Below are 243,793 nucleotides of genomic sequence, written 5' to 3' on the forward strand. Positions count from 1 at the left end.
GTAAAGAGAGAGTAGTAGAGTAGTAGAGAGTGAGTAGTAGAGAGTAGTGGAGTAGTAGAGAGTGGGTAGTAGAGAGTAGTAGAGAGTGAGTAGTAGAGAGTGAGTAGTAGAGTGAGTACTAGAGAGTAGTAGAGAGCAAATAGTAGAGAGCAAGTAGTAGAGAGTGAGAAGTAGATAGAGTAAGAGTGAGTAGTAGAGTAGTAGAGAGTGAGTAGTAGAGAGTAGTAGAGAGTGAGTAGTAGAGAGTGAGTAGTAGAGAGTAGTAGAGAGTAAGTACTAGAGAGTAGTAGAATGAGTAGTAGAGAGAGTAGTAGAGAGTGAGTAGTAGAGTAGTAGACAGTGAGTGGTAGAGAGTAGGAGAGAGTAGTAGAGTGAGTAGTAGAGGATAGTAGAGAGTGAGTAGTAGAGAGAGTAGTAGAGAGTAGTAGATTAGTAGAGCGTCAGTAGTAGAGAGTGAGCAGTAGAGAGAGTAGTAGAGAGTAGTAGAGTGAGTAGTAGAGAGTAGTAGAGAGCAAGTAGTGGAGCATGAGTAGTAGAGAGCGAGTAGTAGAAAGTGAGTTGTAGAGAGTGAATAGTAGAGAGAGGGTAGTAGAGAGTGAGTAGTAGAGAGTAGTAGAGTGAGTAGTAGAGAGTGAGTAGTAGAGAAAGAGTAGTAGAGAGTAGTAGAGAGTGAGTAGTAGAGTAGTAGAGAGTGAGTGGTAGAGAGTAATAGAGTGAGTAGTAGAGGGTAGTAGAGAGTGAGTAGTAGAGAGTGAATAGTAGAGAGTAGTAGTAGAGAGTAGTAGAGATAGAGTAGTAGAGAGTGAGTAGTAGAGAGTAGTAGCAAGTTAGTAGTAGAGAGAGTAGTAGAGAGTGAGTAGTAGAGAGTGAGTAGTAGAGAATAGTAGAGAGTGAGTAGTTGAGTAGTAGAGAGTGAGTGGTAGAGAGTAGTAGAGTGAGTAGTAGAGAGTGAGTAGTAGAGAGTGAATAGTAGAGAGTAGCAGAGAGTGAGTAGTAGAGACAGTAGTAGTAGAGAGTGAGTAGTAGAGAATGAGTAGTAGAGATTGAGTAGTAGAGAGTAGTAGCGAGTGAGTAGTAGAGAGTGAGTAGTAGAGTAGTAGAGAGTGAGTGGTAGAGAGTAGCAGAGAGTAGTAGAGTGAGTAGTAGAGAGTAGTAGAGAGTGAGGAGTAGAGAGTGAATAGTAGAGTAGTAGCGAGTGAGTAGCAGAGAGTGAGTAGCAGAGAGTGAGTAGTAGAGAGTGAGTAGTAGAGAGTAGTAGCGAGTGAGTAGTAGAGAATGAGTAGCAGAGAGTAGTAGAGTAGTAGAGAGTGAGTAATAGAGAGTGAGTAGTAGAGAGAGAGTAGTAGAGAGTGAGTAGTAGAGTAGTAGAGAGTAGTCAGTCAGTCAGTGTCAGTCAGTCAGTGTCAGTCAATCAGTGTCAGTCAGTCAGTTTCAGTCAATCAGTGTCAGTCAGTGTCAGTGTCAGTCAGTTTAGTGGAGTACAGTGGTGTTTGGGTAGTGTTGGGGGTACTGCTGGGGGTAGTGTTTTAGGGTTTAGGGTAGTGCAATGATGGTTGGGTAGTGTAGGGGGTACTGCTGGGGTTAGTGTTTTAGGGTTGAGGGAAGTGCAGTGGTGTTTGTCTAGTGTAGGGGGTATTGCTGAGGGTAGTGTTTTAGGGTTTAGGGTAGTGGAGTGGTGTTTGGGTAGTGTAGGAGGTCATGCTGTGGGTAGTATTTTAGGGTTTAGGGTAGTGCAGTTGTCTTTGTGTAGTGTAGGGGGCAGGGGTTTAGGGTAGTGCAGTGGTGTTTGTGTAGTGTAGGGGGTTGTGCTGGGGTAGTGTTTTAGGGTTTATGGTAGTGCAGCGGTGTTTGGGTAGTGTAGGGGCTAGTGCTGGGGGTGGTGTTTTAGGGTTTAGGTTAGAGCAGTGGTCTTTGGGTAGTGTAGGGGGTAGTGCTGGGGATTAGTGTTTTAGGGTTTAGGATAGTGCAGTGGTGTTTGGGTAGTGTAGGGGGTCGTGCTGGGGGTGGTGTTTTAGGGTTTAGGGTAGTGCAGTGGTCTTTGGGTAGTGTAGGGGGTCGTGCTGGGGGTTAGTGTTTTAGGGTTTAGGGCAGTGCAGTGGTGTTCGGGCAGTGTAGGGGGTCCTGTGGGGGTGGTGTTTCAGGGTTTAGGGCAGTGCAGTGGTGTTCGGGCAGTGTAGGGGGTCGTTCTGGGGTAGAGTTTCAGGGTTTAGGGCAGTGCAGTGGTGTTCGGGCAGTGTAGAGGGTCGTGCTGGGGGTGGTGTTTCAGGGTTTAGGGCAGTGCAGTGGTGTTCGGGCAGTGTAGGGGTCATGCTGGGGGTGGTGTTTGAGGGTTTAGGGCAGTGCATTGGTGTTCGGGCAGTGTAGGGGGTCATGCTTGAGGTGATGTTTTAGGGTTTAGGGCAGAGCAGTGGTGTTCGGGCAGAGTAGGGGGTCGTGCTGGGGGTGGTGTTTAGGGTTTAGGGCAGTGCAGTAATGTTCGGGCAGTTTAGGGGGTCATGCTGGGGGTGGTGTTTCAGGGTTTAGGGCAGTGCAGTGGTGTTCGGGCAGTGTAGGGGGTCTTGCAGGGGGTGGTGTTTCAGAGTTTAGGGCAGTGGTGTTCGGGAAGTGTAGGGGGTCATGCTGGGAGTGGTGTTTCAGGGTTTAGGGCAGTGCAGTGGTGTTCGGGCAGTGTAGGGGGTCGTGCTGGGGCTGGTGTTTCAGGGTTTAGGGTAGTGCAGTGGTGTTTGTGCAGTGTAGGGGGTCGTGCTTCTGATAGTGTTTTAGGGTTTAGGATAGTGCAGTGATGTTTGTGTAGTGTAGGGGGTCGTGCTGGGGCAGTGTTTTAGGGTTTAGGGTAGTTCATTGGTGTTTGGGTAGTGTAGGGGGTCGTGCTGGGGTAGTGTTTTAAGGTTTAGGGTAGTGCAGTGGGGTTTGGGGAGTGTAAGGGGTCGTGCTTGGGGTAGATTTAGGGTTTAGGGTAGTGCAGTGGTTATTGTGTAGTGTAGGGAGTCATGCTGGGGTAGTATTATAGGGTTTAGGGCACTGCACTGGTGTTTGTGTAGTGTAGGGGGTTGTGCTGGGGATAGTGTTTTAGGGTTTAGGGTAGTGCAGTGGTGTTTGGGTAGTGTAGGGGGTCGTGTTGGGGGTAGTGTTTTAGGGTTTAGGGTAGTGCAGTGGTCTTTGTGTAGTGTAGGGGGTAGTGTTTAAGGGTTTAGGATAGTGCAGTGGTGTTTGTGTAGTGTAGGGGGCTGTGCTGGGGTAGTGTTTTAGGGTTTAGGGTAGGGCATTGCTGTTTGGGTAGTGTAGGTGGTCGTGCTGGGGGCAGTGTTTTAGGGTTTAGGGTAGTGCAGTGGTGTTTGTGTAGTGTAGGGGATCATGCAGGGGTTAGATTTAGGGTTTAGGGTAGTGCATTGGTGTTTGGGTAATGTAGGGGGTTGTGCTGGGGTAGTGTTTTAGGGTTTAGGGTAGTGCAGTGGGGTTTGGGTAGTGTAGGGGGTCGTGCTGAGGGTAGATTTAGGGTTTAGGGTAGTGCAGTGGTGTTTGCGTAGTGTAGGGGATTGTGCTGGGGGTAGATTTAGGGTTTAGGGTAGTGCAGTGGTGTTCGGGTAGTGTAGGGGGTTGTGCTGGGTTAGTGTTTTAGGGTTTAGGGTAGTGCAGTGGGGTTTGTGTAGTGTAGGGGGCCGTGCTGGGGGTAGTGATTTAGGGTTTAGGGTAGTGCAGCAGTATTTTGTGTAGTGTAGGGGGTTGCGTTTTATGATTTATGGTAGTGCAGCGGTGTTTGGGTAATGTAGGGGCTCGTGCTTGGGCTGGTGTTTTAGGGTTTAGGGTAGTGCAGTGGTCTTTGGGTGGTGTAGGGGGTTGTGCTGGGGGATAGTGTTATAGGGTTTAGGGTAGTGCAGTGGTGTTTGGGTAGTGTAGGGGGTTGTGCTGGGGGTGGTGTTTTAGGGTTTAGGGTAGTGCAGTCGTGTTTGTGTAGTGCAGGGGGCCATGCTGGGGGTGGTGTTTTAGGCTATAGGGCAGTGCAGTGGTGTTCGGGCAGTGTAGGGGGTCATGCTTGGGGTGGTGTTTCAGTGTTTAGGGCAGTGCATTGGTGTCCAGGCAGTGTAGGGGGTCGTGCTGGGGTGGTTTTTCAGGGTTTAGGGCAGTGCAGTGGTGTTCGGGCAGTGTAGGGGGTTGTGCGGGGGTGGTGTTACAGGGTTTAGGGCAGCAACACAAATTAATTGGACAATTTTACACCCAGAACTACAACTATATAAAGGACTACAATCACTACCATCATCCTTTGCAAACAGGAGACACAGCCAGCAGCAAACACCAGTACACAGCAACCGCAGACACACTCACAACTCACACATCACACAACTCACACACCATCAGCACCTCATACAAAAGCACACACACATACACACAGCAAAACCAACACCAAACCAACATCATTTGCACCCTCACACACACATCCCTCACCACCACCACCCATCACCATGCCTCCAAAGAAGAATCCAAAGTTCACAGATAGTGAGTTAGAATTACTGGTCGACGAGATCATCAGAGTAGAGCCACATTTGTTTGGTACATTGGTTCAAAGGACCCCCATCTCACAGAAAACCAAGATGTGGGCGAGGATTGTGGACAAGGTGAACGCACAAGCACCAACGTTGCGCACATAGGCCGATATCCAGAACAGGTGGTATGACGTGCGCAGGAGGGTCAAGAAACTCATCAAGAAGGATCACGCCTTGAGTCAGCGCACCGGCGGTGCCCTCCTGCCAAACCAGTCTACTTCAGGACCTGGGAGGAGAAGGTGCGGGACATCCTACCACCAGAGAGCGTCCAGACATCCCAGAGACTGGTGAGTACACAAACAACAAAACTAAGATTATGTGGCAAGGGGACAGTGAAACCATGCACCCCAAGCAAACCTACACTAACCAATAGATAATCAACCCAAGATGTGTATGCCAGTCACACAAACACAATACCTGCCATCTCATAGTGACTGGGGACTGTGTCATGACATGCACCAACCTACAAACAAATAGAGCAAGCCGCTGGCACTACGCCAAATACATCCAGCAAGACAGTTTGCCACCACAAACACACCACCTCACAGTGCAGCTGACTGTCAGAAAGGAATAGTGGGGATGCAAGTGAAGTGAGTGTAGCCAAGAGCATGATGGGGCCTGTAGTCACAGATAATGCTCCCCCTCCTGATTTGCCCATCAAGACCTCGCTGAAACATGCCCACATCACAGGGAGTGGAAAATGACTGACAAGATGGCTGACACTGGGTCCTGCTGTGGGGAGCACAAGGCCCTGCTAGGGCATGTGCGCAAATCAGAAGCAGGACACCACTGACTGACATCCTGAAAGACAACTTGCACGCCCTACAATGGAAGCATGTGTCATGATGGGAAGGAGGACTGACCGCCCTGACCATACTAATCAGCATGGGGAGACACCCCCCCAACACAAACTCCTCACAACTCACCGGGTACAATGCATTGACACACACCTCATTGAAATATCAGCAAAAGATCCCCCGTACTGGGTGCTGCTGTGTGAAGCACAGGGGCTCACTTGGGACTTGTAGCGAAACAAACACCAGGATTTCACAGTCAGCCATCTTGCCATTGCTGTCACACCCCCTCACAGGGAAGCAGAGTCAAGAGGGAGGAAGCATGGGCCTGCTGGGAAGGGGGGTGTAGCCAAGAGTATGATGGGACTCGCAGTCACAGACAGCCTAGACCCACCCACATGGCCCAGCAAGATCAACCTGAACCATACTCGCCTCACAGGGAGTGGGAAGGGACCGGCAAGATGTCTGACACTGGGCTCTGTTGTGGGAGCACAAGGCCATGCTGGGACTGCTAGCCAAACAAACACCAGGATTTCACAGTCAGCCATCTTGCCATTGCTGTCACACCCCCTCACAGGGAAGCAGAGTCAAGAGGGAGGAAGCATGGGTATGCTGGGAAGGGGGGTGTAGCCAAGAGTATGATGGGACTCGCAGTCACAGACAACCTACACCCACCCACATGGCCCAGCAAGATCAACCTGAACCATACTCGCCTCACAGGGAGTGGGAAGGGACCGACAAGATGTCTGACACCGGGCTCTGTTGTGGGGAGCACAAGGCCATGCTGGGACTGCTAGCCAAACAAACACCAGGAGTCCACAGTCAGCCATCTTGCCATTGCTGTCACACCCTCTCACAGGGAAGCAGAGTCAAGAGGGAGGAAGCATGGGCATGCTGGGAAGGGGAGTGTCGCCAAGAGTATGATGGGACTTGCAGTCACAGACAACCTACACCCACCCACATGGCCCAGCAAGATCAACATGAACCATACTCGCCTCACAGGGAGTGGGAAGGGACTGACAAGCTGTCTGACACTGGGCTCTGTTGTGGGGAGCACAAGGCCATGCTGGGACTGCTAGCCAAACAAACACCAGGCTTCCACAGTCAGCCATCTTGCCATTGCTGTCACACCCCCTCACAGGGAAGCAGAGTCAAGAGGGAGGAAGCATGGGCATGCTGGGAAGGGGGGTGTAGCCAAGAGTATGATGGGACTCGCAGTCACAGACAGCCTACACCCACCCACATGGCCCAGCAAGATCAACCTGAACCATACTCGCCTCACAGGGAATGGGAAGGGACCGACAAGATGTCTGACACTGGGCTCTGTTGTGGGGAGCACAAGGCCATGCTGGCAAATGGCCAACACAAGATCAAACTCTGTCTGTGACAAGCTGGGAAAAAGCAGTGTACAGGCAGGCATCTGTTATAAAAGTAGAAAATGTCATGTTTGTGAACCAACGATGCATGTAGAAACATAAATCACATTGTGTGTCTCTTCCAAACACAGGTCGTGCTGGGCACCCACTGACAAATGGCGAGGATACCCAGTCCCAGACTCTGTTGGACACTGAGCTCTCTGGTCTGGTTCTCTCACTGTCCTCTTCGGATGACGACAACCAACCTGGCCCCTCCGGTGTGAGCCATCATGCAGCAGCAGCAACATCTGCCCCCCCTGTACCCACGCCTCCACCATCTGGACGCCGACAGAGCACCCACGCAAACACGGACAGACCAAGGACAATCAACACCCACAGCACAGGGACACAGGACCCCCCGGAAGCTACAGCCAACACCACCAGCAACACCACCCAAGGGGTCCCAGGGTCACCTGTGCGTACCGCCGCTGGTCCTGCCCGTGCGGAGAGGGGTGCTGGGAGGGGTGGGAGGCACAGGGCTCGCCTTGCAGAGGGGTCTGGACTGCATGATGACCCCCAACTGGCACGCATCACAGATGCGTACCAGGATAGCACCGAAGGATTTGGCCAGGTAGTGGGGATCCTCAAGGACATAAAACAGGAGCAGGTCGCCCACCATGCCCGCATGGAGGCAAAGTGGGATGCCCTTACTGCGGTGCATGGGGACATACTACAATGCCTCCGCCAGATCAACACCAACCTGTCCCCACCCCCCTGTGTGCCCACAACATCTGTCGCAACACCATCTGCCAGCGCCACAGGGAGGGAGGAGGACTCTGGTGGAGAGTCCCCTGCACCGCAGAGGCCTGCGCATGAGGATCCCCCCCCCCCGGAAGAAGAGGGGTCGTCCGAAGAAGGACATGTGAGAGACAGATGTCCCAGCACATCCCCAGGGCCTCTAAACCTCTTCTGGACAATGTTCTTTGTGCGCAACCCGTTCACCTTGTCCAATCGCACACAACTCAACCACATGACATGGAGGGTTCATGTTTGGCCAATGTATCAGATGACTGTGGACTTTACTCTGGATATTTAATCTACCAGCACTTCCAACTAAAATGTGAACTTTGGATTCCCAAACAGTTGGACAGGCCACATGAAGGGCTTGCTCCCTCCCCGCATGACAGGGCCCAAGCCCCGGTCCTCCAGGTGTTACCCACAGAAACAACCCGCACCCCGTGTCATACGGGACTCCTGCCCCCGGACATCTCTGTATCATGGGGCCGAACCACTACCGGCTTCCTCGCCCGGCCCGGCCGCCATCTTTGACACTGCACCACGAGGCCGCGTGGCCTCAGCTCGACCCTAACCCTGGGCCTGGCCAGGCCCCGACATCCCGGCACCACCATCCACCCAGGAGGTGAACGGACCACTTGGCAGGTCGATGGGAGAAAGAAGTGTCGATGGCTCTCCCCCGCCAGGTGCCGATCGCCCCCCCAGCTCCCCCGGGCGCTGGCTCCACCCCCCTGCTGGGTGTCTGGACTCCCTCACCCCAGACCTCCCGGCCTCCAAGTGCGAGGGGCCGAACATCAAAGGGCGCCAGACCTATAACTGGGGCAGCTCCAGAGCAGGAAGGCAGTTGTATCCTGGAGTCGAGAGACACCGAGAAGAACTCATCCTTGACGGACTACCGGCGCTGCCGTAGCCCTGCCTTGTGAACTATCACTCTGCCTGCTGGCGCTGCCGCGGCCTTCTGCATCCTTCATCCTCGTCGGGACCTGCTGGCGCTGCCGCGGACCGTTGTACCTACCACCTTCATTGGGACCTGCTGGCGCTGCCGCGGACCGTTGTAACTACCACCTTCGTTGGGACCTGCTGGCGCTGCCGCGGACCGTGTAACGACCACCTTCACCGGGACCTGCTGGCGCTGCCGCGGCCCGTCCAACTAGAACACCGAGCTCGAGGATTGTGAGCTATCCATCATTTCATCGCATCTACCAGATTGGTAACAAGACTGTCCCGCTACCCCCTTTCCCAACCAAGAGACTAGAATCGAGGGGACCCCTGAGTCCTGACCTCCTTGTACCATTCTATCGTACCTAAAGATTGCTTATAAATAACGTTAAAACCTATCTTTGTGTGGTGTACATCTGTGGGGGGGAAGTTACTCGTCTGTACGATCGCTGGAGACGGCTCTCCCCGGAGACCTCTCCCCTTGTCCTCGGCCGACCCTCCCGGTCCGTCTAATATTGGTGGCCAGCGGCGCGATCCGAATCAACGCGTAATCGTACAGAGAGTAGCTCACCCCACGACAAAACCACGATGTCAACCAAAGAGAGCGGATCCACCGAGAAATTCCAGATGGAGAAATTGGAAGAGTACAGCCATCGTGAATTGAAACAATTCTGCATTGAACTAGGCATTGCTACCACCGGCCTGAGTACCAAAGACGATTTCAAGCACGCCATTGAGTCGTGGGCAGAAACCGGGGCCGCCAGATCCCCGGACCAAAACATTACAGCATCAGAGAGGAACACCACGGCTCCCGAAGAGCGAAGAACGGGCCTCTCGCAGGAAGAGATCCAAGAGAGAGAAAAAAACAGACTACATGAGTTAGAAATGGCACGGCTCAAAATGGACGGTGAACTAAAATTAGCCGAACAAAAACTGAACCTAGAGCATCTGCGGCTCCGAGAAGAACGGGAAGAAAAACAGAGGCAGAGAGAGCTCGAAGAAAAGAGATTAGCATACGAACACGAGCGCAAACTGGCAGAGATAGACCTACGGAAGCAGAACAAAGAACTGGAGGTGCCCGAGCGACCACGCACCCCGGGAGCGACAGAAAAGAAAGTCCACATCCCCAAGGATGTCGTTCGAGAGTATGTCCGAGAAGACGACATACAACAGTGGTTCAAGGCCTACGAGATCGCCATGACCTCCCACCGGATCGATCGAAGTGACTGGGGAGCCGGTCTATGGGGGAGGTTCGTCAATGAAGGCCGCGATGCCCTGTTACAGCTCCCAGACCACCTGATGTCATCCTATGACCACATGAAGGCTGCCCTCCTCACCCGATATGGGCTCACACCCGAAATGTACCGCCAGAGGTTCCGAGACTGCACCCGGATCCCGGGTACAACTTGGGTGGAATATGTCAACTATTTCAGCCGAGCCTTCGAGGGTTGGATCAAGGGAAGCCACGTAACGACCTACGAGCAACTTTTTAATCTCATGGTGTGGGAGCACCTCTCTAACAACTGCTTCGTCGAGCTCAGGCAGCACCTCCTCGACAGTAAATTGACTGACCCACGGCAACTCGCCGCCGAAGCTGACCGTTGGGAAAGCACCCGAGTGGGCCGGAGAGGGCCGCACGAACAGAACCGGAATAACCAAGGTCAGCACCGTCCCCGAGGAGGAGGAGGAGGCCAGGGACGAGGAAGAGACACCGTCCCGGCCGCTCCCGCTGCCAGCACTCCGCCCCCGGCCAGCCGGGGCAACCCCCCGATGCGCGCGGGGCTCCGAGCCAATGTCACGTGCCACCGATGCCAGCGAGTCGGCCACTACGCCAATGACCCGAACTGTCCACAGAACCAAACCCCGAGACCCCGCCAGGTAGCTGCCGCCGCCCTGGGGGGAGAACAAATCTCCGAAGAACAGGAAGAATACGAGCAGGGTCAACAAGAGTGGGAACCGGCCGCCATGGTTCTAGCGTGCCTAGGGGGAAGAGACATGGTCCCGCGGGCTCCCCTACCCGCCAACACCAGGAAATATAGTCAGTGGGTGAACATTAATGGACGCCGGGCCGAGGCACTACGTGACACGGGGGCCAGTGTGACGGCCGTCCAATGTCACCTGGTAAAACCAGAGCAGATCCTGCCGAACATTCTCTGCCCCGTCCGTTCAGCCGACAATTCGGAGAGTCTATGTCGGATGGCCTGCGTCCCCTTCGAATGGGGAGGAGTCTCCGGCATGTTGAAGGTGACGGTCCGAGATGATGCCCCCGTGGACTGTCTCCTGGGGAATGATCTTGAGAGTTCCCCGTGGGCCGCCGTAGAAAGAAGAGAGCACCTGGGGATGTTGGGCCTCCCGGACTGGGCGTGCGTAACCACCCGGTCCATGGCCACCCGTGCCATCCCCCGACCAGAAGAACCAGAATGGCCAGCACCTCCTCCCCCGATCGCTCCAGTAGAGGACACCGACCATACCGACCCCCCAGAGCCAACCCCCGAAGGGCTCACTCAGCCCCAGGACCTTCCCAACCTGGCTCAGTGGCGTCAAGAAGGGGGGCCCACCCAGGAACAGTTCCGTCAAGAACAGAAGACCTGTCCCTCCCTCGAGGGACTCCGCCAGCAAGCCCTCGCCCAGAGCGCAGGGGACACCACCGGAGCCCATTGGATCTATTGGGACAACGAACTATTGTACAGTGAACAGAGAATCGCGGAGTTAGGGGCCAGTCGAGTGCTGGTGGTGCCCCTCCGTTTTAGAGACTTCCTGTTAAATTTGGCCCACGATGTCCCTCTGGCTGGACACCTGGGCCAGGACAAAACCTACAGTCGCCTGGTGACCCACTTTTTCTGGCCAAAGATGAGAAACGACGTCCTCAACCACTGCCGGTCCTGCCCCACGTGCCAGGCCAGCGGGAAGAGCGGCCGCAAACTCAAAGCACCTCTGCAGCCCTTCCCAGTTGTCACCACCCTGTTCGAGAGGGTGGGGATAGACATTGTGGGGCCCCTGGACCCCCGTACAGCACAATGACATCGGTTCATCCTGGTACTGGTGGACCACGCCACCCGCTACCCCGAGGCTGTACCCCTGCGAACTGTAACAGCCCCGGTGGTCGGCCGGGCCTTAATGGGGATCTTCTCCCGGGTGGGCTTCCCCCGAGAAGTCGTCAGCGACAGAGGCACAAACTTTATTTCGAAGTACATGAAGTCCCTCTGGCAACAGTGCGGGGTCACCTACCGATTCACGACCCCCTATCACCCTCAAGGAAACGGACTAGTCGAGCGGTTCAACCGCACGCTCAAGGGAATGATTGGGGGGTTGGAAGAACCCCTCCGTCGCCAGTGGGATGTACTACTTCCGTGCCTCCTCTTCGCCTATCGAGAAGTTCCCCAGAAGTCCCTCGGCTTTAGCCCTTTCGAACTCTTGTACGGGCACCCTGTGCGAGGGCCCCTCAGCCTAGTCAAAGAAGGTTGGGAGATGGCCCCCCTAAAAACCCCTCCAGACGTCTTCAAGTACCTCCTGACCCTACGCAATCAGACCAGGCGATTCCGAGAGATGGCGAAAGCGAACCTTGAGGCCAGTCAGGAGGACATGAAAAAATGGTACGATCAAAATGCCTCCTCCATCGAATTAGAACCTGGCCAACAAGTGTGGGTGATGTCCCCCACCGAACCATGTGCCTTGCAGGACAAGTGGACGGGGCCCTTCAAAGTGGTCGAACGCAAGAGCCCCGTCACCTATCTCATCGATATGGAATCTCCACGGAACCCCCTCCGGGTCCTCCACACCAACAGACTCAAACCCCACTTTGTGCGCTCGGAGCTCAGCCTCCTGATGGCTACAGATAGTGGAGCGGAAGAAGACTCCGAGCCTCTCCCTGATCTCCTGAAGACTCGTGAAAAAGATGGTTCCGTGGACGGGGTCCGGCTCTCCGATGCCCTCACCCCGGTACAACGCCAAGGCTGCCGGGACCTCCTGCTGCAGTTTGCTACCTTGTTTTCCCTCACCCCAGGGGTCACCCCCTGGTGCTTGCACGACGTGGACACTGGGGACAGTCCCCCTATCAGACACCGGGCGTACCGCGTACCAGATCGGGTACGGGCCTGCATCCAAGAGGAGGTATCAAAGATGCTCACGCTCGGGGTCATCGAGCCCTCGGACAGCCCCTGGGCCAGCCCGGTCGTGCTGGTCCCCAAAGCTGCTGCCCCCGGCACCACTCCTGAGCTCCGATTCTGCGTCGACTATCGGGGCTTGAATGCTGTTACCAGAACCGACGCTCATCCCATCCCCCGAGCGGATGAACTGATCGACCGCATGGGGGCTGCCCGCTACCTCAGCATCTTCGACCTGACAGCGGGCTACTGGCAGATCGGTCTCACACCCCGGGCCCAAGAACGATCCGCATTTTCTACCCCCGATGGCCACTACCACTTCAAAGTTATGCCCTTCGGCATGAAGAATGCCCCAGCTACTTTTCAGCGACTAGTGAACCAGGTCTTGGCGGGGCTCGAGGAGTTCAGCGCCGCCTACCTGGACGATATCGCTGTGTACAGCCACCACTGGTCCGACCACCTCCACCACCTCCGAGAGGTCCTGCAGGCCCTCCAACGGGCCGGCCTCACAATCAAGGCAAGCAAGTGCCAAATTGGTCAGGGGTCCGTGACCTATCTCGGACACCAGGTGGGAAGCGGTCTGGTGGCCCCTCTGCAACTCAAAATCGCTGCCATCCAGTCCTGGCAGCCCCCCGTCACGCAGACCGAGGTCCGAGCCTTCTTGGGGCTCACCGGCTACTACCGGCGGTTCGTGAGGGACTATGGCAGCATTGTGGGGCCCCTCACGGGACTCACATCCAAAAACCACCCGAAGAAGATCAACTGGACCCCAGACTGTCAAGCGGCCTTCGAGAAGCTGAAAGCCGCCATGTGCACTGCCCCGGTGCTCCAGGCCCCCGACTACAGTCGGGAATTCATCGTACAGACAGATGCCTCCGACCATGGCATCGGGGCGGTCCTCTCCCAGCTGAACTCCGAGGGACTTGACCAACCGGTGGCCTTCATCAGCAGACGCCTCCTGGCCCGAGAACAGCGATGGAGCACCATCGAGAGGGAGGCCTTCGCAGTGGTGTGGGCCCTCAAAAAGCTCCGGCCCTATCTCTTCGGTACCCACTTCCGGGTGCAAACAGATCATCGACCCCTGCAGTGGCTAATGCAGATGCGGGGGGAAAACCCCAAACTATTGCGTTGGTCCATCTCCCTGCAGGGGATGGACTTCACTGTGGAACATCGCCCGGGCCAAGACCACGCCAACGCAGATGGCCTGTCACGCTTTTTCCGCCTCGACGAGGAGAGTCCCCAAGAGGATGGGTGACTCTCCCCGCCTTCAGCTGGGGGGGACGCATGTTGGACAGGCCACATGAAGGGCTTGCTCCCTCCCCGCATGACAGGGCCCGAGCCCCGGCCCTCCAGGTGTTACCCACAGAAACAACCCGCACCCCGTGTCATACGGGACTCCTGCCCCCGGACATCTCTGTATCATGGGGCCGAACCACTACCGGCTTCCTCGCCCGGCCCGGCCGCCATCTTTGACACTGCACCACGAGGCCGCGTGGCCTCAGCTGGACCCTAACCCTGGGCCTGGCCAGGCCCCGACATCCCGGCACCACCATCCACCCAGGAGGTGAACGGACCACTTGGCAGGTCGATGGGAGAAAGAAGTGTCGATGGCTCTCCCCCGCCAGGTGCCGATCGCCCCCCCAGCTCCCCCGGGCGCTGGCTCCACCCCCCTGCTGGGTGTCTGGACTCCCTCACCCCGGACCTCCCGGCCTCCAAGTGCGAGGGGCCGAACATCAAAGGGCGCCAGACCTATAACTGGGGCAGCTCCAGAGCAGGAAGGCAGTTGTATCCTGGAGTCGAGAGACACCGAGAAGAACTCATCCTTGACGGACTACCGGCGCTGCCGTAGCCCTGCCTTGTGAACTATCACTCTGCCTGCTGGCGCTGCCGCGGCCTTCTGCATCCTCCATCCTCGTCGGGACCTGCTGGCGCTGCCGCGGACCGTTGTACCTACCACCTTCATTGGGACCTGCTGGCGCTGCCGCGGACCGTTGTAACTACCACCTTCGTTGGGACCTACTGGCGCTGCCGCGGCCCGTTGTAACCACCACCTTCATCGGGACCTGCTGGCGCTGCCGCGGACCGTGTAACGACCACCTTCACCGGGACCTGCTGGCGCTGCCGCGGCCCGTCCAACTAGAACACCGAGCTCGAGGATTGTGAGCTATCCATCATTTCATCGCATCTACCAGATTGGTAACAAGACTGTCCCGCTACCCCCTTTCCCAACCAAGAGACTACAATCGAGGGGACCCCTGAGTCCTGACCTCCTTGTACCATTCTATCGTACCTAAAGATTGCTTATAAATAACGTTAAAACCTATCTTTGTGTGGTGTACATCTGTGGGGGGAAGTTACTCGTCTGTACGATCGCTGGAGACGGCTCTCCCCGGAGACCTCTCCCCTTGTCCTCGGCCGACCCTCCCGGTCCGTCTAACACAAACCACTGTACAGCACCCACCATCATGTGCACCTCACTCACACATGTTGGTAAATAAACTCACCAGTACACCATACTTGCCTCTGTTGTGATTCAAACTTGTCAAGTTCAGGGCGAAGTCGATCTGCTACACAACACAGTGCATGCCAAATACTGCAACAATGTGACCAATGTAAGGTCAGTCATGGGGATGTGACACATGTGAGGGAGACACACCACTGTGGCAACACAAAACATACTCACCATCCCCATGTGACTCATCACACACAATGATGTTGACCTGAAACACATTGGCATGCACAGACACAACACCAAGCACAGTCAGTGGTAACAAGTCCACAGGTGAGGTAAGCAGATATCACTCAGATGTGGGAAGACAGACAACGCACATAACAAAGCGTAGCACAGGTTCATTACACATCAGCAACACGTTTATTCCACAATAGTTGCATGGTAATTCTACGTAACAGTGGACACACGCTCACAATGTTTTGGAGAATGGAAGACCAGGGATGTGTGGTACATCAGTTGATGGGAATTGTCAACTTCCACACTGGTGTTGGCTTCTGGTTGTTGGGGGTCAGTGTTGATCACACAACAGGCAGAGGACCCTGGGAAGGACAGACAAGATACAGTCAAAAGCACAGACGAACAGGAGATAAATGCAAAACACATGCACTAAACATGTTGCAAAACACCTACACAAACACTAGTTAGCAGTACTACCCTATTGTGGAGTACACACCACCTGAATGGACACATCACAGTACGCATCCAGTCAAGTGGCACACAGACACACTCAGACAGCAACAGAGCTGGCTCAACACATTCCTGGCTACCTCCATACATTCACATAACAACCCTGGAAACTCACTTTCAGGTGAAGAAGTTGTTTATGAGCTGAGAGCGAACGTCACCATCATCTTCATCATCACTGGCATCTTGGCCCAGGCCGGGATCCTCCACAGGTGCCGGACGATGGTCATCGTCATCCTCATCCAGGATGAGAGGCACCTCCTTCCGCACCGCCATGTTGTGTAGCATGCAGCAGACCAGTATTATTTTGCACACCTTTGCAGGCTCATATGGGAGGGCCCCTCCGGTCTTGTCCAGGCAGCGAAAGCGGCTTTTCAGGAGGCCGAATGTCCGCTCAATCACCCTCCTGCTCCGACCATGTGCCTCCTTGTAGCGCAGCTCGGCTGGTGTCACAGGGTTCCTGAGGGGTGTCAGCAACCACGGTATGTTGGGGTATCCGGAGTCACCTACACACACAAAAATGAACAAGTAGATGAGTTTGGTAGGAGAGCGGAATACAACACTGACAAACACACACAATGAGAAACAGTCAGTACACACCGACAAGCCAGGCACGCTGAGCTGGCATCTGTGACATCAGCGTTGCAATGTGACTACTCCTCATTATGTAGGCATCGTGCTCAGAACCAGGGAACCGTGCACACACATGTGTGATCAACATGTCAGCAAGACAGACCACCAGAGCATTGATCGAATGGTAGTGCTTCCTGTTACGGTATGCCTGCTCATGTGCCTGTGGTAGTATCAGGGCAACATGTGTCCCGTCAATGGATCCAATGACGTTTGGCATCCTCCCCAGTGTATAAAAGGCATCCTTAATTTCAGGGAGTTCATCTTGGCTCGGGAACTTGATATACAGGTCTTGATATACCCTCCAAGACATCGCGTAGCACCCGACTAAACATCGTTTGCGACATACCACCAGCAGTAGCCGCAGTGTACTGGAAGGTACCAGTAGCAAAGAAGTGCAGGGCTGCCATCACCTTCACCTCTGGGGTCAGTGCTGTAGGGTATGTCCGGCCAGATAGCAGATGTGGCACCAACTGCTCTGCCAACTCCTCAATCAGTGGCCTGGTGAAGCGGTACTGTCTGATGCTGTGGCGTTCCTGCATGGTTGCAAGGTCTGGGAACGGACGATGCACAGCTGGTGCCCTGCAGTCCAGAGATGAACAAAGGAAGATTGTCAGTACATCCCCCCATGTGGCCATGACCACGATCACTCTCACATGCTAGTTCATGACACTACACAATGTACTGAGGTGTGTGCTGTTGGTCATGGACACATATGTCACCTACAAGACCACCACCTCACATCTCAATTCAACATGTCCACATGAGTCCCATGTAGTGCAATGGGCTAATCATCTGGCTGTGTCACCCAACCTATGTGCTGCTGCAACGTTCAAAAAACCCACCCCGGTGACTAATGAGGACTCATGTCTCCCAGGCATCACAGATCTTTGCCATGCAGAAACCCAGGCTCCCTGTATTGCCACATCAACACAGCAAAGGACATGGCGTAGCACGTACACACCACAAGGCAAATTTAAGTCCCACAGGTAGTGGCCACTGTTGTTCATGCCGGCCCTACATCTACGTCTCTTAGACACACACCCCATCAAGGTTGATGCATATACCACATGGATGTGGAGACTGTCACCCATTGGTAACATGTGATCAGACACATCTGAGACACAACATGCACACAGACTGTGGGTGCACATCAGTATTGGGGCTACAGGTCTCACTGTGACGTACATGCCATCACTCCCAGGTCTCAGGGTGTATGTGACATGCCCCAAACATATCCAACCTGACACTGTGGCCTTCACTCATGCCCATTACTGTACAATTGCACATCACAGTGCTAATGTGCACAACACACAAAGGACTCTTCCCCCATGTACAAGATAACAGCCTGGGAGTGGCTGCACAAAGTGCCAGACAAAAAAACTGCTGTGGCCCCCTCAAACACCCAGGGAATGCAGCCTCACATGCCATGGGACACTGTGTGGCCAATGCTATAGTGTGGCAGGTGTGTGCAGGTGTCCATGGCGAGTATATGTGTGTTGCATCCGTCTAATAGTCACACTAATGCGGTCCGACGAGGGTGACAATGCGTACGCATTGCACGTGTCATGTCCGAGCCCTGCGTACGCCTTGGCATTGAATGCAATGAGGTCCGACGCGGGTGACAATGCGTACGCATTGCACAGGTCATGTCCGAGCCGTGCGTACGTCTTGTCATTGAATCCAATGAGGTCCGACGCGGGTGACAATGCGTACGCATTGCACGGGTCATGTCTGAGCCGTGCGTACGCCTTGGCCATTGAATCGTATGGAGACGGGTGCATGTGTACATTCAAAATACGCGTACAGTCAGTTGAACGAGCCGGGCGCACCCATTGGCTCAGGACTGTCATGGAGACGGATGCGGATTCAAAACTTGTACGAGTTGTGCCCTGGAAATTCAGTTGGATGCCTACAACAATGTTGCAATTTCAAGTGTTCCATGAAGGTGAAGATTTGAACGATGCGGAAGGCGTGTACGAGTCGTACTTTTAAATGGATTGGCCAGATTCATAGAATGCAACCGTGTTGGACCTATCACTTTGGACACATGGCACAGAGTCTGCCTCTGCAGTACAGATATAAGGCTGGCTGGACCCCAGGGAGCTCACTTGCCTGTACTACCTGCTACTGGACCACATCCCTGCTACCACTGCTGCTGTCTATGCATCCTCTGGCTCCTGCTATGGCACGTACACTGGAGAGGGCCGAGCCTTCACTGAGGAGGAGAACCAGGCCCTGCTGGACGGGCTCCTTCCAGAGTACAGAAAGCTCTATGGGACACCAGGGGAGCAGGTGAGTGTGCTGTCCACTGCCTTCCTCATTAAGCATGTTGTCTGACTAGCAGTACTAGCAGTGTGTACAGCAGTGGCAAGCATTATCACTGACTACTTTCATCCCCCAAAGTGTGTAGGGACATGTACTGAATATTTTTCCTGCTGCTAAAGTGCATTTTTGTCAGCTTAAACTATCCATGCATTGTTAACATGTCAGACATGCATGTGAGTTTTCATTCCCCAGGGTTGCACTACCTGTCCTTTGTGATGATGACATGTATATCTAATTGTGTGCTGCACAAATCTGGGGCATGTGTGTTAATGTACTGTTAGAAGGCGACATCAGAGGGGCCCGGAAGGGGCCCTGACTGCCCTGAGACCCACCCTCGAGGTATCGTAGCCGGGCACTGGCGGGAGACTCCTCAGGGGAGGAACCTCGTATGTAGGATCGTACACTCGGCACCACACGACAGAGAGACACTACACGAGGAGTTCTTAAGAGCAAATCTTTATCAGATCGGAGTGGTAGGATCTTTAGGACCAGCAAGGCAAAATATATACAAGTAGAGCGCGGGCTCACAAAGTCTTGGAGGGGGGTTAGGAGGTAGCGGGACAGTCTTTGGGGATAGGAATCAAATGCAGGAGCGTACCCGGCGCACAGCTCACAATCCTCGAGCTGGGGGATACGCTGGTCGTCGTGGGGTCCGGCGGGACCAAGAGAGTCTGTGGGAGCTGCGAGTCACTCAGCAGGCTCAAGTATAAGTTTGGAGGTCTTACGATCTTCAGGGAGCCGCGAGTCACTCAGCAGGGCTCAAGCGCAAAGTCGGAGGTCTTACGATCTTCGGGGAGCCGCGAGTCACTCAGCAGGGCTCAAGCACAAGTTCGGAGGTCTTACAATCTTCAGGGAGCCGCGAGTCACTCAGCAGGGCTCAAGCACAAGTTCGGAGGTCTTACGATCTTCAGGGAGCCGCGAGTCACTCAGCAGGGCTCAGGTGTTTCCAAGGCGAATCTGCCGGACAGTCCCAGAGCACCCCTTGTTATAGGGCGACTCCTCTTTGATGTCCGGAGTCTGTGCAGGCAGGGGTCTTGTCACCTGGGGGTCGCTTGTTGGGGGTTTCCTGCCATTGTCCTTTGATCCTTTCAGGGCCGCCTCGCGCTCGATGGTACTCCATCTCTGTTCCCGGGGCAACAGCCTTCGGCTGAGGAAGGCCACGGGCTGGTCTAGACCCTGGTCATTTACCTGGGAGAGGACTGCCCCGATGCCATGCTCGGAGGCATCCGTTTGTACCACAAACTCTTTGGAGTAGTCGGGGGCCTGGAGGACGGGGGCCGTACACATGGCTGTTTTCATGGCATTGAACGCCTCTTGGCAGGCAGGGGACCACTGTACTTTCTTGGGCTGCTTCTTGGACGTGAGTCCCATGAGGGGACCAACCAGGCTGCCATAATTCCGGATGAATCTCCGGTAGTAGCCCGTGAGGCCCAGAAAGGCTCGGACCTCTGTTTGGGTAGTGGGGGGTTCCCAGGCTAGGATGGCTTCGATTTTGGGCTGTAGAGGGGCGACCTGCCCGCTTTCGACCTGGTGCCCCAGGTAGGTTACCGACCCTTGCCCAATCTGGCATTTGCTGGCTTTCACGGTGAGGCCCACCTGGCGTAGGGCGGTTAGCACCCTCCGGAGGTGCTGGAGGTGCTCACTCCATTCGGAACTAAAAACTGCAATATCGTCGAGATATGCAGCGCTGAATTTTTCCAGCCCGGCCAGGACTCTATTTACCAGTCGCTGGAAGGTGGCCGGGGCATTTTTCATCCCAAAGGGCATCACGCGAAAGCGATAGTGCCCATCCGGGGTGGAGAAGGCGGACCGCTCCTTGGCTCCCTCTGTGAGCGCAATTTGCCAGTAGCCGCAGGTGAGATCGAAGGTGCTGAGGAACCGAGCAGCCCCGAGCCGGTCAATGAGCTCGTCGGCCCGGGGAATGGGGTGGGCATCGGCTCGGGTGGCTTCATTGAGTCCCCGGTAGTCCACGCAGAAGCGGAGTTTCGGGGTGACCCCGGGGGCAGCTGCTTTTGGGACCAGGACCACGGGGCTGGCCCAGGGGCTGTCTGAGGGTTCGATCACGCCTAGGGTCAACATTTTCGAGACTTCGGCTTGGATACAGGACCGGACCCAATCAGGGACTCGGTAGGCTCGGTGTCTCACTGGCGGGCTGTCCCCGGTATCCACATCATGGACACACCAGTCGGTGACCTTGGGGACCAGGGAGAAAAGGTCCGGAAACTGCCCTAGGAGCTGGCGGCAATCCTCACGTTGCTGGGGAGTGAGAGACGGGAAGAGGTTCACTCCCCCTACGGAGCCGTCCTTCTCCTTGGTGCACAGGAGATCAGGGAGAGGATCTGACTCTTCTTCGGACCCGTCGTCAGTGGCCAGTAGGAGGCTCAGCTCTGTCCGCACAAAGTGGGGCTTGAGGCGGTTCACGTGGAGGACCCGGAGGGGGTCCCGGGGTGACTGGACGTCTACCAAGTACGTGACCGGGCTCTTCCGCTCAACTACTTTGAAGGGCCCGGTCCATTTATCCTGGAGAGCGCAGGGTTTCACGGGGGCCATGACCCACACCAGCTGGCCCGGCTGAAACTCGACCAGCGCGGCGTTCTGGTCGTACCAGCGCTTCATCTCCTCCTGACTCGCCTCCAGGTTGGCCTTTGCCATCTCCCGGAACCTCCTAGTCTGATTTCGGAGGGTCAGGACGTAACGGAACACATCTCGGGGGGGGGGGGGCCTCGGGGCGCCGCCTCCCACTCTTCCTTGACCAGGCTGAGGGGCCCCCTGACGGGGTGCCCGTAGAGTAACTCAAAGGGGCTGAAACCCAAGGATTTCTGGGGAACTTCTCGGTATGCGAATAGGAGGCAGGGGAGCAGGAGGTCCCACTTACGCCGGAGGGGCTCTTCCAGGCCCGCGATCATCCCCTTCAGAGTCCGGTTAAACCGCTCTACCAGGCCGTTTCCTTGGGGGTGGTACGGGGTGGTGAACTTGTAGGACACCCCGCACTGTTGCCATAAGGACCTCATGTATCGGGAGATAAAGTTGGTACCGTGATCGCTCACGACCTCGCGGGGAAAACCCATGCGGGAGAAGATCCCCATCAACGCCCGGCCCACCACGGGGGCCGTGACGGTGCGCAGGGGGATGGCCTCAGGGTAACGGGTGGCATGGTCCACCAGGACGAGGATGAACCGGTGCCCCTGGGAAGTTGGGGGGTCCAGAGGTCCTACAATGTCGATCCTGACCCGCTCAAAAGGGGTACTGACGACAGGGAAGGGTTGGAGGGGAGCCTTGCGCTTCCCTCCACTCTTCCCACTGGCCTGGCACGTGGGACAGGACTTGCAGTGGGCTTCCACATCCGCTTTCATTCGGGGCCAGTAGAAGTGAGTCACGAGGCGACTGTATGTTTTGTCCTGACCCAAGTGGCCTGCGAGGGGAACGTCGTGGGCCAAGCCCAGGAGGAGGTTTCGGAAGCGTAGGGGTACCACCAGCACCCGGCCGGACCCTAGCTCCACCGACTTCTGTTCGCTGTACAAAAGGTCATTCTCCCAATACACCCGGTGCGTCCCCGTTTGGTCGCCTGCGGCCTGGGCCTCTGCCTGTTGCCGGGGCCCGACCAGGGAGGGACAGTTAGCCTGCTCTCGGCAGAACTCCTCTCGGGAGGGGCCCCCCTCGTGGCGCCACTGGGCTAATTCGGGCAGATCGCCTAACTCGGTGTCTGGGGTGGAGTCGGAAGGCGGGGGTTCGTCACTGGCAATCGACTCTTCTGGTGGGGGGATGTGGGGACCCTCGGCCGGGACCATCCCTTCTTCAGGGGTCGGGGCGTCGTCGACGTCCCTCAGGGGGGTCAGTCGAGCCGCCATGGATCGAGTGGTGGCGCACACCCACTCAGGGAGGCCCATCATCCCTAGGTGGGTTTTGCGCTCAACTTGTCCCCAGGGGGAACTTTCCAGGTCGTTCCCCAGGAGACAGTCGACGGGCTGGGAGGTTCTCACTGCGACCTTCAGTTTACCGACCACCCCTCCCCACTCGAAGGGCACCAGGGCTACCTTACATAGGCTTTCTGTGTTGTCGGCTGAAATGACAGGGCAAAATACGTTGGGGAGGACCTGGTGTTCGTGGACTAAATGGCTGAGGACACCGGTGATGCTGGCCCCGGTGTCACGGAGGGCTTCTACTTGGTGGCCATTGATCGTTACGAGCTGCCCATATTTCTTTGTGTTAGAGGGCAGGAGGCTCCCAGGGACCATCTCTCTATCTCCTAAGGACACTAGGGCCATAGCGGCGGGTTCCCACTCCTCGGCCTCCTCAACCTCCTCCCCCAGAGCTACATTGGCTATCTGTCTAGCGGGGGGTGCTGCCTGGGTGGTGCGTGGGGCCATGGGGCATTCAGGGTCGTTGGCGTAATGCCCGGGCTTCTGGCAACGGAAACAAGTGATGGTTACCCGGTGCCCCCGTCTCAGGGGGGGGCCGGATACAGCTGGTGGGGGTGCCGGGAAAGGTGGAGGTTGGGACTTTGGGGGACTAGCCTGGGACTCTCTCTGCCCTCCCTGGTTCCCCCCCCTCTCCGGCGGGGTGGTCCCTGACTGGCTCGGGGGTACTCTCCTACAGGGCCCCGGGAGACCCGGGTGTTGGTCCAGCGATCCGCCTCGACAGCCAGCTTTCTCGGGTCCGTGAGCTTGCTGTCGAGCAGGTGCTGGCGTAGTTCCACAAAGCAGTTGGCAGCCAGGTGTTCCCACAGCATAAGGTCGGTTAGTTCTTCCAGGGTGGTTACCTTGCTGCCCTTGATCCACCCATCGAAGGCGCGGCTGAAGAAATTCACATACTCCACCCAGGTGGTACCCGGGATCTTCCTGCAGTCCCGGAACCGCTGGTGGTACATCTCCGTACCTTGTGAGGAGGGCCGCTTTCATGTGTTCATAGGAGGTCTGCATGGAGGTGGGTAGGTCGAGCAGGGTGTCTCTCCCTTCGCTCAGGAATCGTCCCCATAACCCAGCCCCCCAATCCTTCTGCGGGACCCGATGGGAGGTCATGGCGACCTCGTAGGCCCGGAACCACTGCTGAATGTCATCATTCTTGTAATATTCTTTGACCACATCCTTGGGGATGTGGACCTTCTGCTCCGTCGGGGCGGCCGCCTCCCGGTTCCCCGGGGGCCGCGCTTCTTCGCTTCTTGCTTTCAGTTCTATTTCCTTCAAGCTACGCTCATGTTCCAGTTGAAGTCTCCTTTCCTCGTGTTCTCATTGGAGTTTCTTTTCTTCTAGTTCTCCCTGTACTCGCAATTGTTCTACTGCTAGCTTTTTCTCGGCTAATTTCAACTCGCCCTCAATTTTGAGTTTGGCTAATTCGAGCTCGTGATGGCGACTTTTTTCTCTGTCTGCGAGTTCCTCCGGGGATAGGCCCCCGTCTGGTAGGAAGCCTCGCACCTGGTTGCTGCTGCGTTCTCCTTGGGAGGGTCCAGCTTCGTCGTGGGGCTCGCCCGCTCCTTCTGGGCGGGAGGCTCCAGAATCCACCCAAGCTTTCAGTACCTTTTGCATGTCTTCTTTGGTGTTGAGACCAGTGGTAGCGATTCTGAGTTCCTTACAGAATTGTTTTAGTTCTTTGTGAGTGTATTCTTCCAGCTGTTCCACCTGGAACACGGTACTGGCGTCGTCTTCTATGAGAACCACGGCGTTTCCTTCTGCCATCTTTGTCGGTAGTGCGTCAGCCGTTCACGGTACGATCTCTAGATTATGGGCCCGAATCCCGTCGCTTGCCACCAATGTTAGAAGGCGACCTCAGAGGGGCCCGGAAGGGGCCCTGACTGCCCTGAGACCCACCCTCGAGGTATCGTAGCCGGGCACTGGCGAGAGACTCCTCAGGGGAGGAACCTCGTATGTAGGATCGTACACTCGGCACCACACGACAGAGAGACACTACACGAGGAGTTCTTAAGAGAAAATCTTTATCAGATCGGAGTGGTAGGATCTTTATGACCAGCAAGGCAAAATATATACAAGTAGAGCGCGGGCTCACAAAGTCTTGGAGGGGGGTTAGGAGGTAGCGGGACAGTCTTTGGGGATAAGAATCAAATGCAGGAGCGTACCCGGCGCACAGCTCACAATCCTCGAGCTGGGGGATACGCTGGTCGTCGTGGGGTCCGGCGGGACCAAGAGAGTCTGTGGGAGCTGCGAGTCACTCAGCAGGCTCGAGTATAAGTTCGGAGGTCTTACGATCTTCAGGGAGCCGCGAGTCACTCAGCAGGGCTCAAGCGCAAAGTCGGAGGTCTTACGATCTTCGGGGAGCCGCGAGTCTCTCAGCAGGGCTCAAGCACAAGTTCGGAGGTCTTACGATCTTCAGGGAGCCGCGAGTCACTCAGCAGGGCTCAAGCACAAGTTCGGAGGTCTTACGATCTTCAGGGAGCCGCGAGTCACTCAGCAGGGCTCAGGTGTTTCCAAGGCGAATCTGCCGGACAGTCCCAGAGCACCCCTTGTTATAGGGCGACTCCTCTTTGATGTCCGGAGTCTGTGCAGGCAGGGGTCTTGTCACCTGGGGGTCGCTTGTTGGGGGTTTCCTGCCATTGTCCTTTGATCCTTTCAGGGCCGGGTCGGGAGGAGCCCCAGACACCCAGCAGGCGCGGAGCCAGCCCTCGGGGAGGCCGGCGGGTCGATCGAAACCCACCTTCCCAGGGAAGCGCAGAGGTGTGATGGAAACTGCTCCTCCCTTTCTCATCCCAAGGGGAGCACGATGTCCTCCAGCCGGAGTGGCGCCTCTAGGCTAGGGTCACGCTGGGGCCGGGCGGCCATCTTGGTGCATGCAGTGGGCACGCGGGCCCGGGGTGGCCGAAGGAGGAAGGCCACGGAACGGGGGAAGTCCGGGTCGGGTGTGTGTGTTCTGGTGGGAAGGATCGGCTAGGCCGTGGGCCCGGGGCTGGTGTGAGGTGCAGGGGTCAGGCCTGACTATGTTACGAGGGCCGGGTCTAACATGTGCTTTTCACTTTGTCCTCCTCACAGGTTGATGCCCACCAGAAGCAGGAGATCTGGCTGACCATCGCCCGGGCTGTTCATTCTGTGGGGGTCTACAAGCACGGCATCCGCAACTGCCAGAAGAGGTGGCAGGACCTTTGGGGCTGGACCCGGAGGATAGCTAGAGTCCAGCTGAAGCTGTCACCTCCACGCAGGAGGGGGCGGACACCGGACCCTGACTCCCCACATGCTCCGGATACTGGCGGTGGTCTTCCCGGACCTAGATAGGCAGCTGAAGGCCAGACAGCAGCAGGAAGGGGGTAAGTCCATGCCTGATCTGCGTACTATGTCTGACATACAAATAGCAGTCTTTTGTCCGGGTCACACTTCCACATTACGTAGGTCTTGTAGTCCCAAAATCAGGTCCCTCGTCTGTGTGATGCACCCTCCTCATCTGTTCCACAGGTGTGGCCTCTACAGTCTTTTGATTGTGTCACTAGGGAACTGTGTCCCTGCAGTCAGCTATGTATCAGGTACCAGTCAGCATCAGTTCCCGTGACTCTGTTGTGTGTGTCATAGGTGGGTCAATTGTTTACACAATGCCTGAGATCTGACATGTGAACTGTGTGTGCCCTTGAGATGTGTACCAATTGCTGGTCTGACTCGCAACATGTTTTTGGGGTATTCAATACAAAACCATGCAGCAGGGTACTCCAATGTTTGGGCATCAGGAGTAGGTATAGCAAGTATGCCACAATAGTTTAGCCACCTGATTACTGTCCGGGGCAAAACACTGTTTCACTTAGTCCTGCCCAGTCCTGCCCCCTCAAGGGCATTCAGAAACACTCTGTAATCCCACTCCTGTGTGTGAAATTGCAGGTTGTGCTTCGTGACATGTGCCCTCAGGTGTGTGCCTCTGTGTCATTAGGGTGTGGCTTGTTGCTACGTACAACTGGGGTGTCCATGATTCCGAGGGTCAGCATGACATCTGCAATGTGACTGTGGGAGACAAGACCTGTGTGACATATAGGTGTGGGAGCATCTGACAGCACACAATGGTGTATGCAACTGTGTCCCTCATGCAGCTGGGGTTATATGCATGGCAGACTGTGATGTGTTAATGTACATGGATTTGTGTTTGCTGAGACTCATATGTCTGATTTTCATGATGTGGGGTCTTCTGGGTCCTGGATATGTTGTTTGCATGGGATGGGCAAGTGCGCCGGTCATCTGCAGAGTCATATTTGCCCCTGAGCTAGTGCATATTGTTGTTGTCTGGATGCCCTGCCCCTGTGACAGGAGACACTGTTGACTGACTTACAGGGCATCCCAGTGCCATGGCATTGAACTTGCTATGAGTGAGCCTGCGTTGTGTTCAAGTGTGCACCATGCACCCCATTGTGGCCGTGCCCATCAGGACATGAGTACATCATAGTGTGTGTTGCTGGCATGCATCCCAACCATGTGAAATGAGTCTCTGCCCATCCCTTCATCCGGACACCTGTGCTGAGTCAGTCGCAAGAGATGTGCTGTGGGTCTAGTGACATACTCCTACATGTTCACTTGCATGTACAACTAATGTGTGGGTGGTGCATGTTGGCAGATTGGGGTGTAGCATCCAACATGCAACAGACATATGTGTGCAAGTCAAGGAGGGATATGTGTGCCATGGTTGATGTTGGAAATGACAATTGTCTTATTCTAAACAGTGTTGGCACTTTGGGCTGTGTTCAGCTGATGATGCCAGGGCTTGCCCTGTGATGTGAAGTACTCACTGTGGTGTGTGCAGTCCGTGCAGGTGACTGATGTTGTTCTGTTACTTCCTATTCCTATCCAGATACATCCACGGCCACAGGAGGGGACAGCCCCACGGAACAGGAGGAGCCACAGATCCTTACAGGGACAGAAGGAGAGGAGTCAGGTGGACCCAGTGGCATGGAGGGCGATTTGAGCCACACAGAGGAGTCGTCAGCACCATCCCCCCCAGCTGAAAGCCACAGCAGCTCTCAGGATGACTCCCCGGTGGAGGCGGGTGTTAGCAACCACCAAACCCCAGCTAGTGAGGCTGTCTCCACCACCACCACCACCACCACCACCACCCCCCTCCCATCGGCTCCCATCCCAGAGGTCCCTGTGGGCTCCCGTGTTTGTGAGCATGTCTCCTTTGTGCCAGGCACCGCACCCCCTGTCCCTGTGTCCCCTGCTGCCCTGAGTGAGGAGTCTGTGGACTTACTTAGACAGATGCATGTGGGGCAGACGTCGATGCTGAAGGTCCTCCATGCACACACAGGTCTGTTGACACAACTGGTGTCATTCATGGAGGGCATTTCCTCGGGTATGTCTGCCCTACAGAGGACCAACCAGTTTGTGGCCTCCTCCCTGACGGCAGCAGTGTCCCTCCTCCAACAGTCCCACACCCCTCCTACCCCTTCAGCACCCACAATTCCTAGCACACTACCTGTCCAAAGCACAGAAACCCCCAAACCAAGGGCTAGACGTGCACACAAGCAAGCGCAGGGGACTGATTCCACACTCACAGGGGCTGGTTTGCTGACACACACACAGTCATCCACAACCACTCCACAGTCCTCCGAGACCTTTCCCTCCCAGCCCTCTTCCCTTGCCTCACCTGCAACCCCATCCCCCCAGAAGCTCTTCCTCTGTGACCTTGGCCTCTTCTCCACCGACCCTGCAGATCCTGATTACAAGGGGAAGAGAAAGTCCCCACACACAGAATGGAGTGCCCCTCACACCCAGACACCTTCCCCCAGGTGCAGTCAGACCGAGACGCCCACCCGCAAGTCCCCCCGGCGCAAGAAGAGCAAGACCCCCCCGCCAGCACGCAGCTCCAAGTCAAAGTCTCCGTCCTCCATCCCCCAGGCCACCACTCCAGAGGCTCCCCCGCCCCTCCCTGCCCCGGGTTCCCCCACACACAGATACACCATCCCCAAAATGCTAAGGCCATCCTCCCAGCACTTGCTCCTCCACACCTGGTCAGACAGTTGCTGCCACTGATGTGGGGACAGTGTCACCACCCCCTGCCCTGCAGACCTCACTGCTTTGGAGTCCATGCTCACCAATGAGCCAATCCACTCCATCTGACCTGCCCACAGGAGTTGTGCCGGCACCCACCCCATCTGACTTGTGCCCCACAGTTGTGACAGCACCCACCACTTCAGTCATCTCCACTGCAGTTGCAAGTATCTCGCCTGCATCCCCCACCTCTTCACTACCTCCTTCTGCTGCGCCCTGATCCTGTCCCTGCGGTGCCTGGCCTGCCCTCATGTATGCCCCTCCGAGGGGATGACCCCGGTCCGTAGCAGTGCAGGCAAGCAAGGTGTGACAGTTGTCACTCTAGTTCACTCCTTGGCAATTTGACATGGACTGGCCATTGGCCTTTTGGTTGCACAGACGTTTCGAATTTCATATACTGAATTTGTGACTCTAGTTCACTCCTTGCCCTTTGGACATGGACTGGCTGTTGGCCTTTTGTTGGAACAGACGTTTCACTTTTCATATGCTGAATAAAGCTTTTCACTTTGTCCCTGTGAACTTAATTTATCTGTACATCATTTTGAGGTTGTTTTAGATGCCCTTGCACCTATAATACTTGGTTTACAATGTTGCATACTGATGTGTTGATGTGAGGTACTCCCTGTGGTCCATGAGATATGTATCCTACTCTGGTGGGTATCCATGTCATCCTTTGCAGCTATCTGTGTGTGTCTGGATCAACTATTTGTGTACATCTCTCTGTGAGCATTTAATTGCCATGGTCACATCTGTGGCTTGCACCCCTGCACATATGATGTGCCTCCCATTGTCCAAATTGTCACTTCCACATACTTCATGCTCATCACTACTGGCCCTACAGGTGTGGGCATCATTGTAATAGGAGAAACTGGGTCCTCTGTGCAACTTTTTAGACATATGTTTGGGGTATGTGCAGCTGACTTAGGGGTTACTCCCGTACCCAGGCTGCTGTGACCAGAGCCTTCATTGTGCGGTAACTGATAGCTGACTGACCAAGTGTTCTGCAGACATGAGTGGGACTTGTGGTGAATATGTTTGGCACAGCTGGGCTCCCACAGGAGTTGTGTCCCCTCAAGTTAGTGTGTTGTCCAGTGACATGGCCTGGGCCCATGGTGTGTGTTGTATGTGCATGTGTGTGTGTCCACATCCCTGTTCATACACAGACAGTGTTCCCTTGATATGTTCCTGTTGTTGATTCTTGCTGAGTGGTACTGGGTTAATCCCACTACTTTTCCAATGGGCTACCAGATGTGTGGGTGCATGACTCACTACTGTTAATTGGTGTATCATCATTGTGATTTGTCAGTTCTGAGTGTTGATGATGTTGTCAGACACAGATGGGACACAATGAGGGTTCCTCAAGGCACTTGTTTGTTCGCAATATCATGTAGTTGTCCCTAGGTGATAGTTTTCAGTGATTGAGACATTTGTATGTGTGTGTGACTGCTCCCACTTATCGGGTTCACGGCAGCAATGCTGGCAGGTGTCAGCATGGGTGCCTTGTGTTCCTCCTTGGCATCTGCATAGTCCTGGGACTGTGGCAGGGATTGTGAAGGTCACATGAGCTTTGAGGTCATGGCCATGTACCGCATACTGTGCAGTGTGTCTGTCATTCCCCAGGGTTGTAAACAGTCCTTGTGTGATGTGTGTGTGCACCTTAGTTCCTGCCAACAGTCCTGTGTTTGTCATGTGGGCATGTGCAATGTCACCTGTCCATGTGGGCTTCACAGATACACATTGTTGGAGTTCAGGCGTGGGGTGTTGATGGTGGACTGATGTGAATGTTTGCATGGATGGTCCCCTAGCTCCCGTTTGTCCATGGATGAGGGGCCATGCTGAGTGATTTGTGTTTGTGTATTTGTGATGTACGTTTGTGGCACAGGACACATGTCTGGGTTTCCCAGTTTGTACGACATCTGCCTTTGTCATCACAGTGGAGGTGTCATGCATGCTTGTGTCACACCAATGTCTTGGCCCTGGGGATTGTGCTGTTGTGTGTCAGTCTCTTGCTGTGTTTTTTGGTTTTCATTCCAGCTAGTGTCACATGTGTCTGTTGTGCTTCCTCTCATCTCCCAACGCCTGATTGCCCACTGAGGGTGTCCCAATGATGGTTTACTTTTGTATGGCACTGTGTCCACATCTGTGTCACTGTGGTTGAGCCCCTCTCATGTGTTGTGTAGTTGCCTGTGGATACTGTGACACACACACATGTTGTGTCTGATGTGCAGTGTGAGTTTGCCTGTTTGTGTTTGTGCATCTGCACCAGTGCATTGGTATTGCTGTTGTGGGCCTTTGTCTGGATGCTGTTTCTGTGATTTTGCATGCTGTCCCTGTGAGTCATTTCACATCATTGTGCACATTCATCCTGGTTGTTGGGTGCCATTGCTGGCATGGAATGTGAGTTAGTGAGCTGACACCTACAGTCTACACATGTTGTTTTGGTTGGTGTGTCTATTTTCGAGATGTGTGCATGCTTGGTGATGGTCACTTCTTCTGTTGTGTCATTGTAGGCTGTGTGCATTGTCAGCCCCCATGTGTGGTGCTTGTCTGCACATGGCCGAGAGTGTTATGTTTTCACAGCACTGTTTGCCTCAACACATCTCTGTGTGTATGGGACACAACCACTATTTTCCCCCAGAAGTGTTTGATGTGTTGGGAGCAGGGATCATACATGCTGTTTGTTATTTGCAGCTTTGACCATGATGACACTTACCTTTTGGTCACTGTGTTGAGGGGGGTTTGGTCCCCATCACCACAATGCTCCACATCTGCTGCATTTTGTGAACTCCCACTTGACTTCTGTTCTACACAGTGAGGGGGTGTTCTTTTTACATTGCCACAGTGCTATGGTGATGCTTGCCTTGTGTATGTCGCACTCATGTGTTGGTCACACATGTGCTGTTACTTACATTGTATGCTCGTAGCCATATTCACTGTTGTGGGCATTTGTCACAGACTACACACTGTTGTCATGATGTCGTGGGGGATGTAATTTGTGGACATACCTGATGTTTGCGTATGCTGGATGTGTTGCGCATCACCCATCCTATGGCTGGGGGTGGCAGAGGTAATGGCCAACAGGTCCCCTGTGAGTGGGGGTGACAGGGGTGATGGGAAACATAAGCCCTGTGAGTGGGGGTGGCAGGGGTGATGGGCAACAGGTCTCCTGTGAGTGGGGGTGGCAGGGGTGATGGGAAACATAAGCCCTGTGAGTGGGGGTGGCAGGGGTGATGGGAAACATACGCCCTGTGAGTGGGGGTGGCAGGGGTGATGGGCAACAGGTCCCCTGTGAGTGGGGGTGGCAGGGGTGATGGGAAACATAAGCCCTGTGAGTGGGGGTGGCAGGGATGATGGGAAACATAAGCCCTATGGGTCGGGTGGCAGGGGTGATGGGCAACATAAGCCCTGTGAGTGGGGGTGGCAGGGGTGATGGGCAACAGGTCCCCTGTGAATGGGGGTGGCAGGGGTGATGGAAAACATAAGCCCTATGAGTGGGGGTGGCAGGGGTGGTAGGAAACATAAGCCCTGTGAGTGGGGGTGGCAGGGGTGATGGGAAACATAAGCCCTATGAGTGGGGGTGGCAGGGGTGATGGGCAACATAAGCCCTGTGAGTGGGGGTGGCAGTGGTGATGGGAAACATAAGCCCTGTGAGTGGGGGTGGCAGGGGTGATGGGAAACATAAGCCCTGTGAGTGGGGGTGGCAGGGGTGATGGGAAACATAAGCCCTATGAGTGGGGGTGGCAGGGGTGATGGGCAACATAAGCCCTGTGAGTGGGGGTGGCAGGGGTGATGGGAAACATAAGCCCTGTGAGTGGGGGTGGCAGGGGTGATGGGCAACAGGTCCCCTGTGAGTGGGGGTGGCAGGGGTGATGGGAAACATAAGCCCTGTGAGTGGGGGTGGCAGGGGTGATGGGCAACATAAGCCCTATGAGTGGGGGTGGCAGGGGCGATGGACAACATAAGCCCTGTAAGTGGGGGTGGCAGGGGTGATGGGAAACATGAGCCCTGTGAGTGGGGGTGGCAGGGGTGATGGGCAACAGGTCCCCTGTGAGTGGGGGTGGCAGGGGTGATGGGAAACATAAGCCCTGTGAGTGGGGGTGGCAGGGGTGATTGGAAACATAAGCCCCTTTGAGTGGGGGTGGCAGGAGTGATGGGCAACAGGTCCCCTATGGGTGTGGGTGGCAGGGGTGATGGGCAGCATAAGCCCTGTGAGTGGGGGTGGCAGGGGTGATGGGAAACATAAGCCCTGTGAGTGGGGGTGGCAGGGGTGATGGGCAACAGGTCTCCTGTGAGTGGGGGTGGCAGGGGTGATGGGAAACATAAGCCCTGTGAGTGGGGGTGGCAGGGGTGATGGGAAACATACGCCCTGTGAGTGGGGGTGGCAGGGGTGATGGGCAACAGGTCCCCTGTGAGTGGGGGTGGCAGGGGTGATGGTAAACATAAGCCCTGTGAGTGGGGGTGGCAGGGGTGATGGGAAACATAAGCCCTATGAGTGGGGGTGGCAGGGGTGATGGGCAACATAAGCCCTGTGAGTGGGGGTGGCAGGGGTGATGGGAAACATAAGCCCTGTGAGTGGGGGTGGCAGGGGTGATGGGCAACAGGTCCCCTGTGTGTGGGGGTGGAAGGGGTGATGGGAAACATAAGCCCTGTGAGTGGGGGTGGCAGGGGTGATGGGCAACATAAGCCCTATGAGTGGGGGTGGCAGGGGCGATGGGCAACATAAGCCCTGTAAGTGGGGGTGGCAGGGGTGATGGGAAACATGAGCCCTGTGAGTGGGGGTGGCAGGGGTGATGGGCAACAGGTCCCCTGTGAGTGGGGGTGGCAGGGGTGATGGGAAACATAAGCCCTGTGAGTGGGGGTGGCAGGGGTGATTGGAAACATAAGCCCCTTTGAGTGGGGGTGGCAGGGGTGATGGGCAACAGGTCCCCTATGGGTGTGGGTGGCAGGGGCGATGGGCAGCATAAGCCCTGTGAGTGGGGGTGGCAGGGGTGATGGGAAACATAAGCCCTGTGAGTGGGGGTGGCAGGGGTGATGGGCAACAGGTCTCCTGTGAGTGGGGGTGGCAGGGGTGATGGGAAACATAAGCCCTGTGAGTGGGGGTGGCAGGGGTGATGGGAAACATACGCCCTGTGAGTGGGGGTGGCAGGGGTGATGGGCAACAGGTCCCCTGTGAGTGGGGGTGGCAGGGGTGATGGGAAACATAAGCCCTGTGAGTGGGGGTGGCAGGGATGATCGGAAACATAAGCCCTATGGGTCGGGTGGCAGGGGTGATGGGCAACATAAGCCCTGTGAGTGGGGGTGGCAGGGGTGATGGGCAAAAGGTCCCCTGTGAATGGGGGTGGCAGGGGTGATGGAAAAAATAAGCCCTATGAGTGGGGGTGGCAGGGGTGGTAGGAAACATAAGCCCTGTGAGTGGGGGTGGCAGGGGTGATGGGAAACATAAGCCCTATGAGTGGGGGTGGCAGGGGTGATGGGCAACATAAGCCCTGTGAGTGGGGGTGGCAGTGGTGATGGGAAACATAAGCCCTGTGAGTGGGGGTGGCAGGGGTGATGGGCAACAGGTCCCCTGTGAGTGGGGGTGGCAGGGGTGATGGGAAACATAAGCCCTGTGAGTGGGGGTGGCAGGGGTGATGGGAAACATAAGCCCTATGAGTGGGGGTGGCAGGGGTGATGGGCAACATAAGCCCTGTGAGTGGGGGTGGCAGGGGTGATGGGAAACATAAGCCCTGTGAGTGGGGGTGGCAGGGGTGATGGGCAACAGGTCCCCTGTGAGTGGGGGTGGCAGGGGTGATGGGAAACATAAGCCCTTTGAGTGGGGGTGGCAGGGGTGATGGGCAACATAAGCCCTATGAGTGGGGGTGGCAGGGGCGATGGGCAACATAAGCCCTGTAAGTGGGGGTGGCAGGGGTGATGGGAAACATGAGCCCTGTGAGTGGGGGTGGCAGGGGTGATGGGCAACAGGTCCCCTGTGAGTGGGGGTGGCAGGGGTGATGGGCAACATAAGCCCTGTGAGTGGTGGTGGCAGGGGTGATTGGAAACATAAGCCCCTTTGAGTGGGGGTGGCAGGGGTGATGGGCAACAGGTCCCCTATGGGTGTGGGTGGCAGGGGTGATGGGCAGCATAAGCCCTGTGAGTGGGGGTGGCAGGGGTGATGGGAAACATAAGCCCTGTGAGTGGGGGTGGCAGGGGTGATGGGCAACATGTCTCCTGTGAGTGGGGGTGGCAGGGGTGATGGGAAACATAAGCCCTGTGAGTGGGGGTGGCAGGGGTGATGGGAAACATACGCCCTGTGAGTGGGGGTGGCAGGGGTGATGGGCAACAGGTCCCCTGTGAGTGGGGGTGGCAGGGGTGATGGGAAACATAAGCCCTGTGAGTGGGGGTGGCAGGGATGATGGGAAACATAAGCCCTGTGGGTCGGGTGGCAGGGGTGATGGGCAACATAAGCCCTGTGAGTGGGGGTGGCAGGGGTGATGGGCAACAGGTCCCCTGTGAATGGGGGTGGCAGGGGTGATGGGCAACAGGTCCCCGGTGAGTGGGGGTGGCAGGGGTGATGGGCAACAGGCCCCCTATGGGTGTGGGTGGCAGGGGTGATGGGCAACATAAGCCCTGTGAGTGGGGGTGGCAGGGGTGATGGGCAACAGGTCCCCTATGGGTGGGGGTGGCAGGGGTGATGGGCAACATAAGCCCTGTGAGTGGGGGTGGCAGGGGTGATGGGCAACATAAGCTCTGTGAGTGGGGGTGGCAGGGGTGATGGGCAACAGGTCCCCTGTGAGTGGGGGTGGCAGGGGTGATGGGCAACATAAGCCCTGTGAGTGGGGGTGGCAGGGGTGATGGGCAACAGGTCCCCTATGGGTGGGGGTGGCAGGGGTGATGGGCAACATAAGCCCTATGAGTGGGGGTGGCAAGGGTGATGGGCAACAAGCCCCCTATGGGTGGGAGTGTTAGTGGTGCTGGCCATGCAACCCCTATGGTGGGCTGTTGTTAGTGGCCAGGATATGTATCCCCTGTGTGTGTGTGCCATTTTGCGGGTACGTGTCGTTTGTTTATGTGGTAGGTGTCTGACTTACCGTCAGCACCGTCGGCGTCGGTCCCTGATCCGGTCATAGATGTAGAGTACTGGTTTGACCTGCGCGATGGGATTCATGATGTGTTCGTGTCGTACACGCTGCTTGTTGCTCCATCTCGTACCCGCTGCAAGCTGTTCCGTCTCGTAGCCGTGTATTGATTTGTGGCGCGAATCGTCGCTAATATGCTTGTTTTCCGGATGCTGTGACGTGCCGTACGTGACGACCTGTCCGGCGCATAGGAAGTACGCATCGTACTTGTCATGCCGGAAACTGCTATGGATACTGCTTCCGGGTGACACGGTTCCTCTTTGGGAGTTACGGCTCAGACGGAGAATGGGTCTTGATTCACAGCCTACGTGTCGGTCGTGTTTTTGGCAGTTATGCGCATCGTACTTCCTTTACAGGACGGACCGGTTCCGGGTAAATGTCGGTCACAGGGTAAGGCTACGGACAGGTGTCCGACCGGCCCTCAGAATCGGCCCCTAAGTGTATCGTTATGGGCATGAGCCTAGCTCATCAGCGACAGAGCTCGGATGCAGAAGGTGCAGAAGGTTGTTTGATTGGTGGAGGGATTCTAAAAGGATTCTAAAGATGGGACCCACTGCAGCTTTGTTGAAAATGCTAATGAACTTTATTGAAGCCTACATTCCACAGTAAGAATGCAAAAGAGATCTAGTCCCTGACAGCAGTCCACTCTGAAGAGAAAAGTACACCATATGTAGTTTATGGATGAATTATGTGCGTAGGCCTAGAACCAACCAAAGAGAGCCGGTGCACCATATTAGGAGATACTATCCAGGAGCGGAGCATGAGAGAAGATATTTTTTGTGATTGAAGATCAAATATTGCTGATTTTTCAACTCAAAATGATATCAGCACCATGTACTAATCCATTCACTGCGCCATACACTTCCAGCAAACACCCTGTCACTCCCCTTGCACTGCTGTAGTGACCCATTCAGCACCAAGTACTAATCCATTCACTGCGCCAAAACCCAACCTCTTATAAATTCACCCAGGCACTCTCCTTGCAGTACTCTAATCATTCAGTCAGTACGTAAGTACTCATGCACTGAGCCAGGCCTTAACACATGGATTGCTTCAAACGCCTATCCACTATGCATGCAGTCCTCTAACCACCTACACACTTATCTTTCACACCGTCAATTCCCCAGTCAGTATCCATACACTTCCAGCAAACACCCTGTCACTCCCATTGCACTCCTCTAGTGACCCATTCAGCACCATGTACTAATCCATTGACTGCGCGAAAACCCAACCACTTATAAATTCATCCAGGCACTCTCCTTGCAGTACTCTAATCATTCAGTCAGTATCCAAGTACTTATGTAGTGAGCCAGGCCTTAGCACATGGACTGCTTCAAACCCCTATCCACTATGTATGCAGTCCTCTAACCACCTACACACTTGTCTTTCACACCTTCAATTCCCCAGTCAGTATCCATACACTTCCAGGAAACACCCTGTCACTCCGCTTGCACTCTTCTAGTGACCCATTCATCACCATGTACTAATCCATTGACTGCGCGAAAACCCAACCACTTATAAATTCATCCAGGCACTCTCCTTGCAGTACTCTAATCATTCAGTCAGTATCCAAGTACTTATGTAGTGAGCCAGGCCTTAGCACATGGACTGCTTCAAACCCCTATCCACTATGCATGCAGTCCTCTAACCACCTACACACTTGTCTTTCACACCTTCAATTCCCCAGTCAGTATGCATACACTTCAGCAAACACCCTGTCATTCTTCTTGCACTCCTCTAGTGACTGTTAGACGGACCGGGAGGGTCGGCCGAGGACAAGGGGAGAGGTCTCCGGGGAGAGCCGTCTCCAGCGATCGTACAGATGAGTAACTTCCCCCCCACAGATGTACACCACACAAGGATAGGATTTAACGTTCTTTATAAGCGATTTCTTAAGGTACGATGGAATGGTAAAAGGAGGTCTGGACTCAGGGGTGCCCTCGATTCTAGTCTCTTGGTTTGGGAAAGGGGGTAGCGGGACAGTCTGGTTACCAATCTGGTAGATGTGATGATGGAAGGCTCACAATCCTCGAGCTCGGTGTTCTAGCTTGGACGGGCCGCGGCAGCGCCAGCAGGTCCCGGTGAAGGTGGTCGTTACACGGTCCGCGGCAGCGCCAGCAGGTCCCGATGAAGGTGGTCGTTACACGGTCCGCGGCAGCGCCAGCAGGTCCCGATGAAGGTAGTAGTTACAACGGTCCGTGGCAGCGCCAGCAGGGCCCGACGAGGATGGAGGATGCAGAAGGCCGTGGCAGCGCCAGCAGGTAGGACGATAGTTCAGAAGGCAGGGCTACGGCAGCGCCGGTAGTCCGTCAAGGCTGAGTTCTTCCCGGTGTCTCTCGACTCCAGGATACAACTGCCTTCCTGCTCTGGAGCTGCCCTAGTTATAGGTCTGGCGCCCTTTGATGTCCGGACCCTCGCACTTGGAGGTCGGGAGGTCCGGGGATGAGGGAGTCCAGACACCCAGCAGGGGGGTGGAGCCAGCGCCCGGGGGAGCTGGAGGGCGATCGGCACCTGGCGGGGGAGAGCCATCGACACTTCTTTCTCCCATCGACCTGCCAAGTGGTCCGTTCACCTCCTGGGTGGATGGTGGTGCCGGGATGTCGGGGCCTGGCCAGGCCCAGGGTTAGGGTCGAGCTGAGGCCACGCGGCCTCGTGGTGCTGTGTCCAAGATGGCGGCTGGTCCGGCCTGGGGAGCCGGTAGTGGTTCGGCCCCATGATACATAGATGTCCGGGGGCAGGAGTTTCGTCTGGAGACGGGGTGCGGGTTGTTTCTGTGGGTAGCACCTGGAGGGCCGGGGCTTGGGCCCTGTCATGCGGGGAGGGAGCAAGCCCTTCATGTGGCCTGTCCAACAGTGACCCATTCAGCACCATGTACTAATCCATTCACTGCGCCAAAACCCAACCACTTATAAATTCATCCGGGCACTCTCCTTGCAGTACTCTAATCATTCAGTCAGTACCCAAGTACTCATGCAGTGAGCCAGGCCTTAGCACATGGTCTGCTTCAAACGGATATCCACTATGCATGCAGTCCTCTAACCACCTGCACACTTGTCTTTCACACCTTCAATTCCCTAGTCACTATCCATACACTTCAGCAAACACCCTGTCACTCCGCTTGCACTCTTCTAGTGACCCATTCATCACCATGTACTAATCCATTGACTGCGCGAAAACCCAACCACTTATAAATTCATCCAGGCACTCTCCTTGCAGTACTCTAATCATTCAGTCAGTATCCAAGTACTTATGTAGTGAGCCAGGCCTTAGCACATGGACTGCTTCAAACCCCTATCCACTATGTATGCAGTCCTCTAACCACCTACACACTTATCTTTCACACCTTCAATTCCCCAGTCGGTATCTATACACTCCAGCAAACACCTTGTCACTCCACTTGCACTCCTCTAGTGACCCATTCAGCATCATGTACTAATCCATTCACTGCACCAAACCCCAAACACTTATAAATTCACCCAGGCACTCTCCTTGCAGTACTCTAATCTTTCAGTCAGTACCAAAGTACTCATCCAGTGACCTAGGCCTTAGCACATGGACTGCTTCAAACCCTATCCACTATGTATGCAGTCCTCTAACCACCTGCACACTTGTCTTTCACACCTTCAATTCCCTAGTCAGTATACATACACTTCCAGCAAACACCCTTCACTCCCCTTGCACTCCTCTAGTGACCCATTCAGCACCTTGTACTAATCCATTCACTGCGCCAGAAGCCAAACACTTATAAATTCACTCAGGTACTCTCCTTGCAGTTCTCTAATCATTCAGTCAGTACCCAAGTACTCATGCACTGAGTCAGGTCTTAGCACATGGACTGCTTCAAACACCTATCCACTATGCATGCAGTCCTCTAACCACCTACACACTTGTCTTTCACACCTTCAATTCCCCAGTCAGTATACATACACTCCAGCAAACACCATGTCACTCCCCTTGCACTCCTCCAGTGACCCATTCAGCACCATGTACTAATCCATTCACTGCGCCAAAAGCCAACCACTTATAAATTCACCCAGACACTCTCTGTAAGATTAATAAAGTTTTATCTCATCGCATACAAGGTACAAATGCAAACAATGAAATTCATAAGAGGGAGAGAAAATATCAGCAAATGCAAACAGTGTCATACTCATCATCAAGTGAACGATATGCATATGAAGAAGTGGATAGATGGACATACGTTTCAGTAAAACAATGTGAAACAATATACATATGACGGAGGGGATAGATGAAGAGACATAAGTTTCAGAGACAAAAATACATTTGCAAATGTATTATGCAAAGTACGAGTCAGAAAGGTAATACTAACCCAAAGATCAGTGAAATACCACCCCCCTGGCCAAGTAGGTAGTGGGGGTCCCCTGAAATAGAGTCAGGGAACAAAGGTTTCAGGAACGGGAACAGGACAAGGACAGGAACAGCTAGGCCGCTCGGCGCCAACGGACAACAACAAATCACTCCTCTCTCCTCTCCATCCGACCTAAGACCAAAACCACACCCCCAAAGGCACCCCAGTTATACCCTAAAACCTATATGTCCGTCCCACATTAGTTAAAACAATTCATAAAATTCGAGCTCTTATTGGTTGATCTGGAAGGTGGTGTGTCACACCACCGTGTTCACATTCAAAATTCTGTGTGCTCATTGTTCTATATCCATTCACATGACATACTCTTTGACTCGTTTTTCATTTCAATACTTGAAACATTTCATTTTTTCCACATAAGTTTCTCAGCCACGCCCGTGAAAGATGACTTGGGTCCCACGGCCAGTCTCATCTTTTTGGCCGACAAACAATGTTCTCTGAGGTGAACTACCTTAGACTTTTGCTCTTCCTCTGCAGCACCCAGCGTTTCTGTCTGTTTGTCGAAATATTCATGCACTCTTCAGCCCCCGTCCTTCATGTTAATTTAGGAAAATGCAGGCCCATTTGACTCACTATGACGAACAGAACATAAGCATTCAATAATGACATAGAAATGCACTTTTCACTGTTTACCACCCACCTTTGCTCTGTCCCATGTTAGTGTTTTTCTTTTAGCAAAGCTTTAAGCAAAAGTGGCATCATTTATTATTATTTATAAAAACAAAATGCAAGATGCGAAATGCTGCCTAGTCATGCATTAGTTCTTGTTTCTTTCTAAGCGCAATGTAAATGCGGTTTAGTTCTTTCATGCATTAGTTCACATTAGTGTATGCATGCGCAAAGAAGCTTCCCACAGGTTCATGTGATTAATATGTTACTTTTCCACTGCACAATGTTAGTATGTATTACGGGTGTGTTAATCCCAGCAGGTTTTCTTTTTGCAGAACCCTGCTCCATCAGATGGAAACTGAACCTTACTCCACTCATGCCTGGATCTGAAACCCGCTTATGCCCACTAAGGACTGAGAGGGAAATGGTACTTGTTCTGGTTAGTGTCGACCACAAAGCTTGTCTTTGAAGTACATGTTTTAAATGCACCCATTCTAGAGCGTGATAAAACTCTCACAAGCGCCTGACCCCGGCTCATGAATATCTCAAGTAAAGCCCTGTGTTCTCAGACTTAGTTTAAAAAGTTGCATGTAGGTAGCATACTGGACACAGGAAAAAGAAGTAATGATGCCGTGTACAGGTAATACCTCCTCCACTGTGCTTGTACACTTGTTCAGAGTGTCTCAGATATGAGTATCCTACTTAGCTGATGCACTCTCAATAGGGTGCTGTCTTTTGTCCCCAGATCCTCACGACTCACAAGGATATACGCTACTTTACATCCACCATCACATAGAATCAGAGGCAAAACACAGGCCCTGCAGATTCTGCTGTGCAGGAAGCCCCCCCCCCTTCAGGAAGCAATAGATCAGCCCAAGGCCTAAGAATATCTTAGAGACATGGGTGTCTCAGGGGACCCTGCATTGTGCTGGGGGCTGGAGAATCATTATGCATTATGCCACTGCACGGCAACACTCATCTCCTGGAGGTTGTGCTGGAGGGGCACTGTCGTGCTGCTCCTCTCTTCCGGTCTCTGGGTCTTCTTTGGTTAGGGCTGTGGCTGGTAGGGTGTGGCATTTATACTGGTGATCCACAAAATGTCTGCCATGAGTTGGGAGTGTTGTGGAAGGTGCCACAGGAGGCGCTTGATAAACCTCAAGAGGAGCTGCCGCTCCTGCGATGTTGTGTAGGAACTGCTGTCAGGCCTTCTTGGGGTTCCCGCTATCTGACCTTCTCCTGGTGGGTGGGTGTTGGTTGGTCACCATCGCAGAGAGTGGAGTAGGCACATGCTGAGAAGCACAGGAGGTTAGGGTGCAAGGAGTAGCTCTAGGTGGTATCCTGCTAGTCAAGTTACCCAATGATGTGGGTTATGAGGGTTCCCTGGAGGGCGGGTGAGTCAGACAGACCAGGGTCGAGCATCTAACTACATTTTCTCCTGGTGGAGTCATTTATGTATCCATTCAACTTCCAATAAACCCTCTCCTAATCTACTGGCGTTGTCTGCATATTTGTACATGCCAACTTGCATCACAACACGCTAGATCCCGATAGCAACGCTGGCCTTGACAAGTCTCAGATTACCGACCGCACTCTCTCGCTGCTCAGAGTAGTGTTCTCACTGTCTCAGACTTACTATAAGCACAATAATGGAAGACCTGTCACAATACCAAGAGACTGGCAGTCACACACTACCGGCAGCACTCTCAAACCCCTCAGACTAGCACTCACACTTCTGGAAACCCTCTCACGCCTCTCACAGATTACCACGAGACACTCTGGACAGCACTCTCACACTCCTCACAAAGTAGCAGCACAGCATTAAAGCCCCCTTGAATGAATTGTGAGTTTGTGTATTTAGTATTGTTGATGGGCGAGTGAGTGGATGCAAGAATGAGTCAGGTGGATGAATAGATGCATACGTATGAGTGACTGAGTGTATGGAGCCTTAGTGATTAAGTACATAGATGGACGGATGAGTGTCTTGATGGGTGGAAGCTGCAGTGAAAGCCAAATCTAATGCCTTAGCCAATGCTTCTTTTTCATTGGTTTCCCAATTAGGAATGCAGTCACTTTCACTAGTCAAGTTGCAAACGCTGCCAGTTAACCTGTTGGCATGACCAGGTCTCACTGTACGTGCCGAACACTGGCATCCCATTTGAAGACTCTCCCAGCTCATGCTGCAGTCTGAAACCCAAGATTCAGACACTCAAGACTAAGGCAAGCGACTCATGCCGTGCACGACACTTTCAACAGGCCCAGACTTATGTTTTTTAGCTAACGGCACTATGCCTTCATGGGCTTGTAGTTTTGGTTTGACCATCCCAGTGCAGCACGCAAAGCGCGGTTCAGGAACGACCGAGAACGGGACAAAGGTGTCACAGAGAGCACGGATTAAGCAGGCATTCCCGGCCTGGACGCAGACTCAACGGGCCCTGCTGCCGCCACTCCCGCTTGTTGATGTAGGCACTAGCTGTACAGACCCTAACACTCCCAGTTGTAGGCACATACAGTACAGGCTCAAACATTCTTAGAGCACCCCAGTATAGCTGCCGATTATCCCAGGTAAACTCTGGATATTATCAGCTCTGCTGCTGACAGGCCTGCTTTACAGGCGGACAATTCAGTTCTGCTGCACATGCTACAGACACTGGGACAGATTTACAAGCCCCTTGTGTCACTTTTACGTCACTTTTCCCATGTTAAAAGCAGGGCTGGACTGGCTGTAGTGGGCACCGGGCGTTTTCCCGGTAGCCCGCCAGGTTGGGGGCTGTTATTTTTTTACTGGGCTGCTTTTGTTGGCCCGCAACATAATCGGCCAAGACCGACCCTGGAAAACAGCTCAACCGCACCCCCAACCCCCAGGGGGCCCGGCCGAGCACTTTGCCAGGACCGGTTTTGGTTCCCAGTCCGGCCCGGGTCAAAAGTGACGCAAAAGTGGCGCAAGGGGCTTGTAAATCTGCGCCACTGTGTGCTCTGCTGCGTCAGGCTTGAAACATTCAAAGTTCACTGTAAACAAACACTCCCTTATCAGCCAATGACACTCCCAATTCAGCGCTGGGCATGTGCAAGTAGCCAGTGAAAGTGGGAGTATCTGTAAGGAAAGAGGAACCGACCTTGCCACTTCACAAACTGTTCTATGAGAGACGAAACTTAACTGTGCACCGTCCGCAGGTGGAACATGGCTGCGTCCAACCAGCTCCGGAGCCTGAGGGAGGAGGCCACCTGCTCCATCTGCCTGGAATATTTCACAGACCCCGTGTTTGTGGAGTGTGGACACACCTTCTGTCTGTCCTGTATCAGTCAGTACTGGGAGGGGCTGCAGACAGACTTCCCCTGCCCTCAGTGCAGAGATCTCACTCAGAACAAAACCTTCCGGCCTAACAGGCACCTGGCCAACATGATAGAAACCCTGAAACAACTTCAGATACCGAGTGCGACCCCGCAGGAGGCTAAACTGTGCCAAGAACACGAAGAGAAACTGAAACTGTTCTGTGAAGATGACCAGGAGCCCATCTGTGTGGTGTGCAGCATGTCACGTGATCACATGGCTCACAAGATGCTTCCAATTGGAGAGGCTGCCCAGGAGTACAAGGTATGTGTGCAGGTCAGCTGAATCGGGGATGGCAGGGGAGCGAGAGGGCTCACACTGCTACCAAGTACAGAGTCTGTTAGGATTCGATTCAGACGTGCAAGGCTCATTTAAATATAGATATATATATATATTTTATATTTTGAATGTTGACAGAGTGCGTAAAAATGAAATGCGCTGACAAACTCTGCCTGATATAGATCCTTCCTAATGTTGCCCTATGCCAGTAATATTCCAACGGTGGGCTGTCTCTTTGCTTTTGGGTTATTCTTTTGCTATGCGCCCAGAGTTGGACTGGGACAGAAAAAAGGCCCGTCCGTCAAAATGAAAGTGGCTGCGAATAGCGAATCAGAAGGCTCAGAAATAGGCCCAGGTTTGCAAATTGGGGTGGTTTTGAACCTGAAACGCTGTATAGCTGTTTTAGGGTATTGGAGGCTACTTACATTTGTGCTTGTTGCAGGCAACGTTTGTGGTAATATCTGGGAAATCAAAAGTAAAAACCAGCCCACCAGACCCTAAAACAGGCCCACAAACACCCACAAATAGAGGGGCCACACACTGAATGGTCAGACCAGCCCACGTGACACTGCATGATTGCCCTATAGGCCAGGCCGTCCCTTGGTGCCCCATCCTCACGTGAAATGTTGGGTTTGACATGCTTTACACTGCAAGTGTAGTGTCATTCATTTAAAAGCCCTACTGTCAATGGCAGATTCTCCTAACTAGTTGGCTAAGGAGTGTCCTGATTTTGTTAAAAACAAGGATGCAAGTATTAAGCAGTCTTATTTCTCAGTGGTTATTTTACGCAGCATTTTAAAGCACTACATGTCCCATAATCCTGCGCCCCAGGTAGGAAATGACAGAGGAGACAATCAACCTTTGAGCACTATTGTGGGCAGTCCTGTTTTCTTGATGCACAAATAAAGGGTATAGCCAGATACAATAGCGCAGCCAACTTAGCGGACAGCGACTTAGATAATCATAGTCATGCCAGGATTCCATCCAGTGTCAAACTAGGTGAACATCCCAATAGTGGAGCCTAGGCTTGGGCGACTCATGCGCCTTATTTCGTTCAATAACCTGCACCCCAGCAGACACTCTTCTTCCTTGATTAAGTGGGTGTGCGGCATATAGCGTGGACTCAATGGCTTGATTTAATGACACTGGGTGGAGAGTCTGTAATGTCTTATTTTAGACCCAGATGAGAATGGGTCATTAACGTTCCGTTGACCAACGTGGTTTCAGCTGCATAGTGTTTGATACCAGGGGCATAGATTAGCATTTTCTGTGAATCTGTCTGACTTTAGCAGAGAGCTGCTTCTGCCCAACTTTTCATATCTGGGATCTCAAACATTCATGGGAGCGCCGCAAAAAGGTAGAGAAATTACTCAAAGTTGGGCCGGTTGAGGTCACCAGTGGGGTTTCCCAAGAAAAGGCAACTAATTAGATTACCAGTCTTTATTCTGCAGGACAAATCCAGGTGGACCGTCAAAGAACATAAGAATTTGTTTTAATTTATTTGCATCCCTCAGCAAAACATAAAGCCCCCACAGGAATATAATTCAGATGCCCCCGTAGCAGCCAGTGCTTGCCGCAGGATATTGTTCTCACTAAGCAGGGTGTCGATTCTGGCATTTTGTTGAATCGTCCCATCTCTAGTAGGTGCTATTCGCATTACAACTCTCTCAAGAGCTGGTTGTAGTGGGTCTCTCCAGGGCTGATTGGTCCTTGATTTGAAGCTTGGATAATCTCCTGCCGAAGCTGCTTCACTAGCTTGTGAATGTGCCCTCTAAAGAAAAATGCCAATGGAGTTAAAAATAGGTGGCGGAGGGGGGAGGAGCCTAGCGCGCATCCAAGATGGTCGCGTGAGCACAGGGCTCCCCGGACCCTCGCTGCTCCTCGGAACTTATCCTGACTTTATCCTGACTTGGTTGATGGAATCTGGAAGACGAATGTTGGCTGAACACTAAACTCCTTTCGGAAACCAAATCGGACCTGGGAATCCTGATCTATGGTGGTTTGAACTTTCGAGGCCCAACCGATGGCTGTGCCCGGTGCGAAGGTGAACTGTGGAGCCGGGGCGTAGTTGAACAACAACGGCGGCGGGGCTGTGCCAGTGGCCGTCCTATCACTTTCGGTTTCACTTTTGGATCTCTGAGGGGCTGGACAGTGGCATTGCTTGGTGCGGCTGGGCTTTCACTTGGCCTTCGCTTGCTGCCTTTGTCTCCGCCTGCTACCAGGGTGCCCATCGACTGTGGTCCCCTCGCTCCGCCACATTGCGGCCTCTGGTGCGGCCCGCGTCTGCTTGGCCTGTGCCCCTTCGACGCTTACTCGGTGGTCCCCTTCGGCGAGCGTGGTTCTCATGGGAGGCAAGGGAGACCCCGAGAGGCGTAAGACCAAGACATCCCTACGTGGGGGACCGGTCCAGACTAACAACATGGACCGCTACACTCAAGGTAAAGGGTCCCCCGGGACGGCCAGTGTCCCCCCGGATGATGCCAGTGGTGGCCCGTCCGTTTCTCCGGATCTGTCCCTGCAGGACATCATGGGCGCCATTACTGGCATCAGGGAGACCATCGCTACGCAGTACGAGGCCTTGGCCCGTAAAATCGACACGGTGGCCATTGATGTTACGCTAATTCGGGCGGATCTCTCTAAGACCAACGAGAGGGTTCAATCGCTGGATGTGCGGACGTCCTCCCTTGGTGCGGACGTGTCGGACCTGCAGACTACTCTCGGCGACCTCAAGTCGGCCAACGATCTGATGGCCCGGCGGCTGGAGGACTTCGAGGGACGGGCTCGACGCAATAACATCCGCGTCATAGGCGTTCCGGAGACCTCCGACAACCGCCCGGTTGATCTCATGGTTGAGGAGCTCATGCTCAAACAGCTTGCCCCCGCTGGCCTGAGTAAGTTCTTCGCCGTGGAGCGGGCCCATCGAGTTCCAGGTGGTCGGCCGCGACCGGGGGCCCCCCCGAGGCCTATTGTTGCGAAACTGTTTCATTACAGAGACCGAGATGCGATTCTGCAGGCCTCACGGGTCCATGGCCCGGTCCGATATGAGAACTCGTCCATTAACTTTTTCCCGGACTTCACCCAACTTGTCCAGAAACAGCGGATGGGCTTCCAGGGGGTGAAGCGTCGTCTCCGGGACCTGGGTTTCAAGTACTCTATGCTTTTTCCTGCTAGGCTCCGAGTGGAATATGAAGATCGGACTACCTTTTTTGACTCTCCTGCGACTGTGAGTGACTGGCTGGATTCGCTGCCGGACCGGGGTGACCGGCCTGGGCCCTCTGCCGGTGCCGAGGGTGGCGGGTCTCCTTCGGAGTGACTTTTGGTCCTTGACTTTGCCATTTTGTATTGTTCGGCTGGGTTCTACTTCTTTTGTGCATTTTGTTTCATTCTGATCTGTGTGGGGGGCGGGCGGGGACGGGTCCCTTTCCTCCTCCGGGGTCTTTTCGTAGAATGGGGTTTGTAGGGCGACAGGCACACTGCAAGTTGGGGTGGTTTTTTGGACCGCAGGGGTGCAGGGTGGGGGGAGTTGGATTCGGGGGGGGGTTGGCGGGTGGGTGGGGTTGTTTGGATTTGTGTTTTTTGTTCTCAAGGCGAGGTATTGGCTCTGGTTCAGTTTCGGGTGTTGCGCTATTTGCTAGGGGACCCTTGATCTACTGGAGGGGATGGGGGGGGACGGGTTGAGATTGATGTCTTGGAACGTCAACGGATTGGGGGACCGTATCAAACGGGGTGTTGTGCTGCAATATTTGCGTCGTCTGACTCCTGATGTGGTGTTCTTACAGGAGACGCATCTGGTTGGTAATGTTTGTCATGCCATGAACAGGGGGGGATACCGACTCGTGGCCCATTCTGGTTTCACCACTGGTTCTAGAGGGGTAGGCATTCTCCTACGATCTTCACTTCCGTTAGAGATCACCAGGGTAGCCCTAGACGATAGAGGGCGCTATGTGGCTCTGACTGGGAGGTGGGAGGGGCAGTCCCTTTCCTTGATCTCGGTCTATGTTCCCCCGGGCCTCCAGAACTCCACCTTCTCAGACTTGGGTCGTATGCTGCTTGAGCTTCCTGACAGTCTTTTGCTTATGGGTGGGGATTTTAATTCGGTTGTCTCGGGTGACCTGGATCGCCACCCGCCCAGGGCCCTCCCTGCTGCCCAGGCGTGGCTCGGCGGACTCTTGGAGACCTTCGGTCTGGTGGATTGTTGGAGGTTAATGCATCCGACACTGTGTCAGTACACGTTTCACTCTGGGGCCCATGGGAGTCTCTCCAGATTGGATTATTTTCTTATGCCCGCGGCCCAGACTGCCCGGATTCGAGAGGTTAAACACCTGGCCCGGGGTATCTCTGATCATTCCCCACTGTGGTTGCTTTTTGACACTGGGACGCGGTCTGCTGGGCGGATCGCTCCTATTAACCCTTGGTACCTGCGAGACCCCAAGATCCGTGATACCCTGGTTAAGTCGATTGATCAATATTTTCTTGAGAATGAGGGGTCGGTGTTGTCCTCAGTGTCCCTGTGGGAAGCTTTCAAAGCAGTGCTCCGCGGGCATGCCCTGTCCCAGATAGTGGATGCTAAGAGGGTTAAGAATGAGGCGGTGGTGACGCTGGAGACTGAAATATCGGGGCTGGAGGCGGCCTTGGAGGCGGGTGTCACTCCGGATGGGCTGCATGCCCTCAGCCTGAAGCAGTTTGAATATAAGTCTCTTGTTACTGACGCTGCCAAGACCATGTATAGGGAGCAGCAGGGTAGGTTGTATGATGCCGGGGACAAGGCGGGTAAACTGATTGCCTGGTTGGATAAGAAGGAGAGAGTGAATCGTGTGGTCCCGGAGCTTCGGGTTTCGGATGGAGTATGTGTGACTGAGCCTGGTGAGATTGTGGAGTGTTTTGCTGACCACCTCAGGGCAGTGTACTCCCCGGTGTCTGATAGAGATGAGGACGACTCTCGTCTTCTGCTGCGGGATATTGCCCTGCCCGGCTTATCCGTCGAGGACCGTGAGCTGATGGATGCCCCTTTGTCTGTCGAAGAGATTGCTACTGCGATTCGCTCCCTTCGCTCGGGCAAGGCTATGGGCCCCAACGGCCTGCCGATTGAACTATATAAATTACGCCCGGATAAAATCGCGCCTTTCCTCCGTCGTATGTTTCAGGAGTCGCTCGAGAGGGGTTCCCTTCCCGACGACCAGCGTCTGGCTACTATAGTGGTGATTCCCAAGGATGGTAAGCCGCGTGACCGCTGTGCCTCATATAGGCCTATTTCCCTACTAAATGCCGAACCCAAAATCCTTGCTAAGGTCCTCGCTAATCGCTTGCTGAGCGTTATATGTGACTTGATACATCCGGATCAATGCGGCTTCATCCCTCATCGTAATACCGCTCTCAACTTACGGCGTCTGCACGGCGTCCTCGCTAGGGCGGAGTACTTCTCTGAACCGGCCATATTGGTTTCCTTAGACGCCACGATGGCCTTTGATACCATTGAGTGGCCATTCCTTTGGGCCGTCTTGGCGAAGTTTGGCTTTGGGGAGGGATTTCTTAGCTGGGTGAAGCTTCTTTATGCTGGACCAATGGCTCAGGTTGTTGTCAATGGGCGGGTTTCTCGGCCTTTCGCTCTCGGGAGGGGTACTAGGCAGGGGTGCCCGTTGTCCCCTCTGCTCTTTGCTCTCGCCTTGGAACCGCTCGCTGCCTGGCTCCGTTGGGAGCCCTCGATCAGGGGGATCCGGTGGGCCCCGGGCTTCGAGGATCGGGTCTCGTTGTACGCGGATGATATTCTCTTGTACCTCACCTCGCCGCGGAAGTCGCTCAATGTTCTTTTTGATGTCCTTACTTCCTTCGGGAGAAATTCGGGTCTGATAATTAACTGGTCCAAATCTTGCGTGTATCCTATCTCTGGTGGCCTTCCTCTCTTGCCGCCTCGGCTTCTGCTCCAAATATCTCAATCCGGCTTTAAATACCTGGGGGTGTACGTTTCGTTGGATCCGGCGGTCCGCTATGAGCAGAATCTCCTGTCTCCACTCCGGCGTTTGAGGGTGGATACGGCTCGGTGGTGTAAGTTGCCCTTGTCTCCACTTGGTCGCGCGGCACTGTTTAAAATGATGTCCCTTCCCAGATTTCTTTATGCACTCCAGAACTCCTTCGATGTCATTCCGGCGGCCTACTTTAGGGAAGTGGAGAGTTTGCAGAGGAGACTGGTTTGGGACGGGCGAGCGCGTATCGCTTTGGCAAAGCTGACTCTTCCCTGGTATGACGGGGGCATCGCGCTTCCTGATATTAGACGGTACTATTGGGCCTCCCAGCTGTCTGCCATTAACCATGCTACGTACGCTCCTGGTTTGAACCCGGCATATGAGATGGATAAATTCCTGCTTCCCGGCGGTAACTATAACAGAGCGCTTTACTCTCGATCTGCTGGTAGGACCCTCACGGGCCCTACTAGGATTGCGGTACGTGTGTGGAAGGCGGCGAACGTAGCGATGGGCTGGAGTGAGCGTTTAACGTGTGCTACTCCTTTATTCGCCTCAGAACGCTTGGGAAGCCTCTGGACAACGAAAGGCTTCGAGCACTGGGACACGATCGGCATCAGCAGAGTGGGGGACCTATGGGTTAAAGGTGCGGTTAAATCCTTCGCGGCGCTCCAGAGCGAGCACGAGCTTAGTGAAAGAGAGTTCTTCCGTTATGCCCAGGTTCGGCATGCCCTGCTCTCGGTCTTTGGGGAGGGGACCACGGTCCCTGCTTCTTCGCCTCTCGAGGACCGCATACTCGACGGTCACGTCCCCGACAGTACTATCTCTCTGATTTACAAAAAACTGATAAATAATCGGGCTGACCTCTTGGTGCGTCTTCGGGAGGCATGGACGGAGATGGGGTGGAGTTGGACGACGAGGACTGGCAGACTGCACTGTCATCCCCTAAGGAGGTGGCCATCCCGGCCCGTCTCCGTCTGGTCCAGCTTAAGATTCTCCATCGTGTTTATGTGACGGGCCCACGCTTGGTCTCGATGGGGTTTTCTGACGACGGGCTCTGTAAGCGTGGCTGCGGGCTCAGTGCCACCTTTCTCCACATCCTATGGGAGTGCCGCGAGGTGGCGGAATATTGGCGCCAGGTGCATGATGTTATGAGACGAGTCACTGGGGTCGCTCTGCTGCCGGAGGTGCGTCGCTGCGTTCTGAATGTATGGGAGCCCAATGACTATAATGCGGCCCAGGCTCGGTGGGCGGCCTTGGGGAACATGATCGCAAAGAGAGATATAGCGCAGCTTTGGGGTTCCCAACGGCCTCCCACCGTGTCCGTATGGAAGGAGAACATGGACTGGTGCATGTTCATGGAGAAAACTGTGTATGTGGCTCGTGGTAAACCGGGGGCATGGGGTAGAATCTGGGGGCAGTGGAATGTGTATCGCGGGTCTATCTGTGCTCCCCCCCTGGTGGATACGTCTGAGGTTGCCTCGTCCCCCTGATCCTTGAGGGTTCCTTGCTTATCTCGTACATCTGAGTACAGATTTGGTACTCCCGTGGCCCCCCCCTCCCTCTCAGGCCTCCTTTTATTGACCGCCCTCGGGTGGTCGGGTGTGGAGTCCCCCGGCTGTGGTTCGACGCCCATTTCATGTCGTTTCGCCTTGCTTTTTGTTTTTCTTTATTTTTGTTGTTATTTATGTTAAAAGTGTGTATCCTGACTTCCCTTATGTGCAGTCTGATCTTCCGTAATATAGCGGAGCCCCTGTGGGCCAGTCATTGTTTTTGAACTGCTTGATCACTTTAACTACTAGCGGCCGGCCCTGGCGGTTGTAGGCCCGTGCTTGTAACCTTTTCTCTGCACAATAAAAATTTTTCAACAAAAAAAAAAAAAAAAAAATAGGTGGCGGAAAAGAACCTCCTGAGGGAACTGCCTCAAATAATCACACACTGGAAGACAGAGGAATCCACTCCAGTCTGAATGGACAAGGCAAAATAGTAGATGGAAGGAGAAAAACTGAGAAGGAAAAAACTGGTTGGCAAGAATGCAAAACTTCATAGCTTTAGAACAGAGAAGTTACAATTCTATTAAGGACTCTGAGGCGAGGATAATGCATTTCTTTCTTCACCTTATTACACATGCAAAAAGAAAAATTGATGGACAGAATGCAGAACAATGTCATACATTCACCCCAGTACAGAGATCTCGTCCAAAATCTAATGGTTTTTGGCTCCCCATGTCATTCTAGTTTGAACCCAGCCATATGCATATCAGTCTTGACCCGGCACCCAGTGGGAACAGTCCAGCCCAAACTGCCAGGCCAGGTCCTCCGTGGAATGGAAACAAGCATCCTAGGATCAGTTTTGGGGTTTCACCCCTCATCAGCCAGGATAGCTTGACTCCAGGGGCATGATGAGAATGGGACCCACGTCTGGGCATACACGTCCCACTCGGGGTGACAAATGCAAAAAGAACAATAGATGGACAGAATGCAAAACAATGTCATACATTCACACCAGTACAGAGATCTGGGCCTAAATCCAATGTTTTTTGCCTCCCTATGTCATTCCAGTTTGAACCCAGCTAAATGCAAATCAGTCTTGACCCTGCGCCCAATGGGAACAGTCCACCCAAACTGCCAGCCCAGGTCCTTACTGGACTGGAAACAAAAGTATCCTAGGACCGGTTTTGGGGCGCCACCCCTCATAAGCCAGGCTAGCTTGAATCCAGTGGCACAGTGAACCCGGGACCCAAGTCTGGGCATACCCAGAGCACTTAGGGCGAGAAGGCAAAAGACACACAGATGATGGACGGAATGCAGAGCAAATCAAACATTCTTCCCCAGTAAATAGATCTGGGTTAAATCTATTGTTCTTTTGCTCCCCATGCCACCCCAGTTTGGACACAGCCATATGCATCAGCCAGGCTAGCTTGAATCCAGTGGCACAGTGAGCCCGGGACCCACGTCTAGGCATACACCTCGCACTTAGGGCGAGAAATTTCAATGAATTTTTAAGTTTTTTAAAATTCTATTTCCTAACTATAGCGTCCCAGTAACTTTGTTTTTTTCAGTTAAATTCTAAGGTTTTTTAAATGCTAATTGTTAACTATAACGGTCCAGTATCCTTTGGGTTTTTCCAGATTCTAAGATTTTTTTAAATTCTATTCCTAAATTGTAATGCCCATTTTTTTGTAGGTGAACCTCTTAAAATGTTCGTACTTTCATTCTATAATTAGATATAATCATGTTTTGATTTCATATGTGTTTATCAGAAAATACATTAATAACTGGTTTTATTTTTAACAATTTTGTAAGTCGCCAAACAATATTGCATTTACAGTGGAGATTCTGTCATCAGTAAATGTATTTCACATACTGAAAAATACACTTAAAGACATTTTTTAAATAAAGTAACTCTAAATATTTAGTAGAATATTGCTTTAACTTTTCTATGATCAATTTAGAAGAAAGCCACCTAATAAAAGAAACCTTTGAAAAACTGATGTCGCTTTTCCCTCACTCTGTCTTGGTGTACTATAATATATGGCAAAGACAGAAATGGAATTGTTGTCCAATCAAATCTGTCCACAGATTGACAAAGCCATATAACAAGGTTATAAAGCTTGTTTCTGCATTCCTCAGAGACCATTGCATGGGCTGTATCTATAACAACAACCTGCGCTTTGACATGCATGGAATTTAGAGGAAAGGAAGGAGTGCACTTTACAGATGAAGGCAACTCTGTATCCGATCTGATGTGTAGCTGCCATATACACGTAACCAACACAACGGCTCTGGTCAGAGCTACCCTAATATCTGAAATATAGTGAAGTTTTTTTCTAAAGGTTTTTCTTTAGTTTTTGACAATCTTCACGACGACGTCTCGATCCCCGCGGATATGCCCCAGAAACGGAAAACAAAAGCAGACATTCAATGATCATCAAAACATCCAAAAATAATATGTAAAAAAAACCTTCTGAACATTACACTACACATATTACTACATACATACTTCTTTCAAAGAATGTTTAAACTCATATTTTTGTACTAAGTTTCTTTAAAAATCATCTTTCAGACCTATTTTCCGTTTTCATGGTTATTTGGGACGTCACGATGACGTCGCTAACCGCGACAATCGCGCCTTTTCCACAAAATAAAAACAGATATATGCACAAACATTACAGTATTTTACACACTAGAGGTTTATTATTGTACACTTCAAACTCATGTTTTTCTAGCGTATTTCTAGAACAGTAATACTCAAAGTACGGCCCGGGGGCCGCATGCAGCCCTCCTGACCTTTACATGCAGCCCTCTGGGTAGCAGCAGCACTAGGCTGCGGTCTACTCAATTTAGCACTAAGATTAGAAACAAATTAAATATACAGCAAGCCCTTGTTTACAGGTTATTTAGGGAAAGGAACTAACTATGCCTGTAACTTTAGGAACACCGTCATTTTTAAAGACAGCATACGTGTAAAAATACAAGTGTCTTTTCAAAATTCAAAGAATGTATTTCATTACCTGTAGAACCATTTAACCCTAGTAAATCAAATTATAGCAGCACATTCAGAAGTATTTTTTTTAAGTGATGGTTTTAGAAACATTTATGCTTCACAACTCCCCCCCCACACCTGACAACAATGTCATTAGTGATTATATCCAAGCACAGGAGATGATTTTGTACAGCACGTATCCTGAAGTCATGTATTTAGAAGCCCTCTTATATGTAATTATGAAGAAAAAGGATAAATAAAACAATTGCCCAGAGTCACACAATTTGGTCAAGTGGAGAAGCCGGGATTCATCCCAGATTTTCTGGTTTCACAATGTGCAATTGAGTCTAGCCACTAGATATACATGCTTCGCTTCCCCTACACCCACTTTACACCCCACCTTCCCTGCTGGCATCAGTGCAGCCCTTGGTCAAACCAAAGGCCAAGCTTTGCGGATCCCGGGAAAATGTTTTTGAGTACCCATGTTCTAGAACAACCATCTCTAAAACCTGTTTTCCATTTTCACGATGAGACCAGAGTTTGCGAGGTCGTTGGTCATCGTGATCCCCGTGGTTACGTCACAAAAGCGTAAAGCGAAATCAGGAATTCAATAGCCATCACCACATGAAAAAATTATAACTATATATTTAATTCTAACCATGACAGTATATAACTCACTATACAAATAACTCTATAAAAACATTTATCAGTATCTCTATAACAGTGAATGCTAATGATTCATTCATATGTTTTTATATATTTTCACCAATATCCGGACGACGTTGATAGTCGCGACGTCCCCGCGATGGTACACTGGGGGGCCGCGCTGGCGGTCGCAGCGTCATTCGAAATATCGTTCGCATTTTAAAAATCTATTTTGGACATATAACTTCTGTCACTAACACCTCCATTTCTCAACCATGGAATAAGAGTATCTCCACCCTGACCCCTGATGACCCTATCACACAGATTTTCAGCCCCGGGAACCATTCTATGCACTGCAGATGGTTTTGGTGCACCAGATTCCCTGTGCTACGGCGCAGAATGCTCAAAAGATATCCACAAAACTATCAGTAGTGGTTGCATTTTTACAGGGCCGGGGTGCCCACAGGACTAGAGGCTCAGAACCTTGCTATAGCAAAGGTAGATTTGGAGACAGGGAACCTGTGGTTCAAATGCACATCTCTCTACATCGCTTGATGGATATTGATTCAGTGAATTGTTCTGGATTCAGAGCTGTTCTGGAGTCAGAGCTGTTCCACCACCTACCTCCCCATCTCCCTGGCCAGGTGTAGAAGCCATGGTAATTCCTAAGGCCTTTGAGAGTGACTGGAAGGGACACACTCATGTATCCTTGCAGGAAGGAGGAGGTCAGGGATGTAGCAGGCTCACCAAATGAAGCTATAGTCAATAACTTCTATACAACAAGCATCTGCAATGCAATAGGGCTCGCATTTACACAAATTCGAGCTATTGGCAATGTAAGTGACAATGCCTTTTATTTATATTTTGGTTTTTAAAACATAAATAAAACATTTACAATGCCAATAGCATAAACTCTCACAAATGCGAGGCCTATTTCATTGCAAATGCTTGTTTAAAAGTGTGTGTGTGTGGGGGGAGGGTTGCAAACAGAAGGTAGCAGAAGGAACACAGAAAGGAAGGGTGTGGGGAAGCAAAACTGTGGGAAGCAAAAATGATGGAACGGTCGGGGAAGGGGCACCGAGGGCATAGGGAGGCAAACGATAGACAGCAATGTGAGGGGCAGGGGGAAAAAAGCAAATGTTCGAGAGCAGCATTAAGCTGGAGATGAAAGCATCCCCTTTACAGGTAATCTGAGCCAAGGAGCAAAGCGCAGCGAGCTGCCACTTTGGAACTGGAGAACTGCTCAGTAAAGCACTCCAATACCTTCTGGTCGGGTTCGCACTTGCGGTTGCTGGAGAGTGTGTCCAAAGAGAAATTTGCAGCCAAAGACTATCTTGCTTTTTTGGATCCATCTCACATAGGATAAAATTGAGAGAAGAGGGTAAGAGCCCTTTGTTGAAGTCATGGTTTTTAGAAAGTGAGCGGAGGAGCAAACATAAAGCATATTCATGTTTAACATAGATGTTCGTTCAGAAAATAAAGATGCCAGATCTAGCGGAAATTACATCACGCATCTTTGACATCCCTAAAGGCATCCCTGAGTTGCCCCCTTCTGTCTCCTATGGCCCCTGCAAAGCGCCCCGTTTGCTACGAGGTAAACATACCAGTGGTCACAACTGCGCATGAGAGACCCTCCTGCAGTAAGAGAAACTTATTAAAGAAAATAGTGGTTACAGACTAAGGAAGACGTACCATGTAACAACTGAAGTAAAAGGGCCAGTCCTCATGGGCGGTACAAATGAAGACAAGGTGGTACTAAAGAGGGGCTAACAAGCCTAATAACGAATCAGGAGCCAGCCTTTAAGAAGGACAATGACACAGCCGATGAAAAATACAGCATTGCTTGCAGAGCAGCGCATGCGCTGCCTAGGCTTGACCTAAACAGTGATGTATTGCTTGAATAATGCAGCCTGAGTAATTACCAGTGGCTGAGATTGATTCAAGCATTCCGCCCATCGCTTTTTTCTATACCTTAGCGTGTCGCCCTAAGTGGAACAGGTATGCCCAGACGTGGGTCCCGTGCACACTGAAACCAAGCAATACCTGGCTGATGAGCCATAACTAGGGGAAAGCCGGTCCTGGGCTGCTTGTGTTTCAGTTCAGGGAGGGCCTGGCCTGGCTGTTCAGGCTGGGCTGTTCCCATTGGATCAGGGTCAAGTCTGATTTGCATATGGCTGGGCTCTGAACTGAGGTGGCATGTTGTGCAAAATAACGATGGACTAGAAAGTGGCCCCAAAAATTTACTAGTGGCTGAAATTAATTCAAGCATTTCATGCATCATTTTGTATATACTTTAGGCTCGACTTTGTATGCCACATCTCGCCTCCACAGCAAACTCCATCCTTGGTTGGTCAAAAATCCTGGAACATAGTAATGCTCGAAATAGCTAGAACCTATATTGAGAACTAATCAACTCTCATGTAACTTTCGAAGTCTGTGATGCTCCTCCAACCACAAAACCACAAAATGCTCGGACACTGAATGATCAACTGATTCAGTGGCCATCGACAACTAGTGCCTCTCCTGTGTACAATGTTTATTGGGTTCCAGACCGTAGACTACATCTCATAGAGCTGCAGATGAAGGTAGAAAGTGGGAGAAGTGGGGTTACTGTGGCAGCTCTTGCAGCTGCAAAGGAATGATGGATGACCTGACACCCCACCAAAGAAACAACTGTTAGTGGAAGCGGCAGGGAAAGTAATGAAGAAAACCAGGTGCCCAGGTCAGCAGAGACTTCGACAGCCTCCCCGAAACCCTTCCACCATTGAGGATCACCACACACTGGTGTGGATAACGAAGAATCAAGCACTCTGTCCCTCAGATGAGCAAAGAGGCCTCTCACTCGCCCTGCAAGTGCACCGTCTTCACATGTCCAAACACATGGAAGCAAAAGACCCTGGTTAAGGAAGACTGCAGATGAGCAAAGAGGCCTCTCACTTGCCCTGCAGGTGCACCTTCTTCACATGTCCAAACATATGGAAGCAAAAGACCCTGGTTAAGGAAGACTGCAGATGAGCAAAGAGGCCTCTCACTCACCGTGCAGGTGCACCTTCTTCACATGTCCAAACACATGGAAGCAAAAGACCCTGGTTAAGGAAGACTGCAGATGAGCAAAGAGGCCTCTCACTTGCCCTGCAGGTGCACCTTCTTCACATGTCCAAACACATGGAAGCAAAAGACCCTGGTTAAGGAAGACTGCAGATGAGCAAATAGGCCTCTCACTCACCCTGCAGGTGCACGTTGTTCACATGTCCAAACACATGGAAGCAAAAGACCCTGGTTAAGGAAGACTGCAGATGAGCACAGAGGCCTCTCACTCGCACTGCAGGTGCACCTTCTTAACATGTCCAAACACATGGAAGCAAAAGACCCTGGTTAAGGAAGACTGCAGATGAGCACAGAGGCCTCTCACTCGCACTGCAGGTGCACCTTCTTAACATGTCCAAACATATGAAAGCAAAAGACCCTGGTTAAGGAAGACTGCAGATGAGCAAAGAGGCCTCTCACTCGCCCTGCAGGTGCACCGTCTTCACATGTCCCAAACACATGGAAGCAAAAGACCCTGGTTAAGGAAGACTGCAGATGAGCAAAGAGGCCTCTCACTCGCCCTGCAGGTGCACCGTCTTCACATGTCCCAAACATATGGAAGCAAAAGACCCTGGTTAAGGAAGACTGCAGATGAGCAAAGAGGCCTCTCACTCGCACTGCAGGTGCACCTTCTTCACATGTCCAAACACATGGAAGCAAACGACCCTGGTTAAGGAAGACTGCAGATGAGCAAAGAGGCCTCTCACTCGCCCTGCAGGTGCACCTTCTTCACATGTCCAAACGCATGGAAGCAAAAGACCCTGGTTAAGGAAGACTGCAGATGAGCAAAGAGGCCTCTCACTCGCCCTGCAGGTGCACCTTCTTCACATGTCCAAACACATGGAAGCAAAAGACCCTGGTTAAGGAAGACTGCAGATGAGCAAAGAGGCCTCTCACGCGCCATGCAGGTGCACCTTCTGAACATGTCCAAACACATGGAAGCAAAAGACCCTGGTTAAGGAAGACTGCAGATGAGCAAAGAGGCCTCTCACTCGCCCTGCAGGTGCACCTTCTTAACATGTCCAAACACATGGAAGCAAAAGACCCTGGTTAAGGAAGACTGCAGATTAGCAAAGAGGCCTCTCACTCGCCCTGCAGGTGCACCGTCTTCACATGTCCAAACACATGGAAGTAAAAGACCCTGGTTAAGGAAGACTGCAGATGAGCAAAGAGGCCTCTCACTCACCCTGCAGGTGCACCTTCTTAACATGTCCAAACACATGGAAGCAAAAGACCCTGGTTAAGGAAGACTGCAGATGAGCAAAGAGGCCTCTCACTCGCCCTGCAGGTGCACCTTCTTCACATGTCCAAACACATGGAAGTAAAAGACCCTGGTTAAGGAAGACTGCAGATGAGCAAAGAGGCCTCTCACTGGCCTTGCAGGTGCACCTTCTTCACATGTCCAAACACATGGAAGCAAAAGACCCTGGTTAAGGAAGACTGCAGATGAGCAAAGAGGCCTCTCACTCGCCCTGCAGGTGCACCGTCTTCACATGTCCCAAACATATGGAAGCAAAAGACCCTGGTTAAGGAAGACTGCAGATGAGCAAAGAGGCCTCTCACTCGCACTGCAGGTGCACCTTCTTCACATGTCCAAACACATGGAAGCAAACGACCCTGGTTAAGGAAGACTGCAGATGAGCAAAGAGGCCTCTCACTCGCCCTGCAGGTGCACCTTCTTCACATGTCCAAACACATGGAAGCAAAAGACCCTGGTTAAGGAAGACTGCAGATGAGCAAAGAGGCCTCTCACTCGCCCTGCAGGTGCACCTTCTTCACATGTCCAAACACATGGAAGCAAAAGACCCTGGTTAAGGAAGACTGCAGATGAGCAAAGAGGCCTCTCACGCGCCATGCAGGTGCACCTTCTGAACATGTCCAAACACATGGAAGCAAAAGACCCTGGTTAAGGAAGACTGCAGATGAGCAAAGAGGCCTCTCACTCGCCCTGCAGGTGCACCTTCTTAACATGTCCAAACACATGGAAGCAAAAGACCCTGGTTAAGGAAGACTGCAGATTAGCAAAGAGGCCTCTCACTCGCCCTGCAGGTGCACCGTCTTCACATGTCCAAACACATGGAAGTAAAAGACCCTGGTTAAGGAAGACTGCAGATGAGCAAAGAGGCCTCTCACTCACCCTGCAGGTGCACCTTCTTAACATGTCCAAACACATGGAAGCAAAAGACCCTGGTTAAGGAAGACTGCAGATGAGCAAAGAGGCCTCTCACTCGCCCTGCAGGTGCACCTTCTTCACATGTCCAAACACATGGAAGTAAAAGACCCTGGTTAAGGAAGACTGCAGATGAGCAAAGAGGCCTCTCACTGGCCTTGCAGGTGCACCTTCTTCACATGTCCAAACACATGGAAGCAAAAGACCCTGGTTAAGGAAGACTGCAGATGAGCAAAGAGGCCTCTCACGCGCCATGCAGGTGCACCTTCTGAACATGTCCAAACACATGGAAGCAAAAGACCCTGGTTAAGGAAGACTGCAGATGAGCAAAGAGGCCTCTCACTCGCCCTGCAGGTGCACCTTCTTAACATGTCCAAACACATGGAAGCAAAAGACCCTGGTTAAGGAAGACTGCAGATTAGCAAAGAGGCCTCTCACTCGCCTTGCAGGTGCACCGTCTTCACATGTCCAAACACATGGAAGCAAAAGACCCTGGCTAAGGAAGACTGCAGATGAGCAAAGAGGCCTCTCACTCGCCCTGCAGGTGCACCGTCTTAACATATCCAAACACATGGAAGCAAAAGACCCTGGCTAAGGAAGACTGCAGATGAGCAAAGAGGCCTCTCACTCGCCCTGCAGGTGCACCTTCTTAACATGTCCAAACACATGGAAGCAAAAGACCCTGGTTAAGGAAGACTACAGATGAGCAAAGAGGCCTCTCACTTTCCCTGCAGGTGCACCTTCTTCACATGACCAAACACATGGAAGCAAAAGACCCTGGTTAAGGAAGACTGCAGATTAGCAAAGAGGCCTCTCACTCGCCCTGCAGGTGCACCTTCTTAATATGTCCAATCACATGGAAGCAAAAGACCCTGGTTAAGGAAGACTGCAGATGAGCAAAGAGGCCTCTCACTCGCCCTGCAGGTGCACCTTCTTCACATGTCCAAACACATGGATGCAAAAGACCCTGGTTAAGGAAGACTGCAGATGAGCAAAGAGGCCTCTCACTCGCCCTGCAGGTGCACCTTCTTCACATGTCCAAACACATGGAAGCAAAAGACCCTGGTTAAGGAAGACTGCAGATGAGCAAAGAGGCCTCTCACTCGCCCTGCAGGTGCACCTTCTTCACATGTCCAAACACATGGAAGCAAAAGACCCTGGTTAAGGAAGACTGCAGATGAGCAAAGAGGCCTCTCACTCGCCCTGCAGGTGCACCTTCTTCACATGTCCAAACACATGGAAGCAAAAGACCCTGGTTAAGGAAGACTGCAGATGAGCAAAGAGGCCTCTCACTCGCCCTGCAGGTGCACCTTCTTCACATGTCCAAACACATGGACGCAAAAGACCCTGGTTAAGGAAGACCGCAGATGAGCAAAGAGGCCTCTCACTCGCCCTGCAGGTGCACCTTCTTCACATGTCCAAACACATGGAAGCAAAAGACCCTGGTTAAGGAAGACTGCAGATGAGCACAGAGGCCTCTCACTCACCCTGCAGGTGCACCTTTTTCACATGTCGCAAACATATGGAAGCAAAAGACCCTGGTTAAGGAAGACTACAGATGAGCAAAGAGGCCTCTCACTCGCCCTGCAGGTGCACCTTCTTAATATGTCCAATCACATGGAAGCAAAAGACCCTGGTTAAGGAAGACTGCAGATGAGCAAAGAGGCCTCTCACTCGCCCTGCAGGTGCACCTTCTTCACATGTCCAAACACATGGAAGCAAAAGACCCTGGTTAAGGAAGACTGCAGATGAGCAAAGAGGCCTCTCACTCGCCCTGCAGGTGCACCTTCTTCACATGTCCAAACACATGGAAGCAAAAGACCCTGGTTAAGGAAGACTGCAGATGAGCAAAGAGGCCTCTCACTCGCCCTGCAGGTGCACCGTCTTCACATGTCCCAAACATATGGAAGCAAAAGACCCTGGTTAAGGAAGACTGCAGATGAGCAAAGAGGCCTCTCACTCGCCCCGCAGGTGCACCTTTTTCACATGTCCCAAACACATGGAAGCAAAAGACCCTGGTTAAGGAAGACTGCAGATGAGCAAAGAGGCCTCTACTCACCCTGCAGGTGCACCTTTTTCACATGTCCCAAACATATGGAAGCAAAAGACCCTGGTTAAGGAAGACTGCAGATGAGCAAAGAGGTCTCTCACTCGCCCTGCAGGTGCACCTTCTTCACATGTCCAAACATATGGAAGCAAAAGACCCTGGTTAAGGAAGACTGCAGATGAGCAAAGAGGCCTCTCACTCGCCCTGCAGGTGCACCTTCTTAACATGTCCAAACACATGGAAGCAAAAGACCCTGGTTAAGGAAGACTGCAGATGAGCACAGAGGCCTCTCACTCGCACTGCAGGTGCACCTTCTTACCATGTCCAAACACATGGAAGCAAAAGACCCTGGTTAAGGAAGACTGCAGATGAGCACAGAGGCCTCTCACTCGCCCTGCAGGTGCACCTTCTTCACATGTCCAAACACATGGAAGCAAACGACCCTGGTTAAGGAAGACTGCAGATGAGCGAAGAGGACTCTCACTCGCCCTGCAGGTGCACCGTCTTCACATGTCCAAACACATGGAAGCAAAAGACCCTGGTTAAGGAAGACTGCAGATGAGCAAAGAGGCCTCTACTCACCCTGCAGGTGCACCTTTTTCACATGTCCCAAACATATGGAAGCAAAAGACCCTGGTTAAGGAAGACTGCAGATGAGCAAAGAGGTCTCTCACTCGCCCTGCAGGTGCACCTTCTTCACATGTCCAAACATATGGAAGCAAAAGACCCTGGTTAAGGAAGACTGCAGATGAGCAAAGAGGCCTCTCACTCGCCCTGCAGGTGCACCTTCTTCACATGTCCAAACACATGGAAGCAAAAGACCCTGGTTAAGGAAGACTGCAGATGAGCAAAGAGGTCTCTCACTCGCCCTGCAGGTGCACCTTCTTCACATGTCCAAACACATGGAAGCAAAAGACCCTGGTTAAGGAAGACTGCAGATGAGCAAAGAGGTCTCTCACTCGCCCTGCAGGTGCACCTTCTTCACATGTCCAAACATATGGAAGCAAAAGACCCTGGTTAAGGAAGACTGCAGATAAGCACAGAGGCCTCTCACTCGCACTGCAGGTGCACCTTCTTAACATGTCCAAACATATGAAAGCAAAAGACCCTAGTTAAGGAAGACTGCAGATGAGCACAGAGGCCTCTCACTCGCCCTGCAGGTGCACCGTCTTCACATGTCCAAACACATGGAAGCTAAAGACCCTGGGTAAGGAAGACTGCAGATGAGCAAAGAGGCCTCTCACTCGGCCTGCAGGTGCACCTTTTTCACATGTCCCAAACACATGGAAGCAAAAGACCCTGGTTAAGGAAGACTGCAGATGAGCAAAGAGGCCTCTCACTCGCCCCGCAGGTGCACCTTTTTCACATGTCCCAAACACATGGAAGTAAAAGACCCTGGTTAAGGAAGACTGCAGATGAGCAAAGAGGCCTCTCACTGGCCTTGCAGGTGCACCTTCTTCACATGTCCAAACACATGGAAGCAAAAGACCCTGGTTAAGGAAGACTGCAGATGAGCAAAGAGGCCTCTCACGCGCCATGCAGGTGCACCTTCTGAACATGTCCAAACACATGGAAGCAAAAGACCCTGGTTAAGGAAGACTGCAGATAAGCAAAGAGGCCTCTCACTCGCCCTGCAGGTGCACCTTCTTAACATGTCCAAACACATGGAAGCAAAAGACCCTGGTTAAGGAAGACTGCAGATTAGCAAAGAGGCCTCTCACTCGCCTTGCAGGTGCACCGTCTTCACATGTCCAAACACATGGAAGCAAAAGACCCTGGCTAAGGAAGACTGCAGATGAGCAAAGAGGCCTCTCACTCGCCCTGCAGGTGCACCGTCTTAACATATCCAAACACATGGAAGCAAAAGACCCTGGCTAAGGAAGACTGCAGATGAGCAAAGAGGCCTCTCACTCGCCCTGCAGGTGCACCTTCTTAACATGTCCAAACACATGGAAGCAAAAGACCCTGGTTAAGGAAGACTACAGATGAGCAAAGAGGCCTCTCACTTTCCCTGCAGGTGCACCTTCTTCACATGTCCAAACACATGGAAGCAAAAGACCCTGGTTAAGGAAGACTGCAGATTAGCAAAGAGGCCTCTCACTCGCCCTGCAGGTGCACCTTCTTAATATGTCCAATCACATGGAAGCAAAAGACCCTGGTTAAGGAAGACTGCAGATGAGCAAAGAGGCCTCTCACTCGCCCTGCAGGTGCACCTTCTTCACATGTCCAAACACATGGATGCAAAAGACCCTGGTTAAGGAAGACTGCAGATGAGCAAAGAGGCCTCTCACTCGCCCTGCAGGTGCACCTTCTTCACATGTCCAAACACATGGAAGCAAAAGACCCTGGTTAAGGAAGACTGCAGATGAGCACAGAGGCCTCTCACTCGCCCTGCAGGTGCACCTTCTTCACATGTCCAAACACATGGAAGCAAACGACCCTGGTTAAGGAAGACTGCAGATGAGCGATGAGGACTCTCACTCGCCCTGCAGGTGCACCGTCTTCACATGTCCAAACACATGGAAGCAAAAGACCCTGGTTAAGGAAGACTGCAGATGAGCAAAGAGGCCTCTACTCACCCTGCAGGTGCACCTTTTTCACATGTCCCAAACATATGGAAGCAAAAGACCCTGGTTAAGGAAGACTGCAGATGAGCAAAGAGGTCTCTCACTCGCCCTGCAGGTGCACCTTCTTCACATGTCCAAACATATGGAAGCAAAAGACCCTGGTTAAGGAAGACTGCAGATGAGCAAAGAGGCCTCTCACTCGCCCTGCAGGTGCACCTTCTTCACATGTCCAAACACATGGAAGCAAAAGACCCTGGTTAAGGAAGACTGCAGATGAGCAAAGAGGTCTCTCACTCGCCCTGCAGGTGCACCTTCTTCACATGTCCAAACATATGGAAGCAAAAGACCCTGGTTAAGGAAGACTGCAGATAAGCACAGAGGCCTCTCACTCGCACTGCAGGTGCACCTTCTTAACATGTCCAAACATATGAAAGCAAAAGACCCTAGTTAAGGAAGACTGCAGATGAGCACAGAGGCCTCTCACTCGCCCTGCAGGTGCACCGTCTTTACATGTCCAAACACATGGAAGCTAAAGACCCTGGGTAAGGAAGACTGCAGATGAGCAAAGAGGCCTCTCACTCGCCCTGCAGGTGCACCTTTTTCACATGTCCCAAACACATGGAAGCAAAAGACCCTGGTTAAGGAAGACTGCAGATGAGCAAAGAGGCCTCTCACTCGCCCCGCAGGTGCACCTTTTTCACATGTCCCAAACACATGGAAGTAAAAGACCCTGGTTAAGGAAGACTGCAGATGAGCAAAGAGGCCTCTCACTGGCCTTGCAGGTGCACCTTCTTCACATGTCCAAACACATGGAAGCAAAAGACCCTGGTTAAGGAAGACTGCAGATGAGCAAAGAGGCCTCTCACGCGCCATGCAGGTGCACCTTCTGAACATGTCCAAACACATGGAAGCAAAAGACCCTGGTTAAGGAAGACTGCAGATGAGCAAAGAGGCCTCTCACTCGCCCTGCAGGTGCACCTTCTTAACATGTCCAAACACATGGAAGCAAAAGACCCTGGTTAAGGAAGACTGCAGATTAGCAAAGAGGCCTCTCACTCGCCTTGCAGGTGCACCGTCTTCACATGTCCAAACACATGGAAGCAAAAGACCCTGGCTAAGGAAGACTGCAGATGAGCAAAGAGGCCTCTCACTCGCCCTGCAGGTGCACCGTCTTAACATATCCAAACACATGGAAGCAAAAGACCCTGGCTAAGGAAGACTGCAGATGAGCAAAGAGGCCTCTAACTCGCCCTGCAGGTGCACCTTCTTAACATGTCCAAACACATGGAAGCAAAAGACCCTGGTTAAGGAAGACTACAGATGAGCAAAGAGGCCTCTCACTTTCCCTGCAGGTGCACCTTCTTCACATGTCCAAACACATGGAAGCAAAAGACCCTGGTTAAGGAAGACTGCAGATTAGCAAAGAGGCCTCTCACTCGCCCTGCAGGTGCACCTTCTTAATATGTCCAATCACATGGAAGCAAAAGACCCTGGTTAAGGAAGACTGCAGATGAGCAAAGAGGCCTCTCACTCGCCCTGCAGGTGCACCTTCTTCACATGTCCAAACACATGGATGCAAAAGACCTTGGTTAAGGAAGACTGCAGATGAGCAAAGAAGCCTCTCACTCGCCCTGCAGGTGCACCTTCTTCACATGTCCAAACACATGGAAGCAAAAGACCCTGGTTAAGGAAGACTGCAGATGAGCAAAGAGGCCTCTCACTCGCCCTGCAGGTGCACCTTCTTCACATGTCCAAACACATGGAAGCAAAAGACCCTGGTTAAGGAAGACTGCAGATGAGCAAAGAGGCCTCTCACTCGCCCTGCAGGTGCACCTTCTTCACATGTCCAAACACATGGAAGCAAAAGACCCTGGTTAAGGAAGACTGCAGATGAGCAAAGAGGCCTCTCACTCGCCCTGCAGGTGCACCTTCTTCACATGTCCAAACACATGGAAGCAAAAGACCCTGGTTAAGGAAGACTGCAGATGAGCAAAGAGGACTCTCACTCGCCCTGCAGGTGCACCTTCTTCACATGTCCAAACACATGGACGCAAAAGACCCTGGTTAAGGAAGACCGCAGATGAGCAAAGAGGCCTCTCACTCGCCCTGCAGGTGCACCTTCTTCACATGTCCAAACACATGGAAGCAAAAGACCCTGGTTAAGGAAGACTGCAGATGAGCACAGAGGCCTCTCACTCACCCTGCAGGTGCACCTTTTTCACATGTCGCAAACATATGGAAGCAAAAGACCCTGGTTAAGGAAGACTACAGATGAGCAAAGAGGCCTCTCACTCGCCCTGCAGGTGCACCTTCTTAATATGTCCAATCACATGGAAGCAAAAGACCCTGGTTAAGGAAGACTGCAGATGAGCAAAGAGGCCTCTCACTCGCCCTGCAGGTGCACCTTCTTCACATGTCCAAACACATGGAAGCAAAAGACCCTGGTTAAGGAAGACTGCAGATGAGCAAAGAGGCCTCTCACTCGCCCTGCAGGTGCACCTTCTTCACATGTCCAAACACATGGAAGCAAAAGACCCTGGTTAAGGAAGACTGCAGATGAGCAAAGAGGCCTCTCACTCGCCCTGCAGGTGCACCTTTTTCACATGTCGCAAACATATGGAAGCAAAAGACCCTGGTTAAGGAAGACTACAGATGAGCAAAGAGGCCTCTCACTCGCCCTGCAGGTGCACCTTCTTAATATGTCCAATCACATGGAAGCAAAAGACCCTGGTTAAGGAAGACTGCAGATGAGCAAAGAGGCCTCTCACTCGCCCTGCAGGTGCACCTTCTTCACATGTCCAAACACATGGAAGCAAAAGACCCTGGTTAAGGAAGACTGCAGATGAGCAAAGAGGCCTCTCACTCGCCCTGCAGGTGCACCTTCTTCACATGTCCAAACACATGGAAGCAAAAGACCCTGGTTAAGGAAGACTGCAGATGAGCAAAGAGGCCTCTCACTCGCCCTGCAGGTGCACCGTCTTCACATGTCCCAAACATATGGAAGCAAAAGACCCTGGTTAAGGAAGACTGCAGATGAGCAAAGAGGCCTCTCACTCGCCCTGCAGGTGCACCTTCTTCACATGTCTAAACACATGGAAGCAAAAGACCCTGGTTAAGGAAGACTGCAGATGAGCAAAGAGGCCTCTCACTCGCCCTGCAGGTGCACCTTCTTACCATGTCCAAACACATGGAAGCAAAAGACCCTGGTTAAGGAAGACTGCAGATGAGCACAGAGGCCTCTCACTCGCCCTGCAGGTGCACCTTCTTCACATGTCCAAACACATGGAAGCAAACGACCCTGGTTAAGGAAGACTGCAGATGAGCGAAGAGGACTCTCACTCGCCCTGCAGGTGCACCGTCTTCACATGTCCAAACACATGGAAGCAAAAGACCCTGGTTAAGGAAGACTGCAGATGAGCAAAGAGGCCTCTACTCACCCTGCAGGTGCACCTTTTTCACATGTCCCAAACATATGGAAGCAAAAGACCCTGGTTAAGGAAGACTGCAGATGAGCAAAGAGGTCTCTCACTCGCCCTGCAGGTGCACCTTCTTCACATGTCCAAACATATGGAAGCAAAAGACCCTGGTTAAGGAAGACTGCAGATGAGCAAAGAGGCCTCTCACTTGCCCTGCAGGTGCACCTTCTTCACATGTCCAAACACATGGAAGCAAAAGACCCTGGTTAAGGAAGACTGCAGATGAGCAAAGAGGTCTCTCACTCGCCCTGCAGGTGCACCTTCTTCACATGTCCAAACACATGGAAGCAAAAGACCCTGGTTAAGGAAGACTGCAGATGAGCAAAGAGGTCTCTCACTCGCCCTGCAGGTGCACCTTCTTCACATGTCCAAACATATGGAAGCAAAAGACCCTGGTTAAGGAAGACTGCAGATAAGCACAGAGGCCTCTCACTCGCACTGCAGGTGCACCTTCTTAACATGTCCAAACATATGAAAGCAAAAGACCCTAGTTAAGGAAGACTGCAGATGAGCACAGAGGCCTCTCACTCGCCCTGCAGGTGCACCGTCTTCACATGTCCAAACACATGGAAGCTAAAGACCCTGGGTAAGGAAGACTGCAGATGAGCAAAGAGGCCTCTCACTCGCCCTGCAGGTGCACCTTTTTCACATGTCCCAAACACATGGAAGCAAAAGACCCTGGTTAAGGAAGACTGCAGATGAGCAAAGAGGCCTCTCACTCGCCCCGCAGGTGCACCTTTTTCACATGTCCCAAACACATGGAAGTAAAAGACCCTGGTTAAGGAAGACTGCAGATGAGCAAAGAGGCCTCTCACTGGCCTTGCAGGTGCACCTTCTTCACATGTCCAAACACATGGAAGCAAAAGACCCTGGTTAAGGAAGACTGCAGATGAGCAAAGAGGCCTCTCACGCGCCATGCAGGTGCACCTTCTGAACATGTCCAAACACATGGAAGCAAAAGACCCTGGTTAAGGAAGACTGCAGATGAGCAAAGAGGCCTCTCACTCGCCCTGCAGGTGCACCTTCTTAACATGTCCAAACACATGGAAGCAAAAGACCCTGGTTAAGGAAGACTGCAGATTAGCAAAGAGGCCTCTCACTCGCCTTGCAGGTGCACCGTCTTCACATGTCCAAACACATGGAAGCAAAAGACCCTGGCTAAGGAAGACTGCAGATGAGCAAAGAGGCCTCTCACTCGCCCTGCAGGTGCACCGTCTTAACATATCCAAACACATGGAAGCAAAAGACCCTGGCTAAGGAAGACTGCAGATGAGCAAAGAGGCCTCTCACTCGCCCTGCAGGTGCACCTTCTTAACATGTCCAAACACATGGAAGCAAAAGACCCTGGTTAAGGAAGACTACAGATGAGCAAAGAGGCCTCTCACTTTCCCTGCAGGTGCACCTTCTTCACATGTCCAAACACATGGAAGCAAAAGACCCTGGTTAAGGAAGACTGCAGATTAGCAAAGAGGCCTCTCACTCGCCCTGCAGGTGCACCTTCTTAATATGTCCAATCACATGGAAGCAAAAGACCCTGGTTAAGGAAGACTGCAGATGAGCAAAGAGGCCTCTCACTCGCCCTGCAGGTGCACCTTCTTCACATGTCCAAACACATGGATGCAAAAGACCCTGGTTAAGGAAGACTGCAGATGAGCAAAGAGGCCTCTCACTCGCCCTGCAGGTGCACCTTCTTCACATGTCCAAACACATGGAAGCAAAAGACCCTGGTTAAGGAAGACTGCAGATGAGCAAAGAGGCCTCTCACTCGCCCTGCAGGTGCACCTTCTTCACATGTCCAAACACATGGAAGCAAAAGACCCTGGTTAAGGAAGACTGCAGATGAGCAAAGAGGCCTCTCACTCGCCCTGCAGGTGCACCTTCTTCACATGTCCAAACACATGGAAGCAAAAGACCCTGGTTAAGGAAGACTGCAGATGAGCAAAGAGGCCTCTCACTCGCCCTGCAGGTGCACCTTCTTCAGATGTCCAAACACATGGAAGCAAAAGACCCTGGTTAAGGAAGACTGCAGATGAGCAAAGAGGACTCTCACTCGCCTTGCAGGTGCACCTTCTTCACATGTCCAAACACATGGACGCAAAAGACCCTGGTTAAGGAAGACCGCAGATGAGCAAAGAGGCCTCTCACTCGCCCTGCAGGTGCACCTTCTTCACATGTCCAAACACATGGAAGCAAAAGACCCTGGTTAAGGAAGACTGCAGATGAGCACAGAGGCCTCTCACTCACCCTGCAGGTGCACCTTTTTCACATGTCGCAAACATATGGAAGCAAAAGACCCTGGTTAAGGAAGACTACAGATGAGCAAAGAGGCCTCTCACTCGCCCTGCAGGTGCACCTTCTTAATATGTCCAATCACATGGAAGCAAAAGACCCTGGTTAAGGAAGACTGCAGATGAGCAAAGAGGCCTCTCACTCGCCCTGCAGGTGCACCTTCTTCACATGTCCAAACACATGGAAGCAAAAGACCCTGGTTAAGGAAGACTGCAGATGAGCAAAGAGGCCTCTCACTCGCCCTGCAGGTGCACCTTCTTCACATGTCCAAACACATGGAAGCAAAAGACCCTGGTTAAGGAAGACTGCAGATGAGCAAAGAGGCCTCTCACTCGCCCTGCAGGTGCACCGTCTTCACATGTCCCAAACATATGGAAGCAAAAGACCCTGGTTAAGGAAGACTGCAGATGAGCAAAGAGGCCTCTCACTCGCCCCGCAGGTGCACCTTTTTCACATGTCCCAAACACATGGAAGCAAAGGACCCTGGTTAAGGAAGACTGCAGATGAGCAAAGAGGCCTCTCACTCGCCCCGCAGGTGCACCTTTTTCACATGTCCCAAACACATGGAAGCAAAAGGCCCTGGTTAAGGAAGACTGCAGATGAGCAAAGAGGCCTCTCACTCGCCCTGCAGGTGCACCTTCTTAACATGTCCAAACACATGGAAGCAAAAGACCCTGGTTAAGGAAGACTGCAGATGAGCACAGAGGCCTCTCACTCGCCCTGCAGGTGCACCTTCTTCACATGTCTAAACACATGGAAGCAAAAGACCCTGGTTAAGGAAGACTGCAGATGAGCAAAGAGGCCTCTCACTCGCCCTGCAGGTGGACCTTCTTACCATGTCCAAACACATGGAAGCAAAAGACCCTGGTTAAGGAAGACTGCAGATGAGCACAGAGGCCTCTCACTCGCCCTGCAGGTGCACCTTCTTCACATGTCCAAACACATGGAAGCAAACGACCCTGGTTAAGGAAGACTGCAGATGAGCGAAGAGGACTCTCACTCGCCCTGCAGGTGCACCGTCTTCACATGTCCAAACACATGGAAGCAAAAGACCCTGGTTAAGGAAGACTGCAGATGAGCAAAGAGGCCTCTACTCACCCTGCAGGTGCACCTTTTTCACATGTCCCAAACATATGGAAGCAAAAGACCCTGGTTAAGGAAGACTGCAGATGAGCAAAGAGGTCTCTCACTCGCCCTGCAGGTGCACCTTCTTCACATGTCCAAACATATGGAAGCAAAAGACCCTGGTTAAGGAAGACTGCAGATGAGCAAAGAGGCCTCTCACTCGCCCTGCAGGTGCACCTTCTTCACATGTCCAAACACATGGAAGCAAAAGACCCTGGTTAAGGAAGACTGCAGATGAGCAAAGAGGTCTCTCACTCGCCCTGCAGGTGCACCTTCTTCACATGTCCAAACACATGGAAGCAAAAGACCCTGGTTAAGGAAGACTGCAGATGAGCAAAGAGGTCTCTCACTCGCCCTGCAGGTGCACCTTCTTCACATGTCCAAACATATGGAAGCAAAAGACCCTGGTTAAGGAAGACTGCAGATAAGCACAGAGGCCTCTCACTCGCACTGCAGGTGCACCTTCTTAACATGTCCAAACATATGAAAGCAAAAGACCCTGGTTAAGGAAGACTGCAGATGAGCACAGAGGCCTCTCACTCGCCCTGCAGGTGCACCGTCTTCACATGTCCAAACACATGGAAGCTAAAGACCCTGGGTAAGGAAGACTGCAGATGAGCAAAGAGGCCTCTCACTCGCCCTGCAGGTGCACCTTTTTCACATGTCCCAAACACATGGAAGCAAAAGACCCTGGTTAAGGAAGACTGCAGATGAGCAAAGAGGCCTCTCACTCGCCCCGCAGGTGCACCTTTTTCACATGTCCCAAACACATGGAAGCAAAAGACCCTGGTTAAGGAAGACTGCAGTTGAGCAAAGAGGCCTCTCACTCGCCCTGCAGGTGCACCGTCTTCACATGTCCAAACACATGGAAGCAAAAGACCCTGGGTAAGGAAGACTGCAGATGAGCAAAGAGGCCTCTCACTCGCCCTGCAGGTGCACCTTCTTCACATGTCCCAAACATATGGAAGCAAAAGACCCTGGTTAAGGAAGACTGCAGATGAGCACAGAGGCCTCTCACTCGCCCTGCAGGTGCACTGTTAGAAAAGGTAGACGGACCGGGAGGGTCGGCCGGGGTCAGGAGGAGAGGTCTCCGGGGAGAGCCGTCTCCAGCGGTCGTACAGACAAGTAACTTCCCCCCCACAGACAGATATCACACACGGATAAGGTTCAGCGTTCTTTATAAGCACTTATTTAAGGTACGGTTGAATGGTACAAGGAGGTCTGGACTCAGGGGTCCCCTCGATTAGAGTCTCGCAAGGTAGGGAAGGGGGTAGCGGGGCAGTCTATTTACCAATCAGGTAGTTCTGATGAGATGATGATGAGCTCACAATCCTCGAGCTTGGTGGTTAGGTGGTACGGGCCGCGGCAGCGCCAGCAGGTCCCGGTGTGGATGGTCGATACAACGGGCCGCGGCAGCGCCAGCAGGTCCCCGGAAGATATACGGTCCGCTGCAGCGCCAGCAGGTCCCGGTGAGGATGGTCGTTACAACGGGCCGCGGCAGCGCCAGCAGGTCCCCGGGAGATATACGGTCCGCGGCAGCGCCAGCAGGTCCCGGTGAGGATGGTCGTTACAACGGGCCGCGGCAGCGCCAGCAGGTCCCAGGAAGATGACTGTTGCAGAAGGCCGCGGCAGGGCCAGCAGGCAGGACGATGGTTCACAAGAGCGGGCTACGGCAGCGCCAGTAGACCGTCAAGGTTGAGTTCACTCGGTGTCTCTCGACTCCAGGATACAACTGCCTTCCTGCTCCGGAGCTGCCTCAGTTATAGGGCTGGTGCCCTTTGATGTCCGGACCCTCGCACTTGGAGGTCGGAGGGTCCGGGATGAAGGTGTCCAGACACCCAGCAGGGGGTGGAGCCAGTGCCTGGGGGAGCTGGGGGCGATCGGCACCTGGCGGGGGAGAGCCCTTGACAGTTCGTTCTCCCATTGACTTGCCAAGTGGTCCGCTCACCTCCTGGGTGGATGGTGGTGCCGGGATGTCGGGGCCGGCCAGGCCCGGGGTTAGGGTCGAGGGGAGGCCATGCGGCCGCGTGGTGCAGGGCCCCCGATGGCGGCTTGACCCGGCCGGGGAAGCCGGTGGGGCTGGACCCCGTGATGAGTAGGGGTCCGAGGGCAGAGGGTCCGTCGGGAGACGGAGTACAGGTGCTTGTCGTGGGGATATGCCAGGTGGGCCGGAGTTCGGGCCCTGTCGAGCGGGGAGGGAGCAAGCCGTCTGTGAGGCCTGTCCAACATGCGTCCCCCCCAGCTGAAGGCGGGGAGAGTCACCCATCTCCTTGGGGACTCTCTTCGTCGAGGCGGAAAAAGCGGGACAGGCCATCCGCGTTGGCGTGGTCTTGGCCTGGTCGGTGCTCCACGGTGAAGTCCATTCCCTGCAGGGAAATGGACCAGCGCAAGAGTTTTGGGTTTTCCCCCCGCATCTGCATCAGCCATTGCAGGGGTCGATGGTCGGTTTGTACCCGGAAGTGGGTACCGAAGAGATAGGGTCGGAGCTTTTTGAGGGCCCACACTACTGCAAATGCCTCCCTCTCGATGGTGCTCCAACGCTGTTCTCGGGCCAGGAGACGTCGACTGATGAAGGCCACCGGCTGGTCATGACCTTCGGGGTTCAACTGAGAGAGGACGGCTCCGATGCCGTGGTCGGAGGCGTCGGTCTGCACCACAAATTCCCGACTGTAATCGGGGGCCTGGAGCACCGGGGCGGTGCACAGGGCGGCCTTCAGCTCCTCGAAGGCCGCTTGACAATCAGGAGTCCAGTTGACCCGCTTCGGTTGGTTCTTGGATGTGAGACCCGTGAGGGGCCCCACGATGCTGCCGTAGTCCTTCACGAACCGCCGGTAGTAGCCGGTGAGCCCCAGGAAGGCTCGGACTTCGGTCTGGGTAACGGGGGGCTGCCAGGACTGGATGGCAGCAATCTTAAGTTGTAGTGGGGCCACCAGCCCGCTCCCCACTTGGTGCCCAAGGTAGGTCACAGACCCTTGGCCAATCTGGCACTTGCCGGCCTTAATGGTGAGGCCGGCCCGCTGGAGGGCGTGTAGGACCTCCTGGAGGTGACGGAGGTGGTCGGACCAGTGGCGGCTGTATACAGCGATATCGTCCAGGTAGGCAGCGCTGAATTCTTCAAGTCCCGCCAAGACCTGGTTCACAAGGCGTTGGAACGTGGCGGGGGCATTCTTCATGCCAAAGGGCATGACCTTAAATTGATAGTGGCCATCGGGGGTAGAGAAGGCTGACCGTTCCTGGGCCCTGGGTGTGAGGCCGATCTGCCAGTAGCCCGCCGTTAGGTCGAAGATACTAAGGTAGCGGGCGGCACCCAGCCGGTCGATCAGCTCGTCTGCTCGGGGGATGGGATGAGCGTCGGTCCGGGTGACAGCGTTCAAGCCCCGGTAGTCGACGCAGAATCTCAGTTCAGGGACGGAGCCGGGGGCAGCGGCCTTGGGAACTAATACGACCGGACTGGCCCAGGGACTGTCCGAGGGCTTGATGACCCCGATCGTGAGCATCTTGGCCACTTCCTCCTGTATGCAGGCCCGTACCCGATCTGGTACGCGGTAGGCCCGGTGCCGGACAGGGGGACTGTCCCCGGTGTCTACGTCGTGCAGACACCTGGGGGTGACCCCGGGGGTGAGGGAGAACAGGGCAGCGAACTGCAGCAGGAGGTCCCGGCAGTCCTGGCGTTGCTCCGAAGTGAGGGCGTCAGAGAGCCGGACCCCGTCCACGGAGCCGTCCTTCTCCTGAGTCTTCAGGAGATCCGGGAGGGGCTCGGAGTCTTCTTCCGTGCCACTGTCTGTAGCCATCAAGAGGCTTAGTTCGGATCGCACAAAGTGTGGTTTGAGCCGGTTGGTGTGGAGGACCCGAAGGGGGTTCCGGGAAGACCCCATGTCGATGAGGTAAGTGACGGGGCTTTTGCGCTCGACCACTTTGAAGGGCCCCGTCCACTTATCCTGCAAGGCACATGGTTCGGTGGGGGACATCACCCATACTTGCTGCCCAGGCTCGAATTCAACGGAGGAGGCATTGTGATCATACCACCTCTTCATGTCCTCCTGGCTGGCCTCGAGGTTCGCCTTGGCCATCTCCCTGAAGCGCCGGGTCTGGTTTCGTAAGGCCAGGATGTATTTGAAGACGTCTGGAGGGGTCGTGAGGGGGGCCATCTCCCAACCTTCCTTGACTAGGCTGAGGGGCCCTCGCACAGGGTGCCCGTAGAGGAGTTCAAAGGGGCTAAAACCGAGGGACTTCTGGGGAACTTCTCGGTAGGCGAAGAGGAGGCACGGGAGCAGTACATCCCACTGGCGACGGAGAGGCTCTTCCAATCCCCCAATCATCCCTTTGAGAGTGCGGTTAAAACGCTCCACTAGTCCGTTCCCTTGGGGGTGATAGGGGGTCGTGAATCTGTAGGTGACCCCGCATTGTTGCCAGAGGGACTTCATGTATTTGGATATGAAATTCGTACCTCGGTCGCTGACGACTTCTCGGGGGAAGCCTACCCGGGAGAAGATCCCCATCAGGGCCCGGCCAACCACCGGAGCGGTCACTGTCCGTAGGGGCACCGCCTCGGGGTAGCGGGTGGCATGGTCCACTAGTACCAAGATGAACCTGTGTCCTTGCGCCGTGCGGGGGTCCAGAGGTCCCACAATGTCTATCCCCACCCTTTCGAACGGGGTGGTGACCACAGGGAAGGGTTGCAGAGGGGCTTTCAGCTTCCGACCACTCTTCCCGCTGGCTTGGCACGTGGGGCAAGATCGGCAGTGGTTCAGGACGTCATTCCTCATTGTCGGCCAGAAAAAGTGGGTCACCAGGCGACTGTACGTTTTGTCCTGGCCCAGGTGTCCAGCCAGGGGGACGTCGTGGGCCAGGTTGAGCAGAAAGTCTCGGAAGCGGAGCGGTACCACCAGAACTCGACCGGCCCCCAGCTCGGCGATTCTTTGCTCGCTGTAGAGCAGGTCGTTATCCCAGTAGACCCAGTGGGTTCCGGTGGTGTCCCCGGCGTTTTGGGTGCTGGCTTGTTGGCGGAGTCCCTCGAGGGAGGGACAGGTCTTTTGTTCCTGGCGGAACTGTTCTTGGGTGGGCCCCCCTTCTTGCCGCCACTGAGCCAGATCCGGGAGGTCCTGGTGTTGCGCGTCTTCTTCGGTAGTCGGGTCCGGGAGGTCGGACTCGCCGTTGTCCTCTACGGGGGCAACCGGGGGCGGAGGTGCTGGCCATTCGGTTTCTTCTGATCGGGGGGCGGCACGGGCGGCCATGGATCGGGTGGTTACGCAGGCCCAGTCCGGGAGGCCCAGCATCCCCAAGTGCTCTCTTCTCTCGACGGTGGCCCACGGGGAACTCTCGAGGTCATTCCCCAGGAGGCAGTCCACGGGGGCATCGTCCCGGACCGTCACCTTCAGTAGGCCGGAGACCCCTCCCCATTCAAACGGGACGCAGGCCATCTTACACATGCTCTCAGAGTTATCCGCCGAGCAGACGGGGCAGAGAATGTTCGGCAGGATCTGCTCGGGCTTTACCAGGTGACAGCGGACGGCCGTCACGCTGGCGCCGGTGTCACGCAAGGCCTCGGCTCTCTGTCCATTAATGGTCACCCACTGACCGTATTTTCTGGTGTTGGCGGGTAGGGGAGCCCGCGGAACCATGTCTCTTCCCCCTAAGCATGCCAGGACCATGGCGGCCGGTTCCCACCCTTGCTGGGCCGGCTCATACTCTTCGGGTCCCTCCGATGATTGCTCTTCCCCGAGGGCAGCGGCAGCTACCTGGCGGGGCTTGGGTGTTTGGTTCTGCGGGCAGCTCGGGTCATTGGCGTAGTGGCCGACTCGCTGGCATCGGTGGCACGTGACGTTGGCCCGGAACCCAGGACGCAACGGGGGGTTGCTCCGGCCGGCCGGAGGCGGGGTGCTGGCCACGGGGGTTGCCGGCAAGGCGTCTCTCCCTCGCCCCTGGCCTCCTCCTCCACCCCGAGGACGGTGCTGGCTTTGGTTGCTTCGATTCTGCTCGTGTGGCCCTCTCCGGCCCACTCGGGTGCTTTCCCATCGGTCAGCTTCGGCGGCGAGCTGCCGGGGGTCAGTCAGCTTACTGTCGAGTAGGTGCTGCCTGAGCTCGACGAAACAGTTGTTTGACAGGTGCTCCCATACCATAAGGTTGAAGAGTTGTTCGTAGGTGGTGACCTGACTTCCCTTGATCCAACCCTCGAAGGCCCGGCTGAAATAGTTCACGTATTCTACCCAAGTTGTACCTGGGATCCGGGTGCAGTCTCGGAACCTCTGGCGGTACATCTCGGGCGTGAGGCCGTAGCGGGCGAGGAGGGCAGCCTTCATGTGGTCGTAGGACGACATTTGGTGATCGGGGAGCTGTAGTAGGGCATCGCGACCCTCGTTGATAAATCTCCCCCAAAGTCCGGCTCCCCAATCACTCCGGTCGATCCGGTGGGAGGTCATTGCGATCTCATAGGCTTTAAACCACTGTTGTATGTCGTCTTCTCGGACATACTCGCGGACCACATCCTTGGGGATGTGAACTTTTTTCTCAATTGGCCCCGGGGTGTGTGGTCGCTCAGGCACCCCCAGTTCCTTATTCTGTTTGCGCAGTTCTATTTCCGCCAGTCGGCGCTCGTGCTCGAGCGTTATTTTTTTCTCTTCCAGCTCTCTCTGTCTCTGCTTTTCTTCTCGTTCCTCTCGAAGCCGCATATGCTCGAGGTTGAGTTTCTGTTCAGCTAACTTGAGTTCCCCATCCATCTTGAGTCGTGCCATCTCTAATTTGTGTAATCTGACTCTGTCTCTTTCTCGTATCTCCTCCTGCGAGAGGCCCGTTCCCCGTTCCTCGGGAGCCGTGGCGTTCCCCTCTGGTGTGATGCTGTTTTGGTCTGGTGTGACGCTGCTTTGGTCGGAGGGTCCTGCGAACCCAGTTTCTGTCCATGACTCAAGAGCGCGCTTTAGATCATCCTTGGTACTCAGGCCGGTGGTAGCTATGCCAAGTTCTATGCAAAATTGTCTCAGTTCGCGGTGGTTGTATTCTTCTAATTTCTCCATTTGGAACTTCTCGGTGGAGCTGCTATCTTTGGTCGACATCGTGTTTTGTCGTGGGGTGAGCTACTCTCTGTACGATTACGCGTTGATTCGGATCGCGCCGCTGGCCACCAATGTTAGAAAAGGTAGACGGACCAGGAGGGTCGGCCGGGGTCAGGAGGAGAGGTCTCCGGGGAGAGCCGTCTCCAGCGGTCGTACAGACAAGTAACTTCCCCCCCACAGACAGATATCACACACGGATAAGGTTCAGCGTTCTTTATAAGCACTTATTTAAGGTACGGTTGAATGGTACAAGGAGGTCTGGACTCAGGGGTCCCCTCGATTAGAGTCTCGCAAGGTAGGGAAGGGGGTAGCGGGGCAGTCTATTTACCAATCAGGTAGTTCTGATGAGATGATGATGAGCTCACAATCCTCGAGCTTGGTGGTTAGGTGGTACGGGCCGCGGCAGCGCCAGCAGGTCCCGGTGTGGATGGTCGATACAACGGGCCGCGGCAGCGCCAGCAGGTCCCCGGAAGATATACGGTCCGCGGCAGCGCCAGCAGGTCCCGGTGAGGATGGTCGTTACAACGGGCCGCGGCAGCGCCAGCAGGTCCCCGGGAGATATACGGTCCGCGGCAGCGCCAGCAGGTCCCGGTGAGGATGGTCGTTACAACGGGCCGCGGCAGCGCCAGCAGGTCCCAGGAAGATGACTGTTGCAGAAGGCCGCGGCAGCGCCAGCAGGCAGGACGATGGTTCACAAGAGCGGGCTACGGCAGCGCCAGTAGACCGTCAAGGTTGAGTTCACTCGGTGTCTCTCGACTCCAGGATACAACTGCCTTCCTGCTCCGGAGCTGCCTCAGTTATAGGGCTGGTGCCCTTTGATGTCCGGACCCTCGCACTTGGAGGTCGGAGGGTCCGGGATGACGGTGTCCAGACACCCAGCAGGGGGTGGAGCCAGTGCCTGGGGGAGCTGGGGGCGATCGGCACCTGGCGGGGGAGAGCCCTTGACAGTTCGTTCTCCCATTGACTTGCCAAGTGGTCCGCTCACCTCCTGGGTGGATGGTGGTGCCGGGATGTCGGGGCCGGCCAGGCCCGGGGTTAGGGTCGAGGGGAGGCCATGCGGCCGCGTGGTGCAGGGCCCCCGATGGCGGCTTGACCCGGCCGGGGAAGCCGGTGGGGCTGGACCCCGTGATGAGTAGGGGTCCGAGGGCAGAGGGTCCGTCGGGAGACGGAGTACAGGTGCTTGTCGTGGGGATATGCCAGGTGGGCCGGAGTTCGGGCCCTGTCGAGCGGGGAGGGAGCAAGCCGTCTGTGAGGCCTGTCCAACATGCACCGTCTTCACATGTCCAAACACATGGAAGCAAAAGACCCTGGGTAAGGAAGACTGCAGATGAGCAGAGAGGCCTCTCACTCGCCCTGCAGGTGCACCTTCTTCACATGTCCAAACACATGGAAGCAAAAGACCCTGGTTAAGGAAGACTGCAGATGAGCATAGAGGCCTCTCACTCGCCCTGCAGGTGCACCGTCTTCACATGTCCAAACACATGGAAGCAAAAGACCCTGGGTAAGGAAGACTGCAGATGAGCAAAGAGGCCTCTCACGCGCCCTGCAGGTGCACCGTCTTAACATGTCCAAACACATGGAAGCAAAAGAAACTGGTTAAGGAAGACTGCAGATGAGCAAAGAGGCCTCTCACGCGCCCTGCAGGTGCACCTTCTTAACATATCCAAACACATGGAAGCAAAAGACCCTGGTTAAGGAAGACTGCATATGAGCAAAGAGGCCTCTCACTCGCCCTGCAGTTGCACCGTCTTCACATGTCCAAACACATGGAAGCAAAAGACCCTGGTTAAGGAAGACTGCAGATGAGCAAAGAGGCCTCTCACTCGCCCTGCAGGTGCACCGTCTTCACATGTCCAAACACATGGAAGCAAAAGACCCTGGGTAAGGAAGACTGCAGATGAGCAAAGAGGCCTCTCATGCAACCTGCAGGTGCACCGTCTTAACATGTCCAAACACATGGAAGCAAAAGACCCTGGGTAAGGAAGACTGCAGATGAGCAAAGAGGCCTCTCACGCGCCCTGCAGGTGCACCTTCTTAACATATCCAAACACATGGAAGCAAAAGACCCTGGTTAAGGAAGACTGCAGATGAGCAAAGAGGCCTCTCACTCGCCCTGCAGGTGCACCGTCTTCACATGTCCAAACACATGGAAGCAAAAGAAACTGGTTAAGGAAGACTGCAGTTGAGCAAAGAGGCCTCTCACTCTCCCTGCAGGTGCACCGTCTTCACATGTCTAAACACATGGAAGCAAAAGACCCTGGTTAAGGAAGACTGCAGATGAGCACAGAGGCCTCTCACTCGCCCTGCAGGTGCACCTTCTTCACATGTCCAAACACATGGAAGCAAAAGACCCTGGTTAAGGAAGACTGCAGAGATAGTCTGTAGATTGTGGGTTGTTAGTGGCCTGCTTTCCACTCTTGAAGGTACTCGGTCAACCTATGTTACTCCATCCTATCCTGTCTGTTGAGTCACTTGTCCTTATGTTGTCTCGTTCCTCTGTGTAATTAAAGGCTGCCACGTTCACTTTACCTCTGTGTAGGTGGAGTGGACAGGCTAAAATCAACTGGTCCTGTCTACGTCACTTAATCCCGGTGCAAACAAGCATCATCAGAAGCTCATCAGCAGAAATCATGTGCTGGAGAACAGGCCCATCCTAATTCTATTGAATGATACCCAGAATAGCTCAACATGCTTATCGTCATAAATGCCGTGCCAGCTATTGTGCTCATGAGCATGTATTGTGTGTGTGAGTAGCCTCCCATACTCACAATCCCCATGGTAGAAAACATGCACCATAAACTCTGTTGCTAACCAAAGCATCATAATACCTTAGGTTAATCACTCATCACCATAATCTGTTTGTTAACAACATGCTCGTCATCAAAATTTCTGTCCAAATGAATAATTAACATTTACATAGCAGAACAATGTTAATAAAATGCAGATATAGAGTAGGCATCTCAGCCTCGGCAGGATCTTTGCACATTGTGCTGTGTTATTGTACAACAATATCTCTACAAGGCTTTGAAAATATAGAATTTCTTGTTTTAGGGTAAGTTTTGGAGTTGTCTTAGCCCTCTGAAGAGGAAGCTGGACAGTATGCTTGAACTGCATCGCCAGGAAGAGGCGGAAGCGAAACAGACAGAGGTAAGCTAACAGTAATCATCAGTTTCCAGATGACCACAGCATTTGTGTCAGGGGTTGGACGTACCTGGCTCAGAGGTGTCCTGACTGTGAATCTATCATCTGGGGTTTGCTTGACCATAGAAGCATAATGTCACTCTAAGGATCCCGGGGTTACCGGAGCTGTTGTGTGGATGTTATTTAAATGTAATCCAGCTTTAACCATATCCATGATTCATGTTTAGCTACCTTCTTGGGGAAGATGACCACAAAGTCGAAGGGTGATAGTAAAATGTATTACTACATGTTCAGGAGTCCAAGACGTGTAGTCTCCAGTTCCACCTCATTTGCTAGTATTTGATATATTTTTCTGCGTGTGTAATTTGAAGGTGGTCACTGATACGGCCTGGATTGCTCAGACTTCCTCTCAATCTCCCTTCATTACTATTCTTAACCTAAAGCACATTTGAAGCTTGTCATTGATGGCCAGGCAGCTGGAACTTAAGGCGATGGCTCCTCCCTCCTGGGTTGTAAATCCATCCATGGGTGCTAGTGAAGAGAGGAGGCTAATCGTAAAACAGATGCAAATCTTGCTTTTATCATTGTGAGAAGGTGGCCTGATATATGCTGTCCACTAGTTCTAGTGGGCACCTTGTATCAGTCCAAACAACCCCTTAAGGTGATAGGTTAAAGACAACCTTTATTGAAAGCTATCCTAGTGGTAGTTATGGAGAGCAGCCTTCAGGCTAAGTCTTGAAGGAATGTAAACCAGCTTGTTTTACCAGTCTATAATCTATTGAATGATCAAATGAAAGGACAACCACCCCAGGTATATATTTAAAATATATGTATTTAGGTTAAAACACACCCCTCTAGTCTCTTTATGAGACTGGAGTTCGAAGTACTTAGTTTACAAGTCAGCAATTATCAGTAATAGCACAAATACACGTTTTGGCCCAAGGGGCGTTGTTAGACCTGACATCCTTGGCGTGGGTTTTTCCCCTATCTTTTGCCTCTGCTACCTGGATTTTTGATGCTGTGATGGATTGCGTTTTGCTGGTTTAGATGCTTTGGACACTCTGCCACTGCTAATCAGTGCCAGAGTGTAAGTGCTCCCTGTGTAAAATATCGTATTGATTGGATATACCCGATTGACATATCTGTATCACCATGAAGTCCCTAGTAAAGTGCACTGTGTGTGCCAGGGCTGGTGATGACAGATGCTACTAGTGGGTCTGCAGCGCTGATTGCGCCACCCACCTGTGTAGCCCTAAAACAGTGTCTCAGGCCTGCCGCCGCAGGCCTGCCTGCAGTCCCCGGACTGCCATGTCCTCCTGGCCAGTGTCCACACTGGCCGGGCCTAACCCTTCCCTTTTCGTACACGTCAGTCATCCCTATGGAAGGCCCAAGGTACCCCCCTGGGCAGGGTGCAGTGTATGTAGAAGGTAGAGCATGTACTAGTGCAGGTAACATGTTCTGGTAGTGAACACCGGCCATTTTGTGTGTTCACTGCTGCAAGGTTATCTTGCTCCATAGGCTATCAAGGGGGAGGCTGGTGCCAATGGCTATCCACCTATCTTCTCATAGGAACAAGATAAGACATGAGTGTTTGATATCCCTGAGCTCAGCATTTAATAACACATCTTTTAGGAGAGGTTGTTTTTAAATCCTGAGTTGGAGAATAGTACTTTTTAGAGAGTAGCTGTTCTCTTGTCTGACCCTTCTGTGTGCCTGGGCGTGCTTGTGGATTGACTGTCTGGCTTGAGAGTGACAGGGGCTGGGGATCCCCCGGGAGGTCGGCTGAGTCAGCCCTCTACTGAATGGCGACATTTGCAAGAAGAGTGGAGGGAGGAGATAGCACCTGGGATTGAATAGGGCTGTGCCTGCCTGCCACTCCGCTGGCTCCACCTCCTGCTGGGTGGCTGACGACTCTTCCCCTCACTCTGAAAAGAAAGCAGAAGCCAGGAAAACAAAGTGCTCCAGCAACACCCAGAACTGGATCAGACCGGGCTCAGGAGCCACTTGCACAAAGACTTCAAAGACTTTTAGGGGTATAAGTACAAGACCTCTGACAACAGATTTTTAGATTCGACCATCAAGAGGAACCTCTGCTGAAAGACGTACCACTGAAGAACGAAAGGAAGGTTGCCGTGCTGTGTGCTCTAAAGGCTGACCTGTTCTGCTGTACAACCGAAGCTGAGGAGGAGAAGGGGTCGTGCTGTGTGCTGACCCTACCCACTTGACCAAACAAGACGTTGCTGTGTGCTGCGTCTTCACCTGAATCTCCAAGGGCCTGAGAAGAGCTGGCCTCCTGTTTCGCAACCCAGGGATAGAAAGGTTGCCAAGAACCCAAGACTCTGCGGTGTCCCACCTGCGCTGCTGTGTGCCGCAGGGACCGTGGACTGTTCTACCAAGCTTCTCAACATCTGCCTGTGAGGTGGGCTGGCTGCTCTCTGTCTTGCTGGAGAGTACCGCACTGACCCGGGCCTGACACCGGTTGCCGCATCGAGAAGATCGACGTGCTCATCGGCACGTGCCTTGCCGTGACCCGGAGGCCTGAAGCAGATCGAGAGTCGTACTTCCCCGCTCTACGAAGCCGCGCTGTGAGTGGCTGACTCCGGTGACGTCGACATCGTCACTGGGGGCTCGTCGAGGGAATTGTGGAATCCTTGCACCGAACAGCCAGAGGAGCGCTTGTACAACGAGTGCAGCGACACCGCCGGAGCAACGTAAGCTGCCTAAACATCAAGAGCCTACAAACTGATTCATTCTCAGTGAGTATCGAATCACACAAGAGACTAGAGACTATCGTCTTACGATCCCGACCAACCAAGAAAGCGAATATTGTGTAAACCTGTGATGCTTGATTTCAACTGCGGAAACTAGATAAAGATATATTATTTTTTATATAACTCACCTGTGTGGTCTAAGTTTGTGGTGTACGGAAGGGGGATCATTGTGGTGTCTACGTGCAAATACCTTACACATTGCCTTGGGGATAAGCCTGTCAGCTCGAGCCAAGCTACCTAGAGGGTGAGCAGGGGTTATCTACCGTGTGTGTCCCTGTACCCTGACTAGAAGCAAGGGTCCCTATTTGGTCTAAGGTGCATACCTCTGCCAACTAGAGACCCCCAGATCTAACAGGCGTACCAAGCCATATACCAAAAAAGTGGTATAAGAACCACGACTGGGATAGACACTGAGGTGGCATGGTGAGCAAAAGAATGATGGATTTAACCCAGATCTCTTGACTGGGCGTGAATGTTTTGATTTGTTCTGCATTCCGTCCATCAATTGTTTTTTTTTTTGCTTTCTCGCCCTAAGTGCACCAGGTATGCTCAGACGTGAGTCCTGGGCTCACTGTGCCACTGGAATCAAGCTATCCTGGCTGAAGAGGGGTGAAACCCCGAAACCGGTCCTAGGATGCTTGTTTCCGGTCCAGGGAGGACCTGACTTGGCAGTTCGGGCTGGACTGTTTCCATGAGGCACAGGGTCAAGGCTGATTTGCATATAGCCAGGTCTAAACTGGGGTGGCATGGTGAGCAAAGGAATGATGGATTTAACCCATATCTCTTGACTGGGGGTGAATGTTTTGATTTGTTCTGCATTCCGTCCATCAATTGTGTGTCTTTTGCTTTCTCGCCCTAAGTGCACCAGGTATGCTCAGACGTGAGTCCTGGGCTCACTGTGCCACTGGAATCAAGCTATCCTGGCTGAAGAGGGGTGAAACCCCGAAACCGGTCCTAGGATGCTTGTTTCCGGTCCAGGGAGGACCTGACTTGGCAGTTCGGGCTGGACTGTTTCCATGAGGCACAGGGTCAAGGCTGATTTGCATATAGCCAGGTCTAAACTGGGGTGGCATGGTGAGCAAAGGAATGATGGATTTAACCCATATCTCTTGACTGGGGGTGAATGTTTTGATTTGTTCTGCATTCCGTCCATCAATTGTGTGTCTTTTGCTTTCTCGCCCTAAGTGCACCAGGTATGCTCAGACGTGAGTCCTTGGCTCACTGTGCCACTGGAATCAAGCTATCCTGGCTGAAGAGGGGTGAAACCCCGAAACCGGCCCTAGGATGCTTGTTTCCGGTCCAGGGAGGACCTGACTTGGCAGTTCGGGCTGGACTGTTCCCATGAGGCACAGGTTCAAGACTGATTTGCATATAGCCAGGTCTAAACTGGGGTGGCATGTTGAGCAAAAGAATGATGGATTTAACCCAGATCTCTTGACTGGGGGTGAATGTTTTGATTTGTTCTGCATTCCGTCCATCAATTGTGTGTCTTTTGGGATAGACACTAGGCCTATAGCCTCCTGAATCGCTGGGACCCCAAGGAACCACCCAAGGTAGTGAAACAGGAGACCCACGGGGACTGTATGCAGTGTGTAAACACAACAGCGTGCTCCCATTATCTTCTATGGGCAATGTTGCGGTTGGAAATTTAAAGATTAGGGACACTTCTAATCGAGTCAGGACCAAACCCTTTTGGACTTAAGAACTTCTATGGCTACCACCCACGAGAGCACCGGAGTACTCGAGTTACCTCCCCCAGGGAAGCCGGGTGCATAGGTGTCTTTTGGTGTTGGGTCGCGTCGTCGATTTCAATGGGAGCCTGCAAAGAACAGCTGCTGCCGTGAAGAGGAGAAGTGTCCGAAGAGATCGAAGCCTGGATCTAGGATGGAAGGCACCTGAAAGTAGAGGGGACAGAGTCTGGGTCACTAGCCAGTGACCAAGGGCAGGATGGACCAATGCCCACAGATGTCGGGTGCTTCAGGTGAGTTGATGGGTGTCTTGACTCTTCAGCCACGAGGTCCAGGAGGCATCGACGAAGTCCGCGAGCCGGATTTGAGCTGCTCCACAAAGTCTGTTGAGTGCTGCGGTGTCAGCGACCAGAATGGACCCAACAGGCCTTGGCAACGGCAAGTCACTGGAATTCAGAGAAAGGACTGCGATGCAGACCAGCAAGGTCTGAGGGACTCACCCAGCGAGGGTAAGTCAGGGCACATCTGGAGCAACCAGGAACGCCCAATCAAAAAAGGAGTTGCCTTCGTGGGGACTTGCTAGCCAACGGGCTAGTGATCGCGAAGGAGCCTCAAGCAGTCGCACTTGAAGCTGGACCACGGTTCACTCGTGGAAGGGAGGCCAACAATCTTCGGTGCAGGAGGTGCTCAAGGCTGGGGCTACTCGGAGCACAAAGCACAACTTCAAGGAGGACCAGGAAGATAGTGTTGCTGCAAAAGTTCACGGTGTCTAAGGGTCACGGTTCCACGTCACCCACGATAACCATGGGCCTCAGCCTTGCTGTGGACTCAGGGTAGCCTTGGGAAAGTCTGGAAATCCACCTCTGGTGATGCAAAGACTTTGGCGTCCAGCGGGAGCTTCAGCAATGCAGACCGGTCAGTTGCTTATTTGGTGCCTGCCAAGCAGGGGAGTCACTCCTTGACCCCAAGGGAGATCTCTTCAGTCTTCTAGTCAGGATAGAACGTCGAAGGTCCAGGATGTACGTTGCAGAGTTTCGTCCAGGGTAATCTAAAGTCCTAGGGACTGGATTCCTATACTTATAGTAAGTTTAGGGGATGGACTAACTCTAAAGCCCCACCTATGGGTGGGCCTGGAAAGAGGGGTGGTTACACCCATTTCCTTTGTCCAGTTTCGCGCCAGTGCAACCGGTTTGAACTGGGCTATGCACTTGGACAGCAAACGTGCCCCCAGTGCAGGACTTCAAAGCACCAGAGAGTGCTCCCGCCCAGCCCCAATACACATCATCCTATCTGGGGAGGTGGTCACACCCCCCTTCGACAGGAAACCTATTGTCCAGGCCTCCCCTGCCGGACTTTCGGTCAGCAGCAGGAGGCCGTGTCTGTGGCAGAGGCATCCATTTTGTGATGCCAGAGCTCAGGAAAGTCCTACCGGATTTAGCCAGTGTGAACATGTCTCTCCCTCTAGAAGGGTGGAATGCTACCCCCACCACCAGAACTGGCGGGGGGGGTGGGGTGGGTGGGGGTAGTATTCCAAAGTGTATGACACCAAACACGACATGTTTTGATGCAGCCATCCCAAAGTTAGCATTTACCGCGAGGTTATAATGCACTTAAGAGTATATGGTATGGCTGTATCACAGAACATAAACAGTTATAGGAGTGGGATGCACACCTTTTCATCCATTATTTATTCATTCTCTGACTTATCCAAAATTAATCCATTGTGCGTACAGCTTGGTAAAAGTGCCTTGCCCAATTGACCCCATGAATAACAACTCTGTGCAGTGGGGCGCCAGAGAATGAATAAATAATGGATGAAAAGGTGTGCATCCCACTCCTATAACTGGTTATGTAATAATGATTGCCCAGCCCTGGGATTGCACCCGCCTGGTGAAAATGGCTAAAACAGATGATTAAGTAATAAGTACTACCCCACTCTGTCGATGGAACATCTAGGTTCGTCTTTATAGTCAGTGTTAATTCGTTTCGGAAAGGAACTTTGGAGAATGTCACTGTTTGTATAATAAGAATTGTTTTTGGCGACGCATCATGAGATCGTGATTATCCAGTTTAGCTCTGTTCATTAAACTGCATCATGGGACATGTAGTGTTTACCATATAAAACACCCTTTGCAAGTAGCCTTATGACGGGAAAGGTAAATCAGCTGACCAATTGTGAGGGACTTAAAATCGAGCAGGATTGTGGGAGGAATAATGATTTCCTGTAATGGAGATGATGACGGGTGGTTTTAAAGCGTGGTGGCAGGCATGTGTATTGTAAGTGCAAAGGGAAAATGTTAACAAGATGAACTAATGGAAGCAAATATCAAACGTTAGTTAAAACCGTTGTATATTTGGCAGGTCATTGTTAAAGTGATAAGTGAAGGGAGAGAGAGGGATTGAAGGTGTTGGTAGTGTGGAGGAAGCAGCCTGTCTGCAGGGAGAGACAAATAAGTTGTTTAAGAGGAGAGGGAAGGAGAGATAACATTTGGGAAATCACTTCATTGAAACAATGGGAGGGGATTGGAAATGTGGAACACGCAGCCTGACCGCAGGGAGAGATAAATGAGTGGTTTATGAAGAGAGGGAGGGAGAGATAACATTTGGGAAATTACCGTACTGAAATGATGGGAGGTTGATGGTACAATGACAGGGGTGCTGATTGATGGTAAATCTGACCGCGCTAAAATGTATAATGTACTTTGATGTATTGAGCATTCAATGTGTAAAACATTAATCAAATATGATGTGAAAGTATGATTAAAGTCGATGAGTTTAAAGTATGATTGATATTAATTAGTGATTGTTTATTGTTATTTACAGTGACCCCTGATGAAGGGCACTTCTTTGCCCGAAATGCATTGGGTTTTATTCAATAAACACTGCATTTGATGAACTTCGCTTTGGTCATGTTCTTATAAGAGGTCCGGAGGGGTACAGTCAGAACATTAAGAAATTTGGAAAATGACGTTTGACTTTGTGTGGGTACTGAAAGTCAAGATTAAAAAATAAAGAAGAGGAGCAAAAGGATGAATGGAACAAGAAAAGAGCAGTTTATGAGGAACTAATTATTGCCAACGCGGCACATTTCGCAGTGCGTTTGGTTGGTACGCATGACGCCCCACTGCACAGAGTTGTATCAGCCATAAGGAAGTATTTCCGAAAGCTGCAGAGGGGCTCAGCTCATGCTTGGGCGCCCTCTCATGTGTGTTTTGCTGTTCGCCCTATGTGGGAAGGGTATGCCCAGACGTGGGTCCCGTGCTCACTACGCCACTGGAGTCAAGCTATCCTGGCTGAAGAGGGGTGAAACCCCGAAACCGGTTCTAGGATGCTTGATTCCGGTCCAGGGAAGACATGGCTTTGCAGTTTGGGCTGGACTGTTCCCATGAGGCACTGGGTCAAGCCTGATTTGCATATGGCCATGTCTGAACTGGGGTGGTGCGGTGAGCAAAATAATGATGGATTAAACCCAGATCTGTGACTTGGGGTGAATGTTTTGCCAATGTGCAACAGTCCGTCCATCATCTTGTGTGTTTTGCTGTTCGCCCTATGTGGGAAGGGTATGCCCAGACGTGGGTCCCATGCTCACTATGCCACTGGAGTCAAGCTATCTTGACTGAAGAGGGGTGAAACCTCGAAACCAGTCCTAGGATGCTTGATTCCGGTCCAGGGAAGACATGGCTTGGCAGTTCGGGCTGGACAGTTCCCATGAGGCACAGGGTCAAGCCTGATTTGCATATGGCCATGTCTAAACTGGGGTGGTGTGGTGAGCAAAATAACGATGGATTAAACCCAGATCTGTGACTTGGGGTGAATGTTTTGCCAATGTGCAACATTCCGTCCATCATCTTGTGTGTTTTGCTGTTCGCCCTATGTGGGAAGGGTATGCCCAGACGTGGGCCCCATGCTCACTACGCCACTGGAGTCAAGCTATCCTGGCTGAAGAGGGGTGAAACCCCGAAACCGGTCCTAGGATGCTTGATTCTGGTCCAGGGAAGACATGGCCTGGCAGTTCGGGCTGGACAGTTCCCATGATGCACAGGGTCAAGCCTGATTTGCATATGGCCATGTCTGAACTGGGGTGGCGTGGTGAGCAAAATAACAATAGATTAAACCCAGATCTGTGACTGGGGGTGAATGTTTTGCCAATGTGCAACATTCCATCCATCATCTTGTGTGTTTCACCCTCTCACATAAAACCAAGCACTCTGCCTTCAGGATTGTCAAGGCCTGCCATAGGAGTGGCTTATAGGTTTTATATGTGTCTGTATAGGGTAGTGATATAGGTAGCCTATAGCACAGTAAGGGGTGCAAGCACACCCTTACCCAGGCTGCAGTAGCAGACCTGTGGTGCCATTTTGGAGTGCTTCCCAGGGGTGGCATAATATATGCTGCAGCCCCTGGTAGGCCTCTGAGGTACCTATGCCCTAGGCATATAGTATACCATATACTAGGGGCTTTTAAGGCACTCCAGAATCCAATTAGATATTACCTAATGTACATGGAAACCATTTTAGAGAGTAAGCAGCTAGGCTGTGGTCCCGATTAGCAGGGCCACAGCCAGATTAAGGTCGAAAAACAGTGAAACACCAGCAAAAAGTGGGGGTACCCATGTGAAGCAGATCCTACTCTCCTACAATCATCCTATTAAAAAAGTGGGCAATTGGGGCATATTCTCACCTCACCTCATCTTTTAGTAAAGAAGATTTCAAACTGTCTTGTGTGCCATTATTATTAGATATTATTCCAGATTCATCAGACATCCGCTTATAATTGATATCTTGCATAGTGGAAGGCTATTTACAAGATGGATTTTTATCACTATTCTGTTTTAAAACAATTATTCATTCTTTGTCAGACAAATCAACAGGGTCTAATACTCTGGGTGAATATAGTTGAGGCACTCAGCCTTTATCATTCATATAGGTATTTGCAACCATATGGTTGGAACAAGTGTAGAATTGTATTGAACTGTACTAAACAGAAGTGAAATATGTACCAAACTCTGATCAGTTGCACATGGAATCCAACTTCTTCATTCCTTCAACTGAGTAGAGGACACAATCCTGCTCCGTCTGCCTTGTCGATAGCTTTTATACAGAGTAGGTGACAAATGGTTCGGCCTAACTGAATTTGTCCAGGAGAGGCCCTCTACAGGACTGGGTTGTGAATAATAACATAGGCTCAGTGTAAGCTGATTGGTTGTAAGACAGAGCGCGCATGGTTAAACCACGCATGCTTCTACAATGCAGCCCGAACCACAAATGCGTCTTAACCCTGCATTACTTTACCACGCATGCCTTTACCACGCAATTTCATTGTAAAGGCATGATTGGTAAGTGGATGTACGTTGTCAAGATCACCACTACCCCGACCCTCCCTCCTCGCTCTAAGCCCTAAAATTCTATCCACCCTACCATACCCTAACTACCCATTTCCCTTCCTACCTCATTGAGGCCTAAAACCCTGCCCACTAAATAAAAACTACCCCGTTCCTCTTGCCCTAAGCCCTAGAACTTACCCCGCGCTGCCCTTAAAACTCCCCCTACCCCGTTTTCCGCCCTGAGGCCTAAAACCCTTCCCCTTAAAAAAAATCTCTAAAATCCTAAAAAGCTCTAAATCCTAACCTCACCTCTAAAAACTTCCCAACCCACCCCCAGCCCTTAACATGACCCCAAAGCCCTCCCTCACCCTGAGCCCTAAAAGCCTGCCCCGACATCCCCCCACCCTGAATCCTAAATCCGACCCCAACCCTTAAGAACTAGCCCCCTCTAACCTGGCCTCAGCCCAACTTACCTCTCTGCTTCCGGAGCTTCTTGTTTCAACGTGTTGTCTCCTCTCCCCGCCCATCCGGACACTAGACCGCGCTGTCTGTGGTTAAAGTCTGTCTTTGCCTGTGTTCTTCCAGTTGTTTCCCAAGCTAATTATATTTGTGCTCCTGTGTTCCTGTAAAGGATTCCTGACAGGCTCTATGTAGTATTTACAGAGAAGTAATTTTAGCTTTAAATGGGCCTGCATAAAATCAGAAATGGAAAGAAATGTGTTTTATTTTAATCTTATTTGAAAATAACATCAAATGTTTCATTTGTTAGTTGTTCTTCCCTTGAGGGGGCAGATGTCCGGAATGTGAACTGAAAGTTGTGGCTTCAAATCTTGAAGTTTTGGTTGGAGATTGAGTTCTGTTTCCAGAAGTTAAAGCTGTTCTTGCTTTAGTTTGTGACAGTTTAGGAGTTCAGGTGTCTCTGTCTGATTGTTCAAGTGTGGCTACTACTGAAACAACAACACACTGCAACAGCTCCTGATTTTCTTCATGGCAAAGGGGTGTCAACATTCTGCTGTTAAAACTGGTCACTGGGCACTTCGCAGTGTTAGATTTAAAAAAATCAGTGTGGGCAAGAGAAGGGAATTAAGGCCCTTACAATAATATGAAGTGAGAGAAGGGCAACGTTACTTATCAAAGGGAGGCTTGGGTGCATGGTACTGGCAGCCAGAGAAAAGGGAGTAAAGGATACAGTAATGACGGATGTGTGATATGAAAAGATATCGCTGAATGGGACCGGAGCCGGTGGCGTTACACTGTGATTTGGTGTTGCCTGCAGAGATCCTTAACTCTTTGCTAAAATTTGAAGCTAGGCTGATTTGAAAATAGAGTGAATTTGTTGATCGAATGTGAATTTACTTTGAAAAAACAAAAGACTACAGAGGCTTTTGACAAAACAGGAACAGTTGCTTTAATTACACGCAGTGGCCAGGAGAGCAGGCAACAGTCGGGGTCTGAAGACTGTCTCAAAGCACATTGGTTTCGGCGGTCTTTTTATACATTACATGAAGCGTCATAAAGTAATTTGTACATTCTTTGGAGACTGAAATACGGGCCTACTCACGAGGCCATAAATCTAGTCCCTGGATGAGAAGTGCAGGTGGTTCTCGACCTTGCATGGACACAATTTGGTGCCAGTGGGTACGTGTCCAGATGTCCGGTATAGGGAGCAAGTGATCACTGCATGTAGTGTGCATGCTGTGTTCTGATTGGCTGATTGTTCCTAATTTAATGTGGCATCTGACTTTATGGTGTTTTGGGAATGTGCACCCCACGGGCCAAATGTGTTTTATTGGGGCCAATCTCCTAAGACCATTGTGGTGTCATTGCCTATCAGTGGAATCGATCTCGGTTTCCCTGTTCACGCATTTGTCTAAGGGTTACATGTCACCCCACCTGTGATCTGTCCATCAGTTGCTTCAGGCCTAGGTTGCAGGGCCTGCCTGACCACATACTTCTGACTCGGGTTGAGGGGGAGGTCATATTAGGTGAATTCAACGACAGTGACAAAAGTTCATTTTTATACATACATATATCGTGGCATGCATTGATATCGTATTTTCAAATATTAACAAATTCCTGTTGTGCTATTTTTCTCTTTATTGCTTTTCTTGGTTCCCAGTCCTGCATGTGTCTTTGCCTAGTGCCTGTTGTGCTAAGTTGACCTTCTTGTAGACTGTGCAAGTCTTGAATGTGACACAGGGAAACAAAGCAGTTCTTTGGAGATAGTATGTGCCATCATGTTTCAAAGCCCTTTGGGAAGCTCATTTGTGCAGGTAGGGTGTTGTTCAAGCATATCAGGTGGATCTCGGGGATGTAAACAGTGGGTTTTTGTATCCTCCGCAATGTGACAAGACTGGTACCTGTACGGTAGTTTCAAAGTCTGATCCCAGTATAAAGGGCTTTCATTGTGAAGCAGGGACGACTGGTGCTAGGCAGCCTTTGCCTCCGGCCCGATGTGAGCCTTGAAGCTGAGATTGTTATTGATGCGGAAGCCCAGGATCTTAGCTTCCATGGTGTTGAGGTGCTTAGTTGCCCAGTTTCCTTTCTGCAAACCATTCCCGAACCTGCTTACCCAAGAAGCTATCCAGACCCTTGTCAAAGGTTAGCTCAGTCAACTTTACAAAAGTTCCCACTACTAGCTCCCCTTCCTCCACAGGTATTATGTCTGTCAATGTGATAATTTTCAACAATTGGCTATCCTCTGCTCTAGGGTCTATAGCCCGTTTAAAAACCAGCAACTCGCCACACAGTTCTTCTTCGCCCACTAGTAATCTGAAACCTTGGGAAAGTTAAAAAAGAAATACAAAAAGCTAGAATGCTTCTGGAGAAGTGACTATAACCTTGAGGCTAAAAATGTACAGTAAGATGACATCTACTCCAACATCACCCTACAGCCTTCTCTTGACAAACTGTCTTTTCTCTCATCATCCAGTCCTAAGCCAGATCCATCTTTCTGTCACGTCTCCACCATTTGTGTTGTGGTAACATCTGTGTTGATTGCCTCCTGCTACTCAGGGTCCCCAGATGACCCTTTCCCACCACACGTTCTCAAACTAGCCAGCAATTTGATCTCTCCCTGCCTTTGACAACTCCTGAACTCTTCTCTGAGTCCTACCATGCTCCCTACACAATGGAAACAAGCTAAGAGATCAGCACTGTTAGAGAAACCCTCTGATGACCCCACTGCCCTCTCAAATTTCAAGCCTATTTCTTGACTTTCATTAGCACATAAGATCCTGAAAAAATGTGCCACTACAGAACTCTCCATATTCTGGAATCCAGCTTCCTGCTTAACAACTGCAAGCTGGGCCCAGGCTACTTTACAGCACAGACTCTGATCTATTGGCAGGATCTTAACATGTTTGATCCATTCTCAATTATCTTAGTTGATCTCTCTGCCACCTTTGATATTGTCTCCAATCCCATCCTCTTAGGACGCCTTTTGAAGTCGGCGGTCGTTGACTCTGCCCTCTTCTGGCTTGAGATCACTCCTTTGCAGTCTTCGCTGCTAAACCTTGGAATTGACTCCTCTCATACATACATCCTGGCCTAATTAAACGTACCTTTTCCACGTGACTGAAAATCTCCTACTGCCTATTCTATCCTGTGTCTGCACCACCAGGACTCCTTGGTTTCAGAGCAGCAGCTCATGCTCTACAAAACCTCATCCATTCATTCTGTTAGCGATGGCCATGAGCAGAAATTCCAACTTGAAGAGAGGTCAGCTGGACATTGATGGTAATGCATCAGTGTTTTGGTTCATGAAGACCTGTAGGTAAAGCTGGGTATCAGCAGTGCCCTTGTGGATGCTGACATTGACTACCTATATGATTTCCAGAGGGTCCAAGTGTAAATAAAAACGGATGTTGACACGGGCGAGCTTTGGGGGATGCAGCATCTTCAGTGGGAGGGGCTCACATTGAAAGGAGCTCCTTGCACTAATCCACTGCATGAAGACACTCTTGATCTAATGTACAGTGCATGTATGCCGAGCGGGGCACTTCAGTTGTCTATGTCAAAGACTGCACAGAGGCCAAGCAGGACAAGACAACATAGATTGCTGTTGTCAGTGAAAGAGAGCTCATTGTCTGCCCCTGTGATAAAATTGCTTTTCAAAATCTTTAACCATCCTTGTCTTCTTACATCTAGTCTTTTTGCCTGTCTGCCAGCCTCATGTTTGTGCAAATAAAGTATAATCTGTCTGTGTTTCTCTTTCTTTCTCCATCTTTGTAGTTCTCAGTCTCTCTGCCTCACTTCATTTATCTATCTAGCTATCTCTCTGTTTCTGTCATATATCTGTATCTCTGCATCTCAAACTTAATTAACCTCACCATTAAGACACTGTTTCCCCTTCCAATTCATTATATCAATAGACCACTACAAGGGTAGCAGTGGAGACAGAAACGCACACAATCCCTAATATATCAACCCTATTTCTCTGAGAACTAGGTTGAATTAAGAATAGTGCTGCAACAGAGCCAACCCCTGCTACCACAAGATGTAACTAAGGCGATCACCAAAGGTTACCTCAACAATGTAAGTCACAAATTGTCTGTAGCATGTAAGTAACACAAATAAGAAGTAATGTACATATAACTCAAAAAGGTGTATACATTTTTGTCATTGAAAAACCCAATAATACACATAATATCCCATCACAAGTAGATAGCATAATATTCAACGTACATGGAATGAGCACAGATCAAACATACAATTACTGTGACAATTGACTGGTGCAGTTATACACACAAAAAGAAACGCACAAATAATAGTATGTTTTACAACTTTACAAAACTACACTGCTAATGGATCACAGCAGAACTGGATAATCTGTGAAAACGGTGGGCATTATCAATATATCGCCCACACGTTTCTTCCATGTGACTTCTTCAGGGCTATCAAGACGAATTTCAACCATGAGTTTGGAATAAGAGCTGGTAAGTTATAAATTTGAGAACTTTCTGTCATGTAATAATGCGTCAGTATCCTACCAAGTTGACTAGCTACCAGTAAAAACATCATAGTCAAAGTTATAATCCAGAACCAATTAACCATCTTCCGGACATTTTGGCAACAAGGGGAGCGTAATAATGAAGTAGGAACCCTGGAACTCTGTTCCCAAACCAGAGCATTGTTTAAAAAAAATAACATCCATTCATTATGGAACAGAGTCCTGTGCCATCCGCTTCTACACCTGTGATATAATACTTTTTATGGCACAATATACATTTCAGTGATAGGCCTTGGCTGTATATCTGTAGAGCGAATTAGCATTTGAATTGTGAAGGCGAGATGCATTGGCTTTGCCGATGTTTGTTTAGCACCTGGTTACACATAACTATGTCTGTAGGCAATGCTAAGTGTTCGCTTTGCCAATACCTTTTGTAAAACATAGATTCAAAAGTACAAATGACGGCTACTGAAGTGGGTGGCACAATCAATGGTGCAGGCTCTCTATAGCATTTAATTTACAGGCCCTGGGCACATGTAGTTCACTGTACTAGAGACTTATTAGTAAATTAAAAATACCAATTCTGGATAAGCCAATGTTACCATGTTTACAGTACAGAGCACATGCACTTTAGCAAGGTTAGGAGTGATAAAGTGGTCAGAATCCTAAAGCCAGCAAAAATGAAGTCAGCAAAACCGGAGGTCACAAGTCAAAAAGACAGGGAAAACTGCACCAAAGATGCCAGGTCTAACAGAGTGTTTTTGCCCACTTGCAAGTATCAACTAGTCATCTCTCGTTGATCTCTATATAATTATAATTGACTTGTAAAGCTTTTCCGATGGAAAGGTTATTGTTTAATTATAGGAAGATCTAATCCCTTCAGAGAGCCTGATTACGAACTTGGCGGATAGGGTTACTCCATCACAAACATGATTGATATACCATCGGCCCTATTACGTCACGCTTGTGATAGAGTATCCCATCTGCAAAACGTGTAATCAGGCCCAGAGTGTTTCACCGGGGGATGATTTCTGAGGGCCTTCACCATTGCTGGGTGCACTTCTCTTCTGTTCCGTTCTCTGAGGTGGTATCTCGGCAGACAATTGTAAGGGACCTTTGTTCAGTGACACCTTGAAGCCTTGGTGCTTCAGGCTCTGGGAACCTTCTGCAATCTATCCTTTGGTACCAGGGCAGTGTTTTTCAAGGCACATACATACTTCTGTAAGTTCATTTCATCCTTTGGCTTCTCCACCAGTTTTTAAAACATAGTCTGTTGGTATGATACGCTGTGTATCTGAACTTGCTTGCTGCATCTTGTACCCTGATTCCCATTTCTAAAGGGGTATCTGCTACTTGGGTCCAACACAGAAAACCTGCAGGTTCCTGCTAGCTTGTCAATGGCATTGGTCATAAGAACTGGTCTGATCGCATTCTGTTGTTCAGAGTGGTGTAGTCCACGCACAATCTGATCTCGATGAGCTCAGAGCTTGGCAAGACTTCCAAATGATTGCTGCTGCTTTCATACCGTTTAGATAATCTTGCATGGCTTGTTGTTAGGGCACATGTTATGGTTGACCCATTTAGGCTTTTCCTCATTATAATCGGCCAGCTCAAAGTACTTCAATGACTCACGATCATGAGCATGAGGAGTGGAGGATTTCAGCTGTCCCAGACATGTTGTAGCAAATCCTGGCTTTGTGAAAGTGAGACAGGGTCATACCTTTGTATGCATGCAGACTTTATTTTCCAGCAGTGCATAAACAGGACTGTGGCAAGAAGTAGCTCCCCCGACGAACCCACATCACACCTCTCCTTCAGCTACTCCACTAGATCTCAGAATTGAAGGATATGCGAATTCAAGCTGCTGACCCAAGCACACAAAGCTCTACACAAGCAAGGACCTGCCTACATAAACCTCAACTTCCGCCAGCCATCGAGAAGATGATGCTTCACTTCCCTATCACTCGCCCACATGCCTCGCATCCACCAAAGCAGAAGTGGAGGATGCTCCATCTCAAACATTGCACCAAAGACCTGGAACAGCCTCCCCATGCACACCCGGCTCATCACTTTACTTCTTGAATTCTAAACAGCCCTCAAGACCTGGCTGTTCAAATGACCCGCAAGTGCCTGGATACCATACCAGGTGATTTGAAGTGCTATATAAAATCATGATTGATTGAGTGATAAAATTCAAAAAACCCTTTGTGACCTCCTGTGAAGTTGGACTGCAGCAGTGAGGTGTAGAGGGTATGAGTAGGCAAGGCACTGCCTGGGCTGTTCTCCAACAAGAGCAAGGAAGGTGCTTACGCTTGCAAGAGTAATCAAAGCTCCTCACAGTTAAAGGTTATATGTATGTATGTACATATATATACATATATGTGTATATATATATATATATATATATATATATAAATATATATATATATATATATATATATATATATTCATTCAAAAAACCATAGGTTTCACACATGTTATAGTTAGGTGGACATTTCACTCGTAAAAAACCAATGAAATTCCCCCGTTATAGTTAGGTCAGATAACTATAACTCGCACGCCCGCAATCCAGTGCTCATGACGTCACATATTACATCACTCATGACATGGTCCGTGGCATCACTCATGACATCACTGATGACATCATCCTTGTGATAGAGTGGCGGCCGCGCGACTTATAGTTATCTGACCTAACTTTAACAGGGGAATTTCATTGTTTTTTTACGAGTGAAATGTCCACCTAACTATAACATGTGTGAAACCTATGGTTTTTTAAGTGAATTTGTACGGTTTTTTAAATGCTAAGTTATATATGTTTTTTTTTTTTTTTAAGGTTTTTCACCGTGCGCGCACAGTGCGCGCACCCAGCGATTTGTGCGCGGAGGATTGTTGTGTGGTACTATGAATCTGGAGCATGACCCACTTGCAGCAACATGCCTACAAAAGGAACGCTATTCAGCAAAACTGTTGGCCTGCGAGGAAGGGATTCAGCGCTGAGGAATCTCCGTGCTGATCGGTCCGGAAGGCAGGCGATGTCAAGGACAGTTACAAGATCTTACTTTGAGCACTCTGTATGAAAGCCGACTCACCTGACTGTTTTCCATTGGGATTTTACAAACAACGACAGTGCTTTGTGCAAGAAAAACAAGTAAGCACTATGCTAATTACAATGTGAACTTTTCGCACGTACTTTACATACAAAAGCACAATGCACTTTGGGAAATGAAGTATTTGAACAGTCACGTGATTTATTTTGTGTTTTAAAGCGCGCACGTAAGCACTTTGCAAAGGACTTCCACCTGTGAGCAAGGCGTCTGAACGCCGAAACGCGTAAGGGAAAAGGAAACAAGTCGTGCTGCTGTGTCCTTAATAAAGCCATGTCCCCGGAACTGGGCCTCTGAGTTGTGTTTTGGAGGTAAAGTGATGGGCTTCTCCGTGCCCATTTTTACAGAGGCCGCCCTGCAGGGTTGGGGGCTCCTGTGCGCGGAGGATTGTTGTGTGGTACTATGAATCTGGAGCATGACCCACTTGCAGCAACATGCCTACAAAAGGAACGCTATTCAGCAAAACTGTTGGCCTGCGAGGAAGGGATTCAGCGCTGAGGAATCTCCGTGCTGATCGGTCCGGAAGGCAGGCGAATTCAAGGACAGTTACAAGATCTTACTTTGAGCACTCTGTATGAAAGCCGACTCACCTGACTGTTTTCCATTGGGATTTTACAAACAACGACAGTGCTTTGTGCAAGAAAAACAAGTAAGCACTATGCTAATTACAATGTGAACTTTTCGCACGTACTTTACATACAAGAGCACAATGCACTTTGGGAAATGAAGTATTTGAACAGTCACGTGATTTATTTTGTGTTTTAAAGCGCGCACGTAAGCACTTTGCAAAGGACTTCCACCTGTGAGCAAGGCGTCTGAACGCCGAAACGCGTAAGGGAAAAGGAAACAAGTCGTGCTGCTGTGTCCTTAATAAAGCCATGTCCCCGGAACTGGGCCTCTGAGTTGTGTCTTGGAGGTAAAGTGATGGGCTTCTCCGTGCCCATTTTTACAGAGGCCGCCCTGCAGGGTTGGGGGCTCCTGTGCGCGGAGGATTGTTGTGTGGTACTATGAATCTGGAGCATGACCCACTTGCAGCAACATGCCTACAAAAGGAACGCTATTCAGCAAAACTGTTGGCCTGCGAGGAAGGGATTCAGCGCTGAGGAATCTCCGTGCTGATCGGTCCGGAAGGCAGGCGATGTCAAGGACAGTTACAAGATCTTACTTTGAGCACTCTGTATGAAAGCCGACTGTTTCACTCTGAGTTGTGTTTTGGATATATATATATATATATTCACAGAAAAAAACATAGGTTTCAGGCACGTTATAGTTAGGAATTAGCATTTAAAAAACCTCAGAAATTCACTGAAAAAACCATAGGTTTCAGTGGTGTTATAGTTAGCTGGACTTTTCACTTGTACAAAACCATTGAAATTCCCCCGTTATAGTTAGTTCAGCTAACTATAACTCGCGCGCCCGCAATGCACTGCTGATGACGTCACATATTACATCACTCATGACATGGTCAGTGACATCACTCATGACATCACTGATGACATGACAGCAAACTATAACACCCCTGAAACCTATGGTTTTTTCAGTGAATTTCTGAGGTTTTTTAAATGCTAATTCCTAACTATAACGTGCCTGAAACCTATGGTTTTTTCTGTGAATTTCAAAGGTTTTTTAAATGCTAATTTCTAACTATGCCTACAGAGATAGGACATGAAAAGAAAGAAGAAAAAATGCACAGAAAGAAACAAAAGAAGTGCAGAAAGAAGCAACAGAAGTCCTCAAATACGAAGATAAGTGCAGGAAGAAGGATAACATGCAGAAAGAACAAAAAGAAGAGCAGAAAGAAGCCTTGTTGCAAAATCATCCTGTACCCTCAACTTTTTCAGATGGATACTGGTGGTAACTGAGTCTGACTAACCAGTCCTAGAGCCAGTGCTATGTTAAAAGACACTTAGAATACAGTGAAAACACCTACATACACTAGGGAACATTATGCGTTGGGGTTCCCTCTGTGATTAGCATGACCTCCTCTGTAAGCCCCTAGTATATAATAGGGCATTGGGATTAAAACTACCTCTTAAAACAGGCCAAAGGGCGTTTTTGCACACGTTAACTCAGGCCCCGTCCCCTCCCTTCACCACTGTGTAAACACGCCCTGTGTCCGTTTTTAGTTGGGAGATTAAGTTCATTTGAATCCTGAGGGTCCCTAGGGTCCAACTAGCCCACTAGGTACCTCCAGTAAGTGCCACAGAGCTGCGTTGCAGAGAGGTGTAAAAATTGGCACGGCCTGGACCACCTCTCTGCAATGCAGCTCAGTGGTGCTTACTGGAAGCACTTGGTGGGCTAGTTAGCCCCCAGGGGCCCTCAGTATTGAAGGGAAATTATATCCCCAATTTAAAACGTGCCATAGTGCGTGTTTGCACACCTCACCTCAGGCCCCGTCCCCTCCCTTCACCACTGTGTAAACGCGCCCTGTGGCTGTTCTAAGTTGAGAGATTAAGTCCCCTTGAAACCTAAGGGTCCCTAGGGTCAAACTAGACCACTAGGTACCTCCAGTAAGCGCCACAGAGCTGCGTTGCAGAGAGGTGTAAAAAGGGGCTTGGCCTCAGAACACCTGTCTGCAGCGCAGCTCCCTGGCGCATACTGGAGATGCCTGTTGGGGGCGCGTTTGCAGAGTGCTGCACGGAGGGGGCATGGCCTCCGGCACGATGCCAGTCTTTTATTTATTTTAATTTTTTAAGAAGGGGGGCTCTGTGGTTCCCCTTCTTATTCTAATTTATTGGCCCTGATGACCCCATCCCCCAGGGCCTGTCTCCTAATTATATTTTTTTGACCCCAATCCCCAGGGCCGGCCACTGTTTTTTATTATTTTTAAAAAATATATATTTATAGACACACCTAGGACATGCTGGACAAACCGTACGTACCTATCACCATGACGATTTGCGTGATATTCATTAAAAGGCGACTATGCATGCAATGAATCCACGTGGAATGTATTTACACCACTAGTGAAGCTCTGACATGTCTGATGCCCTACCGTGCCTAATCCCGGTAGACACCCTTGTCGTTTATTTATACAAACATGGGTAGCTATTGACGGGCACATTTAATACACATGCACACCAAGCCATTCAAAGGGGATTCGACAAAAATTCGACCAAAACTATGCAAGAAACCCCCCTCACGGTTAATAAAACACACATCCACTGCCGGATGTGTAATACTTTTTATTTTACTCTCTGGAAAGGGGACGAACATCACTTGAGAGTCACAGCGCGCTCCTGACAGAGCCCAATGCTGTGTTACACCCACCATTGCCTGCCGAGTGCCACACACCTCTGTGTTGTATTCCACTAGCTAGTGCATATGCTATGACACTCTCTAGCCCATGTGCACTGTAACACCACCCCGTGAATATGTCATGCCACACTTGTCTTCGCACGGGTTATATTGCCCCATCTAACGTGCCTTCCTCGATGCCTATGTTATAACGCACAGTGCTATGCCATACATATTACAATCTGGGATCCATATCTTTGTCACAGTGCATATGCAACGTTACACTCCCCAGCACATATTTTATATTACAACTTTAGAGACTAGTTAGGTTACACAACACTGCCCTGTGCATATTACACTCCAAGGCGCATATCGCATAGCACGCGCTAGTGCCTGTGCTATCTCGCGCTCTCCAATGAATCTGTCATTGCGCACAATGTATTGCATATTATATTTCACGCCCGGTTCATCTTATATCACACTTTTTGGTGCATTGTTTATACCATACACTATATCTAGTTTTCATTTTCAATCGTGCTCTCAGGACTATGTTCTATATAACACTGTGTTCACCTACCCTTTTCACGGGCACTACATTTTGCGATAGGGGGTGGAGGGTCAGGGGGTGTTTCTGCCAAGTGAGCCCGGAGTCACAGTCACAAACGTCCTCTTCTTCCTGAATAAAAGTGAGATTATGCTGCATACTTGTTCATATTTAAAGTAGTTCGCACAGACACAATGTTTTAAAAACAATAAAGTTCCTAATACCCGCCTTCTCTGAACAGTTAGCTTGCTGCCCCATCCCCCTCCTCCCTATCCTCTGTTGTGTGAATCCATGGACTAGCCTCCTCCCTCCTGCCATGCATGGTCTGATGTGCTGCCACTGCCCTCAATTTAGTATGATGTACCAGTCCACTCCTCCTGCCCTCCATTGCCCAATTCTATGCCCCATCATTGACATCCTGCTTAAACTCTGTGCTTAGCTTGCTGCCCCTATTCTCCTTCCCCCTGCCCTCCGATGTCTTTGTGCATGCCCCTGCTCCATCCTTTTTGGCCACCATGTCCCATGGACCTGCCACTCCTATCTACTCTGAGTGTTCTGTTGAGCTGCCACTCCCCTCCCACCTGCCTAGCATTGTCAGATGACTGTAACCTGTCCCTGCCACCTCCACCCTGCCTGTCCACATGCCATGTCCCTATCCTCTTCCTCCTGTCCTACATGGTCCATTGTACTGCCACACCCTTCTGCCCTCCCTGGTCTGTTGTGCTGCAACTGCTCCTCCTGCCTGCCCCGTGTGGTCTGTTGTGAGGCCCCTTCCCCTGAACTTTCTTGTCTGTGCACAGGTCCTGACCCTCCCTTCTATCCTCCATCGTCCTTTGTGTATGCCCCTGCACCCTCCTTCTTGCCCATCATAGCCATTGTGCTGCCACTAACCCTCCCACTTGCCATGCATGGTCTTCTGTGCTGCCATGGCCCCTCCCACCTTCCCTGTGTGGTCAGTTAGCTGCCCCTGACCCCCTCCCACCTTCCCTCCATGGTCTGTGTGTATGCCATCACAGTCTCACTGTTGCTCTTCATGGTGTGTCTTGCTTCTAGTGCCCATCCTGCCTGACCTCCATGGCTATCTTGCTGCTCCTGCCCTGCCCCCTTGCCCCCAGCCCTCTGTTTACATGTGCAGACCCCTACTCCCTCCCTCCTGGCTTGTCTGTTCCATTGTAATGCCCCTGATCCGTCCCTCCTGCCGTTTATGGTCTGTTATGCTGCAGCTTTCTCTCCTGTCTGTCCATTATGGTCAGCTAGCTACCATTGCCTCTTGCCCCTCTGTTCTCTGTTGTCCATGTGCATGGTCCTGTCCCCTCCCTCTTGCTTTCTATGGATTGTTGTGCTGCACTCCCGTCCTGCATGCCCTGTGTGGTGTATTGTGCTGCTGCAAACCCTGATGCCTGCCCTGCAAGGTCAGTTTGGTGCACCTCTCCATGTCCATCCTGTCCTCTGTTATCCAAGTCCATGTCCCTATCCCATTTCCTTCCATGATCCAATGTACCATACTTGCGAACATTTTGAACTTGGTAAGAGGGAGATTTTGAAAAAAAACTGGGGTATTGATTTTCCCCTTTGAGTTACATTGAAAAAGAGGAGATTGTAGACAGGAGACAGATCAAATAAAGCCCATTTGAGCTTAAAAACATTGGACGTTTCCTGGCTGAATTGGGTCTGTTGGCATGTATGGTTGTACTACCATTGCCTCTTCCTTCTGCCCACAATGGTCTATTACATTGCCACAGCCTCTCTTGCAAGTCCTGTATTGTTGGTTTGTTGCCCCTGCCCCCCTTTCCACTGCCCTCCATAGTCTGTTGTGCTTCCACGGCCCTTCCTGCCTGCTCAGTGTGGTTAAATTGTTGCCTTTGCACCCTCCTACCTGCCTTCAATTTTCAGAGTCCGTGCCCCTGGCCTCTTCCTCTCAACAGTATCCTAATGAACAACTTGACTGCTAACATTCTATATTTATTACAAAAGTGTGGAACGCCTGACATCATCTTGATGTAATCAAAGCTGTAATACCTAGAACATTTCCTTTAGAAATTACATATATGAGAGGGTCTTATTGTCATCAAAATTATGGTTAGTGCTCTAAAAGACTAAAATAAGGACATATTTTCTGAGTTTTCAAATAGCGACAAAGCACTTTTAAATTATTTGTTATCTTTATGTTTTTTTATCCAGTTGACCACTTGATTAAATGTTGCACTTAGGGGAGAGGATGTGGTGTTACTTCCAGAACTGCAGACTTTGCAACTGGGGAACCAGGTTGAAGTTTCTGCTTCAGCTCGACATTCTGTGATTCTGGTCAAATCACTTAGTCTCCCCATGTCTACAACCAAAATGAATTTGTTCTTGTGTGATGTAACCAATGCTCATGTAAAGCACTCCAATACCTGACAAGTCTGCACTATATAACACTGCAAAAACACAAAATAATAAGTGTTTTGCACACTTCTGTCATTGGGCTATATTTGGGCTACATCTGGGTGATTTTGGGCTACATTTGGGCTCTTTTGTCTCCGGTGGCCATCTTGGGAGATTTATTTGTTATGAAGTTTCCTAATTTCCTCATGAACTGCAGTCTCCTCAGTAGGAAATGCTTTCAGTTTTTTACTTTGATTCCATCATGAAGGTATTCAGATATGTCACACATTTGCCATAAATTCTGAATGTTAGCACTCTAGTTGCTCATTAGATCACTATAGTAAAACTACTGTTCACCATGGAAGTCTGCTCCTGGTATTAAAAGTGCATGTTTCAGTCTGCATGTCAGAATTTTTTAATGAAATAGAAGAGGATTTGAGAAGTCACTCAAAATGTGCCCTCATTTTCTTTCTTCAGCATTAATCGTAATTTCTATGGCAAAATGAACCCCCTCATTGTGTTCCTTTTTAAATTAAATGTTTTAAGTGTTACCAGTTTATTCCAATCAAGATGGCTTCAGGTGTGCCATACTTTTGTCATAATGAAGACAGTTAGCGCTCTAGTTGTTTTTAAGAACATTCTGGGACATTCTGTCATTGGGCTATACTTGGGCTACATCTGGGTGATATTTGGGCTACATTTGGGCTCTTTTGTCTCTGGTGGCCATCTTGGGAGACTTATTTGTTATGAAGTTTCCTAATTTCCTCATTTACTGCAGTCTCCTCAGTAGGAAATACTTTCAGTTTTTTACTTTGATTCCATCAAGAAGGCATTCAGATGTGTCACACATTTGCCATAAATTCAGAATGTTAGCACTCCTTTTGCTCATTAGATCACTGCAGTAAAGCTACTGCTCACCAGGGAAAACTGCTGCTGGTATTGAAAGTGCATGTTTCAGTCTGCATGTCAGAATTTTTTAATGAAATAGAAGAGGATTTGAGAAGTCACTCAAAATGTGCCCTAATTTTTCTTTCTGCAGCACTAATCATACTTTTTATGGAAAAATGAACCCCCTCATTTTGTTCCTTTTTAAATTAAATGTTTTAGGAGTTACCACATTAATCCAAGCAAGATGGCTTCAGGTGTGCCATACGTTTAAAATAAGTAGGACTGTTAGCGCTCTACTAGTTCTTTGGAACACTCTGGGAAGCTGCAGTAGAACACAAAGGAATCAACTGACAGTCTCTGCCCTTGTTGGATGTACATGTTTTACTGAGAATGTCAGACTTCATTCTCACATGACTGAGAAAGATAATGTGAATTTACAGAAAATAAGCTCTCAGTTTAGCTTATAGATCACCTTCCAAACCTCTGTGGTAAAAGCATGAGAAAATATTTTTCTCTCAATCATGATATCCCAGCAGAAGGCTTTTTCACATGGTGAAATCACCTTAGAACATACCACAATTCCTAAAATGAGTATGGTACCATCAACAAATGATTTATAATGTAACTAAAGTCTTAAAACCTTCTATTAACTGCAATGCTTTTTAATGAGGTGCTATCATGTATATTGGTCCCAAGATGGCTGCCAACACTTCTTGGATGAAGTGCTGACAGCCAATCAGATCTCAGGATGAGATGTGTGGTTAGGCTCCGCCCACATATATATATGCTTTTAAATGCTATTTTCTCAGGAAATACTGAACAGATTTACACCAGACCTGCAAAAGGCACTTCCTTGACCTTATGGCTACCTCTCTGCCAAATTTCAAGTAATTCTGTTCAGCCGTTCGGGCTGTAGCTGTGTCTAGAGGTCCTATGGAAAAATGCATGGGGAAAACGTGTTTTGGGACCCCCATTTTTTCTCGGCCCCTGCTTGACGAATCACCCCGAGACTTTCAGGGTAGGAGCTGAACGGAGCGCCCCATTAGTTTTGAAAATTTCGCAAGGATTCGTCAACCGGCGCCAAAGTTATTCAAAATAGAATTTTGAGATTTCCTATGGAAACTAGGTTGTAACTATAACTATCTACTGGCGACCGCCAGTAGATAATATATATATATATGTTCACTGAAAAAACCATAGGTTTCAGGGCTGTTATAGTTAGCTGGACGTTTCACTCGTACAAAACCATTGAAATTCCTCTGTTTTAGTTAGTTGTACTCACTATAACTCGCGCGCCCGCAATCCACTGCTGATGTTGTCACATATTACATCATTCATGACATGGTCAGTGACATCACTGATGACATCTCAAATGACATCACTGATGACATCATCCAGTGAATGTGGTTTGGTTCGTTAGTTAAATATGTATTATATATATATAGCAATCTGCATTGAAGAATGAGTGGATATATAAATATAATATCTGGATGGAGGATTTAGTAGCACTGTGATTGACTGTCTAAGTGACTAATTTAAAGTGCCTCTCTAAATATATTGGATAGTGAATAAACTGTGTGAATATCTGTATCACTTTGTCAGTTGTTGTGTAAACTGCTGCACCAGTTGGTTACTATCTATGTGAAAGTCTATATTAGTTATTGATTAGTTAACTGAGTATTTGTATGGGAGAGTGAATGTGTATGTGGTTCGGTGGGGGGGTGTGACTGCCGAAAGATATGTGAATAGTTGATTCAGTAGGTATATGAGGTTAAGACTACATGTTATAAAAGTTGTTTGGGTGAGTGAATATCTTTATGGGTGTGGTGATGAGCAAATATATCTCTCAATGGTACATGTCCTACAAACTCGAAAAATTAAAGGCAGTGTTTGTGACAGTTGTATATAAATAAGTATACATAAGACTCAGTGATTGTATGAGTGACTGTATGGATAACTGTATACTTGTAATAGTGATTTTATAACACAATAAGTATGAGTTACTATCTACATGAATAAATGAAGTGGGGTTTGTATATGTGTGTAGCTGAGTTAATGTAAGTATGATTCATTGTTTGCATAAATGAGTAGGATGACTGCATAAGTGAATAGGATGTGTGCTGGTGTGTAATGTCGATATAGGTGTATAAGTATATTTGATAGTGTTCTATTGATCATTGACAGCATGTATGAGTAAATCTATAGGTAAGTGATTAGATGTGTTTGTAGATCTAGGAATCACTGAGTGGGTTTTTAGAAACTTGTATTGGTGTGTCAATGGATTCAAATATGACACTCTGTATTTTACAGTGAGTGATGAAAGGTTATACTAGTGTATGATGAGGTGTATCTGATTGTCACGTGGATGATATCATCAGTGATGTCATTTGAGATGTCATCAGTGATGTCACTGACCATGTCATGTCGCGCGAGTTATAGTGAGTACAGCTAACTATAACGGAGGAATATCAATGGTTTTGTATGAGTGAAATGTCCAGCTAACTAAAACAGCCCTGAAACCTATGGTTTTTTCAGTGAACGTCTAAGGTTTTTTAAATGCTAATTCCTAACTATAACATGTCTGAAACCTATGGTTTTTTCAGTGAATTTCGAAGGTTTTTTAAATGATAATTTTTAAATGTAATAATATTTATATATATATATTTTTTATACTGATTTTCTACAGCTTTTTAACTGTTTATTTTTACATAATTTATTTTTTTAAATACATTATATATTTTTAATATAAATGGGAATAAAAATGTTTTTTAAAATATTAAAACTGAAATGTTTTTTTTGTTGTTGAATGTATAAGTGCAGAAATATAAGTGTGTTGGTTAGTTAGGGGACTGCATGCATAGTGGATAGGGGTTTGAGGCAGTCCATGTGCTAATGCCTGGCTCGCTGCATGAGTACTTGGATACTGACTGAATGATTAGAGTACTGCAAGGAGAGTGCCTGGGTGAATTTATAAGTGTTAGAATTACTTTTCAGGATCAGTACTGGATCAAAGATGCAGCACTGAGGTCTCTCCTGACAACAGGTGAGTAAATCGGAATTTGTAGTACGGCTGATTTTAGAGGAATATTTTAAAGTTCCAAAACTCCACACTTAGAAGAGTTTCCAAGTGAATCCAGTCAATGTTAGCCTATGGAAGGAACTTCAAGTTACTGGTAAGTAAGTTCTTTAACCGTCATCAGAAGAGATTGCAGTCTTTGAAATTCGGGGTTTGCTGAGTAGGCTTCCAACATCTTTCTCAGATTAGGTACCTCTCACAGGCATTCGGGTGCTTTATCCACAAGCTTGTTAGTTCAATGATTCATGGGAGTACTATTAAACAGGAACAGGGTTGGGAGCACACCGCTTCACCTCCCAGCAAGGTTCGCCCCTGGCATTGTGGTAAATGCCGTTTCGGTTACTTGCTTGCTTCAAGAGTGTTCGAGTGTTTCGCCACAGTTGGCGCAGATAGTGCTGATCTCTAGACACGTGTTTCTGGTTCTTTAACTGTCATCAGTAGAGATTACAGTCTTTAAAATGTGGGGTTTGCTGAGTAGGCTGCCAACATCTTTCTCAGGTCAGGTACCTCTCACAGGCTTGCGGGTGCTTCATCCGCCAGCTCGTCAGCTCAATGACTAACGGGAGTACTATTAAACTATTAAACAGGAACAGGGGTGGGAGGCAATGATATCCTATGGAAGGAAATTGAAGTTACGGGTAAGTGCGGTTAGAATTACTTTTCAGGATCAGTACTGGGCTCAAAGATGCAGCACTGAGGTCTATCCTGATAACATGTGAGTAAATTGGAATTCGTAGTTTGACTGATTTTAGAGGAATATTTGTAAGTTCCAAAACTCCACACTTAGAAGAATTTCCAAGTGAAACCAGTCAATTTTAGCCTATGGAAGGAAATTCAAGTTACTGTTAAGTACGGTTAGAATTACTTTTCAAGATCAGTCCTCGGCTTAAAGATGCAGCACTGAGGTCTCTCGTGATAACAGGTGAGTAAATCGGAATTCGTAGTTCAGCTGATTTTAGAGGAATATTTATAAGGTCCAAAACTCTACACTTAGAAGAATTTCCAAGTGAAACCAGTCAATGTTAGCCTATGGAAGGAAATTCAAGTTACTGTTAAGTACGATTAGAATTACTTTTCAGGATCAGTACTGGGTTCAAAGATGCAGCACTGAGGTCTCTCCTGATAACAGGTGAGTAAATCGGAATTCGTAGTTCGGCTGATTTTAGAGGAATATTTGTAAATTCCAAAACTCCTCAGAAGAATTTCCAAGTGAAACCAGTCAATGTTAGCCTATGGAAGGAAATTCAAGTTACTGGTAAGTACGGTTAGAATTACTTTTCAGGATCAGTACTTAGCTCAAAGATGCAGCACTGAGGTCTCTCCTGATAATAGGTGAGTAAATCGAAATTCGTAGTTCGGCTGATTTTACTTTGTTCCAGTATATATAGAGCCACTTTCCTACTCCATCCCCTCCATTCACCACTGTGCAAACACGCCCTGTGGTGCGTTTTAAGTTGGGTAAATAATTCCCCTTCAATCCTGAGGGTCCGTAGAGTCCAACTAGCCCATTAGGTACATCCAGTAAGTGCCACAGAGCTGCGTAGTAGACAGATGTAAAAAGGCGCATGGCCTGCACCACCTCTCTGCAACGCAACGCAGTGGCACTTCCTCGAAGCACCTGGTGGGCTACTTGGCCCCCAGGGTCCCTCAGGATTGAAGAGGAATTTTTTCTCCCAACTTAAAACATGCCTCAGGGTGTGTCTGCACACGTCACCTCAGGCCCCATCCCCTCCCTTCACCAGTGTGTAAACGCACCCCATGGCGTATTTTAAGTTGGGAGATTAAGTCCCCTTGAATCCTGAGGGTCCCTAGGGTCAAACTAGCCCACTAGGTACCTCCAGTAAGCGCCACAGATCTGCGTTGCAGACAGGTGTAAAAAGGGGCATGGCCTCTGAACACCTCTCTGCAACGCAGCTCCCTGGCGCATACTGGAGGTACCTGATGGGCTAATTGGCCCCCAGGGACCCTCAAGATTGAAGAGGAATTAATTCCTCAACTAAAAACGCACCACAGGGCGCATTTGCACAATGGTGAAGGAGGGGGGCGGGGCCTGAGGTGACATGTCTGCAAACACGCCCTGTGGCGCGTTTTAACTGAGGAAATATTAACGCGCTTCGGTTTTTTTTCGGCAGCCGGATGCGCGGATCCTAAGCGCATCCCGTGATTTTTTTTAAAAAAAGTAAACATTATTTTTGGCCTTGGGGGTCGTTGTGGGAGCCCCTGAGCAGGCCTAAGGGGTCATGGTGTGTCTACCCTGCCCCCTTTTTGCGTTTTTTGCGTTTTTTTCACTGCTTTCTTGTGCCTCGGTTACCGAGGCACAAGATGGCTGCCAACACTTCCTGGTTTGAAGTGTTGACAGCCAATTAGCATAAAGCTCGTGCATGGGAGGATCCACGGCCCTAGATATATATGTACTGAACGGATTTACACCGTTTAAGCAAAAGGCATGAGTCTGAACTAAGGACTACCCCTTTGCCAAATTTGGTGTAATTCCGTTCAGCAGTTCGGGCTGTAGCTGCGGCTAAAAGTCCTATGGGAAATTGCATGGGGAAAACATGTTTTGGGACCACCCTTTTTTCTCGGCCCCTGCTACACGAATCATCCGGAGACTTTCAGGATAGGAGCGGACCAGAGCTGGCCAAAAGTTTTGCAAATTTCACGAAGATTCGTCAATCGGCGCCAAAGTTATTCCAAATAGAATGTTACGGATTTCCTATGGAAAACAGGTCCTAACTACAACTATCTACTGGCAACCGCCAGTAGATAAATGTATATATATATATACCTCTTTTCGCACGCAAGGCTTATTACCATTGTCAATGCTTGTTTAACCTAGCAAGTGCTCCAATTTAGTTTATGATCTCACATTTTCGTTTATATGGAAACGTAGGGCCTTCATATCGTAGCCCATGTGATTAGAAACTTTTTCTGCAGTGTGATGCCAGTGATGTTTTCCAGGCGTGGGTTAGTGCCAATTGATTGGCTGTTCCTGAGCATACTTACAGTTGTCAGTTTTTTTGAAAACAAATTGAAGCAACTGAGTTTTTTATCTTTCAAGCATGTACTGTAAGGCCGTGGGAAGAGCAAGGAACACGTACTTCATTTATGATGATGATACCCTAAATGTACTTCACTGTAAAATGACTCCTTCCTGTACTAATAATTATGCTCTTTCTAGATGAACCAGTACTGTCTTGTCTTTAACATCTTGGTGAATGATGAGAAAACCTGCATCATAATGGGGCAGCCCTAGAGCCAATTGATAAAGTTACTCACATTTCTACGCCTCAGAAATATCTATTAAGTGATTTATTTTTATGTTGCAGGCCAAGTTCAAGATCAAAAGAGAGCAAATCACTAATGAGTTTGAGAAGCTCCAGAAGTTTTTGGAGAAGGAAAAATCTCGTCACCTCAGCAGCCTGGAGGAGGAAGAGAAGAAGAGCCTGCAGAGCATCAAAGAGAAAGTGACAACATTGGAAGAACAGCAATCTGTCCTCAAGAGACTGATCACAGAGATCGAATCAAAGTGTCAGCAGCAAGAGGTGGAGTTACTGAAGGTAAGACAAGTTTATAAATCTAGAGAACAAAAAGATCACCAAACAGTCATCAGTGTCAGAAAGTACCAACCTTATTAGTTTGATCCATTGAGAATGATGAATACTTCTAAACCTCTCTGACCGCACCTCAAACTATGCACAAAGTAATGTGTTGGGTAAACGTATAGCTTGAGAAAGGGGAGTCGTACAGCTTCAGGGATCTTATAGAGAATGCTCAGCACCTGATTTCTAACATAGTACAAGGTGTCCATTTAAACATTCTTTTGTATCTCCAACTCTCTAAGGGTGAAGGAAACTCTGCATTTCACTGCAGACAGCTATGATCTGTGTTATGTGAACATGCTCTATAATTTATGTTGCATTCTTAGCAGGCTCATAAACTGCAGCATAATAAATGTACATTAGTATTCTCAAGTTATCCTGACAACAAGTAGTCACTTTGTCATCCTTTACCTGTAACTTAATACCAAAGGAGCTTCAAAAGACTGTGAAGAGCTGAGAATCCTTTTTGCTCCCTATCTCGAAATATGTGAGTTCATAATCCTTAAAGGATGACCTCTGAAATAGTGTTAGAAAGTAGGAGTTTAAAGTTTAAAGACAAATGGTTTCTCCAAGTCTTCCATAGACTTCCATTGTTAATAACACTTTGCAGCAATTTCGCATCTGGACTATCTATCAAGGACACACTGGACCAGGAGGAACCTATACTTTGTGCCTTCAAAATGTCTGCCACTGCTTGCATATCACGGGAGAGCCCTGTAGCTTCACGTGACATGTAGATTCCTTGACTGTGTTTGTGTGTTTCATGTGTTGCGACCAGAGACTCCAAGAAGCCTCTCTCCAAGTCATCTCAACTCTCTGTGCGCTACCACCAGCCTTCCTGCTTCTCCATGCGTGTACCAGTAGACGGTTTGGCGTATTACGCCTTCACAAGTCGAGCATGAAAAGATCAGTGCAGCTAGTGGAGAAGGCCACTTAGCAGACTGATCACACAGACAGTGAAAATATCAGAGGCAGGATGTGGAGTTACATGACCAATGAAAAAGATGCAGTACACTCAAGCAGACCACCTGCCTCCAGTGCCATTGTGGCCACTACACTTCTTCGCAGGGTCTTAAGAGAGCTAAACTAGGCAGCACTGCCTACCCTGTCTCTCTGTGCCAAGTGTCGGTGGACATATCAGTGAGAAATATTGTATCATCTTTACCAGGTTGCTTAATTTCAGTATGACTGTGTTTCCATTCTCAAGCTTTCTTTTTCTTTTCACAATATTTTTAACACATCTTTATCATTGGTGCATTGCTCCAATAAAGTCAGTACAACCTAGCAAAGATAGCAGGTTTGGAAATTCACGAATTTGTTGTGCCTTGCAAACATAGAGTGGGCTTATAAATGTAGTTAGTGGATGTTGGATCTCACAAATGTAGAGTTAGATAATGTTTGATCTCACAAATGTAGGTTTACTAACTGTTTGATCACACAAATGTAGGTAGGGTTTGGGGCTGTTTGATCTCACAAATGTAGAGTTAGATAATGTTTGATCTCACAAATGTAGGGTTAGTGGATGTTTGATCTCACAAATGTGGGGTTAGTGGATGTTTGATGTCTATATGAGACCCTTTCTTAAGACTCGGCTGATCCCCAGCTTCTAGCTTGGCTGGATGAAGATGTACCTTCTTCCTTTGAAATTCCTAACTCCTGCCTGAATGAGATCCACTGGCATCTAATGATGGACATGTGCCAACGGTCTCGGGATGAATGGGGGGACACTGGGTCCCCTCTCAAGTAACCAGCAATAAACTCAGATGCAGAATTGAGTTTGTCTCTCGTCGCTTGGAATGGGGTGTTCTACCCCAGCATAGGTTAAATCTCTTGAGGGCCAAACTTCCCTCTTCCAACGCTGCACGGAGAAATGCTGTTGCAAGTATCCATGATCCGACTTGCTTGAATTGGAAGTTGGTCTCTGCGTTATTTGGATCCTAAGCTTTGACCCTCCGTAGCCTGCACAATCACCCAGTGAACTAGTCCATAACCTTTCAACATTTGTGAACCTCCACACAACCACTACTGGAAGTCGGGGATCCCTCAAGAAGATATTTCTACGGATTGAACCTCCAAAACAATGCACAAAATACAGAAACAAGTATACATCAAACTAATTACAAAAGAATGTATTTATTTGACAAAGAATCATGCAAAACTCAAAATGTTAGTTCTATGCGAAGTTTGAAGGTTTTCAGAATGTACTTTTATTTTTAAAAGATGAACTTATATGATAAGTTGTAGAATATCACTTAATCGTGTGTACTCAGAATGCTTGCTCTCCTTTTGTCAGAATGCAGCGGTTGCTTTCATTAAATTGTTCACTCTAGATTCTGTTTTGCATCACCTGCTGGGCTCCCACGAATAAGTAAAAGGACACAAACCTAATCTTTAGCCTACAATATCAATCTCCTTCACCTTTGCAGAGTATATATAGTTTATTATTCTGTCACTATTATTTAATTTTCTACACAGCCATGGACCCCCTGAAGATGCATTGTGACTCCCATGGTCCAAGGACCACAGGCTAAGAACCCCTGATTAAAGGGATCTCCCAAACTATTAGTGGAGAACCATGGTGGTGTGGCCTCCTTGAGCTATCCGCAGCAATGGTTCTTCGCAGATCTTAAGGATAGAGTTTGAGCCTTGCACTTGCTTTGGTACTTTCCTACGAGAAGCCAGTGTCTACTTCCTGAGGGCATCAGCCTGAGACAGAGAGCACCAAAAGCAGCAACTGCAGTGATTGATGCAATGCCCCAAAGCATTGAGAACTTAGTTGAAAACTACTGCAAGGAGTCAGTGCTTTTCAGGATTGAGAGTGCCTGATTCAAAAGAGGTTGGCCCACACAGAGCCATGCAAGAAAGAGGAAAGACAAGAATACATTTCTATGTCCTGGAGTAGAGGAACAGCTTATGCAACTCTTGTGAGTCCGGCTTAGTGGTGACTGAGAGCTATGAGGCCTTCAACATCAACACCTATAAGACCGAAGGGCACAAACAAGCAGCAGTTTTTTGTTGGTGCATGCTTCATGCAGAGGGGATGTGGGACATGCATGTACATCTTGAATATTACCAAGAACAGCCAGAGACCTTGAGCAGACAGAGTAGGCAGTCAGTACTGTCTGGCCCCTTGTGTCCAGTGGTCTTGATATTGAACCCTTTCCTGGCACAGATTCAGAAGTAAAGGAGTTCATTCATTCAAGCCATTGCATGTCTACATATTTTCTACATTAACTAAAGATGTATATTTCTTTTCAAGAGGTCAGGTTCTGTGATACATACAAAAGATTCCCTCCTCCCAGAGGTTGTGTTCTTCCCCTACCAGATGTCTGCGTTTAAGAATGCCAAACCATTGGTCTTACTCCTGAGAATCTAATTGCTTTATACATTTACATTTGTTGTCTGTTTTGTGGCCTGGGGATTATTGCTCCATGTGTCTGCTTGCCTTGTGTTCTTTGACCCCAGATTACTGCAGTGATATTGGTTTATATACATAAAGAGTACCACAACAGACCTGGGTTTCATATGGCTAATGTAAACATTTGTATACCCTACTGCTTCCACTGAATGTATTTTCACTCATAAGACCCTAATATATCTCAGCGAGGAGGGGAGTCACTGCTCCTGTGCCCAGAACAAGAGGTGCCAGCTCTGTACTGAGTCCTGGAGCCCTGTGGTGTTGCCCATCACACAACATGCAGAAGATATTCCACTTCTGTACAATGATTTCCTTTTCAGAACTAATCCTAGTTTGAAGAAAGACTTTCGATGTTGTTAGTGTACCTTGGTATCTGGTTCTAGACTCTTATTACATCGAACACATGCATAATTGAATCCAGTAAATCTGTGCCTCGCGCTTTATGAAGTTTGGTTATAAAAATGTGTGCACTAGTGAATATATATGTTTATATGTGTAAATTTGTGAGTGGTGTTTTTAAAATATAAACTTTGCTGTGAACATAAACTCTGCTGGTTCTATGTTGACCTGCTTGTGCTTCTCTCCCCAGGATGTGAAGAGCACCTTGAGAAGGTATGTGTATATTTTCCATTAACAGCTCACAAGATACAAAAAATCGAAGAACCATTACAATGACTTATTTCACTCTACAGTCTTAGTTGTGTGTTTGTGTCTTTTGGGTGAGGTTTTTGATCACCATCTTCAAATTAGGTGCTAACAGCATAGTTTTTCAAAACCTTTTTCCATGAGAGGTACTTGTTTTGTCACAGATATTTAAAAAAGATTAAACATATGAGAGAGAGGGGAATGTTGCCAGCCCCCTATGTGTTGCCACCTAATACCATACGTTAAGTGTTGTGGCCACTGGACTATTGAAGAATACCTTAGGTGGTCTATGTGATTTCCACAGCCAGCTGTCTGCCAGCATGATCCAAGTGTACCCAAAGTCTGTCTGATTCCCCCCTTCAACCATTCTGTCATCACTTGGATTTTTGTGGCCACATAGTGCATGTGTAAGTACGTGTCATACCTCTTTTGGGCCTGGCATGTTGCAATAATATGGTAGGAATCCTAGCCCTGGTTTTGTTCCAGATGAACATTGTAAGTTGTTTCTATATTTGTTCTAGGAACACAACTTCAACAGGGATAGGCAATGCCTCCAAAAGGTATAGGAATCTCAGCAAAAAAATTATTTTTATGACATTTATTTGTGCCAGCCAAGAGATATAGAGTTGTACCCACCTAGTCATGTCCTCCTTAATTGAAGCAGACAGATGTAGGTAGTTAGTTTTTAATAGGTCTCATAGTGGGGTAATTAGGACACCAAAATATTTAATTTGCCGTTCCGCCCATTTGCTCACAATTGTCTTTTTAAGTTATGTGTTGTTTCATACCCCAGGGGCAGATTCAATATTCCTGACTTCTCCAGGTTTATCTTCTATCCTTGTACTGTTTCATTGTTCGCTATGACCACTGGTAAGGATTTCTCTGTGGAGACCAGAGTAAGAAGAACATAGTCCGCATATACCATAATACTAATTTTATCTTTTCTAAATGTGAGCCCTTCTATAATGGGCAAATGTCTTGTCTTAGTTCATCGTGCAGAGTACAGAGTAATGGAGACGGGGGTAGCCCTCAGGAGACACTCCACAAATATATAGGTTGCGACAGACCACACTAAGGGTTGTGTGGAGTTTGCCACCATCTTTAAATTGTTAGGTCCAAGGACCATCCAAAACATCACTCCTTGCAGAAAGAGCCAGTCCACGCGGTTAAAGACCTTTTCCACATCCAAGGCAAGGGGAGAGGAGTTGGCCTTACGGCTAGGGCGCTCGACCCCGCACCTGGGAACTGGGTTCGAGTTTCGGTAATGACGCTGAACATCCTGTGAGTCTGGACAAATCACTTGATCTCCCCATGCCTAACAAAGAATGAATGTGTGTCCTAATGTAACGTAACTGGTGCTATGTAAAGCGCTCTGATACCTGATTGGATTCGGGTCAAGTTCGCGCTATATAAAACTCTGCAAAAAAAGAAGTAGTACTGGCAGCACTTTCTTCTTGTTTTTTGCCCACTGGACAACCCTACGTATGCTGTTGTGAGTCTGTCTACCATCCAGAAATCTGCATTGATCGAGGTGTATCAATTTATTGAGGGTTTACTCCAACTTCATTGCCAGTGCCTTTGTATACAACTGCCTGGCTGATGAGGGTTATGAACCCGAAACCGGTCCCAGGATGCTTGTTTCCGGTCCAGGGAAGACGTGGCTTGGCAGTTCGGGCTGGACTGTTCCCATGAGGCACAGGGTCAGACTGATTTGCATATGGCCATGTCTGAACTGGGGTGGTGGAGTGAGCTAAAGAATGATGATGGATTAAACCCAGATCAGTTGACAAGGTGTGAGTGTTTGATTTGCTCAAACGCTCCGTCCATCATCCCCTTTGGTATCGCGTTGTTCGCCCTAAATTGGCAGGGTATGCCCAGACGTGGGTCCCTTGCTCACTTTGCCACTGGATGCAAGATAGCCTGGTTGATGAGGGTTATCAACCCGAAACCGGTCCCAGGATGCTTGTTTACGGTCCAGGGAAAACATGGCTTGGCAGTTCGGGCTGGATTGTTCCCATGAGGCACAGGGTCAGACTGATTTGCATATGGCCATGTCTGAACTGGGGTGGTGGACTGAGCTAAAGAATGATGATGGATTAAACCCAGATCAGTTGACTAGGGGTGAGTGTTTGATTTGCTGAAATGCTCCGTCCATCATCCCCTTTGGTATCGCTTTGTTCGCCCTAAATTGGCAGGGTATGCCCAGACGTGGGTCCCTTGCTCACTTTGCCACTGGATGCAAGATAGCCTGGCTGATTAGGGTTATGAACCCGAAACCGGTCCCAGGATGCTTGTTTCCGGTCCAGGGAAGACATGGCTTGGCAGTTCGGCCTGGACTGTTCCCATGAGGCACAGGGTCAGACTGATTTGCATATGGCCATGTCTGAACTGGGGTGGTGAAGTGAGCTAAAGAATGATGATGGATTAAACCCAGATCAGTTGACTAGGGGTGAGTGTTTGATTTGCTCAAACGCTCCGTCCATCATCCCCTTTGGTATCGCTTTGTTCGCCCTAAATTGGCAGGGTATGCCCAGACGTGGGTCCCTTGCTCACTTTGCCACTTGATGCAAGATAGCCTGGTTGATGAGGGTTAGGGGTATGAACCCGAAACCGGTCCCACGATGCTTGTTTCCGGTCCAGGAAAGACATGGCTTGGCAGTTCGGGCTGGACTGTTCCCAGGAGGCACAGGGTCAGACTGATTTGCATATTGCCATGTCTGAACTGGGGTGGTGGAGTGTGCTAAAGAATGATGATGGATTAAACCCAGATCAATTGACTAGGGGTGAGTGTTTGATTTGCTCAAACGCTCCGTCCATCATCCCCTTTGGTATCGCTTTGTATACAGCTAAGCATCTATATTAAGAAGAGCAATAATCCTATACGACGAGCATAGTTTTTTTTTTATCACTGCACGGGTTAGGCAAGACCGTGATTGTTACCCTCCCCATTAAAGGGGCTATCCCCTTTCCTGCACAGCTGATAAACAGAGCAGCCAGTCTGGGGAGTAGTCTATTAGCATATATTTTATAGAAAGGAACCCCAAATTCATCCTGTCCTCTGACAATATTATTCTTGAGCATATTTATTACCCATCTTGCGTCATCATCCTCAATTGAGGCACCCAGCTTTTCCTCTTGATACCCTATAATTCAGGGCAAACAGCTTCTCTAAATATTATTATTATTAACCATTGGTTGAGCGCAGCTATCACCCAATGGGCATCTTGGCGCTGGTAACTTATTAGTAAAGAGGAGAAATGCTATTAAAACTTAGTATTGTGTCACTCTAATATAACCCTCAATTTCCAGGGAAAGAGCCAGGGGCCAGATGTACGACCCTAAATTTCATGCGCAAACTGGTTTGCCAATGTAAAATTCCTATTCAGCGAGTCGCAATTTTTTTGTGACTCGTTAAATAGGAATTGCAAGTCGCTATCAGGAAGGGGCATGCCAAGGGCGTCCCTTCCTAATACCGAGTCTCTACCCTATGTAGGAATGTTTTGCAACCACAATTACGGTCGCAAAACACTCTCAATTTACCGCCCTCTTCAAGAGGATTGTATTGCATTCACAAATGGGAAGGGGTCCCCAGGTGGCCCCTTCCCCTTTGCAAATGCAGGGGACAATATTTTTTAGGGGCAGGCAGTGGTCCCAGAGACCACTACCTGCCCTTAAAAAACTTGAACGAAAACTTTTCATTATTTTTATTTTAAATGCATTCAGTTTTCCATTTAGAAAAACAGGCTGCATTAAAAAAAAAAACTGCTATATTTAAAAGCAGTCCTAGACATGGAGATCTGCTGAGCCCAGCAGGCCACCATCCCTGGGACTGCCAGCCATTCCCAATGGGGTCGCAAATTGCGAGTGCCTCATGAATATTGATTAGGCTCGCAATTTGTGACCCCATTGGGAATCGCAAACAGTGTATCAGACACTGTTGTACATGACAGTTTGCGACTTGCAAATTGCGACTCGCAATCGAGGGCAATTTGCGAGTCGCAAATTGTCATGGTCGTACATCTGGCCAAATGTTTTTATATTATTCCTAAAACTCAACAGGTCGGTGTTGGTTCTTAGGAAGAGTGGGAGGTCATTCCATAGTTGAGCACCTTTGACCTAGAAGGTTCTGCCTCCAAGTTGTGTTTTTTTAAAAGAAGGAACAGATACTAGGCCAGCATGGGATGAACTTAAGGTTCATGCAGGCCTATAGAGTTTAACTTTCTGTTGTAGAGCTTTGTGTCCCGTGCAATTTACTCCCCTATGCAGTATGCATAAAGCCTTAAAGATGCACCTTTCTTTTACTGGCAACCAGTGAAGTTTCTGCAGTATCTCAGTTGAAGAGTCCTGTCTTCCTTTGTTTAGTGCAAGCTTGGCAACCAACACCTGAATTCTCATATAAAGCTAGGGGAGCAAGGGGACGATTTTCGACTACCAAAATTCATACTGAATGTGCTGGGTCCGGATCCGAATTTTCGGCCATGGCCAAAATGTCGCTGGGAGTTCATGTTGCAGTTTCACCGGGGAGCAACCCAGAAATTGTGTTTTATCTCCGTTGAATTTTAACATGTTATCATCCAGGGCCACTGTGAAGATTGTTTAGTTGTTTTGGGTCTGATTTGTCCAATGATATCGATCCAGCGTGGACCCAATAATTTGGGCAGGGACGAACACTCAATTATTTCATTTACTTTAGCCCATACACATACACCCAAGTCCCTGTGGCGCTGGTGTCAAGTTTACGAATTTCTTAACACTTCATATTCAATAGTTGAAATTTTGGACTGTTCATATTCTACACAATAAACCTTCTCGTTCAAATTTCCATCTTCTTGGTCGATGGACCAATTAGTGGAAAAATTGAAGGCAACAGTTACTCAAATAATAAACGGACAAAAAATAATCACAGACTCATTGTTTGCAATTCGTTAAATTTATCTTACTCAAAGTGCATTAGTCTTTAAAATTACCTCATGAGAGAAAATACACTCTAAACCGTCAACAAATAATCAATCTCAAGACAACATAAGTTGCATGAGGAGATAGATGAAGAGACATCTGACATGTGCATAAATCAAATCTCGATTTGGGAAAGATAGATGAAGAGACGAAAGAACATGGATTATAACTTCGAAATATCAAAGACACCAACCCAAAAAATAAGAGCGAGGAAAACCACCACCCAGGCCTAGGTAGCGGCAGGGGACCCCCAGACAAAGAGTCAGGGATCAAAGACTCTAAGATCAGGATAAGGATAGAACTGGAACAGCTAGGTCTCTCTGCAACCCGACAATCAGCAATCTCCTCACGCCTAATGCAGCAGCCGCATCTGCCGCCCTCGTTTCTAACCCCGCCCCTAAATCACCTATCCTTTATACCCTTACCATACAGATTCCACCCCGCTAAAGTTGCTAAAAATCACCCCTTTTAGCTACAGGATTGGTCAAAAAGTGAGGTGGATGATCACCCTATCATTAAGTCATACTTCTTTGACTGGCCCCATTGTCAGTCTTGTCGGTCCCACATATTCAGTATACATCCCTATTCTCTCATGAGGTGAAAGTATCGACTTAAGGACAAATTTTAATACATTCATCATTTTGTGGATTTTCACAAGGAGTTCATTGGAGTTGGCTGCTTGTCAAGCGTCTTGTCCTTCACTGTGTCATGTTCTTTCAGCTCGTTCAGCCTTTTCAGCCACACAGTCACGTTGTTAATGCGCGCTGCAAGTTTCACCCATCACAGAAAACCTTTATTAATAATGTGGCAATGAAATCTTCACTGTTACCCACCCACCTTAACTCTAGTCCAGGTTGACAGTTATCCTAGCATAGCATAAACAAGAAGCGGCATTAATAATTATGTCAAAAACAACACACGTCATGGCTTTTTACTACATATACATGCAATATGCCATGCAACATATTCATAACATGTTTTACACACAATATTATTACAGACCTGATTATTTACGTATTGTTAGGATTAATTCCATGCATATCTCTAAGCAAATTCACAATGTGGGGTGTGTAGCTGCATGTTAATTCTAATTTCTACTTAAAATTAGTACGTATTACAGGGGCACTCGATACAAGCGGGTTTCTTTTTTTTTTCTTTTTGAATCCTCGCTCCATCAATTCCCCCGTCTGATGGCTTTTGAAGCCATCATAAATACTCACCATACCGAGTGTCACCTATCATTTTATCTAGAGTTTAGTGTCTTTCTCTCATTTAGTCTTTTCATTATATCATAATACTCTTCATTTATCTCTTCTAGTTCTATTTCATCTCTTTTTCTCTTTATTTCTCTCTTTTTATTCTTTTTATCTGATAACATTTTTCTTCCTTTCATGCACTTACAACATTTATACGCTATCATTATTATTAAAATATTACTGCTATCGAAAGTACTGGCATTACTATCTTTCTCAAAAGACTTTTCCAAAACGTTGAAAAACAATTTCTCACAGCTGTAACACTCTTACTAACTTTCTCCCAAACACCGTCAACCTCCAGTTGGGTTAAATCTTTATGCAACTTAGTAATGTTCCTCATATAGCCTTCTATCCCTTTACTTTTATCAGGGATATAGGTACAACAGTGTTGTATTTTCAACGTTCCACAGACTCCACCCTCCTTTGCCAAAATAATGTCAAGGGCAAGTCTATTTTACAAAACCATTGATCTTATTGTCACCATTTCGGTATCAATCATTAAAAATCCACCAGCAGTATCTGTTGATAACCGATCAACTACTGTAGATAGTTTTAGAATTTTATGTGAATTTAGGACTACCCCAACTGATGGTATTAGTGCAGAAAATAAGTCACCTATTATTTCAGAAAAACTTGCTCTCCTTTTACGTGATAATCCTTGCTTTATTTCATTGACACTATGATCTCTTTGGTCTATATGCTAGACCTTTGGAAAAACAATCCCAAAGTAACAAGTCCCATACCAGTGAGCAGATAACCTGTAATAGGCTTTCCTACCACACACATAATATATCCCAGGGAAAACAGGATCAGTTCTACCTTTTAATCCCCAACCTCCAGTAATTTGAAAAGTATGCTCAGATTCACTAGTGCCAATAAAATAATTGTTATAGTTAGTCTTTGCTCTCAACAAACATAACTTTCCTTTCTTTGACCAGTCCAGGGACATTGCGGCATATTTTTCACTCTTTTCATATTTTCCCTCTCTAAATGCCCAAGGTGGTTCTTGTGTTTTTGCTTAGCAGCTTTCTTCTGAAAACTTTCTCTTCTGTGTTCTACCAAATCCCAAAACAGTTTTTCTTCATAATGCAATCCGCAAGTTCAATTATTATTGTAAGCATACTAATGGTTTAGTGATATGGAAAAATTCACCCATATAACGTGCATTTTCCCACTTTCTACTTTGTTCAGTTCTCGTATAATTGGGACTTTAGAAGATACTAAGTCTATATCTGTATATTGATACTCCAACTTAACTTCCATGTAAAATAGACTACTAAGTACACTACATGAAACAGCATATGTTAAAGACAGATGATGGTAGGTTTTACCCTCAGAGACAGATGATGGTAATTTCATGCAAACATAACAATCGCTCATATTCATGGTGTTAGTTTAGTAAACACATTTAAAGAAAAGTTATCAGTTGATTCATCATGATGGAAAATACTTCCATCTGATTGCTTTTCATTAGTTTTCGTTAGCAACATCTTTAATTTTTTCATCATAGACATTATTAGTGTTATTTCCATTGTTATTCACATTAAAAATTGGTTTGATAACAATTAATAAGTTCCACAAGGATGTTAGTAGAAAGACATTACATAAGCAAAATTTAATACATCTACATTTTAGTTTAGATGTCGGTTGTCCAGTCACTTCATTTCCTGCTATTTTAGTATTCTATAAAAATGTGAAAAATTCTAATAATTATTCTGTGTTAGGGCCTAAGAAAAATCTAATAACACTTTTATCTATTAAAAAGAATTATATATTATATATATATATATATATATATATATATATATATATATATATATATATATATATATATTACCTACTGGCGGTCGCCAGTAGGTAGTTATAGTTAGGACCACGTTTCCATAGGAAATCCGCAACATTCTATTTTGAATAACTTTGGCGCCGGTCGACGAATCCTCGCGAATTTTTCAAAATAGGTGGGGCGCTACCCTCCGCTCCTACCCTGAAAGTCTCGGGGGGATTCGTCAAGCGGGGGCTGAGATAAAAGGGGGGTCCCAAAACGCGTTTTTCCCATGCATTTTTCCATAGGACCTTTAGACACAGCTACAGCCCGAACGGCTGAACAGAATTACTTGAAATTTGGCAGAGAGGTAGCCATAAGGTCAAGGAAGTGCCTTTTGCAGGTCTGGTGTAAATCTGTTCAGTATTTCCGGAGAAAATAGCATTTAAAAGCATTTAAAAGCATATATATATCTATATGCGCGCAGGGTGCGCGCACCGTGCGAGCACCGTGCGAGCACCCTAACGTGCGCGAGCGTAATTCTGATTGGTGGTTACATGTTAGTCAACGTTCGAATCGGTCGAAATCAGGAAGTGTCGGCCGCCATTTTGTTTGTTTTCAGTGCGAGAGTGAAAAAGGAAGGTGGCGAACGTGAAAAGGGGGCAGGGTAGAGAGTTCCTGACCCCCTAGCCTTTGTCAGGGGGTCCCTGAAGGACCCCGAAGGCAAAAAAAATTATTTTTTTTTTTAAATCGCGGGGGTGCGCGCACAGTGCGCGCACCCTGAAAAACACACACAAAAAAAAAAATTTTTTACAAAAAAAAAATAATAATTTGCAGGGTGAAAACCAAAAAAAAAAAATAATAATTTTTAATACGTAGTTTATTGTAAAATAAATATATAAAAAAAATAATACATAAATAAATTAGCATTTAAAAAAACGTATAAATTCACAGAAAAAACCATAGGTTTCACACACGTTATAGTTAGGAATTAGCATTTAAAAAACCTTGCAAATTCACTTAAAAAACCATAGGTTTCACACATGTTATAGTTAGCTGGACATTTCACTCATAAAAAACCAATGAAATTCCCCCGTTATAGTTACTGCAGGCAACTATAACTCACGCGACCGCAATCCTCTGCTGATGACGTCAGATATTACATCACTGATGACATATGTGTCTTTCTGAAAAATAAATATTTGTAATATATGTATAGCTAAAGATTAATGGAAGAAGACATGGGTAAATAAGTGTCTAAATACAGTATTAGCATCAGCAGAGGATTACGGTCGCGTGAGTTATAGTTGCCTGCAGTAACTATAACGGGGGAATTTCATTGGTTTTTTATGAGTGAAATGTCCAGCTAACTATAACATGTGTGAAACCTATGGTTTTTTAAGTGGATATATATATATATATATATATATATATATATATATATATATATATATAAAGTGGTGTAATCCTACACCTAATGACGTTCGTCTTCATCTTCCTTGGCTATTTCTGAGTCCACAGATGACTTCAGCCGACAACATTTCCTCCACCTCAATTTGTAACAGTTCTTACATAGGTGGTCTTAATTTTTTCTCATCTTCCTTTTCAGTATCATTTTCCTCACTTAGGCCTAAACTTTCAAACTCTTTGAGGATCAGGTAGGTCCATTCAGGGGCTTTGTACTTCCTGCAAGGAATTCTTGTTCTTTTCGATCTTCTTCTTTTTATTCCCACTAAATCTGCCTTTTCTGCCTGACTTGAAATTGTGTTGCTTTGTTCTGGTCTTCTTCTTAATCTTCTTCTTACTATTCTGTATTTTAATCTTCTTGCCCCACTTGGCCAACAATCTCCCTTTCTGGGTTTCTATACCTGCACCATCTTTTTGCCTTCTGTGTTCTGTTCACCATTTCTCTTATTTTGTCTTATTTCTATCTGTTTTTCTTGTCTTTCTTGGTTTTCAGTCCCTGTAGGTTTAGTGCTTGATTATGTCTCACTAGCTTTTTCTCCTTCTTCTATTTCTTTTGAGAGCTCATTTTCTTGGAGAGTGACTCCTTGACCACCGGATCAAGGCCAGCCCTCTCCCCAGCCGCTCCGCATGTCTGCCGGTCGCCAGCCTCCAGCTCTGTGCCCTCCATTCAGGGTTCAAGCCAGCAGCCCGTCCCTGCGCCGCTGCTCCTCCCCTGCAGTTCACCCGTTTGTCTGCTAGAGGGCCCCCGTCCCTCATCGTTGCCATTGCCCCTGTGTGCCTGTATTCTGTGCCTGTACTTTGTTTATTTGTATTTTCCTGTTTAGTGTTAGTGTGATTCTTGTTTCTATTAGCCTCCCTGTGTGCTTGCATTGTTTTTCCCGCGGCTGCATGCCTCTGTGGCCTCGCCCTCCGATCCAGCCTGCTCCCGTCCCCCTACCTCTGCTCCCACCCCGATCCCTTCATATGGTGACCGCTGCTGGGGAGTGTGCGTGTGACTCCTTGACCACTGGTTCAAGGCCAGCACTCTCCCCAGAAGCTCCACCTGTATGCCGGTCTCCAGCCTCCCGCTCTGTGCCCACCAGTCAGGGTTTGAGCCAGCAGCCCATTCCTGCGCCACTGCTCCACCCCTGCAGTTCACCTGTTTTTCTGCTAGAGGCCCCCCCTGTCACTCTTCGTTGCCGTTGCCCTTGTGTGCCTGTATTCTGTGCCTGTACTTTGTTTATTTGTATTTTCCTGTTTCACTTTAGTCTTAGTGTGATTCTTGTTTCTTTTAGCCTCCCTGTGTGCTTGCGTCGTTTATCCTGCTGTTGCTGCCCCTGCGGCCCTGCCCCCTGATCTGGCCCGCTCCCACCCCCTACCTCTGCTCCTGCCCCCTCCCCTTTATATGGCGACCGCCGTGTGGTAGCGCAGCAGACGCGCGCATCGTGCTTACCGCTGGCGCGCCAAAGGCGAGCCTAAGGCAAGCCCGTCTGCGCCCGGACCGTACAAAGCGTCAGACCCCCTGGCCCCCGCGAGCGCCATAACACCAGACGCCACTACAACGCCAACACCCTCCACGCACTCAACGCCGACCGACCCGCCACCTGCTTCCAGGCCCCCCCAAAGCTCACCCACGGACCCTTCACCTGCCAAAACTGCAGCTACACAAGCCAGCGCACACCCACATGTCCTGCCCACCCCACCAAAGCAGGCCACAACAATCTTCCTCACGGAGACCTGGGTGAACGCCTCCTCGGTGCCCGACATAGCCATAGCCATCCCGGATGGCTACAAGATCCCCCGCAGGGACCGTAACAAAATACCAGGATGAGGAATCGCCATCGTCGACAGGAACACCATCAGAATTTTGACCAACACCGAAGACTCCCTCAGCATGGCCGAAACTTACACTTCCAGATCCACGTCGATCACAACACCATCCTCAGAGGAACCCTTGTCTAAAGACCCCCGGGACCCCGACCACAGTTCAGCGACTCCATCGCCAACCTCATCAGCACGCATGCCCTCGCCTCCACAGACTAAATCCTCCTCGAAGACCTGAACTTCCACCTCGAGAAAGCCAGTGACAACAACTCCACAACCCTGATCGACAACCTCGCCAACCTCGGGCTCAAACAGCTCATCACGACACCCACCCACTCTACCGGACACACGCTCGACCCTATCTTCTCCGCCAGCAACCACGTCACCTTCAGCCACACCCCCGAACTCCACTGGACCGACCACCACTGCATCCACTTCTCCTTCGAGAAATACACTGCGCACAATCAACCGCAATGAATCCCACACCGCAGCTGGAACAAAGTCACCGAAGACCAGCTCCTCACCGCCCTCGCCCGAGACCCCCCATCCGAGCCCTCTGACACCAATGCAGTGGCCCACAACTTCAGACAATGGATCAGCGACTGCACCAACATCCTCCCCCGATCAGGAAACCCTCTAACAGGTGCACCGACATGAGAGCCATCTGGTTCAAAGCCGACCTCCAGACTTCCAAGCAAACCAGCCGAAGACTTGACAAACAGTGGCGCCAAGACCAGACACCAGACAACCACGCAGCCCTCAAGAATGCCAGACACTAGCACCACCAACTCATCCGATCCGCCAAAAGGACCTCCTTCAAGGAACGCATCGACAACAACGCACACAACAGCAAAGAGCTCTTCAACATTGTGAAAGAACTTGCCACCCCCAGCTCCAGCTCCAATGACATCCTGCCATCGCAAGAACTCTCCAACTCCCTGGCCACCTTTTTCCACCGCAAGATCACAGACATCCATAACAGCTTCGTCACCCAGACACCGACGACAGACGCTGACTCCCCTGCCTCAATGCCCACCAAACACACTGACCTCCTGCTCTCCTGGAACAATGACGAAGACACCACCAAAATCATCAACACCATCCACTCCGGCTCACCTTCCGACCCCTGCCCCCACCACATCTTCAACAAAGCAAGCTCCATCATCGCACCTCAACTCCGAAAGATCATCAACAGCTCCTTCGAGACCGCTACCTTCCCGGAGAGCTGGAAACACGCCGAGATCAACGCCCTACTCAAGAAACCCAAGGTGGACCCAAAGGACCTCAAGGACTTTCGTCCCATCTCCCTGCTCCCGTTCCCGGCAAAAGTCATTGAGAAAACCGCCAACAGACAACTGACCCACTTCCTAGAGAAGAACAATATCTTGACTCCTCCCAATCCGGTTTCTGCAGCAATCACAGCACCGAACCCGCCCTCATCGCCGTCACCGACAACATCAGGACCCTGCTGGACAACGGCGAAACAGCAGCCCTCATCCTTCTGGACCTCTCGGCTGCCTTCGACACTGTCTGCCACCACACCCTGCGTACACACCTCCATGACACAGGGGTCCGTGACAAAACCCTGAACTGGATCACCTCCTTCCTCACCGGCAGAACCCAGAGAGTCCACCGCCCCCCTTTCCGGTCCAAAGCCACCACAATCACCTGCGGCGTACCCCAAGGATAATCCCTCATCCCGACCCTTTTCAACATCTACATGACACCACTCGCCAACATCGTCCGAGCGCACCACCTCAACATCACCTCGTACACCGACGACACCCAGCTGATCTTCTCCCTCACCAAGGACCCCGCCACCGCCAAATCCAACCTCCACGAAGGAATGAAGCCTGTCGCAGAGTGGATGAAGACCAGCCATCTGAAACTGAACTCTGACAAAACGGAGGTCCTCATCCTTGGCTCCACCCCCTCCATATGGGACGACTCCTGGTGGCTAGCCACGCTAGGAGCTGCCCCGACACCCACCAACCATGCACGCAACCTGGGGTTCATTCTGGACTCAACGCTCTCTATGACCCAGCAAGTCAACGCTGTCTCCTCCTCCTGCTTCAACACCCTCCGCATGCTACGCAAGATCTACAGATGGCTCCCCACCGAAACCAGAAGGACGGTCACCCAAACCCTCGTCAGCAGCAGGCTGGACTACGGCAACGCCCTCTACGCAGGAACCATGGCCAAACTCCAGAAAAGACTCCAACGCATACAAAACGCCTCCGCTTGCCTCATCCTCAGAATCCCTCGCCACAGCCATATCACTGCCCACCTGAGAGACCTGCAGTAGCTCCCGGTCAACAAGAGGATCACCTTCAAGTTCCTCACCCACGCTCACAAAGCACTCCACAACGCCGAACCAGCATACCTCAACGAACGACTAACTTTCTACACCCAGAACAGTCAGCTTCGCTCCGCTGATCTCTCCCTCGCCACCGTCCCACGCATCCGCCGAACAACCACCAGCGGCAGATCATTCTCACATCTCGCTGCCAAGACATGGAACACCCTCCCCATCCTCCTGCGACAGACCCAGGACCTGCCGACCTTCAGGAGACTCCACAAGACCTGGGTGTTCGATCAGTAGCTGCTTCATCCCCCACCCCTTCTAGCGCCTTAAGACCCTCACGGGTGCTGAGCGCGCTCTATAAATGCTTGATTGATTGATTGATTGATTGATTGATTGGAATGGTCTTTGGAACCTCAGCTGTTTCTTCTTCTGTCTCAACAGCTGTTTCACCTTCTCCTGGTTCAATAACAGTTTCACCTTCTTCTGACTCAACAGCAGTCTCTTCTGTCCCAGTATCTGGTGCCCATTCTACTCGACTTATCCTTGGCTGTTCATTGTCAAAATGTTCATCAGAATCTGTCACTCCAGACTCTTCAGCTTCACACACTTCAGCTACTGGTTGTAGATTTCTGTTTCTCAGTTGCTGCTCTTCAGGTCTATCGATTGGACTTGGGACTAGACGGGTATGGCTTGCATGCATCCTATTTGGCAAACTAAAACACTTCACTGCTGTGGTCGCCGCCAAAATTTGATCTGGTAAGGACCTCTCCAATGGGGTTCTAGACACGTCTTCGTCATGTGCTTCTTCACTAGGACCCACTCTCCAGGATTCAGGTCGTGTGCTTGATCCCGCTGAGTCGGTGTGGCATCTCCTCCAACCTGGCGAGACACAGAACGTACCAGGTCAGACATTCCTCTACAATAGTCCAGCACACGATCATCAGATAGGTTAATCAATTTATTTGCAGGTATGTATGCTTGTCTCGTTGCTCTCCCCATCAGCACCTTATGGGGGACTTAATCCAGTCTATGTCAGGTACACTTCTGAGACTCATCAATAGCAGGGGCAAAGCATCAAGCCATTTTAGTGTTGCGGATGCACATCACTTCCCTAATCTGGACTTTATTGTGCCATTAATTTGGTCTGTAGCCACAATGCAATTTCTGTTCAATTTGTAAAGCAGCACAGATCATTTAATTATTTCATTATTAAAATGCAATCCTCTATCTGATTCCAAAGTGACTGGAAAACCGAATCTCGGGATCAATTCTCTCAGCAACAATTTTGCTACCATAAGACTGTCATTCCTTCTCGTTGGGTAGGCTTCCACCTAGCATGAAAACAAACAAACAATGACCAAGACATACTTTAGTCCATTACATGGTGGCAGTTCAATAAAATCGATTCGTAGTCAGGTGAAAGGTCCTCCTGCTCTCCCAATTACACCCCAACTTACAAATGTCTTCCTTCCTTCCTGGATTTTGTTTCTGACAGATAACACACGTTTGGCACAGACTTTCAGCGCTCAGTCTACACTTGGGATTGTACCAGGACTGCTTGAACATTCTTTCCATGGCATCTCGTCCAATGTGCGCATGCCCATGGTACATCCTGGCCATGTGAGAAAGCAATGAATCTGGCAATATTAGTCTTTCATCATAATATACCCAGATCTCTTCATAATTTTTTCAATTTATTATTCAGAACTGGCAACTTGGCTGACTCTCTAATTTCTCTAATATAATCTGTCTCTTTTTTTCCTTTCTATTGAAATCTCCAGTGAAATCTCTGTCTTAACTCTCCCCCCCCCCCCTCCCCACCACTGCTACTTCCTGGTGGTGTATACACCTCACGTCATCCCGGAGGTTCAAGATCCTACCACTAAGATACATGAATACAACAACGAGCCCCTTCTGATAACACGGAGCCAGGGAACAACCCCCCCCTTTATTCAGATAAAATACCTAGATTAACATAACATCGAGTGGTTGTCTGTATACATGTATCCTGGGGCCAACCTTTGATTCAGGACGAGTACAACGACCATACATTAAGTACCAATAAGTAGGATGCCCTGATAGCGGCTCAATTACCAAGATGACTCAGTAATGCTTGTGACCACACCGGTAAACTGAATAATGAACTACACTCCTGACACACATTGTTAAGGGACTAGATCCCTCACTCAAGATGGCGACCGGATTTACCACCGGTCGCAATGGAGCAATACAATCTCTAGTGTCTCTTTCACTTCCGGGTCTGAATCTAACAAACGCTGCCTTCAAATACCGACACGAGACTCGGCATATCGCCACCCAGTCCTGGTAGAACGGGGTAGGTGTATACGAGACACGGACTCAGCGTGTCAGTAAGTAGACAAAATCTTACTTGTTGACTCTTTACTTTCCTAAATTAAGTTGTGCATTGGGTGAATATATTTTTGAAACTGGGATCCGGCGTGTCAGTAAATAGATAGAAACCTCACATTGCTGAGCCCATGGTATGGTTCAGTTGTTACCTGAGGCGATACTCGCTGATTTACCGCGGCCCCTTCAAAGTTCATATATTTACTATATGGGTGATCTTCACTTCTAGTTTTAACATGAAATGAGTATAGTTTTGACTGTCAGAGCCAGTCTGCAATGTGATACCATTTAACGCTAACCTATTCAATGTTGTGTCTTGATATATATTTGACAAACGTAATCACAGCACACAACTACTCTGACAAGAGCACTTGAGATGGCCACTCCTACATCTATTGAACGTGCTTATTTAGTAAGAGACTAGGGACAGCACCATCTCCAGATATAGGGGTACTGGTTATAGCCCTCACCGACTGTAGCTCTCTTCAGATCATGACCCATTAATGCCTTAACAAAACCAGAGAAGGGATTGTTTTAACCCAGGAACAACCTGTTTCTAACCACACTTGCCTGTTTTATGTTGTAACTTCGGCAGTAAGAGAAGGGGTTATTACAACCCTGGAGTATGTTATTATTTTTAACCACCCCCGTTCCTCTAGCTTTCTCCCTATATAATTACAGAACGCGAGGAACTCCTTGCGTTTATCTACCAGGAACTGCAGTGGACTATCCTTAGGAATTCTTAGGGTAAGTCCCTTAATTAATTTAAATCTCACCTACATCACTTATAGTAGAAGTCACTTCACAGGGTTCAGATTCACCTAGTTTTTCACCACCCTTCACGTCTAGAGCGCACTTTCACCACATTTGCACTCAATTGTTCACGTGATATTCAATGTCAATACACAGTGACTGTACCATGCATTCTTTAACCTCCTTGGCCTTTATCCCCTTAAAGGTAGACCGAGCTGCAGGTAACACTACAACTGTGACTTAGAATGCTCACTGTTTATTAAGATTTTATGTTGAATTTCAGATGTAGATAGAGAACATCTTTTGGTCCTAAGGAATCGCCAGAGTATTTCTCTAATGGAGCGAGGAACATGTCGACCTGACTGAGGCAGTGTATATAACCTAGTCTATAACCCTAAGTTAGCAACACTCAACCTCAGAGTTTTTTAATTAGGGGAGAAGGCTTCCTAATAAATTGGTTGAGTAAGCACTTCGACCCCTATTTTTAATAATCAATACACTTCATCTACATCACCCTAGAGCCCCACACACCCATGCAACTACCGGCTTCATTGGATAAAAAAGATCTCCATAAAAGTGCTCCTTAAGAAAGAGCCCGTCGGGTATTGCACCAGCCGACTCGACGCAGGAGCAGCCCGATGATGATGCGATACATCCGAGGGGGTACGTGAATCACGATACCCTTTAGTTTGTGTGAGGGCCTCAATATCCAATATTTCAATTGTCCGTGAACACAATTCCTTCCCTCTTCCTTTCCCTTCCACCTACAGGAACAGCTCTGTCATTTTTGTTGTACTTTCGGAGGGCACACATAGCTGGACCTTTTCTTTAAGCGCCTTTACGCCCCCCCTGTTCATTTTTTGGATATATTCTGCACGGATTTCTATCCGTGGGGCATCTCCCGGTGGGTTAACCTGTGCATATCCCCCATTTTTAATGTTTTAATGTTTCTTCCCCTTTCATCGCAAAAAGAACTTCTTTTTGTTAGCTCACCTGAACCCTTAGACTTGACCTCTACAATTGATAACATCAAGACAATAGAGAGAGAATCCTATCACCAAAGCCTATTACTAAGACCATCACCACAATGGAAGGCCAAGGGTTAAGTTTTGGTGACGATTTCGTCGATGAGATACTTAATGCCCCCTCAATCCTAGGAGCCGATGGTGGGGCAGCCACAGGGAGCCAGTCGGAAGACTGGCAGTCCCTATCCTCATTAAAGAGAGATTGGGTAAAGATTACACTCCACGGTGCCCTGATGACAGAATACCTGAGGGCAAACATCGCCCCTAATGGTTTAATAGTCAAAATCTTCCCACATATTTTTCTAGAGGACGGAACATTCAAGACCGATTGGTCACAGGTATCATGGAAATGTACCAGAGATCTCCTCATATAGATCATCAAGACAGCCAAGAGACTAGCAGATACTCTCTTGGCTAGGATCCAATTGGCAGAAAGCGCGTTGAAAAGTGCGACATCCACGACTCTTTTTAAATCGAAGTTGTCGGAAATTAATAACGAGATCGCGGAACATCGCGAATATCTAATGAGACAAAAGGTTAAAAAATTACAAAAAGACGTAAACAACTTCAACAAAGAGAAAATGTATCCTTATTTAAAAGAAGATTTTGTACCTCCAAGCTCCAACAACTCTGGAGACTCTGACTCAAATTCTAATTCTACTAGAAGAGGCTCCTCGAGCAACAGCAACTCGAGTTCCGACTCAGCCAATCATGGCACTTCACGTAAGGGGAATCGTCAACCTTACCCTACCTTCCAACCGGCTGCCTTTCAATTTCCAGCCTTTTGGCAATACCCTATGCATTTACATGGCCAACCACAATATCCAATGCCACCACAGGGCCCGCCACAACTCTACCCCCCGGTATACAACCAGCCTTTTTTAGGCAGAGGTTGGGGCAGAGGGCGCGGGCAAAGAAGAAGAAACAATCAACAAACCCCACAAGGAACCAGAGTCCAGTGGGAAGACACTCCGAGAACAATGGAAACCCGGAGCCATACCAACACCAGGAAGAAGACTTAGTAGTCAATCTTTCTCAAAGAAATCTCACTGAAGTTGAACACAAAGTACTTCAGAAAGGGTTGGGCTTTGTACCAACACCTCAGATTGATGAGTTTAAACAACAATGCGAAATCCAACAATTTTTTCGCAAAATCAGATTAAAATCCTTCTTCAATGGAACTGAAACCACAGAACGAACAGACAGTGGTTTACACATAAAGTCTTGTTTTACTCCAAATATGTCCATGATCCCACCGGAAGTCTTGACTTTCGAACAAGCTGTATTAAAAGACCTTGCCAACATAACCAAACCTAAACAATACAACAATATGTCTAAAGTTGAGATTGAGGCTATTAAAAACTTGTCTAACGACACATCAATCACCATAAAACAAGCTGATAAAGGTGGGGCTACGGTAATAATGGACACATCAGATTATGAACTGGAATGCAGACGACAACTGAGTGACAGAACTTATTACACCCCGGTCTCCACCAACCCCACCCAAAGCTTACTTACTACCATCACAGCCTTAGTTTTCTCGCCTGAGAGTGAAGGCTGGATCAGCAAGAAAGAAGCCTTATTTTTGGTCAAGAAGAATCCACGTACCCCATATTTTTATACCCTACCGAAAATCCACAAGGGTATTTCACCTGTCCCTGGTAGGCCCATCGTATCAGGTATAGACTCAGTCTTAGAACCGTTGTCCCAATTCTGCGACTACTTTCTGCAACCTCTTGTTAAAAAGACCGCGTCTTATATACAAGACACTTCAGATTTACTAAGAATCTTGAATGAACTACCACCCACGGATGAGATCACACTATTGGTGACCCTAGATGTACAAGCATTGTACACAAATATACCACAGAGGGCTACTCTAAATGTGGTAGAAGAGGTCCTGAACCATGAAGTTTGGGAGCATAACACCCCCATCAGTTTCATCATGGAATGTGCTACTCTAACATTGACGGAGAATTTCTTTGAATTCAAAGGCCAGATTTACAAACAGACACAAGGAACTTGCATGGGGAGTACAGTTGCGCCCAGTCTGGCTTGCCTGTACATGTCTGATTTTGAGACCCGGTACATTTACCATAACTCTAACCCATTCAATACGGACATATACCTTTGGAAGAGGTTCATTGACGATATACTCATCCTTTGGAAGGGGGATATGTCGACCTGCACTGAATTTTGTGACTGGATCAATACCCTTGACCCACACCTCAGGTTTTCGCAGACAATGTCTGACAATACCATCCCTTTCCTAGATCTAAACATCAATTTGCACAGGGGCACATTATCAACCTCCTTGTATAAAAAACCAACAGACCGCAATAGTCTGTTACTATACACAAGTCATCATCCCCGAAGCCTGAGGGATAATTTACCCATTGGACAGTTCATTAGGGTAAGACGAAATTGTAGTAACTTGTCAGACTACAGGGTAGAAGCGAAGAAATTGGCTAACAATCTACGAGCACGCAACTATCCTGCCAAACAGATAGCTCTAGCCAACAAGAGAGCCCGAAATAACCATCGAGAAGCCCTGTTGGAACCTAAAATCAAAGCTCCAACTGAGATCCTGACGTGTGTCACATCATTTACCCCATTGTCAAATCAGATCACCAAGACAATCAAAAAACATTGGAACATTTTAAACACAGGCACTATGTAACTTGAAACCCCTAGATTTTCATTTAAACGCACAAAAAACTTGAAGGACACCTTGATTCACACTCGTCCACGCCCACAGGGGCAACCAATCCAAAGTCAATTATGGGATTTGCCACCTGTAACCGGACACTACCCTTGTGGCTCATGTTCGGTATGCCCCATGACTACAACACACAAGTCTGTCCTCTTTGACAATAATTTCAAATGGGAGCTACGCCGCCACACTAATTGCAACACAGTCAATTGCATATATCTGATTACATGCCCCTGCAGATTACAATACGTTGGCATGACCACCCGCCCAATCAAAATACGCATGACTGAACATCGCAGCAACTTTCGCTGCAAAAAAATCAACACTAGAATGTGTACACACTTTCTAGAAAAGGGACATCCACCAGAGTCATTCACCTGGCTCATATTGGAATCATTTTCCAATATCACCAAGGAAGCTTTGCTTGCTAAAGAACAGAGGTGGGTGTTTAGATTGGGCACTCATGTGACAGGATTAAATGACGCCATTCCTTGGGCCTCCATCAAACCTCCTTGAACAACACCACCTTTGTACTAACACTAATTCTTGACAAACAGCACTCTCCGATACTGACGTATATGTTTGAGTGGACAATAGAGTGTTTTTCAATTGGAGACCCTGAAAGAAAGAAATAGAGCGAATCACACAGACCCGCAGAATAGACTCTGTTCCTTGGGGCGACTGCCTCCATGTGTACATGCAACACAATCGATTTAGTACAAGAACCGTTGCATTTCACGAGCGTCATGACGACACCAAGTAAAATCACGCAGACCCGCAGAATACATTCTGTTCCCTAGGGTGACTGCCTCCATGTGTACATGCAACAACAATCGACTAAGAATAAGAATCGTTGCATTTTACGAGTGTCTAGACGACATCAAATAAAATAAACCACCCCTCCCCCCCCCTCCCCACCACTGCTACTTCCTGGTGGTGTATACACCTCACGTCATCCCGGAGGTTCAAGATCCTACCACTAAGATACATGAATACAACAACGAGCCCCTTCTGATAACACGGAGCCAGGGAACAACCCCCCCCTTTATTCAGATAAAATACCTAGATTTACATAACATCGAGTGGTTGTCTGTATACATGTATCCTGGGGCCAACCTTTGATTCAGGACGAGTACAACGACCATACATTAAGTACCAATAAGTAGGATGCCCTGATAGCGGCTCAATTACCAAGATGACTCAGTAATGCTTGTGACCACACCGGTAAACTGAATAATGAACTACACTCCTGACACACATTGTTAAGGGACTAGATCCCTCACTCAAGATGGCGACCGGATTTACCACCGGTCGCAATGGAGCAATACAATCTCTAGTGTCTCTTTCACTTCCGGGTCTGAATCTAACAAACGCTGCCTTCAAATACCGACACGAGACTCGGCATATCGCCACCCAGTCCTGGTAGAACGGGGTAGGTGTATACGAGACACGGACTCAGCGTGTCAGTAAGTAGACAAAATCTTACTTGTTGACTCTTTACTTTCCTAAATTAAGTTGTGCATTGGGTGAATATATTTTTGAAACTGGGATCCGGCGTGTCAGTAAATAGATAGAAACCTCACATTGCTGAGCCCATGGTATGGTTCAGTTGTTACCTGAGGCGATACTCGCTGATTTACCGCGGCCCCTTCAAAGTTCATATATTTACTATATGGGTGATCTTCACTTCTAGTTTTAACATGAAATGAGTATAGTTTTGACTGTCAGAGCCAGTCTGCAATGTGATACCATTTAACGCTAACCTGTTCAATGTTGTGTCTTGTTATATATTTGACAAACGTAATCACAGCACACAACTACTCTGACAAGAGCACTTGAGATGGCCACTCCTACATCTATTGAACGTGTTTATTTAGTAAGAGACTAGGGACAGCACCATCTCCAGATATAGGGGTACTGGTTATAGCCCTCACCGACTGTAGCTCTCTTCAGATCATGACCCATTAATGCCTTAACAAAACCAGAGAAGGGATTGTTTTAACCCAGGAACAACCTGTTTCTAACCACACTTACCTGTTTTATGTTGTAACTTCGGCAGTAAGAGAAGGGGTTATTACAACCCTGGAGTATGTTATTATTTTTAACCACCCCCGTTCCTCTAGCTTTCTCCCTCTATAATTACAGAACGCGAGGAACTCCTTGCGTTTATCTACCAGGAACTGCAGTGGACTATCCTTAGGAATTCTTAGGGTAAGTCCCTTAATTAATTTAAATCTCACCTACATCACTTATAGTAGAAGTCACTTCACAGGGTTCAGATTCACCTAGTTTTTCACCACCCTTCACGTCTAGAGTGCACTTTCACCACATTTGCACTCAATTGTTCACGTGATATTCAATGTCAATACACAGTGACTGTACCATGCATTCTTTAACCTCCTTGGCCTTTATCCCCTTACAGGTAGACCGAGCTGCAGGTAACACTACAACTGTGACTTAGAATGCTCACTGTTTATTAAGATTTTATGTTGAATTTCAGATGTAGATAGAGAACATCTTTTGGTCCTGAGGAATCGCCAGAGTATTTCTCTAATGGAGCGAGAAACATGTCGACCTGACTGAGGCAGTGTATATAACCTAGTCTATAACCCTAAGTTAGCAACACTCAACCTCAGAGTTTTTTTTTTTTTTTTTTTTTTAATTAGGGGAGAAGGCTTCCTAATAAATTGGTTGAGTAAGCACTTCACGATACCCTTTAGTTTGTGTGAGGGCCTCAATATCCAATATTTCAATTGTCCGTGAACACAATTCCTTCCCTCTTCCTTTCCCTTCCACCTACAGGAACAGCTCTGTCATTTTTGTTGTACTTTCGGAGGGCACACATAGCTGGACCTTTTCTTTAAGCGCCTTTACGCCCCCCCTGTTCATTTTTTGGAAATATTAGTCTTTCATCATAATATACCCAGATCTCTTCATAATTTTTTCAATTTATTATTCAGAACTGGCAACTTGGCTGACTCTCTAATTTCTCTAATATAATCTGTCTCTTTTTTTCCTTTCTATTGAAATCTCCAGTGAAATCTCTGTCTTAACTCTCGTGACATAGACTTCTCCTCCTTCTTAGTGTATGCAACCCTTAATTGACCTAGAAATTCCAAAGCTTTCTGGCATAAATGTATTGACGGGTGTGCCCTATATTGAGTTTCTGCCCCCTGCTGTTCTTACTCTAGTTTTTGGGCTTCTAGTGTGAAGTTTTCATATGAGATGAAAAGGCAATGCATTTATGCTATATAACAGCTTTAAACAAGTCCCATTCATCCTTCCTCCTGTTGCCCCAGTCGTGCCTTAAAAGTGGATCTCTTGTATTTGATTTGTATGTCCACATGTATACCTATGTGAATTAGGAGCATGATCTGAAACTGATATCGTCCCTATATCAGCCGCAGTGGTTACCGGGGATAATTAGTACTTAATCAGTGTACATATGTGTAGTGCACATGTGAGTACTATGTATAGTCCTCTTCATCCACATTTAATCCAAATGCCCCTCATCCATAGTTCCCTTAGCTCCCTTTTACATGTTTTAGAGAAAGCACACACATGCAGCTGTCTCTCTGGGGGACCCAGACTTCATTCAAATCCCCAGCAACAATAATGTCTGCTTCTGCAAATTTGGATATATCTACAAATTCTCTCGAAAATATGTCCTGCATCAAGTGTGAATTGTAGCAACTGTATAGGTCCTGCCATTTAGCGTACTCTTCAGGATTAGGTATTTTGTCCTCTTTGTCCATCTTATATTATTTGGATGTCTTGTTCTGTGAATATAGCTTACACTATTGTGTGGGGACCTCACTCCGGAATAGTTTGTATTAGGGTGCGTGCTGTGTTTTATCCCGTGTTGATCCTTTTTTTCCTTAAGTGTGTTTTGACATCTAGTGTTTAGCTGAGGGACTTTTATACATAATTCCAAACCATACTGTTCTTTTCACTAGGTCATTGACATTAGGCGATACTATCCTCACTTGTATCTAGTCTGTGTTGTTTGTGCCCTTAACTGTGTCTCCTCTTAACCTATCTTTACTATGACAATTGACTGCCTACCCACACACAATTCTAGTTCTCACAGTGCTTCTCTTTGTCCCTTTTGCATGTATCCCTACCGCCTTTCAGTATAGCACGGGGTGTATCAAACCTCAGGTCCTGATGTTGATTCCTGGGGTGACTCGCAACCACACTTCCACCCCCCCCCTTCGCACCTCACCTACCTTTGCTCTCTTTTCTGTCATTTAATTTAGCCAAATCTGCTTTTATCTAAATCTCCCTGTATTCTTCAAATTTCTCCCATTGTCTTCTCCCCTTGCCCACCTATTTGGTCATTTCTTTGTTGTCAGAGTACCTATATCTTCTCCACTCTGGTATTATATATCAGTCTTAGATTTCCCTCTCCTAACCTGTTACCCTCTGTTCATTGTGCCTCATCATCTTCAACAAGTCTCACAGAACTCTTAACTGTTTTTCTTCTGTGTCTTCTCACCATGATCTGTTCCACTCTGTGGCTTCAGCGAGCGATATTCGCTTGACTTCTTTTCGTTTTTCCCAAGCGCTGATAGTCTGCACTGAATTGAGGGGGTGTTAGACCTGTCAGCCCTTTGGGTGGTCCCTCCTCATCATTATTTATTTTGTCCCACTTTTGCCTCAAACCCTGTTTGAATTTTTCCTTTTTGGGAACCACCAGACTTTTTCGTGTTGCTGCAGATTCAGGGAGCCATTTTAGCTACCCCTGAAACTTCTGTCTGAGGGCCTGGAGCACAAGATGGTGGCCACCTGTGACATCACCAGCATCCACTGGAACCTACCAGCACCTTCCAGAACATTCCAGGAGATTCCAGAACTCTGTGACGGTTGGAGGCCGTTTAGAATGTTGGGAGGATAAGAGAGGCAGTTGGCAGTTGGAGCTGGCAGTTGGCACCTGACTGGTGAAGAGAGAGGAGCACAACAGTGAAGGAGGAAGGAGTGAAGCAGCAGGGGTGGAAACTTGTGCCTGGAGTGGGGTCCATAAACCCACCCTTGATACTTGTCCCTACTGATGGATCCCAGCCTATAGCCCTGTGTGGGAAGAAGACAGAAAAAGTCATCCTAAGGACCTGAACAGCAGGAACAGGCCTTAGAGGCAGAAAGCAGCAAGATCCTGACCTGGAAACTGGTTTCCCTGGAGTCCGGCGTCGAGTAGCCTGAGACCTGGAGCCCGAGGTGGAGAAGCGGCGCTGACTGAAGTAGCAGACGTCGTACCCGGAGCCGCCTGAGGTCGTGAGAGGGCGCCGACGGAGGTCGTGAGGAATACCAGAGGTCGAGGAGGGAGTGAACCGAGGTCGAGCGAGCGGCGTCATCGGAGGAGTGAAGTCCGCCCTCCGGAGTCGTCGGAGACCGAGGTAGAGGAGCACCGGAGGTCGGGAGTGAGGATCGCACTCCGGAGTCGCCCGGAACCTGTGTGGAGGAGCACCGGAGGTCGGGGGTGAGGATCGCACCCCGGAGTCGCCGGAAGTCGACATCGAGGCCAGGCCGGCTGACGTCATCGGAGCCGAGAGCGCCATCGGACCGGAGCCGCCCGAAGTCGACATCGTGAAGAGACTGCCCGACGCCGTCGAATCGGAGGTCGAGATCGAACCAAGGCCACCGACATCGGACCGGAACCGCCTACCGGCGTCGTCAAAAAACTGACATTGTGCCGAGGCCGCCGAGACCGAACCGGAACCGCCTCACGGCGTCGACACGACTCCAGCGGCGTCGGAACATCAGAAAAAGGGCAGTAAGTGGAGTAGAGGGCGCCTAAGGCCCTGTGGAGACCTGAGAGACTGCTCTAAGGGGCTAGGGAGGTGCTGAAACCAACCTGACTGTGCAAGGGGTGAACTGGGACTAACCTAGAGAGGTTGTGTGGAGAGAGAAAGCCAGGGCACTGGTATTCCCCCCTTTGATCTACCTCAGCTTAGGCCTCAGCCTTGTCCCAGCCAGGGAGTAGCCCCCCTCAAGCCTTCCACAACCCTACAAGCTGTGCCTGGGCCAAATCAGCCCTTAAGAATTGAAGTGTCATCTGATTACATGAGTGTTGCTGTATACTTTTAATTATTTATTGGGGGTACTGTATTTATTGAATTTTTACCTATTTATTGCTTCACTATATTTATAGGTCCACAGGACTTGATGGTGTACAATATTTATTGGTACAGTATTTATTGCCTCAAAGTATTTAATTGTCTGTATATATTGCACTTGTATTTATGCCCTGTTATTTATGATCACCCCTATTTATTTCATCAACCAGCCAATACTTATTGGACCTGCACTAATTGAAACTTGTATATTGTGATTGACCTATTTATTTTTCCAATCAGCAACTAAGAGAATAAGATAAAGAAAGAATATTTTCATAATTTTTACGGTGTAGAGTCGTTTTTGGAACGGATGCACGCATGGTTATTGTATGGGTATATTGTATGCTTAGCACGGCGCCTGTTTCCTGACCACTCGAGCCAAGCTACCACAGTGTGTCCGGAAGACCACCACCACCCTTTCAGAGTGGGAGTGTGGTTTTCCAACATAAATTGGTGTTCAGTGGTGGGATAGAGCTGTGCCTACATATACTCAACAATAACTGTGGGTAGTCCATAGGCCTACACCGGGAGTTTTCTCAAAGCGGCCTTCCTAATTGTGGGTTTTTGTTTTTTCCAAATTTACTCTGGTGGTGGGAGGAGGTATTATTAAAGGTACCCCCCTGCATTGTTACTGCACAAAACCTGTCCTCTAACCTGAGTGGGCAAGATGGAGTTTGTACTAGAAAATCTAGAAACGTACACTGTGGCCCAACTCAGGGAGTTTTGCCAGCGGGAGGGGGTGTACTGTCCCCCAGGAGCAAAGAAGGGTGCACTCCAAACCAGCTTAAGGGCTTGGGGGGAGGCACGCAGGGAAAGCAAGGCTGAGGAGGAAGACAGGGATGGAGAGCCTGACCCCGAGGGGGCTGAGATGTACCAACCTGAGGTGGGGAACCTGTCAGCAGGGCCCAGGACACTTTCTAGGAAGGGCAGCACTGTCTCTAGCGGGGGCTTATCCAGCGTGGAGTTAGCAGATCGGAGAGAGAAAAGACAGCTCACATGGGATTTAGCAAAGCTGGAGAAGGAGAAGGAGGAACAGAGGTTGGCTCATGAGACGGAGAAAGAGAGGATGGCTCATGAGATAAGACTGAAAGAGATAGAGCTTCAGATCCTAAGAATTGGAGCACCAACTGTTCCTAATGGTGGCAGCAAAGACCAAGAAATCACCAGGGAATCCAAACCTTACCTGCCAAAGGACATAGTAGCTAGCTATGGGGCGGGTGACGACATCGCCAAGTGGCTAGCAGCCTATGAGGTCTCGTTGAGGGCCCATGGGGTTCCAGTGAAGTATTGGGGAGGAGGATTGTATAGGTACATGCCTCCAGCTGGTAGGGATGCTTTATTGGCCCTCGAAGAGGATGAGCAGACCCACTACCCCACCATGAAACTGGCGCTCATCAGAAAGTTTGGACTAACACCTGAAAAGTACAGACAGAAGTTCAGGGGTAGTCACAAACTGGGCACACAGAATTGGGTGGACTTCCTGGACTATGCAAAGAAGGCACTGGAAGGTTGGATTCAGGGCAGTGAAGTAAGGAACTACGAGGAGCTGTTTGACCTAGTACTGAAGGAACACCTACTCGAGAAATGTTTCCCTGAACTGCGGCAACACCTGGTGGATAGCAAGCTGACCAGCCCCCGGAAGCTTGCTGAGGAGGCGGACATTTGGGCTAGTACCCGGGTGTCCACAAGGGGGACTGGAGGGGATACTCAAAAGGCCGGACAGGGCGCCCCCCAGAAGAAAGAGGGGGGGGAAAAGAAAAAGGAGTTCTCCAAAGGCCCCCAAAATAACTTCCAAGGGAAGGGAACAGGATTCACCTCTAAGGCTAACCCACCCAGAAACCCTAATCCTGGCCAGAGTCAGCAGCCAAGGGTTGTCCATTGCTACGAGTGCGGTGGCGTTGGACACTATAAAGGAGATCCGAAGTGTCAGAAACGATCACCCCCTCCCACTGGAGGAAAGCCCCCCGGAGTAGCTAGTGTAGTGCTCGGGGAGGAGATGCCCTTAACTAAGGGAAGGGAGTGGGCGGGTGTCACTCTAGTGTCCCTGGGAGAACGGGAGATGGTTCCTAAGATCCAGGTGCCCGCAAATACCGCAAAGTATGGGCAGTGGATCACCATCAACGGCCAAAGGGGGGAGGCTCTGAGAGACACAGGAGCCAGTATGACTATGGTGCGTAGCCAGCTGGTGTCTCCAGAGCAGGTAATTCCCGATGTACTCCACCCAGCCGCGATGGCTGACGGCAGAACAGGTCACTATCCCGTGGCCGAGGTTCCCTTTGAATGGGGGGGGGTTGCAGGTTCACTTCGAGTTGCCGTAAGCCCTGCCGTGCCAGTCGATTGTCTGCTGGGCAATGACATGGAGCACAACGCTTGGAAGGAGGTGGAATACCGGACTCACACCGAGATGCTGGGTACACCTGACTGGGCCTGTGTTAGCACAAGGTCCGCGACTACCCGAAGAGGGAGTTCATTCCGGCTGGAGCCTGGAACAAAGGCCCAGCCAGCTGCCAGTCAAGGGAAGAACCGAGGACAGGAGGAGCCTGCCTCGGCGTCTCCACCCCGTAGGACGGATAGGCCACCGGAGGTGGTGGACCAGGAGTCTGCGGAGGGGGACGTTACCAACCTGGAGGACCTACCCATCCCGGCCGAGTGGCACGTGGAGGGAGGCCCGTCCAGGGAGGAATTCTGCCAGGGCCAGAGGGAGTGCCCTACCCTTGAGGGGCTGAGGCGACAGGCCGAAGCCCAGGCAGCAGGGAACGTTGAAGGGAACTACAGTGTTTACTGGGAGGATGGCCTCCTCTACAGTGAACCCAAGGCACCCCTACATGGATCGTCACGAGCCTTGGTAGTTCCTCAACGTTATCGAGCCTTCCTTTTAGAGTTGGCTCACGAGATACCATTGGCAGGACACCTGGGGCAAGACAAGACCTTCGCCCGTCTTGTCCCACACTTTTATTGGCCTCAGATGAAAGTGTCGTCCGATACCTACTGCCGGACATGTGTGTCTTGCCAAGCCAGTGGGAAAACAGGGGTGAAGCTGAAAGCTCCCCTGGAACCACTTCCTGTCGTTAGCACCCCCTTTGAAAGGGTGGGCATCGACATTGTGGGTCCGTTAGATCCGCCAACATCAGCTGGTCACAGGTTTATCCTGGTCCTGGTGGATCATGCCACACGGTACCCAGAGGCAATACCTCTGAGGACCATAACAGCACCTGTTGTGGCTAGGGCCCTGATGGGAATCTTTACCCGAGTGGGTTTTCCCAAGGAAGTTGTGTCCGACAGGGGGACCAACTTCATGTCAGCGTATATGCGGGCAATGTGGAAGGAGTGTGGAGTGACCTACCGGTTCACCACTCCCTACCACCCCCAGACCAATGGTCTGGTGGAAAGGTTTAACAAAACCTTAAAAGGCATGATCAGAAGTCTGCCTGAAAGCCTGCGGAGGAAATGGGACGTCCTCCTACCCTGTTTACTTTTTTCCTACAGGGAAGTGCCACAGAAGGGAGTGGGCTTCAGCCCCTTCGAGCTTCTGTATGGGCACCCTGTACGTGGACCTCTCAACCTGGTGAGAGACGGATGGGAAAGAACTCCCAGAAAGCTCCCCCAGGATGTGGTGAGCTACATGCTGGCCTTCCGGAGCCAAATGGCTAAGTTGTGGAAGCAAGCTTCTGACAACTTGGAAGCCAGCCAAGCAGTGATGAAGGCGTGGTATGACCACAACGCTCACCCGGTGGAGTTGGAGCCTGGCCAGAAGGTGTGGGTGATCGAACCAGGAGAGCTTAGTGCCCTCCAGGATCGCTGGTCAGGACCCTTTGAGGTGTTGGAGAAGAAGGGTAAGGCTACCTACTTGGTGGACCTGAAGACCCCTCGTCAGCCCCTGCGGGTGCTGCATGCCAACCGCCTCAAACCCCACCACGAGAGGCCCGAAGTCATCTTGATGATGGTGACTGACGGAGGAGAGGACGTGGAAAGCGAGCCTCTCCCTGATCTGTTGGCGTCTCAAGAAAAGGATGGGTCGGTGGAGGGAGTGATTCTCTCCCCATCTCTAACTCCTGAACAGCAGGAGGACTGTCGCCAAGTCCTGGGGCAGTACTCTTCGTTGTTCTCCCTTGTCCCGGGTAGGACTCACCTGTGCGTCCATGACGTGGACACAGGAGACAGCCCACCTGTGAAGTCCAAGATCTACCGGATGTCAGACAAGGTGAAGGCCAGCATTCATAGTGAAGTCACTAAGATGCTGGAGCTAGGAGTGATTGAACCTTCTAGCAGCCCCTGGTCCAGTCCGGTGGTGTTAGTACCGAAAGCCGCACCACCGGGTGCCCAACCAGAACTGAGGTTCTGTGTGGACTACCGGGGACTGAATTCAGTGACAAAGACTGATGCACATCCGATCCCTAGGGCGGATGAATTAATTGACCGGCTGGGAGCTGCCCAATATCTAAGTACCTTTGACCTTACTTCGGGGTACTGGCAGATCTCTTTGACTGATGGAGCAAGGGAAAGGTCAGCCTTCTCCACGCCCAATGGCCACTACCAGTTCTGTGTGATGCCCTTTGGGCTCAAGAACGCACCTGCCACGTTTCAGCGCCTGGTAAACCAGATCCTCACCGGGATGGAGAGTTTCTCTGCTGCTTATCTGGATGACATAGCCGTCTTCAGTAACAGCTGGGAGGATCACTTGCGTCACCTGCAAGCTGTTCTCCAGGCCCTGAGACAAGCTGGATTGACGATCAAGGCCAGCAAGTGCCAGATCGGGCAGGGGTCGGTAGTGTACCTTGGACACTTGGTGGGTAGGGGAACGGTGCAACCCCTCCAGGCGAAGATCGAGGCCATCATGGCCTGGGAACCCCCCAAGACACAGACTGAGGTCCGAGCATTTTTGGGCCTCACGGGATACTACCGCCGCTTCGTGAAGGGGTACGGTACCATCGTAGCCCCCCTCACGGAGCTCACGTCCAAGAAACAACCTCGACGGGTAGTCTGGACGGAGGCTTGTCAGCAAGCCTTTGAGAAATTGAAGAAAGCCATGTGCGAGGCCCCGGTCTTAAGGGCCCCAGACTTTTCCAAGAAGTTCATTGTCCAGACAGATGCATCAGAACATGGCATTGGGGCAGTGTTATCGCAACTCAACGAAGAGGGTCTGGATCAACCCGTGGTCTTCCTATCCAGGAGACTACTTCCCAGGGAACAGAAGTGGAGTGCAATAGAGCGTGAAGCCTTTGCAGTGGTATGGGCTCTGAAGAAGTTGCGGCCATACCTGTTTGGCTCGCACTTCCTAGTTCAGACCGACCACCGACCCCTTCGTTGGCTGATGCAAATGAAGGGGGAGAATCCCAAGTTGTTGAGGTGGTCTATTTCCCTACAGGGGATGGACTTTCAGGTGGAACATCGGCCTGGAGTGGACCACGCCAATGCAGACGGTCTCTCAAGGTATTTCCGCCTTAGTGATGAGAACTCCCAAGGGGTTGGGTAGCTCTCCCCACTTTCAGCTGGGGGGGACGCGTGTTAGACCTGTCAGCCCTTTGGGTGGTCCCTCCTCATCATTATTTATTTTGTCCCACTTTTGCCTCAAACCCTGTTTGAATTTTTCCTTTTTGGGAACCACCAGACTTTTTCGTGTTGCTGCAGATTCAGGGAGCCATTTTAGCTACCCCTGAAACTTCTGTCTGAGGGCCTGGAGCACAAGATGGTGGCCACCTGTGACATCACCAGCATCCACTGGAACCTACCAGCACCTTCCAGAACATTCCAGGAGATTCCAGAACTCTGTGACGGTTGGAGGCCGTTTAGAATGTTGGGAGGATAAGAGAGGCAGTTGGCAGTTGGAGCTGGCAGTTGGCACCTGACTGGTGAAGAGAGAGGAGCACAACAGTGAAGGAGGAAGGAGTGAAGCAGCAGGGGTGGAAACTTGTGCCTGGAGTGGGGTCCATAAACCCACCCTTGATACTTGTCCCTACTGATGGATCCCAGCCTATAGCCCTGTGTGGGAAGAAGACAGAAAAAGTCATCCTAAGGACCTGAACAGCAGGAACAGGCCTTAGAGGCAGAAAGCAGCAAGATCCTGACCTGGAAACTGGTTTCCCTGGAGTCCGGCGTCGAGTAGCCTGAGACCTGGAGCCCGAGGTGGAGAAGCGGCGCTGACTGAAGTAGCAGACGTCGTACCCGGAGCCGCCTGAGGTCGTGAGAGGGCGCCGACGGAGGTCGTGAGGAATACCAGAGGTCGAGGAGGGAGTGAACCGAGGTCGAGCGAGCGGCGTCATCGGAGGAGTGAAGTCCGCCCTCCGGAGTCGTCGGAGACCGAGGTAGAGGAGCACCGGAGGTCGGGAGTGAGGATCGCACTCCGGAGTCGCCCGGAACCTGTGTGGAGGAGCACCGGAGGTCGGGGGTGAGGATCGCACCCCGGAGTCGCCGGAAGTCGACATCGAGGCCAGGCCGGCTGACGTCATCGGAGCCGAGAGCGCCATTGGACCGGAGCCGCCCGAAGTCGACATCGTGAAGAGACTGCCCGACGCCGTCGAATCGGAGGTCGAGATCGAACCAAGGCCACCGACATCGGACCGGAACCGCCTACCGGCGTCGTCAAAGAACTGACATTGTGCCGAGGCCGCCGAGACCGAACCGGAACCGCTTCACGGCGTCGACACGACTCCAGCGGCGTCGGAACATCAGAAAAAGGGCAGTAAGTGGAGTAGAGGGCGCCTAAGGCCCTGTGGAGACCTGAGAGACTGCTCTAAGGGGCTAGGGAGGTGCTGAAACCAACCTGACTGTGCAAGGGGTGAACTGGGACTAACCTAGAGAGGTTGTGTGGAGAGAGAAAGCCAGGGCACTGGTATTCCCCCCTTTGATCTACCTCAGCTTAGGCCTCAGCCTTGTCCCAGCCAGGGAGTAGCCCCCCTCAAGCCTTCCACAACCCTACAAGCTGTGCCTGGGCCAAATCAGCCCTTAAGAATTGAAGTGTCATCTGATTACATGAGTGTTGCTGTATACTTTTAATTATTTATTGGGGGTACTGTATTTATTGAATTTTTACCTATTTATTGCTTCACTATATTTATAGGTCCACAGGACTTGATGGTGTACAATATTTATTGGTACAGTATTTATTGCCTCAAAGTATTTAATTGTCTGTATATATTGCACTTGTATTTATGCCCTGTTATTTATGATCACCCCTATTTATTTCATCAACCAGCCAATACTTATTGGACCTGCACTAATTGAAACTTGTATATTGTGATTGACCTATTTATTTTTCCAATCAGCAACTAAGAGAATAAGATAAAGAAAGAATATTTTCATAATTTTTACGGTGTAGAGTCGTTTTTGGAACGGATGCACGCATGGTTATTGTATGGGTATATTGTATGCTTAGCACGGCGCCTGTTTCCTGACCACTCGAGCCAAGCTACCACAGTGTGTCCGGAAGACCACCACCACCCTTTCAGAGTGGGAGTGTGGTTTTCCAACAGGGGGCATCTTCACTTACTTCCATTTTCAACCCCAAGATGTTTGCCGCTTCTGTTCTGTCCGAAACCTGCAGCACTTAGCAATTGAATTCAAAAGCCAAAACAAATTGATATGTCCATCTCTACCTGAGATCTATCAATTTATCAGTGATGGGCAAAGATCTTGCTGCTACTACAATGTGACCTGATACATATCTTGAAAAATCAGACATGACTCCACTGGACTGCAATTTCTTTTCTTTTCTTAGAATCCAAGAAGACCTCTTCTTTCACTGTAAATAATGGAACTTCACAACTATATCACTTGGCCTTTGGTCATGTTGCAATCGGCATTGCCCACCCATTGCACTCTTGTAGGTTTTCCTTTTTTGTGCGGTTCACCAATTTCTCAGCCGTCATCAGTGCCAGCTCAAGCTCAAGCTCAACCTCTATCTGTTGAAGTACCTCTTCCTTGCTGTTGTGGGTTATTTTAACTGCTTCAATTTTCGATTCCGCATCCAATTCCAGCCCCCACCGCATACTCATCCTGCATTAATTCTCTGAAATTTATTTCTCAGGTCTGAGTGCATTGTCTGCAGACTTTTCTCAATGTCGCTACTTAGTACCCGACCACTATTTAAACCATTCATGTATTTTGAGTTGCAAACTTGAATTGAGTGTTTGATGTTCCTCAATGTTTATGTTCTTTTTCCCATTCTTATTGTTCAGGTGCACATCCTTTATCTATTTAATTGCATAGATTTGCAGTCAAATAGTTCCTTTAGGAAATTCCTCTGTTTATTTCCCTAAATAAAGGTGCTCCCCTTGTCTGATCCCTTACACTCAGAGGTCTTATAGTCCTTATCTCATAAGAGCAGTTCTGTTCTGATCCTTTACTTTGGGAAGTCTCTTATTCACCAGGTATCTCAGTGTGTAGGCTTATTTTTTTGTTTTTACCTTGGTATTCCATTCCTCATTGCTTCAGAGTGGATGTTCCCTGCACCAGTATTTTACTTCCTCTCATTTATGTGATAAAGTCCAGGACTCCACAACTACCTGTACCTTCTGAGTATGTTATGTTATGTTATTGGGGTTGCTTATATAGCGCACGGCTACTCCAGGGAGTGTCCCGGCGCTTTCTGACCCCAAACTGAGAGAGAAGATGGAAGAAAACACAAACATAACAAGTTACTGCTTGTAAAGCCAAGTTTTCAGGGCCTTTCTAAAGGCAAGCAGATTAGAAGTACGGCGCAGATCCACAGGCAAGGAGTTCCATAGTTTTGGGGCAAGATGTGTAAAGGAACGACCACCTATCCTGACCCTTCTAATGGGAGGAACCGTTGCCAGGCCAAGACATTCAGATCGGAGAGATCTGGTGGGTTTATAGAAAAGAAGCCGTTTCTGAATGTACGAGGCCCCAACCAAATGGAGTGCCTTGTGGGCTAAAGTGAGAGCCTTGAAAGTAATCCGCTTCTTAGCTGGGAGCCAATGAAGGGAAGAAAGCAGCTCTGAAGCCCGAGCTTGTCGAGGTAGGCCAAAGATCGCCCTTGCTGCGGAGTTTTGAACTACCTGAAGTTGGTGCAGGAGGTAGTCCGGTAAACCCAGGTAGAGGACATTTGAGTAATCAATCCTGGAGCAAATCAAAGCCTGTACCGTCAGCTTCCTGTGGACTAAAGGGAGCAGAGGAAGAAATTTTCGCAGCATTTTTAACAGACCAAAACAGGTGCTGGAGAGACCTGTGATCTGTGTTTTCAGCGAAAGGGTGTTGTCGATTTTGATCCCCAAGTTTTTTGCAACCACAGAGGAAGAGGAAGGGGGTGACATACACACCGGCCACCATTCCTGCCACGGTGGATCTGCTTGACAGCCGAAGAAAAGCACCTCAGATTTATCAGGGTTGCATTTGTGGCTGCTTCGCTGAAACCAGTCGAAAACAGCCCCCAGGCAACCACGGATGCTCTCCCCGTCAAACTCCATGCCCTTCTTGCAGGTGAAGAGAAGCTGGGTGTCGTCAGCGTATGATATGATCTGGGCACCCATGGACTCCGCAAGTACCGCCAGTGGAGTCATGAAGATGTTAAAAAGGGTCGGGCTAAGCACCGACCCTTGTGGGACTCCAACATCCATAGGCGGCACCTCTGCGGAGTAAGCGGGGCCCAGACCACTTGTCGACGACCCGCTAGGTAAGATCTCAACCAGCTCAACACCGTTCCACGGAGACCAATCTCGTGAAGTCTTCTCAAGAGGGCCTCATGCGGGACGGTGTCGAAGGCCGCCGACAGATCCAACATCACCAGCATAGCTCTTCCCCCTGCGTCGAGAACTTCCTTAATGGCTTCGTTTACTTCCAAAAGAGCGGGCTCGGTGCTCAAATTGGAGCGGAAGCCAGATTGGGTAGAGTGGAGTAACCCCTGATCTTCCAAGAAGGAAGAAAGCACAGAGTGGACGTGCTTCTCGACGATCTTAGCCAGACTGGGCAGGAGAGATATGGGCCTATAGTTCGCGTGTATCTCTGGATCAAGGCCTGGTTTTTTTAGAAGGGGAACAACCATTGCCTTCTTCCATGCTGGCGGAACCATGCCACTGGACAGGGATGAATTCAAGACAGGGTAGATCAGGGAATTAAGAATTTTGGCATTCCTAGCTAGAAAACTCGCCGGACAGGGGTCAAGCGGAGAGCCTGATTTAATTCTGAGTAGGAGATCCAAAGAAGTAGATTCCGATAAAGGTGGGAACTCCGATAGAGTGGGGCACGTATCAGATGGAAAAGACAACAGATTTGAATCAATCATAGGTACATTGGGGACAGCTGGAGGAAAGGATTCTTGGATGAGTTTGATTTTCATATTAAAAAAGATGGCCAGCTCCTTTACCCAAGGTTCAGAGAACTTATGCTGGACTGAACTCGATTTAGGAGAAACAAACTCTTTGACAATGGAAAAAATGTCTTTACACGAGTTTGACGCAGCTTCAATTCTGTTGGCGAAATAATTCTTTTTGGCCTCTAGGATAGCCGCATGATAAGATTTGATAGATGCTTTGTAAGCGGACTTAGCTTCCTGATCGTACTGTTTCCGCCAGAGTCTTTCGGCTAACTTACAGAAAATTTGATAACATCCCCTCTTGTCACTTTTCTAGGTATGAAAATATTATGAGACAGCATATGGCTTATGATATCTTTAAAGAGAAAGAAGAGAAGACAGACGAGAAGGAGGAAGTGGACCTGCCAATAAAGATAATCGAATCATTGGGTGAGAAACTACACTTGTCATTAGTCATAAAAAATGTCCAGTAAACTATATATTCCTATATTGATCAGACCAGCAAAGTATTGAGTTTACATGTTTGTATGTATGAGTGTTGTTTCTAAGATGCTTACATCCCAAGTTATAAAAGAGTTTCAGTGGATCAAAGTCGATGATAGAATTAACTATTAATCAAAGTCCTCTTTGTACAACAGTCTTGCAACTTGTAAGTTCTCTAACTTATCTATATATTTATGTAACTAACGCTGTGGTCTTTGCATTATCAGCACTGTAAGAAACTGGGTTACTGGTTAAGGGGGGTGAACCCTACTCATGAAGAAACCACAATCCTTGTCGGGGTGAAGTCACAAGCAAACCCTAAACTAACCTGTGCTTGCCCCTCCGGTAGCTTGGCACGGAGCAGTCAGGCTTAACTCAGAGGCAATATGTAGGAAATTTATGCAACACCTCAAACCATAACACAGTGAAAAGACACCACAAAAAGATCCCACACATGTTTAGAAGACAAAAAAATAAAACAAGCCCAAAACAACAAAAAACAATCAGTAGAATTGGAGATGTGCAAGTTTTAAGATTTCAGTGAAAACAGTGCCAAAAAGCAGTTTGCTTCAACTGTGGATATCTGGTCGCACCAAACTGTGAGTTCCTGCATAGTCGTCAAGAATCTTGTGATGCGAAGTCTGGCGTTGAGGATGAGTTGAGCAGTCGAGGTGATGCTTCGGTCCTGAAGACCTGCGAGGCTGCGATACGAGAACGTGCATCGTCGTTAAGGCTGCTGTCAGTGAGAGATTTGCAATGCAAGGGTCTGCATCAGTGAAGCTTTGTACATCAGCGGTTCCGATGTGGCTGCGGGGTCAATGTGGTCTCCTTGCATTGGGACAATCCTCGCAGCAGAGGCAATGCTTGGGTTCTACTCAGGCTGCGGAGCAGAGGAGATGTGTTGGTTCTGCTGGTTCCACAGATGGGCTGGCAGAGCACCTTCATGCCCACTTCCAAGGGCCCAGGACTGAGGTGGAACCTTTTGGCATGGTAGGACTCACAGATGGCAGAGTTCAGGTGGTGGATTCAAGGTTGTTGGAGCCTTCTGTACCTGAGGCTATTTTCAGGCCAGCCGACTAGCCCTTGGAGTCACTTAGGGGTCCTGAGTTCAACAAATGCTGGTCCAGTCCTTCTCACTCAGGCAAGAGGGCATCAGGTCAGCCCAGCAAGGTAGCAGGACCGCAGTCAAGCAGAGTGGCAGACCTTTCAGCAGCAGCACAGCAGTTCTTATTCCTGGCAGAGTATCCACAGGTGAAGAAGTGTACTGAAGAGTTGGTGTCCGAGGTCCAATATTCTGACTTTGAAATGGGCAAAGCTTCTAGACGTTTCCCTTTGAGGTTCACAGGCATCTTGCCCTCCCTGCCCTGGCTACAGACTACAGGAGGTATGCATCCCTTTTTGTGACAGCAAGCCTTGTCAAATGTAAGTAGGGCTGTGCCCAGTTACCCCCTCCAATCTAGCCAGTGATAGCCCATCCATGCACTCCTTAGCTCTCTATTGTGTACGGCTGTCCTGGAGGTACACAGAGCCCAACTGCCAGCTTCACCCAGTCATGTGACACAGAAACATGCTACAGGCACTAAATGGCTAAAGGCAGGAAAATGTCAACTTTCTAAAAGTGGCATTTCCCAAATTGTAATTTAAAATATGACTTCACCTTGAGAGAGGTTTTTTCATTACAATTCCAAAGATACCAACCAAGAACTGGTTACCACCTTTGGAAATTACAGCTTATTAAATGTGATAAGGAGACAACAATGTTATCCTATGGGAGAGGAAGGCCTTGCTGTAGTGAAAAACGAATTTAAGAGTTTCAGTACCAGGACATGTAAAACTTAAAACTACATGTCCAACTTTTTGCACTTTACCACTGCTAACCAGAACTAAAATACACAGCGTCCTAAGGCCAGCAAAGAGTGGAGGGTAAAGGGAAAAGATTTGAGGGTGACCCTGCTAAAAGGGACAGATCCAACAAACACCATAAGTAAAAGAGGCTGAGTAGACTTGTGATTTGTCTGGTGACATGTTAAACACAGATAGCTCGGTGACTGACTTTATTCCCTCTACATCTTACTCCAAACCTATTTAGTCAACCTGAATCCATAATCAAAGTTAATGTTAGTCATACAATGTTGACCAGTAGTCTATGGTCACACCTGACAACACATGGTATACTCCATAAGAAGATACTGAAATGTGAAATTGCCCAAGTGTATGTCAAGGCCTCCTTTTCAATTTACAGAGTAATTGTTCTCTACTCCTCTCACAGTATGTGACACAAAAGCAGCACACTCTCCACATTGATCAACTTGTGTGAGTACAGCTCCTGTCACGTGGATGATAGGGGCATAAGCGACATTGTTAACTTAGCATGAGCCTGGACGCCATGATGCTGCTTTTGCACACAACACTACATGCTTCTATTTTTCACGACTCCGTTTCTGCCTTTCACATCAGAACACTTTGCTGTGCGTGTTCTCTGTCTCTTCCTGGAGTTTAGTCTGAACCCTGTGAGCAAGGTCAATAAACAATGCCACTTGTTATTCTGTTCTGGTCAGGCCCTAGCGCCTAGACATAACATACCGGTGCAGCTGTTATAAGCGGGAAGTCATACTTTGATATTATGGGAATGCACGCTTAGGTGAGACACACTTGGAGAGGGACCTTTCCATGGAGAAAAGCAACACGCACTTGTGATGTAGAAATAAGATCTATGTTCTGAGATATGGGGTCTGCTGACAAAGCCCAGAGATCTTCTATTATATAATAATAATTCTACTTACCAAGGGGAGGGAGGGAGTTTAGGTACGGTAGTTCTTTCTCTAACGTCTTTATAAAATGACGTCTCCCGTCATGATCTATGGCCTTACTGCAATGCTAACCATATTGGTAATATGTATCTTACTGCTTGTTGTGGCACATATGCTGCATTTAAGAGCACGTTAATTAAAGTAAATATTTTAAACTATCTTCGTGTTTCTGTTTTGATCTTATTGTGGATGAGTATGAGTAAGTGAGCCACAATGTGTATCTTGTTTCCACGATTCCTGAGAGATCCGGGAGTGTTGTGTTCTGGGGTGTCCAATCATTTGCTACTCCTGTTTTGTGTAGGGGAGCGAGTGAGACACTAGCTAGTCGGTCTGGGGCTTGTGGGTACTAAGGTGGTAGGAAGGCACAGCCCCTATGCACCAAGGTCCTATAATCCTGTGCATAGTTCTGCGGATGTGCAGAAACCTTGCAACACTCCTAAGCCTAGTAAACTACTATCCACTGTCAATATGTTTTTCTTATTGACATGAAATGATCAAATGTGGTAAGTTTTGCCATACGTCACTTAATCAAATCCAAAGCTTGTTGGCAGTCTAGAGTCCACTTAACCTTAATACCTTTCTTTAATAAAGTCATAAGGAACTGAACCAATATAGTAAAATTCATAAGAATCTAACTAATAAGCAGTTAGTCCTAAAATGAGAGTAGGTGATTTCATAATCGATTCCATGGAATCTAGCAATCCCCTCACCTGAGATTGTATTGCCCAGGTAGGCTACAGTACTCACTCTGAACCGACACTTTTCTCTATAGAACTTGCATCATGATTTCTTTGCTCCTGTCATTAACTAAGATGTTATCTTGTGAAAACATAATGCTCTCAACCCCTTCTAAAACTTTCCAGAGCCTCAGCGGACAATTAGAAGCCCATTCAAATGGTATTGGAATGAAATGAAATCCACCTATAGGAGTAGCAAAAGATATCAAGGGTCTAGATTTTTCATATAGCATTAACCGGTGATAAGTCGAAGACAAATCAATTACATGGAATACTTGTGCCTCACCTAAAATGGTCAGAGCTTATACAGAGTTTGGCAACCAACTTAGATGTTCCTATTAAGGTCTCAGAGGTCTACACACATTCTGATGCTTTTTTCTCTGTCTTTTGGTGCCAAAGCTTCTGAAACTAAGCATTCAAATGTCTTGATCTCTTCAATGACCCTCAAATTGTTCAACCATTCCAGTTCAACTCTTAATGGCCCATCATTTATTAGGTACGTTTCTTTCTTCTTGAACTACCAGTTTTGAATGCTTCTTAGGTTCAAAATTAGCAAGTAGGCTTGATCTTTTCTTGAAAATGATGGCAATCTTTAATTAAGTCATCTCTTTCTATATTCATTACCTTCACATGCTGAGGAGAGTTTGAGTTCAAAGTGATATCTAAATCGTGTTGATGTCTCCATCTTAGCAAATTATCTCCCCACCTTGCCATGTAACTCAAAGGCTATGTTCACACTATAGACATTTGAAAAGGAATCACCTCAGACTGGTTACAAGACCTGACAGTGGGTTCACATCTCTGTCTAAAAAATGAGTATATAAGTAGTACCAAACACCACATTCTTTTCATTTCCAAAGTTCTTGACCAAGGAAGGATGTGCTGTTGTGAGACCAGGGCTGGTGTCAGTAGCACAGTCCTTCTCCTAGAGCTGAGAGGATGTCAGCTGAAGCCTGCACAGATTGCTGAAGAAGGTAGGGTCTGCCTAGAAGACTGCCTGCAGGCTCAGAGAGGGAAGGAGTATGTCTGACTCTGCAGGAAGACAGGCTGTCCAGAAGGAGAATCCCAGCCATGTTCCTGGTGTGTAGCACACCCAGAAGAAAATGACTTGTTTTTGGAAGTGTGCCTGGTGCCAACCCATCCTTCATCCTGCTGCCCGAGGACTGTACCACGTGACTGGGAATGACTTCACAACTGCTGCAATACCAAACAGCCCTCCGCACGGACAGGTAACCTGAGCTCTTAGTGAAATACAATTTGATGTGCGCTACTTGTCCCCCCCCCGCATTGAACAACAGTCTGCATAATCTAATAGTGTACTTGTGGCTGAGCCGCTTCTTGCCTGGCTATTCCCGCAACAAAACATTTCCATAGGCTTCTGGAAGCCACAACCATAGTATTGGATTGTTGTACTACGGTGGAAACTATCTTCTCTGATCTAGGACCCCGAGTCGGTGCATAAAGTTTATGATTGGCTGCTACCCTTAGCATTGGAAGAACCCTCTTACCAAGCCTCATTCCTTTGTGTAAATTGTATCCTCTCTGAAAGATAAAGACAAGTGTTGGGTTGCTAGATCTTGGGTGCCTGTAATATTTGTTATCTTATCCTGGCTTCTTTGCATTCGGTCTGGTTTCCCAGATAGCATTTGCAAAATTACATAGACCCTCTCTGTGAGTTCACTCTTATTTCTGATAGGGCCAGTACCAACATTTATTGTCCCCGTTCAAAAATGTTCGTTTTTTTACTTTCACACAGAGAGTTTGGCTGCTAAAAATGCCCAAATGTCTGTGTAAATGTCCAGGTAAAACATGAGAAGTTGACTGGGGAATTGGAACAGGAATTACCTATTCCCACAGTAATTCCTCATTTCTTGGTGCATCCTCAGAGACCTACATGTAACAGGCCAGATTTTGCCCACACCCTGAGTTTCCGGGATCCCTGTATTGATCCGTCCCATTTCCCTGGCCACTCCTAATGAGGGCCATAGTGTCTGAAATACTCAGCGTACTTAAATCCAAATAAATTAAATGCCTATTACATGCAAATGAAATACATTTTCTATGCTACATGTGGGGTCATTTATACCCTGGCTCTCCCATTGTCCATGGATTTCTAGTTTACAAAGAGGTGGAGGCACATTCCTGCTCTTTAGTTGCCCATATCTTCAAAATCAGCAGCTGGTCATAGACTTCATGTTTCCATTGATGCCTGAAGTTAACTAGGAGTACACAACTTCAGAACACCCCACTCTCACTGCTACATGGGAGACTCTTGTAGAATATATCTTTGGAAATAATAAGTGTCACATGCATTTGATGTAAGCGCAGAGTAAGGACTGAGTTCCTGATTTGATCCATGGCAAATGTTCTTGTCCAGTTTTAAGTAGAAAATGTTTCAGGCTGGTGAACCAGCTCATAATCAATCAAGCAGTATTTATTGGCGCAGCTTATCACCCGGGGGTATCCAGGTGCTGCGGTCCCGTAGGTCTTTTATTAGAAGAGTTCGGTCTTGAGTCCCTGCCTGAAATCGGCGAGTGATGGTGAGATTCAAAGGTGGAGTGGGAGGTCGTTCCAGGACATGGCGGCAATGTATGAGAAGGAATGACCTCCACTGGAGCTTCAGCAGATGTGGGGGACATGTGCGAGGGTGAAGGATGTGGAGCAGAGTTGTCTGTCTGGTTGGTGGAAAGCCAGGAGGTGGTTAATGTAGGTTGGTCCGATGTTGGCTTTGTAGGTGCGGGTTATCAGCTTGAACTGCCATTTCTTGTGGGTGGAGAGCCAGTGGGGGCTTCTGAGGTGGGGGTGATGATGGTCTGTTGATGAGTTTGAGGTTGAGTCTAGCTGCGGTATGCTCTATGGTCTGGAGTCGCTAGAGGAGTAGGTGTTGGTTCTGGCATAGAGTGCATTTCCCTAGTCAAGTCGGCTGGTGATGACCACTTGGATGACTGTTTTCCTGGTGTTGAAAGGGATCCATCTGAACGTTTTCTGAAGCATTGAGAGGGTGTGGAAGCAGGAGGAGGATACTGCGTTGACCTGGCGCTCCATGGTGAGTTTGCTATCCAGGATGATGCCGAGGTCGCAGGTGTGGTCAGTGGGGGTTGGAGAGTGTCCGAGTTTGGTGGGCCACCATGTGTCATCCCACATTGAGGTGTTCCTTCCATCTTGTCCGTATTCAGCTTCAGGCAGTTGGACCTCATCCAGTCCACAACGTTGGACATGGCATTCGGAAGTTGGACCTAGTGGTGGCGGGGTCTTCCATGAGAGAGGGGATGAGAACTCTGATGTTGAGGCAGAGTTCCTTTGTGTGATTGGTGCTTACCTCGATGCGGTTCGTTAGGGCGTCCTTCTTGGCTTCTGTGAGACGTGGTGGTATTTGCTGAGGGCTGATTTGAAGGTGGGGAGGTCTGTGGGGTTCCTGCTGGAGCACCATCGTCATGCCAGTCACTTGCATTTTCGATAAATGGGCTGGAGGTCAGGGGTGACCCAACTGACGTGATTGCTGGATCTGCTGGTGCTGGCTCCTTTAGTTGGGGCAACTGTGTCTGTGCAGAAGAAGATCCAGTCTGAGAAATTCTGGACGGCCAGTTCAAGGTTGCTGGAGGTATTGAGCCTGGAGGTGTTGAGGGCATTTGCCCATTGGATCTCTGTGAGTTTGTTCAATTTGCACTGCGAGAAGCTGGGGGGCTTGGTGGTGGGTTCCACTGAGCCTGCGACAGTGAAGTAGACGATGCTGTGGTCAGTCCAGGTTAGCTCGGTGACATGACTGAACTTGATTATATCGCTGGCTGTGAAGATGGGGTCCAGTGCTTGTCCCGCGCTGTGTGTGGGACTGGTGACCAGCTGCATAAGGCTGATGCTGCTCATGCTTTAGAGAAGGTTGGTGGAGTTGCTGTTGATCACGTCGTCGAGGTGGAAGTTGATGTCACAGAGGAAGATGGAGTGCTTGGAATTGATTGCTAGGGGGGAGAGTAATTCTGAGATGGCTTTGCAAAAGGTGGGGTGGGGGAGCCGGGGGTCTGTAGGCGAGGGTTTTCTTTGCATCAGTTCGGATTTTAAAGTTGAGGTGTTCCATGATAGATGTGGTGTCGTCTTCGTTGGTGGTGCATTGGAGGGTATTATTGTGGCTGATGGCGATGCCTCCTCCATGCTTGTTGGTGTGGTCTCTGTCTATCATTTTGTCGCCGTGGGGCATTGTTGCAATATCAGGGTTTGAAAGATAAAGTGAGCAAGGTCTCGGTGATGAATATAACGTCAGGGGTGAAGGTATCACGTCAGGGGTGAAGGTGGTGCCTCAGAAATCTGTGACGCTTTTGCAGAGGGATCGGGCATTGAGCAGCATGCACCGAAGCTGTTCTGGGGGTCGGAGGTCAGCTGGGTGTGAGTGGGGAGGGTTTCTGTGCTGCAGGGCAAGCGGTGGCAGGTGCAAGGTCCTTCTGTGGATCATGGAGAGGAGCTGCAGCAGTTGTTGTTATGGCTTCTGGGGCGCTAGGGCAGGGAGCTCGGTGGAGGTGTAGCGATGGATGGCGCGAGGGTCAGGGTTCCTTGCGCTGGGCGTTGTCCAGTCCCAGATGTGCTTGACTTTGATGCGCCAGCAGATTGGCCGCACTGTGGCCTCCATTAAGTAGGTCCTGGGGAAGGGAGGTGCTCTGAGTGGCAGGAGGCAGGATTGGCAGTGAAAGCATCATAAAACGGCAGGAACGGGCGGCGAGGCTAAATAACTAATGCACACAAGAAACGGCTAATGCAAGAAAATAAACCTTAATTTTATATAAAAGTAAATGGGTTAACACCGGAAAAACAAGCTAATTATTACACAAGAGAACGGGCTAATACTGCCATAAATGTTAACAAGCATCTGCAATGCAATACGTCTCGCATTACTGAAAGTTTGAGCTAATGGCGTTGCATTATTATTTGCCACGCCAATAGCTCAAACTTTCAGTAAAGCGAGACCTATTGCATTGCAGATGCTTGTTTAAAAAGTATCTATTACATGTTCTAAGTGCAAGCGATCATTTTTAAATATAAAAGGACTTGAGAATAGTGAAGGCCCAAACAAGGTGTTTTACTCAGAAATATGGCATTCAGCATCCCCAGCCCACGGCACGATGGGGGAGGGGTAAACTATTCCAGCCCAAAGGGCGTTGCACGCCTGTTTTGGAGCTCCTGTTAGAGAAAATCCACGCTGGAGAACGTTCGCTGATGGCTGGGTGGGATAATGTGCGTCAGGGTCGCAGGGTCGCAGGGCAGCGTGATTGTACAGCATGGCTGACAAGGGCGTAGCGAGGTGGGGCTGGAGGTTCATGCTGCAAATTCGGACAAGCTCGTCAAAAGGGGCCCAAAAGACAGATTGGCAGGGGCGGTTGTCTATTAGAAGCAGGAGACAAGTGGGAGGAAGGGAGAGGGTCCAAGCGTGTCAAGTTGGATGGGGGGATGCAAGATTTGTTCTGTTTCGGTCAGTAAATCAGATTTGATGGTGAAAAGGATCTCCACTGTACTGGGTTTTCATAAGGTTAGATCAGAGAAAGTGGGAGGGGAGCTGTGACAGACTTCATTGATGGCCTTGTCGTGTCGTTGTATGTTGAGTCTATGAAAGAAAAACACGTAGAATCCATGCAAAGCAGAGACAATAGGAAGTCGTAGACAAAGAAACGGAATGCCAAGGTTTCATAAGAGAGGCCAAAGAGGAAGTTAGGTGATCCCAGACCGGAAAACAGTGCATATAATATCCACAAAGGATTTATGGGCCGGAAGTGTGGATTAGCGCCATGAAACTCTTCACACTCACCAAATCGCATACATAATAGTCTGCTGAGAAGAGCCGCCAGCTTCAGGGGACGCGCTTTATACATTTCAGAAAGTGAACATCGTGTACCTAAAAAAGTAATGTGCCCGGCTGCCATGAAGATCAAGTGTGGTGTGCCGCTGCATAACAAAGTATCATTTCAATAAAAAATGATGTGGCGAGCCGCATTATAAGAAAGGTGCGTGGCCGCCATTGATCCAGCTGAAATGCGGCATGCCAGTTCGTTTGAAAAAGTTTTACGAGCCATGCATAACAAATCTTTTTTTAAAGGCGTGGACGATATTCTTAAAAGTGAAGCTGGCGTGATGCGCTCCTTTACTCTGAGATGGGGCCTGTGTTGTTAATAAACAAGACAAGCCCGGCTTCTAAAGTGGTCCGGACGCGAGCGCCCGCCGCGCGAAAGTGAAAGCAAATTTGTCATATGTTTACAATTACGGCGAGACGCGGCGGAGCGTGGCGCACGCTCTTGGCGGGGGCGGGGGAGCGCATTCCAGGCGTGGGAGCGGACCCTTTGAAGTATGATGCCGAGGGCGCCAGTGGGCTGAAGCGCTTCCCCAAACGGATTGCATGGCGGCACGATGCACGTGATTGTGCGCGTACTCGCCATGCAATCCATTTTTGGGAGCACTTTGAAATGCCCCTCTTACTAGAGTCTCGCATTGCGATTGCGTAAACGCAATAGCTAGGCGAGACCTAAAAACGGGCTAATGCAGCTCCCTTACAGCGGCAGCAGAGCAATGGACAGGGAGTGGCCCCAGCCCACCAGGCGGCGGTGACAGGAGACCTCTCTGGGCAGCAGGGAGCTGATGATTGTTCTTCCGTCCTCGCTCTGATTCATGGCATGCATTTGCTCTGCTTGCACAAGCAGAGGAACATGCTGGCCTTTACCTGCCAAAGATGATTTAGGAAGAACTACAAACAGAAGCCTTTCTTGGCTTCCAGCTGCCACACGAGCCTCATCTCGATTTTCTTTTCTCGCAATTCCATCATGAGACCTAAGTTCAAAAAAGAAGTGGCAGCGAACACTCATTGTTGCTCAGACTGTACACAGTCCTCCTGCAGACCACCAAGCACTGGTGATTGGCCTTGTGGTGAAGGTGGCACAAAGAATAGTCTTTCGGGCTCTCTTGCTGTTGTGGTGGATGCCTTTGAAATGTGCACACCTGGAATCGAATTAGCTTAGTTTACCTTTCCTAAACACTAGAATTGTCTCTGTCTCTGCTTCTTCCTCTGAATCATTGCCCCCTTTAAAGGCAGAGCAACAAAGGGGTTTACTGCCTCTCTTCACTCACTTAATGCAACTGAAGACCTCCCCATGAGCACCTTGATTTCAGGACAGTACCTACCGATATTAGATCTTTGCCTCAAAATGTAGCTAAACCGCCCTCACCAACTCCTTGAACTCTCTGCCTGAAAATAATGGTGCTGAGCAATAGTTAAAATAATACAAATATGGCGCACTTTTTATGGTTTGGCTGGACTATGCAGCTGTCGCTAGACATTTATGAGTCAATCACATGTTGGGAGCCAGGAGTACATGTGTTGGTTGGCCAGAAGTTGTATGCTTCCGCCAAGAAAGTGCTTGCCATCCAAATAGCTCTGATCGCTTTGTTTATTTAGCCAGCTCCCTGAGCTTCAACTTTCAGGGGCACGCACATGCCATTGTGATGCTATTAAAGTACATTACATAACTAGATACTCTATTGTATCAGCAGCACAGGTGGGGGCGAGGGGGCAGTGATTAACCTAGGTTTTTAGGTCTTGCTTGACAGTGCATCTGTCACTTGGCCTTTTAACCTGCACCACAATCATTCTACAGTTGCTTCAACACAAATAAAGATCCCTTCTCATGCTATCCACTTGTAATGCATCACATTATCTCACAGCATTCCTTTAAAGCCAGACCTGTTGGCATTGCCAATGTTTGTTTAATATTGCTATTGTTATTGTGAGTAGTAGCAGTGGTACTAATAGTAATGATGGTATTACAGTGACAATCTTGTACAGCGCCATAAATAAGCCGCCATACATACCAGTGGACATCTTTGTTCCTCTGCTAGTTTATAGCCGGTTAAAATGTATTTGCCACAAAATTGAACATTATCAAAATAGATTGTGGCATGGGACGTTCAGCTGGCACACGGTGCTGCTCAATTATGCCCAGATGTTGCTTACAGTAAGATTCTCCGTATGCTCCAGAGTGCAAGGGAACATCTTCCGGCATGCCCATGCTGCTTCATATGGCAAGCCTGTCGGAGGTAAATTATATATCCATTTTTTGTAAAACCCCAATGGCGATTGACATGCACAGCTCTAATTGATACTTCTACCTTCAGATTCCTCCCTTATGAACGCCCGCAGGTGCCAGACTGAATTTGAAAAGTTTGCAGTAGCTTTCCTGTTTAACAGATGGTTACATGGCTCCAAGTCAGCTCTGGCAGCTCCCGGATGTGACATCATGGATCCTCTCACGGTGACTCTGGCACTGTGATATCAGTTCCTTTCAGAAGGAATCTAATGTGCCGTCTAGTTTGAAGATTTGCTTCTGGTTGCCCAAAGCCACTCGTCAGGATTGTCTTCATCCTGGCATCGTCACCCTTTGTGGGTTTGGGGCGAAAGAGTCCAGATGCCAGTCTCAGCACAGTACCTAAGGCAGTGGTGAATCCTTGTTATGGTCGCACTCTGTTGGCCCCTTCATGCCAATCATATTGAGAGGGGCGTCTTTCTCTATGGGTCAGGCCGGGTTTCTGACGTCACCATCGCCTTTGCGCTTGCCTCCTGTCTTGTTAGGCAGCAGCCTACCAATTGTGCCTGACCCTGGTCTAGTGCCGTGCCCAGTCCTGCCAGACTCATTCCTGGTTTTTCCGGCACTTGGCACTGACAAAGGTCATCCCTAGCTCCTTCAAGTCCACCTTCGGGCCCTAGGGGGTGATTCTTGATCCACCATTTGCTGCTCCGCTAACAGCTGTTTCTTCCAGTGAGTTTCAGACAGATGGTCTGCTCCACGCTGACCATGACCGTGACTCCGCCTCTGAAGGCTTGTCACACTCTTTGACATCAGCACCTGTGTTGGTGCTGTGGTTGGCACCAGCACAGGACCATCGCCCAGTTCTTCCAGCATGGAGGTGATCTGCCAATCAAGTTTCACCAAAGTTTTCGGGCTGCTCCTGGTGATCTGTCTTAAGGTGCTTTTTCTTCTGAACCCCAAGGTCCCTAGTGCTGGACTCACTCTTCGAGGACCTCTGCTTCCTCCACTATGGCTTCGGGGAACGTGTGTGAGGAGGTTGGGACTGTTCTGCACCTCCTTTTTCCCATTGTCTTAAGATGGTTTCTTTCATGCCTAAATACTGTCAGGACATTGGGCCTGAGACTTCTTTCGATTTTGAATGGGTCCCAGATTATACCCTTAGAACACGTTTTAAAAAAAATGATTGTGTAAAGCTATGGAGGTTTCGCATTTTCCAAAACCCTTGAGGGAGTTTAAATTCTCAAGTCTGGTCAAGTTGCATGCTGTCATCACCTGGCTCCTAATGACTATCCTTTTCTGTGACTTTAGGTCCAACACCTTCTTTGGCAACAATCGCCACAGCTTATTCTTCTTTATTCGCCACTGTGTTGGATGTCCCCCGGACGTTGCTTGATATGCTGTGGAAGAATCTTCTCTTGTCCTGAGGGATGGCCCTCCATTCTTGTAATGCTGTATGCTTGCTTTCTCTGCTAATCCTATTCCGATCTGGCGCAAATTATGGACTTGTTTCTTCCTGATTATGAGAGCTGTGAATTAGTACATAGTTGCATTTATTTCTCAGGGTAAAAACTGATTTTGAAAGTTCTAAGAAATTGGGTTATTGGTTGAGGGGGTGATAACCCTACTCAGGCAACAGCAACAATCCTTGTCAGAATAAATTACAAAGGTCACTAAATAAACCTGTGCTTAGTACTTCTAGTAGTTTGGCCCAAAAGCTGTCAGACTTAACTTAGAGGCATGTGTTAAGTATTTATGCAGCACACAAACAGTAATAAATTGAAAACACAACACAAGAAAAATCCAAAAACGAACTTAGAAATATAGAGTACGTTTTAATAGATCAAATGAGACCAAAATGACAAAATACCAATTGGTAGCATCAGAGACAAGCAATTTCAAAGATTTAGGTAAGGTAGCACCTAAAAGTACAAAGCACCAGTCGCGGACTTCTGGTAATGCTAGACAGGGGGAAGCCACAAGTTTAGGGAGATCATGATGGAGATGGAGATGGAGCACGTACCGGATTCAGGGACCAGTTTAGTCCCTCTGAAAAAGGTATCTTGTCAAAGTCCAGCGCGAAGAGTCCAGAACTTCAGAATTTCTCCTTTTCTTGTAGAGGAATGCAATCTGATGCCAGTGACTAGGACCCGTGGAGGCCCCTCTTGGTGATCAGGGACTTACTCTAGCACAGGCTAGCTGGCCTTAGGCAGGTCCAGTTCCAGCAGAGCAGTTGCAGGGAGGCCTCTGAAGCTTTTTGTGTCTCCGTAGCTCAGGAAGCCAGCCAACTGACCCATTGAGTCACTTACATAGTTGGCGATGAAGGGAGCAGGTCCAGTGTTCCTTTTCAGAGAGCAGGGCAGGCCTCAAGCAGCAGGGCAGTCCACTGGGGAACAAAGGCAAGCCTCAAGCAGCAGAGCAGTCCACTAGGGAACAAGACAGGCTTCAAGTTGCAGGGCAGTCTTTGAAATGTAAGAGGCACAGGGAACGGTTCCGCCCCCAGCCATTCTGGCTAGATGGCCCATCCTGCCAACACATAGTCCCCTAGTCAATGCCTGGGCACAGTACACATTCTTAATGAGGAAACCATTAACAGGCCCAGACAGCTGGAAACTCCTAGAAGGCGTCAGAAACGTTTGAGCAGGAAAAGGCCAATTTTCTAAAAGTGGCATTTTCAAAATTGTAATCTAAAATCCACCTTCCCCATAAAGAGAATTTTACATTACAATTCATTTGAGTCCAAACATGATATTTCTACCGGGGAGACGCTTCGCTGCATCCAGGGGTCAGCGCAGGTGATAGTGCTTGGACCTACTCGCCCCAGGAGCCTGAGGGACTGCACGACCATCGGAGCCCCCGCCCCCTGTTACCGGGGATCCTTTATCAGCGCCTCGCGCCTCCCGCTTTGCGGGAGACGCTTCGCTGCATCCAGGGGTCAGCGCAGGTGATAGCGCTTGGAACTACTCGCCCCAGGAGCCTGAGGGGCTGCACGACCATCGGAGCCCCCACCCCCTGTTACCGGGGATCCTTTATCAGCGCCTCGCGCATCCCGCTTCGCGGGAGACGCTTCGCTGCATCCAGGGGTCAGCGCAGGTGATAGAGCTTGGACCTACTCGCCCCAGGAGCCTGAGGGGCTGCATGACCATCGGAGCCCCGCCCCCTGTTACCGGGGATCCTTTATCAGCGCCTCGCACCTCCCGCAACGCCCGGGCAAAGGGCGGGCCGTTTGTGGCCGTTAGGAGCCGGTAGTGGCCGGGCAAGGCCACCCCCCTGAAAAGTGCTGCAAGCATCAAGGTACTGTGACCTGCTCTAAAAACACATGAATATATTGCTGGCAACTAGACTGTGCATATAGAGACGCTCCCTACCTTTGGATTGCAATTGGCTTTACCGCTTCAATTGGAACTTGTCTTCTGTTTTTGTGCAGTTGTTTGGGCCCTTCAGGATGGGCAAGAGGAAGAGCACAGATGGAGGGTTGGCGGCCAGCAGTAAACGAGGGAAAAAGGCCAAAAATACTACCCACTCTGCTATGAACTGTGTCCTGTCTAGAGTTGAGGAAATTGTCAATGATTGTGAGGAAACGCACGGGAGCTTGGTTGCCACTTCCCAAGGGAGTTGCAAAGTGGCAAAGTCCGTTCCTAAAAATGCTAAAAAGGTGATTCCCTCGATGTTCTCTAACTCACAGCATAGCTCTATCATGCATGGCCTACCCACCACTCTGCTAAAGACCCCTGTTGAGCCCCCAGCTCTCGTAGTACAGACCATGCTAACTGAGCAGGCTACTGTTCTAGATCTACATACTCCTGAGTCCCCCCATAATTCTGTTTTATGTTCTAATAGGTTTTCCGTACTTGATCCGAACCATGACGAACCCAGCTCACCACCTGATAGGGTGCCTCCCACCCATTCAACCCCCGTCAGGTCCTCAGCTGATTCCTTGGAAGCATTGCAGGCTAGGATTTTAAGGTTGGAAGAGTTGGTTACAGTTCTTAACAACAGGGTGATGAGCCTCATTTCAGATCGAGGCTCGCATTCGACCATCCCCGCCCAAGCACCACTCTTAGGGCCTATACTCATTCCAAAGACAAGTGACCCGGCCCCTCACTCTCACTCCTGTCCTTTGCCAATCAACCCTCTAGTAGTGCCACAAAACAGGGCCTTAGGAGAGGGTAACACCAAGCCACTTTCCACTATTAGGTCCTTTGCCGACGTTACACGAAACTTGGTGTCTAATAGGGTGTCAAATACTCACCCCCAGGCTAGGACAGGTAGCAACGTAACTTCTCCATTTACTAGGGGCGAGCACGGCCCCTCTCCATTCTTGGCTACAGCGGGTCTTAGGTATTAACAATCCCCTGCAAAGCCTTTGGTTTACATGACACATGTCCCGAAAATGACAAACCCAGGTGGATTCGAAAGAAGTGAGTCATTGCATAATAAAGTCATCCATTGGCTGAGGCACACTAGAGGCTGCAGATCAATTATCAGAGATGATATATTGAGGGTGCGGCGGCTATCTAGAGTGGATTCATCATTGGATTGCGTGGAAATCGAGCTTAGAGATTTAGCTCTAGCAGAAAATCTAATATTGCTGGAATATAGGACCTCACCACCCGCACACTCCTCTATTCAAATTCGTAGCTCCTTGGTCTGGTCCCAGTTTAGCGACCAGGTGGATTCAGGCCTTAGACAGGTGGACTGACTATCCAGGCCCCATGTAAATACCCCTTTATCTACCCCTGAAAGTCCCTTACTAGAGGGCACAGGTCCGTTTCCTGCCTTCCCTCTGGACCCTATTGGGGATAGCCCAGTTGTTTATGCAACCCCAGGCGCGGCTTTAGGGGGGGGGCCAAATTAGGGGGTGCACAACAAGTAGGGTTGGAGCGGAAGTCTCCTCATCCATCTCGCACTCCCCAAGAGTTATCCAGTTTTTATCCTGGAATATTGCCTGTTTAAAAAGGAATCTCACCGATCCTGTGTGGAATGATTTTATCAGTAAATTCGATATTATCCTTCTCCAGGAAACCTGGTGCTTGGAACCTATTCATAGATCTGGGTTCACAACTTATTTTGTTCCAGCAATTGGCTCCCCCAGAGGGCGCCCATTGGGGGGCCTCCTAATTTGGGTGAATATAGAGCTGAACTGGATAGTTAAGCACAATGTCAGCCTGTCCTATGATATTCTCCACCTATCAGCTGGTGGGTCTGAATTCCATCCTGCCCTAAAAATTTTCAAAATATATGCTAGAGGATCGTCAGGTGCGCAAGAAAGTCCTACGTTGTCATTTCTTGAGTCCTTACTTTCAGCTCTTTCCACCACCTCGGGTGTTGTAGTAGCTGGTGACTTCAACTGTACCTTTGAGCCCCTTGGTGATGATGACATTTTGGACACGGAGGGGGTTGATTACAAGCGAGGTATCCCTCCACTTGGTCTTCCGCCACTCAAAAAATGGTCAAAAAGGGCTGTTCAAATTACTGCCCTAACCTTGGAGTTTAATCTAAGGGCGACAAATGGCAGATCCCGCTCTGACATCAGGGGAGCACCCACATTCATTAGAACTAGGATCCCTTCGCGCATAGACTACATCTTGCTGGATGTTGAGCTGTGGCCGGATCTCATTGACATGGAAGTCATGTCTAGGCAGGAGAGCGACCACAACCCACTAACCATGCAATTCAAGCGCAAAATGCTTACTACGTCTATTGCGCCCATCGGAGTCCAGTCATACTGGTCCAGAGAGGTCGTTCCATCTAATTGCAATAGACGACTTAAATGGTCTAGAGTTGCCAAGCGAGAGGTAGATTTGGCCAGGATTAAAAACATCGTGGTGGAAAGTACTGGCTTGTTGGAGGCTGTCCTGGCCAGCCCTCCTAATGTCTCGCTATCTAGAGGCTTCGAAGAGATATATCTTGAGACCATTGAAAAGGTGGGGAAGTTTTTTGAATCAAACTCTAACGGGGATCGTAAGTCACCCCGATCAAACATGGAAAACTTGTGGTTTTCGGGTGATTGTAGGGCAAGGAAGCAGGAACTTGCTAGGGCTTTAAAATTAAGGGATCAGCCCTCTATTGCCTGTGCTCGAAAATCTTATTATAGTTCTATAAAAAAAGCTAAGAGACTCTGGGAAGAAGATCATTGGCAGGATTTGAAATCTGCAGTACGGCGCAAAGACCAGATCCTGTTTTGGGACCTTATAAACATTAGTGCAAGGGGTGGGGCTGATCCAATTTCGAACCATATAACTGGGCGCCAGTGGTTTGATCATTTTTCCTGCCTATATTCATCTGGGGAAGATTCTCCTTCGTTGGCCGAGGGTCCAGCCCGCGAGCTCGTTGTCTCCCCAGGGGGGTGGGGGGTCAGTTTAGTCTTAGTGAGATCTACTCGGCAATAAAAATGATAGCTCCGGGTAAGGCAGCTGGACCTGATGGCCTCCCTGGAGACCTTCTTCTCCATGACAGAGAACCTTGGGCTGAGTTTATCCTACAAACCCTGAATAACATCGTAATGGGTTACCCTGTACCAGATTCCTGGAAAGGGGCAGAGGTGGTGGCCATTTACAAAAAAGGAGATAGAGAGGACCCTGCCAACTACAGACCAATCAGTTTGATTGATGTGATTCAAAAAGTGGTGGGCAGCATTCTCTTAACCAGGATTAGGTCCTGGATTGATGAAGCTGGCATCCTGTCCCATTTTCAGGCAGGTTTTAGGCAAGGGGTTGGTACAATCGAACAGGTTTTCCGATTCTGCACCATATATTGGAAATCTGTGACCATTGAAAAGGGTAGCCTCTACCTGACTTTCATCGACCTCAAGACAGCTTTTGATTTGGTACCTCGCTCAAAGTTGTGGCAAGTTTTTGCTGATCTTGGTATCCCTTCCCTAATCCTGGACCTCCTTAAACGGCTTCATGAAGGTAATTTTGCAAGAGTCAGGTGGGGCTACCAGGGACAGATGACCGAGAGAATAGCAGTAGGGAGAGGGGTCCGACAGGGCTGTGTTTTGGCGCCGACCCTGTTCTCCCTCTTTATAAATGGGGTGGCAGACTATTTGAGGGTTGACGGGGTCGACGCGCCAACCCTGAGCGGGGAAAAAACACCCTCCCTGCTGTTTGCAGATGATACGCTGCTGATCTCCAAGAGCCCTATGGGCCTCCAAAAACTTTTGACCCATTTTACTGACTTTTGTAACACTAGGGGCCTCAAAATCAACACATCCAAGACTAAGCTAATGGCCATGTCCCCTTCCAAAAGCTTCAGGAACAATATCAGGGTGGATAACTCTAATCTGGAGCTGGTGACAGCCTTTGACTATCTTGGGGTGCGGGTTAACAACAAGCTGAATTGGGCCCCGCATTTGTCTAAAATGCTCCTGTGTCATAAATGAACAGCGGGAGCCATAGCGAGACATCAGAGGCTGTCATACAGCCGCCAAATCGCTGCAGCAATTGAGGTCTACCAGGGGAAGGCTCTATCAGCATCCCTCTACGGGGCGGAACTATGGGGATTTGACAATGTCACAGATCTGACTAAATCGGAAAACAAGTTTCACAGAGACATAGTCTCACTCCCCCAGTCTACTCCCCTAGTTTCCCTCCGCAGTGACCTCGGTAGACACCCCATAAGTGACGTGGCAAGACTGCGCTCTTTATTATATTGGGTCAGGCTCAGAAGGTCCCCGGATCTAGGCCAGTATGCATCTGCTCTGAAGGACATACTTCAACTTGGAGCTCGTTTTAAGATTTCTTGGGTATCCAATCTATATAAACTGGTGGTAGAGCTAGGTTTGGGTGAGTCCTGGGAGAACCAGAGCCCCACCCCTAAAGCCATCGTAAAAAAAATCTATTGGGACTGGATCAATGCTGCTACTTTGAGGTCCCAGAGAGGCATCCTCAGTGAGAAATTCCTAGGCATTAAACCTATGCCTAGATTGGAGGCCTTTTTGGACCTGATCGAGTCCCCAAGTGATAGGTTACTTTACCTCAAGTTGAGATACGGTACACTACCAATACATGAGTTCCAGACAGGATGGAGTGGTGAGCAGGGTGCTGTTAAGTGCTGCCCAGGTTGTGCCTCCCCTACGGAATCTATCGCCCATTTTCTTTTTGCTTGTCGGGCCTACAGCCAGGTTAGATCTAGATGACTGAAACCCGTATGTATAAATCTGGGCTGCAGGTCGTATAGGGTGGCCTTGCGCATCTTAACCTATGAGACGACAGTCCCTAGTGTCATCTGTGGGACTGCTAAGTTCTTGGGGGGGGGCCTGGAGGATTAGACAGAGGTTACTCAATAAGTGCTAGTTATTGAGCCGAGCTCCAGCGTTCCTTGCCCCTGCCCCAGTCCTCAGCCCTACTTAAAGTCGTCTACTGTTGCTGTATTTGTCCTCTTTTTATATTGCACTCATTGTAGAATATCCTTTTTTCTGGGGCTTACGAATTATGTTGTTTTAGACATTGTTAAAATTTCTCCTTGTATATATGGGAACCCTGCCGCTGCAGGGGATTCTTATTTTAAACATTGTTTTTATAATGTTTTATACTTTTATGATATTTTATATATCGAATAAAGTTACTGACTGACTGATATTTCTACCTGCTCTCAATCAAAAGTTAGCAACTATTAAATGTAACAAAAAGGAAGTTTAGGCCTGGCATGAGGTTTATTTTGCCAGGTTTAAAACTGCACTACAGGCTCCAGTGGCAGGCCAAGACTACATTAGTGGATGGCATATTGTGTGCTGCAGGGCAACTAGTAGCATTTAATTTACATGGTTTGGGTACCTGTAGTACCATATACTAGCGACATATGAGTAAATGAAGTGTACCGATCCAATGTAATTCAATTTTACCATGTTTTAGGAAGAGAACACAAGCACTTTAGCCATGGTTAGCAGTGGTAAAGTGCACAGTCTTAATGGCAAAAAAAACAAATTCAGAAAACAGTAGGGATGAAGGCAAAATATTTGGGGGTTATCCGGAAGAGAGGGCCATGTCTAACAAAAGTCATTGGTGCCCTAGACATGGCAGTTTAGGCTACGTTGACCATACGTTGTATAAGAGACAGGTTTTTCAAAGACTAACACCATAGACGTACGTTCCTTCTCTTGATTTGTTAGGATACACATCTCGAACATGGCAGAAGGAAACCCCTTGTGTGGCGGGGTGAGCAGATGGAATTAAAGTAAGAACGTTTATTTGCTCTGCAGCTCTTAAGACGTGGGGCATAGACATTATCCAGTGGGAGGTTATTTGGCCTCTAGAGTGTGTTTCCTCTGCTCTTGCACTAAATTCTAGCAACCTTTTGAAAGTTTTCTTGGACTGAGTGGAGAATGATGCAGGGCAGGGAGTGCTGTTATCTTGTAGGCAAGGGATGTGCTTGCTCCATCTTCCAGACACATTTTGAGAGCTCTATCTAATGCTATTCTATACAGTACCTGGTTTGCAGAGCATTTGTGAAAAGGCATGGCAAGAGGAAGTTCTGCCTCAAATTTAACATAGCTATTATATATTCAAATAACTGTGTATTTTAAAGAAAAAAAATTAAACAAATGTGTTTATATAATTAAAACTGTTTGCATACTAATAATACAACAAGCATTGTCAAAGATAGTAGGTCTCACGTTTGGTTCCAAATGGCTCTGTCAATACTGTAGGAAAGTAGGATCTGCTTCTTATGGTTACCCTCACTTTTTGCAGTCACAGTTTTGACTATTCTGGCTGGGATCCTGCTATTCAGGACCCACCCTTTCTGCTTTTTCACTTAAATTGCAATACATGTACTTGGTACATCTCCAGATTGGATACTGGGGTACCCTTATAAGTCCCTAGTATATGGTACACCATGTACCCAGGGCATAGTTACCCCAGAGGCCTTTCATGGGTTGAAGCATGTATTATGCCACCCGTGAGAGGCCATGCAAAATGGAACCTCAGGGCTGCTACTGCGGCCTGTGTAAGCTGGTGCTTGCACTACTTACTTTAGATATAGGTTCACTATATCTATATATATCACTACACTTAAAACCTTATAAGTCACCCCTATAGCAGGCCTTATTAATCCTGAAGGCAGGGTGATGGGTTTTACGTGAGAGGGTGCTCCTGCATGAGCAGTGCCCCTCTGCAGTCTTCGGAGACCATTCTCCCAGGTTGCCTGTGACTCAGCCAGACATATAGGTAGAGGTGCATTATAACCTCGCGGTAAATACTATCTCGAAAACAACTTCAACGAAGTATGTTGTGTTTGGTGTCAAACACCTTGGAATCATACCTCCACACCAGTAACTGGTGTGTGAGGTATGATTCCTCCCCTCAGAACCGAGGTTCTGGGGGTACCTAAGTCTACCGGTATCAACTTTCTCGAGCTTTACAGCACAAAAAGGATGCTGCCAGCCACAGACACGAGTCTGCCCTCCTGCTGCTAAGCCAAGCTCGAGCAGGGGAAGGCAGCACAATAGGCATCCTGTCACAGGGAGGTGTTACCACCTCCCAGACAGGATTTAGTGTATTGGGGCTTGGTGGGTGCACTGCCTCAGGGCCAGAAAGTCTGCACGTAGGCCACGTTTGGTGTCCTTGTGCATAGTCCAGATCAAACCAGTCCCGGGGGCCATTTGCCTCTGCTCTGGCGCGAAAATGGACAAAGAACATGGGAGTAGCCTCCCCTCTGTCCTGACACTCCCATAGGAGGGTCCCTAGAATCTGTCCAACCCTCGCCCGTGGGTATAAAATGGGATACCTCGCTACAGGACATTAGATTTCACGTGGACAAGATTCTAAAAGAAGAAACCAACATGCCTGGACTATGTCTGGACACCGCTGGACCTCGCTGGACCTCCCCTGGGCTCTTCGTCTCCCTGGCCGTCGTAAGCTGCTCCAGTGTCCGAGATCCATACAGGCTCCTGCCAGGACCCTGTGGACACCTCAAGACATCTAAAGCATCTCCCTTGGAGTGAAGGAGTCACTCCCCTGCAAAGCAGGCACCACAATGCATTTGACCGGTCAGCTGATCCCGAGCTCCTATGGACTCCAACAATCCCAGCAACACAGGAGGTGGGTGCCTGAAGGTCTCCGAGTTCGATCTACCCTCTCACGAAGTTTGAGGCTAGTATCCCTCGTGGGGACTTCATAACCCGTACCTCTGTGCACCGTGTATATTTGCAGCAGCACAGCCTGATTGTGTGTAACAATTCTGTGCATTGGGCTATCTGTAGCCCTGACCCCAGTGCACCTTTCCTGAGAAGGACTCCAACATCCTCGCACTCTGTGCCCTGCCAGCTGGTCTCCTGAGAAACCGCCTGAGGTCCCCTCACGACTCCTGTGCCTCCGGCCTGGTGAGTCTCTTGGTTCTTTCTGGACCGAACCAACACCGATCTTCACTTTCTTCATTGGTTGCCGCTGCCAAGGCTTGTTGGTGGTCCCGCTGGACACCAACCCCTCAATCAATCAATCAATCAATCAACCAGGGGTTTATATAGCACCGTACTCACCCGTGAGGTACTCAAGGCACTGGGGAGGGGGGAGCCGCTCCGGGTCAGTCGAAGAGCCAGGTCTTGAGGTCCTTCCTTGAATGTGTGCAGGGTCGGGGAACGTCTGATGTTCACAGGGAGCTTGTTCCAGGTCCTGGCTGCGATGTAGGAGAAAGCTCTCCAGCTGGTTCTGTTTCTGTGGATGCGGGGGACCTCTGCCAGGGGGAGGTCGGCGGAGCGGAGGTTCCTCTTGGGTACGTGGAAGGATACTCTCTCGTTGAGGTATTTGGGTCCGATGTTGAGGGATTTGTAGGTGTAGGTGTGGAGTTTGAAGTTGACCCTCTTCTCAACGGGGAGCCAGTGGAGGCCTCATAGGTGTTGGGTCATGTGTTCGTGCTGCGGTGTCCCGAGGATGAGTCTGGTGGCGGCGTTCTGGATGGGTTGGAGTTTGTGTAGGAGGGTTCTGTTGATTCCAGCGTAGAGGGCATTGCCGTAGTCCAGTCTGCTGGTTATGAGGGCGTGGATGACGGTCCTTCTGCACTCGGGGGGATCCATTTGAAGGTCTTACGGAGGATGCGAAGGCAGTTGAAACTAGTTGAGGTGACGGCATTGATCCGGCGGTTCATGGAGAGGGAGGAGTCAAGGGTGATGCCAAGGTTCCGAGCGTGGTCTGTAGGGGTGGGTGGGCTCCCGAGGGTGGAGGGTTACCAGGTGTTGTCCCAGGCGAAGGTGCAGGGTCCAAAGATGAGGATCTCTGAGTTGAGCTTCAAGCAGCTGTCTTTCATCCAGGCTGCCACGTTTTTCATTCCTTCCTGGAAACAGAGTCTGGTGTCTTTGGGATTCTTCGCGAGTGAGAGGATGAGCTGGGTGTCATCAGCGTAGGATACAATACTGAGCCCATGCTGTCTGACGATGACGGCGAGGGGGGCCATGTAGATGTTGAAGAGCATGGGGCTGAGAGAAGATCCCTGGGGTACTCTGCAGTTGATTTCCGTGGGTTCGGAGAGGAAGGGAGGTAGTTGAATCCTCTGGGTTCTGCTGGAGAGGAAGTATTGGATCCAGTCGAGGGCAACTCCTTGTACTCCGGCGTCGTGAAGTCTGGCAGCGAGCGTGCGATATAAAACGGTGTCGAAGACTGCGTAGAGGTCTAAAAGAATGAGGGCTGCCGTGTGTCCCTGGTCTAGTAGCATGCGGATGTCGTCAGTGGCGGCGAGGAGGATGGTCTCAGTGCTGTGGTTACTGCGGAATCCAGACTGGGAGGCATCTAGGATGGAATTCTCTTCAATGAAGGCGGTCAGCTGGGCGTTTACGAGTCTCTCAGTGACTTTGGCCACAAACGGGAGGAGAGAGATGGGCCGGTAGGTCCGTTGGGTCAGCTGTTGGTTTCTTGAGGAGGTGTTTCACCTCCGCCCGTTTCCAGTCATCTGGGCAGATGCCGGCTCTGAGGGAGGCATTGATGGTACATCCTAGTTCGGGTGCGATGGTGGCCCTGTTGAAAATGTGCGGTGGGCAGGGGTACATTGGTGCTCCTGAGTGTGTTTTCTTCATGGCTGCGGTGACGAGTTTAATGGTAGCAGGATCCCAGGACATGATGGTAGGCTTATCGGCGGCCGCGGGCGGGAGGTTGGTGTCTGGCGATGGTTCGCTGAAGTCGTCGTAGAGGACCCCTCAGCATTTGACATCCTTCATGGGACAGCTCGAATCCGGCTCCTGGTCTTCCAAGACGTCTCCAGGTCCGCGCAGCTGAAGAGTCATGACCACCGTCAACACATCTGAGGCACCCTGGTCACTCCAAAGTGACTCAGACTCTGTCCTCTCTGCTTTCAGGTTCTTCTCACCTAGAATCCACCTTTGGATCCCACCGGACACTTTTCATCCTTCCAGGAGCAGCATTTTTTTGTGACCGTCCATTGAGAACGACGAGGGTTTCCGACGTACTTCGTGCCTATGCACCCGGCACCTCTGGGATAGGTAAATCTGGTACTAAGGTATCCATGGGTGGGGTGGCTCTCCAACCTCTTAAGTTCCAAGTGCTGACCTTGTAATCTACTGGGAAGGCTCCTTAAACTCTAATTTTCCAACCTTGACTTCCCCATTGAATTGTTCGTAGCCTGTGGTCGTGTTCCCACACTGCACCCGTCGTCTGTGGGGTCCCTATCTACTCACCTTGGGTGGTTCCATGGGGTCCCAGCAATTCTACAGCTTCTAGACTAGGTCTAGTCTCCAGTCGTGGTTCTTATACCACTTATTTAGTATATGGTTTGATCTCCCCCTGGAGCTCACTGTGTATTGTGCTACTTACGATTGATTCACTGCAACTGTATTATTTGATTTGTGTTCTATCCTCATGTAGTAGATACTAGAGAGTGTTATATATTATAAATACATATTTTTATAACTACTGTGTGGTTTCCCTTTCATTTAACCAATACTATAAGGTTGCATTCTGGTAAAACAATCTGCTTAACATTTCCTTCAAGACTTAGTCTGGCGGCTGCTCTCCAAAGCTTCCACTAGGATAGCTTTCAATAAAGGTTATCTTTGACCTAATCACCATAAGGGTTGTTTGGACTGGTGCAAGGTGCCCACTTTAATTAGTGGACAGCATATACCAGGCCAACTTCTCACAAATACCGTTTGGCAATGCTCTACAGGGTCAATAGAAAAGGTAAAATTTTCAGAGTGGACCTGGAGTGATCGATGGGAATGTGAGAGGTTACGAGGGGCTCCGAGAAGAAGTAAGCAAAAAACAAGTCAGGCAGGGGGGAATGAGCGGCATGAAGTCCACGGGAAGGGGGGGAGCAAGCGGAAAGTAGGAGAACTTGTTCACATGCAAATGTAGTTAGGACAAAAAGCATTTCACACCAGATGTGCTTCGTGAGCTAATCACATCGCGGCCCCCACCTATTCAGTGATCTGTCGTGGACCTGCCTACATTGAAAAGCACATCTCCATGAATATATGAGCACACAAGGTCAAAAAGATTACAGAGCGCAGAGGGGGTAAATGAGATGTACATGAGAAACATAAAGTGCATGAGGGCATTTGCCAGAACATATGGGGAGAGAAGCAAAGAGCTAAAAAACACATGCACACACATGAAGTACTTAATAACAAGTAAAAACAATATGCCTAAAAGTGAGTAGTGGCTGGAGAGAAGTCTGCTAATCCGAGAGATTGTAAAGAGGCGAAGCTCCAGAGGAGCGATACACATAAGATGGAAAAGCTGGTACAAGGAAAGCTACTGAATAAGAAACAAAGAAATTAATGACAACAAAGGCAACCGATGACCACAGTATATTTTTGCCAGCAAATAGCGTGCGCTGCTCAGTAAGCTAGGCCTTAAAATGAAATAGCAGTGATTTTTCAGTGTATTGTGGATATGGTTAAGGGCTAGGTCAGCAGTTGGTTATATGGTATGAGATGGGGCTAGGTAAGAGTAACGGTTAGGGTTAAGGACTTGAGTTATGGGTGGGTAAATTATTGGAAAGTTGATGGTTATTATAAGGGATGACGTTAGGGTTGTGGGAAGGAATGGGTGTAGGGTGTAGGGTGAGGCATAGGAACAGAGTCAGGCTATGTTAGGGATTAATTAGGGTTAGGATTTGAATAAGGGGTAATGAGCAGTTAAAGTTGGGGTTGGAGTATGGGTTTGGGGTAATTGCCTTTTTCAGTGAATACAATTTCGTAACATCTGCCTGTACAGTATACCTTTTTAATTGTAAACCTTGATTGTTGATCTAAATGTGTCTATTTTCTGCTTGTGTTCACACTTAGCTGTATTTTTTTTGTAGAGTGGAGATGGGCCCGCAGATTTGCAGGTAACTAAAGACTGCTCTTCCTTTTGATCTCTTACTTCTTAATTCTCTTTGATTTCTTCATGTTTCGGAATGTTTGCAGTGAGCTGCATCTAAAAGTCTCTCTGTGTCTTGATATCATTCCTATATTATAAAGTGCTGCGCGTCAAAGGCTCTCTGCTGTTAGTCAGGTGGATTCTTTCTTCCTCTTCTGTTATTTTCCTTGCTTTGGCAATAGAGCACAGTAGAACATAGATCAGCTCTTCGGGAGAGAACGGACAATCAGTCCTGCTGCTGGGGTCTGCAACATGCTGTGATCTGTGCCTCTGCTGGGTTCTGTTGAACTTCTGGGATCTGTTGCAGCCCATGCACTGCTGCGGCCTGCACTTGCTGCTGGGATTGGCAGCCCTGCTGGAGCCTGCACTGATGATGGGGTCTGTAGTACTGATGGGGACTGCACTGATGCTGGGACCTGGATTGATGCTGGAGTCTGAAGCACCTCTTATGTCTGCAGCGATACTGGGATTTGCAGCACTGCTGGATCCTGTAGCACTGCTGATGTCTATCTGGCTGCTGCGGTTTGCACAACTGCTAGATTCTGCAGTGCTGGAGCCTGCACTGATGATGGGGTCTGTAGCACTGATGGGGACTGCACTGATGCTGGGACCTGGATTGATGCTGGAGTCTGAAGCACCTCTTATGTCTGCAGCGATACTGGGATTTGCAGCACTGCTGGATCCTGTAGCACTGCTGATGTCTATCTGGCTGCTGCAGCCTGCACTTGCTGCTGGGATTGGCAGCACTGCTGGAGCCTGCACTGATGATGGGGTCTGTAGTACTGATGGGGACTGCACTGATGCTGGGACCTGGATTGATGCTGGAGTCTGAAGCACCTCTTATGTCTGCAGCGATACTGGGATTTGCAGCACTGCTGGATCCTGTAGCACTGCTGATGTCTATCTGGCTGCTGCGGCCTGCACTTGCTGCTGGGATTGGCAGCACTGCTGGAGCCTGCACTGATGATGGGGTCTGTAGTACTGATGGGGACTGCACTGATGCTGGGACCTGGATTGATGCTGGAGTCTGAAGCACCTCTTATGTCTGCAGCGATACTGGGGTTTGCAGCACTGCTGGATCCTGTAGCACTGCTGATGTCTATCTGGCTGCTGGGGTTTGCACAACTGCTAGATTCTGCAGTACTGCTGGAGTCTGCTGTGCTCAGTGACGTAGCAATACCTACTGCCACCCGGGGCCTCCCCTAAATTTGCTGCCCGGTACAGATAAGAGCGGGTGGTGACAGCAGATGGACATCTTGTTCTCAGGGGCTGGTGGTCGACAGACTTGACTTGCTAAACTCCGCCACCCCAAAAAGAGTGCTGCCTGGGGCTCCCCTTCCAGATACGCCACTGGCTGTGCTACTCGGATTTGCAGCCTGGCTGGGCTGTTGACTGTTGCTGAAGTCTTCACTGCTGTGTTATATTCTCGAGTTACGTCCATGTAGCAAGGCAGCTTACTCCTTACATTGTCCTAGAAAATAACATTTCAGCAGTGAACTTTTGCACACATTTTTCATGCACGGCAATGTTGTATTAGTTTCTCTGAAACTACTCTGTTTACACTTCAAGCTTCACACAACATTATCACGATGCCTTGAACATCATGTACTAGGCCTCTCTATGCACTAGATACAAAAGTCGTCCTATCTTCATCTGTGGCGACAGCACTATCTACATATCCATAACATCACTAATCCAGCGCGCACATGGCGAAGGCTGCTTTTTATTATAAATAATAGGCATCCCGATAGATTGGTAGAGGAGACGCTTCTGCTGACACCGAAGCCCCTTGCATGCTGAGAAATCACCACGCACCAGTCTGACATTCCGTGAGAGGTGTCCAACTCAAGACCAAGACGGGGTCCTTCACACTCTCCCATCAGGTAATGGGGTTGGATCGTCCCTAAGGGGGTTCTTGGCTCTACACCTACATACACTCAAGCTACACATAGGGTAGGGTCCACATCATAGGAGTACGTTAGATTACTATTTTGCATATATGCCTGCATATATTCATTGCTTCAGCAACATGGTAGAAATATATCTACTGTTCACTCTTTTGGTGCTTGCAATCTCTTTTACTTGCTTCTGTCTTCTAATCATTGCAGCACATGTATTTTATCCAAGAATAATTTTGGTTCAATAAATATATTGAAAACGTCCCACTGTGTATTCGCTGTATATTTCTCGAGAACAATTAAGCATGAGTGACTGAGCAAAAGGTTCTGTACTGTTTCCACGATCCCTTAGTGTTCAGGGTTGTCATGTTCAGTGGTTGCCATTAACTGTTTGCTCCCTGGTAGGTATGGGGGGCCTAGACTAGCACTGTGAGCTTGCTTGTCTTGTTGTGTAGTTCCTATAGTACCCATGCAGGACCTGCACGTTTGGATAACATAAACTGTAGGTTTGGTGGCAGACTAATTCTGAGCACCCCCACCGAGAATGTTAGCCTGTTTGCAAATAGCTAGCTCACAGTGCCACTAGAATCTCCTCTTGGCGGGGAGAGAATAGTTTCTGGCAACCTTAGATCATGACAACCCTAATCCCTCAGAATTGTGGAAACAATATACTACTTTTCGCTCGGTCACTTGTGCTTACTGATTATGTCTCAGAGAGGTACACAAAAGAAACAGTCGGGCGTGTTACAATAAGAATTTATTGCACAGTTGTTCTTCTCGTGTAAAATATATGAGCTGTAACAATCATTAGACAGTAGCAGAGATATATTATTAGCAGTGCTATCATTTTGCAATAAGCATGAATAGCTACATGGATATAAAATGCATGATAAAAGTGCGCGTACTCCTACAATGCCTATCTAAATGTACCTAAGTGCACCTAGCATGTGAGTAGGTGTCTAGAGCCAAGAATCCCTCTAGTATTTAGTCGAACCCCATTACCTGCAGTGAGAAATGTAGGAGCCATTTCTGGTCTTGAGTTGAACACCCTGCAAGGGATGTTCAGACCACTGTCAGCTGGAGCGTCTGCATGCAGGAGCCTCAGTGTCTCTGGCCAGTGTGTTGGCCTGGAAGTCTCAGTTCCCTCTGCCTAACATTAGTAAGAGGTGCTATATTTATACTAAATGTATCTAAGGCTTCTTTGTCCCTTGTTGCTTGTATTAGCCTTGGTTGGATGTGAGGATGACTTATGGGATGAACCGTGTACGTAGATGTGGGGAGGAAGGTGGTGTAGCCCCAGCCTGGTTTTCAAGTAACTTTATGAATATTCATTCATACTGTGTAAACAGAAAGATAAGGTCATAGAACACCGTTGTTCAGGGAAAAACCCTCCTTCTGCTCCCAGGCCTAGAACTAGGTAAAAGGTTCAGTCCATAAAAGGTGTTCACTCCTTAAGAGGCTTGTTTCTGCTTAATATAGGGGAGGTGATGTAGGTGAAGGGGTATGATGGTACCTGGGCCTATATTAGGGTACCTATATGAAACATAACAGTCTATAGGCCAACATATCCTATGGGGGTGTCCGGAATCAGTCTACGCACCAAGCCCTTAATTTATGTTGTTCAAACAATGTGCAGATCCTTCGGATTAGCAGAAACTATACGACATGGCGCCGCCAACGTTAGTGGCACTTATTTAACGGTCGAATCTGAGTATTTCAGTCATGCTTTCTCAGAGACCCCTACTCACATTAAAGTAGAGACATCCGTAGTGGGAAAAGGGAAACCGCCTCAGCCGAGTAGGTACGTCCTATGTATTGGCTGAAGGCTTTATCATGCTTGAAGGATTAAAGAATATTCTCATATTGTACAAACCGAATCTCAAGAATTTCATTTTCATAAAAAATATATTTTTCTTTTTACAATGACCGAACATGGTGACGGTGTTGAAGTACAAGTAGCTACTCTAAATATTTCTGAAAATTGCAGTTGCTGTGAAATGAATACAACACAAGGTGGAGATGTTACCTTCGTGGTTGAGGCACACAAAGCATTCAGGACTGAGGTATTCTATTCTTGGGTCAGATTTCCAGCTGCAGACGCACGCAAACAATTGTTTCACACTTAAAGTGAAGATGAGATACCAGATGAATACTTTCCATACGTGGACATAGAAGTCCTGTTAACTTACCAAGAACACAAAAATTGGTTTAAAGGCACCCTCCCCCACACTGTAGAAAATGTGAGACTCGGTCCGCTCAGTAAAGGAGTGGCCTGGCCGGTCTTAGCTTCGTATACACCACACCCATACATTCACAAGTTAGAAGCAGCAGAAATGTGCACACGACACGAAGATTTGGTGACAATTTACAGAACTCTTACACAATACATAATGCTAACACTTATAGTTCAACCTGGGAGGGCTTCCCAGGCTGCACAACCTCAATTAAATACTACGGGTATTAGCCCTGGAAGGCTGAACGCCGTAATGGGAAGAATTCCCACCAATAGGGAAAAAGTACTGTTCTGGACAGCACAAGAAATAGCACAGGTTGAAGCGGTTTTTCCCCATACAGGCCCACAGGAGAAACACAGAATTCTCAAAATCTACTTGCCAATGGGGGTGCTCCCCCGATACAAGATTGTACCACTTGGGGAACAGTCTTTGGTGCTGTTTACACCAGAACACATGGTACCCCCTCAATAGCGGTAATACCAGATGTATTGAAACAAATACAGAATGAGTACGGGGCAGAACGTGCCCTGGACTAAGGGATGAAAGTAATAGGCAATTTTGCCCAAGTTTCTGCAATTATGTTAAGCAGCATAAAAGGGGAGGCAGCCGCAATGTCTATACGCCAACGCTTGAGGGTATTTAACTCCTATACAACAAGAGAGGGAGTTACTGAAGATTATTGCGGAAACATGCGCTTCCCTGGGAAGAGATAATCTGGGAGCCAGACCTGGGAAACCAGTGGTTTAGGGTAATTCTGAAAAGGATAACTCTAAGCAAGCACCCAATTCTTTTAAAAAGAAATGGGATATTAAAAAATTATTAAACAAGACAAACAACAATCACGGAGTGGGTCTCTTCAACAGGGGCACACTGAAAAGAGATACAATCTCAGATAACATTAAAAAGCCTGACAGATATCAGGATAATGATACACGTTCTGCTCGTTCCTTCCAGGAACAATCTGAAAAATGCTTAGAGAGAGAAGGACGATCAGTGCAAAGATAAAAAGAGTGAACCATCCAAAAAGGGAGACACATCGCACTTCAGACTTCATTATCAAACAAGAAGATAAACAAAAATCTACAAAACCTCAATTTAAAAATAAAAAGCAGCAGGGACTAAGATCAGAGATGCCCAAGCTGCTGAGTAATCTGCTTCTGAACAGGGAATGGGCAGTGACAATGCTGGACAGCACGGCAGGAGTCACAATAGCTCGCTAGAATATGATAGAGCTTCTGGAAGTAGTAGCGCTGAGTGAATATATCACAGTGGAAACACCTGATAAGAGAGTGAGTGTCCCACATCGTTTACATGGAATAATGCTTCAGATAGAAGGGGACATACAAAGAGAAGTGAAGGGTCTCTTTTGGGAGGATCTGACACATGGTTACGACATTCTTTTGGCTGAAAAGGTTTAGCCACCTGAGTTCGTAATAGATTGCCCAATGGGGGAGAAGTAATTTTACCTGCTTTCTCCAACCTCATAGTAGAATCAGTTAAACGCGCCGGAGTGGGCATCAGCTTTAGCACCTGCTCTATACCGATATCATGTTGGGTGGGATGATGAGTCTCCTCATCACGAGATCCCATTAAAAACTATCCCTCAACCGCAGAGACAGTACCCAATCAAACATGAAGCAAAGAAACAAGTCAGAGAAATCTTAAATCAAGTTGAGTAGCAGGGTGTAATAGAGATTTGCACCTCATCTATGAATAATCCTTTGTTCCCTTAATAAAACCAGACAATTCATATTGTTTAGTCTTAGATTACAGACATTTAAATGCAGCCATACACTCATTTGCAGTATAGAATGCACACAGTGCCGCACTGATGCATAACATTGTGCGGAAAAGTACAAAACAACACTAGACATCTCAAATGTTTTTTTCTGCCAAAATATAGCCCCTGGAAGCAGATATTTGACTGCATTTTTAACTTTAGGGTCTCAGTTTTCAATTTTGACGTTTACCACAAGGGTATAAGTAAAATCGGGATCACCTGAGGACCCTTGTCCACCGAAGTTGTTCAAAACAGTCATCCCAATGATAGAAGCGGAGGTGTTGTCCCTACTAAATCTGTTGTTGGCGACAGGAAGTGTACCACAGAAGTTCAAGGAATCCTTGGTGATCCCGTTGCTGAAAAAGGCAGGGGCGGACACCAAGATCCTTAAAAATGTCAGACCTATTTCCAGACTCCCCTTCCTGGCTAAAGTTCTTGAACAACATGTACTCAGAGTCCTTTCTTCTTTCATTGAATAACATCAGCCGCTACACACTCGGCAAGCCGGGTTCAGGGCGCACAACAGCACTGAATTGGTGATGCTTTCAGTGCTGGATGACCTGCGGCTTGCAACTGATAAGAAGACCCCCTCAGCCCTAATCCTATTGGACCTCTCAGCTGCATTTGACACAGTGAATCACATACAGTTGTTAGCCCGTGTCCGGCGGCTGGGAGTCACTGGGAAGGTCCTCCAGTGGATTACGTCCTTCCTGGAGAATCGGTCTCAAAGAGTCCAATTATGAGATTGCACTTCTATGCAGGGCAACCTACAATGGGGGGTCCCACAGGGCTCCGCGTTTTCCTCTCTGCTTTTTAATATTTACTTCAGCCTCTGATCGATGCACTGGCCAAAACAGACTGTCAGGTGTTTAATTACGCTGATGACACTCAATTAATTGTGCGAATCGACAACTTCCCTGACTCACAGCTCTCACTTCAGTGAAGACAGCTGAAATGCCAGTAACCGGTCCTAGGAAGCTTGTTTCTGGTCCAGGGAAGACATGGCTTGGCAGTTCGGGCTGGACTGTTCCCATGAGGCACAGGGTCAGACTGATTTGCATATGGCCATGTCTGAACTGGGGTGGCAGAGTGGGCTAAAGAGCGGTGATGGATTAAACCCAGATCAGTTGACTGGGGGTGAGTGTTTGCAATGTTCAACACTCCGTCCATCATTTCCTTTGGTTTTTGCTTTGTCCGCCATAAGTTGGCAGGGTATGCTCAGACGTGAGTCCCTTGCTCACTTTGCCACTGGATTCAAGCAAGCCTGGCTGAAGACGGCTGAAATGCCAGAAACCGGTCCTAGGAAGCTTGTTTCCGGTCCAGGGAAGACATGGCTTGGCAGTTCGGGCTGGACTGTTCCTTTTTTTTTTTTCAAAATTCTTTATTGTTTTTAAAACAAAGACATCCCCAACCCACCCCCCACCCCTTCTTAGACAAAATATTTCATTGTGGTATATATACATATGTAGATTCGGTACAAAATTCGATGTCATTTACAGTTTTGTCCATTGGGTTAAAGGATCCCATATCTCTAATCCTTTTAGTCTTTTATTTTTGCCCTTTCTTCTATATATAGCTAATTCCAGACTATGTGTCGCTAACATTCGATATCGCCATTGTTGAAACACTGGTGGTGTTGGATCTAGCCATGCCGAGGCAATACATAATCTTAGAATTGACATTGAGATAAATATTAACCCTTTTGTTTCATTTGGTCGATTGTTATCATCAATGCCCAGCAAGATTTCCCCCACAGAGATTTCAATTTTAGTATAAAAGATTTCAGATAAAAAGTCAGAAATATCTTTGATCAACCCCTGTAAGGTGTTACAAGTGGCAAATATATGTATAATATCTGCTTTGTAGAGATTGCATCTAGGGCATCTTGTTCCCATTCCGGTCCACCATTTTGATATTCTACTAGGTGTGTAATATAACAAAAAGAATGTTTTATAGTACTGTGCTTGTAGTGTGGTGGACATTAATAGTATTTGAGAAAGTTCAAATGATTTAATCACTGTGGTGGCCGGCATATCTAAGGTTTCTTGCCATTTTAGATAATATTTATCCATATCATCCGGACATAGGCCCAGGAGGTGATTGTATATTTCTCCTATTTTAGTCCACTTTCCTTGATTCACAAATTCTATACATTGGATCTTTTCAAATTTCGATCTGCCACCTCCTTTTCTTGAAATAAAGTCCCTGATTTGAAGATATTTGAAAAAGTCTCTATAGCTCATCATATATTCTTTTCTAATTTCTTCGAAGGATTTTATTCCTGTAGATGTAAAAAAACAACCCAGGTGCGTAATCCCTGCTTCTATCCACCTTTTCATATATATGTCTCTAAATAGCTCCGGTAGGTTATTGTTATCTAATAATAGTGTATAGTAGGAAAGCCTTCCGATCCCCAATATTTTACGAATATTACTCCATGCTTTATGTATTCCTAGGAGGGTTTTAAATCGTACTTTTTTATAGTAACTGTCGTATATGTGTAACCAGAGATACCCTCTGGTTTTTTCCCCTAATATTAGTTCTTGTGGTGTTGGGATTCCGTTGATTGGTCTATTTCCTTGGGTAATGGATAGTAGCTCTCTACAGTATGTCATTATAGTTGACCAATAGTAAAGTTGAATATTTGGCAGAGAGAGTCCCCCCCTGTCCTTTGATAGTGATAGAAATTTGGATGATCTACGGGATCTCTTGTATCCCCAGATAAATTGCGAAAATATATTGTCAATGCATTTAAAACATTGTGGTTGAAAATCAAGACAGATGGTTCTAAATAGATATAAGAATTTGGGCAAATAAATCATTTTAATCATGTTGCACCTACCTATAATAGATAGATGAAGATTATTTAATCTTCTTAAATCTTTGTCTGTTCGTTGTATTAGTGGATCAAGATTAATTTGAATAAGATTGTCTAGTTTCGCTGTAATATTAACCCCTAAGTATATGGCATTATCCACTACTCGAGTGTCATTTATTTTAAGAATATTGTTAAGCACAATCTGTGTTTTGTTTTGGTTCAGCTTATATCCCGAGATCTTGCCAAACATTTCAGCCTCCCTTTCTATAGCCTGAATAGAAGCTGTAGGGTTTGTCGTTACCACCGCTATGTCATCTGCAAAGACAAGTGTTTTAGTTTCTATATCTCGTATCTTGATTGGGTTAATTATAGTATTATTTTCGAGTCTATTGATAAATGGATCAATAAATAGTGCGAATAGTAGAGGAGAGCATGGGCACCCCTGTCTTGTTCCTCTAGTTATATTGAATTTTTCAGAGGCAGATCCATTTACCATGACTACCCCATAAGGTTTGATATACATCATTTGAATTGCCTTGATAAAGGTTGCCCCTAGTCCAGCTCTTGACATGACTGACCAGAGGTAGGTCCAGGAGACCCTATCAAATGCCTTTTCAGCGTCTAGTAGTATAAGCGCCATAGGGTCTCCCGATACCTCAGTCATGTCAAACAAGGTAATTACTCTTTGTATGTTATCCACGATGGATCTTCCGGGTATAAACCCATGCTGTTGGAGAGACACAATGTAAATTGATACTTGTATAGCGCACTACTCACCCGCAAGGGTCTCAAGGCGCTTGTACGAATGCCGCTGTGGAACCCATCCTGGCTTTTCCTGTGAGGCGTCCACTCCTGGACACCCCCAAGGTGGAGGCCAGGCATCCTTAGCGTTGTGGGGGCCGTTGTGGAGATTAAGCAAGCTATTGCCCAGAGTTGCAGAGTGGGACTCCATGATTGGAATGGCACCGAGGCGAGAATTTTCAGGTCCGTGGAATTTGAGCCCAAGACCCGCCAAGGCGGGGAATTGAACCCTGGTCCCGGGCTAGACCTCTGCATCAGGGTCTGCCGCTCTAATCATTGAGCCACACTTCTCCACAATCTTATTGATGATCGGAGCTAAGCGACTAGCTAGTAGTTTTGAGTATATTTTGGAGTCGCCATTGATCAAGGTGATAGGGCGATACGATCCGAGTTCTTGGGCCTCCTTATTTTTTTCAAAAAGACGACAATTTTTGCATTGGACCATGACTGGGGGGGCCGTTCTCCTTGAAAGACGTGAATAAATAGATCAGTTAGAATTCTCTTTAGGGGTCCACTGAAGGAGATATAAAATTCTGTAGGGATTCCATCGGTTCCAGCTGCCTTTCCATTTGTCAAGTTGTTCATAGATAATAGTATTTCATCCCAGAATGGTAGGTGGCTAAGGCTATCTAAATCCTCTTGTTCTATCTTAGTAATAGAGAGTTGATCTAGATATTCGTCGATCTTATCTTGTTGTTTACCCTCTTCCTTATATAGCTCTTGATAGTATATTTGAAATGCATGTTTTATCTTATTTATATTCGTTGTGGGTCCCTCTCTTGGATCATTTATTTCTTTTATTATATTGGCAGAGTTTTTTTGTCTGGCTTGTACCGCAAGTTGGTGCCCTACTTGTTCACTTAATTCATATACTGATTCTCTATTTAGTGTTGCTTTAATTATTACTTTCTCAGTATAGATATCTATAATAGCATTTTTAGCTATTGCCACCTGACTTATTTGATCTTTAATATCTTCTCCTATTTGTACGGCCATTGCTAGGTGTTCCTCAGCGTTTGTTAGAATATTATGGAGAGTCTCCATATGTTCTTTTGCCCTCCTATTGTTATTAAATGAAAACCGAATGGATTCCCCTCTAATTCCAGCCTTCAGGGCATCCCACACTACCTCAATCGTGGTGCTACCAAGGTTGTCCTCCAAAAATTCGGGTATCCATCTATTCATATGCTGAGAGAACTCTTTGTTCAATAGCAGTGCTCTTTCGAATGTCCATTTTTGTAACTCCCTACCCATTTCTTCTTTCTCTAAATTAAGAATTAGGGGGTTATGGTCTGACAGGACTCTTGGCAATTTGTCTATTGAGTAATTTTCTATCAAAGAACCAGATATCAGCATATAATCTAATCTAGAATGTTTTAGATGGGGATTAGAAAAAAAAGTAAAGCCAGGGTCATCAGGATGTTTAATTTGCCAACAGTCTATTAAGCCATGTGTTTCACACATCTCTTTAAAGGCCTTATATACTTTTGGTTTCCTACCCTTACAGGTGTATCTGGGGTCTGTTGACCAGTTGCATGGAAGATTCAGGTTAAAATCCCCACAAATGATTATTGGCAGTGGCCGTTGTACCAGTTCATTAGAGACATTTTCCAAAACACTTGGATCGTCACTAATATTGCCATAGATAGTACACAGAGTTATTTTATTACCATTCCCCTGTGTACATTCTGTAATTGCCCAGCATCCTTGATTGTCAGCTATCGATTTGGAAAATTGTATCTCGCCCCCTTTATATAAGATTGCCACTCCTCGTGTTTTTGATCCTTGCATTGAGGCTGTGATTAGTTTATATCCCAGTGTATTTAGGAGGTGCTGCTGTGAGCCTTCGATATGTGTCTCTTGAAGACATATAATATTGGCCCTTGTTGTTTGTAGTCCTATCGCCACCCTTTTCTTTTGTTTTGGTCATTAAGGCCACATACATTCATAGAAATAATTTTTAGCCTTGCCATATATACATGGTTTTCTTTTTTCCCTTTTTAGTAATTTTATCTAATGCAGTTTTCAGTTGTATATTCAGAAGCATATGTAAAAAAATGTATAGTTCATCTTTGAACCTTTGGATTACTTCCCTCTTTAAAGTTAACTTCCCATTTTTGTCTGAGATAGCTCTCCTCCACCCATGACCCCCCCCCCCGCAAATACCTCCCCCACCACCCAAGGTGGCAATCTGGTTCAGAAGGAACTAGTGTGATGACGTCTGTGTAGACGCGTGCCCGAGTCCCGTTCTCCCCCTCAGTCCCATTCCACCCAACTAGATCTGTAAATATACATATTATAGAACGTTTTTTCCCTCAGCCCTCTAGGTTTTTTGAGCTATATCTTCCAATTTCGATCAAAGTTTTACATATCACAATTTACGTGATTGATATAGTGTCGCTACATACAGTCTACAAGGTCCATTCTAGGATTTTAGTCCAGTACTTTTCAGTTTTTGGTTGGACCTTTATATTTACCCTTCTGGAAATCTTTTAGTTCGTTTAAATATGTTTGAGCCTGGATTTCCAAGATAAATGTCCGTGTGGTGCCATTGATAATAATCTTTAGTCGTGCTGGATTTTGTAGGTACACTGTCGCACCTATTTGTTGAAATGGTGAAAAGAGCTGGCGTATCCGCCATCTTCGTTCCACTGTTGCGTGGGCAAAGTCAGGTCGACTAAAGAAGGAATAGCCATTGTATTCCCTTTTTCTATTTGGTCTTGCAAGATCAAAAACTGATTGGCGTAATAAAAAATTACCAAAGTAAATTAGCATGGCTCGCGGATATTGTTCTGATGTTTGTTGGCGTTTTGGGAGGTTTAGAGGAAAGCGATGTGCCTGTTGGATCTCCCGATCCCATTCCCATGTTTGTAACTCTGGGAATGTTTCTTTAAGAAGTGTCACAATATATGCCCGTGGGTCATTTCCTTCTACTCCTTCAGGAATTCCCAGCAGGCGTAGATTGTTCCGCCGTGCCCTGTTTTCCTGATCTTCCACTTTGAGCATGATGTCCTTGATAATGCCATCATGTTCTTGACTTTGTAATTGAAGGGATGAAACATCTTTTTCCATGGACTCAGTGCGTGCTTCCACCAAAGCCATACGATCCGATATTTCTGTGCAAGTACTGCCCACTTTCTTTAGTTCATCCTGTACTTTACGAATTGCTTCCTGATTTTTCCTGCTATCAGCTTTGATATCTCCATGGAGGCTTCTTATAGAGTTCAAGATATCTGTCATAGAAGGTTCATTGTTTTTTGTGGTGTGAACTTCTTTCTCTTCTCTTAGATGTCTCTCTATGGTTGTGTTGTTTTGTGAGCACAAGGTCCGATCTGAGGGAGTGGTGGTAGTATTTTTTGATGGTGATGGTGATGAATGGTTCCAGATGGGGCTATGATCTCTGTTACTATCACTCTCACTCTCGCTTTCTTTACCAGCAGTCCCTTCTGTCCGACAATGCTTGTTTGTCTTCTGTTTCCTCCGTTTATTCTTTTTCTTTAATTTTCTACCTCTCTCCTCAGGTTTTAGATCCCGCCTTAAACCATCATTTTTAGCAATTGTATCCGTGATGTTACGGTGATAATTGAGGCTGTTGCTTGACGTGGAGATCCCTGTCTCATATCTCTCAGAGTCATCAGTTGATATGGCAATTGCTGGGGCGAAATCGAGGGCTAGTGGATCAGCTGATGGACTAGCAGAGAGGTGCGTGCCATCCTCCTCTTCATCCTCATCCTCATCCTCATCTTCATTGTCATCTTCATTGTCATCCTCGTCTTTTCTCTTCATCACTAGGTTGGATGATATCCTGCTAAGGGGTTCTCCGGCCCCTCCAGCCTTAGTAAATGTGTTTTTTCTTGTCCCAGTATGGCTCTCATGTATCTTAGGGGTGATGATAAGGGATTCCTCTCCATGTGATTGGCTTATTGCTTGCAGCTTCACTGGTAATATAGGTCGTGTAGATGTTGTTTTTAAAGTTGTCTTTGATGATAACTTTGATAACTTTGATATCTTTGGTGTCTTTGATATCTTTGATGTTGCAGGCGTGAATCTATCTTTATCGGTCAGCGGATATACTGATACGACTTTGTCGGTCCCCTTTGAGGCGTCTATGCCGCTTTTCATGGCTATGGCTATGGCTGGTTGATCCTCGCCAGTACCTCTCTCTTGAGCCGTTATCTTACTACAAGTTTCAGATCCAGTTTCATGGGCCAATGGTTCCCTCCCGTATAGTGGTGTAAACACGTTGGTTATCAGGGTTTGTCTGTCTTTTCTCTGTTCGTTAGTGGATCGGGGGGTTGCACTTTTCATGCTCTTTATAATCTCCACTCTCTTTGCTCTTTTGATCGTTAGATCTTCTTTGCCATCAACTTTCCTCCTGTCCAGGCCATCATTTTCCCTTCTGTTCTTTGTGGCGCGTGTTTCCGGTCGCCTTGATTCTGACTCTGACTCTAGCTCTGGTTCTGGTTCTGACTCTGGCTCTAGCTCTGGTTCTGGCTCTGGCAGTGACAGTGGCATTGGCAGTGGTAGTAGCAGTGGCAGTGGCAGTGGCTGTGGCTGAGGTTGTTGTGTTTGCTGTTGTAGCCGTGGCTCTTGTAGCTGTTGTGGCTGCGATTAGGGCTCAAGGTGTGTTGATTGCTCTTCTTGTAAATATTGGCTGGCCCCCACTTGTGGTTTGAGCTTGCCTGCCCTTCCAGGATCTCTTCCGGTCATGACCAGTCGTCGCTCTCCCTGTATCACACCCCTGTAACAGAGTAGCCAGGCTCTGATTATCCCTGAGAAGCACAGTCCAGTTAATCTTGCCACTTCATACCCTCCATTGTATCTGAAGTCACGGTTACATTCTCTGTCGTTTTTTTTTTCTCCCCTCTCTCTCCCGCCCTTTCCGCTTTTTTCGCCGGTTGCTATGGAGACTGTCAAGCCGTTTCGTGTATCGAGTGAACGAGCACGTAGGCACTGCTTCTGTCCCCGCGTCCGGTGAGTACACGGAGATTGTTTCCCTCGCTTCCCTCGGCTACTGGAGTAGAGCTGGGGGATCGCGAAAACCCAGAAAGTATGTAGAGGGTTCACTATCTGGAGGGACTGCTGCTCTGGTTCTGGCATCAGCGCATGTAGTATATCGTGCATACCCAACGGTGAGCAGACGTGCAGGGCATGCGGGGCGTGCGGGGCAGTCAAGAAAGCTAGATCTGCTATGTTGTTATGTTGTTATGTTGTTATGTTCCCCGCTTGATTTTAGCTGGTTTTGCCTTTTCTTCAATTCCACTTTTCGTGCCTCGATATTGCCTCGATATTACTCGATATTCACTGCCCACTTTTGTCGCCAGAATAGAATAGCAGAGTAGAGGCCTCCTTCTCTAGCAAGCCAGCATCTTAAGCATATCTTAAGCACAGTATAGTACAGACTTACGGATTTAATGCTCGCATTAGCTCTTGTTAGTTTTTCCTTTTGACTTACTGTCTACGGTCGGCATGCTCACCAGTCCGACATCGATCCCCCTGAGGCGGGCCGAACTAGCTGGGCCAGGCTGCTGGGTTGCTGGGCCGCTGGGCTGCGGGGCTGGACTGCTCCGTTTCTCTCCCGTGTTGGGACCGCATAGAAGACCCTACCACTCAGCTCGCAGTTTTCAGCTCGAATTTCTCGAATTTCTCGAATTTCTCCAGTTCAATCATCTGGCTGTGTTGACGGGCATCTCAGGTACATCTCGGGTACACCGGGTATTCCGGGTATTCCGGGCTTATCGGGTCCGTTAGGCTGTAGGGTTTTCCGGGAGGAGGGGGAGACACACTGACAGCCTCTACTCAGCCGCCATCTTGCCCCTCGGGCTGGACTGTTCCCATGAGGCACAGGGTCAGACTGATTTGGGAAGTTATGCCAAGAGTGGCTAAAGACCTCAACACTTTCCCAGGTGAAACAACACTTGTCCCTTCTTTCTACTGACCTGGATCTCAGGAACTTTTTGCTAGATCCCAGAAACCCATGTCGAAAGCGCTTCTTGTATGGAATATACAACAAGCTAAAGAAGATTTCTCAGCAGGAATCTGCAGAGAGATTGCGTGAGATCGACCTGGTAAATATAGAAAAGGCTTTGGCTGTGGTTGACAATGGTATGACCACTTTATCATCCAGAATTTATTAACTGGGCAACATTGTGTCTTCTGCAATTGACATAATGTAGCAGGACATGTCTCTTTTACAACATGGACAGTCACAATTACGTTCCATCGGAAAACTGAGCTGGACGTTGCAAATACTATGCTCTGGCCACGTGCCCTGGCATTACATCAACAATACCAGTCTGTTTTCTGAATACGATCTGAAAGACAGATTACTATGGCATGCCGAGATGCAACATACACGATGTTGCATATTGAAAAATTAGACCAATTACCTTTTATCGTGGCTGAGACACCATCCACATATTGGATTATCCATGGTTATACCACCCAACCGGTCACGGCTTCCCAATTATAATCTTGTCTCTAATGCCGTTAGGTAGGCAGCTACGAAGCGCTAGGGGAAGGCTATGTGCACGAGTATTGGGAGTTTCCATTCCGGTTTAGATGCAGGAAAGGGGACACACAAGTTTTTCTTAGTGGTCCCGACTGTGAAGATGCTCTAAGCGGATCCTTAGTTTTCCAGGACATTACTCTTCACAGCGTATACAATGCTTCCATTGTGAACTTGTCATGTTATCTGAAGGGTTCCCCAGCTGTCATGATACGTCCGGTTTTCAAACTACTCTCGAATGGGAGCTACTTGATGCTGAATGATCAAGGTTGCTGTGGTATGGAACCGGGCATCCCTTATCTGGTGACAGTAAATTCCTCAGTCACTTGTTGTACACAAGTACTGTTTCCACCTGCCCACAAAATTAGGGAGGAAGCACTGTGACCTTTGATAAATGTTTCCAACATATGCTTTGATTCCCTTAGCAGACTAAAAGTCATGCTTTTTCAACAGAATATGGCCTTAACTTCGGCCAGAGAGACGTTTGATCTCCAGGTTGCAAGGTCCTTGTCTGAGATACAGACATTACTCCACACTAACTCCCCGCAGCAATTTGGGGAGCTAGTTCATCGAATCTTTAACATTTTTGATACTAAAGGAATAGTGCATTTGTTTTTTAAACGTGTCGGCTCTGAACTAGTTAGCACCGTTCAGACAATTTAGAGTTATTCCGTCATTCATACACTCCGTGCTGGGAAGCATTTTTGGAGGGCTCCCGCTTGTCCTGCTACTTTTGGCAGGAATCCTGATTTAAATTTTTCTGATCCGCAATGGACGTCCCAGTTCGATTCAGAATGGAGACAGCACTGCTTGTGTTACGATGCCCTGAGCACATGGTTCACACGTTTGGCACACTTCAACTTCGAGAACTGGATGAGCACTGGTTCTTGTCCTTCAGGCCTGTCTGGCATAACTACATACAACCTGTATTCTACTGGCTGCTTTGCGGTCACGGATGCGTATTAGACATATGCCTTGTGTTAGAATCCGGGGTCTCTGATTGGCGCAGGTAGGCACTTGCGACAAGCAGGGACCCTTTCCTCTAAGTCAGGGCAAAGGATTACTCGTGAAAAATAACCCCTGCTCACCCTCTAGGTAACGTGGCGCGAGCAGTCAGGCTAAATCCCAGAGTACATAAGGTTAAGCATTTATGGTATCCCACACCAATCACCAACCCACCACACAGAGACACCAGACTGTATTTTGTAAAAATAGAAAGTTCTTTATATAAAACTCTTTAGGCAGGCTTCAAATACAGTCTTTCACTTCAGCAGAGGATTCCAGTTACTTGTAATTACTTTTCAGGATGCCACAGTTCTTTAAATGGTCAATTTTGGTGCAATCTGCACTCTTTGGGGGTCTGTGCGCTTCGTAGGGCCCTCTGTACGTGTCGTACCGGCGTTGGGACACTTCGTGCCGTTTCTCACGCTTCCCGCGTGAGCACGCGTACTGGGACTCAAGCCGTACGGTCCGTACCCTCGTAGGTACGCGTCGTACGAGTCCGGTACGCCTCTTGCCACTCCTCACGCTTCCCGCGTGAGCAGCGTCTATGTATTCACACGGTACGGGCCGTACAGGTGCAGGGACGCGCCGTACGGGCTTGGTGCGAACCGCACAACGTCTCCCACTTCCCGCTTGGGCAAACGGCTATAGCTTCACCCTGTACGGACCGAACAGGCGCAGCGATGCGCCGTACGAGCTGGAGATGAACCGCGCAAAGCCTCACGCTACCCGCGTGAGTAGCGTAGCGGTACAACAACGCAGTACGGACCGTACACCGGAAAGTACGCGTCGTACAGGGGCGCTTGGGGCTCACAGTACCTTATTCTTGGGGGCAAAGTTCGTGGCGGCCTCAGCAGTCCTTGGCAGGGGCGTCCCGCGTCGCGTTGCAGTCCCACTGGTCAGTGGACGGAGATGCTTCGTGGGGTGCCTCAGGACGTCACAGCACACCTCGATGTTTGAAGCAGGAGGGGCAGCTCGGGGGTGATTTTTCAGCGTGCAGCGCTGTCGGCATCGGCCAGGATCGGCGAACCAGGGTGTCGTCGGTCCTCGCAGTGGTCTCTATGGCCAGGGGTCGCAGAGGCTCGGCGCTTGGAGCCGGACAGTCTCTCTTCACGTTGCGAGCTCCGGCTCGAGGGGGCAGCTGTTTACTTTGTTTAGGCCAGGCAAGCCTTCACGGTGCTCACAGCAGCACGGTCGATCAGAGGTCACGTTGTTCGGCGAGATGTGGGCACACAGGTTCTCTGGGGTCAGCGTTTGCAATCCACCCACAGCAGCTTCCTTTCTTCCAGGGAGGGGTAGCGCCCACTGTTCCTGGGGTGCCGTTCAGGGGGCAAGTTCACCAGCAAGCCCTTGGAGATTGTTCAATCAGCACAAGTTGATTTAAAAGTCTCTCTCAGTCTTTTCCTCTCCTTCTTGCAGCAAGGCACCCACCACAGGCCAGTCTCTCAGGCTTAGAGACAGTACTCCTCCATGCAGCTTTCCCAGGTCCTTCTCTTCAGGCAGAGTTTCTTCTTGGCGTAAACAGGATCTGATTTCTTAGGAGCAGGGCTCCTTCTTTTATACACAGTTTCTTTTGTTCTTTGTCGCCAGGGGGCCTGTGCCTGGCTCAGTCCGGTTTTGGAGCACTTTGTCGTGGTGACTCTGCTCTTTCCTTTCAGTGCACAGAGACATCAGCCGCTCCACAGGGGGCCGAGCCAGCATTGTGGTGGCAGAGCACAGGTCTATTCAGAGTCAAGGTGTACTCCTCCCACCCATCCTGGTGTAATCTCTCTATTCACCACCTGGTAGCCAGCCTGTCTCCTGGAATTCCCCAGCCCTGCCCCTCACTGAAACTAGGCAGCACACACACACACAAAGCAGAGGCGGACTGAAATGGCTAAGCAAGTAAAAACTAACTTTCTAAAAGTAGTATTTACAAACACAGGATATACTAAAAGAAGTATTTTATTATTCTGAGTTCAGGCATACTAAACTTGACTTTCTACCATGCTCTCTGAGTCCGCTGGGATTATAGCGTGTAATAATTCCAGCAACCCATTCTGGCCTATGGAGAGCAGGTAGTCTTCAATAGTGAAAAACAAAAATGGCTGTAATTCACTATTAGGACATGCCACACACACCAGGGCATGTCCTACCTTATGCTTACAATGCACCCTGCCCTTGGGCCTACCAGAGGGGTGACTAATATGTAGATAAGGGAAGGTTTAGGGACTGGCAAGTAGGTGCACTTGCGCAGTCAGCATGACAGTCCCAGACTGTACGCAGGTTCTGCAATGGCAGACCCTAGACACATTTTACTAGGCCGCTTCTGTGGGTGGCACAACCAGTGCTGCAAGCCCACCAGCAGCATTTGCATTTACAAGCCCTGGCACTCCTGGTGCATTTTACTAGGGGTTGATAGTAAACCAAATAAGCCAAACATGGACACCAATCAATGTATACACTTTCTCAAAGGGAGCACTTGCACTGTGGCACTGATTAGCAGTGGCACAGTGCCCTGAGCAGCTAACACCAACAAAACACATGAGGCACATCAGCAAAAAGTGGAAGGGAAACTCACGATAAGGTGCCAGGTCTAACACGTGTCCCCTCCAGCTGAAATGTCGGGGGGAACTACCCTACCCCAGGGAGTTCCTCTTCACTAAGGCGGAAAAACCTGGACAGACCGTCAGCATTGGCGTGATCTGCGCCAGGGCGATGCTCCACCGTAAAGTCCATACCCTGTAGGGAGATGGACCACCTCAACAGTTTTGGGTTCTCACCCCTCATTTGCATCAACCATCTGAGGGGCCTGTGGTCGGTCTGAACCCGGAAGTGAGACCCAAACAAGTAGGGTCTTAGCTTCTTCAGCGCCCAGACCACAGCAAATGCTTCTCGCTCGATTGCACTCCACCTTTGTTCCCGTGGAAGTAACCTCCTACTAATGAAGGCTACAGGTTGGTCCCAGCCCTCCTCTGTCATCTGTGAGAGAACAGCCCCTACACCATGCTCTGATGCGTCTGTCTACACTAGGATTTCTTTGGAGAAGTCAGGAGCCAAGAGCACGGGCGCCGTGCACATGGCAGTCTTCAGGGTGTCAAAAGCCTTCTGACAGGTGTCAGTCCAGATCACTTTCCTGGGCTGCTTCAACAATGCTGCCATACCCCTTGACAAACCTCCTGTAGTACCCTGTGAGTCCTAAAAAGGCCCTCACCTCTGTCTGGGTCTTTGGGGGCTCCCAAGCCAGGATGGTTTCAATCTTGGGTTGGAGGGGTGCCACCTGGCCACTCCCCACTTGGTGTACCAAGTACACCACTGAACCCTGCCCGATCTGACACTTGCTTGCCTTGATCGTGAGGCCTGCCTTGCGCAGTGCCATCAACACTTCCCAGAGGTGGTGCAGGTGTTCTTTCCATGTGCCACTGAACACTGCGATGTCATCCAGGTAGGCGGCGCTGAACTCGGTCAGCCCAGCCAACACCTGGTTGACCAACCTCTGGAAGGTGGCAGGGGCATTCTTCATCCCAAATGGCATAACCCGGAACTGGAAATGCCCATCTGGAGTGGAGAATGCGGACCTCTCTTTGGCCCCATCAGTCAAGGCGATCTGCCAGTACCCAGACGTTAAATCAAACGTGCTGAGGTACCGTGCAGCCCCTAACCGATCGATGAGCTCATCAGCTCTGGGGATGGGGTGCGCGTCAGTCTTCGTGACTGAATTGAGTCCTCTGTAGTCCACACAGAACCGGAGTTCGGGTGTGGCACCCGGCGCCGCAGCCTTTGGGACCAAGACCACTGGGCTGGCCCAAGGACTGCTGGAGGACTCAACCACCCCTAGAGCAAGCATCTTTGAGTCCTCCTCTGTGATGCAGGCTCTGACCCTGTCAGTTACTCTGTAAGCCTTGTGCTTCACAGGCAAGCTGTCTCCTGTGTCCACATCATGGACGCACCAATCTGTGACACCAGGAACCAGGGAGAACAGGTCAGGAAACTGCCCCAGCAGCTGGCGGCAGTCATCCTGTTGCTCAGGGGTCAGGGTGGGTGAAAGGTTAACTCCATCCACTGACCCGTCTCGCTCTGAGGCTACCAGGAGGTCAGGAAGAGGCTCAGACTCCTCTTCCGCCCCATCATCTGTGGCCAAGAGCATGCCCACTTCGGACCTCTCCAAGTGGGTCTTTAGTCGGTTGACATGTAGGACCCTCAAGGGGTTCCTGGGAGACTGCAAGTCCACCAAGTAGGTGACAGAACTCTTACGCTCCACAATCTCAAAGGGTCCGGTCCACTTGTCTTGGAGTGCACAAGGCTCCACAGGGGCCAGGACCCATACCTTTTGCCCAGGTTGAAGCTCAACCAGAGTGGCGTTCTGGTCGTACCATCGCTTCATTTCCTCCTGGCTGGCTTCCAGGTTTGCCTCAGCAAGTTGCCTGAAACGCCTAGTCTGGTTCCGGAAGGCCAGTATGTAACTATATACATTCTGTGGAGGTTTCCTGTGAGATTGCTCCCAGCCTTCCTTGACCAGACTAAGAGGTCCTCGTACAGGGTGGCCATACAGAAGCTCAAAGGGACTGAACCCTAGAGACTTCTGTGGCACCTCACAGTACGCAAAGAGAAGGCATGGTAAGAGGACGTCCCACTTACGCCTCATGGGTTCCTCAAGACCCATAATCATGCCCTTTAGGGTGCGGTTGAATCTCTCAACCAACCCGTTTCCTTGGGGATGGTAAGGGGTGGTGAACTTGTAGGTTACACCACACTCTTGCCAAAGGGATTTCATATATTTTGATATGAAATTGGTGCCCCTGTCAGACACCACCTCTAAAGGGAATCCTACTCGTGAGAAAATTCCCATCAGTGCCCGTCCCACCACGGGGGCCGTCACTGTCCTCAGAGGGATGGCTTCAGGGTACCGGGTGGTATGGTCCACCAAGACCAGCATAAACCTGTTGCCCATTGCTGTCTTGGGGTCCAGTGGCCCCACAATATCAATCCCCACTCGCTGGAATGGGGTACTGACCACAGGGAAAGGTTGGAGTGTAGCCTTTTGCTTCCTTCCACTCTTACCACTTGTCTGGCAGGTCCTACAATAAGCATCTGAGCTCTTGTGCATTTGAGGCCAATAAAAGTGGGTGACAAGCCTCTCATAGGTCTTGTCCTGCCCCAAATGCCCTGCTAACGGAACATCGTGAGCCAGTCCCAGTAGGAAGGCTCTGAACTTCTGGGGTACCACCAGCGCACGGGCTGACCCAGGGACAGCAACCTTAGGCTCTGAGTACAGGAGGTCGTTCTCCCAATAGATGAAATGAGTACCGGACTGATCACCATTGGCCTGTGCTGCAGCCTGCTGCCGCATACCCACGAGAGAGGGGCATTCTTTCTGCTCCCTTCAGAATTCCTCCCTGGAGGGGCCTCCTTCTTGCTGCCAATGGGTCAGCTCAGGCAGGTCCCCCAGTTCGGCTATCTGTTCCCCGGTAGGCTCCAGGGCATCCCCCTCAAGGTCTGCTTCCTCCTGGGCCATGGGAACTGTAGGGGCCGGTTTCCCGCGCCTCCTGCGCCCTCTCCCTAAGGCCGGTTCCTGGGCCTCTCCCTCAGGCTCCAGGTTCTCTTGAACACCGCTACTGGCTGCCATTGACCGGGTTTTCACGCACGCCCAATCAGGTAAACCCACCATCCGCAGGTGAGCTGTCTTCTCCACCTTTTCCCAAGGGGAGCTCTCCAAATCATTTCCTAGGAGTCAGTCTACAGGCATGGCAGTTCTCACAGCGACTTGCAGAGTACCAGAGACCCCCCCCACTCAAAGGGAACTTGAGCCATTGGATAACGGCTCTCTGTGTTGTCAGCATTGACAACCCGACAATAGGCATAGGGTACAACCTGCTCTTGAGTCACCAGGTGCTGCCGCACTGCAGTCACACTGGCGCCTGTGTCTCGAAGAGCCTCTACCTTCTTCCCATTGACGGTCACCACTTGCCTATATTTCTTAGTGTTGGAGGGCAAGTAGGTTTCAGGGACCATTTCACTGTCTCCTAATGAGACTAGGGTCAGCTGGACGGGGTCCCACCCACCTGGGACTTCTACCTCCTCGCCAAAGGCTACTGTAGCCATCTGCTTCGGTAGAGCACCAGTGGGTGCTGGTTTTACATACTGGCGACACTTGGGATCACTGGCAAAGTGACCCAGCTCACCACATTTATAACACTGTGGGGGCCCCTTGGGAACAGGTTTAACTGTCGGGCCCCTGTCTGCTTCGGGGGTGGGGGAGGCTGAGAACCTTTCTGCTGGTTCCCTTGGGTATTACTTTGGGGGCCTTTTGGAAACCCTTTCTGTTTTCCCTTGTCCCCCCCACTCTTCTGCTGGGGACCCTGCCCACCTTTGGCGGAGTCTCCTACTTGACCCTTGTGGACCCTGGTGCTGACCTAGCGGTCCGCCTCTTCAGCAAGCTTCCTAGGGTTAGTCAGCTTGCTATCAATCAGGTGTTGGCGTAGCTCAGGAAAACAATTAAGGGACAAGTGCTCCCATGCAATTAAATCAAAGAGACCTTGGTAATCATTCACTTTGCTACCCTTCACCCAGCCATCCAGTGCTCTGCAGAAAAATGTTACATACTCCACATACGTACTCCCCGCAATCTTGGTACACCCCCTGAACCTCTGTCTATATAATTCAGGAGTTAGCCCATACCTGGTCATTAAAGCTTCCTTCATGTGGGGGTAAGAATGATACATGTCAGAGGGCAAATCTAAAAGTGTGTCCCGCCCCTCACTGAGGAACCGCCCCCACAACCCCGCTCCCCAATCTCTCTCAGGGACACGGTGGGAAGACATGGCTACCTCATAGGCCTTGAACCATTGCCCTATGTCATCATTCTTAAAGTACTCCTTAACTACATCTTTTGGCATGTACACCCTTGACTCTACCTGCACCGGCGTTGCGCTGCCACCAGAGGGAGTGTTTTCCAAACTTTTCGCTTTTATCTCCAACTCCCTCATTTTCATGTTGTGCTCCATCTGAATCTTTCTTTCTTCCAGAGCCATCTTCTTGCTCTCTAGCTCCAATTGGCCATTTAATTTCAGCTTTGCCAATGTTATCTCATGATCCCTGGTGGCCTGTCTGTCTGCCAGCTCCCGGTGCCAGGTCTAACACCTTGGATCACAAAAGGTTGCGCCATTGGACACTGATGTACTACTGGACCCGTTAACGGCCCATTAGTATTGTTGTTCCCAGCGTCTTCCGTTGCTGATGAATGCATTTCTTGAGCCACCCTGGGACGTCTTCAGCTCCTAGTGACTTGGACAATGGCTCCACAATATGCATACAGGATGCAGTCTCTCCCTCAATGGCTGCCGTGGGAATTGGATGGAATCACCTTTGCTCCATAACTCTGCTTCGATGTGCGGCTCTAGGATCGTTGTTTGCGGTTATGGACAACAACGATGTTGTGTCTGCCACCCTGAGCACATGAAATAATTGGCCTTTTTCCATGTGGTACAATTCTGCTTGTTTTATAAACTAAATTTGTCCAAAACAGTTGTGTTTTGTTTTTCTTTCTAAAGGCACCATGGCTTTCAAAGTGCTTAGGATTTGAAACAGTATAATGACTTTAAGGCTTTTATGAATATTTTAAAGAGAAGCTTGCTCTTAGACGATGTTAAGAGTAGTTTGTACCTTTTAATCCATTTTTTATTATAGGCTGATATGCTGGCTTTTTAGATAGCTTTTCTATATTGACCCTTAGGATGAGAATTGGGTGTTATATTCCCGAGTTAGGCCCATGTAGCGAGGCAGCTTATTCCTTACATTGTCCTAGAAAATAACATTTTAGCTGTGAACTGAAACTACACATCCAGCTTTGCACAGCATTATCATGATGCCTTGAACATCATGTACTAGGCCTCTTTAGGCACTATGTGCAAAATGTCGTCCTGTGTTCATCCATGGGGCGACAGCGCTATCCACAGGAATAGAGGAGACCACTACACATTATACCAAGTGGATCAAAACAGCCTGTAATTAATTAGCCCCAGAAAAAGTTCTGTCCCCATAAAGTTCTCAACCAACTTCCCCTTGGTATTCGGAGGATCTAAGGGAACAGAAACTTATCTGCAAATCCCTTGAATGGAATTGGAGGAGAGACTACAAGGAAGCTGAGAAAAAATGCTACAAACAAAGTCTAGCTATTTATAAGCAAATGACTTTTAATGCAAATAAAGATTTCTTCTTAAATCGTATCAGTCTTGCAGAAAACTCGGCCAAGGAACTTTTTAAAATAGTTTCAAGCTTGGCCTCCCCTGTCCAGCAAAAATTGAGACAACCCAGGAACTATGTGAGGATATTGCCAGGTTCTTTCTAAATAAAGTGGATGTTATTTTCTCAGCTTTTCACCACCCAAGTGTGATAGGGATGGGAGCTCAATTGGAGGGAAGAAGCACTGCTGCGATCCCCCATGCTGTCTTTGACAAGTTTGAATCACTATCCACTTCTGACACAGAGAAGCTCTTAGTGACAGCAAGGTCAGGCTTCCCCTATGATCGCTGTCCGGTATCGGTAATCAAACGTGCTCCGGGACCCGTTGCCCTTTCACTCACTTCCCTGTTTAATACAGTGTGTGAAGTAGGGGAGTTCCCAACATTTTGGAAGGTTGCCTCAATACTGCCTCCACTAAAAAAGCCCAAACTCGATCCTAAAGATCCCAATAACTTTTGTCCAATCTTCGCCTTCCGCTACCAGCTAAACTGGTCGAGAAATCAATGAATGCACAACTTACTGCTTTCTTAGGCGCAACCCAAGGCCTGGATCCAACTCAATATGGGCTCAGAGAGGGACATAGCACAGAGTACGCCCTCATTATAATCCACCAATTATTCCAATTTCTGGGTCCCAAATTGGTGGCCAGGTGCATTGGGCACTCTTCCCACACCTACTAGTAAGGCAAAGAACCTGGGAGTGATAGTTGACGATAAGCTCAACTTTGGTGACCAGATAAAAGCTGTAGCTTCAATCACCTTCTATACCCTCAAAATGATTAAGAAAATACTACACTGGGGGTGTGGTTGGCAACATGGCCGAGTAGCCGCATTGATCGCGAGCTCCACTGGCCCGATCGAAATTCTGGCGTAATTCTGTTCCTCTTCACCATCACATCGATTTACTGGCGACTACTGGGCACTGGAAAGCAGTGGCGTGCCTGGAAAGCTGTCGGAGCCGGATCCTGTTTACTACGTTGACGAAGGAAAATACGAAACTATCGACAGCACACAACAAGAAGGGAACCAGCCATCCCCACTTGGAACAACGCGACCACATGACGAAATAAGAAATAAGGACGTACTAAGAAAAATCAAACATTTTAAAAAAAAAGATAATTTAGATAGCACTGTGAAGATCATTTGAGGGCTGGCTAGCTATGTGCTCCGTGAGAAAGGCTTGAAATAATAATTTCACGACGATCTGTGATATTGACTCTCAGGATTGTAATCCGGATTGATCAAGCACTGGCCATATCAGGAACTAAGAAGAGTGATATATGAAATGTCATTTTAGAAGAAGATCTTTATTATCCTGATAACAGCACAGAACAGAATAACAATCCCCCCACCCTTGCCCGCGATAACAAATCCGTAAACGACAGGTCCTGAAGAAGGTGGCAAGAAAAGAAGACAAGAGCCACCGAAACGTGCGTCGACCAGACAGAGTGACACACCCTAGTATCTTGCATCACAATTAGAGGGTCGAGCATCTGGCCCAGTCCTGGCTAGTCCAGTAGAAAAATTTTGGTGCTTTTCTGGGGTGTAGTGTGAATGTGTTGTACGACAGTGATATGTATGAAGTATGAGTAGAGGAGTGATTGCTGTGGGGATTTCTCTCAAATCATTGGAGAGACGTTGCAGAATGACTAATAGTTTATACGTATATGTACTGTGTTGATACAGTCAAGTAAACACAGAGGAATAAAGATTAATTCTGCATAGTTTGTTTTCAGTAACAAGAAAAGAATCCGATGTATATCTGAGAAAAATGTATATAAATAAGTAAAAATCAAAAACAATTTATAAAAATAAATCCAACAGATGAAATGTTAATATACAATTGGTGGTCTTTTCTTTATGTGAACCCACAATAAGTTATTTGTTAAGCAAAAGCAATATAGGTCCAGAGGGATACTTAACAGTTTTGTTTGTTGTGTCTTGCTCCCCCTGATCCCTGACCTAAAACAAAATTTCTTAGGGGGTTACTGTAGTGTTGCCAGGTGGACCCTTCCACTGTCGTGGGGGTCCCTGGCCAAAGTGAAAGCATGTTCCCCCTGCGAGCGTGCCTCCTGTGGACGTGCCTGACGTCCAGGGAGAGGACACGTGGTATAAGCAAATAAAGAGCCCGGGACACCGGGCGTGGCAAGCAGTGTTCTAGCCACCAGTTGGAGACACGTGTGTCGTGGCCCCCATTATTTCTAGGCCTGTGGTCCAACACTACACTGGCGACGAGGGTGGGATCGCCACCCCATCGCGTGCACCGCCTCGCTGCGCTCTTGCCCAAGGAGCGACTTTGCTTTCCTCACCTTGTGAGGAGTGGTGCCCCCAGCGTGGCCCCCAGCTGCCCTCGCACCACCTACCTTGTCCCCAGCCATGCTGCGCCCATCCTCCGCCTAGCAGGGCCCTCCGCTGCCCCCTCGGCCTCCAGCGCCTGCCTCCGGGCTGCCCGAGAAGCTTCTGAGCCCGCGGAGCCTGCACGCGCGGAACATCGGACCCGCCTGCCGTTTCCCACGCATCTCGCGTGCACCGGGTGATCCAGCCTTGCCGTTTCTCACGAATCTCGCGTGAGACCCGTTTTTGGCAGTTCTGCTGCCTGGACTTGCCCCTCCTGCCTCCCAGGACGCCCCTGGATGCCGGGAAGGCCCCAGAGGGTCAGTACACGACGCCCGGAAGCCGAGTGAGCCGGCCCCGAAAGGGTGAAGGTGAGCCTACCCCCGCTGCTGCGCCCGCCCACGACAACCATGGCCACCGTGCCCCCCCTGGAGCCGTTTGCAGTCACTGGCACACCCCCGTCGCAGGTGGCACGGTGGAGGAAGTGGGTGGAACGACTCGAGAACTACTTCGTGGCGGCGGAAATCGCGGCAGAGCGACAGCGCGCCATGCTGTTACACTTAGGAGGTGAGGCGATCCACGGCATATCGAAGGACGTGACGGAGACTGGCCCGCCCAGGACGTATGCCACGCTGTGCGACGCTATCACTGGATACTTTGAGCCATTTGCGAGTGCCGACTATGAGCGATTCTTACTGCGCCAAGCCCGCCAACTCCCGGAGGAGTCGGTGGATGTTTTTCACGCCAGACTAAAGAAGCTAGCCAGCACATGCACACTCCCCGACGTAGACGACGAGATCCGCGCCCAATTCATACCAGGGTGCGCGTCATCAAAGTTGCGCGAGAGGGTGTTAGAAACGGACAACATGCCCATGCGGGACATCCTTGCGCTCGGGCGGTCAAAGGAGTTGTCTAAAGCACGTGCCGCCCACATGGAGCCAAAGCCGACAGTCGCGATCAAGACAGAGCCAGTGTGCGCCCTCAAGACTGACGCTGGCAAGAACAACTCAAAGCAGCCTCGGCGGAGGAACCCAAGACCGGCGCAAGCACGCCCCGGCCGCGCGTGCGCGTGGTGCGGAGGAGCGACGCCCCACAGAGGAGCGTGCCCAGCACACGGCAAAGTATGCAGTGCATGCGGAAAGGCCAACCACTTTGCGAGCGTGTGTCTGTCGGCACCCCGAAAGAAACAGAGTGGCCCGCCCAGGAGGGTTAGGCAGGTAGAGCCGCTGCCGAGCACATCCACCAGCAGCGACATGGATGACGATGAAGCGGACGTGGCCTCTGTCCATGTCGTGAGAGTTCTACACACCCTGGCGACCTCTCCATCCACAGAACCCATGTGCACAGTCAACGTACGGGACCAAGCTGTGGCGGCCCTGATCGACACAGGCGCGTCAATCAACCTGATGGCTGCCAGCGTATACCGGACGCTAGAGAATGCCCCGGCGCTCCATCCCACGAGGGTACAGGTGTACGCCTACGGCACCAGCCGCCCACTCCGCCTGTGCGGGATGTTCCGGACGGACCTGTCCCATGATGCCACTCGACTACAGACCAAGATCTATGTGTCGCAAGAGGGATCAGGATTCCTGCTTGGTTGTCGAACAGCCCAAGACCTCGGGTTGATCCACTTCGCACTCACCGTCCAAGCCAGCAGCCTCGACCACCTAGTTCGGAACCACACATCTCTATTCGAAGGGATAGGCTGCCTGAAAGGACCTGCTATTCACCTCCACATAGACAAGTCGGTCGCCCCGGTGGCCCTCCGGCACCGACGTATTGCATTCCACCTGCGACCCAAGGTGGAAGCAGAACTGAGAGTACTTGAGCGGGCTGGCATCATTGAGAGGGTAAGCGGGCCCACCCCGTGGGTGTCGCCAATCGTGGTGGCAAAGAAACCGAAGCAGCCGGACGCGGTGCGAATATGCGTGGACATGCGCATCCCCAACCTCGCCATCAAGCGCGAACGCCACCTGACGCCAACTATTGATGAGATAGTCGGAGAGCTGTCCGGCTCAAAGTGGTTCTCCAAGATGGATTTGAGGTCAGGGTACCACCAGATTCCCCTGCACCCGGATTCGCGTTCAATCACCACCTTCTCAACACATGCAGGCCTCTGGCGCTACACCCGGCTCAACTTTGGAATCTCGAGTGCCGCGGAGGTGTTCCAAAACATCATCCAGAACGTACTACAGGGACTCGAGGGAGTTCTGAATGTCAGTGACGACATTTTGGTCCACGCACCGACTTTGGACGAGCACATCCAACGCCTCCAGGCCGTGTTCACCCGACTCCAAGAGCAAGGGCTGACCCTCCACCGAGAAAAATGCGACTTCCTACGCAAGGACATCAGTTTCTTCGGCTACCGGTTCTCAGACCACGGAATTGGGCCGGATCCAGAAAAGGTCAAGGACATTTACGCTGCTCCAGCCCCCACGTCGGTGACCGCGGTCCGCAGTTTCCTGGGGATGGTCACCTACTGCGGGAGGTTCATCAAGGACCTGTCCGACCTCACCGGCCCCCTCCGGGACCTCACCAAGGCGGCTGCCACCTGGGAGTGGGGCCCGGCACAGCAAGAGGCGTTTCAGAAGACCAGGGCGGCGCTCTCGGCCGACACCACCCTGGCCTACTTTGACCCCCGTAATGAGTCGCAACTCGTGGTGGATGCCAGCCCGACAGGCCTAGGGGCCGTGCTGACCCAACGACAAGCATGCGGGGAGTGGGCCCCCATTGCATACGCGAGCAGGACCCTCACACCAACGGAGCAGCGGTACTCGCAAATTGAACGCGAGGCCATCGCCATCCTATGGGGATGCCGGCATTTCCACATCTACCTGTATGGGCACCCTTTTGTGGTCATCACGGACCACAAACCTCTAGTCCCACTGTTCCAGGGATCCTCCACTTGCCCCCCGCCACGCATCGAGAAATGGGTGCTCCAACTCCAGGAATTCCAGTTCACGGTGGAGTATCGGCCAGGCACCCGGAACCCTGCTGACTTTCTGTCGAGGCACGCACGTCCTGTCACGGACTCAGAGGCAGCTGAAGCCGCAGCCACGGAGGAGTTTGTCAGGATGATCGTCGAAAGGTCACGGCCACTACCGATCTCTCTAGAGGAAGTGGCGCGAGCCACCAAAGATGATGACTGTCTCCAGATTGCCATCCAAGCCGTCATGTCTGGCAACTGGAAGGACCTCCAAAGCCCAGCGTCGTTCCGCACGTCGGATGCCCAAGCAACCCTTAAAGCCCTACATCAAGTCCGGAACGAACTGTCCGTATCCCCGGAAGGATGCCTCCTGAGAGGGTCCCGTCTGGTACTACCTAGCTGCCTCACCCAACAGGCAGCCCTTCTAGCGCACAGTGCGCACCAAGGCATCGTGAAATCGAAGAACCGCCTCCGGAGCAAGCTCTGGTTCCCCGGCCTCGACAGGGTGGTGGAAACAATCGTCCAGCGGTGTCCCATGTGCCTAGCGACCAGCCTACCCAACCCTCCAGCACCTGTAATCACTGAGGAAGGCCCAGCGGCTCCATGGGAGCGAGCCAGCGCAGACTTCGGCAGCCTTCCCGGAGGGAAGTACATGCTGGTAGTAGTGGACGATTTCTCGCGAAACCCCGAGGTGGAGCTCCTGTCCTCAACAGCCGCTGCGGAAGTGGTCCCCAAGTTGGAAAAGATACTTGCCACCCACGGCCTCATCGGGGAGCTGCGCACGGACAATGGGCCCCCGTTCAATGGCACCGAGCTGGCAGAGTACCTGCAGTCACACAGCATCAAACACCGACGCATAACCCCAAGGTGGCCGCAAGCCAATGGAGAAGTCGAGAGACTAATGAGGACTTTAAACAAGACAATTCAAATCGCACTGGCAGATGGCCAGAGCATAGAACTAGCCCTCTATCAATTTCTACGGGAGTACCGAGTGACGCCCCACTGCACCACGGGGGTTTCTCCGAGCCGCCTCTGTTTTGGCCGAACAGTCACCGACACTATTCCGCACCATCCCCGGTGGGCGTCAGCACCAACCCCACCCAACCGGTCCATGGAACAAAGGACAAAAACTAATTGCGAAGCATCACGGAGAAGGAGAGCGGCTGACAGCCCCATCCAAGTGGGGGACCGGGTCCTAGTGAAAGACCGCCACCCCGGGGGAAAGTTCCGACTGCCTTTCGAGTTGGACCCTTGGACTGTCACGCGAGTCTGTGGAACCCTGGTCACGGCGGCCAGAAATGGTGAAGAAGTCACGAGAAACGTATCGTTCTTCAAGAAGGTCCCGGACGGTGGAGAGGAAGAGGGTCCTGAGCAGGAAGATGACGGGCCAATGGCACACACGAGCCCCAGGGAGGCCACGGAACAAGAACCAGCGGCAGCAGGAAGGACTCCCCGCAGCGCCGAAGAAGAGGCGAGCACCCCGACCGCCTCAGCCCAAGGAGGTCAGGAGTCGCAAGAGACACAGAACCGCCCCCAAAGAGCAGGCGCAGACTGTTCGGAGGATATGCGTCTCACCCCTCCTGATGGGCGCAGCCAAAGCAGGTACCACCTACGCCCATGCCCGCAGCCATCCCAGAGGTACCGAGACTTTGTGGCCCGCTGTCATCTCCCGAAGCCGAAGTGAGCTGCGCCTAGACCAAGTAAGACTGTTCTGTGTTAATGTTGTGTCTAGAAACCGGCAGAGACTGTGTTTAGAGACTCTAAAGAAATGTGTGGCCATGGTCGCTATGTTTATTGTTGTTTCTCAAGTTTTTCTATTCGTGGGTAAAGGAGGAATGTAGTGTTGCCAGGTGGACCCTTCCACTGTCGTGGGGGTCCCTGGCCAAAGTGAAAGCATGTTCCCCCTGCGAGCGTGCCTCCTGTGGACGTGCCTGACGTCCAGGGAGAGGACACGTGGTATAAGCAAATAAAGAGCCCGGGACACCGGGCGTGGCAAGCAGTGTTCTAGCCACCAGTTGGAGACACGTGTGTCGTGGCCCCCATTATTTCTAGGCCTGTGGTCCAACACTACAGTTACCTTCTTTCATTTGTGCCTGGAAAGCTGTGCCACGGCGTCCTTGACCCGAAATAGAGACCTTTCCAGCGCGGTGGTCGGCGTGCGGTCTGCCTCAAGATGGCACCTGCAATGCAGTGATCGAGGCCTGGGACCATAGCTGCGGGGCTCCTGCCTGACCTGATGGCAGGAGGTCAAGGACATTTACGCTGCTCCAGCCCCCACGTCGGTGACCGCGGTCCGCAGTTTCCTGGGGATGGTCACCTACTGCGGGAGGTTCATCAAGGACCTGTCCGACCTCACCGGCCCCCTCCGGGACCTCACCAAGGCGGCTGCCACCTGGGAGTGGGGCCCGGCACAGCAAGAGGCGTTTCAGAAGACCAGGGCGGCGCTCTCGGCCGACACCACCCTGGCCTACTTTGACCCCCGTAATGAGTCGCAACTCGTGGTGGATGCCAGCCCGACAGGCCTAGGGGCCGTGCTGACCCAACGACAAGCATGCGGGGAGTGGGCCCCCATTGCATACGCGAGCAGGACCCTCACACCAACGGAGCAGCGGTACTCGCAAATTGAACGCGAGGCCATCGCCATCCTATGGGGATGCCGGCATTTCCACATCTACCTGTATGGGCACCCTTTTGTGGTCATCACGGACCACAAACCTCTAGTCCCACTGTTCCAGGGATCCTCCACTTGCCCCCCGCCACGCATCGAGAAATGGGTGCTCCAACTCCAGGAATTCCAGTTCACGGTGGAGTATCGGCCAGGCACCCGGAACCCTGCTGACTTTCTGTCGAGGCACGCACGTCCTGTCACGGACTCAGAGGCAGCTGAAGCCGCAGCCACGGAGGAGTTTGTCAGGATGATCGTCGAAAGGTCACGGCCACTACCGATCTCTCTAGAGGAAGTGGCGCGAGCCACCAAAGATGATGACTGTCTCCAGATTGCCATCCAAGCCGTCATGTCTGGCAACTGGAAGGACCTCCAAAGCCCAGCGTCGTTCCGCACGTCGGATGCCCAAGCAACCCTTAAAGCCCTACATCAAGTCCGGAACGAACTGTCCGTATCCCCGGAAGGATGCCTCCTGAGAGGGTCCCGTCTGGTACTACCTAGCTGCCTCACCCAACAGGCAGCCCTTCTAGCGCACAGTGCGCACCAAGGCATCGTGAAATCGAAGAACCGCCTCCGGAGCAAGCTCTGGTTCCCCGGCCTCGACAGGGTGGTGGAAACAATCGTCCAGCGGTGTCCCATGTGCCTAGCGACCAGCCTACCCAACCCTCCAGCACCTGTAATCACTGAGGAAGGCCCAGCGGCTCCATGGGAGCGAGCCAGCGCAGACTTCGGCAGCCTTCCCGGAGGGAAGTACATGCTGGTAGTAGTGGACGATTTCTCGCGAAACCCCGAGGTGGAGCTCCTGTCCTCAACAGCCGCTGCGGAAGTGGTCCCCAAGTTGGAAAAGATACTTGCCACCCACGGCCTCATCGGGGAGCTGCGCACGGACAATGGGCCCCCGTTCAATGGCACCGAGCTGGCAGAGTACCTGCAGTCACACAGCATCAAACACCGACGCATAACCCCAAGGTGGCCGCAAGCCAATGGAGAAGTCGAGAGACTAATGAGGACTTTAAACAAGACAATTCAAATCGCACTGGCAGATGGCCAGAGCATAGAACTAGCCCTCTATCAATTTCTACGGGAGTACCGAGTGACGCCCCACTGCACCACGGGGGTTTCTCCGAGCCGCCTCTGTTTTGGCCGAACAGTCACCGACACTATTCCGCACCATCCCCGGTGGGCGTCAGCACCAACCCCACCCAACCGGTCCATGGAACAAAGGACAAAAACTAATTGCGAAGCATCACGGAGAAGGAGAGCGGCTGACAGCCCCATCCAAGTGGGGGACCGGGTCCTAGTGAAAGACCGCCACCCCGGGGGAAAGTTCCGACTGCCTTTCGAGTTGGACCCTTGGACTGTCACGCGAGTCTGTGGAACCCTGGTCACGGCGGCCAGAAATGGTGAAGAAGTCACGAGAAACGTATCGTTCTTCAAGAAGGTCCCGGACGGTGGAGAGGAAGAGGGTCCTGAGCAGGAAGATGACGGGCCAATGGCACACACGAGCCCCAGGGAGGCCACGGAACAAGAACCAGCGGCAGCAGGAAGGACTCCCCGCAGCGCCGAAGAAGAGGCGAGCACCCCGACCGCCTCAGCCCAAGGAGGTCAGGAGTCGCAAGAGACACAGAACCGCCCCCAAAGAGCAGGCGCAGACTGTTCGGAGGATATGCGTCTCACCCCTCCTGATGGGCGCAGCCAAAGCAGGTACCACCTACGCCCATGCCCGCAGCCATCCCAGAGGTACCGAGACTTTGTGGCCCGCTGTCATCTCCCGAAGCCGAAGTGAGCTGCGCCTAGACCAAGTAAGACTGTTCTGTGTTAATGTTGTGTCTAGAAACCGGCAGAGACTGTGTTTAGAGACTCTAAAGAAATGTGTGGCCATGGTCGCTATGTTTATTGTTGTTTCTCAAGTTTTTCTATTCGTGGGTAAAGGAGGAATGTAGTGTTGCCAGGTGGACCCTTCCACTGTCGTGGGGGTCCCTGGCCAAAGTGAAAGCATGTTCCCCCTGCGAGCGTGCCTCCTGTGGACGTGCCTGACGTCCAGGGAGAGGACACGTGGTATAAGCAAATAAAGAGCCCGGGACACCGGGCGTGGCAAGCAGTGTTCTAGCCACCAGTTGGAGACACGTGTGTCGTGGCCCCCATTATTTCTAGGCCTGTGGTCCAACACTACAGTTACCTTCTTTCATTTGTGCCTGGAAAGCTGTGCCACGGCGTCCTTGACCCGAAATAGAGACCTTTCCAGCGCGGTGGTCGGCGTGCGGTCTGCCTCAAGATGGCACCTGCAATGCAGTGATCGAGGCCTGGGACCATAGCTGCGGGGCTCCTGCCTGACCTGATGGCAGGAGGTACGGACAACTACCTCCTGACTGCAACGGCGAGCTGCTTTGAACCCCAGTGGCACCATCGACAGTATTTGACCAAGCTGAGAGACTGCGGCGGTGCTGTCGAATGACTGCGGCTGGTGGTGCGGGAGTCGGGGACAGGGGCTACTCTCGGCCCAATCTGCTGAAAGGAGAGCCTCTGTGGCAGAAGCAATCGACATCGGGTCGCCGTCTGTCTCTGTGCCCCGCGGAGGGTTCCGAGGTGGGGAGACCGGCTCACGGAGTTTCCGGTCTGTGAGATCGCGGCCCTGTATCTGGCGCTCGGCGGGCGAAACACCGGAGGCCTGCTACATCTGCCCTCCCCCGGATGTCGACTGTACCCTGTGGCTGGCCTGGCAGTGAGTCGCGGCGCAGTGATCCCTGAGGGTGCCCACGTCCCTGCCTCTCGGCCGCTCTATACCGGGACGGCTATCACTGCTCGTGAGAAGTTGCACGAGGGCGGCTGAGTTCCGATCACGGGGCCCACCGCGAGGAGCGGATCACAACCGGAGGTTTCTCCAGTCTAATTTGAAGTGCCTGATGCCCTGGTGAGAGTGCCGGTGCCCTGCCCTAGGACCCCCGCCGATGGGGTTTTGGTGGCCCTTTCTGCTCCTGTCCGCGGCAATGCCCAGTATTGAAGTTGAGGAAGGAGTGACACCGAAGGGTAAGGCTCAGTCGGGCAACTGACCTATTACCCCCCTCCATCCAACCCACACTTCCGTGGACGCTAGCATTATAGGAGCAGATCAGTGGGTAGTAACCCCTATGGAGGGTCGTACTTCCTTCTTGTGCTGCGTGCTCTGGGCCCCGACACTTGGCTGTGCGTTGCCTGCCTCCTGCCCTTGCCTACACCTGTATCCTGGGATCCACCAACCTACACAGTTGAGCATGCTTATGGGGGTGAGTTGGTGTTGAGTCGGCTGATACCTGGAATTTGCGCAGTTCTCATATCGCGCGCCCACTAAGCCGGGGGGCACCTGATCATATTCCCCCCACCCTACCCGGCGCGAACGTGCGGACGCTGCCAATTGTGAGCTTATCCAGCACTAAGGGTAGCGACTCTCTACGTAGACCGGCATTAATGTGAGGGCACCCCTAGAGCCCCACACTGGTTTCCATGACAGGCTCGGTGCTGCCGCGATTGGCCCGGAGATGCTGGGACGCCCGGGGGACGAGTAGTGATAGGCGATGCGCCGAGAGTTGGGGCCATGAGAGGATACATTGGGACATACTCTGGCACAGTGTTACCCACAATGGCGAAGGATAAAGAACCTAAAACATCCCGACAGGAGAAACTGGACCGCTATGCTAAGGTGCTCCCCATGACGGCAGGTGCGGAGGGCGGCCCTGCTCCTCTCCAGACAATGCGACCATATTGCAAGCCATACATGCGTCTAGAGAAAGCTTGGAGGGGAAGATGGCGGGGATCCGTTCAGAGGTGACGCTGCTTTGTCACAAGCTCCGCAAAGTCTCTGAACGAGTGACCGAGGCAGAACACCACATCTCAGAACTCGAGACGTCTCCCACACCACGTTGAAAGATGTAATGAAACTCTTGGCTTCTATGACAGAGGTGGCCTGGAGGGTCGACGACGCGGAAAATAGGACCCGAAGGAACAACCTGTGATTTATTGGTTTTCCGTAAAAAGCGGAGCGGTCAGATCCGAGACACCCTACTTCATGCACCATTCTTGACCTGTTTTGTCATAGAATGGGGGCATAGAATGCCTAATCTCCCTCCACCTCCAGGGGCTCCTCCTTGGCCCCTGATAGTTCGTTTTCTGAACTTTCAGGACAGAGGTTTGATACTGCGCGAGCTGCGAAAGAAAGGTGAGGTCCAATACGAGAACACCTGAGTGATGGTTTTCCCGGACTACTCACGTCATGTGAGTTTGAGTTTGAGTTTAAAAGTATTTGTAAAGCGCACTTTCACCAGCTGTTTCATGGCGCTGTTACAGACAGGTCTCCAGAGTAAAAAGCAGCAGAGGTAAGAAGGGAACAGAAAAATAGCAAGAGGTTTAAAAAGATTTAGGGAATAGATGGGCTTTGAGCTTTTTCCGGAATTGGGGATAGATAGTTAGGGATCTAAGCTCTAAAGGAAGAGAATTCCATAGAGCTGGGGCAAGGGTCGCAAATTTCGATCCTCCCCACTTCTTCCTCCGGAAACGGGAGACTGTCAGTAGGAATAGCGAGGATGAGCGTAATTCCCTAGTAGGAACATAGGGAACGATTTCAGATGAAATAAAGGCCGGAGCCGCGCCCAGTCGTGATTGAAAAATGATGGAAGCAAGTTTAAACTGGACGCGTTCGCGGACAGGAAGCCAGTGTAAGGATTTAAGTAGGGGCGTTACATGGTGGGATTTAGGAAGGTTGAACACCAACCGTGCCGCCTGGTTCTGGATCAGTTGCAGACGCCTTAAACTATATGCAGGAATACCTGCATACAGGGCGTTGCCATAATCCAGGCAGGAGATGACCATTGCCAAGATGATCAGTTTTAAGGCATCAAAGGAAAAGAAACGAGATACCTTACGAATGGTGCGTAGTGACAGAAAGGAAGAAGACACCACAGAGCTAACCTGGGAGTGAAGAGTGAGCTGAGAATTAAGTTTGATACCTAAGGTTTTGACTGAGGTAGAAGGAACCGGGGGAGAACCTAGGGAAGGGGGCCAAAACAGTGAAGGCCAAGGACTGGAGGAACCACCTGTCAACACCAGCTCGGTCTTATCCGGGTTGAGTTTCAAGTGATTGTGGTTCATCCAGTCCTGGATAAAAATCATAATAGACTGGAAATTTAAGGTAGAGGCAGAGGAAGAAGATAGGTTAAAGACATGTGCAGAAACAAAGACTGACTTTTGACCCGGTCAAGTTGAAGTTAAGGGCACTTGGACTTCAGTATATGCTATTGTTCCTGGCTAAACTGAAGGTCATTTTTCAAGGCTCCATGTTGTATTTCAAACTTCAGATGAGGAGAGGTCCTGGATTGAGGAGCGGCCACAGTTGCGACGTGGGACACCAAATGCCTTGAGCCAACTCTCGGCAAACCGAGGGGGCCCAAGTCAGGAACGACCCAAAGAAAAGCGTCGGAGACAAGTGTTAAGAATCCGGAATTCAGCTAGAGGTATGCCGGGAAGGACGTTGAGAGACACTGGGGAGCACCTGTCGGAGTCTGAAGAGGAGGTGGTACGAGCGTGCCCGTCACGAATCTTGATCAGATCAGACGACACCGGCCATTTCGAACTGTCAGAGAGAGAGGATTCAGCAGATGTGGACAGTGAGCACCAGCTACTTGAAAGCATTCAACGACTGGAGGCATCAGAGCTGAACTTGCCTGAAGCCGGTGCATAGCAGCAACAACTGCCCAGCAATGGCGAAGAGGACTGAGAAACTGGGCCAGGTGGCCGCCAAAAGACAGTGGGGCAGATTTATGTTTCCTGGCACATCCCTGCAAATCAGCAGGGATGCGCCAGGAAAGATGCGTCACGCAAGTTTACCCTTGCGCCACCACAGATGCGCCGCATTTACAATGCAGCGCATCGTGGCGCAAGGATAAACAGATGCGTGACGCATCTGATGGCGTAAGGGCGGCGCATTGCTGGAGTTGCGTCGCAAGCGCGACGCAGCTCCAACAAGGCTCGGGGGGGCCCTATTGTTACAATGCTGCGTCAATCCTTACGCCTGCTTCAAGCAGGCGCAGGGTTTTGACGCAGCATGGGCTCAAAAGTGACTGAGTGAAATCTTGTAGATTTCACTCAGCCACTTTTAGGAGGCGTTCCTGCGACGGAACGCCCCCCCTGCACAGGAACGCCTACTTCTGGCGCAGGGCTTTACAACGTGACGCATCTCCCAGATGCGTCACGTTGTAAATACCCCGCAGCATGGCGCAGGATTTGCGCCGCCGCTGCATCACAAAAGTGACGCAACGGCGGCGTAAATGAGGTGCAAGGGGCTTATAAATCTGCCCCAGTGAGACTACCCTACGGCTTAGTGGGCATTACAGGACTTAGGCCCATGCCTGGGGAAGTACATTGTGTGTTATTGTTTTACTATTGTGTAGTCAATTGATTGGGGGGAAGGGAGGGCTACAGACCTCTTAGTGGATTACCCGTGAAAAAGTTGTCATGTTGACGAATTGGGGGTTGTTGTGGGTACCTGAAGAGTGTGGGGTGGGGGGTAAATTGGATATTGCTTTGTGTAGGAAGTTGAAATTGTTCTATGGGTAAGGAGATTGTTTGGCTCAATCTGTTGGACTCGATACTGGGGTTGGAGAGGGTCGGGGCAGGAGGGGCGGACCACTGGTGGGACACTGGGCAGGTGACGAACTGGGAGACATTTCACAATGGCAGAAGACAAATATACAGTACTGACATGGAATGTCAACGGCTTAGGCAATAAAGTCAAGAGGGGGTTGGTGTCTCGGTATCTCAAGAGGCTTAAACCTGATATCATATTTCTGCAAGAAACACACCTTTTGGGTTCGAGCTGTACCTTCCTGGGAAGGGGGCAATATACCACTCTGGCACATGCGGGTTTTACCAAAGGTTCACGAAGGGTGGCAATTCTTGTTAAAAAGTCTCCTCCCTTCCATGTCACTCAGCAATGGGTGGATGCAGACGGGACATATGTTGCAGTACAGGGCATTTGGAAGCGCAAGACGTTTTTACTTATTAGTGTATATGCACCCCCACGACTAAAGCAGCGTACTTTGGATAGATTAACTGAGCTCCTCTTACAATCTGGCCCTGCCATACATATAATAGGGGGAGATTTTAACGATGTGCATGATCCCTCCTTGGACCGCACCCAAATGCGACCTGGATCCCACGGGCCCACAATGTTGGCCTCGATTCTTAGACACCCTGGGACTGACTGACCTGTGGCGGCGACACCACCCACATCTACGAGTATACTCCTACTTCTCGGGGGCCCACAGAGTATTCTCACAGTTGGACTACCCCCTCGCCCCGGCAGGAGAGGTCTGACAGGTGGACACCAAAGAATACCTAGCTAGGGGTATCTCTGATCACTCGCCTTTCCTAATGAAGGTGGGTGGAAGGGGAGGTCACCAAGTAGCGCAGTGGGGATTGAGCTCATGGGCATTACAGGACAGACAAGACAGTTGCTAAGGAGCTTCGGGTGGACTTCGAACTTTATTTTCGAGAGAATGAAGGCTGGGTACAATCGGCGGTCACTTTGTGGGAGGCATACAGGACGGTACTCAGCGATAAAGCGCAAAATATAATTGCCCACAAAAAAAAACGTGAAGCCCAGGAGATTAAAGATTTAGAACACACACTCTTAAGCCTAGAGGGAAGCGACCCTACCACGTTGACCGATTATACCCTTCCCCTAATTGAAATAACTAAAAGAGATTATCTAGCGCTTGCGACCAACGAGGTGAGGGCACAACAATAGGCAACACAACATCGGCTCTATGAAACAGGGGATAGAGCAGGGAAATTGCTTGTGTGGCTAGGAAGGAGGGAACTAGAGACTAGATGGGTTATGTCTATTAAAGAAAGAACTATCACACATACCACACCCGAGGCTATAGTGGGGGCCTTTGCAAGATACTATACTGCATTATACGCAGCCAAACCCCAGACGGAGGAGCCACAAATACATCAATACTTAAATGCAATTGATCTACCCTCACTCTCACAGGAGGAGAGAGACAGTTTAGAGTGGGATTTGACGCTAGAAGAAGTGACCGAAGCCATTGGCCGGCACAAAGCAGGCAAAACCCCGGGTCCTAACGGTCTTCCGAGTCAATTTTTTAAACTAAATAGCACACTTCTGGCACCACACTTGCTTAAGATGTTCGAGGCATCAAAGGAACAAGGGATTTTGCCACAGGACCTCCATGTGGCCACAGTGGTAGTCACTCCTAAGATGGGGAAACCCCAGATGACTGTGGGTCATATCACCCTATATCCCTGCTCAATATTGAGACAAAGATTCTGGCAACAATACTTGCTCTGCGTCTCCTGACAGTTATTACCCCCCCCAATACATAGTGATCAGTCAGGCTTTATGCCGAAGCGTGCCACGCGTTTTAATTTATGCTGTCTAGCTAACTGGATGGACATGGTATAGTGTCGAGATAGCCCCCATCTGCTCCTTTCGCTTGTTGCCGAGAAGGCGTATGACACGATTCATTGGCCCTTTATGAGGTGCACCCTGGAAAAGTTGGGCTTTGGTCCGGTGATCCGAGAGGGGTTGGCACTGTTATATAACGCACCTGAGGCTAGAGTCCGGATCAATGGGGTTGATTCTGTCAGTTGGCTGATAAAACGCGGCACTAGACAGGGATTCCCCTTCTCTCCCCTTTTTTTTGCCCTCATCCTGGAACCATTGGCCTGTGTGGTTAGAAGAACCCGCCAAGGACTTGGTGGCTTCATAGACGAGTCACGTCTTTTGGACGAGGAATGCATATCACTATATGCAGATGACATTTAGCTCTATGTCACGCACCCAGTTGCGACACTCCCCCAAATATTGCAGAGTATGGCAGCCATGCGGGTTAAAAGATTAACTGGAATAAGTCCACCTTATATCCGTTGTGCGGGGCAGTGGAGCCTCAAACCTACCCAAGCTGTTTGCGGCTTTTTGTTTAAGGATTTGCCTACTTGGGACTATATATCACCACTGACCCCATAACTAGAATGGAACATAATATTAGACGAGTTATTCTGAACTTTCAGGAAGATGTGAAGAGGTGGAGGAAACTCCATCTGACCATCATGGGGAGGGCCGCCATGTATAAGTTGGTAACACTCCCCCAGATCCTTTACATTTTACAAAATACATATTGCAAACTACCAGACACTATTTTCACTGCCATTAACAGTGAACTACGTCTCCTTCTGTGGGACGGAGCTCAGCCACGAATAGCGCTGCAAACGTTACAATGCAATCCATACAATGCGGGCTTGGCCTTGCCGGATATTAGAGCATACTATCGAGCAGCCCATCTTATAGTCATCAACAAATGAAACCATGCGCCAAGAGATCATCCTACGTATAGACTGGAAAGATTGCAGTTCCGAAACTGCACTCAATTACACTACATATATGGGGGAGCTGGTGGTGCGCGTCTCCTACCGGACACCCAAAGAGTGCTGGCGGCCTGGAAGAGTGCAGAAAAGCAGATGAAATGGTATGGGAAGCCTACACGGGAGACCCCTTTGTGGGAGGGTGCTAGACTGCCTGAGATCAGGAAACTGAGGGGCTTTAACAAGTGGGACCTCATAGGGATCTCCAAGATAGGAGACCTGTTGGAGATGGGCTCTCTAGCCTCATTCGCTTCGCTTCAGTCTAAATACCATCTTCACGATTCCCAAGCCTATGCCTACCTCAGACTTAAATATGCCTGGCACGCTGAGGGGTTGGACACTGAGACACTGCTGGAATATGCCCCATTAGAAAGTAGGCTCCTACAGGAGGAGATCCAGACCCTAGCCATATCCTTGACATATAAGATGCAAATTAATATATACCCGACAACCTTGGTGCACTCCGAGCCAAATGGGAACTTACCACAGGCCCACTAGATAATATTGATTGGGAAGCTGCCCTCATGCACCCACGTGAAGTAGCGATTAGATTGAGACTGCGGTTCATACAATACAAGATCCTACATAGAACCTATTTTGATAGGGCACGCTTACACTCTATGGGGAGGGTAGATAACCCAGATTGCCTTAGATGCCACACGGAGCACGGTACTTATATACCCACCCTCTGGGAGTGCAGACGCATTCAAACCTATTGGCACAGGATAGTGAATGAATTGAACGATATCCTTGGAGCTCAGCTTGGGCTAGATGCAAAAGTTTTCCTACTAGTCATCGCAACAGATATTGATCTGCTGCGACATAAGCTCATGTTTGCTAACCTAGGGTTAGTAGTAGCCAAGAGAGATATAGCTAAGTGTTGGGGGGCTCAACGACTTCCTACGCTCACAGAGTGGAGGTCCAATATGGATCTATACATGGTCACAGAGAAGGTGACCTAGAAGGCGAGAGGGTGCCCTCGGAAATTCCGAAAAATTTGGACGCCAAGGATAGAGCATTATGGCTTAGATCTAGGCATTGAAGAGGGAGGAATGGACCTCTCACAGGACAGGACAGAGACCAGACCTTGATGACTCTGATAAATAGCCTACTCTTAACAAAGGTAACTGTATTAGAAATGACCCATGTATCTGTAAGTATAAAATGTTGGTTTAACCGTGTGTTCCTTATCGGAGAATCTGCTGCAACATCTTCTGCTCACCATTAGATCTTGCTGCCCACTATTGAGCCCATATCGTGCATTAACGATTCTTTTTTTCAATTGTATGTTTCATTTGTCAAAAAACAATAATAATATTTTTTTTTAAAGAAAATACTACACTTCTTGCCGGCAGACAGTAGGCGGACAGTTGTCACGGCACTTATCATGTCTAGGCTAGATTACTGTAATAGTCTCTACCTAATCATTCAAGAACGCTTTATGAACAAGCTCCAACTGTTTCAAAATGCAGCAGCGAGATTGCTCACCGGTACACCAAAATTTATGACAATTGGTAAGGAAATCATAAAACTCCACTGGCTGCCTGTGAGGAAAAGGGTATGTTTTAAAGCTCTGTGTATCGTGTATAAGGCACTGCAGGGCACAGGCCCAGATTACCTCAAGCAGCAGCTGCAGTGGTACCAGCCCAAAAGAACATCTCGCTCCCTGGGGAAAAAGTTGGAATCAGTACCGCCCATAAAAAGAGTTCCATGGGGTGGGAGAAGCTTCATTGCTGGTGCCGCAAAGGCCTGGAACGATTTTCCCTTCCACTTGAGAAATACCACCAATCTCCTAATATTCAGGAAACAACTGAAAACATGGCTCTTTAACCTGTAAATGTGCCTCCACCTCAATGCCCAGAGGAAAGCAGCTAGCACCAGGACACCCTTGGGTAACCGTTTGCACTTTAGAAATGCCCTTAACATAACATACATATCCATCACATCACTAATCTAGCATGCACATTTCGAAGGCTGCGTTTTATTATAAATAATAATAGGCATACTGATAGATTGGTAGAGAAGGCACTTCTACTGACATCGAAGGTCACTGCATGCTCAGAAATAAACATACACCGGTCTGACATTCTGTGAGGTGTGTCCAACTCGAGACCAAGACAGGGTCCTTTACACTCTCCCATGAAGTAATAGGGTTGGATCGTCCCTAGGGGAGATTCTTGACTCTACACCTACACACACTCTAGGTACACTTAGAGTAGGGTCCGCATCATAGAAGTACGTTGAATTGAAATGAATTGGCATTTATATAGCGCATGGCTACCCGGGAGCATCCCAGCGCTGAAGCCGTAACTAGAGGGTTGATACCCTAGGGGAAAAAACAGGTCTTTAGTTGTTTCCGGAACGTCAGGTGATTTGGTTCCCTGCGGAGGTTCAACGGAAGGGTATTCCAGAGTCTGGAGGCATTGAATGAGAAACGCCGTCCGCCACTTCTGGCCTTCTTAATACTAGGGACCACAGCAAGGTGAAGTTCATCTGAGTGGAGTTTTCTATTCGCCCTATAGGGCAAATCATGGCTTTGTTGATGGGAGGTCCATGGCCATCCAGCGACTTATGGGCTATGCAAAGGGCCTTAAAGTTGATTCTCTCTTGCACCGGGAGCCAGTGGAGAGAGTGTAGCGCGGGCCTTGCTGAGCATCCATTGGGGGTCTCAGTAAGTAGCCTTGCTGCACAATTTTTTACGACCTACAATTTCGCGATCACTAAATTCGGGGCCCCTAAGTAGAGGGCATTTCCGTAATCTATCCTAATCAAAATTAAAGCCTGGATCAGTAGTTTTTTGCTTGGAAAGGTAGGAGGGGGAGGATTTTGCGGATCATTCTCATCAGGCCATAGCATAAAGCGGCAGTCTTCCTAGCCTGTACTATAAAAGTAAGGTCTTGGTCTAGCTATATTCCCAGACTTTTAATCTCTGTCTTGGGAACTGGCACCAGACCCATAGAGGAAGGCCACATGGTGCTTGATAAAGAACTTCAAGAATTGCCGAGCATCATGAGCTCGGTCTTTTCATCATTAAGTTTCAAGTGGGAATGACTCATCCATTTCGCAACTTCCTCGAGGCAGGAAAGGAGGTCATTAGTCTGCTGGTTGCAGTGGCTCAGAGCTATGAGCAGCTGTGTGTTGTCGACGTATGTCACCATATGAATCCCAAAGGGGGATACAACATCTGCCAGTGGGGCCATGTAAACATTAAAAAGAGTGGGGCTCAGCATAGATCTCTGCGGGACTCCATACTGTAGGGGGATGGGCTGTGAGTTGGCGCCGCCTTCAAAGAACTGGAAAAATCTTCCTTCTAGGAAGGATTCTAGCCATAACAAAGCTGTTCAGGCCACTCCTGCGCTCCTGAGGCGGTGAACCAAGACACAGTGGTTCACCGTGTCGAAGGCCGCGCTCAGGTCGAGGAGGATTGTGGCTGCTGCCCCTCCAGCATCAAGAATATTTCTAGTTTCTTCCACCACTGATAGTATGGCGGTTACCGTCCCTTGACAGGGGCAGAAGCCCATTTGAGTGGGGTGGAGAACACGGTTGGTTTCGAGAAACTCTGAGAGAATGTGGTTGGCATGTTTCTCTGCTATCTTGCTGATTCCAGGAAGGAGCGAAATAGTGCGATAGTTGCCCAGGTCGGCTGGATCCAGGTTGGATTTTTTTAACAGCGCTTTTACTATTGCCCTTTTCCACTTAGAAGGGACCATGCCCATTGCAAATTAAGCATTGATCAGGCAGGTGGCAGTGGGGGAAATTGTTCGTCCGACCAATTTCAAGATGTTAGAAGGTGGGGGGTCTAGTGGTGACCCTCTTTTTACTGATGACAATGTGGCTAGGAAATTTCCTGAGTCATCATGAGGAAGGTCTCCAGTTCATGTTCCACTGGATGCCCACCAATATTCATATGCTTGATTGAGATGTTACTGTCTTTTAGGGGAGATGATTAAGGATATTTTGTACTTTAATGGAAAAATGTTTGTCCAATTCAGTACAGTGGAGACCTAAGGTATACGGTGGGGCCGAGGGGCCGGGGACTTTAAGTAGCTTTTTGGCAATGAGAAAGATTTCTCTGGGGGAGCTAGCGGCTGACACGATCTTTCCCTCACAATAAGAGGCTTGAGCAGTTTTTATTTCTGCTTTGTATCGATAGCCACCCTATATTCCAATTTCAAAATAACTTTAGATTACCATATTGCATATATGCCTTCATATATTCATTGCTTCAGCACCGTGGTAGAAATGTATCTACCATTCACTTTTTTGGTGCTTGTAATCTCCTTCATTTGCTTCTGTCTCTTAATCATTGCAGCACATGCACTTAATACAAGAATAACATTGGCTCAATAATATATTGAAAACGCCCCAGTGTGTATTCTCTGTATATTTCTCTGAGAACAAGTGAGCACCAGTGACTGAGCGAGCGGTTCTGTACTGTTCCCAAGATTCCTGCAGAGTTCAGGGTTGGTATTTTCAGTGGTTGCAAGAAACTGTTCGCTCCCTGGTAGGGTAGGTGGGCTTACAGTGGCACTGTGAGCTAGCTGGTCTATAGGCCAACATATCCTGCAGGGGTGTCCGGAATCAGTCTAGGCACCAAGCCCTTAGTTTATGTTGTCCAAACAATGCGCAGATCCTACGGATTAGTAGGAACTACACGACAGCTGCTGAGGTCTGTAGCATTTCTGGTAACTGCAGCACTGCTGGAATCAGTGGTGCTGATGGGGTCTGCACAGATGCTGAGGTCAGTGGTGCTGCTAGGTCTGTGGTGACTTAATTGTGGATCTTATAGACTAGAAGCTACCAATACAGCCATTGGTTTATGTAAAAGCAGAGCATTTTACTTTCTATACACTATATAGAACCCCTGTGTGGAACACAAAACACTTTTGACTAATGTTATTTCACGTCCTTGGTGGTACATTAAGGCAGTGAGTGCTTGGTGCAAACATCGTTTACCACTGTATTATAAAAATAGGATTCTGTAGGTGATTATGTGTGACAAGAATTTTATGAATATTTGCTGTGTGGTATTTTGTTGTGGTGGTTGTTTGTACTGTTGTTTTGTGCTGCAATACTGCACAGTGTTGCATTGTGGTCCTTGTTTTGCTCTCTGTTTTGACTTCTCTGTGGTGTTCCCGTTATGTTGCTTTGTTTATGTTAATGTGTTTTAATCTGTTGTTTACTTTAGATTGGCCAACAATTGCTGCTATATTTCCAGCAAAAGCAAACATCTACCCTAAATGGCAATCCACTCCCAGAACAACCACCACTCTCGGAACACCAACTGCACAGGGCTGAAGTCTTTGCACTGCCACAGTGGAATGCTGCACTTTGCACAATCTCACATTCCATCCAGTTCTACACTAGCAAAATAGCTCTGCACTATTGGCGTAAATGCAAACTCAGTTCCACTCTCCGAAACGCATGTCACTCTATGGCCATTGCTTCCAGCGGTGCTCGACACTCTAATTCTGCACAGTCCTTCACCTGCAGTACATCCCCACACTCTTCACAGCCCCACTCTCTGCACAGCCCCCACTGTCTGCACAGCCCCCACTCTCTTCACAGCCCCACTCTCTGCACAGCCCTCCACTCTCTGCACAGCCCCTCTCTCTGCACAGCCCCTCTCTCTGCACAGCCCCCACTCTCTTCACAGCCCCACTCTCTGCACAGCCCTCCACTCTCTGCACAGCCCCTCTCTCTGCACAGCCCCCACTCTCTGCACAGGCCTCCACCTAAAGCACATCTAGTTCTCCTCCATTGCCACTGGCCAAGTTGCCATTGCTCAGCTTGCTGTACAATGCTCCACTCAGCACACTCCTCAGCTCCACAGAGCTCACACTCTCAAACCACACAGCTCTACAAAGTTGTCCACTCGGCTTACCCCTCTACTCTCGGCACTATGGCGCAGCCCTCTACTACATGTCCAGCCCTTCAGTCCAAGCACATTTTCCACTCTATGCATGTGCTGCACTCACTTCATGCCTTTCTCTATAAGCAAAACCCCAACTAACTGCACACACCACACTCTACTGAGATGTCACCTCCTCTGCTCAGTAGACACCCACCCACACTCTGCGGCGCCATTACACTGCACAGTCTTCAAACTCTGCACAGCAGTCCTCGTGGCTGACCCCTTCACTCCATGCACATGAATGCACCTGCACCCCCTCCCCCCAACCATTTTCTGCTCAGCCTACCTCTCTGCATAGGTTGACACATGGATGGATCTGCACAAAACCTGCCAAGTTCAAATTGTGAATCATACACAGTTTTCTCCACTTTGACTTGGCCTGTTACTCCAATGCATGTGCCCAGACCTCTGCTCCACTTGACACAGCTGCTTAGCATTGCATCATTTTCACTATCTTACAGCCAGGGCACTGGTGTCTGTTTTCTGTATCATTCTCCACCCACTGTGAATTTTCCTCAATCGTTTACTGGCAGCATTCCCTCACACACCTCCACACATGTGCTACTCTGCCAGCTGCACAGTCCTCTGCACTCCCACTAACCCACCACTCTGCATAGATCCTCGCTTTGCACATTCTTTCACTCTTTGTAAAACAATACATTCTCCCCAGACTGTAAAGCTCTCCACACTTCCTCCTGTAGTGCACAAACATCCCCACTCTGCACAGCCATCAATTCTTCTTCACAGCCCTCGACACTGCACAGCCCCCTACACACAGCAGAGCCCTCTGCACTGTGGCAGCTTTGCCCAGCCCTCATTGCCGTGCAAAGACCTGCACCCCTTACTTTTCTTTACAGACCCTCTCCGGGTGTGGGCGCAGCAGTAAAACAACCTCTATTCTGTCGTATTCTCTGTGGGCTGAAGTAACCTTATTATATACAGGTTTCCTTTTTATCATTCTGGACCCCACAACCCAGATGTCATATTTCCATGTAAAGCCCTCCACTGCTGCTTGGCTGTCTCAAATGTGCACTGCTTGCATTTTAGAACTGAAATTATCTGATGTTATGTGATTAATATCTGATAGGGTCTAAAATATGACATCAGTCTCTTCAAACACCTGAGTCACATTAATCAAAGTGTGAGGAATAGGCCTGCCTTGAAGTCAATCGTATCATGTAATTGATGCAGTTTCCTTAGATATTGTTCTACTTCGTGCCAACCGCAGAAAAGTTTCTAAAAGGCTCAGTGCGATGGAGAAGACAGTAGGGAAACACTCCTCCAAATTGCTTACTTTTGCAAGAGGAGATAAAGTAACTGAGGAAATGAAACTCTGCCTTACCACAGTAGCGAAGATGCAGGGAACTACTCAAGACGTAACATAGTTATAGTCGAAATTCTGGAAGAATAGGAAGAGGTATTGGTGGTCTGGTTCATCGAAGACCTAATCCTCAATAATATCTAGCCAGATCATTTGTCAAAAGAATGTGGAGTGGACAGTTGTATGATGGAACCCCGCATGCATTTACCGTGCATGCCTTTACAACGCAGTCACTACCCCGACTGCCACGTTACCATGCGTAACTCCAGTCTACGCAACAGTAGGGAAGGTGTTGGACTTAAAAATCCAACACTAGTCCAAATAAGCGCCCCCTAAAGCAAGTCATTGTAACAACTTTATGGTTAAAGTAACACATAGTAACGTCGCTGTCGGGATAGTGACTGAATTGTAAAGGCAGGTCATTGTTGTGACTGCAGTATAATGGATGTTTCCCGGAGTGGACCCATCCTACTCCATTCCTCATGTGCTTAAAATTATAAGTATGTATGAAACATTAATTGGTCCAAATCAATCATATATCCACTGACAGACTCATCTCAGAGCGAGGTGGGCTGTCAATTAAAAATAGTTAGGGAAAGATTCTGATGTTGGGGATCTTTGTGACCATACACAAGGACAGACTCATAGATAAAAACCTAGGAATGCTTCTAGAGGGTCTTGTCTCTGACATAGATAACTGAGAAAAGCTTCCTGTAAGAAATTGGGTTATTAGTTGTGATGCACGTGAGTTGTTCATAAGTAACAGGTCCACAATTATCTTCTTATTGGGAACCAAGGCAGCACTTGACTCTCTCTGGGTGGGAAAGCACTGCAGTCCAAGCCCTACTTGGGGGAGGGGGTGTGGGCTAGTAATCTCCATCTGCAAGCACACACCAACAGCACTCAATAACTCATCTGCCACTCCGTGTTTTTCTTGAAAAAAGGAATAGGTACATTTAATCCAAACACAGTACAAAATACTACACAATTTGATTACACATATTTACTTAAGGTCAATGTAAATATCTTTTATCCCCATATTAACAATACCCCCACCTATACCACATGCAACATCACAGTAAAGGGTTGTCATTATATATAATGGCAGGCCTATTGTCTTCGTTAAGGGGTCACCAGATTACAATAAAAAGGAAGCCTGCTAAATGTGTCACGGGTTTACCACTTTACTATTTCATTCATCCCATGTTTGGATTTCCCATTCAAATTGATAAGCATCATCCAATGCATTCATTACTAATCAATGTCAATAAAACATCTTCAAATATTAAATCTCATGTATTGGAGCATATCTTTGCTTTCCTCAGTACACATAATGTAGCCATAGGACCAACCCCTAGGGACACCTACACTCCAGAGCTGAAAAGCAAAGCTCCAGTTCATAGGGCTTAAATGATTGCTAACCTACTCTGGGGGTTATGCTTTTAACCTCCCAGAGACTTAGGGCACATTTCACAAGACACTCACCTCCTGCAGCCCCCACGAGACATTGCAAAGACATTGGTGCCACCCCTATCCTTCCTTAGGGCACCATGAAAAGGTAAACTAGGGAAAACAATGCCCACACAGGGCATTATGGTGCTCTTGTCTGCCTTTCTGTTCAAATATATTTGGCAGCTCTGTCTCTTTGCTTCTTTTCACTGTGCCTTTGTGCCGTGATGTAACTTTTGTTTTTGGTTACTCTGGTCCCTAGTCCATCTTTGCAGAGCATCAGCTGTTTTCTCGATCAAGCTATCCTTGACTCTGCTGTCTTCGCCTTCCAAGTCCAGGGTCCTCTTCCTTGTCTTGAAGTGGACATTTTTAGATGCCAGCCTGTCTTGCTTCGCCCTCCCAAAATACCACGCACACATGGTGGCTCAAACACGACAAAGCAAAGGACATATAACACAACAACACCTAGAAAGGGGTTTTACTTTACAAAATGAAACACATCAAAGACTCTCTTTTCAGAATAAGGCTTGAGGTTTTATTTATGCAATGCTCTTTAACAGAAAGGCTTTCCCAGATGTCAAAAGAACAACATTCAAATGTATACAGAGATATATATGTATATGCAAGCAATAATAACACACTTGGCAAATGCAACTGTTAAAAGCATGAATAATAATACTATGAATAAACAAGCAGCAAATAATACTGGACGTCCTGCAAGAAATCAAAAGATATAGACACTAAATCCATCAAATGATTACTTTGGATGTACACTCTAACTCACTCCATCACAAAGAAAACACCTCAAATTACCATAGCCACTGGAAACTAAATAGGCACGCACAAGTGAGCTCCTGAGCTGCCTGCCAAGACCCTCTGCCTTTAATACCTTTTACTCAACCTAAGGCAATCGTTCTAGAAACCTCGCACCCTTTCTTCTGTTACAAAAAACTGAGCTGACCGTACTGGTCTGTGTCAAAGTCAAGACAGAAGTTGGCCAGACCTCTGTATTTTGACTCTGAGACAGAGCTGTACATTTCACACATTTCTCTGGCAACAACAATCTCTGCTCTGAAAGGCACTAAGCACACTTCCTACACATTATCCCAGCGAAGCTTACAAAAGCTTACAACCAGCAGAAAAGAATACTACCTTTAAGGTGGATAAACAACTTGAGCAATCTGGGGCCCTGCCTGTGTGCACAGAACAAGACAGAGTCAGGATTCAAGATGACATGAGGCCATGTCAAAGCCAATACTAAGAACTTCATAATACTTCCCAATGTACAACACAATGCACATTTGTGCACCACTGCCTATAGCATTGCATACTTCATCTCTCAATGTACAACAAAATGCACATTTGTACACTACTACTCATAACACTGCACTTCAAGACCAAAAAGTACATTCCACACCTCTCTCTCTCTCTCTCTCTATCTATCTCATGCTTTCAAATGCACATCCCACATGCTCTGTTCTTGGCAAGCTGTTCTACTCTGTGACAGCTCCCTCTTTAAGACTGCAAGATTACATGAAGAAATCTTCAAGTGAAACAGGACTTACATTCATGGAAGGGTAAAATGAAACACCAAAGTCAATTAAAATGATGGTAGTCAAAGGTCTTCACTCAGTGTCAAACCATAAGAGTGCCTCTAGCACTACACAGCCACAGCTGGCCAATCCTAGGATGCCATATCATCCCTGCAACCCTGTCCAAACCATCCTACACAGCATTCTGGGGCAATTCAAAATGGAGCCGTCAAGCTTTCTCTGTTGAGATCTCCTCTGAGGGCAGCGGGTCCATCCATAGCTGACATCACTGCCAGATCCCTTCCTACCGAAATATCATAGGGGAGCCCCTCCTGTGTCAGCCCTAGATGTCTGGCCTTTTTCCTTTGTTCAGTGGGCATTAGCTGACCAAGACATGGTGCAATGTGACAGCTACCCCTTCCCTCTCCCAGGAAATGGATCAGTCACAGTTATTTGTTCCCTTTGTTTGGTAAGGCCTTTGTTTTTTCTGTCAGTGAGCTGACTAAATAACTTGGCCCACCAAGTGGGACAAAGTCTAGTATCTGATTAGATGCTGAGCCAAACAAATAGAACAATTCTTGAGGTCCCATCAGATGTACATGTGCGTTATTGGAACCTTCAGAATCAAAATATGTGTGCATGTTTTACCCCAGTTTGACACATTACTGGACTGTTGTTTTGATGATATATTCACAGTGGATTACTGAATTCTCTACGTACCAAATACTCCCAAATATTGGATGTTCTACAAACCCTACTTTGTGGACTCTTACATGTCGGACTTCTCTTTCGAGTGCTGTGGTATTTATATTATCTCACATTGCTGGACTGTGTAGAGCGACCGTGCACTCTAAGGTAGATTTCACCTGTTTGTATAATACAGTGAAAGGATTAAAGGTTTTGCAGTAAACCCTACTTGACCTATGTATGCATGCCTACTAATAATATAAGGCCTACGCCAGGTTGTCGTTACCTATCCTTGCAGAGTTAATTCTGTGCAAGCCTACCTGTGAGCAAATACCGGGCTCCACATGATGGTAGTCTCACATGCACAGTCCACATACTCATGTGCACACTGGTTCATGTGTACCCATTATATGTACCTTACCCCAGCTGTGCTGTGGCAACCTTAACTTAAAAGGTTGATACTGGCGGTCAACAGGCTGCGTCCAATTATCATGAAATTACTGAGTGAGACTCAGGTAGTGAGACTCGCCCACAGTAAAGGTCCAAAAACTGGGTGATCAAAAGCAATACATCCTGTTTAACTAAATGGGCGCAACACCCCACTTTGGTACCGGAAAAATATTTCCAGAAAGTATAGAGTGCCCCACACACTCTACTACTAGATGGTAACCATTCTAGAATAGCTATGATGACAATCCGAAGAGGTGTTTGCAGTGAGAGATAGCACTGTCAGATCATCTGAAGTATTACCAGGCTACTCAATTAGTATTTGGTAATGATTGGGTGAATGGTGCCCCATAGGAGCTTTTGACAATGGCACAAGAGGCTACTTAGGGGCTTTAGACGGCGAAAGAGCACCCTCCAAGTAGCCTCACCTTAGAGGTTTAGTGAATAATATTTTGCGACTGGCAAACTGTGAGATAGAATGGGAGGGTGCACTTACCTTGGAGACCCCTTTGTGATTTTCTGTATGTTTGAGTGAATTGTGAGTGTCTGGGGATCAGACCACCACAAAACATTTAGTGAGCTGAAAGAAGAATATGAATTATCAGAATCCCAACAAGATAGATACCATCAGAAGAAACATGGACTGCAAAAACACTCTCTACATGCATGAGAAATTCCCATTTGAATACAGGGAGCACTTTGCTCCTCTGCACAATCGTGTGATGTCCCAACTGTACAAATCCTTATTGAACAACCTGCAAGCATTGTGCACCCAAATTAGGGTAAAATGTGTCAAAGACCCAGGAATATTAGAGGAGGAGGACTGGAATGAAGCATGATGTACCAACGGGAGGTGGCCATTTTGACAGGCTTTAGAATGGTTCAACTCAAAATACTACATTGAACCTACCACACCAGAGTGCAGCTGATGAAATTTGGCGCATCTTTGAGACGGGGTGTCATTGGGTAGGCACATTCTTGGACATCTGGTGGCAATACCTCAAAATACAAGCATTCTGGGAAGGAGTCTAAGAACCAAATACAAAATGTTAATGGAATGAATTTGATAAGCCAGTGGACAATGCACTGTTGGAAATGTTTCAAGATTGTACAATGTCTATGGACCCCTCCCCATCTTCTGTGACCTGGCAATGATGGTGGGCAGAAGAGAGATTGTAAGAAATTGTGGAGGAAAGTAGACACCCATCATGAAGCCCTGGGCCAAAAATCTAGAGTGGTGCATGAATTCAGAAAACTGGATGTAATTGACATTGAAATGTTCCAGGAATTGGGAGAAAATTTGAAGATTATGGTAAGAGATTAGAGGACTAAAATAATACCGGGAAAATACCCAAACGTGAACCTAAGACTTGAACAGTAGTCTTTACACCAGTTGACAGGGCGGAAGGGGCAAATGTGATCCTTATAATATATGACTGGTTATAAGGAAATGCACTGAATATTAATACGAAAGGTGTGATAAAAATCTATCTATATACCCAAAACACTCAAATGTTTTTTTTTTAAACTTTAAAATTACTGACGTATTATTATTAGTTATTTATACAGTTAACGGCGAGGACCAGTTTACATTTGTTATTTGAATTTAGTATTCTGTTACGGTTATTTTATGAAATACTGCCCGCCCCGATGTTATGGCCTAGGACCAGAGGTCTTGAGCACCCAGAACTAGGTGTCCCAGCACCACATTAAGCCTGCTAGTAGTCGTTTTCTCCAGAAATGGTTGTGAATGCTCTGTGGTTGGGTGAAGTGTCATTACTGTTGTCATTGGCTCTTTACTGAGCTTTGATCTCTTCTCTGTTTTGCAGCCGAGGTGACTCTGGATCCTGACACTGTGAATCGATGGCTCATACTGTCTGAGGATGGAAAGAAAGTGAGACCTAGAGAACGAGCTCAGGAGTTTCCAGAAATGCCCCAGAGATTTAAAGGGCTTGTTGCTGTCCTCGGGATAGAGAGGCTATGTGCAGGGAAGCATTACTGGGAGGTGGAGGTGGAGGGCAAGATGGCCTGGAGCCTAGGGGTGTGTGATGAGTATGTTATCAGAGACGCAGTGCCAACACTATCACCTGAAGATGGATTCTGGACAGTGTGGTTCAAACATGGTAAATATGAAGCTCGCACCTCCCCTCCCACCCTCCTGACCCCCCGTGTGGCACCCAGGGCTGTCGGTCTCTTCCTGGACTATGAAATGGGCAGGTTTTCAGTGTACAATGTGGATGACAGATCACTGCTCTTCACCTTCTCAGGGGCCTCCTTCCCCGATACCCTGCTGCCCTTCTTCAGTCCAGGACTCCATGATCGAGGGAAAAATGCTGGAGCGCTACAGATACTGACTGTGCAAGGATAGGACTGAAAGTATGTGTCTGTCTGTCTGTCTGTCTGTCCGCCTGTCCGTGTGGGGACTTGGGTGTGATAACACACTCACGCTGTGGGGACTTGAGTGCACTGTGGGGACCTGAACCCAAGTCCCCACAAAGTAATTTCTTCCAAATGATAGAAAATCACTTTAGAAACATTTCTGCCAAGTTTGACAACTTTTTTTTAAAAGTGCCTTGTGGGGACCTGTGTTTCGTAAAGCGTGTTTATTTTTTTGCTCGCTCTGTCCCTGTAGACAGGAGCCGGTATTGCAGTCTTAAACACACCGAGGAAACTTAACACACATTAGTAACCTGATGGTCAGTTTCCCTGCAGACGGCCTAGTCAATTTGTTGGGAAAGCAGAAGAGGCCCCAGCATATATTTTGTTGGAGTCCACAGACTTTACATTGTCATGCAGTCTTTAATTATAATCAACATAAATCATATTAAGATATTGTATATACATGTTTTATACAATAAGAATGTTTATTTTTACATATTGTAAAAGCTTAACAAAACAATTCAGGCCAGTTTCTCCTATTGGAAATACCTGATAAATTCATTATTTTAAATCAGAAAAGGAAAACACTCCACTCATGAAAATTAAACATTGAGGGCAGGCGCAACATATCAAAACAATAAAGTATTTAAGGGCATAGGTTAGAAGAGTATTAGGTTACTATAACATCACTGGGCAACACTGAACGTAGGGTGTATGCTTCTTCATTGGTGTTTAGTTAATCCATCTCTGAGGAACCGATGGAAGCCAAGTAGTTTGTGTTTAAATAGTTCATTGAAATGGAGCGCAATATCGACGCAGCACGTTTCATCAATATTCCAATTCCTACTATCACTTCAGTGAGAAATAGTTCCAAAATCACCTTTTACACACAAGGTTAAGTTCACTGCTTGCCTAGTAGCCTAACTTGTACAAAAAGACGAAATAAATGTTAAAGGCATTTCAAATAATTTCCCAAATGCCTAATAATTATAATTATTGCAATGTTGAATGCTTAACAACCAAAACTTTCAATGAGCGCTTATTTGTTTCTTAGGCGCTGTTTACCTGCAAGAAACTAACCATGCGCCCAGTGCCGGCGCTAGGCATGGGCAGCTGCCCAGGGCCCCGCGCATGCTCGCAGCCATGGGGCCTCGCACCTTTAAAGACATCAGAAGTTCTAGGCCCTGGGGGCCCCCTGAGAGTTTATATGTTTCTTTTTTATGTCAATCTGGCCTGTCTATGTAGGCCTAATGGCTGCATCTGCATGTTGATGAGAGCAATCAGACAGGTAATTTGAGTGCCCTTGCCTGTGAAGTGGCCCTGCCCCTGTATGAATAAAAGACAGAATATCCTGCAGGTGCACAGCAAAGGATAGTGTGGCGATGGCGGTGCATCACAATGGAAACTGCTCACCAAGGATTGGGGAGAGGAGTTGGCCTAACGGCTAGGGCGCTTGACCTCGGACCTGGGGATCTGGGTTAGAGTTTCGGTAATGTCGCTAAAACATCCTGTGATTCTGGGCAAATCACTTAAGCTCCCCATGCCTAACAAAAATGAATGTGTCCTAGTGTAACTCTCCCCTCTTCCCATCTTTGGTTCACGCAGAGGAGCAGAATCCGCATGAAAAAGTGGATGGAGCAGGGTTTAAAGCCTGCTGAGTCACTCAAGTCTTAGACCCGGTAGTAAATTAAAATGGACATTGAAAAGGGGCCCTATATTCATGTCCTTAACTTTGCTTGCAAAAACATTGATCTAGTGTCTGCACAATGGATGAAAGTCCTGAAAGGCAGGTGATGAGACGGGCCCGCTCTCCATTTTGCCCTCACCCTCAGAGGGAAAAAAACAAATCTTAACTCTGCAGCAGCGCCAGCCTTCGCAACCTTTAATGGAATTTCAGTGAGACTCGTTATAGTTCTTTCACAGTCTCATCATGTCAGAACTGGAGAATTTTCAATATTATATACAAGGAAGCTGTAGATGCTGCTTATTCATCTTATGCAACTAATAACCACTGACAAAGCCAATAGTACTGGCTTGTTCTAGGTGTAATTATACTTGTTGTAATATTTATCTGGAGGCAATGACAGGTTTTTTCAACCCACTTAAGGCCCTGCTCTCAGGTCAGTATGTAGGCCGTTTTTTAGGTCTCGCTGAGACAGCGCAAGCTGTCTCTTTGAGACATTTTGTAAGTGGGCTTTCAAAAGTGCTACCCACATGATTTGGCAGGCCTAAAGCTTGAGTGCACGATGGCGTGCACGTGCACAGCTGCTGCTCGCACTCCCTCCTCCCTTCTCGGCCTCCCTTTTCATCAGCTTCAGGCTCCTCTGATGCTGGCATTCCCCCCTCCCTTCTCGCCCAGCCCTTCTTGTCAACTCGGCTTGTTTATTCGCGCGGTCGTGTTACTTTCACGGCCAATGCTTGTTTTCAATGGGGTTGTGGTTGCCACCCTCCCACTATGCACCCGTACTTAACCCCTTCCTTTGTTTCCCTGAACGCATGGGAAGAGCGTTCCCTGTATTACACAGAAGTGTGCTGTTAGGGGGTGTGCTCTGGCGAAATGGATAGCGCTTTTATAAATGCAAATTACATTGCAGGTAAAATTTACTCTATATCCACTCTGAAAGCCATAGGTTTTCAGATTGTACACAGGTTAGGATTTAGGTTAGGTCACTAATACGGCTGTAATTCTTGTTTAACTTCAAAACTGAGCACGGCGCTGCTTCACGGACACTGCGCTCGGTTTATTCATATATTTTTTAACTTTAACACTGAGCACAGCGCCCGTTTCAAGGACACCGCGCTCAGTGTTAAAGTTAACAAATATATAAAGAAACCGAGCGCTGTGTTCATGAAGCGGCGCCGCGCTCAGTTATCAGTTTTACACTTAAGCATTTGCAATCCAATCAAACCTATTGCATTGCAAATGCTTGTTTGTGTACTCTTCGTTCTCGGTTGGTTTGAAGTTCAGCTGGGGAATGGGGATAACATCCGGCTCCCCTGGTGGTGGCTTCTCTGATATGGCCGCTCTCAGTGTGAGCACATTAACACCACAGGGTGTAGCGTTGGGAACACAATTTATTGCCTGGTCACCAGCAGAGCACAGACAAAACAGGCGGATGGACTGTGCAGAGGGGCTGACTGGTGGCGGTGAGCGTGGGCTGCTCTGTGGGCCTGTACCCCAGGGGAGTGTGGAAGGTGTGACTTCAAAATACAGCGCTCTGCAGCAGCTGCCTGTCCTGCCTACTGGGGCGGAAGCTCTTGAGGTTCACACAGAGCTCCGGATCGGGACAATAACCGGCTGAGTGGTGTTGGTACGATAAAACCTACGACGTGCAGGTTACACGCATGTCTCCGCTGCTGACATGTCAACCGACTGAACTATGCCACCGACTGAACTATATATAATATAGATATAATACTATAATATTGATTGTGCCACTCCGAACAGAAAGTGATCGAAAAATTGCTAAGACAGCCTTTGGAAACAGTACTGAAATCCCTTTTAAAACATTATTAAAACACGTACAACAATTTAATAAATATTTCCTTAAGTGGTGTTTCAAAAGTTCCATTTTATTTATTCTAATTTTGTCAGCTCTAGCATTAAAATATCACAGTGGACAGCTGAATAATGTTATACCTTAGACTGACACGTGCCTGCATCCCACGTTCCAAATAGTGACCGATGTGATGGTGAAAGTCTGCACTGTTCCTATGCCAGGCCTTTAAACCATGCAAAGTTCCCCTACAGTGTCCTCAGAGCTGCTGATTTACATCAGTCTAAAGTCAACAAAGTAGGACCGCGTCCATCCCACAAATCCCTGACCGTTTATCCCACACAAAATGAGAGCTATTTGACTAAGCACTAGATAAACTCAGCGGATCGCTACCGCTGCGCCTAAAATAAACACGAATCGGGGATGAGGGAAGCGGCAGAAAATGCTGCCCACGCTCAACAATCAATTGACACAGCTGACGGATTGGAGAAACACAAAGAACGACAATTCCTGAACAACTTTGCTAACACCTTGTTTAATGTAACTGGTGTTCATTCAAAGCGCTCCAATACCTTCGGGTAGAGTTGGCGCTATGCAAAAACAAACAATAAACCTGAATAATTTAATAGCAGTAACGACGAGTACAGCACAGGAAAGTCACCCTTTATATGTCAGTAGAAAACAAGTTAGACCATTCATTTCACTATTCGGCAAAAGGATATTAGTGGCTTAGGGCGCCCAAAGGTAAAAAGAGCTCAGTTTTATGCATGATTGTGTCATACATTCACTCACACCAGTGTAACTCTCGCTCATTTATTTACCTAAACCACAGACTAATATATATGTATGGAAAGCAGCAACTAACATCATCGAGTGTAGAAAAAAGAAAATGTCAGCGTGCTCCTGTCATGCTAACGCAACTCCAGAAATCAACGAATCTTAGCTCTTTATTAATAAATTACCAGTTGGCAAAACAATGTGTGATTATGTAAAGTGTCCAGCACGTAATAGGAGTAAAAAGCTTTTGTTCAGGGCTGAAATAATGAATATATGTTTCCTGTGGCAAAGGGTCAAGCCCTCTGACAGAGAGGGCGCCATGTCAGTGCTGTGATGTACCGCTGTCAGAGAGGGCCACCGAGGCGGGACGCCATGAGTGCGGCCCACACCAGCTCGTCTAATGAAAACCAAACAACCTTGTGAATATGTGCGAACACAAAGCTGCGTCACCCGGCTGTTCCTCCTAGGCGTCGGCGCATAATTTATTATATAAATCACCATTTAGATTGAGTGAACCCTGCGTTAAAAATAAGAAATGTTTAAATATCTATTCACGGCGGTTCTGAAGGCAACCGTCCGCAACCACCTATCTTGCTGTCTCACAGTTAAAGCAACAACACTAAATTTGACTTATCGGTGGCATATTCGCCTACAAATACAATGCGGGTGGTGGGTGAGTGAGCCGCTCTGATTTATGAGGGTGGGCCGCAATTTTGCCATGATCTACCACTTTAATTACCATCTGTGGTTCGAGTGAAATTGATCAATGTAGAATCCATGGAAAACTGAGCATCCGCTGCTTGCCCTCATCTGCAGCGAAATATATTTTTTTAAAGTGCAGCGATATATTGTGCGTTACAGAAAAACGAGAACCCAGTTTACTCGGGACCATTAATAAATCGTCTGGGCCGGTTTTACGGCAGAGCGTATAATTTTTTATTTTTTTTTAAGACCAAAACCCCGGATCGCCTGGTGGAGTAGAAAACACTGCTATAAAAT

General features: G+C 49.1%; 1 protein-coding gene across 3 annotated transcripts; it reads left to right on the plus strand.

Moving 5' to 3' along the window:
• The first annotated feature begins 43,873 nt into the window (after window positions 1-43,873).
• LOC146869216 (E3 ubiquitin-protein ligase TRIM39-like) lies at window positions 43,874-242,991 on the plus strand. Of its 3 annotated transcripts, XM_085643753.1 has the most exons (7): window positions 43,874-44,346; window positions 82,310-82,405; window positions 113,672-113,902; window positions 117,952-117,974; window positions 155,114-155,226; window positions 182,131-182,157; window positions 237,971-238,722. In XM_085643753.1, the coding sequence occupies exons 1-7, from the start codon at window positions 43,933-43,935 to the stop codon at window positions 238,507-238,509; spliced, it is 1,443 nt and encodes a 480-aa protein (XP_085499879.1). In that variant the 5' UTR covers window positions 43,874-43,932; the 3' UTR covers window positions 238,510-238,722. The 3 variants fall into 3 exon arrangements, with proteins under 3 accessions (XP_085499879.1, XP_085499951.1, XP_085500031.1); XM_085643825.1 differs by lacking the exon at window positions 182,131-182,157 and having other exon boundaries at window positions 237,971-238,626; XM_085643905.1 differs by lacking the exon at window positions 82,310-82,405 and having other exon boundaries at window positions 43,904-44,346; window positions 237,971-242,991.
• The last annotated feature ends 802 nt before the right edge of the window (window positions 242,992-243,793 follow it).

This window comes from Triturus cristatus, chromosome 1_1 (assembly GCF_964204655.1).
Source record: "Triturus cristatus chromosome 1_1, aTriCri1.1, whole genome shotgun sequence".
In the NCBI taxonomy this organism is placed as follows: domain Eukaryota; kingdom Metazoa; phylum Chordata; class Amphibia; order Caudata; family Salamandridae; genus Triturus; species Triturus cristatus.

Coding starts and splice junctions, on each gene's coding strand:
- LOC146869216 (XM_085643753.1), top strand. CDS start 43,933: ATGGCTGCGTCCAACCAGCTCCGGAGCCTGAGGGAGGAGGCCACCTGC. Junction 44,347..82,309: donor AGGCTGCCCAGGAGTACAAG/GTATGTGTGCAG, acceptor TTCTTGTTTTAG/GGTAAGTTTTGGAGTTGTCT. Junction 182,158..237,970: donor ATGGGCCCGCAGATTTGCAG/GTAACTAAAGAC, acceptor TCTGTTTTGCAG/CCGAGGTGACTCTGGATCCT.